The 270,136-nt window shown below is 36.0% G+C and overlaps 1 protein-coding gene across 3 annotated transcripts; it reads left to right on the forward strand.

The window, feature by feature from the left end:
- The first annotated feature begins 20,529 nt into the window (after positions 1 to 20,529).
- On the forward strand, positions 20,530 to 230,690 carry LOC114148216 (partitioning defective 3 homolog B-like). Of its 3 annotated transcripts, none has more exons than XM_028023309.1 (26): positions 20,530 to 21,602; positions 32,939 to 33,040; positions 62,164 to 62,317; positions 67,169 to 67,263; positions 76,565 to 76,635; positions 83,917 to 84,000; positions 85,030 to 85,155; positions 87,539 to 87,794; positions 89,185 to 89,293; positions 90,409 to 90,548; positions 90,631 to 90,759; positions 101,900 to 102,091; positions 104,311 to 104,469; positions 109,101 to 109,254; positions 116,390 to 116,498; positions 116,970 to 117,088; positions 119,552 to 119,596; positions 129,232 to 129,444; positions 133,874 to 134,102; positions 148,568 to 148,678; positions 148,900 to 149,283; positions 168,645 to 168,765; positions 202,374 to 202,450; positions 224,669 to 224,884; positions 225,819 to 225,950; positions 226,048 to 230,690. In XM_028023309.1, the coding sequence occupies exons 1-25, from the start codon at positions 21,486 to 21,488 to the stop codon at positions 225,931 to 225,933; spliced, it is 3,627 nt and encodes a 1,208-aa protein (XP_027879110.1). In that variant the 5' UTR covers positions 20,530 to 21,485; the 3' UTR covers positions 225,934 to 225,950; positions 226,048 to 230,690. The 3 variants fall into 3 exon arrangements, with proteins under 3 accessions (XP_027879110.1, XP_027879112.1, XP_027879111.1); XM_028023311.1 differs by having other exon boundaries at positions 116,970 to 117,061; XM_028023310.1 differs by having other exon boundaries at positions 87,539 to 87,788.
- Positions 230,691 to 270,136: the final 39,446 nt, after the last annotated feature.

A 270,136-nucleotide genomic window follows, 5' to 3' on the forward strand; every position in this document is an offset into this window, starting at 1 on the left:
GAATAGAAGGAGGAGATTGATTTTCCCTCATTATGTTTCTTTTCAGAGTAAGAAACTAATTCCCCCAGCCCTGCTTCTTCTCCTGCTTTAAAAAAAAACAATCTAATAAAAGATCGCACTAGCCTTCTTTAGTCCCCTTGACATAAAACATGTTACAGATGTGTTTGACACTAAAATGAATAGATTATGAAATCATTTCAAACAGAAGAGTTGTATTTGTGGTTGCTGTCACCGTGACAGTAATTGTACTGTGTGAACAAAAAAGCATCTATTTTGTTTGTTCTGTTGTACATGCTGTATCTCTGTCATGTCCTTAGGCTTTAGAAGTTCTGGTTCTTTTTGGAAAATCATGATTGCCAGTCAGATGTGGTCGGTAGAAGCTAGAACTCTAAAAGTATGTGAGCCCTGAAAAAAAAAAAATATATATATATAATGATTAACTTGAATGGATGGGGAAAGAATCACAGGAAGAAAAGCTTTAAACTAATACAGATTATTGATGGGCAAGTTGGATAGAATTTTGAACCCTAATTTGGAAAATCTTCTCACTGTTCAATTGTGTGAAGTGCATTCTGACTCAAATAAATGAGTAAACTTTAATATATATATATATTATACAACAGTCATTTTAATTTACCTCAATTATGTTTTGATAGTTTCTATTTATTTGCGTGAAGCTCATCATTTCACTCACTTGAATCTTTACTGCAGACCCCTTTTGTTCAAAAACATGTTTAAAACGGAATCATCACTTTAGTTCACTAAAGTAAAATGGTGATAAATGTACAAAGAGAAGACATATGGTTGAATAAAGATGAGCCCAAAAGCTTTTTTATTTCTTTCTTTTAATAGTCGAGACAAAGAGAAGGCTAGTCTTACCATCATACATCAATTTTCACCATCTTCACAAAATTGTTCACTTTCTCAAAAGCAGGCAATTTTGTAACTTTATGTTATTGATAGAAGAAACCCTTATTATTCCATCTGGATAACATTTGATTAAGTCTTTCCCTTCATCCCACCAGAAATCACATTATATTGCTGTAGAGGTAATTTTCTACTTCTAAAGCTAATTAACCCAATCAGAGTACAAAGGACCTGCTGAAGCCATTACCCAGCATGCACAACAGTTACAAGCCAAAATTGCAAAGAAACTTTAATTATCCTTCTAATTTTCAGCAAGGTGATTTGTGCTTATTTTTGATCTGAATAATTATATATTCAAGACAAAATTATTTTGTTCAGATTCCTAATTGAATGCATATTTGTTTGTTCTTCTGACTTTTTCTTTTTAAAGAAAAGTTAATTAACCACCTGCAGTACGAAAGGATGGAAACCAAACTAAACTTTTACTGCAAACTATGGTTTTTCTCTATCTATCTATCTATCTATCTATCTATCTATCTATCTATCTATCTATCTATCTATCTATCTATCTATCTATCTGTCTATCTGTCTGTCTGTGAATTTAGCCTCAAAAAGCAACTCCTCCATCTGTCATGAAAATTCAAAAATATTGATCAATTAATTTAATTTAATATTCTGGAAAGCAATTGCAGCTTTATACTCCAGTGAACCACAGTAAGAGCAACAGTCCACAAATGGACAATTAGTGAACCTTTCCAAATTCTACCAAATTTACTCCAAGAGCACACTGCTCACTCACCTCCAAGGTCTTAAAAGAATCAGGAAATACATCTGAAACCCTGCAAGTCTTACTTGCCTGAGTTAAGGTCAGTTTTCATCATTCAAAAATGAGACAGAGTGAACGAAAGATTCCACTGACAAAACCAGTTCTGACCAAAATGAAGCAAAGGCTTGTCTCACAATTTCTGTCAGATATTAAGATAAGAAACTCAGCAGTCTATGCCATTTAAGTCAGAAATTGTCTTAATCCTTCTATATTGCTATCCAAGAATAACTTGTGATCATCTGCACAAAGTCATGTTTATTGTTTTAAAAAATAAGACATTTTCCAATATTAGTGATGAAAAAAGTCTTTTTTTCCTCAGTCCTCTGCTTCAAAGGTCAATCTGGAAATAAATGTGAAACATTTCTGGGCTTTAAAGTTTATTTTTGGAAACATATTTCACAAACATATTTCTTTTTGTGTTAAATGATATATGAAGTGTAATGAAGAAAATAAAATCTGAAACAAAACATTTAAAAAAATGATACAAACACTTTCTCTCCGTTTTTTAACTACGGTTGGTCTTGGGTAATAGAAAAATCTGATCAGGTGAAAACCGCACCAAATGCAGAGATGTGTGATTTTTGCATGAAATCAGAAATGTGCACTCACAATAGACTGGTGCACCACAGAGAACTATATAAATGAACTGGCAACGGAAAAGCTCCTCTGATCGTGCCCAGAATGAGTGGCAGGGCACTCTGAACACGATTCAGTCTCGCCGTCACTGCAGGAACAGTGGAACCTGAACGGAGGGCTCTGATAGGCCCAGTGGGGAGGAGATTGCTCTGTCCCTGATTGGATGATTAGGGGCTGCAGGGGCTCAAATCAGCCGTTTTCAGGAAGAGAATAGTTTGGTTAAGTGGATTGGCACTGAGCGTGCACTGTGTGCTCTTTGTGTGAGTTCTGACGGTTGTGTCTTTTGCCCATTTCTGTGTTTAAATGTGTGCAGGGGTGAGTCTGTGTGTTTTTATGGGTGTGTTCAGACACAAAGGAGGGCTCAGGAGTCAGGGAGATTGGTGCGAGAAAAAGAGAACAGCCAGGTGGTTTCAGAGGAGGAGAAGGGTGGGAACAGTTGTGGGTCCACTAAAATTGACTGATGGATGGGTGGAAAAAAATAGAATTAGGCAGAATGAAAAGAAAGTGTAAGAAAAAAGGTCTACATAAAAAGAAATACAAAATAAAATGCATTTGGCTGGTTTTAAACCCACTGCATCAACTCTCATTTTAGATTTGTATTTTTTGGACTTTTTGCTATAAGTCAACAAATAAAATAAGTTTGTTGCCTTGATATTTATTTTTTTAAAACTATATTAAAGATTGTAAAGCAGTGACTATACATTTTTTAAAAATCTATCTGACTTATTTAACTAAAGTACCTTGGACTATAAGTTCTTGACTTTTCCACTGACTAATTTCTCACATGAAGAAAATGAAAAAGAAGGAAAAGTATGAGCATTTCTGGGTGTAAGGATTTATTTATACAATTGTCAATTTAATCAATAATAAAGTGAATGAATAATTAAACTAAGATCTACCCACTAATGATTTTTGAGTAAATGAAACACAATCAAAACTTGATGTAATGTAATTTAATCAATACATAAATTAATGAATACAGAGGCAGGTTTAGTTACTGACAAACATTCAGAAATCTAATTAATAAACTCATTAAATTCTAAGACTTGCTAAGTGTTTGTCATTCTTCATGTATGAAAAATGTAATTAGTATATTGAGTACTATTGAGTTTTCAGCGCTTATAGTTTAAATTTGTGCTGTTTTTTTATTTCCTAAATTTGAGTTTCTAATCCTAATAATTAGAAAATTTTGAGTATTGAGGAAAATACTAAAATATTCCTTTACTTGAGTAAGGAAAATGTTTCTTTACTCATGGAAAAATGGAAAATCATATCAGCTTTCAGCACCCGATCCACCACAGCAGAACAAGGAAAAAGCCCCTTAATTGGTGTGTTCACCATAGCTGCAGGATAATATGCCGGACAGGTGGTCAGTAACACAGGAGAACCACAGGGGCCTATACTACCTCTTTTTCATTCTGTACACTTCAATCTTTCCAGACAGAAACTTGCTTTCTGCAGAAATACTCAGATGACTCTGCAGTCATCAGGTATATCAGAGATGGACAAGAAGCAGTTATCTTATCTTGAATGCGGATAAAACAAAGGAGGTAGATTTTATGAGAAACAGAAATAGATCAAACTCTTTGTCTCTGGTAGAAAAAGAGGAGGCTGTGGAGCAAGCAAACTGAAATATGGATGACATCGAAACAACACTTTCAGTCAGAGGCCTCCTCAGGTCTACTGTGAGACAAACTGCTACAGGAGATTCCTCCTGTTCACAGCCATAATTTTTACAGCAAGTCTTTGAAGAAAAAAGTATTTCAGAAATGAACTAAATTAACTACTTTTTATATTTTCCAAAGCCATCTGCATAATGTAGGTGATTTGATTAAACCTTTGGTCCAGCAAGGACATTATGAGAGAGAGCTAGAGAAAAGCTGATCTAGTAAGTGAAAGGTTAAATCTTAGGTGTATAAGTGGCTACACTAGAATTTAAAGTTCTTCAGACAATTTGAATAAGCACACATATGTGTAACAAGTATGGAAGATAGGCATATAACCATTTCTGTACTCATTAGAACAAAAGACGATTATTATGCTTTAGATCTGTCTGTATAGCCATATGCTGATGTTTCTTTTTGTTGAGAGTATTACTTTGTATCATTATGCTGTAGATAACTCCTAATTATTCCATTCTGATTATATTTGATTAAGCCATTCTCCTCACACTCTAAGAAATTACACAATCTCTCAGAAGGAGTAATTTCCTACTTCAAAAGCTGATTAAGCCAATCAGAGTACAAAGGCTCTTGCCATGACCCAGCATGCATGACGTTTAATTATCTAAAATTGCTAACAAAGTTTTAATTTTCTTGTTCTCTCTTTATGAGGGGCTTCTCAGTTAGGTGGCCTGATAAGTTCACCATGAGTTTTGCTTTTAAATTTAGATCAGTGATTACAGTGTATTGCTGCAGCTACATTTTAGAAAACTTGACTAGCTCAGACATTATCTCCACCGTCAGCCAATTTGCCTACGTAGATTTGTTCAGTATATATTTTTTCTTCCATAAATGCATGCTGATAAATGTTACATAACTCTATATGTAGTCGTAGGTTGCCATGACAATGTTTGAATGTCCTAATCCCAACTGATTTATGCAACCACTTTCACCCAAGTTTTATGTTCATATCAATATACTGGACCTCCAATATTTCTGTGTAGTTGTCAAAGATAATACTAAACATTTATAAGTATACTTGTGACCTCTGTGACCTTTCCTTTGTATAAGTTACAAAGAGGTCAAGCTTCTTTCTCATGTCTTAGAGATATTTTTTCTTCCCATATGCATTTGCAGTTCCAATGTTTAAGTTTTCTTTGCATGACCACATAGTTTTGTACATTTTTCAGGTGGTAGGTTGAGTCATATCTTCATCTCTGCTTCTCCTTTCCTCTTTCATTCTTGCACTGTGTATCTTTTCTGAGGGCAGATCAGTTCCTCTAACCTGAAACTCATTTGCTGATCATGGCACCTGACAACCAGTGGGATTCCCTGACATTGCCAGATGGTTCATCAGTAATTGCACTGATCTAGCTTTCCTTGTTTTCTGAGTACAAGTCAGGTGCTGGGTAAGTTTGACTCTTACTGTTCTTGTGCTTTAAAATCACTTACTATGAGTTTATCTCATGTTAAAATAGGTAAAAGAATTCTCCTCAATCATCTTGTGACTACAACACTCAATTTAATGTATCGTGTATTCCTGCTAAATTAAGAAACAAAACAATCATATCCAGATCAAAAATATTCAAACAAGACAGTCTCTTTTGTAAGAATTTTTTCTTATCTTTCTCTGTATGCTGATGTTGACGTGTGTTTAAAATGTGTGGAAATGCACCATATTTCCACACATTTGAGTGGAAATGTCTTCCACAGCAAATGTTTGATGTGAAACATCATAATTTGTGTCTCTTAAGAGTGTAATGTTTATGTTGGGATGAGGTTAGGACAGGGAACATTACTTTTGTTAAATCATCTCATAAAATCTTTGTCTATGCTTTTTGATCATGAGATTAAATTTCTACACACTACTCACACGTCATCACATAAGGTAAAATAATTATTAGCTGAATTAATCAAAAGGAGGTCAGAGTGTCTCTTTAAGTCACATCATGCTGAAGTAAGTTCATCTTTAGCAGTACAGACAGAGTGCATGCATAGAGTAACATGAGATTATGTTATTATGTTTGAGGAGCAGTTGCTTCAATTCCATACCAGGGCTGTCTACTGTATGTGTGGTTTCTATGGTGGTGTGTCGCTGTTGCCAAAAATGTTTCAACATCTGCAAAAAATGAATTGCTATCCAATTTAGCTGGTGATTAATTATGTATGCTACAGTGTATCACTGGAAGCCTCATTAAAATAAGGCAGTGTGTCTTCTTATGTTATTAAAATCCAAGGCAGCAAAACAAATGTGGGATAAGACTATTTTTAGTGTTGGGGATTATATTGGATTTTGCAACTTGTGACTGTTTATGCAAGTTAATAAAGTGTAATTTAATTAAATTGAATCAAATGACTGTTATCTACATTAAACATCTAACACATCACATGCACTTTAACAATTACTTGATCTCAGCTTCAAATTTAAAGTTTTATTGATCTATGTATTAAATTATTTATTTTGACATTTTTCGGTGACATTACGCTCTGAGAAACTCAACCTGTTCGTCCTTTTTACTTCAACAAGAGCTTCCTTTCCTTTGCAATGTTTTTACTTATACTTTTCTTCTTCAAAAAGAGTCTTCTTGCCAAAAGAAGTAGATTTTGTTTTACTGACTTAAATGAGTATTGTAGAATAAAAGTCGACCTTTCCGTCATTTGAACATTGCTCTCCTTAATGCATCCTCAGCACACACAAAGAGATTCAGGGACTGATTGTGTGCGAGGTTGCTCTCTGTTAGCACCTACGCCACATGCAGTGGGTGTCATTGTGTTGCCATGGTAACTAAGCATAAACTGAGTAGCAAGTCTTGCCTGCATAGCTAACACAGTAGGAGACACTCAGCACTCTGCTGGTCATGCAGCACGAGTAAATCTTTTTTGAACTTGAATCCTAATTTAAGAAACTAGGCAGTGTAGTAAAAATCCAATGTTTTCTCGCATCCAATTTGGACTGATAAGAATGAATGTTGCTTTAGAGCAATGCTTCCTATGTAACTCAGTTTTTTTCCTGTGTCCACTTCACTTCCAGTTGACATAATTTACTCAGCTCTCTAACATCAAGCATTTCGTACCGTCTCAAGGTAAAAGGGATTTACTGACCCATGAAGAGGCGTGGCATTTGAAGATAGAGATTAACGAAAGACAAGCAGGTATTATTAAATAGGGAGAAGCTGGAGTCATGTAGTATTTATGAAAGAAAAGGATAGATGAGCAGAGAGTAAGGCAACTGAGTGATGAAAATCTTTTAAAAGGTCATTGTGTAGCCTTGTCTCTCAGGGGACAAATGGGTCCAGACCCTTTAAATGTCTCCTCTTTGTTTGGAAAACAAGGCCAAATCATGAGAAAATGTTTTCTTCTGGCTCTGCAAAGCTTTCGATCAGACTTTAAATCACTTTTAGTTAGTGAATCTTTCTGTTCAAATAAGCTAATAAGCATGTGTTAAACTTGTGTTCACTTTATCCCACTTTACCTAGTTATTAAAGGATTATTAAACCTTTGAATGATGGGTTATAAATCCGAATCTCAAAATAATGAAGTTGAAAACACGGAAAGACAAAGTCCAATTATTTTAAATTCAGATAATTTACATAAAAAAGTTTGTTATAAAAATAATCAGGAAATTAAGCTTAATACAGAACATTGTGGGCAGTGCTTGCTGCTTTTTACTATTGTCTATAAATATGTAGACTGATAGAAATACTGTAAATTTGATTAAAGAAAAAGTGGAGGGATTGGGAAAATAAGAAACATGGCACTTAGATAATGGACAATAGGATTACAATGAGTTTAATATGTGGAAAAATTATATTTATCATCACCGTTGTTCTTTATTGAATTTGCACGCACACCCAAACTTATCATTTTGTCTGCTTTGTCTGCTTTTCTGTGTGATTATGTGTGACTCACACAGAAAAGAAACTATGCCACTCAAGTGGCATAGTTTCAGCAAACAGCTTCACAACAAAAACAAATTTTTAGCTCTTATCTGTGATTCATGTACAAAACAAAAAAAATAATAATAATAATAAATAATAATAAAAAACTAACAAAATCCAGATTGAAATGCAGCTTTCTAAACTAAGATATGTTCAAAGAACAGTTATACAATTTCACAGCCAACTACTGTAATATATTTATTACCACATAGCTCATGCAAATGTATTTTAATATTCAGCAATTCCTGAATGTACAGCAGTTGGAAATGGGAAGTGAATAAATGAAAAGAAAGAAGAATAAATACAAATAAGGCTAATTAAAATACTTATTTCCATGGTTGCAAATACATTTATGATGCTGTGATTATTTATTATTTTTTATCCTTTTGTGTCGCATTTAAATATTTCAGATAATCAAAGAATTTTAAGGATAGGCACCAATAACCTGAGTAAATACAAAATGCACCCTGGTCCTTTGTGAAAGCCCTTTTTGTTGCATTACGGTACACATTTGTGGAAATTATATGTAATAGTTCAACAATTTTCTATTTTTATTTTTTTATTTTTCTCTTTCAGGCAAAAGAATGGATCAATTTGTTGTCGTTGCAATCTTCAGGGGTAATAAAACATTTCACATCTTCTATTGATTTAGAAACAACGTGATTCTTCCCTGATACAGTAAGCTTTTTTTTTTAAGGGGTGTCCCTTTCTCATGCTATTGACGGCACTTCTACTTTTGTCTTTTCACTTCTACACCAGCTTTGTTTCAGACTGAAGAGTGCACAATGGTAGCCTTACGCATATAAATGCAGTTTACTCATATGGGCTGGACTGAATGAACATATTTGTGTCCATCTGAGCAGTCTGCTGCATAAATCTAATGCAGACATAGAGCAGATAGCAGATGCACAAATGAAGCAAATAATGCAGTGTGATCATGTATGACTGACTGTGCTTCATTTACACAGCAGACATCCAAAACCTGTCCTTGAAAGAAAATATGGTCAATTTAATGCTGAAAAAAAATATCTCTATTCAGATTAGACATTTGAACAAGTTGGCCACATTCTTTATATGTTAAGTGTTATTGGTCTTTTTGAAGTAGACCTATGTATTTCAAGGGTCGGATTTCCACAGAAAATATGCAGAGGGTTCTGTCAACCTTACATTACTTGAATGTAGTGTTGCAATTTAATTTTAAAACTGTGAATATATATTTTTAAAGCATTGATTCAGTATGCACTCATGGGGAAAATTAGGACACCCCGAGAAATGTTATGTTATTTTAAAAGAAATGTTCTCATATCATCGTGATGGGAGAAAAAAAAGGGTCATTTTGATGTTTATCTGTAATTAAATCACTTGCTTCTCCAGAGATTGAACAAGATTAGACAGTGGCCACAAAATCCTCAAAAAACAAAAGAGAGACATTTACATGTAAATGTCTAATCTTTTTTTTATAAATTTATCTGGAAAGGAAGGTGATTTAAAACAGGTACACCAAAATTAACAGTGTTTTATTCAATAAAGGATAATTGACATAATTTAAGATAGACTCTTCTGTGTTAGTATTTTAGGGGTTTTGGAGACTCATCTGAACATCTTTTCTAAAGCATGTGCCACTTGATATGATACTTGTTTGATATTTTGACATTTTATATAACGGTGAAATATGAGGGTGCCCTAATTCAGTCCTCTTTCTATTATTTACTGAAATTTTGCTATAAAATATGTTGTTTTTTTCTTGCATCCTCTTTCTTGCGGTTTCATATGTATATGTTTTCATTACCATACAGCCACATGTAGCCTTAGAAGGGGCGGGGGAAAGGGAAATGAAAAAACACCTCTGTAATGAAAGGAAAGAAGACGGAGAGAAAAAACAAGTCATCAGAAATGTGAAAAGATCTGAAAGGTCAGTGTGCTGTTTGAACGTGGATATGTGTGTATGAGTCCAGGCTGCAATCACACTTGAATGCCAAATGTCTTTTCTATACAATAAAAAAGGTTCCTTCTTTGATATATGTTCTTTTTGTCATAGTTTCTTAATTCTCTTTTTATAGACATGCCCAGACCTTGACTTGCTTAGATTAGGTTCAAAAAGGCTCAGATGTTTCCAGTATTCATCAACAAACCTGTCACGAGTCAAGGGAAATAAGTTTAATTGTAAAGCACATTTGGCTCAGAGAACTCACTCCCCCAGAAAATGTTAGTTATAAATGAGACCAGGAGAGGCAGTTCATGACAGTCATATATATATACTTTTTTAAAAGTGGTAGGTTGCTTAGCATAAAAATGTTCTCTTCTTGTTAGGTTTTTCTATCTTTTTAGCCATATTTGCGGTAAACATCTGGCTTGGTTTCTACAATTCATATGCAGACTTGTTTTATTGGATTTAGGTTTGATTTCATTAAAGTTCAAAGAGGATAATGGTGTAAGCAGTAGTCGTTCCTTTTAATTACAGGAAAAATACACATCCACGACAATCTATGACAGTTTGGCACTCATGGAGTCATTGCAGCCTATCTGCAGGCCCAATAGGCAACAGATGGAATAAGCCAACACATTCGTGTTTTATACACACTCCCCCAAAAGGGCAATTAAACATAGAAAATACACCTAACTAGTGTATTTAGGACCATGGGAGGAAGTCAATGTAACCAGGGAGAACACATGCATCCAAAAAGAACAAGAAAATTCCTATGATTGTTATTCTGGATCTTCTTGTTGCACAGCAAATGTGATAACAACTGCATCCCACTAAAGTCCAACAAGTGATACATCATTAATAAGTCAGTGTAAGGTTTAATTTTAGCTTTTATCCAACATTTCCCAACTTTGTAAATGGTAAATCCTGTCAAAATAGCATGAAAGAATGAGTGTAAGACGTGTAGAATAGACATTTTTAAAGCCACGTGGTTGAACTGCACAGCAGTTTTGTTGCTGTGATCTTCAGAAACCCATGAAAAACAATGTATCTTTTGCAAACAGGAAGCAGAGGTTTGCTCAGGCTGAGTTGTCGCTCTCACTGCCATTTCTGAGACAGCTTAAGACGTCACACTCTTAAAGTATTGTAGGTGGATATCAAGAGATACATGTACATAATGTTGTGCAGCTTAGGGGCATCAATGCATTGCATTTTGTGCAATGCATTGATGCAAAAATTCTTTGAACTGCCTGGGGATTAATCCAAAGCAAGAGTCTTTGTCAATCCCCCTTATTATTCGCAGTAACAATGTTCAGATGAACAAAGCAGGGCAAGACATTTCTGGTGAGATGGGGTGTTTAACATAACAAAAGAATGTTTTTGCCTTCATCATAGTCTGTTTTCTGAAATACTGGGATTTCAGTCATTCGGGAAGTCATTTTGCTATCATCTTTTATATTCATTGCCTTGTTTAAATCTTCATAAGCTGCAGTCTTATTCTTGATCCTGTACAGTATTTCTTGGTTTCTTTCTATTTCTTGTTATATTTTAGGAGGTATTTTTTCTTTATATTTACTTACTTGCTGACTTACTATGCACTTGTTTACTATGCACATTCGGCTTTATGTTCATTTGTTTCTCATCTGCATAGGGGCATAAGGTGTGATATTGGATGTGTGGGTGTTTTGAAAATGAAGGCCTGGATAAGAGAGGTCAAAGCATGAGGATGATGTGGTTATGGCTTTGGAATTAATGAATTTACATACGGTAATAAGGTATGTTTGGCAGGCAAAACATACTGCTACAAGAAGTCTGACCTCTGACAAAAGGACTGATCACAGAAGCAGAGAGAGGAGGAAAAATAAGAGAGAATGACCTTAGAGAAAACAGACAGTTCTCCCACTTAATATCATAGACACTCATTTACAGACGTTTTCATAAGAGACAGTGCAAGGGGAAAGAGATTAAATTGCTTCATGCATTGATAATATCTTATATTTTGTCGAGATGGAGACAGGACAGAGGCAAAGATAGACAGAGGGAAGCAAGATCGGCACGCTGGCCAATCTCTGGCTGATCCTCGTAATTTCACAGATGCTCGTTTACGGGGTTTTCATAGAGGAGGGAGAGATTAAATTGCTTCATGCATTGAAAATGTCATATTTTTTGTAGAAGTGTGAAGAAGGAGATAGAGGGCATGAACCCAACTGGTCTTTTGGTCCGCAGCTCCTCCGAATCCAATTCAGTCAGACTGCTTTGCAATCCATTGCCCTATTCATCAGCTCGTATCAAATTTTTATTGCACTGAAATGCTGATATAACCAAGCGCACACATTTAATGGACCACTGAGGATTTCAATTGATATTTCATCATCCTTTTTTGTCAATATAATGCCACTGAAAAAAACAATGTTTTTCTTTTTACCCAAATTTGTGTATTTTCTCTTGTAACTTTAGAAGATTGAATGTGTTGATGTGAATGTGGAGAGATAGGTGTCTGTTGGTTTTGAGAAGCAGATGGCAGATCCAGCCACCATCTTCCACTGATCAGTGCACAATGTCACTCACAAACAACAGCCACAACTTCTTATCTATTGAAGTACTTCTCATATATACACAGCTTTTGTGATTTCCAATAGACATTTTCACAAAATATGTCTAGGTGGTAATAACGTGCAAAGCTGTATTTTGTAATTACACTCATATTGTTTAAGATTCTGTTTTCAGTGTAACTCACCCTAACAATGGAGTCTGGAATATACAGATGAAAGTTCTGCCTACGCACACATCCCCATCTCTACAACTAATGGGTTTCAGGGTCTGTTGAAACAGTTCTCTGCTTGTTATATACACATAATTAGGTTTTTTAAAGCAGCTTTCCATAAATATAGTATCAATTACCATCTGTTGCTTCATTATCCTCCCTAGAGACATGGGGAATTACAGTTTTTGAAGTGACAGTGTGTTAATTGAATTATTAGCCAAAGGTGTGTGTGTCTTTGTTTAAAACACAGTGAAAAAGAAAGATGCTAAGTCAAAATGTGCTTTGGTTTTCATTTTTTGGTGTTTGGTCGTATTTTAGCTCCTTTGATCATAATAACCACCTGTTAACAACATAGCCTAACAGCATTAACCTTTCGGCATTTTTACACAACCTATTTAATTTACTCATATATTATCTACTCTTCAATTTTACAAAGCTAAGGACAATGTAATGTTTCCTACTATTAATGAATATGCCATCTGTAGCCTACACAGGTTTAATGTACATTTGACATACAGACAACTCATTACTAGTCCCTGATATAAGGACATTGACATCTTTTCTTTCCATCCATTTTTCTATCCATCCATAGAAAACTGTCTCAATTTGTTTCTCAATTAAAACAAGGCCACAAAGACACAAATACTTTACTTCTTGATTTTATTTATTTATTTTCAATTTTAGTCTTTTGAAACTGGTTTTTAACTGTTTAAACAGTCATGTGTTGCCACTGTTTTCGGCTCTCATCAGACAGAGCACTTTTAGACCTTCTACTCACACACTCTGTCAGTGTGAACTGTATTGTTCCTAATTTTAAAGATTCTTTGGACACTCTAGTTTCTCCTTTAAGGTTCTCAAACTCTGAAACTCTCTTCCCACTGACTTAAAACTAAAGATAGACATTAATATCTTCAATAGAGATTCAAAAAGTAATGGTGCTTATGCAATGAATAAATGTTAGACTGAAAATAGTCAAATATTGTTTGAATTTTGGAAGCAAGACCTCAGAATATGTAACAATGATCAGACTTCATTAATTATAAATACGTCATTGCAATGCTCTGTGAATTAATGGATACAGCATTTTCTGTAGGTGCATGTTGGAGCAGGAAACAGGAGGAACCTATTGACAACATGCTATTCTTTCCACTATTAAATTGAATGTTGGGCTTGACCATTTCGATGGCTATGTGTGCACAGGGGACTGGGGGTTTATGGGTATAGACAGACGGAGTGTGGCTGATCGAAATCTCCCTGCTGACAAGTTTAACTATTGATCTGTCAGTATCTCCACCACCGTCACACAAACACCCACACACACATTCAGATGCAAGACCAGGCTGCAAGAAATAAGACAAAAATCTTTTAGTAACATAAAATATGTTGAGCTCTAAGTCAGGTTACTGTTTTGTTCACATGTACAGGGGAAATCTGGAGGTTTTAAATTGACCTCAGTCAACACAGCAATGTCAAGTGACAAAATGAAAAATAAATGTTATTCTAAAGGAAAGAGGACATTATCCCTTTTTATTGCTGAAGAGATTTAACGTACTGTCTTACTTGCACAAAAATGAATCTTGTTATGTTTCACAGAATACTTGCAGGTCACAGGAACTTTATCCTTAAATGAGTCTGAGCACAACAGATCAGCACAAAACAATATCTTATAGTTCACTTACAAAATTAAAATCAGTTCATGCTATGTTTTTTTGTTTGTTTGGTTGTTTGTTTTGTCTCTTCGAGTCACATAACAGGAGGATAAAAATAAAACGACATCAATGTATCATAAAAAAAAAATGTAAGAAATCTGACTTATCTCAGTTAGTAGACAAAATCATCATTTATTCTCCAAGGCAGAGTTGTCCAAAATCTGACCCTTTTGGGTCATGCAGGACCCACAAAAAAAATTAAGACTGGTAGAAATTTGGCACCCAAGTACTGGAAATGCGACCAGACACACAAAAAATAAATAAATAAATAAATAAGGTATATTTTTACCTGATATAAGACCTTATTAAAAGATACGGTCTTTGGCTATTGTATTATTCTCTTAATAAGCATCTTTTTCTCTTTTTCATTATTGTATGTTTAGCTTTTGGTTGATCAGGCATAAAAGTAAAACTTTCACAAAAAGGTAGTTTTCAGAATTTTTAATTTAAAATACAAAACCATTGTCACCCATGAGTACTTTAAAGTTATCAATTTTGGTCAAACATTTGGATACCATCATCCTATAAGACAAAAAAGAAACTTTCTGCAAATCAGACTGGTATTGTCATACCTACAGTTTCTAAAGAAACATTTACATATCTAAGAAATATACAAAAAATGGAAGAGAATCATTTAAAACATCTTCCATCTTAATTTAAGAAACTCTAAAAACCCCTCTCTTAGGTTAGCGTTTGTCAATTTAAATGTGATACTAAAAAACCTTGTAGTGGAGCCGATTTGTCTCCCCCTTCTGGTACAAAAAGTCAACATTTCCAGATGGAAATGTTCTAACTAGATAGCAATCACCCTTTAAAAACCTGAACCTTCTTGCTTTGCTATGGTTGACCATCCTGCCTCCTTTCATCTACTAAGAAAGGGTCATTACAGTCATTACAATTAATTGCTACTGCTGGGCGAGCAAGGTAATGTCACAACAAACATCAGATTTAAAGCTCTGACATGCTACAAATCCTGAAGCCGCTGGACTGTTCAGGCTCTGTGTGGTAAAGCAAAGGCTTGACCATGACTGATGTTGATTAGATTTCTGATTTATACCTTTATATGTGGATTTATCAAGTAGCTGCTCTTGTCCTCTCAATGAAATTAGTTTTTAGTGTAGTATCCTGGTACTTTCCCTATTCATCGCCTGTTCAATGAAACTGGTTTCAGTGCATTAGGACAGATCAAAGAATTTATTTATTTTCTGAAACCTCTACTGATATTCTTTCATTTTGTGCTATATATGACCCCTAAATTATATTATCTATTTTTTGGCCATCTATATTGGCAGTGATTTGCAAAAATATTCATCTACCATTAACCTTTTCATATTTTGTCTTGTCCACAACCAACATTATTGTAATCTACTAAGACTTTATGTGATTGAATAGTCTACTTGTCTACTATGTAGATTTTAATTAAGGGTGTCAGAGTAAATGGGAGTCAATTAAAAGTCATTTTCCTTTTTACAATTACAATATATACTAGTTTGTGTTGGTCTATCACACAAAATCTCAAATAAAATAATTTTTTAAAGTTTTTTTTTCATAAAGTGACTAAATGTAAAAAGGTTCAATGCATATTAAAACTTTATCAAGGTACTGTATAGACTTCTCAACAGCTAAAATGTTGTTAAAGGCTTATCTGTAGGATAGAACCTCCCTAGAAAACTATTCACAAAATATTACTCCGTTTGACTAAAGGTGAGCCAAAGCTATTTTTAATTTTCTGCCTTTAGTTATTGCTGGAGGCTGCAGCCTCTTGTAGCGAAGATGCAAGGTGCAAACTGGAAAGAGTCACTCGGTAAGAGTCAACACAGGTACATGTAATTAATTAATTAATTAATCAAAATTAACACATTAAAATCATAATCCTAATTTATTTGTATGTTGGATTTACTAGGTAGTTGCCAACATCTGGTGTAAAATCTACATCCTGGGCCCCATTAGGAATATTTAAACTCAGAATAACATTGATGTATACTGTATTATTTTCCCCTGATGCTCTGTGCCCCCCCTCCATCTTGTACTAACGTAATGATTTCTTAGCCAGGGAGTGAATGCACCTGTCCTAACAGCAGGGGAGCGTTCAATTTCTAGCATGTTCACAGTGGTATCCTAACTGCTCATAATGTAGGACGCACGACACATAACGCTGCTGAGGTTAGGGTTATACCATATGGGGCAATGAGGGGGAACCAACCGCCAGATGGATCAAATGGGTAGGGTCTGAACACAACTGTGCCAATTAAAAAGAAAAGCAAAATAAGAATCCTCAGATTTGGAGTCATTTTTTTAGTAGTTAAAGATCCCTCCGCTTCTCTTCTCTTTGCTCTGCTCATTAGCACTGTGGTCGATGTTATATATATTAATATCTATTTTAAAATTGTATCATGATTTCTATTGTAAATCACCCTAATTGCTTTATTTTCCTTTAAATAAACATATTTTCAATATGTATTATTTATTTTTGATTGTTTATTCCTTTGCTGGTGATGTTGATCTTTATTTGTTGCATGTGAATGCATTACCTGTTCTGTTTCACCATTTTATTTGTAGAGTGGGGCTTCTCTACTTTGGCCCAAACATTGAAATGACAGTGGATTCACGGTACAATTTCACATATATTTTTAAAAACTATAAACTTGAATTTATTGTGAATGTTTCCTATTGTATTTAATATGAAGGGTCAGATATATACATGCTCCCCAATAAAATCTAACTAAATGTCTAATGAAGTTGATATTTGACATACTTTTTTGACAGCATTTCCTGTCATAACTGGTAGTCCTCTGAAATAATTAAATTTGAGAATAATAAAATTTTGAATTGTTTTCTGTTTTTTAACCTGTCATCACTTTCCTTTACCACAGCAATCTAATTGTTTTGTATTGTAATCATCTAAAATACTTTGAATAGCCCTGTTGCTAATAAATAAAATTATCTTGCATAAACTACCTAAGTTTCTCTTAAGAAATTAAATTGCATGAAGTTTATTTGTTGCACATTTCATCAACAAAACCCAAACTTCTGAATGGTTAACCAGCATAGAAACTCAGCTGATGAGTTTCTATGCTGGTTCTAGCATGTTTTTGCCCTGCTGGATATCTGAGTTTATGATTTTCTGCAGCACATGACCATGAGGAAAACTAATTTTTATAAAATAAATACTACAAATTTGAATAATAAAAAATGTATTTATTTAAGACACAGATTCACTAGTTTGATGCATACATCTTCAGTTTACTTAGAAAAATGACACATCCATTAATATCAGTTTATGAACTTTTTAGAGCATTGAACTGTGGCACTTGTGGCTTTCCATAAATATTGTTGTTATTTCTTTGTGTTTTAGGTTCTTATTAGATTAGGTTTAAGCTCCAAATGATACAGCATAAGTGGGCTGAAGCTTCCTTTATCAGCTGAGGGTCCACAGCTGCATCTTCATTTAATTTATAGCCGCTCACCTCTTCAGTTCATTTACAGCCGGTGAATACATGCCATGTACTAACATCAAGCCTGAGCGAGTTACAAAACAGCACAGCCATTAACATTTAACAGCCTCCAAACGTTACCTATTGGATGTTTTCTATTTATTACTTCCACTAGCAAAGATACACAAGAGGTCCCTGGCAGAAACTGCTGTGTTAGCACCATTAGAGGAGAGGACATAGAGATGAGAGAGGACCAACTACAGAAGTTGCACCTGCAGCTTTGAGACGTGTTTCTGTATATCAAAGTTATGAAAACTGCCTGATCCAGAACGGAGGACAAACCAATTCTGCTTATTGTCCTCTCTCTCCATTTAAAACTCTATTAATGAACACAGACGTTTTGTTGATGGCTAAACCATTTTGTGTTTGGGATGGGGGTGTCATTCCTTGACGCAAAGACAAATAAGATGTCATGTTTTATGTAGCTTAAATTGAATATGTATATATTTCTTCAAACAGGCCTGTTTTAAAAGCAAAATTCTTTACCATTATTTGATGGTAGTCCACCTATCTGGAGATAACAAAAGAAAAAAAAATGTTTGGAAAAATAAAAGTGAGACATTCAAAGTGGAGGCATCATACTTAGGGTTTGTTTCACTGTCTTTTGAATTCCCATAAAGCACTTTGAATAGAGTTTTGCATGGATGGTGCTATTCAAATAAACTTGCCAGGAGACATTTAATCAAATATTATGGGCCTGGAAGTGTGTGTTTAAGCCTGTATGAATAATTTCCACTGTGTGAGATCGGAAGAAGAATCTATAGTAAATTTAACGGGAGCACCTGATTTTACACTGGAACTAAGAATGGTTTAATCAAATATTTTAAAGCCCCAAATTAATGATTTTCATGGCCATGACGTGTGTTTCCTACATTTTCCTTCAGTATTGCATAGTAAAAATATTTATGATTTTTGGCAGTTCATGTATCGTTCGCTCAGTGTTTCAGCAGTTGCATTAGTAATATAATGATAAGCGATCTAAATAAATTATTCCCATAGACAAATATTGTAAACACATCCTACGCTGTGTATTGATAAAAAGCTAATGTTCCTCCCCAACTTCTGAGTTAATTAAAAATCATTAGCTAGATCATAATTCATGCATACTTCTAACTTTAAAACTTTATCACAGAAGATAAAAAGAGAGCAAAAAAAAAAAGTCTTGCATGCACAATGCTCCCTCCCTCCTGGGGTTCATTAGTAGCAATGCAATTCAGTGACCCAGAAACTAAACCTAGCTCAAATGAATTAGCAGATCCACACATGCAGGCAGTTCAGCTGCTAATTACAAAGTCGAACTCCTCCTCTCAGGGAGGGATTCCCTCCTTTGAAGATGAACCAAACAGTGAAAAGCCAGGATGTTTTGTAAATACAGCTTCAGCATTTGAAATAGTGCCAGAGAATGGAATGTCTGGTTAACTTTTCAACACTTGTTAAATAAAAGTGTTGTAGTTTACATTATTGTAATAGATTCGTGAAAAAATCTGAGAAGACTGATTCTGCCTAATATGTACATTTTTTAGAGAAAAAATGTGGGCTGTAGAATGCAGTAATCAAGTTTAGATGAAAAATATAAAAAGTTTTGTCTGGAATTTAAAAAAAAAATTCATACTTGCCTCAATTTTGCAGCTGAAGCAGAGAGTCGAGGCATATTGCCAATTTAACATTATTGCAATCATTGCAATAATGATATTGCATTTATCATATTGCAAAATCAATGATATTGATATCGCAATATCAATATCATATTGGTATGATATTGATATCACATCAGCACATCAGTACATATGCTGATGTTTACTATCAGCACATGTAATGCACTGATTAAACAAAAGACTCAAATGAGTAAATATAAGGTTTTGTGGACTTTGCAAAAGCCTGTAATTTGTGAGGGGGAAAAAAGATCTTACTGAATAAAACAAATCTCTTTTGTAAATAAGATTTTGGATCTTAATGAAGCAACCTGTATAAATAAAGGTACTCCCCCACCCCCCAGAACAAATAAAGATATGTTATAGATTCAGAGTAACTACTAACAATGTCAGCTGTATTTGCTAAGGAATTTGACTGTAGATTATTTAAAACATAGTTTATAGGATGTATCACCTTTATTAGTGTTCCCACCAATGACTAGACCAGTGAGAGCCTGATTATGCAATCCCTATCTAAAAGTTAGATGGAAATTTACTGAGATGGTTGATAACCCATCTCAGTAACCCCAAAACTACATTAAGATTTGTAGCTGTAACAAGATAAAGTATAGGAAAGTTCAATTGGTATGAATACTTTTTGTAATCTAGATTCTCGTTGAATTACTGAAAAACAGCAACTCAATCGTGTTGAACAATAAATCTACATTTTAATGTATTAAAGGAACACAAAGGATATCATCTAAACAAATTAGTGCTTCAGTGCATATAAATAGTTTTCAGAAATAGTTTTTTATTAATATTGTTAATAATGAAACTGGAATAAAGTCTGTAAATAAAGGCATTTTGACATAGTTCATTTTTTATACTTCAATTGTACTTTCTTCAAAGCTGCATACATGCTGTACTAACTTGCGAAAGTATTAGAACAGCAGTAGAAGGGTTCACTACATCATGCTAAACAGTTTTTGTAACATAAGTAAGTTACTAAAACATATTGGGTTCTTGATGTTTTGCTGCTTTGTGTGCTTTATTATTGCGGCGCTATCCCTTTAAGAAAGTGACAGCAACAGGCGGCGGAGTAAGTGGTCAGAAACTGGTCAGGAACGTACGGTGCTGTGGAGGAATCCCAAAACTTTTCCAACTCAGTAAAGTTCTCTTTCTTCGCTGGTTCAGCTCACTCGCGACCGGTCACTGGACGGGTTAATAACTTCCGCGCTTCCTTGTCGTATCTGTGGACGATAAAGCAGATGCAAACGGTTGAGTCGAAGCGAGAGGAAAACTTCTGGAATGATGCCCGAGCGACTGCATCCCCCCCTCCTCCAAAGTTCAGCTAAGGTGGCTAACGTTAGCTAGCACGGGAGCTGCTTGCTAAGCGCGATGCGAAACTTTTGTTATTCACCAAAACGATTCGGTGTAAGCTCAGTTGTAGAAAAAGACGCGTGAGTATAAAAAAATGTCTAAATGTGAAAGCTTTCATCGTCAGTTAGCTATGATAGCCGGGGCCAGGGTTTAGTATCAGGCTAATCAGCTAGCTTCATTTTTTTGATCACATCCTGGTAAAGTCGCAAAGAGGAATAATAACGCGACACACCTCTTGTTTCTGAGCTCCGATCATGAAAGGATCGCAGCACCTTTACGTTTCATTAAACTTAGTTTATGCTTTGACCTAACTGAGCAGCAGCATCTGCAAAACCTGAGAGATGAGGGAGGAGGTGCCCACCGAGATGACCACTGCATGGTGATTAAAACTCTGCAGTTATGTGCTGACTGCTGCCTGTTAAATCAAATGGCATTTCACTTGGAAACTTTTTAAAGAAGTTGCTCTGAGTTCTGTGGATTTATCTGTGCAGCTACACAAAAGCAGCCCAGTGCCACTCCTGTTTTTCTGCCAACTAATTTTTAGTTTTTCTGTGCCTAATCACAACCCTAAACCTGTCTGTGGTGCACTTTGCAATTTGGATCTTACCTCCTTTTCGTCTGTTACACATTCTCGGATAAAGCTGAGTGTTTCAGGATGAAGGTGACAGTAACTTTTGGACAGACAGGTGTAGTCGTGCCCTGCAAGGATGGATGGACTGTGAGGGATCTTATCCAGCAAGCCACCCAGAGATACAGGAAACTACTGGAGCAGGTAATTAATAGTACTTTTACTATTGTATGAATCTCCATTTCTGACAAATGTGATGCTTTGACTTGGGCCGGTGTGAGATCATAATTGTATGATAATATTGAGTCAAAGTACCATGGTTTCTCATGACTGTATTGCCACACAACATTTTAAAGCTGTAGTATAAGTTGTATAAGGTAAGGTGTTGTTGTAAAAACATATTAATAGTGGCTGACACTATTTTCATTTCCCAAACTTGACTGTCCAACCAGAAATATTTCCAAATAGTGAACTTCTGAATACACATTTTATTCAGTTGAATAGAGTGTTTGTATCTTGAAAAATTGTAGGTGGAAGGTGGTGCAATTATTTTTAATGAGAAAAATGTGAATGAAAAAGTTTTCACTCACATTCAAAACAAGCACAACTCTTAAAATAACTATGAACCTTTTTAACTACTTTCCAAAAGCATTATATGGCAGCACATTAACAAAGCAGTAAAAAGAAAACTAGAACACTAAACAAAGTTTGTATGGGACACCTTTCAAATAGTTCAGGCTTATTTTTATTTATCCACTATAAATGTGTGTGTTTCTGAACATTCCCTTTTAATGGTGCCATAAAACAGATTTCTCTCTATTTTTGTACATGTTATAGCATGTATCTCAAAAGCAGTAAACATTCAGAATAGGCAAAACAAAGCCACGGTTGTGAATTTTGTTGTCAGTATGTGTTAATGCTGTAAAGTTAAAAAAATCCCACTGAGGTAGACATTCACACCTGACGCAGATTACTACATACAGGTTGCTAAAGCTCACAAAATGTGAAGTCTAGTTAAAAAAGAGAGAAGGGAAAAGAAAAATATTGACACTGCAATTTTTTTTTGCGATAATATCACCATCATGTGAATTTTTTAATAACGTCCCAGCTGACTGTCAGTGTGTAGCAGCAGGTAAAGAGTAGGAAATCTTGCAGTACTCTATTCAATAGAATTAGAGAAAACTCAACTTATTACATTTTAGTCGTAGGGTCAGGAAGACGGAAAGGTTTATGAGTTTTAAAATGATATGTTTTCAAATTGTTGGTATGCTTCTTCAGTGTTTAAAAGGCAGCTGTGTTAGCAACTTTGGCAAGGGTACCAGATGGAACAGTGTGTTTGTGAAAATGAACAAAACCATGAACAATTTTTGCGTTTTCTTTCTGACATTCAGACTTTTCAGCCATCAACTAGACAGATTATTCATTATTTTATTATTTTGTAATATATGCAAAGAGTTCCATGAAGAATGACAGAAGAGAGCTAAGATCCGTTTTCATGAAAAAGTACTTTCATAACATTTGACGTCCCTAAAGACATAAGAAAATCATCCAAAAGAGCTTTCATTTTTATATCATTAAAGAACCATAAGATTTTCAGAGCCCTAAGTCCTGGGAAATTAGACAAAGCCACGGACGTCCGGTTCTCCATAACTGCTGTATAAAAAATTAAAAGCGTATCTGATATGAATCGGGATGGCCCAGACAGGAGCAGACACGAGTCATTTCCAATTTAGTTGTGAGTGTAAAATGCAAATGACTCCGTCTTGTGATTCCTTTATGACTGCTGTTGATTCCCTGCACTGCTCTCAGGGCAGGAACCCCATGACCTCCATCAGACAACCAAATCATCTCAGTGACTTGCTTCATATTGGGTCCATTATTCAAAAAGCACAGCAGCCTTATGGATAGATAGGCTCAGTTTTGATTGAAGGAGAGATGTGTCGAAGCAGTATGTGTATGTGGGAAACTTTGACTGGAGAGATGCCCTCATTTTCCTCTTTTTTCTTGTGCTCTGCACCTTTTTTGCCTTTTAATCTGCTATCCATATACCACCCTCTCAGCCCACCCAGCTCTCATTTATCATTCTTATCTTTCACACCAGTACATCTCTTCTCCACCTTCCACAGTGCCGTGCACACACAGCTAAAAGCTTTGTTTCCCCTTCAGGTAAACTACGCTTCCTCTTTGTGCACTTCCCCTTTAATGAAATGGCTCAGTTCCATGTAGAACTAGGAAGGCTTTCTTTTTTTTTTTTTGCATCCGTAAACCAACTGATTTTGCAAACTGATAACAAATGGAAGGAGATTTGTGTAGCTCATATTTGCTTTCTATTGCTCACAAAGTGTTAGCGATTAGTCATTATTGATTATAGTGGACACTGAACCTGTCATGGCATTAAACATCCTGTGACAAGAGCTTTTTTGTAGTGTACAGTGTGTGTGCCCTTCAAACTTTGCCAGGGAGGGTGATAGCATTCATTAAGGTAATGAAAACATGGTGTATTTGGTTGTACTTGTGCACCGTATAATTAGTAGTCAAGTCAAGTTTATTTGTATAGCACAGTTTACCAAAACTGTGTTTTCAAAATCAAAATAATAAAGCAAATACACTTCAAATATGTTGATCAATGTTCCAGTTACTAAGTTATTTAGAGGCAACTCTAAATAGGTGGGTTTTTAGCCTTGACTTAAAGGAACTCAGAGTTTTGGCTGTTTTGCAGTTTTCCAGAAGTTCATTCTAAATTTGTGAAGCATAGGAGGTGATGCTACTTCTCCATGTTCGGTCCTGGTTCTGAGGACGCAGAGTAGACTAAAACCAGATGGCCAGAGTGGTTTGAAAGAAACTAACAACAGTATTTTAAAGTCTATTCTCAGAGCTACAGGGAACCAGTGTAAGGACTTTAAAATTGGGATGATACACTCTATCTTCCTAGTTTTAGTGAGAATGCGAGCAGCAGGGTTTTGGATCAGCTGCAACTACCTGATTGAATTTTTAGCAGATCTGTAAAGACATTGTTGCAGTGGTCAATGCAACTAAAGATGAACGCATGGATGAGTTTCTCTAGATCTTATTGGGACATTAGTCATTTCAGAATAAAAATGTTCTTCAGGTGATAGAAGGCCGACTTTGTAACTGTATTTATGTGGCTCTGAAATTTCAGGTCTGAGTCCATCATTGCAACACTCTTGCTATAGTGTACATACTGGTGTGAATGAGGATCCATATGGTAGTAAAAAGTCCTAAATTTGATATCTACATGTTGCTTTTTAAAAAGTCGAAACTTTATATTTTCCTTGTGATGTTATAATTTACATTTAGTAACAATTAAGTTGCAAATTTTTTTCATTCATTTGTGCATGTTATTGGTTGATGGCTTTCAAGTATTTACAGTAATACTTTGAATACTGGAGGTCCACTGTAAGTGAAGCAACTTACTAATGTTTCATTATGAAGATTTAAAAAGATCTTCCTACTAAAACCAGCAGAGGTGTAGCAGATTAGTTACAAATTCATCTGTTAACTTTGTAAATTTCAAATGAAACACAGAGGACACTGTTTTGTTTTCTCTAAATTAGTTTAAATGAAACTGAAAAACAAACGAGCACACACTCTGTTGTGCTGGACTTAGTTGGATTTGACTTAATTAAGCACCTTTTAGATCTTAATGTTCACTGAGAGACAAGGTGAAAACTGCATGCGTTTTCTGTACCCCTCTGTTCCATTGATCAAATCTTTAAACACATTGTTTTCCACGTGTGTCAAATAAATTATTTGGCCCGGATTTGCACCGTGAATGAATTTGAGCTTGCTGTTCTCTTTGTTCATTTCTCAATCTTCCCTCCTTCCATTGTAAGTCTCTCAATTAATCCTCTTCCTGCAAGTCCTAACATTATTATGCTTTTATTCCTCATAATTTTGATGAATTTTAAGATAAATATTCATAGTTTTTGGCATAACGTTTTTCTCTGCCTTTCGTTTCACAACCTTTTGACTATCGACTTCTACACTTCTTTCTCCTCCGTCTCTTGTTGGACTCCTTGGGAATTTTGTTTTTCTCAATCGCTTCATCACATCCGTCTTTACTATGTCTTTCTTTGTATTTCTTCTCCATGTATTTTTCCCCATGTGCTCCCAACCCCCTTCCTGTTCATGTCACTCAGTCATTTTTCTGCAACACTAATCGGTTGTAGCTGTATAATTATTGCTGTTAATGTGTTTCAGGATTAGAAAGCTGGGGTGTCTGTGTTGTAAAGCCGTCCAGTCTCCCTAATCTTCCTTCACAGTGCTGGGCAAATCACATTTTAAAATTCTCACTGAGGCTGCTTGCTTTCTGTCTGTCTCCCTCAGTCTTCCCTCCCCCCATATTCCTAATGCTACTTAGTGAGTTCAGTGTTGTATTGAAACCATTTTTATTATCTTGTGCTTTCTTGCATGTGCATCACTGTTAAATTGACACTCTTAGGCTCATTTATGAGCTCTTTTGTTAAGAGTTCTCAGAACTGTTAAAGAGAAGCCATTGCTTAACAGAGGAAAGCAAAATCTAGTTAAGTAGTCTGAAAAGTGCGTGGGTCCTTGAAAATGAGCTTTGAAATGAGCATAGAAAAACATTTATGTAGTTGTTGTTGCTATTTTGTTTTATTTCGCTTAGAAATGTCTTGGTCTTCAAACTGCAGGCTACTACGCATCATGTATAATGATGTGAATAAATATATAAAGCACGGCTTGTGTTATTCTAACCTACTTTAGCATATGACTATTTGAAAGTTATTTTAAGAGTACAGAGACGTTAAAGTATTATAAATTAAAAAAGAATAACATATTCAATGTTCAGTATTATGTAATGAAAAAGGAAAATTTCTGGTGAGGCATAAATCTGGACACCTCCACATTTATGTAAACTCAAAATTGCTTCATTTACATATAGGCATATCACATTAGGTGCACATGATAAAAACACAACTACTCTGCATATGAGGGGGTTTGTCCAGTTTAAACCTCAGACATTTAGCTTGGTGGAATTCTTCACCGCTAAAAGGGAGAATGAACACAATTGTATTCTCTAATCATAAGATTGTAGCATCTTATGATTCTGGTTAGCAATGATATTCAAAATAACTGTCAAAATGGCTGTCCAAGCAAGTTTACCTTTGATGACAAACTGCAAAATCCTAAAATAAGTCTTTAACATTTCTAATGGGACCCACAACAGGCTTTTGTCTAAATATATCAATAACATTATTTGATATTTTTAGTCAATTCAGTTGTGATTAAAATAATATTGCTTAATGGAAATTGTATTATTTTATTTGAAGAAGTGTTTGCTGTTGCTCCTGAAAATTGTTACTGAAAATGGTTCACCAATCTGAAGGACATAGTGTTTCTCCAAGTGTAGGCTTTTTCAGGTGACACTTGGTTTGACCTGGAAAATGTATTCATTTCATGAAAGTAATAATGTTAGATATCCCCAGTTTCACTTTTCTTACTCGCACTTCAAATACTTGAAGATTTTTCATAATCTTAATGTTTCCAGCACAAATTTAAATAAATTTGAATTGCATGCCGTGGATTGGAAATATAAGATGCAGTCACAATAAAATAAATAATACATTGATTTTAGGTGCTTTTAAGTCTTGTTTGCAACCTTAAACTAATATTTATGAAGCTCCTTCTTATTCAGTTTTACATGACTCTGGACCAACTTCTTGCACTGCAGCTGGTCGGCTAACTGTTTTACCAACAATAAAGTTGGGTGCACCCTTTTTGGCTGCATCACATTTGACACACTTTGTTACAGATTGCAGCTTAAAATTTGGGCAATCAGGCAATATTTTCACTAAGGATTTTGTTAAGGAATTCAGAAGAGGTTTGTTTCCTTTAAACATTACAGTTGTTTCCAATTACTTGCTGTGTTTTTTTTCTACTTGAGTTTTTTGAGTGTAACATTTAATTACATTTAAAACATTTAACTGAAGAGACAGTTAGCTGTCTAAAAGACAGCTCAATATTTTGCATCAAAACATTTAGCTATATTTTGAAGTGCTCATGATTCAATTAATTTTGATTTGAAAACTTCTCATCAGAAGTTTTCAACAGCCCTGAGCATAATGCAGGCACTACTATATTTTACTGTGGGCTTGGTGTTCTGCTGTTCTGGGGATTTTCTTGTGCCAAATATACTTTTAGGTATTGGGGCTTAAAACATCAAATGTAGCTCTTTTTACATAGGCTACCTTCACCATAAAACAACCAGAAAATAGTGTGAGGGACTAATACTAAAGTAATATGTTCAAAGTAGTCTGTATACTCTTATAAGGCAACAACAGCATGTTACATTTATCAGTCAACTCAGTTCAGCTTGACCTGTAATTATATGATTTATTTCCAAGAAACAGCTCTGGAACTAGAGCTATCACTCTTGATTTATGAATGCGGATTTGTTGTGGAAGAGTGTGTGGCTGTATTGAGAAAAATGATAATATTTTTCAAACAGTAATATTCAAAGAGGTCACTGTGGGAAAATCAATGAGTCTTTCAAATACGTAGCTAGCTTGCGTAGCACAGAGGAGAAGAAGAGGCGCCAGAAAGGGAGGAAGGAGAGAAAAGAAATAAGCGGAGACTGTTTTCACGGGGAGTCACCAGGAAGTTATTACAATGTTGACGGACTTTCTTAATTGACTTTGATGAAACAGCAGAGTGTGTTCCTGGGGGTTTTCGAATGTGAACAAATACTGATTGTGTTTTGAATGTTGCAGTTGTCCTAGGTTTTAATTAAAAGGAAGTTCTGAAAATTTGTGAAAACAGAACTCACTGTGTCTAATTCAGTTGTGATTAGGTGGGAAATGAAACCAGTCGATCGTTACTTTGTCGTTCTGTTTATAACCACTCTGAATGTGGTTCAGAGTGATCTTTGTTGTAAAAGACTACACTTCAGTAAAACAGTATGCAGGAACACTGTCTTTTATATTAACAGACAAAACAAACTTTGGGTAATTTATCAATAGACTGATCTACTCGAAATCAATGTTTTTTAATAGATATAACATAAGGGTACTTTTCCTACATTGTTTTTGTTTGATCACATAAAAAAAAATAAACACACCCCGACATCTGTTGAACCTTCACACTTTTAAATTTAAAATTAGGGAACTCTTACTTAATTTATCCAAAGGTATAGTATGCATTCATACTGAAGTTTTATGTTTCAAACATTACAGATGAAGTTGGATAAAGAAAGTCACCTGCGATCAATATTCTAATTTTTTACAAGCCATGACAACCTTTTGTGATCAAATTACTGATACTTTGATCAGTAATTCTTATTGATGTGTTGAATTGTAAGAAAAAAAATGGCAAGACCAAAACCATATAATTTAAAATGTGTGTACTTTATGTTTTGCCATGGCTTTATCCTCCTTTAAAATGTTATGAAAATGTGTAAAGAATGAACTACTAAACATCAAGTATCCCTTTAAAAACATCTTTTTGCTGAAAGAAATTTGCTTGGAAGAGAGGTAAACAATATTTCCACTAAGTTGCACTAAACAATGAAGAAGAGACCTGAAAGAACAAGCTCATAAAGTTGTAAAACATTCTGGCTCCTTCCAGGTCACAGGCAATTATATTTGAGAATGAGGGAGAGGCAGGGAGGAGACGCGTGCCCGATTTTCTTCAGACAAACCCCAGGAATGTGTTGAATTCCTCATTCTGTTCTGTTGACTTAGGTACAGAGCAGTGCTTTAACGTTCTCTTAAATCAACCTACCACCAACCTTACTGTACACGATGGGATGTGGTAGCTTGCAATCAGCCGTCACACTGAGCTTTCTCAGGCATGGCATGTAGGAAATCTGATTCGTGGAGACAGTGTGGGCAAGCTGTTCAAAAAGACGAATTCTAAATGTAAAATTCCAAACTGCACTTTAAAGTCAAAAATTTCATTTACAAAGACGTGTCTTTATTTTGGTATTAGATCGATCTATGTATGATTCTGATGTTTGACTTCATTATATCTTTTTATTTCCTCTTTATTTATAATTAGGATTTCTGACACATTTTTAATCTAGATCACTTCACTTCCAGCTATCACCCTCTTAACTTCTCAACTTTTAGCTCTGTGCCTTTCCTACTTTAAGAAGAGATTCAAATGGGCGGCTGATGACCTTCCTTGCAGGTCACCAAAGGAATGAGGGTGTTGGTGTAATGCAAATAACGTCTGCCACAGCATTTTTCACTACTTCATGGAGATAAAACATTATTGGTTCTCTACAAGCGGGTTAGTGCCTGCAAAACTCAGCTTCAGTACACAGAAAAGTGAACTTTCCTTGTAATTTTATGTTGCTAGAAGTTAGAGCTAATTAAAAGTTTTGTGGTTGATCAATATACAAAGAATAATAAATACAGACTGTATTTGCTATAGTGTTTAGTCTACCTGCAAAATAGATCAATTTGTTTGTATGATTAAAGCAACAAAGAAAAGTTATTATGCTCCTCTAAAGTTTTGTTCTCTTTGTATAAACATATATTCAATAGTAGTCATTGTAAAAAAAAAAAACATACAGGTTGCAGAAAATTGTTACAGAAAAGTGCCCAACCTTCTCTCCTCACTTCTTCTTTTTGGAGAATAAGAATAATTTTATGTTTACCATGTCTTTTTGCCAAAGGATAGTCAAGATGAATATGTAGATTTTGTAAGCACCGTTTGATGTTGATGCTGGATTGAGAATGTGAAGTTATGTAATATTGCCGATGCAGCTGTGTCAGTGTCAGAGTGGGGCTTTAAAATTCTTCTGAAATTTAAAAAAACCTGAACATATGCCAGGTACTACCAGTTGACAGTGTTGATGATGTGTAAACTGGCTTGGTGTCAAACCTCACAGTAGCATACTGCAGTTTATTTGGAAAGGAAGGCAGGAATTATGAGAAGCACAGTAAACCCACTTTCAACGAGCTGTAAAACAAAAACTGGTGAAATGCTTTGCAGTGGTGAAAATGCAGTTGGAGTAGACAGAAATTATGTTTAACTTGTGGGAGTACTTTATTGCAAGTTGTTAAACATGCAATGTGATATACAAATACACTATATATTTATATGCATTTTTACATTTTGTCACTTTACAACAACTAACTTCAATGAATTTAGTTCTATTTAGTTCCCCCTTTTTATTGTGCTTTTGCAAGTAAATTCTGTTTCTCTGGATGAGCTGTATACACAGTATGTGTGGTAAATGTACGGTGTGTCTTCTAAACCAACACATAAGTACTGCATCATTGTGAAGAGAAAAGAAAATGACAAATAATTTTCTAATTATCTTACAAATGAAAAAAGGTGTGCATTCACCCCCTTTTTGTCAGTAGAACTACCTTTAAATGTAATTACATCTGAAAGTGTTTTGCAAGACTGAACCTTAGTCAGAAGTTAGGTATTTAAATCTGTGCTTTGATTGGACCATTCTAATATAAGCCAGTGCATTGAAGCTGTATTTTTAGGGATGTTGTCCTCTTGGAATAAAAACTTCTGCTCCATGTTTTCTCCATTTTAATTTTCTTCCAGGACTGCTCTGTATGTTGCCCAATTCATAATCCCATCAGCTCTAATCAGAAACCCTCACAGCATGATGCTACCACCACTATGTTCTTCTATAGGAATGATGTGTTTGTAGATCATGTGCAATTTCACTTTTCCAACACAGATAGTGTTTTGCTTAGCAAGGTCGCTTACATCAGAACACTTAAAAAAATGTAATAAGACCCAATATTTTCCCCTTTTATGGCAATTACAACGTAATATAGACAATGTGTCATCTTTAGATTAGATATAACAAAGCTGATATTTCCAACGTTAAGATATGTACGACATGACATGTACCTGCCAGAACCAATATGTCATAACTGTAACAGTCTCAGGTTTGTGTCTGTGTGCTCAAATTAAATTAGTTCTGTGAAATAAGATACAGTTAAGTTTGTGTTCTGTGTGGATTGGCCTTTAGAGGCATGTACAGGAACACAGAGTGGCTCCTCTGTTTCTTGCACCTGACCCTGAAAGAAAGATTTAATGAAGCAGCTCCCTGTAATATTTTGATGGATACCTTTCTGTAGGCTGTGTGCGGCTTTTAGGATGTGGGTGTGTGTATGCGCCCGTGTTGTTGTTGTCTCAATATGTTGTTCGACAACTAGCTCTGTGTAGTCAGCTGTCCAGTTCTGTGTCGGTGTCATTAATCACAGACCCAACACAGCAGAGAAAAGGGGGTTAGGAGGGAAAGAGAATGGGCCAGGCGAGAGTCGTAATCTGTACAAGGCACCTAGAGAAAGATGTGGAAGATGTGTGGAGGTTGGAAACAAAGGGAACCGAGGAGAGGCCGGTCAAGAAGAGAAGGATGTTTAAGCTTGCAGGAAGTAGATAAGGTTGTGTGTGGATGGTTTGAGTTTGGCTATAGTCTTTTTTGGAAGGAGACAAATTATGTTTTCAAGAGCTGACAGTTTCTTTTTGCCTCAGTGAAATATTTGTGACATGCTTCCAGAGATATAGGGCAGCAGCTCTCTCTTTCATCGTACGTTGACATGTTTAGTCTGGCCACTTGACAGCGTGGAGATATTATGCATTAATGTCTCCGTCAAAAGAAAAACCTGTGTTTTTGCTAACCTGTATTATTTAATTTAAAATTAGTCATTATGTTCATACCCACCTATTAACAGTTTCACAGATTCACCTGTTTGCAATTTTTTAGGGCAATGTAACTCCATTTGATCATGGAAAACTGACCTAATCACAGATTTATTTATTTATTTTTATGATTTATGTAAAATATTTGAAAGAAAATGGGAGTTGAAATACCTAGGATAATGCTACTTGACATGCTATTGGCTGACATTTACAAAACAGCCAATCCAAAAGCACCATTCATTTTCCTTGCCGCTGATTGACTGTTTCCCAATAGTAGAGATAAAAGACTGCAGATCTTATCATCTTTGGTAGTGCTAAGATGGTTTCCACTGTACATTTAAATGTATATTAAGGTATATTTAATGTTTGAGCTATTGAAATAGGCGGTTATAAGCATTTAAGCACATCAGCAACAGTTCTTAATAGCAGTTTCAATGTGTCTTGATGCCGATTGTTAAGGAGCAATTTATGTGCAGTTTTTTTTAAATAAATATATGAACCAATTAACTATGGTGTAAAGATTAAAAGGGCAAACAGCCAGATGAATGAGTTGTTTAAGCACATTTAACCTTTCTTCACAAACAACTTTCCACTCAAGAACAGTGGAAAGGACCAAAAGTTGTGAATTATGACTATAAACTGACACCAATGACGGTGCACCTGGAAAAAAAGATAGCTGGTGGCTATTTCCACTTTCTTTGTTTGACCTCTGTAGTTGAAACTGACAAATATATGGGACTTTATGGGAGAACTAATGAGATTTTAAAAATATCTGAAATTCAAAAGCTAAATAAATGACAAAATAATATTTCAGTTATTATCTAACAGCAGATATCAATTGTTTGCAGCTTGTTGATTTTCAGTTGTGTTCTTTATCTTAGGAGGGAGATTTTGTCGTTCGAACCCATCATGTTGAGTACTGTGACGGGGGTATACTGGACCCTGATGACATCCTCAGTGATTTGGTCGAGGACAAAGACAAGGTAAGGAAGTTGTGAGGCAGAATTTGTGCATTGTGTGAATTATTCTTCTTAAGGAAGGAATTTTAACATCCAAATTATGTAAATGGTCCTTAATAATTATTAATGTAAATTTACAATTTCTATACTTTCTTGAAATCTTGAAAGGTAAGGAATTTGATTTTATTATCATATGGATCTGTAAATGTTTGGAAAAGAAAATGAGTATGGCAAAGTATTGCCTTTTGGTTTTCAATTATGATTGTGATTGTTTGTTTACATCTTATTTTAGTTTATTCCTCGTATTAGTTCAGTACGAGGAATAAACTAAACTCGGGAAAGGAGTTTAGTGATTTAGAAAACTCACTAAATCACTAAACTCCTTTCCTGAGTTTAGTAATTCTTTTAGTTTAATGTTGAAGTCTTTTTCAGGTTTTACCCCTTCCCCTCACCCTGCCATTCTGCTTTCCTTCCAGCTGCACCTATTCACCTGTGATAGCTGCTCTTGTCCTTTTGTCATTTCCTCATTTTCCTCTCCTATTATTCCTCCTTCTTTTCTTTTACTCTAGTTGTTTACAACAATTTTCCGATTTACTAAATAAAGACTGGAGATTATATGACATTCTGGTTTGACGCTTGCGCTTAGATTCTACCATCACCCCATGACCATGACTCCACAAGATATACTGTATGTCTGAATATTCCAAAATAAGTTGCCTTTTGGTTTTTGCAATTCTAGCCATTCAAACATCTGTTTTCCCACCCTTTTTCCATCCATTTTTCCTTCCCATTTCCAGTTTTCACATATTACACATTTCAACTCAGAACACTCTTGAAATAGCTGTCATAAATTAATTGTGAACTTTAACATTTGCATTAAAAATGTGCCAAAAACTGACTGAGAAATCTGAGCCTATATAAAAAATATATGGGCTTTTGGGCGTGCCTTGGTGGCGTAGGGGATAGCGCGACCCATGTTTGGAGGCCTTGAATCCTCTACGCGGCCGTCGCGGGTTCGACTCCCGGACACGACGATATTTGTTGCATGTCTTCCCCACTCTCCTTCCCCCTTTCCTGTCAGCCTACTTTCATATAAAGGACACTAGAGCCCACAAAAGACCCCCTGGAGGGGCAAAATAAAAAATGGGCTTTTGAAATGAAATTGTGGAGGAACTCTTTAAATGGTCTATTTGCCAAAAAACAGATGGTTATGTCAAAACAGGCTTACATAGCTAAGCTGTTCATACAGTCTACACAGTTCCAGAAAAACCTGCATTAATCTTCAAATACTTTATACGTCTGGATTGTCTGTATAATACATTTAATGCCTACCTGCTAAGTAGTCACTGAGACAGCTTAATACACTGTAAAGAAGGAAAAGTGTATATGCAGCTATCAGTATATTTTGTGTGTTGGACTTTAAATGTATGCATGTTCACACTGCAGTTTATTGAGCTGCTATAGCCCACAAGCTATTCCCTCGGATAGAATATTGCTTCTCTAGCAAAATTCAAAGGTAAAGGTTTTAACTTGCCTTCAGCAGAAGGGAATACCATTACCATTTACTTGAGGCAAACCAAATCCATATATTTTTAGTTTTTTTCTTAATTCCCCCTCTAGGAATGTGTCTGTTTTTTTTCTTAACTCTTCAGAAAAGTCTATTTTTGAGAGCTCTGTCATAGAGTATGGTATAATGTGATAAACAACCTGGATGAAAGACTTTCTGGCTTAGGACATCAAATGAATCTCACTGTATGGCTCTTCAAATTAAACAGAGTCAACACGTTTTAATGAGCTTGGTTCCTATGGTGAACTGAATTTTTCATTTAGGTCACTTCTTAAAAAAGCCAAGGAACCTGCTGGCTATAAAGTGTACTGCTCAACGTATCTTTGTGTCCTTGCCTCACACTTTTTAAGGGGGTCTAAATTCAGTTGAATATATGGGAATTTTCCTGCACTAATTAATATCAAAGTTGCTAATGTTGGGATTTTTTCTGTCCTTAAGCATCTTTAAGCACAGAAGCCTTCTCTTTCTTGTTAACCATGAGTCAAGATTCTTTTTTTTCTTAATTCAACAACTGTCTTTTTGTTGAGCAAAATATTTCACCAGCATCTGAGCTGGGAGTGTATGTATTACAAAAACTTGTTGCCATGGTTTTAAGGGTAACAAGGAATAGTTTGAACTCATGCTGATGGCAAGATTTCACTTATGCTTTGCTTTAATTTGTAATGCTTTATTATCCAGAGGTGTCTAAAGCTCCACTTTTGATGAAACTGTACAGCTTACAGGAGGGATGGGCAATTGTTTTTTCCACAAACAGCTGTGACTCTTGAGATCTGGAACATTTGCTTTTCTTTAAAGTATATAATTTTGTCTTCTTCTGGCATTGCACCTGGACAATAAGATAGTATCATATCCCATTTAAATAAATATATTTTTAACTAATGCAATATTATTTTGCAAAAACAGTTGCTAAAATCCAGAAAAGTGTTGTCTTTGCCAGTATGTTTGCTGATTTAAATTCAAGTTGTAATTTTTAAAAACACACACAGTTCTCTACGAAAGGAGCTTATTACATAAAAAAAATCTGATCTCTGTCTTCTTAAAAACTACATTCTGTTATTATCTAGTTATTTTAAAAGTCTGAGTTATGTTTCTGTGTCTAGACATGAGCAAAGGCTATTTATAATGATCTAATGACCACATATTTACATAACATGAAAGGTTATGTTGCTTTTTCATTTTGAAAGACTAAGAGAAATGGGTCTTTGTTTCATTTTATATTTAAATTTCATTGATTTCTGATTAAAAGTTTCCCTGATCAAGTTTGAAATAAATAACTAAATATTATTTTTTTTATTGAACCTTTAGGGTTGCTAATAATTGTGACACCATTTATTTTCATTATAAAAAATATTTATTTATAAAAAATTTCTGCTTTAGTTAAAGGTTCTTCAAATGTTTTTTTTGTGTGTAGTAATGCTATAGTAGTAAAAAGTGAATTTGATTTATTGTTGTTTTAGTGCATACCAATAAGTGTGTTTGGTTCTGTAGTCTGACAAATGGTGTAAGAGGAGTAAGACTTATTTTGATCGATTGTATGAATTATGGGAGCATCTGGAAGTCTCTCCTCGCAAAATGCAGTACATCTTCATATGTTGTGTACACCTGACATAGTATTGTTGTGATATATTTCTAAATTATTCTAAAGTTTTAATGGGCAACTTGCATCAAATCCAGTTGTACGGTTTTGATAGATGATTTAAATAGATGAGCCTAGATGTAGCCAAATACTGATTTCTTTTGAAGAAGAAGAAAAACAATGAGAAGGTATTATAAAAAAATATTAGTATTAATATTTCCCTACTTTCCATAAATTTACATTTTTGAAGGATAGCTTTATGCTAACTGCTTTCTCTTTTAATCATGTTAAATCATATATATATATATATATATATATATATATTAACCATATCTTTCTGAACATGATTAAAAGAGAAAGCAGTTAGCATAAAGCTATCCTTTTTATATATATAATTTTATTTTTATGAAAAAATAAAAATAACATTAGGGAGAAGCACGTCAAACCTAAAAAAACAAACACATTGTAATGCGTGGATCAAATGATGAGTAGCAAACTACTTCCTGAAAAACACACACATCATAAGCAAGACTGATGCACTGACACAAACCAGAAATATGCACTAAATGACACCCAGCACTGCACATTCCTGAGCACCAGAGATTGAATATAAAATGAAAGTGAAATATTCATTGAATTCTGAAGCCAGGCTCTCGTAGTATTACTGAGCTGAAATGAATAAATGGTTCCTGATCCCAGATGAGTGTTTTACTGTTGGCAGTCTGCCTGGCTTTGGATTTATGATCATAAGAAAAACAGAGGAGAGCTGAAGTCTGCTAAAGTCATGGGTCAAAATGCAGTTTAAAAAAAATCTATGGTATCAGATATGTATTGATACAGTAAGTGGTAAATAAATTGAAGTAAAAAGAAACTAATCCCTCTTTCTATGAAAATGGTTTAATACTCTTAAAAAGTAAATAGCCTTTACCAGACTTTGAAATCTGAACCTTGAGTGTGTGACATAAATAATCGATTAGCCATGTCGTTATTTATCAAGTAAAACCAAAACCATAGTGAAACATTGAGTAAAAATCTATTTGCACTCTTCCTGCTTTGATATGTTTTAGGAGTACAGATAGCACCCAGGTGCCACTAATCAGGTGCATTTAAGTTGCTTGGTCAGTTATTTGATGTTTAATTTATCATCAGCATGTCTGAATTTTGGAAGTCTGCTGATCTGGAGCACAATGCCAATTGAAGACCACAGTGATAGTTAATTTCGGTGTCTATCAATCTGGGTAGAGTTAGAAGGCCATGTCAAAACAAATTGAACAAATTGAACAGGTGTATTGGACATCCCTTGTCCAATACACCTGGACCAAATAACTTAACTAGTCAGCATACAGTCAACATATCAGTATCAGTGTAAGTATCACTTTATTATTGTCCCCTTAGGGAAATTTTCTTTGCAACAAGGTGGGAGACAAAGAATAGGGTTATGGTGGTTGGTGATTATGGCTTGTTTAACGGACGCAGGACCATGGCACCTTCCAGTCATTGCATTAACCATGAACTCCCTGGTACCCCTAAGTAGTCCACAGGAAAATGTGCAACCATCTGTCAATTTAAGTTTGGGTGAAGGCAAGACAATTTTATTTGTGCCTCTTTGTTGGAGGGGAGAGTTGGAGTAAAACAACCTCCAAGCGCTCTCTCTTTTCCTCTTCAACTTATCGGAACAGTTGGGCTTGCAAGCAAATAGCATCTGGGCCAATGTAAAAATCTGCACCTCTCTGATTTAGCATTAATTTTTCCTTAATTCATTACACTGCCAACTCAATAACAATGATTGCACATGTGATGTGATGTTGATGCCTCACTATTTGTTGCAGATCATGATTTAGGGATCCTTTTGTTTGTTTTTATTTTTTAAAGATTTTTTTAGGTTCTAATGACCTTTGTTTTACAGTAAATAGACAGGAAATGGGTAGGAGGGATGGAGAAGACCTGCAGTAAATAGCAGATAATGGGAATTGAACCCAGGACAACTACGTCAGGGACTGTAGCCTCTGTACATCATGCGCACATTCTACCAACTTTAGCCATCCAGTGACCTGATGTGTGAGATCCTAAAACTTCCATGTACAGACTCAAACACAAATACAGCATTTTCTCAAATCTCCACTTTGGGCAGAGTTTTCAAAAGTAATCATTTTTAGTGATGTAAGGTAGAGTTTTTGTGTGGATGAAAGGTCGAAACGCCAACCAATTGTTTTGTTTTCCCAGATATTTGGCTATGTGTGCCAGTTCTTATACACAGACCTTTTCCAGTTTTTGTTTCTGCTTTAATAGACAGTTAATGATCGCTTCTGTTCACATAAGTTTAGATTTAAACAAATTGAGATATTGGTAAAGTACAGATGTCCAGATGTGTAAAACCCTAAAACAGAAAGAATATTGACTTTCTTTTTTACCAAGGTTATACCAGTTTTTTATATTTTTCCTTTGTATGTTTCACATGTTTGCTTTTAGATCACCATACATTGACACTCCCCTCCAACACACACTCCCACTAACCCCTTTTTTCTCCAGTACCTTAATGTTTTACACTTTATTTTCGAAGCCCACTCAGAGCTTTATGCCACAGAAACTGAAAAGTAAGCAGAAAATTTGGATTTCCATCAGCATTTTTTTTATTTATGTTGCTGGAAGTGTATTTCCTAATGCATTTATTTAATCTCATCTGCATCTAGAATTTGACTTTCTGCAACCAGCGCTTGTTTGAAAGGTTAACAGTATTTTAGAGGTTGTTGAGAAACATTGTTAGCTTGATAAATTATGGTCAGGGGTATTGCCACAAAGTCTTGATCAGAAAGAGTCAATATTAGGTTTAGTGAACAAATACAATTAAAATTCAAAGCACATCATTATGTATTTACAATGAGAACCACACCTTCACCCTGCTTAGCTGCCATTGTTACTATTAAAACATCAATTTTTATCCTACAGTCATTTTCCACCACAAACAAAAAGGAAAAGTCATGTGACATAAAACTTACCAAAAATATCAGAAAGACATACAGTTGAAACCAGATAGTTACGCATTCCTTTTAAAAAAACTAAACTTTTTTGTAGTACAATCCAGATGCCTGAAACTGCCACTTTGTTTGTTAAAACAGTATATTCCTCTATAAGCACTGCATGAGTGTCCAACCATTATCTCATTCAGGAGAGAGATGGATTTTATGACTGTGAGATGAACATGTTTTGGTGAAAAATGCACAAATGTCCTCTTCAAACCCAGAACTACAGCAAAAGACCTTGCAAAGATGCTGACAGAAGCTGGTAAGATAATTACATGATTCACAGTTAAACTAGTCCTGTTGCATCATGGGCTAAAAGACCACTTAATGAGGAAGAATCCATTACACCAAAAGCACTGTAAAAGCCCATATTACACTTTGTGAGTAGACTCAGGAACAAAATTTTGTGATTTGTGAATACATATCCAGTGGTCTAATAGTGCAATGGCAACTGTTATATTTGGAGGAAAAGGGAGAAGACTTTCAAAGCTTGAGAACATTATCCTGTTTGGGAAGTGTGGGGTGGCGGCATCATGTTCTGTAGACATTTTGCTGTGGAAAAGACTTGTTCCCTGCAGAATTTCAATGAGCTATTGAGAAACCTGTTGAATTATATGATACTTAGTCATTAAGTTTGAAAGGCAATTTTTATGAAAAAATACTAATAAAATGTATGTACCGTATTTTCCGCACTATAAGGCGCACCTAAAAACCTTCAATTTTCTCAAAAGCCGACAGTGCGCCTTATAATCCGGTGCGCCTTATATATAGACCAATATTGAGCCACAACAGGTCTCGCAACTACGGTAAGCAGCCGCTGACTTTATTTTCCCCCGTAGAAGAAGAAGCGCGCGGTGCATGCTGGGATATATGACTGCGCGAAGCGTGCTGTTTCATTTGAATTTCTGTGTTTGTGTAAAGATCCTAAAATGGCTCCTATTAAGAGACACGCTTACGACGCAGAGTTTAAACTCAAGGCGATCAGTCACGCAGTAGAACACAGGAATAGAGCAGCAGCGAGAGAATTTAAAATGAACGAATCAATGGTGCGGAAGTGGAGGAAGCAACAGCTGTTTATTCATTTTGGGAGTGAACGGAGTTGTCAGAACGCTATTTTGTAATCTATTAATAAAGTTTGACTGACCTATCTGACTGTTTTGTTGACATTCCCTTTAGCGCAGCTCCATCTAATGGATGCTTAACGTAGCCCCAGCCTCTACTGTAGCGTCTATTTTATGCGCCTTATACGGCGGTGCGCCTTATATATGAAAAAAGTTTTAAAATAGGCCATTCATTGAAGGTGCGCCTTATAATGTGGTCCGCCTTATAGTGCGGAAAATACGGTAAACCTCTGAATTAGTTACAAAAAAGTCTACAGATTATTTTACTCATCATTCTTGCATTTAGCAAATATAAATAATTAATGTAATCCTTACTGATCTAAAGCTGGTCTGATTTCATGTCAGAGAGTGAGGAAAAAAGGTTCTGTTCTTTGTTTTATGTTTTTATAATGCAAGTAAAAATCTGTTTGTAGTTTGAGGGTTCTGATTTACACAAGGTGTACTAGTTTTAAAATACTTTCTGTGTTACATATTAGCTTTTAGTATAGATGGATTGCCCTTGTCTGTGTGATTTACCTTTGAGGAAAGAACTTTGCGAAATATAACTCACAATTTGGCTAATGGCTGATATTTCAAGTGCTAAAGAAAGACAAGGTTTATTGTTCCTTTACCCTTCTCAAGGACTACCGGTTACACCCAGCCACATTCACATGAGGAATTCAATGACATCTTACACATTTAACTACCACAACATGAAAAATGTCAGAATGCATAAATGACTGCAGTGAAATTATACAAATCACATGTATAGTAGACAGATAGTTTTAATAGGTTTACACCCTTTTGAAGGACTAAGAAGAGTTAATATTGATCAAGCCTCATCTAAATGTTTGTGTATGGTACACAGAAATACTTTCATAGCCATGTTATAATACTAATATAAACTAACCACTGACCTAATGCTTATTTTGTGGTTTTACATCACCTATGTGCCCACACTAAATATAAAAACAAAATAGTCCCATTGTTAATAAATTATTTAATGTTTGAGAATAAGTGATCTTCTCTTTACAAGACTAAGATTACTTAACAATGACCTCAAGTGTACAAAATTACACATCACAGATTGCATTTCACTGTTAATGTACTAGTAACTTGTGTTTTCTGAGTCTAAATAAAATAATTGGAATTATAATTTATTTATATAAATTGGTGGTGGTAGTCGGAGGGCTTGGAGCTGCTTTGCTTGAGGCCAATTAGATTTTGTTTATGCAGCAGGACAACAGTCCAAAGGACAACAGCAAGGCACTTCTGAATGACTCAAAAAAGGTGGAGAGGCCATGTTTAAAGTTTTGTCTTAAAACCAATTTAGATACTGTAGTATGACCTTAAACACACTGTTCATGCACAAAATCCCTTCAGTGTGACTGAAGTCATTAATCAGTGACAAATTAAGATATTTGACACTACTGATGTTAAAGACGCATTCCCATTTATATCAAATTCTCCAATTAAGCAGGCTACAGGTTGCACAAGCTATAAATATCCTTTGTTAAACTCAGTTAAAAGCTTCATGAACACCTACTGGAAAACTTTAAATATCCCCCCCCCAAGAAAGAAAGAAATTGAAAAAAATATAAAAGTTTTTAGGCTTGATGGCTCAGACAGCTATGCAAGATGCTTGATGTGCCCTAACACAAAATTTAACTGCTATTTGAAAGAGGGAAACCATTAATGTTGAGCCCTGCTTGGTATCCAATAGCTGGACTTATGGTCCGTAGTAGGTCTCTGGTGGCAAATGAAAATTTAATGAGGCGGGAGGATGCTTATTTCAGCTGTGGGGTAAAGAAAAAACAAAAACAAAACCTTGTTTTTAATAATATTGCTTGACATTTTGCTACAATGTCATTTCATACTTAGCCTTAAGAAATCCTCATTGCCTCTTTTTTGCTGCATAATACTATGGGGCTCTTTTTAATACTGAGAAAAAAGTTAGACACTAAACATTGTATTGCTGTTGCTTCTGCAGTTCTTGGTATCCTATACCTTGTTTGATGGCCAGTAAGAAAATGTTATTCCTCAATAACGTACTGAGGTCTAAAAGATGTTTTAATGTCTCAAAACTTCATTGTGAATGAAATTGGCCTAACAAGTTGATCAGTAATTTTTGCAGAGCAGTCTAGGCCATTTCTTTCAGAGCCACTCCACTCAAGACCTTAAATTGAAGCGTTCATTATTCTTGTATATCCCCGTGCATACACAGTGTGATATCCACTAAATGAAACCAGTGCGATCTGTGAAAGCAATAAGCAGCAATGCTTTCTTTAGTAGAAGGTCAATATTATTCTCGCCAGTTGGCCACTTCACAGGAAAGGCTGAGGGGTCAAAGGTGACTATAATACGGTTATGTGTGTGTGCCTGAGCGAGAAAGGAGAAAGTAAAGCAAGAGATGTTATCCTTCCTGCTCATTCACTTAACCTTTGTGACCTGATTTCTCACTTGGAAAGAAAAATATATCTGAACCAAGTTGCCCTCAAAGATCTATTGATAAGTAGGCTTAGGAAATAACACAAAAACAGCAAGAAGAGTAGAGGAGGACAATTTCAAAAGTTTTAGAACTGAAAGTGACTGCGGGTAAAGAAGTGTAACTTTGAACAAATTTATTTTTCTCTTTAAATAAAATTTACATGTGCTTTTGTTTGATCAGTTATCTAATTTAGTACATATAAATACTGACTTGTTTGAAATGACTATTCAGCATCTTTAATGATTAGTACAATCCAACACATCCTGAAATCAACATAGGATGTAAATGTTGATCCAGTAATATTTCTAGAAAACATTATTTTAAACCTTTTTGCTTGACTGATTGAGCCTTGAGTCAAGCCTATATAGCACATAGTCCAATTCAAGGAAGATCAGTTTTTTTAAATAGTGCCAATTCACAGCAAATGTCTCTAAAGCACTTTACAGGACAGAAATAACCAATTCACATTGAATTATATAGATCACTCCAAATTACGTTTGGAGCAGTCCAAACCATTCCAGTGCAATTTACTGATATAGTCAGATGATATTATATTGAGTCACTGACTTTGAAGTAATTTGTCAACCTGATCATGCTTGTGATTGAAGATTGAAGAAACACTTCTAACATGAGGAAACCCCTATCAAAACCAGGCTTAATAACAGTAGCAATTGACTGTTATAAAAAATACTTAGAAGTACTGATCTGGGACTATGTTTTATGCTAATAAACATATATATTGTATTCAGCAAAAGCACACCTAGCATATATCTATGAGAGAAACACAGATTTAACCATGGGTAGCTCATCCATAGTTAAATAAAAAATAAAATAAAATAAAATAACCCTTTTGTTTCTAAATAAAAGCAACTTATAACAATAACAAACAAAAAAATAGTGATAAATAACAAGTACAACTTTACAATATTTAACAGAGAGGTGTGAAACAACTGGAAAAAATAATTTAATAACATTTATTAGAATACTAATATGATTGTTAAGTCTAACTTGGAATTCCTACATAAATAATAGGATTTGCTGGAACTAAGTCTGGGCTCATAATGTTTTTATGAAATGCCGAACGACTCAGAATCCACCTACACAAATCATCGCTTTCTCAGTATTTCACATGACGCGTCTTTCTAATCCCTTTCTAGTCTCATTGTTTTGATCTAGGTCATGGTTCAATTAATGTTGACACATCAACCAGTGGTACACACACAAATGCACGCACACACATCAAATGTGGTAAGAGCCTAATCATTAACTGCCTCAGAACCCAGTAAAATACTGACTGACTGTCTGATGTCTATTGTCTTCATTATCTTGTCATGCCAGGACAAGCAGCTATGAATAATGACATTACAAGCACATCATCTTTACTTATCAATGCTTTGACTTAAATTTTTTGTGTGTGGTTTAACTTGCTGTTGCTCAAGCTCTTGCTCCTTGTGAAATTGTGAAGTTTATATCAGTGTGGGCATGAAGAGAGCAGAAAGGGAGGATTACGGACATTATAACCCTTCCAGGGTTGAAATCATCTCATTTGTAATGGCTTGTACTTGTTTTGCAAACTGAGATAAATTAATTGGAAGAAGGAAATAATTATAAAGGTATGAAGGTGAAACAGACAAAAGGTATCAAAAAATATGAAATAAAACCTACCAAAGTTTCTAGGCTTTTTGTTGTTGGGGTAATGTTTGTGGATTGCAGCAGGAAACGTAGATTCATATTCATAAGTGAACACCCGATGTGATAAATGGTTCACTAAACATTTAAATGTTTGAAGACAGAAAACAAGTCAAAATGATCTTAAATGAGAATTGTCCAAGATATTTCAATCTATCTTCACATTAACAGAGATGACAGGAATCAATCTGTATTTAATGATTAGTTTGGCCAAATTACTTCTTCGAATGTAGTTCTTTGTGAATGTGTGAGGCCAAATAACTTTCACATGATCATTTCTCAGTCATGATTACTAAATGGATTTTTTAAAGGTCCTAATTGGTTCATTTGTGTGAAGAATTACTCCATCTACCCATTGTAGTATTAATGTGTGCACATGCTATTAGTTACAAAGGCATTCTGTGGACTGAAAGACGGATATAAATTATAAACTTTTTCAGAGCATCTGTTGCCAACAACAGCTGGTGTGTTTTCCTTTTCCACTAATGGCTATAGTTTTCATTTTCATGGTGGTGGTAAACTTTACAAAAGAGGTAATGAGCACAGAAGTGAGTGAGGAAAATGGCTGGCTATTAACAGGGAACATGACCTGAATAATTTCCTCATTATCACAGATTTAAATATTTGCTTAAAAAATCACAGGGACCTCAAATTATTTTTATCCTTAAAATAAGTTGGATAAAAATATCCAAATTATCATTTATTTACTGATTAAATTATTTTAATTCCTAGTGTCTGTTAGAGAAAAATAATGAATTGTCAGAAACACTTTTAAAAAAAGAAGAACAGTAAGGTTTAAGCTGTGTATGCAAATTAGATATTTTTTGTGCACTTTCTCAGACCCAGACACTTACTACACATTTACTGGTGTAATCTTTTGGTCTAACTGTGTTACTGCATGGTTAGCTTTTCTCCTATAGAATTTGTTTTAAATGAATATTAATTTTGGCCAATTTTTGAGACAATAAAGAGTTTAATTCCATTTTGCCGGTGTAAGCATAGACCGATGTTAAAAGTTCACAGTATGATTACTTTGACTAAAAATAGCATATGTTTCCATATGTCATTGTATTTGCACATTTTAGATAAAAATGCATAGCATAATATTATTTGCTTTTATTTAAAATTTAAAGCTACAGTAATAGACACTGCTGCTAAGATAGTATAATATTGATTGCTACTGTTATTTTATTCATGACTGCTATTGCATAGATTAGGACTATTTTAAATCACAGTTCTATATTTTAATAGATAAGTCAGTCTAATGAATGGCACCTTGTGTTTGACCTACCACTTATTTAGGTCTTATTTTATTGCTGAAGTTATAGAAGCCAATGATCTGTTTGTGGGGATGCAAACAGCATTAAAACTATTGTACTTCTTTCTTCTTCATTGTTTGTCCAACACTTCTAGTTAGTGGATATAGACTGAAGCTTTCAGCAAGTTAGCATTTGATCTACACTGAGCATTATGTCTGAAGACAACAAGATTTTAGCCTTCACTAAAACATTTTGCTCTTTGTGGGGTGACATTAAATCTAAACGAGATAAAATTTGAAAATCACACCAACCTTTCTTTCTCTATATATTTAGTCCAAGTAATTGTGCAAACATATTAAGTCTGTGACAAGGTTATTCAAATACAGAAAAGAAAATGTAATAAGCAGTCTAAAAAAACAGAAGAAAAAATAGGACTGGAAATACATTACTGCTGTGATAAGATTCACAGTCTTTCAAACTCAGTTTTTTGTGATCATGTTTGGGTAAACTACAACTAATGTTTCTGAAAAACAATTGCAGTTTTAGACTGGGATTTTACTAATCTCTGTTTTTGCTCCTGTTTTTTATCCCCTACCAAACACTCAGACTCTTAGCTTCAGGTTATGGAATAAAACTATTCACAAGTTAGGTTACATGACACAATTAGGATGACTGCAACTAGATACTTTTCTATCAATGTGAAAGGTCTTTTTATGTGTGAATGAAGTGCGTATAATTAAAGTGCAGAGCGACACTTGCCGCCTCCTTCACATCTCTTCCATACATGCACACCCAACAAAAAAAGCTCACACGCATCATAAACCATCTAGATTACAATCTTTTTAAACATAACCTTTAATGTCACACAGCCTCATATGTTACAGACACGCCATGTTTCACATGATTACGTACACAGATGGGTAATACAACATTACTTGTGAGGCATATTTTGAGTAGGCCTGTTATGCACCATTACTTTGATTGCCTGGAACTCGTCACACTTGACGAATTTAGACAATAAAGTAGTATGGAGCAAAAATTAAATAGCTGTTTTTAATGCTTTACTTTGGTAGTTTAGCTTTAATATTGTTCATTTATGATGCTTGTGATGTGATTAGATTGTTTCACTTAGACACAGATTCGTGGTGCATGCTGAAAGCTCCACACACAGATTTATTTCTTTGCATGTGCGGACACACAAACACACACACGCACGCACACACGCCTACACTCTTTAAAAGCAGTGGAGTGGAATAATGGACAAAGCAGAGGAATAGTGGGCTGGTTTTATCATTCACACTCTTTTAACCACCAGCCATCTGTTAAATGCATGTATCCTTTTGTGTTTGGGTGTGTGTGTATGCGAGTATGGATACATGTGTACAGATGCACTGGTATATATAGGGTATGATTATTCATGCAATTAGTTACTTATAGTCTTAATATAATCTTTCTTTATATTAACCAGTTCATACACACTAGGGTTGGATATTTGACTTTGTGGCTGATATGGTATGTATCTTGGTACATTGCCAGTTATCCAACGCAATAAAGATACAGGAATCATTGTTCAGCCACATTACTCTGCTATTTAAAATTTTTACAGAACATAATAGAATTTCATGAAATAGAATTTCAATACGATAAATATGGGTAAAGCAAAGGAGTGAGGCCTTTCTTTGTTCATCAATGTCTTGTATCATAATTCCAGTAGAATTGGCTTCCATGCAATATGAAAAATCTGCCATGCAAAAGGTGTGTGTAGCAGTGTTTCACTAACTCAGTATCCAGTAGAAAAAAGTTATCACTTTTATGAACAATGGGAAATGGAAATGCAGTGTTATCCACATAAATAAGTAGGTTTATTCTTAAAATAGGAATTATAAAACTAGTTTGTATAAAATACAGTCTGCACAGTAGAGTAGTTGATAGCATTGTTGGCTAGGTCCGTCACAAGAACAAATTTTGCTGGACGCTAAATTTCCCAGAAGGTATTGCAATAAACAATAATGTTTATTATTATTATTATTATTATTATTATAAGATTGTTAGGGTAATGTGTCCTTAAGGGGTGTATGTGGGGGCGTGTGTGTGTGTGTGTGTCCTGTGTCTCTTATGTTACCCTGCAATGGACTGCCAACCTGTGTAGAGTCTCTTGCCCAATTGACTGCTGGAGATTGACACCAGCTCCGAATAGAAAACAACAACAAAAACATCTCTACCACAGATGTAGATCTTGAACTTTCTAACTGTTCACATCCTGAATTTATACAACTTTCTTCTTCTGAAATCAAAGTTGTAAAAATGCATAAAATGTGCAAACTTTGATGTACCCCTAAGCAATGTTTGTAAAAAGTTATTGCAAATTAATTGTGAAAAATTATACAAATGAATAATAATAATAAGCAGAAAATATACCATTATTTTCTAAACCTAATTTAACAAAATGTATCTCCCATTAGAAGAAATCCATGTTTAGATTAAATTAACTTTAACTGTTTGGAAAAATTCATTGTAGCCTTGATTTTTTTTTTTTCCAATTAATGGATTTTTTTCTCTAAAGGTCATCCAGACTTGGTTTATGTATCATTATCTCTCTGTTACATTGAGAGCTCGCTCATTATGGCAGTATAAAAGGACGACAACAGTGGGAACTTGCCATAATGAAGCTAAGTGCTCCCTGTTTCTGTCTTTTCTTTGCTGTCTCTTTGTGCTGCCTTTCAGCTGTCTCCAATTTGTCCTCATGTTTTCTCCTTTTCCGCTCGCTCTGTCTTATTTAAAAGTACCTGCCAGTCTGTTAATGCATCTAAGTAATACCCATCTTTGTATCTTGCCTGTCTTACTTTTTTGGGGGCCTCCGTGTTCTAAGTCTTCCACCAGCGTTTAGTAATGATTTGGCTTCTCCCTGTTCTGTCACCCCCTTCCTTCCCGTTTGCCATGTACCGCTTTCCTTCACCCTTTCCCCTAATGAATCCAATCATTTCTGAGTCACACCTTGGAGTGCCAGCATATATGTGTGTGTGAACCATTCATTTGTCAAAAGCACAGACAGATGTGATTCAGCCCTGATACATATGTTGGCCCCTAACCATGAACCTGGGGGGGTTAATTGAGTAATGGCATTTGTGGGACAAAGAGAAGCTGCTTGGAGCAAGGATGAGACTGAAAGTCAGTGAGAGGGAGATGACAAGAACAAGAACAGTTAAAAGGTGAGACGGAGATAGATAGGTGCAATCTGGGAGAGCATATGAAAGGAGAAGAGGACATTGCAACAGAGAAAGGGTGTAATTGCTAGAGTGAATAAAATGCAAGATAGGGGGAGGGTGGTAATTACAGAACTTCAGAAGAGAGAGTAAAATAAAGACAAATGTGGGGTTAATGGTAACAGTCTGTGAAATGGCCATGAGGTGGCTGCCTAACAGCAGGATATGGAGCATTGATTTGAAACGATGGAGAAAGGGTTAAAAGAGAGACTGAATGAAACAAGCAGGGAGAGTGAAGGGGTTAATGAAGAGAATAATAAAGGATAAAGCCTGTAGTCTTTATGGTCCTTAACTCTTAATTAAGAAAAACACATCTGCACCTGGGACCCTCCAAGAATATGTGGATAGATGGCACCGTGTGAAATTGTGTGTATGTGACTAATTTGTGCAATAAAGTCCACCTCATTATAGATTCATTGTGATGATGACTTATTAAATAAATGCCTGAGTGGGTATATTCTTTAAAATGGATTACCTTAATGAGAAAATCTCTAAGAGCCTTCTGTGGCATCCTTTGGTGTTCAGACTGTTGGAGCATAAACTTTTCTTGGCTTATCTGAAGATTTTGTATCTTATTATAGCTTCATATATATTGAACCATAATTGTCATTGCAGTGTGTTATATATCACAATAGGTACAGTATTATTGCTGAATGGATTCTAATACCCAGCCCTGATGTAAACTAATACGTAATGAGAATCTAATCTTAAAATAAAGTGGTGGAGACATTGTTTAGTAGTAAAGAAAGGAAAAATGCAGGAAATGTTGTTTAATCAATATAGTTATTTACAATTTTTTAAGGAAATTATATTCAAACAAAATTGTGTCACCCCATTTACAAAGGGATGCCCTGATAAAATTTTATTTGTCTTTCACTTTCTGGTTTTGTTTAAAAAAGCCTTTTTTGCCAACGAAGTCTCGGTCCAACTTTAACGTTTTTCTCAGCAAAATATATGCACCTCATACGACACAATTGTTAAAACCAACCAATCACAGTTGCAATTGTATTACAGTTTTGCAAATTATAATAGACACAAGTACTACAAAGTATAAACGTTTTTGACAAACAAACATTTCTGAATGTACTTTGATCTGTTTACCCAATTTTACCAACTTTTGCAAAGTACAATTGTATTTATTAAGTACATGTAATGTCACCGAGGTTCCATTTAGATTCAACTTCTAAAGTAATCTAAGGTAACTTTTCATCAGACATGATTATTAAGGTACTAATAATTATTAAGAACATGTTCTTTCTCTAACCTTGATTTGTAAATTCAAATCATATCAAGTAGATTTTTTCAAAGCCATCTTTAAAATTTGAATACGTCTTAGTTCAAAAATTATTTTATAAAGTACATCGTAGTATCAAAAGTTGCTCTCAAAATAATTATTTTCCAGCAAGAAAACTCACATCAACTGGGATTGTAGAAGCACAAAGGAGTCAATTTTCTAGGATCTCATCTTTAAATCTCTTACATTGAGCCCCTGATGACTTGACAGTCTCATTCTGGTTACACATTCAAAGAAGAAATGGGGTAATTATGTTCTTGATTTAACGATTAAATACCCCAAGCTATATTCACCTTAGCCTTTAAGGGTATTATGTGTTGTGCTGCTGGAAGCTCTGCACTCATTCCACCTTTGCTAAAATCTACCTTATGGATTGAAAGCTAATCTGAACCTCATCTGGAGATTTTTTGTTCTGGTGTTTTGGTGGCCTGTAATCTGTATTGAAAAAGATTGCGCCTTATGCACACATCACTTAATATCGAGATTGATTTGATTCGTAGCACTGTGAAAGGATGATAACATCTGTTTTCAGGGCTAATGTAATCACAGTGTTGGATGGGAACCTCTCTCTTCACCTCAATCTTAGAGATGTTAGAAGGACCACCTCTTATGTCAACCTCTTGAGAAAGTAAACCAGTTTAATGTGGTGCATGTGAGGTCCGTGTGAGTACAGTGTGTGTGTTTTAAAAAGATTTATTCTGTGTGAATATGTGTTGTCACCACACATGCACCCCCCCCACACACACACGCACGCATACCCACTAGCAGTTAGTGGAAAGATTTAAATCCATTGACAGAGTAATGTGCTGGGCTGTGAGAGCTTAATAAAGAGTGAACTTGTCCCTGAATGTTTGAGTGATGATAACAGGCTCATTTAATTGCCTAACCTCTATGCACACACACACAGGCACTCCCCCCCACCCTGATTATCAGCTCTATGAGTAGGCATCACATAATTTCCGTCATTCACCTTGAGTAGGTGGTGGTAAGACATTCTGATGGAGGGGTGGGAGAAATGTAATCTAGGATTAAGTGTCAGAGTGAGGAATACATCTGAAGCTAATTAGAGGTCAGAGGTATTTGCGATGACTTTTTCTGAGAATTCAGAACTTTCAGAAGATTTTTTTTGATGTTGGCTCTCTATATCCAGTCAAACTCTAAAATTTAACATCTGTATCTTTTAAAGGGGGACATGAAAAGGACAAATCTGTATTTAATCTTTGAACAGTCATTTGCTTGCATAGCTCACTGCGACACTGCTACACAGATTAAAGATGACCTACACATATGATGCCCCCCAGAACAAATCTCAGCTTGTTTCTCTGACATATTCACATAGTTGATGGAATCCTGCCCTCTTTCAAATCTGTCCATCCAACACAGCAACACAATTTATATTTCTCCCTTAACTATGTCCTAATATTAGTGCAAGGAAGCTGTGTTTCATTACAGATGACCAGATGTCTTTATCCAACTGTGTTGCAGCCTATATTTTGAGAATGCTTCCTCACTTGTACCATTATCTCTTGACTTATCTTTTAAAGTTTCAGCAGATCTTACAATGTGCAGGAAAATCTTTGGCTGGTCTTTGCAAAGCAGCTAATCTATGAGTGGCATTCATTTTCCTTGGTGCTGATTGGCTGGATAAAGAACACTATAGATATTAACTTCTGCAGTATTGCCAAGACAGTACACCATGTGTATTAATGTTTATTATGCTACATTTATTGCTTGAACTAACAAAATAGGCAGTCGTGAGCATTCTTTGAAGGAGTTTCAAGTATTTGCTCATTTCAGCTATTAGAGAGTAGTTGTGTTCTATAACCCTGGCAAATGCGGGCTATTCACTGTATTAATTGCAGACAGGTGGAGACTTTACTCAGTGGTTGAATTGTGATGCCAGTTGTGGGCACTGGATCTTATTTTGGGTCATCCATGAAAAGAGGGCAGAATATAAATGCATAATTTTGACGTTTTGAAAATTCTAACTATATTCCATCCAGCTAAAAGAAACACTACTGACCTAATTTATTTGTCTGCAGTAAATGCTTAAAAAGATTTGGTGCTACATTGCCACACTATTTGTGCACTACATGGGTATTACGAACATATAATTTGATGATAAAAAAATGTCTGCTAATGTTTGCATTTTCGCAAACAATCTTGATGACTTAGCACTGCAGTGCGCACAAGGAAAAACAAAAACAATTGTGGCTTGATTTTATTCTTGTGTGAAAATACAGAAAGTGAATATCTTTAAGCAATGATGAACTGTGTTTCTGTTTTCATTTGCAAAAACACATATGTGAGTTGGGATCAGATTCAGATTTTGTCAGATCAGCTGACAGCTGTCACTACTTAAGCTTTTCACCGGGTAATCCTCAGATAGCATCCATCTAAGGACTTTGTGGTTATATGAGTTCGAAGCCATGATTGCATTAATGTGAGATTGTGATGTGTGGGTAACCTGTACCGAATGTACCTGATGTGTGGGTAATCAGTCAAATCTGACAGGCAGCAAATCCGACTTAAAAAGGCACTCAGACATTCATTGTTAAGCGGAGAGCCAATTGAAATGGATAAGTTGTTGAAGAGAAAGGAGAGGTTGAATGAATCAAGGGAAAGAAAGCTGAGTGAATAAGATACAGGGGAATTAAGTTTTGTGGATTCCACTGATGTAACAGAAGTGAACACTGATGGCTCAGAAAGCTCTGAAACATGTGTCATGATGTCAATAAATCAATAACATTTCAGGTAATCAATCAGAATGTGCAGAAAAACAAATTGAGGTTACATTGTGACAAACAAAAAATAACTCTTGTCTGGGTATCAAAGGGTTGAGTTACCATTTTCTGACTTCAGTCAACAGAAATCTTAAACAATGGCCAATTCTCTCATCCATCCCACATTGGAGAGTGGCTAGGGTAAATTAAATATGACTAAATAATTATAGGAATGTAATGAGTAGTCTGGTTAGTGGAAGAGATGATACAAGACAAGAGATTTTAGCAATGTGTTTGGGAAAGAATCTGTAATCAGTGTAGATTAAACCAGTCCAGGGTTTGATGTTTTTTTTTTTTTTTTTCAGTTTTCATTTGCATATCTAATGCTATAGGAGTCCCGATGCCAGGAGAACATCAAAACAGTTCCCTTTTTTGTTCACTCAAACATCTTGTAATTGTTATGATCTCTTTTAAAGCATTATCTCTGTTTAGTTTGGTCAAGTCTTGGTGTTTCAGATTTTGAACAAGAGAAGGTAAAATCCAGTCCAGACTCCTTGAAAGACTATTAAATAGCCCTTCAGTGTAGAAAAAGTAAAAATCCCAAATGGGTCTGCACAATATCTGTAAGACATGTGAATGTCATACGGATTATAGTGTCACAAAAATGTGATGTAATAATGTAACAGAAGTGTCGGCCTCTCAGGCCTCACTGAGAGGCTCAGTAGATCTTTTGTCCACTTTGCCATTAGGATGCACAACACCTTGGCTAAGGAAAGAAGCTCATGAATTGGACTGCCATCTGTTTCCTATAGTACTGCAATAATGCTTCATAAGCTTTTTAGTGCAATACCCCTTGTTTATTTAGACTGTTGCTCTTATTGTATTTTTTATTGCACTTTTTGGACTACTGGGCACCTGAATTTCCCTGAGGGGATGAATAAAGTGTCCGTCTGTCTATCCATCCCTCTATCTAATCATAGTCATGTCATCTGATGCAGTCACATTCCGAGTGCAACACGAAATCGCTTGGCAAAATAAATTTACTTTGAGAAATATTGAGGCAGTTTATTATCTCAAGATTCTGTTGCACTTTAATAATTAAAAGTTGATTTTTAAGTCAATTTGATCAACTTAATAAAAAAGTAATGTATCAATCAAGATATTTCATAGTGTTTTTTTTGTTATGCCAAAGAAATAATTGTGGATTTTATTGCATTAAAAACAGCTATTTCTGAATGTTTGACTTTACTTCCCATTGAATTAATTTACTAAAAAAAAAAAAATCATCAGTAGGATTTTGCTGCTGGAGGTAAAGATGTATTTAGTTTAACATGTTTTGAACATCTTTACGAAGGTACAAATATATGTATAGTCTACTGCATATTTACACTGGTACGAAACTTTGTCCCCCCCCTACAGACATCATTCAGCCTTAATATGAAGCCAATCATTATCTGTGATTTAAACTGTATGTAACAGTGCCAGTTTTGCTCCATCTATTCTGTCTTTGCCTCTGCGGTTTTCTCTTGTTGGAGGCTCTGCTGGTAATGAGTGCTGTCATCTAGCCTGTTAGCTGTACATCTTTGAGAATATGGACAGACTGTGTCCATCTGTGCTACTGTGTCTCCATAATTCTCTTCCATATGGTCAAGTGTGGTCTACTCAGGCTCGGTGAGATAGTAGTGGACAGTCAAATATACACCAACATAAATGCATGCTGTATGTGAGGACACAGTATGTGCATGTTCCTGCAATCAGGAATATATATATATATTTAAAAAAAACATGTTGGCAAGACTGAGCAATTGGAAAGTGACATACTTTGATTGTGTGTGGGATGCTGGTTTTCTGAATAGAAGCTAATCCATTTTATGCAAGTGTAAGTCCCTGTATGTGGTCTGTCTGAATGTATTTTAATTGTGGTCTACATAAGCTGACTGTCATTGCTTTATGTCTGTGTTTCTCATTCTTCACATCGTTTCTGTTGCCCATTCATCTTTTTCTTCCTGTCTGTTTTGTCTGGATTTCTCATGCTCTAGTGAGAGTTAAGGTGACTGGAGATCAATAAAGGGGTGAGTGAACACAGTCAGACAAAGCTATGCAGACATGCTCCAATGCAGACTTGAAACTGCTGAGCAGGTGAATTTCATTCATTCATATTCTCCATACACGGATAACACCATCCCAATTATTGATTTCAGAAATGACCAATCGATGATGGTTGAGTAGTGATTCTCAGATGGTTTCTGTGTTAGTGTGTAGATATTTTCGTCCCTGTCTTCCATTGTAGCAATTTTGTAAAGGTCTTTATGACGTGCAGTATGCGGGGGCTCTAAATGTTATTTTCCATTTAGTAATCAAATATAAATCAGAAGTTTAACATGCTGTATTTCATTTTCTTAATTGAAATGATTTAAACAACACAAGAGAACAGACTAAGCAGGACTGGAAGTTAAACAGTATGAAATAACTGTGTCAGATTAAATAGAATATCGAGTTTGTGAGAGTGAGTGTATCAGATTCATGTCCTAATCAATAAGCTCTTTGTTGCTTTGTGGTTTAACTAATGGAGCAAAGTGCTTTAACATGAGGATTTACATTAGCTGATTTGTCAGGCAGGACTGAAACTTTGTCAGGAGAACAGGAATAAAAAAAAAATATATAGGCCTATACAATTGTCAATTGTCCAGGTCGGCATAAATATGGAGAAATGTCTATTTCCAAAAGTCATCCAAAGGTTGTACCTATTCTTCCTGGACGATTTCCAAATTGTCCAGGTCGGCATAAATATGGAGAAATATCTATTTCCAAAAGTCATCTAAAGGTTGTATCTATTCATCCTGTCACCTGTCATCAATTTGATTGTCGTCTGTCCATCCATCATTCAATCATTGTCTTTTTGCAGGTTATATATTTAAAAATGGAGAACTTTTGTATTTATCCTTTAAAAATGGGCAAAAACGGACAGAGATGGCAAGACAGTAGGAGCATGAAAACAGGGATGCACCAATGTGACAATTTGGGCTGATATGCAATATTAGTATTGCTGTTATGACTGATATTTACCCATGTTATATATATTTTCCTAATTTTTTTTAAAAACTGTGAATAAACAACACCACATGACCAAACCATCCATTGTGTCTCCCAAACCAGATAGAAAAACAACAATAAAACTGAATAAATATTGATTTTTAATATTGGCACATTTTTACTTATTGGATCGATACCTATGTGTCAAAAAATGACTAACATTGGCCAATATTGATGTTAAAGCCAATATATTGGCATCCGTACTCGAAAAGTCTATATTTTTGTTATTAAAGATGTTTAGGACTTTTGAGAGATGGGCAGTTGACCAGAGAAGCTGCTGTGAAGTTTAGAAATGGCAAAGAGAGAAACAGTATCAGGGAAAAGGAAGCCAAAGGAAGGAAGATAATGATTTGGAGAACCTGCGATGAAAAGAGGCAAGAAGGGAAATGATGGGAAGCAAAAAAGAAAAGGCAAAGTGAAGCCAGAGGGGAAAAAATGGGGCTAAGCAGGAATATCTGCTGATGAAACACAAAGAGGGCATCTTATAGCCTCATGTAGAATAACCCACCTGCCTCAGGGCTCATTCATATTCTCTTTGTGATCTGCAGTTATTTTTATGGTCATCACACAGAAGTGTGGTGAACATTAAAAGTAGTATTCCTCATCCTAATATTAGAGAGTTTCATGCTGAAATAACCTCAGATTTACACGCCACTTGTAACTTTTGTGGTGAATGTTAGACAGTTCAACCATGTAACAAATCAAGCATTCTTAAACTTGGAATAAAATGCCTGATAGAAAGAGCTGAGTGGGTCTGTAAAAACAGCTTATTTCTTTTAAAAAGATTCTTTTTAACATACTACCTACTTAACAAAGCGTGGAGGCATTCCAGATAGTTATTTGTTCTTTAAAGCAAGGTTGATAGGAACATCAGAATATTTCAGCGTGCTATTTTTCTTGCTTCAGAACAGTTCATGTTGCTTAACAGTTCATGTTGCTTAAAACAGATAGATGACTTATATTAACCATAAAAGGCAGAAATGTGCTTTTGTGATGGGGGTGGGGTTACAATGTCTTTGTGATACACTTCAGATGCAGTTTCTGTTGTATCGGGCTAGGTGGTGCTGTCTGCCCATCCTGTATCACTTGTGTGCGTGAATGTGTGTGTGTTCCTGAGTGATCAGACTTGATTTCTTTCTTATGAGGAACAGTTGCATCAGGGTAGAAGCCTCTGTGGTGTTAGACCCGAAACAAGCATTTGCTGTCTTCAACTCATTATATTCAGATTATCAGTTTATTTATAGCGCTTTTTTTTTTTTCTAATTTTGTGTAATTTTTTATCAGAAGTACAATGAACATCTGAAATAGCACAGATGGCAAAAAATTAACATATTTGCAATAATGACTTAAAATTTGTGTTTTTCTGATTCTTTTTTTCTTATTTTTCCACTCAAAGGAAGCAGTAAAAGTTCTAGCCTGCTTTAAAAATAGCAGATTCTCACACTGCATGCATATTCCTGCTTCTTTGGAGAAGGCTTGTCATGTTCAGCGCTGATGTTAAATCTATGGTGATGAAGTGGTCACTGCCAAGGATATTGCTGACTCCATAAGATGCCAAAGTACTCAAGCACACACATGCAGGCACACCCTCTTGCATGCCATAGATTTTTTTACGGTAAGTGGTCCTGAGTGGAAATCAAAGGTCAGTGGTGTACAGATAGCTTAAGCATATTTAATTAAAGATTGTTTAGTCTGCGTGTGTGTGTGTGTTTATGTGAGAGAGAGCAGTTATGGGCTGCCTTTAAGCTCAGTGAATGGATCAGTTTGTAGTATTTTATTGATCCTGATTCAAGTAATCAATCAAGCCATAATCGACCTGAATAAAAAGCACTTTATGTGAAAAAAGATGGTAATGTAAGTGGTTGTACTCAAATCTTAAACTTTACATGCTGCTTTGGTGTTGTGTAAAGAATAGGAGCCAACTAAATGAATCTCTAACAGCCACTTGTTTAAAAGTGTATGCAGCCTAAAGTAGTATTTCTTTTGATGAAAAAGATTGATGTTGCTGTTTTAATCAGGGTTCAAAAACACGGGAACTAAGTTAATAAAATAATAATACAGCAGGAATGGAGCAACAAACTCTGACTTTAAAGCAGGAATGTTATTTTTTCTGGCCTTGTAATGGGCTATCTGACTGCTGACTTGACAGGTGTTCAGAGTCTTTGACTCAGTCCACAAGAAGGTAAGCCACAGACGGTCATTGCTAAGGAAGCTTGCTTAGTGATGTTTTTATACATATTTCTGGAAAGTTGAGTGTTTATTTTTTTACAGTACATACTATAAATTAAGCAAATTGTTCTGTAGAGAAACAAAGCTTAAAAATATACATGTAAAAACCCAACCCATTGATCATTACAGCCTACTGTAATGATCAAAGATTCAAACATTTCTGAGTAGCATCCCATGTCGAACTCAAAACACACAGATAACTTGTCTGATACTCTTCCCAGTGCCTAAATCTGTAAGTGGTGAGGCTAACAAGTTGATGAAGGCATTTCTGCATCAGCTTGTCAGCAGCAAGATCAAAGTAAAAATTTTGATTCAACGGAAGGCTGAAATTGGAAAAAAAGGAGAAAAATAGCAGATTTTCACAGAGCTCTTCATCTTTGAGTCAGCAGTGCTTGTGCTTGTTGACAGATTTGCTGAGGGGAAGGTTAAATTTTCTTTAAAACAACTTAGTGGATTGATGAAGTTTTTGCAGAAGCGAGTGAAAATGGACCTTTCGACCAAAATACCAGTGAATCTGTCAGCATATGTCTATTCTAAGCAAGTATTTTTTTTGTCTAAAATACCTGTGACTGTTCCGCTTACAACCTAACTGTTTGTTTCTCAAATTTTGAATTATTTCTGTGAAGGGTGATCTCACTTTAGACATCTTCTCCTTTTCTAGAGGTTAAGTTTAGAGCACAGCCCAAGATACTCCTTTTGTGAGGTAACATGATCCACTGCACTGTGACATTATCTGTTAACCCTCTCAGATGATGTCACACTGCTTTATCACCTCATAATGAAAGTGTGATCTTTCAGGCAGGCATAGGTCCATTAGTTTTTGGTCAGATCAGCGCATGTGTTGCCCATCTCATCTGGCTTTCATATATCCAAGTGACCTCAACCAATTTATGACTGCATTACATAGAAATCTAATGTTATTGTATGAGATAAAAAGGTTGAATATGTTTTGTCTTTCTTAAAATACTGTAATATGAGCTACTGAAGCAAATTTCTGCAAAGCTACGTTGCAGAGAGGACCAGAGACACAAGGGACAGCATGTCACGTTTGATTTTGTAGAAAATGGGCACATCAACGCTCTAGCTCTTGACACAGTGACACTCAGACAATCTTTTTTTACTTTTAGGCTGGCTTTTTTGCTCTTACTGTCTGACATTGCAAACGGGTTTACAGTACAGCCTATCTGTCACTCTCCCTCATTGCTGTCATTATAATTCTCCCTCAGTCCCTGTCTCTTACATGTTCTTTTATCATTTCTTTCTCTCCTTTTTTGCTTTGACTTTTTGCAGTGTTCCCTTTTTTGTCTCACAGCCTCATCTTCCCCATGTGCTGAAGTTGCATTGTCGCTTTGTGTGGCAGGTCTTTGAGTTCTGTTGAACAGAACAAAGGCAAAACTCTGTCCCATCTCATCTGATTGTCTACCCTTTCTTATCATCACTGCTTTATTACAGACTTGGTGCCCTTTCAGGTTTGCTTGGACATTTTCACACATTTGTTCCTTTATGTGGTTTATTTCTGAAATCCCCTTGTATTTTTTTTGTCTTTTTGTGTTCTTTTTAACTGGCATTATTTGTTTAACAATATTATATTTAATAATTAAAATTATTTTATGTATCCCTTGTTTGTTTGACATGCACACAGGTGTCTAAAATCTCAATAAAAGATTATTTTTATTAATTTATTCTAATATCAGGGAATATAACACATCGTAGCTATAGACTAAAATTATGATAGAACTTTTTAATGTGACTTAATATACGTCAATATACACAGTGGATACCATCTTGGCACTACCGCAGAAGTGAATATCTACAGTCTTCCTTATTTCTGCCCTTTGGGATACAGCCAATTAGCCCCAAGAAAAAGACTGAAGCTTCTGGGTTGACTGCTTTGCAAACGTTAGCCAATAGCGAGTCAAGATTTTTTTATTTCTTAGATATGTTCCAATAATTTGAAGTTGGTGAATCTGTAAATACCGGACTTGGGTTCCACCTTTACACATTTAGAATTTTTTTCCCTTCTAATTATTATTTGTAAAATAGTTCAGGCTCAGTCACTTTGTCTCAATTTAATTTAGGTCTGGTTCATTAGATCTCATGAATTTTCTTTGCTCTGGGCAATTTTATTGTAGGTCTTGCTATATGTTTAGGGTTCTTGTCCAGGCTGAAAATGAAACCTCATCCCACTTTCAGGTATTAAGTATTAGGTTGTTTTCAGTATTGCTTTTTTTTGCTGCTCCCTTGATCTTACCATCAACTCTGACTAGTTTCCACATTCCACTTGAACAAAAGCATGCCAACAAAATGACTGCCACCACTGTGCTTCACCATGGAGAAGGTGTGTTCAGGGAGAGTTCGTTTTCTGCCACACACTGTTTTTCCAATATCCTAAGTTCATTCTTGGTCTTATCAGACCAGAACAACATCTTCTGAGCATTTAAATGACTAAATGCAAATGTACACCACACTTAAAGATGATTTAAGTCAATCTCTTTTAACTTGTTATGGCAAACAGTACGTTTTTCTCTCCCCATGTGTCCCCTGTTTGTCTCTGTGACAAGTAGCTGCTGTTTTTGTGCCTTTCAGCTGGATAACAGTGAAAGTGTTCACAGCTTTCACCGAGGAAGCCTGTCATATAAAGCAGGATGAGGTCAACTAATCCTTATCAAATGGAGATCACTTGAGTTACATAACCAAAGCAAGATTTCATATTCCAAGAGTGAATGTGACAGAGACGTGTGATAATAACGCAAGAAAAGAGCAGGGAGGGAATAAATGGAGTATTAACAAAAGAAGACCTGGTTTCAAGATGGAAAGGTGATTTGAAAGAAATGCAAGCTTTAAAGAAAGAAAGAAAGCTCAGAAAAATGTCAGAGGCGGTTTGTTATAAAAGGAGACATGGAAGAGCACAATGAGATGAATCTGTGTTAGACAGATGGAAGTGGGGAGGGTGACAGAACATGGATGTGTGAGAGTCTGAGAGAATAACTGGTGAGATATGGATGAGAACATGGCGAGAAAGGTGCGATATTGTGTAACTCGATACTATTCTGCTCTCTGCCTTGTGAGGCTGTGCTGAACAGGAAGGGCAGATCTGTTGTACGCATAGTGGCCTGATCAATACAAGTTGTAGATTGTGCTACACGAGGACAAAGTTAGAAGCATAAATAGCCAGAGGAACAGCATGAATGCAGAAGAGTATTTTTCACACATCTCGGTGCAGCAGGAAACCTCTGGCTCTGCTGGCAAACTCGCCTCTCTTTATACCTGGTCACTATAGACACACCACACAAATGTAGCTATACGCACAGATACATGCCCAGACACAGTTCTATTCAGCACTAGCATGGAGGCCCCTCGAACACTGTGGTGACAACCTCTGCTATGTTAGGCTAAACGCAGACTCAGTGCAATCCTCAATAGACAGGGATTCCACTATATAACATGGTAAAGCACAAGCAGGCTGCAGCACACGTGCAAAAGGCGCATCAATGGAGATAGTTGCTAGTTAGGACCAGGTGCACATGTTATCACAATAATGCTGGGCTCCTTAGATGTCCTCTATTGCGTCCTCATCCAGAAGGTAACACTGAAGTTGTTTGTATGTTCGTGTTAAGGTTGTTTATTATCCTAACATTTATAAATTCATTGCAAATTTAGACCAGTAAAGACAATTTTGGTGTTTGCTTGTGCCTTAAAATAAAAATATCTATCGTTGTAAGCTAGTTTTTCTTGAATTTTTTGTTTAGAAACCAGATATGGAAATGGAGTTTTGAGCTAAAGTGCTTAACATTCTGAGTGAGACAGTTTAATAATAATCTGCTGTTTTTATACATGTTTTTATAGCTGATGGCGGTGTATGAGGAGCAGGAAGCCCAGCAGAGAGGTGTGGCTGACACTAGCGTGACCCCGAGCCCTGACCTCCACCAAGCTGAACTTTCTGTTTTCCAGCCAATCACAGGAGGAGAGATTGAAGTCAATTCTTCAGCCCTCAAATCTAGTAAGTTTGTTCTACTGTAATGACCCACATTGAACTCTACAATTTCCTAAAGTGGCATAAAAAACAAGTTATACATTTTCAGACTCGTAATTTACCAAGAGTTAAAACTCTAGCTATGCAGGATTTTGTTTCTACGGACATAGATCTGTTCTTTTACCATTTGTCTACCATTTGTCATAGCATCTCAACAACAGCTGTAGCAACTCTTAATCACTGGTCAAACATGTGAAATCAACATATTGCAACACATTCAAATATATTCCACACCACTGATGATGTAAGGTTAGATATTTACAATCAGATGAGATAGGACGAAAGCAAGATAAAATATTGTCAGTCACAAGGTGATTAAACAAATTTAAAAAAAATTAAGAATTTCACGCAAGTTAAAAAGGTTTGAAAGAAAAAAATGCAACTAACCAGAGCAATGTTGGAAAAAGTCAAAGTAAAATAAAGATATACCAACTGATTTAGGAGTCGAGAGAACCTCAAAATCTAAAATATTTTAGTTATCCGTCCTGCAGTCTTAAGAGATGCCGTCATTTGGATCCCACATGGGTTTTTTTGTTTGGGGGTTGGGTTGCACTGAAATGTGTTTTTTTGTGTGTTACGCTCCTCCTCAGTATTGTGGTAAAATCGTGGAAGAGTTAAAAAGCAGATTTTAACTTGATATAATTTTAATCCTACCTTAACTTCTTTCACTTAAAACAGTAATTTGAGGTCTTTGTCATATGTTCCTCTGATTATGAGCACTTCTTTCATTGCTTGAGAAATAAATTTAGAAAGAACATCAGAGAAATGCAACTGATATGAGTGTCTTCATTTTGCTGGTGGCTTGTTATTTGCTTTGTAAGATTTTACACAATCTTACTAAGATCTACATGAGAATTTGATTTCTTTAATGTAAAATGTTTAACATTGTTTGCTTGGCTGAGCTTTTTGTGGTACTGTAAAAGCTAAGAGAAACCCCCACAAACATTTCGGTTACAGGTTGCAGTATAACTTCTTTTGCAAGGCTGCAAGCATAGTATTAGAGCCTTTTGTTTTTGATACACTGGAGAAATACTGTTAACTTTGAATTCCAGCACAGTCAAAGGTCAGGATGTGATGGGTGGGACATTAATGAAGGCAAGATGGCAGAGGCCAGAATGTTGGAAGCTGTGCCATTGAAATACGGGCCAAAGAGAGTTAGATGAGGAGAGGAAGACAGGAAGTACGTGTGTTCTGTCAGGCTGCAGACCAAAAACCGGTGTTTGTGTCTGCTCAGTGTTACCTGAACCAGACTTTTCTGCATGACCTTTATTCTCTCACTGCGTCTGTCTCTGTTTGGTTTTCTCCGTCACTTCTTCACAGCCCTATGTCTTTTTTTAAGTCGAGTGCTTGTTCACTAGAGTTATTGTATATGTGGTTGTGAAGGGGGCTTAAAGTTGTCATTCAGATTTGAATAAACTTTACTTTACAAAAGAAGCCATGTTAATCAGAGGCTTTGTGTTCTTACAACCAGCCAAAGTAAATTATTTCACTTCAACATTTATTCTGAAGCTGCATTCCATCAGCAGGGTAATTATTTTTTATCCTTCATCATATTGACTGGATGTATCTATTTTCCTTTTAGAGTTGATCAGTTATCATTTGTTTTTATGTTAAAATTAAATATATTGTATTTTTATGTTGTTGTTTTTTTTAACAGACCTAACAGAATATAAGGCAAAGTTTATAATACTAAAGTACAAACGTCTTAAATCAAAACAGGGACCCTTGCTGGGTTGTCCAGACTGTTGGGATGGGAAGTTTAGTCTGTTACAGTACAGTCACCTGTCAGTAAAGATTAGCGGTAAGATTGGAGGTAACAGAACTCTAGAGACTGTCAAGATGATTGTGTAAAGGAGATCGGGATTAGGCCTCCGTAACTGTCTGTTTTGAGTTTCAGTCCAAGTTGGCTCTTTCTTTCCGTCTTCAGCAGCTTGTTATCTGCTGCTCATAATTTCTCCTTCTGACAGTCTCACATTATTTTTTCCAATCTTTGTCATTTCTTATCTTCATCGCCACCCCACCCATGATTTTCTCTGTAGGAAAGTTCTGGTGTTAACATGGCCAGAGATATCTTTTATACTATTGTCTCAGATGTACAATGCTCACTGAAGTTTAGCCTTTAAAACGTGGCTATTGCTGCAGAGGAAATCTGCCACTATTGGCTGCAGAAGATTTAAAACCCCTTTGAGATTGTACTTCTGCTGTTAACATGCAACCATGAATCCACCATAATGGATCACTTTGTCCTTTTACATGAAACAAGTCAATTCACCAGCATCATTTGGCATGTGTGTTTTCATGACATGCTGTTGGAGTTGTGGATCTTTAGGGACATCAAAAACCAACAATCGAACAAAAATCGGAATTAGCACAACAGTTTAAACTGCAGAAGATGGCTCTTCATGATGGTGGCTCTTTATGAGGCCTCTTTGCCATCATAGTATACTGCAACTTAAATTAGTTATAAATTAAAGGGAGTGACATAAACAACCAGGTTTGCAGATAGACCAAACCACTTCAAGCTTGCAAAACAGTTATGCCATGTTTTAATTGCAGGTATTTAATTTGTGTCATTTTAACATGTCTTGTTTCTTATTAAAACATTAATCAGTCTTAAACATTTAAAAAGAATGGTTTAGTTTCCAGTGTGTGGACTATTACATCCATGAATATCAATAAAAAGAGGGGTTGTACTGCATATACAAGACTGCTGGTTTCAGTGTAGAACATAAAAAAGACATTTTAAACAAAATGCGGCTTGGGACGATGCAATACCGAGGTGTAATGGTACTTGACAAGCTATTAGCTGGTTTTTGCAAAGCTGCCAGTCCAGGAGTCCCTTTCATTTTCCTTTGCGCTAATTGGCTGTAGCCCCATGAGCGGAAATAAGGAATACTTTGGATGTTAGCTTCTGCAGTAGTGCAAAGATGTTTTCTGTTGTGAGTATCAGTGCATATTGAGTTATATGTTGTTTTTGAACAATTAAAATAGGCAACCGTGAGTGTCTTTAGAGTGGGTCTCAAGTGTTCACAGATTTCAGCTATTGAAACATGGGTGGTTGTGGTCTCTAACTCCTAGGAATATGGGGTGTCCAATGTAACTGCAACAAAGGTGGTTCAGCAAAGTATTGATTCAGGGAAGTCCAATAACAATAAGAGCATGCTTAAAATATTTGCCTTTAAAAATAATCTGGAAAACAAGTGTTTTGGCCGATCAAATTAAGTTACATTGACATCTGTAGCCTGAAACTCTCAAAAGGAGTTCAAGTTCTAAGAATATGAACACTTTACTGAGGTACTGTGCATGTCATACGGCAAAAATTAATAGTCTGTCTGAAATAACCATCTTTCATTTTTACCTTTTATCTCGTCCATCAAACCATCTCCCTGTAACTGTTTTCCTTTGAGGAGATGAATTGATTAGAGGTTTGATGTAATCCATATCACCCAGTAGTTCTTAAGAGCACCATGGGTCCATTTGTGATAATCAATATATGACCCTACAAATATCATTTGGTATGTCTTCAGAGTACTTTAACAGTGTAGAGTTCCCTCCACCCACGCTACCACCTTTGCCATTATATTCCCAATTGAGCTTTAGGCAAGTACATGACAGTGTTCTTAATGTATATGTATAGATTGATGGTCCCTATGAGTGGGAATGGTGGATCTTTAGAGTGTACAGCACGCATCATAGTAAAAACCACAGCATATTAAATCTTATTTATTTGCTTAGCTTTCTGCAGTGTTGACTTTCCTCTCATTTTCACTCTTCCCCCAAAGCCCCATCAGCAGCACAAACGGCAGCGCGGTGTGTTCCATTTATCAGTTTTTGGTAAATGATGATTTTATGCAGAGGGCCGATGAGATGTGAAGAAAAGAGCCATTATCATCTGTTACCTACTTGCACACACAAATCTACAAATCAGCCACTTATTGGCCATTTGGATGCATGAACAACAGTGTGTTCACCGATGGGATGTGAGCAGATAATACATTAACTTCTCACACTTCCCGCACATTGTCACCTCTGCAGCATTTGCTGTCAGAACATTCAGTGTGAGGTTGTGGGATTTGTATGTTACTTATACATGTTTACATACAGTACATACATAAATTTGGCTGGCTGTTAAGTTGATTAAGATGCTGTAGTTGAAAACAGGTTTTGGTTCAAATAGTACAATATCTTGCACACTTTGCATGTTTTTGTTTTAAGCAAGGAGTTAGGCTGGACACGTCACTGAATAAATAGCAATTTAATGCAACATCTTGTTGGCCTATTTTTGAGCCAGATTGTATTTTTTCTGTGGTTGTTAGAAAGAAGTGAGTTGGGTCTAATTTCAGTTTAAAGTTGAAACCAGGAGTTTACATACATCAAATAAAAATACTTTCTTTTTCTCATTGTCTGAAGTTACATAAGACCAAACTTTTGTCTTAGTTTAGTTAGAATAATCAAAATTATTTGTATTTGCTAAATGCCACAATGATGACAGAAGGATATGTCAGAAATGTATTTGTTACTATCAAAATCAGAAGTTAGTGTCAGTGATGATTGACTTTCCTTTATTCCTTCCAGAAGCTTCTCACATTAGTTTGCTGGAGTTCTGGCCCATTCCTCCTAACCGATCTGGTGTAATTCAGTCGCTTGCACACGCCTTTTCCAGTCTGCCCACAAATTCTCTCTAGAATTGAGATCAGGGCTTTGTGATGGCCTGATCACAAAGCCTGTGATCAGGCCATCACAAAGCCTTTGTTGCTTTTCCTTGTATTTAATGTATATATATATAAGTTTGTCTCTCTTTGTGTGTTTTATTTTCAGACACACCCTTGCTGGTGAGGAGCAGCAGTGACTCCGCCCTCAACCCCCAAACGACAGAGACTGAACCCTCCTACAATGAAGATAGCACTGTGATGGTAAGACTCAGAAGTTGTGGTAATAATAAAGAAAATATCAACGAGCTTAAAAGTATTTACATGGATGGTAAATAAATTAAATTTGTCTGTGTTAATAAGAAACCTAGAAGACATGATGGAGAGTCTAATTAACACAAGCCGATGTTCAATTATTTGCACGTGAATGCATGGAAATGGATGATAAGTGTTTTGTCTGTACCCAATTTAATAGGGTAGTAAAATTGGGTACAGGAAACTCTTGTTCTATGTAATAAGACGCTAAATAACTTCAGAATCCTCAGCACTTCCAATAATCACTGATCTACACGTTCAGCCCTGTTCCCCAAAGATAATCTAATCTATGATTGTCTGCTTTTTTAGTATCCATGTACACTGCTGGTTATTCCTTCGTTAATATGTAGTAGTTTGGATAATTTTTAAAGGGATAGTCATTTTTTTTCTAAATTAGGTTTTGTGAAGTTATCATCAGGAATAGTATGCTTACCTGTTGGAAACAGTTGTCATATCGAAGCACCTTTGATGAAATCTTCAAAGTGGTTGTCTACTCTCATCTGATTTTTGTTTATAATTCTAACAATTTAACTGTTAGAGCTATGCTACTTTGGCTTCCACAAACAATATGCAGTCTCTTTCAGTTAGTCTTTAAACCAATCTTTTCAGGATTAAATTTCTCATATTTTTTCTGTTTGTAGAGGTCTCTTAGTTTTTTGGAGATATTGATTTACTTTGATATATTATCACTATGAACTCTCTCCAGTGCTTTTGTAATCTAATAGGCAGATTGCTAAGCATATTAAGATTCTCAAGGGGATAAATACTTTGATTTTAGTGACCTCTTGCCCTTTTACTTGAAAAGCATTCTTGTTCTCAGTTTCAAAGTTTGCAACACTCTTTCTTAAGTTGAGTGAAGTTGTTTTTGGAGTCTTTTACAGTTAAAATCTTGCGAGTGGTGATTAATTCCTGTCCAGTGGAGTTAAAAATAAATTAAAAACATGGATATATTAAACTTAACCTAGCAGGTTGTGTACTGCGGAATTAATGGTCCAGACGGGCAACAGGATTTTAATCCTCAAGTGGTACAATGACACAGGTCAGCAGTTTCCCTTTCAGTGCAAACATGTGAGGATACATGTGGTTAAAGAGAGGGGGTAAATTTTGACTCTCGTTTCCCCTCCTTTCTTCTCAGACACATTTTGCCACATCAGGCTCCATTAATGAAGATGGATGACTCTCAAGAGTTTACCCCCCTTGTATCTTTTGAGGCCATCTCTGACTTTCTCAAAGGTCATAGGTCACAGTTTTTGTTAGCTTCATCTGCTCCTCCCTTACTACTGCTGAGCTCAGTTTCACTTCTCTACTTTCAATGCTAGTGAAGTGCAAGATGTCTTTTTATCTGGCTATGTTGTCTTAAGTACAAAACTGAACAGAAACAACATTCAGTCAAGTTCACTTTATTTTTATAAAGTGCCGATTAGAAATTGTGGGCTTGAGTAAATTACTCTTGGCACATCCAAAACAGCAGCTTCTTGAATCATGACATAACTCTTAAGATCCTCAAAGAATTTAAACCTAAACGTTTCATATTATATACATGAATTAGTATTATATAATAATTAGTGATATTGTACTCAGAATGTCTTAATTTTCTTGACCTTTATACCTACCTCCCTTGTCGAATAAAATATCTACTAACACAGGCATCTAGCTGGTTAGAGATGTAGTTTTGGTGGCTGTTGATGGTGTGACTGTTTCTTATTCCTCTTTTGTTGTTGAACACAGAAGATCTCTCAAGTTCACCGCTTAAATTAACTCCATGCATGATTGAACTGTTGAGTGATGAGGCTTCTTCCCTCGAGACTCCTTACTGGACAAACATCCTTTCTTAATAAGTCTGTATTCCCCTTAGAATGATATGTTTGCAAGGTTCATTTTGTTTAGGGAATATGTTTGGTTCTCAGAGGTGGTCAGTGTTTCTACTTAATGTTGCTCAGGGCAACCAAGTATTTGAGAAGTGCAGCATGTACACAGCATGCTAAAGTGTTATGTTAGGTGTGAGCATTACAGCCTTATTCTTTTATATCAACATTTCCCAGCTCTAATCCATGTTAACTGCAATGTGAATTAGATTTAATAGAGGTGTGCATAAATAAATAAATAAAGGTGTGCATTTTTACAACTAGCTGTTAGCTTAAACTAGTAAATCATTTAAATTGACACAGGAAAACTAATGGTAACCTAGAGCTTATAAATTACCTATTGTTCCCCAGTTCTACTACATTTCAGATCTGCAACCTATAAGTGGAGTTATGTTGAAAACAAGCATCAGTAAAACCTTAAAGTGTGTTTGTCCTCAACATACAGTCTATGTCACAAAACTCTTTGCAGGCTTTTGATGCTTTTTTGCTGTTTTTTCTGCAAAGCCTGTGGCCCAGCCCTCGCAGAGACGGGATTAGGTGTAACTACAAAGGTTTTTTGTTATTTTGGTTGTGCGTCCACACAGATCTGGAGGTTTGGAAGACCAGAAACAATTTTTGAAAACGGGTCCCAGAGTGGAAACATTTTAAAATGGCAATTTCATGTTTCAATAAGTATTTGCGAGCCATGCCTTTGTTTTTTAAGCTGTGAGGTACTAGCTTTATCTCTATCTCTAACCCCCATGGGCCTCAATATTACAATTAACCAATTTGGTGCCTTTTAGTGTTCTATGTTTTTTGCATCGTTCTGTGGCAGTCTTATATTGACACTTTTCGGCTTGGCATACCTACAACAGCATTTTCTAATTTTTTCTTGATCCTTTATAAAAATTTTGCATGTTTACCTCCGGTGAGAATATGGTCTAAGACAGTGTGAGATGCTTAAGTAAAATTGAAAATGACTTTTGTGTAGAAGAAAGAACTGGGAAAAGATTTACTGGTCCTTTTTACTGTATAGCCTTTACCTGCAGTCATGAAATATTAATAATCACCAAAAGAATGGCATCTTGGACACAAGAAGCTGAAATGAGTTTTGTACCTGTAGCACCTTGGCTTAATCTTAGAAATAATCTTCATAATCTTTCCTTGAGAGCTTAGATTAGAGCTTGAACGCCTTCATGTTAAAGGGAGTAAGTGGAGGAGATTTAGATGCATTCTGATGGAGGTTTTCCAGTTATGTCTCACCGGAAAGAGATCCAGAACTCACTGGTGAATGATATTTGCCTTCTCCTTCTGACCTTGGGATACCTGAATTTCCTTGACTTCTTACCCTCTAAATTATAGAGTGATGGCATGAATTAATTGCCTGAAAACATTATTAGTAAGGTTGTGTGTTTTTCTACAAAATTTACAATGAATGTGAGGAATTGTGAATTTGAAACACAATATTCAGCTTTCTTTTGTCAAACAAGAATCCAAAACAATGAAATCCTTTATAATTGAATGAAATGTTTAATAATATTATTTATAATAACATCTAAAAATAACTCTTCAAACATAAACTGAACCTGCAGAAAGGAAGATCTCAAAACCAGTGAGACCAGTAGGCGTACCAATTGTTAGTTACAGCTTTCCTTCAACACCTTTGCAGCAATCCTTCTTTGAACTCTTGGTTCTTAATAACTTAGCACTAATTCTTACAACGCCTTTCACTAGTCAAACATGTTGCATGTGAAAACATAATGTCTATCTTGAAAGAAAAAAAAAACACATTAATATTTGGAAAAAAATATGTTTTTCAATAGGAGTAGCCATTAATCTTCTAGAAGAAACATGTTGTGGCTCTCTTGAATTTTAAATCCAACAGCTTCATCTTTGTGGATCTAAAACCTACAGTTGCTAGCAAAACTTTGCGGTACCTTGTAGGGCTGGGCGATGTATCGAGTATACTCGATTTATCACGATATTTTTAATTCACGATAGTTAAAATGGCTATATCGCAGCCATCCAGTATAAATTGTCGTTCAAATAATAAACTTTCACCGTCAAATTCACTGTGAGTATGGTTTATCCGACACTTTATGAATGCATCACTAGTCCCTCCCCCTCCCAACCTGAAAACTTTCTACCAATCACGCTGCATGGAGAAAACAAACAACATGGTGACAGCGAGAGCAGGTGGATGAGACGGTAACTGAAGAGGAATCGGATAAAGTCGTTTAATTCCGAAGAGAAACAGCGCTGAATCAATAATTTGGCAGTGGTTTGGATTTTATATGGAGGATGTTGAACAAAATGAGGTAATTTGCGTAATACGTTATAAAACTATTACGACAAAAGGTTGTATCACAAATTTATTTCACCGCCTAATCAGACTATTCTTTTACATGCCATTCATAGCCACGCTGCTGCGGCGGAACTATTTCGTTAAAGTGAAACCTGGAGATGTAGGTATGATTTGTTTAGTGATATACAATGGGAATAATAACTCAAAACCATTCATTCTTTTTTCTGTTCTCTGTTGGCTTTATGCAGACTTGTTGCCATAGCAACTGACAGCAACGCAACTTTAGGTATTAGGATTCAAAACCAGAATCGGAATCAAAAACACTCAAACATTACCCCCACATAGAGCAGAACATTCAGTTTGCTACAGTTTTATGCTTTTAGACTTGATGTGTATTTTGCGATTATTAATATGTGATCACTGTGGTAGATTAGCCAACGCTACCATTAGCCACGCTAACACAGCGGTGGTCGATTAGCTAATTTAAACACCTGCTTTATTGATGCTCTGTCAGTTTGTGTGTTGGTCGCCTTTTTATTTTTAAGCTGAACCAAAACACACCTTATTCCACAACACATCTATATGTTAAGTTTGTCAAAGTCAAGCATAACTGAACTACTTCCCTCTCCCTTGCTATTTTCTTTTCTAAGTTAAAATTTATTTCTCACCTTGTTATCCAGTCATAGTGTAGACAGTTCATAGCAAAACACAGCATCCCTTTTTATATGAGGCTACATTTAAGCCTAGCAGGGAAATGGGTGCGGGAACTTGTGTGGGTGACATCATGCTGCAAGGAGTATAGTTTAAAATAACATTGGAGCTCATTTGAGAGTATTGTGATATGTATCGTGATATAGCAAAAATATATCAGGATATTAGATTTTCCTCATATCCCCCAGGTGCAAGGTGCTAGTACCTTGCACCTGAGTCAGAGTTTTATTATAAAACTGTTGTTAAATTGTTAAAATTTGTCTAATTATTAAAACTTAAAAGCAAAAAAAGAAAATAGTCTCTTTTCTTTTTCCAACAGCTTTCTGCCTGCTTGATGGCCTTCAGTGTCTCAAATCTTCCTGCTGTCTTTGCTTTTCACTCTCACACCTGCTGTGCTGTAACAACCACCACATAAGTGTCGATGCAGTAAATGACTTTGGAGAAGCATCTGCTGTAAATAAATAAAAAACATTTTTTTTCTCTTTATACAAGTTTTTTTTATCTTGCTGTTACTTTTTCTCCCTTACCTCATGCATCCACATCCTGGTATGTGCACCCCCTCCCACACACCCATCACTCACTCACTCATCTGGCTGTTCCCAACCAGTCAGGTTCCAGCAGAGGTAATGGCTCCAGGGTAATTGTTCAAATTGTCACTTGGCCTTTTGGTGAGAGCAGAGAAGGGAAGAAAGTACTCTTTTTGCAGTAATTTTCTGTCTTTCTTTTTTCTGTCTGTCTTTTCTCCTACTCACTTGCAACTTACTTTACGTAGTTTTAATCTCTAAAAGATTAAGTCCTACAGTCCGAACAATTCTTGTTTAAACTTGCAAATAAATGCAGTAGGGATTTTTGCTTGTATCGTATTGTAGATTTAAAAACACACAAGTAAGGTCAAAGAAATACAGATACACAAGGTGGTTGGTAATGTGATAGTTAGACAAGGAGTTGTTACTTATGCACAGAGTACCTTTGGGGCTAAGAAGGCAGCAGAGCACTTATTTGTCATGCTACACCTGCATTTGTTTCTGTGGGTGGTTCATATGCATGTACTTGACTTGTGTGTTACCCTGAATGGTTGCTGTTGACATTATTTCATCCAATCTACATTTGCATTTTTGCATAAAACAATTTGAAATTTGAATTTTAGCAGAGTATTGATTTTATTAGAATCTGTAAATAGTAAAAGATATTGATTGTGTGATAAAGCTTTGTTTTTAATACTGCATTACAATGACAGGATGTAACTTTTTTGCAAGGTTATTATACAGGTAAGGTCAAAGAAATACAGATACACAAGGTGCCCTCTGTGACATTGATTTAAAAAAAACAGTCCTTTCTGTACATTTTAATATGTTATAATAGACAATGGAGCTCAAATATTTTTTTTTATTACCATCTATTATAAAACTGTGACTCAGGTGCAAACTACTACAAATAAACACATTTCATTCATTAATCATATTTTCACCGCTTATCTTCAGGTTACAACTTTCATATAGATAAACATACAAATAGAAACTATGCATGCAGTATAAATGGAAAAAATGCAAAGCCAGCATTCCAACATTTATCATACTTGCCCTTGGAGCATTTTCAGGGAACACTTTGGCTGATTGGTCATTTACTAATTAGTAATATCACTAATAGTTTGGTCTTTTTATCCACTTTGAGCAATTATTAAATTGGACCAAGAATAATAAATGCTTGCAGCCCATTTATTATACATGAGCAGTAGTTACTTAACGCAGGATTATTAATCATAGAGTAAAAATGGAAATCTTGCTTTTCTGTCCTTCAGTTTTTGGAGGGCCACTAATGTTCAAAGGTATTGATTAAGATGTCAAATCTTGACAGATGATGTATTATTTTTTTCATAGCTTTCCCTCTCAGTATGTTACATAAATCTTTATTTAATTTGGTTTTATTTTGCTTTCTTAAAGTATAAGGTCTTTTAATCTCTGTTTATTATACCTATTTACTACATTTTGGTGAAACCCATGGTTTGTTTACCGTGGCGCTCTATCTTTATGTTATAGTTATTGGGAAAATGAAGGGTTCGGCATATGTCAGTACTTTTATAGGAAACGTTTGGTACACTCCATAATAAAATATCTTGTATAACCTCCCATAGCATGTAAAATTGAACTACTGGTTTTTTGTATGTCTTAGTTTTCTTCAAAATTGTGGAGTACTTTTTTTTGCCCACTCTTCTTTACAACTTTGCTTCAATTCATTGAGGCTTTCTGGGGCAAGTAGTTGTCTCTTTTCTCTTTTTTGTTTCTTTTGTTACATTTACCTTCTTCACACCATTAAAATTAACTTAGACGTTCACCATCCTACGCCACACTTTTTGGTGCAAAGTGTACAAATTGCTACAACATGTAATGATATTAATATTGCTCTTATCTTAATTTGAAAACCAATGTATTATCTTTAACACAAAAATTTGTACAAGGTGCAACTTTTGTTGCTGCCCTTTCTACAAGAAGTTCAGTAACTGTAATTGGTCTGTGTTTTATGAAATCGCTCAAATGCTTATGTGAATAATGAGGCACATTTGTTCGTTCAGATTCATTTACTTGCTTTAAATTGCCCTTTAATAAGTTACAGGCATTGCTGGCCTTTGTAATTAATATGTTGTTCTTTCATAGAGAGAATGATGCAGCGAAACTATTTCTGCATTCATTCATTAAATGAGACACACAATTAAGCACCAGTAGCTCTGCAATTAATATATGAGTGACTGTCATGACAGTGAGGTTGGGATAATTAATGTCACCTGTCATCTTTTTACTAATTAAGCTCAAATGACAGCATTAACAGCCAGACCAGACCAATTAATTTCCAATCCACTAAATCTTTAACATATGTTTACTGCATTGGCCGTCGGTCTTTATTAGGTTTCATCTTGCCCTCCTACATCTCTTTACATCTGCTGTGTATTTGATTCTTGACTCAGTTTGCTGTTACATTCTTTCCCTTTTCTCTGATATTTCCTTCTGAAGTTGTCAGAATGGGTCATATGGGTGGGTAGGATGACGGGGGTAAAAGGTTGAAGGTCATGTTTTGAATCCATTAGAGGCATCTACTAACACAGAACCTTATTGACCTGTGTGTTCGCCTCCATATGTTTACGCAAATGTGTGGCCGGGGTGTACGCCTACTCCGAGATGACCCTGTGATAGTTGCATATTTGTTTATGTGTAAATCTGGAATTTCTAATATGAATTAAATATCCTTATAATTCGAAGCATGTTTATCTTTGTACTGCAGAGGAATTGATTTGATCTTTTTGATTCAAAAATCTTTGTGCCGCTGTAAAGTTGAAATAGCCATATTGCACTTTCAACAATTTGTTTTACATTTAAAATGATCAGATCAAAGGAGCTGATACAGAGGTGACAAAGGCTCAATTTTATCCTAATAAAAGGAAGTTGTAAAAATTTCCTAACCATTGGGGTTGACTCTTTTTGAGTTCTGTATCGTATCGTAATATCATACTGTATTTGCTAAGTTTAATTAATTTGTAAGTACATAAAAAGTTGTTGGATGTTTATGGCCCTAGATACTGTGATGCTAAAACAAGAGCAATAAAACATAGCTAATAAAAGAAAAATATCCAGTGTTGTAGCTGGTTTCTTTCATTCTGGAAGGTATGAATTTGTAATTGAAAATCTTATCTAACTGTATCAGCTCCATTTGCTTGAGGCCACATTTCTACCATTCTTTTTATTACTTTTAAACTTAAGTAATAAAAAGAATATTTTATAAGAGTAATAATATAATTAAAAGTAGTATTTTAATGATCTAATTTATTGAGAGGGAGCTACGTATATAACAAATCAAGTGAATAAAAGAAATTAATGTTTCAGATATGTTGGATTGACTTCAGAACTGCTATAATTAGTTTGTAATAAATCATACTATATTGTGGACAAATAATACCTTTCTTCCTTTTACATTTGGTTGCCATGCCCACTAATACTCTTATTTATTACTGCTTAACAAGACCGTCTGCTTGCCTTCAAAAATTAATTAGTGCTTCATCTGTTGATCAAATTAGCATCTTCTTCTCTCATCACTTCACATATTTTTTTTTTCTCCCTTTGTGTTCCAGTCAGTTTTCAGTTATAAAAATTTAACTGTTGGGTTCAGAATTTCAAACGAAGTTCATTAAGGTTAAAATCAAAACACTGGAGCTTCTTTGATTTTCTTGCAGCTGCTTACATCTTTTTTTTTTTTATTCAGTCACATTTCTTAAAATTTGTGTAAGCTCTTCTTTTGACTGATTCCCTGCTATTGTTAAGTGTTAAAAATTCCCAGCCACTGGCTGACTAATAAGACACATGTTGTGTGTGTGGGGGTGTGTGTTCGTGTGTGTGCTCTGCAGGCAGCCGGTGCTGAAGTGGAGGGGCCTAGAGGGATGGAACGAGCTCCAGTCAAAAACATCTTCAGTGGCAGGTCAGTGCCTTTTTTTCTGTATAGATCAATGATGAATGAGAAATTAAAATTTTGATCTGGAGAAAAAAAGAAAAGCATTCTGATTGAAAGCACAGAAAACAAAAGATAAAACTGATTACTATCAAAAGAGTTTCAGCTGATTTCTTTCTGTAAATCCTCTTGTGGTCCTCATCTGTACTGATTTTGTCTTCATCTGCTTTGCTAGTAATTTATCCCGATAATGTGCCAAACCATTACGTTTGTTTGTCTGAAATGAGTGTTTTTGTCCAATGAGAAGGTTTTGTTTGTGCAACATCCATGTTCATTGGTTTTCATGAGTGTGCCTCTGTCCCACTTTCTCTTCATTAAAGCTGTTTTCTAATCCAGATCAAGGCTGTTGGAGATATATTTACTGTTAAAAACTCCATCATTAGCTAACTACAAAAGACTGCCAAAACAGGGTCAGGGGCTCACACACACACACATAAAAGGCACAAAGATATGCTTAGACTGCCATAAACACATGGTCTCAAAGATAAACACAGTTGCATCTGCTATTTTTAAATGCACAAACTAATGAATGTTGCTTAATTAAGTTCTGGGTTGCAGGATGCCCTGTGTCTCTGAGGGGCTTTTTTGTTCCTATCCATGAGAGACACAAGGCTCTTTGGAGCTGGATCCTTTTAGACACAAGGGGAAGTCATGCAGTTACTATGTGCTACAAAAGAGAAACTAACTATAGAAAATCTATTTAACAATAACCAGAGTGCGGCTGTAATGTTTGCTTGCACCTTGTGTCACATGTCAGATATTCTCATTTTAGCTTTGTTAGAGCAAATATTGAAGTGCTCCTTCTACCACTTGGCAAAGCTTTGATTTTACATTGTCATATGGCCTTTGAGTTGGTCTAGTTCTATTCTTAAAAAAATGATGCCAATACAAAAACGCCTACTTCTACAGCTTTATAAGTTCACTTTAGATTACTTGACCTAAACATAGAAACTGAGCTTGATGCAATGTATCTCATTTCCGGACTATATACCGTTTCTTCTTCATACGCTCTAAGCACTTTGATGCAGCTGTTATACGGCTCTAATCTTTCAAAGACTGGACTGCTGCGAGATGAAATTAACAGCACAAGCTCAAGAGTGAGACAAAAGTGACGTTTTGAGCAACAATGAAAGAGACTGAGGAAGTGTGCGTGTGAGGCTGGCAGGGTATTATCGGAAGGCACAGTCAAAACCTGTACCTGATATACGTGCACGATACACATGGCAGAAGGAAACGTTGGACCACGCACACAAATTTGCCGCGTGAGTGTGATTCTCATGGCATTTATATCACTCCATGCCGATAATTATTATTGGTTTTAAATATCTGAAATACTTCCAAACTGGTGATGTGACCTTTCCTTTTTTATCCACAGTTTTCACTCCTTGCCGTTGATTCGTTTTAAACAGTTATATGGCATGTTGGTGAAACCTTAAACTGCTGCTGTGCAAGTTACTCAACAAGTTATTGCTAGGTAACCAAAGAGTGAGTTAGTCAATGCCACCAACTTTACTTATCTGGTTGTGAGCGGTTGAGGAGCTAAAGTCATTCCTTTGCCTACAACCCCCAAAATGCTGTGTGATTCTGGATTGCAGTTCACTAAAATTGAACAAGTGTGGCCCATTTGCCATAGTTTATAGACTGTTGAGCATGCCTGAATATAAGCTGCATTTGTAAGCTTTAGGTGTCCACATTGTTCAGACCTAAGGGTTTTCCTTGAGTTTTTTTTTAAATGTTTTATTATAAATATTTGACATTTTGCTAGTTTCATGTCATTCCTTAAGTAAGATTATTTCCAACAAATTCAATTGTATTTGGTTTTTCTTTGTTGAGTTGTAAATGTTTCTGATTTGAGCTGCTGAATTCATAAACTACTGCTGCTAACGGATTAGCTCATGCTAATGCTTGCTATCCCTTTTTCGTCTGACACCCTGAGCTCAATCAATAAAAATATTTTGTCTTGATGTTTTACGTGCATTCTGTAATAAAATAGTTGTGAATAAATAACTATTTATTGAACAAAATATTATGATTATTTGAATAATGAATTGAACTTACCTCACAGAGACCCTCTTTAGTCTTCCTATGTATCATCTCATACTCAAAGAAGGAAACAGACATATCAGCACTATCTATGAAAGTTGTTTGCAGCAATTTTTTCCCCCTACTTTTCTGCTGTGCCATTATCAACTTATTTGTTTCCTTAATAGACAATTCTGACAGCCAAATCAATAGCTAAGCTAACTAAATAGAAACCTTTTCAGTTCCATTACCATCTCTGTTACTGAGCAGTACAGTGTAGAAAATACAAAGGTTATTACAAAAGTAGTTGCCAACTCCCATTTGTGTCATTTTCCCTCTAACTTTTCTTTTTACACATATCCTTTCATGCACACATAGTCTAATCTAATAAGAACTATCCCAGCTGTGAGTAATGTAAAAGTGATGTAATGGTTTTTGTGGTCACCAGGGAAACGATCCTTGAAATTGCACAAAAAAAAGTCCAAAATGAAGGCAGGAATGTGGTCATGAATACTAGAACAGCAAAGCAGGAGTTAAATAAATGTGTGTTTTTTTGTGTGGTGTGCGTTGTTTCCACGCACACTGTGGTCCCCTTTGTATTTGCGAGCGAGTATTTCTACACCTTCGAACGTACAGTAATGGCTAATCATTATTTTAACCACACCACATGTGCCACAAAGAACTCATTATGCATAAATCAAAACGGCCTTTTTCATACAGGGAAACAGATTTACTTCAAATTGGTTTATTGAAATGGCGTTTTCACTATATTTCTTTGTGAGTCAGGCACTGTATTGAAGGTGATTTAGAAGGCGAGAGGTGAACAGGTAAATAGGTTCCACTGGTTGCACAAAACAAACAAGATTTAAAAAGCATTTTGTTCTTTAAGACCAGCTATACATCTTTGGTGATTTGTGCTTTAATAGATTTAGTCATCAACTGTGATAAAAGGTCTTATTGTGGTTATACTTAAACCCGGATCTAGTAATTTTCTTCTCTTTATGTGTGCTCAGTCTGTTAATTTTCAATTCTGTTGCTTGCATTTCCCCTCGACTTTTTCAGTTAAGGGTTCTTCAGAAAATTTGAATGAAAGAATACTCAAAATAAAACTTTTATAATGTAATAATGTGCTCTCAATTATTTAGTCAATTCCTGCAATGAGTATTTGTTTTTGTATTGTATATTTTCTTACTAACATTTAGTCTTGTGCAAACTTTTATCTTTACATCTGTGCACTTAGAGAGCCATAAAAAAGAGAAATACATTGATAAGAATAGTAATGAGCGAGTGAAATGCATTGGTGCAAAGAGAGTGGTTTGGTGATGCATATCCTCTTTTTTCATTTCTCTTCAGTGTTTCGGTCTTTCATAGGCAGGATCGGTAAAGTGGCAGCTGGATAAAGAGAACACCTGCTCTCTTCATCTCTCTTTGCCTCGCTCTGTCCTACTCTCTGTGCATACAGCTCCTTTTTCTCCCTCCTATTCATTCATTGCGCTTCGTGTCTCTTTTCTCAAGTCTCACCCGTTTTGTTGCTCCCTCTCTCAACCCCACTTCAGTATTTGCATTGATGCAGCCTGTCAAACATCTTTCACAAAAAAAATATAAAGGAAGAAAAAGGAAATGCAGATGGATCTCAATTGCTTTTGTGTATGTGTGTGTTTGTGTGTAGTAGGTGGAGATCAGAGGCGCAGCAGCGGGAAGAGATAAAGGGAGGGGTGCATGTTATTTTCCTGCTCATAATAATTCTTTTTATTAGCCTTGTCTAATTAATTCAGCGCCTCCTCTCTCCCTCACTCACTGTTTCATTTCTAAAGCTTCTCTGATTCCTACCTCCTTTTTTTCAGTTATTATTTTAAATTGACACTGTGATTTAAGGATGTGTTGCCTGTATTTAGGGCTCTGCCTAATACATGAACGTCTCATGTCACGATAGTGATGAAAATAGACCACAACAACAAGGTGCCAATGAGTAGTAACCATCCGTCCAGCCAATGCCTAAACCACAGCAATGGACTTATAACAAAGAGCAGCTCCCACAAGACTGAGTTAAGCTACCCTATGGAGGGAACTCATCATAGCTGCTAGTATCTGGGTTCTTGCTCTTTTTTTTTTTACTGTTCTGTATGAAAATAACTATTACCCAAGTGTGATGCTTGGAATGTCTTATTCCAAGCAAATGTTGAGTTGTAACATGAATTTAATTAATCAGAAAAGAGGAGTTGGGTAAAATGAAAATATGTCAATATTTTGACACATCTATGATGTAGACATCACCAAAATAAACTTGAAATGTGGTTTTGGTTTCCACTTTCTTAATAATCACTCAAATCCTCAAGCTTGGGCTGACACAGAGTCAGTGTGCGTAAGAGTTGTGACAGTAATGACAGATACTTGGGCATTTTCAAGACCTCTTAATATAACAATAAATAGCTTGGAATGTTAGCAATAGTATGTTAAGATTAGCCTTAGTTTGACTCTGCCTGCAGTGCATTATGGTTTGTTTTGACTGAAGAAGCATACAACTTCTGTACACTACTATTGGTATTACTTGACGAATGTTTTTAGTTACAGTGTACTGGACAGATAATCGCATTTGGATATTTAACACCACTACAAGGTGGCTGAGTAAGTTTATAGTGGAATAAGTTTGGTATTTTTTTTAGGGTTTCATTGCTTACATTTTTAACAGCTTTATCAAGTTCTCAAAATCAAGATTTGTACTGGCACTGACATGCTTCAAAAGCAATGACAGTATTAGTAATTCATAAAATGTGTGTTATGGTTCACTTGACGGTCCATGGTACTGCTTCATTTTCCTCTTAATATTGTTTGGTGTTTATTTTTGGTCCTTGGAGTATTGAAGAATTAATAATAGTTGCTTGTACTGCCTGGATAGTGTAAGTATTATTGTAGTCACAGACTAGTTACCGGTTTTGTGTCAGCCCTAAAAAAAGTCCAGCTTGCAGAATCAGAGTGTAAAATAACGTCTGTCCTGCTTTACGGTCATGTCTGCAGCTGTTTGTACTCATGTAAATTTACTAAGCTGTGATGAGGCAATTTCAGCTTTGTGTGCCTATTTATGAGTCTGTGTGTGAGAAAGAGAGAGAGGAAACATGCTAGCATACTTTGCATGTCTCCACAGTCACCACCCACAATCATCAGTAACCCTCTCTGGAGTTTATCCGCATCTGTAGTGCTATCAATTGATGGGGATTTAGGGATGGATGGATGGGCTAGAGTGGGAGAGGCAGACATGAAATAAACTGTTAGCATGACAGAGAATGAATGAAAGATTGCAAAACAAAGTTTAGACAAACTTGCTAAAAAGGCACACACTGACACACACACCCCTTCATACACACTGGGAGCAGAGAGAAGGTCACGAGAGGATTAATGGCTGTGCTCTGATAGATAAACCAATCAAACAAACAAAGACTTTAGCACGCGCATACATTAAAAGGCAGGATGTAAAGCAGAGACACACTTGAATAATCCAAACCACACATAGAGACATTAAGAGATTCAAAGTAAGGAAGAAACCCACAGAGAAGAAAGGCACAAAACATATTCTTCAAACATACATCCACTGTGGTCTATGCCTTTATTAGGCTTGAATTGAGTAGAGCGCTCCCTTCTCTGAGGCCTGCATCCACAGACACGGATTAAGTACTTCATAAAAGCATATTTTCAGTACGGTATTAGCATTCATTGGAAATCTAAAGTCAATCGAGTGCAACAATTTGCAAACTTTTCCTCAAGAGACACAAGCTTTGAGATTAGATCGGAGCCAGCGCACATGTGATCTCTGTCTTGCTTTCATTCGATTCAATTCAGTTTATTTAGATAGCACCATTTCACAAGACATCATTTCAAGACACTTCACAAAAAAGTAAACTTAAACCAATCATACATGCATTCTAATTGACCCTAGTTATCAAACAGTGCATTAAGTTCAGTTTATTACTCAAATTGTATGTAAAAGATTACTATCTCGAATAATAAATGAGAAAAGTGGTTCATAGGAACCGGAAATGGACAGTGTTGTTGAGGATAATGAGAGAAGGCAGTGGCCTCACTCACCATCCTCACCATCATTCACCATCACTCACCATCACCAAGAATGTGGTAAGAACAGCTTACCAGATTCTACCTGTGGACAGGAGAATGTTCTTGTTCTCCTGTCCACTGTCATGCCCACTGTTTTGAGCGGGTTAAGCTACTGGTGATTCTAACAGTATTGTACTAATTTATTATAGTGGCACAAATGTTTCTTCAAAAAATAGTTTTTTTATTCAAAACATTTTTCTGTTTTTCTACCATAATAGCTTTATAAATGCAGTTTGTGCAAACCTGCACACACTGCATTTATAAAGCTATTTAAAGGAAACGATTGACCTCTGTAATTGCAAAGGATACTGTACCAAATATTAACATTATTTTCACAGGTGTTCAAATACTTATTTGCAGCAGTAACACACTAACAAACTTAAAAAAAAATCATACATTGTGATTTCCGGATTTTATATATATATTTTTAGACTGTCTCTCACAATGAACACGAACCTTAGATGAAAAGTTCAGACACCCCTTCCTCATGATTTCTAAGTGGAAGAACTTGCAAAGTCGCAGGGTGTTCAAATACTTAATGCCAAATACTTATTTACCAAATTAAATATGTATATTTAATCTGGAAAGCATTTTACCTACATCAATAGTCAAGACAATTCTCTGTGGTTTATAACTTGTGCATTCACAAAAAATGAATATTATGAAAAATATAGCATTTAAATGTTTATATCTTAATGAATGCCTGAAGACAAACCAGTAGGTGATTTGAATTAATAAACTGCATAAAAGCAGTGTTGTACTGAGAGTGGACTCATAGATCCAATGATGGAAGATTAATTTTAGCTGTTAGAAACATAAAACTCAGCTTGGATTCAGAAAAAAAAGGTGAATATATCTGCTTTTGCACACATTAGTTTAAGGCTATGGTCATATTTTCACATTTGCAAATTACCTTTTGTCCTCTTTTGCTTGGAGTCCTAAATATTGAAAAACAAATTCTTAGAAGACCATTACTTTAATGTGTACACATTCATATTACTTTTTACATTTGAAACTCATGTGCTGTTCAAAAGGTAAAAAGCATTAGTCTAATAAAATTATTGTTGAATACTTTTTTATCTGCTTTGTCTTTGTATCTACCATCTACTTGTGTTTCTCTAGTCTAACCAGAATGGTGGAGATCCAGGGAGAGGACAATCCTCTGGGCATTCATGTTGTTCCCTACTGTTCTTCTCTCAGCGGACGGTGAGTTTTGTGTACATTCATCCACCCTGTTTCTTCTGAAAAAGCACACATCCAGAAGATCTAATTCTGGATATACCATGAAACACAAAATAGCTTTTGGAAGTACGGTACATAAACTCTGCAGACACAGTGGGAACTACCAAGTAAAGGAAAACAAAACGAAAAAGGACTGTGTGCAGTTTTTCTCTTTTTCTTGAAACTTCCTAAAGGACAGAATGATGGTTTTGAATAATTGTTCTCGTGACTCTTGTGGACCCTGTCACTGTCCTTATAATCTTCATTCTTAACACATTCTTGTCCGTTCCTTCCTTTCCTCATCACCTTGTTTCAGTTTCATTTCGTCATTTTACAATCACTTTTCTTGTACTCTGATTTTTTTATTCTTGTGTAGTTGAACTTTATTTGTAGATTAGTATCACCTCCTCTATGAAGATATATTTGTTTATTATTATTTTCTTTTTACCACATGTTACTTTTGCTCAGATAATGTTTGCAATATCCCTCGCTTCACACATGCGTTTTGGACGGTGTGCTTGATTGCCTACTCACCTGCTACTGTCTTTGTTCCTTGTTTGTGTTTTTTCGGCACTGAAAACACAATTTTCAGTGTTGCTGCTACACAGTTTGGAACAGTCTAGTCAGTTTATTCCTTTTTTCTTTTATTTCTTGCTTGTGTCCATTCTTGTATCATTTTCTATTTTGTCCTATCTATTCTTTCTTGCTTCTCTCCTTTTTTGTGACTATTATTATAATTCTTTTTGTCAAAACCTAACTGTGTGTAAATATCACTCATACATTTCTGGTGAACTTTAGAGTTTTACATTTTAAATGACCATAAAGAACTCAGAACTCTTCTGGGATTTTTTGTTGTAGGAGCCCTGACCATAACATATCCTATTGATTGCAACCTCTAAAAAGTCTTAGTGAAACACTTTTGAGTTCTTTTCTTTTAATTTTCTATCAAATCTTTATTAATGCTATGCTTTAAAGAAAAATGAGCTTTTTCATATTTATCTCTTGCTGGCACAGGTCTCTTGGTCTGTATATCCGTGGTGTGGAGGAAGAGAGCCGCTCAAGAAAGGAGGGTTTGTTCCAGGAGGATGAGTGCATTGTAAAAATCAACAACACTGACCTAATGGACAAGACATTTAGCCAGTGAGTGCAGCTGTTTATCTCTGTTTTTCCTCAGAGGCTAACATTTTGTTTGATTTAAAAACTTTGCATATTTTTATTTTTCTAAGAAAGCAGCACAGATGCCTAACATAAATGCCGGAAACGGAAACTTTCTTAGTTTATATAAGGAGAATTGTCCGGAGTGCAAATTTTGTTCACATCCTTTTGTTATTAGTAAATTGAGCAATACAAATTTAGGATTCACAGATATTAAGGAGTCCTAGTTCAATAAATAAATGTGCATCTTAATAAATTACTTGTATGGTAACTTATTTCAGTCATTCAATAGCTAAAAGTAACACTCCATAAGTAGAGATTCATTCCACATGGTCATATATGTTATACAAAATATATGTTAGACTAATAAAATAGGATTTTGAATGTAGTTTGTCTGCCTGAGAAACATAAAAATCTATCAAACAGAACAAAAACAACATTTTGTGTTATTTAAGATCCACCTGCACTGTATCTAAACTGTATTTGCACTTACAAACATAGAGCACTGATACTTTTGTTCAGACTTGTCAGAACAAGTCTGAATGCTACAGTCAGCTGTAGCATTGTGCAGCAAAGTTTGTGTGAATGCACACAGGGCCGTTGTCCATGCCAGATTATTATCGAGGCTGCCTGATTAGAATATCGGTTTCACACAAATGTGGCTGCACGCCTTTTTCAATCAGACATAATAGTGATATCATCTGAGCACAATGGTCTCCATACTCATAACAAAACACACAGCTTTCATATCTAATTTCATTCTACTGTCAATACAATCTAAATCACTGCAAAAGCAGTTGTTAATAATAAATGCTCGTGCAGAGTGAGTGTTGTGTTCAAATGGTTTTTCCATGGACTGAAAAGAGAGTACCACAAATTAGTCACATGACTATAGTTCAACTTCTAGTGTTTTGTTGATGATGTTGTTCACAACCTTACAAATATGGCTTCCACGTTTGCAAGAAAAAAAAAGATAATGTTCCATGATTTGAGACAAACATGTCTGACCTTAGAACTAAGATATTCTCTGACATTAGCATGAACAAAAAATATTAGAAATTTACTAAGATTATTAAGCGTTACAAAATATTCTCATTCTCACCTTCTAATTTTAACACTTAAATCTTAGAGGCCTTGCAGAGTTTTTGTTTGTTTATTTATTTATTTATTTACACATTTTTGACTTTATAATGTCAGAGAATATCCTGACTGTAATGTAGTTTATGCATTTATTAATGGGAAATTCACTTTGTTTCTTGCACATTTATACAGTTTCGAAATCAGAAAATATAATTTTTTTCCTTGTAAATAGAAAATTATTATTAGTTTTTTGGAAGATGTTAGCTTCTTTGTGGCAAATTATTCTTTGCTGTAGAATAAGACTCTGTCACAGGGTAACGTTAAAATTGATACACTGTATGGATTGTAATGATGTCTCAGCACAGATTATATTTATAAGGCAAAGTATTGCCTTAAGACACTTGATTTTCCATGATGCTAAAATGACTGTACTCTTAATGTAAATATTCTGTATATAATGACATAGTAGTTTACTTTAGATGAATTGTCAATTTTCCAAAGTTTCACTGTTTCACATTTTTCCATCAAATTCATGGAGGAATTTTTCATTTCTGACTTTTGAACAAAGTCGACTCTAATCATCATAAACTATTCGGAAAACAACAGGAGTGTAATCAAATGAAATTTTAATTAACTGGATTTACTCCATTGCTTATCTGCGGTGAATGATGCTGATTGCCAATTGCTCCTGACACCGTAGTGCCTGTAACTTGCTTAGCATGATCTGATCTAAATTAATTCCCTGCAAAATGATCTTTTTCATTCTTTATGAGTTTCTAATGGCTGTGTCCAGGTGTTGTGGCTGTCTGGTTTTGAGCTCAGAGAAGGTGATAAAAAAGAAAAGCCCTGCAAATAGCCTTTACTAATTCATCTGGAGGAAAAGGAAAGCTTTTACACACATAATGATGATGTTTCAGTCGAATTGTAAGGGATCGGTTTCTAAAACTATAATTTCCTTGATATTCTGTCTTGTAGTTGTTAGAAATCAAACTTCTTAAAGTTTTAAGTACCAAGGATCTGGGATATTCTTTAAATTAATCATGTGTAATCAGATTTATTAACTGAATCTCTTTTTTTCTCCTAATTCAGTTATGCCCTCCCACAGTATAATTAATTTTCTTGTCTGAAACTGATAAGTGCTTTTTGGATGTTATTATGAATGATGAAATTATCACTGCATCTGCTAACTTCCTTTGCTTTCTTTAAAAAAAAACCAAAAAAACAAAAAACTCATTCACCAAACTTAACAATTTTTTTTGCTTTCTCTTTTTCCTCTTTTTCTTTGTAGATCTCAGGACATTTTTCGTCAGGCAATGCGGTCCGCACTTGTTCGTTTGGAAGTTTTGTCCTCGTCAAACAGAGAGCGATATGAGAAAAGTCTGATCAGTCAGCTGTGTGTCAACAGTACGGCTCCGAACAGCAGCCCTCGTGTCACCAAGGCCAAAGATCCACCACCACCAGTCAAAGCCAAACCTGTGTTTAAACCTCCTGAGAATTCAACTCCACGTCTTGTAGAAGAAACTCCTATTCTTGAAGCGGTTAGTGTGAGTTGTGCTTCAGTTATACAAAAAACACTCAAGTATGGTGTAAGAATACCTCAACAACATTAAAGGGATATGACAATTTAGTTGTAAAAATCCAGCAAAATTACAACAGTTCACTTACCAACAACCAGACAGCACAGATATCAAACAGCATTCATGCCAAGATAAAACACCTTCATCAGGTCTGTTTCCACCCAACATCATGTAATGTTCATGATCTAAGTTTTAGTTCTCTCTATGCTCTGTATTTATTACTATACTTTATTTGTTTTTCATTCTTTTCCTGTGGCTTTAAAAAGCAATAAGTTCCACTTTATTTTTACCTTATGTCCACCTTCTTCCTTGAGCTAAAAAGCTCATAAAACCCAAACACATGTAACCATGTCGTCAACGTCACTATGGTTACTTGGCTGACATTTGAAAAACAACTGGCTTAGAGGGAACAGTTTCTTAGCAACAGCTTATTATCTTAGTTTATTAAAAATAAGTTTTGTTGGTCATGCAGGAACTCTGTACAGTCCTATAAACAGTTTGAGGAGCTACACATTTTAATTTTTTTTTATTTTAACCATTGTATTTGATATATTTATTCAATTACTTTGTTGTAAACTGTGTGAAAAAATCTGGAAGTTTATTCTGTAAGGGAGGAGAAAAGACAGAATCCATTCCTTCTATTCATCTATCCAGTTTCCAGTTTTAAAAAAATTTTTATGATCCAGAACATCCAGGGTGTTGTGTGCATATAAACAAAAAAGGCTTTCTTGGTACTTCTGGTTCCAGGCAGACCTACTGCCTGGATGATTAAAGGAGAGTTTTTGAAGAATAGCTTTTAACTCTGGGTCTTCACACATCCTAGGGTCTTAAAATGTTTTAAATTTATTAGGAAATATGTAAGTTGACCTCATATATCACAAGCCCAAATTTTGTTGTGGCAGAACTATTTATTCTTGTATGTTCTATGTAGTTTACTTTTTCTCATTGGACATTTCTGTCAGGCAAAAGTTTGAGCTGCACACAGATGTCATCATCATGTTTTGTGGTTGAGACTATTGCTAAGTAGCTAATAACAAACCCTCGCAACCTATCTAGCTAGCTTTTTTGCATTTATCATTGGTAAGTGTAATTTATTGCCAATTGGTTGGATAATATTCGCCTTTTCCAACTCGACCACTATATAAAAAATACAATATTATTTTGTACATTTTTGTCATGATACAGGTCTTAAATTTTATTCATAATGGTTTTACAAAGGTCTTAAAAAGTCTTAAGTTTGAGTTGACAAAACCTGCAGAAACCTTGTAACTTAGCTGTTTTTTTGAACATTAAAGCGTTACTATTATATGTATTTTGTTTGAAGCTGTCCCCTAAAAGCTGCATGTTCTTAATGTAGAGTCCAAAGGAGAGAGGTGATAGCTCTCTCCACAGGAAAAGTCCGGCGCTCTCCAGCTTGGTGTCCAATAAAAGAGGAGGGCGAAGGCTGCGGATCGACTTAAAGAAAGGTTGGAAACATCTTTGTTTGTTTTTTGAATATGTACAAAACATTACAGCATGAAGCATAATGTTAAAACGTTTGTTTTATATATTCAAGGGAGTGGGTGAAAGTATAAGCTTATCTAAATTCACTGCGTTAAGATCCTGCAGTGAGACTAAATTGTTGTAGGCCGTTTTCAGTTAAACATTCAGCATTTAATGTTGCTCCTTGGTTTGTGGGATTTGCCTTTTTCATTTTAGTTAAATGTATTTAAAACTGTAAATCTTTAATTTGTTACTTGGCATGGTGTTTGCCTTACCAGTTCATATGGATTTGTTCCTGTTTCTGTAAACCTATCAGGCAAAGTCGCTTTCCTCTCTCCATCTTCCACATTCCTTCTCTTCAGGGTCTATTAAGTCTTTATTGATCTGTTCATTTTTGCTGATATGAATTCATAGCAGCCCAAACTGCTGACTTGGCTCTGCTAAAGAGACCAGACTTAATGAGGTCTATAAACCACACAGCCAGTCCCTGTGTCTGTGTGCAACGTTTTTTCTGTTCTCACAGCCATGTGTGTGAGACCTTTCATACACATTTATATGTTCACATATTTTCTCTGATTAAGCATTTTGTTTTTATCTTCTTCTTTTCCAGAACATTGGCTCTATGTTTCAAATGTGTTTCATTGATTTCACTTGGACTCTTGTCTTCTTCTCATCCTTTTTGACCTGTACCTGAACCCTCTTTTTTCTTTCATCCACTTCTTTCCTTTTCTCCATCTATCTGTTCATCTATTTGTCCTTCCTTCCTGGCTTCCTCTTTCCTTCCTTCTAGTTTTTTCTTCCTGCTGTCCTTTCTGACCTTCTCCTGAACCCCCTTAATGCTTGCAGATGTGTTGCTGCACCTGTATCTAAAGGATTTAAAGCAACATACTCAATCTTCCAATACTTAAAGTTAACACAGACATAGTACATTATATGGAGTCAGGAGCTGAGTCAACAACACTACACCTAAGCTCTCAGAATAAAGTACCTGTGTGTGGGACATTGAATTCAGATTTTCACCTTAAAATCCTCTTGAAATATATTCAGACCTTTGGAGAAAAGCTCAGATTTCTGCATCTCTCTGTGGATGTGATTGTAGGTTCCGAAGGTCTTGGATTTACTGTCGTAACCAGGGATTCGTCAATACATGGCCCGGGTCCTATTCTAGTCAAAAACATTCTGCCACGAGGAGCTGCTGTCAAAGATGGACGGCTTCAGTCTGGAGACCGCATACTGGAGGTATAGCGAAGCTTACCCGAATAGTTTTTGTTATACCTCAACAAATCTGCTGGAGACAAGTTTCTTATATGTGTGTGCATAGGTAAACGGTGTGGATATCACCGGGGTGGGCCAGGAGGAGCTGGTGTGTATGCTCCGCAGCACTCGTCAGGGAGAGACTGTGTCCCTGGTGGTTTTACGGCAGGATGAGATGTTCCTGCCCAGAGAAATGGTAAGAACCAGTCCCAGTGTTAAAATGGCAGCAAGCAGAACAAGACTTTCTGTTGGCTTGAAGAATCACCAGTCAATTAAAAGGCTCTAGTGTCTTATTCATTCCAGTAATTTTGTTTAATTTGAATTTTCAAAGAAATTTGGCTTGATTCTGCAGTAATGAACCACTGCTTTGTCCCGCTATGGACAAATCTCTTTGTAAGGGTTAGAAAATTTCTTCAGGTCTGATTTCTTTCTGCAAATGTTTTCACACATTATGCTAAATTTCACCTCTGTTCTAATATTCTCAATAAACGTCTTTTTTTCTCTGTGGTCTTATTTTTCCTCACTTTTCTCTGACTTTTCATTTCAGAAACAGTTCTTGCTCTAACAAACAGCTTTTTTACATCTTTAATTTCACACACTTTGGTAAAAAAAAAGATGTAGCCTTGTGTTCCTTTTATTTTAATTCACCAATTACAAAATGACATATCTTTGCTAATGATAGTTTTCTCTTTATCTGTCTCTCCTTCAAGATAGTATCATTATATTATGTGGAAAGCCAAATAATAAATCAAAAGTCCAAACGAAATACATAAAGGTTATAATCTGATTTGTGTCATTGAGTTAAATAAATATTTGATTCCCTCCAGATGAGCCAGAATTCAGGCTCCAACAGATTGGCCATGTGGCCATGTGGCACACTGATCAATCAGTCAATCAATTATTTCATCTTGTTATGGAAATAAAGCACATCTGCCCATAAAATCAATTTCTTCCCATTTAAAATCCCCTGCTACCACATGAACGACTAAAGAGACTTCAAGTGATCTCAAGGACAAGATTGGGTTTTTGAACAAGGCTGGAATGGACTCCGAAACCACGAGAAAGAAGTTTGGAGAGGTGACTGATATTTGTGTAATTATTTGGAGAAATTGAAGAAATATGAATTTACACTGAATCCCAGCTTCAGATCCACTCATCTGCAAGATGAATGGATCCTCATGGGAGTCTGCTAAAGAAGAAGCATGTAAAGGCCTTCCTAGAGTCAGTGAACATCTGAATCATTCACTAAAGGTTTTGGAGAAAGTTCTGCAGTTAGATGATACTATAATTGAAGTCTTCCAACTCATCCTACCATGTTTACAAAGAGAAATAACATATAGAAGTGAGATCTTCCACTGGTCACACATGGAAATGGAAACATTATGTTTTGAGGCTGTCTTCTGTTAAAGGTACTGGTTAAGACCGGTATACTAATGGGATGAATGGAACACCAGCATTGAGGGCTTACGGAGGAAGGCCAAATATGGTCACAGCTTGAAATAAAAACTTCATCTTTCAACCTGACCAGTGGGGTTAAGTTGTGGATTTGTGAATTTACTCATTAACCAATCTAAGAGCTACTACTGATAATACATATGGATTGTTTTGTCTGAAAGATTCACAAAACTACAACTAATCAAAAATGTAGAAGAAATAGTTTTTCTATGAATGGCTGGTGTATTTTAATGTCAGGTTAAAAAACAACCAAAAGAAGTTACCTCTTCTTTCAGGTTTGCAATTTGTTAGGAGTTTTTCCAACTTGAAACTGGAAAATTCTATTTCTGTCTTAAATGTGAACATCTTACTAAATCTTCAAACAAATATAGAAAGCCAGTAAAACCTAACAATTTCAGTTTGCCTTTGTGGCATCACAGTGTGACCTCAAAAAGCCTTTGTCTTATTGTGGGATTGGGTGGAAATGTCTGTCAAAGATGGCTACACTTGGAAACTTGACTATTTAAGGTTGTGATGCGTGTCATGACATGTTTCCTGTGGGATCAGATTTTTATTTCACTCAGTGACACTTTGTCTGGAGTTTTTTGTTGCTGTTGACAGTCTTTCTTTCTTCACTTTAAAATAAAAGAGAAAACCACTTATTTCTTTATATTTCCAAATATGAAAAATAAACATAAGATCAATTAATGCTTCCCTTCCCTGGATGTCTTTTTTATGGAACTGGATGATTTTACCATCACAAAAAAAAGAGAAAATGCTGATAATTGTCACAAATTTCCACTACTTTCCAATGTAATTTTTATCTTCTACTTGTGCACACTTGCAGAATATGCTATTCAATAAAAAGTTATTTTATTTTTCTAAACTTTTAGGGGCAAAATTTGATTAGAAGAATTAAATTTGCCTCCTCTCTTTATCCATAACTCACGTCTGTGGTTTATGTTTCCTCTTCCTAAATGTGTCTTATTCTGTTTTTAAGTTGCTCTCTATGCCTCTTCCCTTTGTGCCTCTTTCCGCTCCTGTCGACTGATGTTTCCTCAACTGCTGCCAGGCGACCAAACACAAACATGTGCATGTGACTCTGAGCCCCATAGGAAACTCTGTGTCTGCAGACAGGAAAAGCAGTGAAGTGTTAGTGTGCAAGCATGTGTTAACATTTAGTATAATTTGTTAATGTATCCAGGATTTGATCGTGTGTGCATGTCTGAACTCTCGGATAGTTTGCTGCCTGTGAAAGCCAAGGATGGATTTCTTGGGTGTATACAAAAATGCCAGATTTTTTTCAACTCTGATTCTGCATTTCAGTTCACCAAATACTATAAAACTAATTGGCAAGCAATGCTGGAGTGCTGCAAGCCATAGCTGTTGTTTTTATATAGACCACCATGTCTTGTATTTACTCTTTGTTTATAGTAGACATATTTTCCTGAAATGTCAGTGTTGCCTTTCTCAGAAAACTTTACAGCTCACTCTGCCCCATGGGCAAAGCTTTACAATGGGTAAAGCTTTGTTCTAAGTTCCTGTTGTCTGTTTCTGAAGCTGTGTAAACCTATTTTCAAATTAAAAGTTCATAGCTCATGTGCTGATTCATTAATTAATGAATAGATTGTGAATCGGTTGTGCACTATTGAAGGATATTTGCATAAGTTTGTTGTGGTTTCTGACATGAACATTCAGTGGACACCTCCTTTAAAAAGTCATAATAATGTTGACATAAATAACAAGACAATAATAGCTTTTTTAACCCTTTAGTATAAAATGTATCTTAAAAGCAAACAAATCTGTTGGATAAAAATTTTAAATAATGTAATAACCTGGTTGGATTTGGTTAATTTGTACAATCTTAAACGAATGCTTTTTGAAACACAAACTCTATTTGCATTCACATCGGCTGTCAGTCACAGAGAAACCTGATTTCTCTGAGAAACAGAGAAATCCACCTGTCTCAGGACAGGTGGATTTTATCCACAAACACATTTTTGCACTTACACAATCTATTTTTCATAAATACAAAATGGAAGATGTGGCAGAAATTAGTCAGAGATGCTGCCGTAAGTCTGGTAATGATACCAGATTTACGTTCTGCATTTGATAACAATTTCATGTATTCTGTATTTGTCTGATCCAAAAAATATAGTTGCAAGACAAAACCTTGTACAATGAAACCAAACTGGAACATTTTGAACACATAGATGTACATTTGGCATTCAAAACAACACATTATCAAAAGAACATACTCACAGGGAGACAGGGTGGTGGCAGCATCATGATGTGGGTCTTCTTTCCTATAGAGTGAATAAAGTTTAAATTAGTTTCAGATACCAGTCAATTTTGACCCAAAGCTTTGAAGTATCTGTTAGAGAGCTCGAGATGGAGGAGCAATTTCAGCCTCACCTGGAGAAAATTATATTTTATGAAAGCCCTGAACTAAATTTGGCAGAAGATCCGTGGGCTCATACGAAGAACTTTCCTCAAATCTGGATAATTTGGAAAACAGTGGGTGAAGGCTCATAAGTCAGTATGTGGTAAGCTGAAAGGATGCTTCAGCAATATAAATACTTAAAGGTCTGCACAGTTACAGTCAACATTTTTTCTCAACAAACTGAGGTTTTGCTGTTGACTTATACAGCCTCTATTTAAAAATAAAAATATCTTCTTGGGTACCTATTACCATAATTATTGAGCTATGTGAAAATTTTAGTGCTGATAATTTAGAGGTTTTATTGAAGCTGCTTTATTGGAGTCTTCATTAACTCTTATAACATTTGTAACATTGCTGTTTGATACAGAATGCAAAGCATTTTTAAAGCCTGTTCCTACAGACTTTAAACACGAATAAGCTCTTCTGCTTTCTTCATATTTGTACCTGTTTGTGTTTATGCGGGAGGGAAGCAGAAGAAGAATGTCGCGGAAATGATGGAATGATCTTGTCTTTCTTCTCCACCCCCTCTTCCGTTGTCTCATTTTAGCCGACCATCTGGTGTTGTCTGCTAATGTCTATACTCGCTGTAGAACAAAGACGTTACACCACCTCTACATGCAATCAGGCTCTCACTCAGTTTGCCGATCTGTGACTTACAGCATATTCATACACAGTCCACGGTATAGCAAGTATACATCATGCTGTGCTGGCTCTCTGTGTAGGCTAAACACATCACAAACTCGCACACTTGCTCGTTTATACAGTGTGAAACCTTTTTTCTGCAGTGATTTTCTTTGCATATGAGCAGGGATATGCCTGCTGAGTTGGCTAGTGGTTCGGAACTAATGTTCGACACAAATATCCTCTTTTCTGCCTGCAGATAACTCAAACATGTCTTTTTTTCCTCCCCCCTTATGTTTTGTTGTTCTTTCATATATGTTTTATGTTCCTACAGGGTCAGTTCACATTAATGAACTTTTTGTGTGGTGTCGCAGGCAAAATTTCATCTGTCATCAATTGAACAAAGAGAATGGCACCTAAAAATACATACGATTATTTTTTTTAAAAACGCCCCAAAAATGAGTACACCGTGGTCAGTCATGCAGGATCTGATGAGTGTGTATGAGTTGTGTCCCCAAGCCATTTTACATCAATTCACATCATGGTACATGTGACCAATAAAATTTATATTGCATTCTTAGACATTTTGGATCGCCGGGCAGCACTGAGCCAAAGATTAAGCTCTAACTTGAATAGAGGGTAAGGCCAGTGACCTAGATGTCCATAATGTCCCATTTGTGACCTTAATCACTCCATTACAGGGATTGCTTTGACTAAAATGTATTATCCTGGCATTCCCAACCTAAAGACTTAAAAAAATAAAACCGCCAAACTTTCTATTGTCCCAAATGAATCAAAGAGCAGTGTAAAACAGGGCACATTTAAAGAAAACATATCTAGTTAATACTGCCTAGTGTCGATCCATCCAGAACTTCATAGTATAAACCAATCCAGTGATCAGACACTGATATTTTGTTCTTTTACAAAGCAAAAAGGATGTTTTCTGCATTTTGAATTTGAACATTACTAGTTTGATCCATTCTAGTAGGTTTGTTTCAATTTTGAACTCTCCTGACATGATCACAAAGTATTACACATTTATAATAAGATAGTAAATATATATATTTTTTACAGCTCTGCTTTGCTTTTTTATTAGTCTGCAAAAATGTGTACATTTGTTTTCTATGGGCTTTTTGTTAGTCATCTTTTGACCTCCTATTCTGCCAATCTATTCTTCTCTCTGTCCCTATTTTAACAAAAGGAGAAAAAAAATCTTTAGTGCCAGATGTTCCTCACACTCACATTGGCATGAAATCAGTAAACAGTTAGTAACTGGTGACGGAGCATGTTCTTAACAAGGCAACTGTATTGAACAGTTTCTTTACTCTGATTAAGCCTCATCCATCACTACCAGCAAGCCTGTGCATTGGTGTGCTTCTTCCCCTCAGTCTGTTGTTTCTTTGTGCGTGTGAGAGAGTGCATCGCACTGAGACTGTCACCAGTGTGACCTCACAGTCACTACAGTAGATCCCCCATCTGTTACACCACTCTGAGACCTGTTTATACACAGACACACATACACACACTTGGCAGCTTGGTGTCTCTGCAGGAGCTGCCATCATCCCAGTGGAGAGCAGTCAAGAAGGGTATCACATCTCTCTTCTGTGGTTTTCTGTCTCATCTCACGTCTTTCTGCTGTTTATCAAGGGCCTTTCAGCTCCTTCATTCTCTTATCGTCCAACATCACTGTTGTGTCTTAAAGCGTTGACCACAGGAGAGACGCCAACGGTCGCCAACGTCAGATTCGACTGCACACCTCAGGGGATCAGCTTGGATATTTCACAATGCTGCTGTTATTCTTAGAGACAAAGACTTAGCTTTGCTGTAAGTTGTTCCTTGTAGACAACGGAATCAGAAAAATATACTTCCAACTTTCCTTCTTGCTTATATGAAACCGTGGCAGTAGTCAGACATTACGGAGCACTTTCTGTCACAGCAAGGTGGGTTACAGGTGTTGATTCACAAGGCCCCTTCTTTCATTGTTTCGTATGTATGGTCTGTGCTTGTTCCTTACAGGGTTGCTATGCAGTCTTCTATTTCATGAAGGACAAAAACCTAATGATGCCAAGTAAATAAGGTTGAACAAAAATGTTCTTAAAATTCAGCATATGGGCTTCTTGCTCAAAATAATAAAAGAAATCACTGGTCAGAGCTGTGGTTTTGTGCTACCTTTAGTTGTGAAAACAAGAAAATATGTATTTTCAAAACTTTTTTGCATTATGATTACTGTTTATAGGGGTAAGCTTGAAATGCAAAGCACTTAGAGAAGTCAAAATTAGATTGCACCATGGATTCTCAAACGTTTTAGGTACTGAACTATAGTTTTGATACTCAAATACTATGTGTAAAATCATTAGGCAAATGAGCCTTTTGGCCATGTCATTTTTATATATATTTTCAAATTCTAAGTTATGCATACTTCAATACCTATTCATCTTGAACATATTAGGTGTGGTATTTGTTTATGCAGGGAGGTTATATCCTAAATATACAACCTGTTGCATACAATCAACTGGGATGCAAGACATGTTGGGTGAAAGAAAGATCCAGAAGAATCAGATATGAAACTACCAAGAAGCCACTCCCCTGCAGAGCCATGTCATGTTCCTTAACTGCAACTAGAAGACACTTCCTTCAAACTGTGGTACCAGAAAAAGTCAGCATTGCTCAAGAAGGCATGCATTTTATTTTCAACAATGCTCAATTACATGCATCAAAGCAAGCCAGTAAAGACCTTAAAGTACAATGAGATGAACCCCCTTCCTCACCTCGCCTGACCTCACCTTGTGGAATCGTAAAGGGGAATTTTAAAGTGAAGGAAAATAGTCAACCTCTTCGAATAGTGTCTAGCAGGCTGTGTTTGAAGACTGCATATCAGCCTTTTCTGTAACAATAAATGCTTAAATATTACCATTATAATTAGCCCTTTATATGGCAGTTTTCATTCAAATTGCACATAAGCCTGTGGTTTTAAGATTGTAACAACTGCATTTGCCTGTGCTTTTTACAGCAGAATCCATTGATCTTTTTTTATTTTTCTCACAATTCTGCCCTACTACGCTTGTTGTCCAATTGCAAACACTTTGCACCATTTTGGAGTCCAGCTTGACATTCTGTGCATCCTTTAATGTTTTGTTTTGTAGAATGCAGAAACTGGTCTTGCAACATCATGACGCCATCTCCACTAACGTCAGAAGCCTTTCATTTTTAACATGTAATTTTATTTCGTCGTCCAGCCTCTGTAGGACTGCAGATGCTTTGTTTAACATTAAAACTATGTAACATTACTACTCCGGCCATTTCGAGAAACTATTGATGGCATTTCACTTTGTGAACTCGTCTCAAGTGGTCAGTGATTGGACAGTAATTTTCAGAAATGGGAAGCCGTTATGTTCTGCTTAGTCCAAGAATGGGTCAGAGAGGTAGCAAGTCCAGGAAGGAAATTCAGACATTCCTCTTCCCAGAGACACTTCTTCTGGGATATGGTGTTGAAAGGTCAGAAATAATATACACTCACCACACCTTTGAACACCTTTCTAGTACTGCTTCTGACCGCCTTTTGCCCTCAGACCTTCCTCAATTCAGTCTAGAATCAGAAACATTCCTCTCAGATTTTGGTCCATGTTGACATGGTCCAAGTTGATTATTTTTGCTTTATTATGGTGCCTGAACCTTTGGACATGACCTATAGCAATGCAGCTTTTAACATTGACATTTTATTAAATACCATGGCAAAACTATGTTTAAGTAGACCCCTTATGTTATCCTGACAACTCAAATTATAATCATTATTCTTCTTATTTCTCATGTCATCCAGTCTTTCTCTATGTCTCTCTCCATCTCACACTTCATTTCTCTTGTAGAGGTGATGTAGGTGAAGTAGTTGAGTGTTCTCACTCATTTTCACATAATGCGTCCTTCCATCATTCTCTACTGCACGTTTTCTGGCTCTGTTTAATAAAACTCACTCACCGACTGAGCTGTCTCTTTGATAGCGTGGCCTCCTGTAGATCTATCATTGTGGCAAACCCATTTAAATGTTAAACGACCTGCACGAGAAGGTTCATCTGTGCAAACGGCTTTTTCTGTCATTGGGTGGATTTGATAGAGTTAATGTAGCAAAGAATCAAACACCTTTTATAGCCACGAATGGAAACAGAAATACAGAGGCTCACTGCAGTTTGTGCTTTCATCATTACACAGAAAATGTGTTCCTATCACAGCTGCATAGCTGGAATAATAGAAATGTTTTATGAAAGTGTTCTGTGAGTTAAAGGTTTGTATGTTGTGCTTGTCTAATGTTCCATGAAAAAACAAAGACTTGTTTAAGGTCAATGCTAAGTCAAGCCAAGTTGTTGTACTGCAGAGACTTCCAAAAAATAGACAGGTCTGAAGTATTTCCCACAAAATTATAGTAAAAAATTAAGTTATTAAAGCTCAGTTACTGTATGCAAATAGATTTTCATCAGCCAAACATGTATTTTCATATGAAGGGAAATCATGTAAGCTCTTCTGAGTACCCTTGCTTAAGTTGAATTTGCTCTAGCATTTGTTATCTTTTAAGCTTAAGAGAACTTAAAATCATGAATAACAAAGGATGGGAGTAAAACCAAATAAAAGTGGCAGAAAACAAATAAAATGGATGTTGTAAAAAAGTTTCAGGCAGTGAAAGAGTTTTCACTGCAATTATAAGCAGAGCGTGGCTAACATTTTCCACCAGTTTATTTATTTTTTCTTTTTTTTCTCTCTCCAAGGTCGGGGAACTTCCTATCGGGTCTGGACAGTCAGTTATTCTTCCAGCAGGGAAAACAGTTTTCTGCAGAGCTGAGGACTTTATGTCGGCTTAACGCTGTTAAACCTACAATCCCCACAGGCAAACAGCAGTGTTTAAACCTAACACTCCTGACCCACAAAAATGCACAATCTCATACACATACTGCATTCATCCATTTTTATTGACAGCTACATAAACAGATATTGACAGTCTGTGAGACTGACAAATCTACAGCTGCAGGAATTTAGATTAAATTAAAGAAAACAAGTACATTGCTTTGTTCAGTATAACAAATATGTTGCAACTTTTGTATTCATGTTTGTTACTCTCAAATTGTTTTATTTTTAAAAATAAAACAATATTAAATTAATTAATACTCCTTCTGTTGGTCAAACCAATTAGACCTCCCTCTGAACTGAATGTTGTTAAATTTTGCACCTTGATATTAGTAAATATGTAAGAGCAAAGCAAAGGACAAAAAACAAGAGTTCATCAAGTTGTGCAAAGCTATAATACTTTAATGCAAAGCTTATTTTAAAATCAAGAAGATCTACACCACAGACTCAATCATTTAATATTTGTAAAGCAAAAATAAAGCCACAATTTGTACAAAATACACTAAAGTACACTATGCAAATTCACTGTTATGGGAAAATGTTCTTGTCCTACAACAGCCTATATGCTTTATTTTTAAACTCATGTGGACAAATGGATATTTATTATAGATATTTAATATTCTGAGAAACACATTTATTTGTTTCTCAGAAACAAGATTGTCTAGAAAGACAATCTTAGTTATCCAGTGGGACTGCGACCTAGAGCGCAATACCAGTTAGGAGGTCAGGGGCCAAATAATATTTGGAAAATGACCATGATAGCACGTATATCATTTCTTCCTCATTTGGATATTAGTTTGCAGGGAGGGAAAACATTCCACTGTCAAATGTCAACTGATTTCCTTGAACACTCCGAAATACAAACAAGATGCAGACCCATTCATTAAATTAGAATATTACTGAAAAGTAACATCATTCCCAAATGAAGCTACCAATAAAAACAACAGAATATTATATCAGACCAAGAAAAAAAAATACAAATGTGGGCTTGATGGAAAATATGTTTAATCCTTGCTTTATCCTTGCAAATTATTTTCTGATTTGTTGAACGAATCTCTGTGTTGACATGTTGAGATTCATTCTCACCATGTATCTCTCTTAAGAGAGTGATCTTAAAGTGTATCAGAGATCTTTTGTTTTGTGATCTTTTGGTTTGTTTTGAATTTTAAATTTAGTTTTCTTCAATCAGTTTTGTTGGACTGGAAGGTATTTTAGAAAATATAACAAAACACTTATTTCTAACATTTCACAATTATGTTTCAAATAAAATTACTAAATTTATCCAAGAACAAAGTCTTATTGGAAAAATATATTCCATATGAGCTGAAACTATGACAGCTCTCCTGCTGAGCCGTCACAGGCTTCAAACACACACTTTTATTTGGACACTCTTTGTTTAGAGTATTTTTTCCTTTAACTGTGTCCCACACTCGGTGATTACTGCCATACAGCTGCCCTAATGATATGGTGTTTTTCACCATCTTTTTGTTTGTCTGTTTTTTTTTTTACCTCAACAATCCATCTGTGGTTCTTTTCTTCTTTTTTGTCAGGTTTACAATTGTTCTCTTTTATATTCTCCTCTGCTTTTGTCCTTCAGGCTCTCTGTGTTGGCTGTATTCTTCAATTACCTCTTGTAAAATGCAGAACTTTTATTGATATTGCTGAGCTGAAAGAGGGAGAAATTGGTGCATAAAAGCAGACAGTCCAAATGGCTTTTTTCTTCTTCTTTAGACTTGTTTTTCTTCAGACCATTTTTTAGTCATGGAGAAATTTAGCTGAAAAGCACCCTGTGCTTCTTTCTCGAAAATGGAAAAGCTTTTAGTTTAGCTTTTGGAGACTATTCACGTCCAATAAGATGAACTCTGTCACCCAGTTTTCAGCCATCTCCTCATATCATTAATGCCTCTCACCTGATCTGTAGGATCTTTTTCTTCTTTTTTTCCCCTAGAAAGATGAGTTGTCTCGTTTGCGTGGCGTGGTTTTGGAGAACGGGAAGGAGCAGCTGATGTTTGAGGTTCCCCTCAATGACACTGGCTCGGCGGGACTTGGGGTCAGCCTGAAGGGAAACAAGTCCAGGGAGACGGGAGAGGATCTGGGAATTTTCATCAAATCCATCATTCATGGAGGAGCTGCATACAAGGTGACATACAATTAATCAAAAACACAATTTAAAGCCATTTGTTATCTTTCAGTTTAAGATGCCTTGCAACAGTGTTGTTTGTTTAGTTGTACACCGTTGAGATTTTCACATTCTGTCATATAACAACTACAAACCTCAACATATTTTTGGTATTTTGTGATCAACCAGCAAAAAGTAGTGCTAAGTGGGGAAGTGAAATAAAAGAATACATGCTTTTCAAAAATCTAAGTAAAATTGGGGTGCACAGTTACTATCCATTTTATTAAATGTTAACCAGAGTTCACTTGTAGCCGTGCAAAAAACCTTATAGGAACAGCAAAATGAAACACAAGGAACACAGAGGATGGGTTAGGGGAACAGCTTTGAAGAAATTTAAAAGCAGGGTTAGGTTATAAAACAATGTCCCAAGCTTTGACACAACTACTCTAGATTGGTCAGTCCATCATTTGAAAATGAAATGAGTATAACAGCAGCAAACCTTCAAAGACATGGCCATCCAGCAAAGCTACAAGTAGCTACAGCTCAGAGGAGAGAGTCTGTTAACAGGATGATGATTGGCCTTTGTGTGTGAGTGACAAATTCCTGAAAGAAGGCCATCCTCTTGTTTTTGAGGTTCAGTATTTGCAAATGTTTCTGAGAAACATGGCTTCAGATTATTCGCAGACAACCCACCTATTCACAAATGGTTTCGCAGAGCATATCTGAAATATTGTAAAAAAAAAAAAAGAAAGCAACTTGGGAAGCTGAAATACTTAAACTCAATGATACATAAGACACTATTGGTTGGCGATTATGAAGTAAGCAATTCAGGTGCACCATTTTTCTTGGCACTGATTGGCTGAACACCCTAAGGGTAGAGTTAAGAAAGATATGATCATTTGTCCCAAAGCGGTTTCCACTGTGCAAAATAATGCATATTAAAGTATACTTAATATGCAGTCGCCTGCATATTAAAGCAGGTGACTGTAGTACCTAACCCTAATACTGGTGGTCCACTGTAGTGGACATAGGTAGAAAAAATGTTAGATGACAATATATCAGAACCTTTTTGCCTATTTGGAAAACCCTGTGGTACAAAACTAACAGCCTCAACACATAATCCATACAGAAAAACATGGTGTTCAGATCAAGTTGTGCTCAACAGGGGTAGGAAAATTGGTCAACCCCAAAGAGAAGATGGACGAAGCTAAATACAGGGCAATCCTGGTGGATCCTTGATGCTGGGACACAGGGTATCTTCCTGCAGGACAATAACTCTAAACATAAAGGCAGAGCTATAATAGGATGGTTATGTCAAAGCAAATTCTCTGAATATGTCCCAGTCAAAGTCAAGAGCCAAATTAAATTGTGAACTCATGATAACACTTCAAAGTTACTCTTTTTCTAGTGTGACTAAACTTCAATCCTTTTGCAAGCCGGTAGAGACAAGGTTGAAAGACCCGTAGCTATAATTCTAAGTGCTTATAGAAAGTAGTGACTTGGTGAGATTGGTTACAAAGGAATTTGTATAAAAAAGAGAAATTTTGTATCATTTTCCTTCCTCTGCATATTTATCAATAGCTTTATGTTGCTTTCTGAAATAAAATCCTGATTCAATTCACTGAAGTTTGTGTGTAAAAAGATGTGAAAACTTTCAAGGTTAAATGCTTTACCTAAATACTTAACTAACTCTGTATTACAGTGGTAAATATGGTTTGTCTCTTACTGCCTCACTTGCATTCAGGTGCACTTTATGGCTTAAAGGATCAAAGCGTAACATCATGGAGATAAAAAGCAGAAAATAAACATTTGACTACCAGATGGTCTCACTGGGTCACTTCAAATGTTTCTTCTTCCCTGTGGCTTTCTGCTCCTTTTCTGTTCACCTCTGACCTTTTCCTCATCAGGAAGCAGATGATGCTTCTTAACAGCTAAGACAAAAAGGCAAGCAAATTTATACACGTTAAACCACTCTGACTGCAGCTGTTGGTGCCACAGACCCTATAACTTAATTAGAAAGCATTGGGAATAATCTTTAAGAGATGTCCAACAGTGGGAGTCACTGTGGTGGAGGCCGAGTTGTGTCATTTAGTCATGGGAGTATGGGTGAGTATGTGCATGAGAATACTGCGCCATGTGATCTTTTGGTGTTGACTTTTGGTGTTTTGGTCTTTGAGGTGTGGATTTTCTTGTTTTTTTGATTATTGATATGTCTGAAATAAAATGTTGTGCGTTTACAGGATGGGCGGCTGCATATCAATGACCAGCTCATCGCCGTAAATGGAGAGTCACTGCTGGGACGCTCCAACCATGCAGCCATGGAGACACTCCGACGATCGATGTCTCAGGAAGGAAACGTTAGAGGGATGATTCAGTTGGTGGTGCTGAGGAATTTAAAGGTACATTGGTACTTAGTTTAGCTAACTTCAAAGCAAAAAACATTGGTTAAGATGCTTTATAATTTACTTTAAAAACAATTAGCTAAAAGTGATTGAAAAAAGGCCCCAAAAAAGACCTGTTTTTCCTTTTTTTGCAATAACATGGGAAGACCATGAAACTCTACGATAAAACTAGCACAAGACAACAGTGATAGCAACTGCACCACCATGCAGGCTTTGATTAGAATCCAGCAGAACTAGAATAACAAGGAAATGTGGAAAATAGAAAGTTTTCAAGCAGGATTTAAAAGACTGTACTGTCTCTGCAGAACAGATTTCAAGGGGCAGGTTGTTCCTGAACAGACTGATGCTCTGTAGCTGACGGGCGTTATCCACACAATGCTACTTTTTAACCGATCAAAAAGTGAGACGAGGACTTTGTAGTTTCTATTACCATCTTTTTTTATCTGAAAATTTTTAATTTTTTTTAAAATAAAAAAACCTTAGTGTTTACTGCAAGTCTATCTGTAAGTTGATGCTTACGCTCATGCAGATTGGACTGTGTGGTGTGCTCCTTGGTTTCCAGGATGCTGTTTTGTGCCTTTACAGAACAGCTGTTTTTTTTTTACAGAGACCTAATTACAGTCAGGTCAGCTGTTCCAGGCACTTCTGAAGGCGAGCTGGTTAGACACAAATGCATGTCACCCTTTTCAGATTTTAGTTGTAAAACATTTTTAACCATGTGTAATTCAGTTTGCACATCACAATTATGCACTTAATTGTGTCGTTCTATCATATAAAGTTCCAATAAATGTTTCATGTTAAATGTTGCTGAAGTTTGTAGTTGCAATGTCAACATATGTGCAAAGGATCAGGAGATTCGACATGTGGTCTTTTCTTTTCCTTGGCGGGCTCTAAGAAAATAAAATTTAGTTTAATACGCCATTTCTGCACAAGCCTTTCAGCCTTGCTATCCATTCTTCTGATTCTTGACTCCAGTCTCTGCTCTGCTTTCTGCTGCTACCAGAATCAGCAGCAAAAGGAGCATTTACACGTCAGCCTTTCAAATTTCGTCTCTGAGTTCTTCGTTATACAAGTGTTCTTGACTCGGATGTGTCTCTTTGTGAGTCGAAAGAAAAAAAAAGCTTTTAATCTCATCTTCTTTTCAGTTGATGCCTTTTTACAAGGCCACAGAGTCTGTTTGCACAAGCCTCCTGCTCATATTCAGCCAGGTGAATAGGCCCTCGCAGGACTGCCTGGAAAAATACTAAATGCAGAGTTTGCATTCTCACCAAATACGCAATTAGAATTAACAGACAGAGTTAGCTCTGTCTACTATTGATACAATTTAAATGTACAGAGTTTTGCTACCTAACAGGTACCATAGTAAAGTAGCAAAGGGAAAAATGATCCCTTTCCATCTTTTTACAGTGCTGTGAAAAAATTTACTCCTTACAGATTTCTTTGTCACGTTCAAGTGTGTTTCAGCTTAATGTTATAAACTGATGTCCATATATTCTAAATTCAGATATGTTCCTACACCCCCATTATTAATAATTGGTGAAATTTTCTTAGCAAGTTGCAACTTCAACAGGCCTGTCATGATAATATATTTTGCTGGATGATAAATTGTTCCAGGAGTTATTGTGATAAACGGTAATGTTGTTTTGAGACCATTTTCAAGTTTTATAATGAAAATGGCATAATTATTCAAATACACCCTCTCAAAGATCAATGAACTTTAATTTCTAACAAACTTTAATTTTCTGGAATTGGAAAACATTTCAAATATCCAAAATAGATTAACAAAATACCCGAAACAACAAATAAAATGTCCTTCACAAACTTGGATATTTGAGATCACTTCACCAGACTTCTGTCATCCGGTCTTTAGTTGAAAGAGAGAGAGAGAGACACGAGGTAAACAAACAATCATGCAAATGGAAATTATTGATTAATACGATTAATTGATTTACGATTAATTGATTTATTTCTTATTGTGACAGGCTTAAACTTGATTACACTTTTCAGTTGTCAACAAGCTTTCCTTGTATCTCTGGCTGGGTATTTGACTCTGCTTCTTATCAGGAATGGTAGTTCTCATTTATTTCAGTTTGTTTCTTGAAATGAATCTAACTTTGCACAGTTAAGGCTTTTTCAACAGCATTCTGTTGGGGATTTTGGAATGGACTTTCCAGAATATTAAAAGTAATCTGGCATTATCCCTTCCAAATCAAGTTTTAATGTGTCATTTGGGATGACTGTCTTGTAGAAGCACTCTGTTGGGTTCATGTTCCAGTCATCTATTAGCCTTTTTGAGATTAAGAAGATAAAAACTTGGATGTGCTTTGTCCACTCAGTGTAATGCACCAGTACCGCAGCAAAACAGCACAATGCTGCTGGCACCATATGCATCTTTGTGGTAATATTGCTTAGTTTTTATCTCACCTGACTTTAAGATATGTCTATGGTTAACTGTGACATGTCCATATGTGTAGCTGTATCACAGATGTTACATTCTCTCCAAAGATGGGAATGTAAAAGTGGCTTTATTGTGAACAGTGATGCTGGTGTTCCCATAGTTTCCAGTTCATGGCAGCCATGAGCCTCAATCAATTTCTTTTCAGTGGCAATTTGGAGTTTTCTTCCAGACTTCGGTAAGAAAAAATGGTGACACAACTATATAACCTGTCCGTATGTATATAGGTATCTTTGAGCCTGTTTGGCTGAATTGAATAAATGTATAAGTAGATTACAGAAAATCTCTAGATGCTGTTTGTTGCATTAGAATTTCTCTCTTAAGAGCAAATTAAATAAATCACTAGACATTTAATTTTCTTACTAGAACTATGTGGATACCTTTGAAATATATTGCATTACCTAACCTTTTATGATTAGGTCCATTATTTTAGATTCTAGCCTGTTTTGAAGTGTAATTCTCCTAATTACTTTCAATTCATTCATTATTTCTTGTATGAGGTTGTTTGGATGCTTAAGGCCAAGTCAGCATCGTTATTTAAAAGAAACTTGGAAAGTACAATAATTGCATAAATCTGTGAAGTAAGCTAATTTGCTGCCACTTCCTCAGTCACATTCATGGGTTCATGAAACACAATAATAATAATAAAAATCTGTTGTAATCCAGGAATGTTTGCTAAAACTTTGACTGTTTTTTTTTTTAACCCAGTGTTCTAATAAATTATAGACTTCTTGTGGTTGCTGTGAGACCATTTATCTCTTGAGAGAAATCTGATTGCACCGTATCACAGGTTAATGGGAGAACTGGGGAGGGGGCCAACGGGATGTCTACCAAACTGAAGAATGATGCGTCTTGGAGGGGCTGCTCAAGCGCTAGCCACTAGTGTTCAGTGCGAGGTCAAGAGTGGGATGACAAGGAGGATTTATTACACACACACACATACACTGCTATGTCTTCTTTGTTGTTTGAGATGAGAGCTCATCCAACACGGAGGAACACAACCACATTGTTTTACAAATTCAAAATGACACACAGATGGATGCATATTAATGAGAATGAACATCAGTTTTTTTCTACACACACAGAAGACAAATAAATGCAAATTAATTCCCCAAAGAAATTGTCAGGAAAAAAAAAAACACACCAAGAGTGTAATCCATTCTTTGTTTGAGCATTAGAGGGGCCCTCAGAGGGCTCTCCAAGCAGGAGAAAGGTGTCGGTGTGATGGTTAGTGCCACACAAACATTGAAAAGTGAAGCACTTCTGAAGATCCTTACAACTCAACGGGGCGTGGGAAAAGAGTCCTCCACTGTCCTCTGGCTACTTTTAAAGTTTCCCAATCCTGCTGAGACAGACAACTAAAAGAAGCTTTTTTCTATTCATCTAGTTAAAGATGCAACAATCAGAATTTTGTGGCCTATTTTCAAACTCCAGACTTTACCCTGCGGATATGGACTTTAGATTATTCTGATTTCTTTTTAAGAACTAAAGACATACAAGACATACAGCCTGTAATTTTTTTAGTCTTTCTGCCTTGAGCTGTCTTTAATTGTGACAGAGATGACATTACATGACTGTGTGAGAGAAACAATAATGGTTTTACTATTATATTATATTAAGACAGACAAAATGATTACTGACTTCTAAACTTGCTTTAGTATCTTATTTTAGAAATTAGCATGCATAGCGAACATTACTTAAACATTTCTCTCTGGAGCTTAGCCATAAGTTTGAAATTTCTTAAATTCAACCACCAGCTTTGCAGTGACATGTTCAGCCTGCATGACATTTGATGAAAGTCTTGCTCTCTCTCGCTCTCTTGCAGCCTGAATTAAGTGCAGACATGCCACAGAAAATTATTTCTTTTAAATAGCTTATTTATACCTGGCTTTATCTTTAATATCACTGATTCTGAAAATAGTTACCTTGAGTTTTTTTTCACACAACATGAATTTAACAGACAATTTAAACAATACTCATATACTATACACTTATTATTTCTTTGAACAATATTAAATAAGCTTAATTTTTTAACATTTATTTTATTAGGGGGAAAAACATGCCCCGATTTTTATTAGCAATCCTCTGTAGTTATCTGTGTACATTGTCTGTGTCTGTGCATATAAATGCTGTTGTGGAAATGCTGAGTAATATTTGTTATGTTTCCTTTTAGGATCAATATGAGGTGTCACCCAATCGCTCCTTTGACAGTTTGTCTGGCATACCAGGACTTATCAGCCCATTCAAAGGTCAGACAGGCTTCGTCAGTCAAGCCCCAGACTCTGTCCACCCCACACAGGCATCCAACCCCATCTATTCCTCCAGTGGTGAGTGTAGCTTTTTTCATATCTGTTCTTTCTCTTCCACTCAACCCACTTATAAACTAGCTTGAAGTTAATGCATTTTTATCTACATTTAGTACAGATAAAGGACTGAATTCATGCAATGTAACAAAAACCTTTTCAATATGTGAGAAAGACAAACTGTAAATAAACCATAAAAGAACTTTAGGAAATTAAGTTATTTCAGACACTTGAGAGAAATCACACAACCAAATGTAGGCATAACCTTATGTTGATATTTATTATGCTGTCCATTCTTACAAAGCGTCCTTTAAAATGCCTACATTACTTTTTGGTATCAGAATCAGTTCTTTATGTAATTTGATGGGTTTTTATTCTTCTCTCCTTCCAAAACCTTTTGGGCTAAAGTCAGCTTCCTAAATTGCATTTGAAGGCAGCATTAATTCCAAAATGAAAACACATCAGCTGGTTTTTGTTTAGTAATTATAGCCTCACCACAGGTTTAATTACAGTAATCTACACTGAGCATTGTTCTCCCGTAATAAAGTCATCAGCGTCTGTGGGAGAAATATAACTGTACACATACCTAAATGATTCTACTTCTACTCTTCTACATTTAAAGCCACTGGAGAAGCCCTGTGTAAATTTAACTAATTGTCTGTTTCAGATGCATACCCATGTTATATTCGTGTTTGATAATGACCAGGCGTCGTGTATTGATCAAACACTTTTATTAAAGTATTTTTTCATGGATCTGCTCAAATAGGTCTCTCACAGGTGTGTCACAAAAGACTCTCTCCTTCTGTCATCCTATTCTTTACATTTATGCATTCACATAAACTCGTGCTCGCCACCTAGTGCACATAAACATAATTCATTCAATCATCACAACCCACAGTGTAGAAATTATGAAGACCTGAGTTTATCTTGCCACCACATGGTGGGGCGGGGATATAGTGACGGAGGAAAAGTTTTCTTCTAAGTCAGAAAATGTAAGCAAAGAGTCGAATAATGGGGTTACCACAGGGTTTCCAAAGCAACTATTAGATACCATCTGCAAGCCAAGTGGTTGATTTTAGAGGGATGGCAGGAAAAGAAAGCTTTTTTGTCTAGCCAAGATTAACGTAAATGTCTGGAGTTTGCGAAAAACAACTGGAATTTCGGCTGAAGCCATGTGCTTGTTAAAAATGACAAAATAACATGGAGTTTTGTTTAACAACAGCCATTCCAAGTAGGTCTGGTCTCATAATTTAGATTTTCAAGCAGTTTTACTTTCTGAAAATGTTTTAATTTTTTTTGTTACTGAAAATAATTTGGTTGTTTTGAAGCTTTTCCCACTATATTGAAGAAGTTAAGTAAATCAAAAATGTGCAACATTAGCACTGTAAAATAAAAAAACAGTTGCTAAAAAATAAAGGAATGACTTCTGTTACTCTTTCATTCATTTTACATTCCAGGCTTTCTTTTTGTTTACATATTACTCTTTTTTTTTGCTTTATTTTCAGAATGAGAAAAAAGTCAGATTAGAGTTCTCTGAATTTTGAGAACAAGTCTCATAACTCAGAGTTCAGACTTTAATCTCAGACTTCAGATTCTTTTCAGTATTTTTTTCTCAGAATTTTGAGATTATAATCTGAACTCTGACTTTTTCTAATAATTCATAGAAAAAATGTCAGAAAAAATGTCTCAATTCTTTATTTTTCCAGTGGCTGTAGACAAATCTGATGAACAGTTAGTTACATTGTAAAGTAAATTTTTTAACTGCTCAATGTTCTTTCTGTCATATTCTCACACTATAGCTGCTTCTTTGCCTGTGTTTTGTGTGTAATAATCATGTGTAATTGTATCTTTGTGTGTTCCTGTATTTTTCATGTTTTGGTGGATATACATTTGTTTGCCAGAGTAAGTTAACAGAACAGATTCCCACAATGTTAGACGTGTTGGCTTTTTTTTTTTTTCAGAACAGTTGGTTAGGGTTTATTAAGTGCTGTTGTGGTAAGTCTTTAGGATATAAATGTAAATTATTGTTCCATTGCTTGTGCGCTCGTCATTGTTCTCTCTGCTTGTTTGTATGAAAGTGTGCCTTTTTGGTCCTGCATGATATCTCTGCTTGTTTTGAGTCGTGTTAGTCTCCGTTGTGTGTGGGGGTGTGCATGTGGGTGTGTTGGTTCAGGGATTTTTTGGCCAGTATCAGACAGTGTTGGTTTTATTTGTCTGTGTGTTTACACTGAATCCGGCAAACAGCTCTGACCTTGAATACACTTCGCTGTTCAAACTCACCTCAGCTATAGTGTCATTTGGATGAATATGGTGGTGTGTGTTTGCATTTCTAAGCCTGTGTTTGTGTACAGTAGACACATATCTTAGGCTCTCTGAGTTATTTTGCTTGCTTGGTTGTTTATCTTTGTGCATTAGTGTGTGTTTGTGCCTGCCAGTGTTTTACTCTGCTAATGAACTGTTTCATACTCTGAATTCATTTCATTTGGCAATAAGGCCCAAATTAGAATTATATTTTGTTATTTTTTCCCTTAATGTCTGCCTATTTACAAGAATAAATTGAGAATAAAGAATCACTACATATGTATTTATGCACATGTGTTATTTATGTATTTATGCTGTAGATTTCAATAATTATTTATCTCCTTGACTGCATTTTATTATATCTGTTACTAGGATACTTTGCTTTAACTTTTTTCCCCTTGTTGTTTTTCTGTTTTATTGTTTTCCATTAGAGAGGTATAAGCTAGAATACGTTCAACTGTTGCTCTCAGTTTTTGTAATTTGGCTGTTAAATCATGTAACTTACATTAGAATAGAAATACATAGTAATAACATGAAATATTGTCTCAGTGGGAAATTCAGGTATACCAGCAACAAAACAACATGTAGATTTACACACACAAAATAACAACTGTATTTTTAATTAGTTTGGACTATGGAGTAGTATTTCAAAACACTGGTCTTTACTTGCAAAATAAAAAACAAACAAAAAAACCCATCTATGCCTTGTTAAAATGTGCTAATGACTGTTAGAGGTTGTGTTATGGTCTAATAGAATCAAACTTATAATATAAGGTTACTTTCCTTCAGATGTGTCTGGGGCTTTCATCAATGTGAGCAGTCATGAACAGTCCCAAATACAAGTCAATTTTGGACTAAAACCTTAAGATATCTGAAGATGAAGACTTTTTTTCTTTAGCCTGAAAAATCCCCTAAAAATATGTACAAAAAATGAAGATAAGATGACTGTTTCCAACAGGTATATTTGTTTTTCAGTGGAATTGGGTGTGATTTATTTCATTGTTTGTGGAGAAGGTCTTTGAAATGACTGTTCATCGTAAAAACCTGGCATTTTAACACAAGTGTATACACTTAACCCCCTGTGAAGTTCAAACCGGATTATGGATAAAAGCAGACATTTGTACATGTTTGTTCAAGCTAAACTAAATCCGCTGGTGACCAGCACAACCTCACATTAAAATCCAAAAAAGCCACATTGTTTTTTCATGGTTTGTAAAACAGACTAGCTGCAGACAAACACAGCTGACAGAAAGGAATAGTTGAGTGTAGAATAAGACAATTTGTCTATCTGCTGTTGGGGAAAACTGCTATTGATCTATCATCCACAACAAATGCCTTTTCTCTTCAAATAGCAGGAGTCAGTGAAAACAGATTTCTGCGCGTGTGAGGTGAAATAAAAAATGTGTTTTTGACAGTTTGGCTGATTAAGGTGCTAGCAGTGAAGAGGAGAAGGAAGGGAGTTCAGGGGGGGGGAATAAAAAGCTGAAAACTGAGAGGGAGATAAAATGATTTATGGGAGATCTGAGCAGAGAGATAAATGGCAGCCAAAATATCAGATTGCAAGAAAAGGAGCTGGAGAAAAATAAAGCAGGTGATTAGTGTGGAAAGAGGGAGGAAGGGATGGAGATGAAGGCGGCGTGATATCTTCAGACATGCCTGTCTTCCCCTGCAGTTCCAAACGTCTCTGCTTTCAGACGCACGTGTGCAGATGCAAGCAGATAAAGGGCATTCAGCGAAGTGATGTGCAGTAATTCTAGCTTGTGTTGTGCAGCAGCAATGCACTCTGAGAAGTGATGACTGTATGTAAATGGCACTGAAGAGGATTTTGTGTCTGTGTATCAAGTTGTCATAAGCCTAGACAAAGCCATATCAGTGTGAAACATCTGCTCCATCTTCAGCTGCCTTTTCATCATCTCTCCTTTTTTCTTTTACTTAGCTTTGCTCATCTGTACATCGTTTTTTTTTTTTTACTTTCGTCGCTTAACTTTTCTAAGAACTAAGTACTGGCAGATTTTACAAACAGTGCTCAAAACAGTACAAAGTGTAGGCAATTTAAAGTCTTATAGGCCATAAGCTTCAAATGTGGCTCAAAAAACCCTGTTTCCCCAAATGATGGAAGCAGCTAGAGGTTTACGCATAAATTACGATGAGGATAACCGATAACCTTCCGACTCGGCTGTGTTTATGTCTTCCATTAGATCCATAATGGAAGTTTTTTTCAGCCTTCCTTAAACTCCATCTCATGTAAGTCTTTTTGGAACAATGGACTCAAACTAGCACCTTTCCGCTGTGCTGCAAGTCTATTTTCACCCACCTTTCACTCATGTTCTATTGAGCAGCAGTAGCCCCACTTAGGAGGCTTTCAGACGCAGTATTGAGCTCCAGGTTGCCGACGTTTTGGAAGCACTCCGAGCCTAGAATGCGGGAAAATAGATTTTAAGCCCAACAGTAGTGCTCTTGTTGTGTTTATGGGGTATGGAGCGTAAGTACAGCACAGGCTATGATGTTGCCAGATGGATTGATTAAAGTAGGTGTTTAGGTCAGATATTTGAGAGACAAAAAAATGAAAACAGAAGCTGTAACTGGTGGACCATCTCTCTAGTGTTCAAAAACATATTTCCTGGAGAAGATGTGTAAAACATTCTAATTCATTTTTTTGTTGCATCAGAAGAATTGCACATGTGAAATATTTCTTAATATCTAACATTTAATTAGATTTTTTTGATTTAATCAGGTAGAATAATTCATTGGTACCACAATTACTGGTACTCTCTTCTTACAATATTTCACAAAATTGGAGCATACAAAAAGTGGGATCTTCAACTGTCTTGTCTTTTCACAGTCCCTCCAAATTGGGGGCCAGCATTTCATTTCCTCATAGGGCAACATGAGGGATAAACATTTATGATGTCGTAAAAATTTACGTTTGCGCATTGAGTCCAATTCAAATCTGCGTGGAACAAAGTAGAGGGAAGTACGCCTTAGTATGTTGGAGCCTTTACAGTCATGCTTTTAGACTGTGGGAAGAAGAAACCCCAAAATATATCTTTTTCAAGCTCAGTGATTTAAAAAAAATGTAAATGTACAGGGCTTTCACTTCTTAAGTCTGATATCGAGCTGTGAACATCTGGGTGTCCTCCACAAACAGAACCATTTTACATCAGACTTCAATTAATAAATGCAAGAGGGAAACTAAACAGGTTCTTTTTTTTCTTCTTTGTCTATTTAGGATTTTTTGTGACACAAGTTATCTTAAATCATAGTGATTTAGACATGAAATGACCAACAGAAAAGGGAGGAAGACATGCAGAATAGTTCCTGAGGTCAGGAGATGATTCCTGGATAGCTGATGGCCTCTTTACTGTATATGGCGGTCCAGCTTTTTGTCTCGCCACGCACCATTCCAAATTGCAATATTTTTACTTAAAACACTCACTTTAACCTTTGACATCTTGGACGCCATCATCCGTGCTATGCTTGTGTTTCTCCTGCAGTGAGACTCCAACCAACAGACTCAATATCTGATTGGCATGTAAATTGTGTGTTCATGACAGTTTGAACAGACAACCAATAAATATTACAAACTTATAAATATTACTAATTTACACAATTATATTGTAATAATGATAAACTGTCAACATATTTTCAAAATATAAAACTGTACATCACTTTTTTTTTAAGTTGAGATGACATCAGTTCAAATACATACTACCCAAAAAGAGAAACACTGCAGTCGCCTTTAAAATAAAAACCCATTTGCATAAAGTTTAAAATACCTCCCCTCATTCATTTATTGTGAGGAAGAGATCAGGTCACAAAACTATTTCTCTCAGTTTTTATGTCCTTCTCTCTGTTTTGCAGCTCCCAGTCAGATTAGGAAGCGTTAAAAGAATGTTAAAAGAAAATTATACTATCTGGTTGGAACACCAGGTTAGTTGTTGTTTGACCAGATAGTTGTTGATGCTGTCGTATTATTAATAACGACAGCTTGGCTACTTTTCTATGAAATGCACAGTAAAAACGATAAATTTTGTTGCTCATGATTGATTTGTAAAAGCAATACAAATGATAAAACATTCGGGTGAATACTTTTCATAGGTCCTGTATTTTACACCAGACGTACCTGGTATGAAATACACCAGGTAGGGATTTTAGTTTGTTGCTAAAAAACATAATTTTAGTGACTCTGACCAAATTACACAACTGCAGTTAAAGTCCCTGTAGCATTTAATAAAATCCACACATTTTATTTCTATTGTAAGGAAGAAAGATGTTTTTCTGACATGCCTCCAAAACAACCAGCTGGCGTGTAGCACCATCTAATTTCCGTCGTGGAGACTTGGTGACCCCTGCACGCCACATTCTGCTGCAGGTTTTTTGGGGGATATTTTACCGCCCTCATTATCTGCCTTAATGTGCACAATGGCAAGATAAATATGTGTGGTTCATCCTGCTCAGTGACCAGTGCATAAGAGAAAGGGGTGTTTGTGTCACATCATTTTGATACCCAGGGAACAAAATGTCATGGAATGGGTTTGTTTTCTTTCTCGCTGAATAGTCCACATTTCATAATTCATTTTATAGTTTTTTTTTATGTCCTTGACTTGTCTAGTCACTTCCCTTGGGTGCATTTTTTCAAAGCAAATCACCAAAAATACACTTTCAGCTAAATGTGAAGATATAAATATTTATCCCGGCTGTGACACAGCAGAGCATCAGCTTCATACATTCTCTCTGTGGAAATACAATTTATTATCATAAACATCAGCGTAATCTGATTCCAAAGGTAGGAAAAATCTGTTTTGGTTGGCTTTATTGTATTAATCCAGGTTATCATATTTTGTTTTCTGCTTTTCAGTGACCAATGGGAGTTATTTTCACATGGACGAGGAGGAAGATGAGGGAGTGCTGTATGGGCAAGATGTGGAGATCAGCAGCTCTAATCAGCCCTCCTTCTTACAGGAAAGGTGTGTTTGAACTTTCTACCAGAGTTCTCATACAAAAAGCTTAACTCTGTCTGATAATTAAACCCAAGCGGGGACTATTGTCTTTACTAATCACTTTTTATCGGCTTCCTGTTCTCTGCATGGAAGAAAATTACATTTAATGTCTTGATTCAATCTGAAGACAAACATATTTTTTGATTGGTTGAATTTAAGGTCACCAGGAATATGTTACATTTCAGAATTTGAGTTCAGAGTTTATTTTTTTTCTTGTGTTTTTATTTATTCAAAAAAATATATTGCAAAGCACCTGCATCATGCCAATGGAAAACAACTTGGAAAAATATTACAATCATGAACTGTGGAAAAAGATAGTATTGGATAAAAACAATAGGTGACATATACTTAATTGCTATTGAATCATAACAGCTATCTATCTATATATATATATCTTTTACATAGCTGTCTAACCACCTTCTCATTCATCTTTTGCAGTGAAAGCTCTAAGACATCCCCCATGGCCCAGCCTCAGTCTCCCACCCAGAACCAGTTCCAGCACATCAAAGCCTCTAAAAGCATGGACCTGGGTACGACTCAAAACCAGCATCACACTGGTGGGGTGATTTTCTTGTTTATCTGTTCTGCATGATAGCCGCATGCATCTCATCCTCATTTGGAAAGTTTTCCTGCCGATGCATGCCTGCTGCATTGGCAGCACAAACTGCATGCAGACTGACATCAATGCAGGCTAATATACACACATTTTGAATCTATTGACCACTTCTTATCTAATTTTTTGTGCTTTTTTGCGTTTGTTGTATTACTAACACACTCACATTATTGTCAAAATCTCTACCAGAAAGATGATAACACTGTCAGTGGTTTGATAATTGATAGGATTTGTATGTTTTAATTTCTTTCTCCGTTCCTAGTTCAATTTTCATATTTGGTGTAAAATTAAAAGAAAATGTCAGGATGGGTCTTTTATTTCTGAACCAAATGTCAGAACAGCTACTTTAAACCACCGTAATGACGCTTTTGCTGACATCTCTGTCACCTGTTGCTCCCTGATTGCTGATGTTCTCGTGCAAGTGCTGAGTGACATTTCAGTTATTGTTAAAAAGTCAGCTCAGAAATGAGCATGTGCACACTTAACGTCTATTCCTTTGCATACATCAGCGCAACATGACAGCGGTCGCAGCAGTGCAACAAAAGTGTTTTGTTTCAAATGTCACTTTGCTCAGTCCTCCTCCTCGACTTCGCTCAGCTGCCAGATGTGAGCGCGTGTATGCGTGTGGATTCGAACAAAAGAGAGGGAGAAATTTATGTGAACTGCACCAACATTCATTTCTACACAAATACCATGCTGATGATACGTTTTCAGGGCTTCGCTTAACCTCTTTTGTTGTTTTACACATTTAGATGCAGATTTACTATGAGTCAGTTTTGGTGTAAATTGGTATAGCTGTTTAATGTCTAGTCATAGCTCTAAATTTAGTCAGATTAAGTAAAGAAAGGAGGTATTTTTTTAGCACTTTTCAACCAAGCTGTTTGTAAAGTGAAGACTAATATGTTGCATATCCTTTATCACCAAAGTAAGGATGCTGCAATTAAAGCATCCTTACTTTCACGGGTTTATTTAAATTATTGCAATGATAATTCTGGACAATGTAGAAATATAAGAGGCTATAAGAGGCACACAGGCATCTTCTTAAAATGACTCCAAAATGAACTATAAAAATCTCCTCTCGACTCTTAAACACAGTTAACTTTAGCTTCAGTCAGAAAATATCTCATTGTATGCACAAGTGCCTTTTCATCAGCATATGCAAATCAGATAAGATTTGCCTCATTAGCACTTCAGTCTTTTCAAATTAAAAAAGTTGACTATCGGAACTGTAAAATATCGGTTACACAGATGCACACAGATGCCACCATAATTAAATAATATTTCTTTCTTGATGTACAAGTTGAATGCCTTAAAGAGTCTAAAAGTTAATTCTGTGCAGAACATTTTAAACTTAATTCATTAGCAGCAAGCTTAGCTCGCTGAGCTATAATTAAAGTAATCATTCAAATTCACCAGCTTTGGCTATGCCTATATCTAAAATAAAAAAAAAAACAGTAAGTTGGTTGAGTTGGACCTAAGTATTCATTTATTGAAGATGATTACTTGCTACATTCACCAGTAATTAGAGGAGATATGGACATATGATCAGTAGGCACTTTTGTCTATTTCACCAAAACAACATTAATGACCACACGATCCTTCCTTCTTTTTCTGGGATTTTAAATGACACCATAAACGTTTTACCAATATAATCAGGCAATATTGCACATTGCAAGAAATATAATGAACACAAAGTGATTTTTTTGCACTCTGACAAATTAAACAACACTAATTTACCAGGACGCAGTTTAACAGAGATTTCATGCTGTTTCAGATGTTGTAAAACACTTTTAGATTCTATTGTATGGGTCAGCTTATTGTCTTTGTTGGTCTTAATTTTATTTTGCAGCCAAACGCAATAAAACTTTTAAAGATAGTGGTCATTGTTGTGTGTATTGGTTTAGTTCTACCAGTCAGTGCCGGAAAGGTGGGAGGAGCAACAATGTGATGGACTTAGAGGGTAATTACCTTTAGGAATGATGATCAAAGCAGCGACTATGTCAGGAGCGCAGAGCCGGATGGAGAGTGACTGAAGAAAAATGAAAACATTGAAAATGATACCAAGAGGTTAAAGGTTAAAAAGGTCATAGGGGGTTACATGGTTGGCAGCAGCTTAAAAGCGAGTGAGAGGAGGCAGAATGAATGAAAAATGATGCAGAGGCTGAAGGGAGGGCGGAAAAGTGTTTCAGTAGCAGTGAAGCCGTCTTAACATTACAGGAAAGAAGGGTAGCATGTCGGCCATCTTGTAAAATGAGACATGAAGAATAATTGTTAGGTAGAGAATGATGAACTAAGCAGGAGTAACAGATGCTATAAACAAGAGAGAAAAATAAAATGTAGAAACTGCGATCAACACAGCATTAACTTAATATTAATGTCAGTTTTCTGTGTGTGTTTTTTCTTTCAGTGGCAGATGAGAGCAACATTGGATCCCTGGATGGAAGCACTTCTGGTGAGACATTTTATTTTAGTTCAACTGCAACTAAAAGAAAAACTGAATTATATTGTAATATAATGTATTATACGTACATACCTTGCAGCAGTTTAGTAAATAATTTCTGTATACCAACGTATAATAGAGTCTCCCAAACTGTCCAACAGGTGAAGCTTGTCCACATTTGTCTCATGAAGTAATGAAGTAATTTTCCAATTAGTAAATTGGACAAAAAATCCTCTGCAGTGATGAAAGATTGGTCATTTGCAATATGATAGCGTAAATCAATGTCCCTTCCAATGCTTATGTCAGATCTACAGATTCATATTTGCTTTTTCATCTGGTCTCTTTTGTCCCCGTTAATTACTTGCTGCTGTAGACAAAGCAAATTACATGAGCGGCACAAACTGTTATTCATACGGAAATGAAATCGAAGAATTGTTGTACAAAGAGAGAATCCATTTCTCTGTGACAGAGACAGACACTTTTATGTATTGAAATGGATGAATTATGGAAGGACACACTCATCTCAAAGGAAAGCTCAGGTGCACACATGGCTGATGCTTCTTCAAGAGCTCTTGCTTTAGGAGCCTACAGACGTATATATTTTTAAAAGTTTGATCTCAAACTTTGCTCTTTGCCTTGAAGTCTCTCCTGTTTCATTTGTAGCTACTTGAATGTAAGAGCACTCTTCGCTGCACTCAATATGGGTCCCTCTTCCTGCATGCCACCTTTTTTTCTTGTCAATCAGCTTGTTTCCCGCATTCAGCTACGCCTCAGTTTTAGACATGGTGGTACACACTTTTATTATGGCCATACTCTTTCTGTAAGGCTGCCGGCATGGTAATGTAAGGAGCATGAAAGAAGAAAATGTAGGGGAAAAAAAAAGCCAAGCTGAGTTTTATTTTATTACTGCAAAAATCCATAAAACATAAGACTTTTTGTTCTCCTCTGCAAAAAAGTTTCTTTCTTCTTATATTTTAGTTACTTGCCTGGCTTCAGAGCTTGCTGGGCTTATTTGCAACTGCTAGATATATAGACAAAGGAACATCATGCAAAACTGAGCAGCACAGAAAATGCTTAGATGTGAACCCTTTCTGCATTAGCCTTTCATAACATGCAGAAAATGTGTTTAACTTAGTTTTTATCATCTGTGTTCTAGGCTGTTAAATGGTGTAAAATGAAACTCTTTCTATTAATGATGTGTTTTATATTCTGATACCTGGAGAATATGACTTTTTTTTCTCCCTGACAGCTTGTAATTAGAGTAAACCGTGTGACTAAATTATGGAGCATGACCACATTTATTTATGTATTTATTTATTTTTGTCCTGAGGCAACCAGTGATTTCTTAATTTTAATTTGCTTTATTTTACTTTGCTGTGGACTACAGTACATTTTTCCAACATTTGTATATTTTTGATAGATGGGAGAAAATATATCCCTTTCAAACAATTCTTCCACTGAATATAAACAGATCTGATCAGTTTCGGTTGCTGTTGCAAATTAAATCACATTATCAAACCGTAGTTACTAGATTAACTGTTCTTCCTGAAAAGTTGCAAAATATATGAAATTTGATTTTAGCATTTCCAAGTCCCAAGGATAAGAAAGGAACAAAAACATTTCTTTTCTCTGATTCTTCTCACTTCCCATTCTTTTTTTCTGGAAAACATCTGACATTCTTAAATTTATAGGATTTTGTGACACTAGTGGCCTTTATTCATTAGTAGCTGGACAGGAAATAGGGCAGACATGCAGTAAAAGATCAGTGACCGGGAATCAAACCCAGGACTGTTGCTGCTTCTGTAGCCTCTGAATGTTTTGCTCCTGCTCTACCACTGAGCTACATGACGCCCCAACGTTTACTTCTATAATTTTTTTCTTCTCGCAGTTAGGAGTTGGCATTATTGCTTTCTCAAGACACCAGAATATGTTTTAATGGTACCAACAATTAGTAGTTCATTGTTTAAAATTTGGTCTAACCTAACTAAAACCTCTTAAATGTTTCATTTGCTTGGTTAGATGTTATGCAGCAAAAATATAATAATCTTTAATTTGCTTTTTCTTCCTGAGTGGAGTTGTGTGCAGTGGGTGGATCATAAAAGTCTATAATTCTTGTTCTTTATGAATCTTTCTGCAAGTGGCCATATGGCTCTTGGATAATTTTTTTCATTATTAATTTGACTCATGGCAAAAATCTTGCAGGTAGCGCATGTTGTTGTCAAGGCTAGTTGTTCTTAGCAGTTTCATATTATAGCCCAGACAATTTTTTAATATAATTAGAACCAATTCATTAAGTTTCTTTCAACAGTGGGGTTGAAAAGATCTTCCTTTGACCCATCATAGCATGCTCACTGTAAATGAGAAATCTTCCTATACACCATCAATTAGGACTAAAACAGGTTATATTAGTTAAGGGGATTTTATTGCTTAAATCACACTAATACTAAACCCCAAACACTAAAAAAACCTTTGAAACAAAAACATCAAAAGCTTGCTCTTACACAGCGAAAAAGGTAAAATGACCTACATTGACATTTTTTGCACAATTGTATTGTTTATGAGACAACCACATCCAGTAGCTCTGTGCTTGTCAGGCTGCTCCGGGAATCAGATAAAAGACGGCAATATGGGGTGGAATCCTGGAAAATATGCGATTGTGAGACAATGACTTCTGGGAATGCTGTTCTCACTTCCAGCAATGGTTTTCTCTTTCCACACCTCAAGAAACCACCGGGCATTCTGTAACAATCATTATGTTTAACGATGGTAATGGAAAGTCTTCATCATCTTGTGGAAAATATGAACTTTGGGAGATTTCACAATATAATTTACCAAAGGCTAAGATTCAGATAGGTGGAAACTGGGAACTGTTTAAAATGTGTCTGCATTTGTGGAAAAGAGAACTCAGAAAGTTGCATTTTTAGAAACCAAACAGATTCAACAAATGTCTGGAAACTTTCATTTGTAGATTTTTATAAAATATAATTAGATACAATGAAATGGAGTCTAAATAAACTGATTTTGTGGTCAGTCATTCCTCATGTCTTTGCGGCGGCAGAGAGAAATCAAATCGGCTTTGAAAACGGAAACTTATGAAATAATTTTACGGCTAAAAAGAGAAGAGGTTCTTTCAGTTCTTTGAAATTCATTTTGGTTGTTTTCTCTCTAAGACTGTCCTAGAGAAAACAGACAAACTATATGCTGGGTGAGTGGGTGACTGTAGCTCAGTGGGAAAAGTTGTTGTCTCGCAATCTGAAAGTTGTGGGTTTGATTCCGTCTTTTTCCCATCGTACATGGATGAAATCAATTTAACACAAATAAAAGGTTGGAATATTTCATTCTCCATACAATAGATTATTAAAACATAATAGTTTCCCCTTTTTTGTTTGATTGCAAAAAAAGATAAAACCTTTTTGTTGATATTCTAATTACTGATTGTGCACCTGAATTCAAAACAAAGAGGTAAAGATTGCATCATGTTGGTGTAAGTTTACATCAAAATATTGACTATGATCCAACTCTTTTCACTTGAGATTTTATTTTGAGACAATGTTATAAATATACTATTATAGCAACTTAACCAAGGTTGAAATCTCCATCTCAATATAATTGGACAGTAATTTGTATTTGATGCAACAAATTAATAAAAAAGAATGCTACTTCAAGATAATGACATTTTAGACTATCAAGCTCTTTTTATTGCAAGATAATCAGATTAGTAACTTTTTCTTGTGCGATTTTAGGAAAACTCACAAAATTTGGGTTCTTACTGAAAATCCACAGACACATCCATACAGCTTTTATTGCTGAGAGCACAGAGATAAAAATCCCCATCAGTCATAAGCTATTATAGTTAAATCAAGTCTCAAAATAACCTAAAATATCTGAAACTTCCGGCCTAGAAAAGTGTGTAATTTTGAAATGGAAATTGTGCAGGAACCCTGTATTTAATCCTTTCAACTAGAACATCACAAATCCTGCTAAGATGACATAAGTGAAACAAATGCAGCTGTGTTTCTTTTTCTGAGTGAGTAAGACATTCTGCACCCCTTGGTGTTTGTACGCCTTCAAATCAGTGTGTGAAAGATGTGTTCTTGTTAGACCAAATGGTTAGGAATGAATATCTGGCAGAATCACAAATACAAGGTTCATACATGGTCCTAAATTCGCTGGAAAAATTGTTAATTTGTTTTTTGTACTTTCCAAGTCTGGGTAAGTGTGGAAAAATAAACTGGAGTAGAAAAGCCATTCATGTTTCCAGTTATTCCTTTCTTTCCATTGCTTAAGACGATTAAAGTTTGAATTTCTAAATGTTCTTCATATTTAACCTATGTCAAAAAGTGTTGCAAACTTTACAACTGCACTTTCTCTCTGCCTGTTCATAAATTCATTTCTAAACCAGCATCATGTTTCATTGAAGACAACTTGAACCCTGTGAACAAGACAAAAAGTACCCTGGGAAATAGTTCAGATAACATTTTGTTTATGATTTTCAGACATGCTTTCAGACTAATAAACAATTAATTTCAGATGGTTTTATAGAGATTGATAATTCTCTTACAGTATAGTACAGGGCATAATTTGTTCAGAGTCAGTTCAAATCTTAAAGGGATTTGGACTCATCATGCAAAATCCACTTTTTTAATGCTTAAATACATTTTGTTGTGACTGTCTAAAGCTTATTCTCTCCTGCTTCTGCAATAGATATACTTTCTATTCTTTTTGGGTCTTAACTTTTAAGTCTGTTTATTTTTCTCTATTTCCTATAAGTTTTCTTGCCTATTACATCTGTGGAACTGATAAATAAGGTCATGGACTTCCTGCTAATCAGTTTTGTGAAAATTTCATTCAGTACATTTAATCAGTATTTCTAGTAAGGTTTATATTAGTATATTTGAATGCAATCCCTTTATAACACCAATATTTACCAAGAGTGACTGGGTTTTAGATTTTGTAATTATAAACAAATATTCTTTATTCCTAATTAAAGGTTTACAGAAAATATGATATTTAAGGAGTAAAAAATGTTTACACCTCCCAATACAAAACTACACCTGCATAGTTCATCATTCACGGAGAAGGTTCTTTTTTTTGGTATCTTAAAAACGTTCCCCTGTGTTTAACTGCAAGGAGTGAATGGCCCAAGAATTTAACTGAAAACTCTGAAAATATTGGACAATATTTACTTTTGAAATTGTCTAGCAATCTGCCAAATTGCTGACCAGGATGGCCAGTTTTTTTTTACATGTTTAAATAGCCTCACTTGTTACTTTAATGCACTTAAGTGTGTTTTCTCATCCAACACACAGTCCCACTTGCTCAAATGTGTGTCTGTACTTGTGAGTAGATGCTAGCCAAGTTTTTATAATGCTTTAAAGCAGCATTAAATGGATGCAGTGTTCATCTGCTGCTGTTGTAGTGCTCTGTATTCTCAGTTTTTCCTTCCTCTGACAGCTCTATCTGTCTCTGCCTCGCTCTCATTCCCTCTTTTCTTTGCCAACGCCATTCAGGCTTAGCGTCTGGCAAACAGGCAGAGAAGCTTATAGGACGGACAACATCTCTCTGTGTGTATGTGTCAGGGGGTCCATGTGATGCTGAGGGACGCTGTGCAGCCTATTGTCTGAATCCGTCCCCAGTGGATGTTTGACTTTGAAAAGCATCACACACTGATGAGGCGCTGCCAGATTTGTGTCTTTGGAGAGCTGCATTTGCTCCTGGTCCAACTTCTTCTTCCTCCTTTTCTGCGATTGTGCCTTTATTTCTTTCCGCATCTCCGTCTTTCTCTGTTTGTTTTTTTTTTGTTTTTTTCTGGTGTCGTCTTGGTTTCCATTGTTTCCCGGTCTCTCTGGCTCTCGCAGACTTAGCTTTGGATTTAACCTGAAAGCCACCTTGTTAGGACTGATGCGGATTGATGGATTAATTTGTCTCAGGGAGTGCAGCTCAATTTGTTCGCCTGTGTCATCAAACACTACACGATTCCGGCACACATTAGCTCCTCACAGCCGACATTAGATAAAGAATTCAAACAGCTGAACTAAGCAGTTGTGTTTTTCATTTCACCCCCTGTACATTATGGGCCTGTGCGCATGCAGGTGTTCAATCCTGAAAGCATTCTCAGACTGCGTGCTCTTTCCATGGCATTTGTTGTGTGTTCATCACATGCGGATGTATTACTGTTTCTCTGCGTAGGGTTGGCAGCTCCTCTGTATATTGAATGGCCTTTGACCCTTATCCATCTCCCCCAGTAAGCTAATAAAGGTGAGAAGTAATCAGAAGATGGTCAGTGCTGTCGTTTCTTGCTGGCACAGTCATTTATCTCTCTTGGGTTTTATGTAGTGATCACTGACATGTGCTGGACCCTATTTTATATCAAGTTTGAAAGGAAGAAAGGCCATTCGTTTCCCTCAATTAACTGTCAGATAATATTTTGAGGGAAGTCGATATCTTCAGAATAAATGTACAGTTCTTCTGGTCTTTGAGATCGTGATTAATTACCTGGCAGGCATAGTTGTGTTCAAAATAATAGCAGTCCGACATCACTAACCAGATCAATCGGTGTTTCTGTTTTTTTATATTTATAGATGGTATTTTTTGTGTTTTTTTTTTAGCTGTGGTAGCATAATAGCAAACCAATACACCCAACAGCCATGACATGCTGTAGATTTTTTGCAGTCGACTCGTTAATTAAAAGGTGAATTTCTAAAACATTAGCAGTTTGGAATTCAGTCAGTGTGATCAGTTATTTTCTGGAGAAAATATAAATAAATAAAATCAATAAAAGCAAGTGGTCCTTGTTTAAGAATGAAGGTAGCTATTTCTGGTTAAAGTCCTCTCTCAAAATCTGAGCAAAATGACTCAATTGTAAAGTTAGGAATTTGTCCTTTTATTTTCAATGTATGACAAGAAGAAGAATCTTCTTGAAGAAGTGTTTTTCTTGAAAATATGTGAAATGAATCTCAAAAGTTCTTTTTTGGCAAAAATTTACTCTGGCCATTTTTTTCCTTTTATCTACAATGATTAAAAGCTAAAAGTGGGTGATTCTAGAAATCTAACTCATTGAAATCAGCAGAATTTCTAATTTAAAGGAACGTTTTTTGGTAGCCTCTTTACCTTTTAAAAACGTTATGTTGCTTCAACAATTATAATGCGGGCATGTGGAACATCAAACCTGATTTATGTTTGGAAGTTGAAAGCACTTCAGGAACTCTTCTCCACATCCGACATCATTACACAGCAGATACACACATGCAAACGGTCAAATATTTACACCTAAATCATTTCAAGTAAACAGCCATGTCATTACACTGAATACATAGTTCCATTGTTTATTATGTGAGGAATTCTGTGTATATGTCTTTCAGAACATTCCACGACTGGGTTGGGTTGTATAAGGGATGTGATGTATTTCATAAATATTAGCCTGTAACGCTGAGGGATTTCTACTCTAGGGAAAGCAACAGCAGCTGAATTTTATCCCAACTAAAACACCAATCTTCTCTCTTTATTACTGCACATTTATAGTGAAGGAGATAAAAATAGTTACGTCTTTATTTGGGGCCCCCGTGTGTTTAGTGCTCCAGAAGTTGGGGTTGTTGGTAAGTCTGCTGGCTTTGTAAGCTGAAGCCTGCTGATAAGCTGCTCCTTGGTGTAATTTTGACTTTGAAAGTAGCCCACTGCTTTTTCTGCCAACAAAGTAGCTTTGGGATCACTTGGCATTCACTCTCTCTCTCTCCCTCTCTCTTTGTGGCTTTCTTTTTCATGTTTAATTTATGTTTTGTTTGTAGTTGTTCTTTTCCCTTTTTTTCTATTTGTCATTGCCCTATTATCACTCCCATCTGTACATTCCCAGGATCAGTGTCTCTGCTTTTCTGTACCCATCTTTCAGAGTTTTGTTGATCTTTACCCCACTTTCTGACTCTGCCGATCTCCCCCAAAACCATTTTGGTACTCTTGTCTTTCTTGTCATCCCTCCCTCTCTCTAAAAGCTGCTTAATACTATCTTCTGGCAGTTGCGCCACAGTAATTACATTTCTGACACAAATCCTGCTTCTCACAGCAGAAATGTTTGAGTGAGAGTGAGAGTGTGAGTGAATGGTCAACGATCTCCCTGTGTGTGTCAGAATGTAAGAAATGTTTGATTTACCATCACGTGACCTGTGAGGAAAAACCCAATCCTTCTCTGGATTTAGATGCAGAAGTCAGTTCATATGCTGTGAATTTTTGAATTTACTCAGTTGATCTGTTGAGGACTGAACCCTTTTTTAAATAAAAATGTCATACATATATTACAAATAACAAATTTTACTTCTTGTATTTCAATGCATTTTATTGTGTTTATGTAATGCATAAATGTGAAATGGAAAGAAAAAAAATGAACAAAACATTGTTTACCAAGATTTATAGAGAAAAGCAAAGTTTAGCGTCCATTTGTATTCAGGCTCTTTTACTCCGATACCCTTAAATAAAACCCGGTGATAGCAGTTGCCTTCAGAAGTCACTTTGGTATTTAATAAAGCAGCCTGCCTCTGAGTGACATGTGGAGTGTGTTTATGGATGAGGGCCTCACACTCTGTGGCCTTTGTCCGTGTCTTTGAGAAGCAGGCCTGCATTATGCATGTGCATACTTTTACTGTTTGTTATTACTCTTTGTGCGATTCTATGGTTAATGGTTGTTTAAATAGATGTGGAAGTCACATCAGCCATCTCATCTCCTTCGCTCCCAGAGCTCTCTCTCTCTCTCACACACACGCACACACACACACACACACAACCATCAGTGTGTATAGGGAATCATTAGCTAAAGTGATGCAAGTTTAGCTATCATGAATCAAAGTGGCATCATATCGACAAGCTAGAGCCAGCATGGAATCCAAAGTGTGGTGTGTGTGTGTGTTTGTGAGAGAGGATTACTAGTATTTTGAGCTGGCAGCTGGCCCAGTTTTCCTCTTTTCGTCTTCCATTTTTCTCCTCTCTCCTTTTTGCCACCAGGGTTTTCCCTGGTGATATTCCCTGCAGGAAATTTAATTTGCTCTCCCCCTGTGTCGCCCTCTCTGCTGCCCATTTTTTCCCTATCTTGGATATCATCAGTGTCTTAGTTGTTGTGCATGGTGCCAGTCCTGTCGCCCTTATCCTTCTTTGTTAGCTTCATTCCACAAAACTTGATTTTATTAATTAAAAAGATTTTTTTTTTTTCACTCGTTATAAACTGTGTTTTTTTTATATTTGAAAGTGTAGCTCCACTACATGTCTGGTTTCTATCATGTGAATAATTCCAACATGCTTCTGTCATCGTAAAGCTCTTCATCAACCTCTGGGCTTCATCCCTCCCTCCTTTAGTAATACGTCTTTCCCTACACCAGACTTGAGATGATGGATAGAAAGGCAACAACTGTGAAGCCAACCTGGAATCCATCAAAACCCCAACAACTGTAAATTTCAGTACATCAGACTTTTTTTCTGCTCTCTGTTCTCCAGAGTTCAGCCATGTCATGTTCTTTTCAGTATCAACTTATGTGTTTACCTTAATCGGAGCAATATACTGCAAAGATGTTTGATGGCTTAAGACTGAAACAAAACATTTGCATTTTTGTTCCCAATGTATTTGAGTTCTTTGACTTCTGTAACAACTTGTATCTGGTTTCCACCAGCTCCATGTACGCCTGTCGAACTCGGACCAACTCTTGGTTTGAAGAAGTCCAGTTCGTTGGAGAGCCTCCAGACGGCCATGTCAGAGGTCAACAAGAAAAACGAAATGCTCCCTTTCCACCGCCCTCGCCCAAATATGGTCAGGGGAAGAGGATGCAATGAGAGCTTCAGGGCAGCTATCGATAAATCCTATGATGGCCCAGCTGAAGACGATGGTAAGAGTTATGTGGCAATATGTGTTTTTTGCCACGTAATGTTTTGGACTTCCACAGTCAATATTTACTGGAATCACTTTCTATTACAACATGGTAATAATAAGGTTATAGTTTAGTAACAAAATGTAACAATTTGGTTGTAGCATGCAACTACCAAAATAATTTAAATATAATAACCTGGTAGTACCAACTTGTAACATGTAATAAATTTTACATTAACATATTGTCACTGTACAATACGTAAGAGCAAAATTACTGTAAAATTTTCTTGTAATAACAGCTTGTACTAGGACGTCAACTGTGAAAACATTTTTGATGGTAAAAATGTAATTTTCCCATAAAAAAATATGTAATTACAAACATTTTACAAAATTAATTGGTAATAATGGCTTGTAGTTTGATGTTGGTCATAGAGTAATTGATACTGTAATGTACAGAGCAGCATTTAATTAGATGTTATTAATGGACTAATTGTTTGGTAATGAAAATTAAAAACAGGTAAATATTACAAAATTATTAAGTATGGTGTCACCTGAAAGTAACAGCTGGTAATAAAATGTTAATAATGTAGTATTATTTGATAATAATTTAAATAATAGGGTAATATGTGCCGTCAGCATTAATATACTGAAATTACATAACACTCACAATGTCTAATACAATTAGCGTTTATTGATAATAATATGTCACAATAAAAAAAGAAAAGCTTGTAACAAGCCGACTAATAATGCAAGTTTTTGGTACTTAAAATGAGTATTTTGGAAATGTTTCTATCATTATTGATCTATTACTCACATAATTAGAACTTTGTGAATCCATCAGCAAAAAATACGGTTGACATGAGATTGAAACTAAAAAACATCATACCAACAGTGACGTGCACATTTAGAAAAGAAGGAAGCTTTTCTTTCAGACTTTGCAAATTACCACATCAAATCACTGTTTAATCGAGATTTCATTTTCAGCTGTTTAGGCATGACAATGTTTGCACAAGATTTTCTTTTGTATTTATTTTATTTAATTCCACCTTGTCTGAGATCAGTTTCATCTATCTCCCCTTCACTATGCTTTTCACTATTGGAGGCTGTTTTTTCATTAAAATTTTACTCTAGATTTTAGAGACATCTTCAGCCCGCAACTTATCTTCAATAAGTTTATCTTTGCCAAAAAAAGGCAAGTAAAAATAACTTTTTACTAAGTAAATGAAGAACATGTAAATTATACGGAAAATAATATAATGCATTTTACTCAAATTATTATTATTTTGCTTCTGATTCATTTAATCACTGTAGCTTCCCTGCTGCTGCTCTTTAACTTTACTGTCAATGGGAAAAGCTGTTCGACTTCACTCTCTGTGATGCGTTTTCAAAGTACTTCATAGGTCCCCATTTCCAAAGTAACAGAGATTTCTATCTTTAAATGTTGCATCTAATCGCTCGCATTCATCTTCGGTGCCTTTAGGTGAATTTTTCCACCCGGTGATTGATGCATTCTCAGCTTACCTCCACGCGCGAGGCGTTCCTGGATCGCATTTTCTCCAACAAAGTGTGACAAGAGTCTTGCAGCAGGCGCCTCATGCCTCAAAACATCAACACATATTCAATTCCCAGCTGCATTATTAGCAGCTAACTCTTATCAGTCACCACCACAGTAATGAGTCGGCCTGTTTCAGATCACTACGCTCACACAGGATAAGAGTAATAGGGCATGTCAACACCACACATGCAGTGGCCACATCTGTCACCGTCTTTCTAACTGTTCAGCACTTTCAGAGTTGCTGATATTTGACACAGTGCACTTTTGTGAAGCAATGAGTATCTTTCATTCTTTGTATTTACTTCTTCTTTCCAATTATGCATGTCTGATGGACTGTTACTTTGTTGTCAGATAAGCTTAGTAGGTTTTAAAATTACTTTAATTGTGCATCGTCTACTGAATTTCACATTTTATTTTCTCTTGAAAAGAAGTGTTTGTTGTTTAACTTGAAACTGCCAAATGTATTGTCAGGGACAGCACTGTGTCATATATGCCAGAATGCATGACATCTTCACATATTACTACTTTCAGTGCAGAAAGGTCCCCATGGTTTGTGAAAATACTGATCTGATTCTGACATAAATTTGTTTTAATAAGATATATTTTATACTTCAATTTAGATGAGCATTTAATACAAGTGTCACCAGAGCTGTTTATATCAGCAAGCCAAGCAGGCAATGGCATAGCACCTGCAAGTCTCACTGTCGATCAGTATTTTGTAGTTTTGTCACTCCAGCTTGTTTAAATGAACCATAGTAACCGGGTTTTCAACCCAACAAAAACATTTTTCCTGAGATGCCATCTGTCACCCCATAAATGCTGTAAGTCCTTCTACAGTTACTCCAAAAAGTCACTTGAAGCCAACAGACACATTGCACTGTGTTAAAGTAAACTCTGCGGTCGGGAGCAGTTAAAATACCAATATACAATCAGACAGCAGCTGCAGCTCAAATCCTTTTGCATTCATTTGGCTCAGAAATTAAAACAAAAAAGTAGAATGGCTCTGCATTGCAGCTACAGTAAGCCTGTACAGAGCTGTCACAGATTTGTTTCATCATTTGATTCGCGGGATTTCTCAGAACAGCTGACCAGAAGCCAGTTTTACCCTTGCTTTGTGCTGCTTTAGTAACGTGTTTGCACCGATTTAGACACGTTTGTTATTTATGTGATGAAATTGCAACCATTACATGCTTTGATGTGCATTGAAGACAATGTGGGTCAGATTTGTGAGTAATGTTCATTTGAAATAAGAGATGTAAATAGGTAGATGGATATATGAATAAATGGATGGAATTAGCAGGATTGATTTTGAAACGTTCCTTCCACATAATCCAGTAGTAAAAGTAACTACTGACTCCAAAACCAAAGTTTCACTTAATATTGAGATTTCTATAGATTAGGCTTACAACCAAAATTGCAAAAAACAGAGAGTAGCTCATGCTTTATGGAAAAATACAAACCCCTTTGGCCAATAATTGAACATCTGACCATTATTATTAACCTTTAAACATAAAACAGAGCTAAATGAGAACAGTTGACACAGACTGAGAGCAAGCATATGAGCTGAGCACCAATAAATTGACCCCTTGCTTCCACATTGCAGTGGCGACAACATTTGTTACAAGATACTGTTTAAGCTATAAAAATAAAATAGCACAAGATGATGAGAAACTGTTGAATGATTTATACTTGATTGAGCAGTACAATCAAAGCTACAAGGCTGTAATAAATTAGATTCTTTTGTTGCTATTAAAACAAGTTCATCATCCAGTTCATTCATTTCTTTGAAAACAAATGTTGCTCCAAGTTTGTCAGCTCTGCCATGGTTAGCTCTGTATGTTTTCCTCCTTTTGTAAGATCAGCCAAACTCACAAAATCTGATCAGCTTTTATGGCAACAAACTAACATCTCTTTATCCAGGATGACTCCTCTCAATGGCTGTTTGTTTAACATGTCTTTGTTTACAAAGCATCCAATCATAATCTGAGATGCTTTCCTTTGAACATCTCTGACTCCAAAAAATATCAAAATCTGCATGGGTAGCAGGAAGTGATGCAGTTTGGAGCCTTAGTGTCGGAAAGGGTAGAAGATTTTGAGAGAAGCCAATTTTATGATGTGAAGTCAACTTTCTGTATTGTTATTTTTTTATACAGTATTTTCATTTCCCATAACACGTCGTGTCTTTGACATGTGTTATATGTGCTAAATAATGTTTATGATTACCGCTTTAGGGTTAGCATAACTAACTTGCCAGTTAGCAGCGCCCACCACTGATATTAGATTTAAATGGATCACACATTTGGTCATTAAAATCTTTCAGAGTTTCACGCTGCTTCACACTGCTGCAAGGAAACACATGAATGACACACACAGTTACAGTCTACAAACAGACAGCCTACGTAATTAAACCTGAAGTTAATATCCACACAAAATTGGATCCAATTTGAAGTATCTAATTTGAGTTTGGTCATCTTTTTCCGTCCGATGAATAGTCGGCGTGTTTTGGTGTGTGTTTGTGTGAGGGATCATTGTTATGCATGGCCAGAGCTTCAGCCTGCTGATGAATTAATGAGGCGTTGTAGTTCATTCTTTGAACCTCTTTGGGTTCTTATTTCTTTGAGTTAATTAGTTCACTGTGAGGTTGATAAATACCCCGTCAAGATGTGGAGTGAAGAAACTTGAGTGCAAATCAGTTTTTCTTTGAATTGTTTATTATGTTTGCTGTGGTAACCATTACATAGCCTTGATTGTTTTTTTGTCACTCTGTGGGATTATGTGGGACATAATACGAGCAAAACTGCTGAAGTGTCAACAACTTTTTCTGCCGTTTCCAGTGTTCTTCAATCCACTCACGTCTGTCTCCGTCTTTTTCTCCTCCTGTTAAATCCTGCAGATGAAGGTTCAGAGTTGAGTTCAGGCCGTGACACTCCTGCTAGTAGTTCGTCCCGCCAGGGACTTGCTGATCAAACAGAAGAGAAAACCAAAAAAGACAAGAAAAAGAAAGAGAAAACCAAGAAGAAGGAAAAGAATAAAGGGAAAGGGAAAGAAAAGGAGAAGAAGAAAGCAGAAGAGACAGAGGAAACAGAAAAGAAGGGCAAGAAAATAGGCTTTGGTCTTTTGAGGTGAGTAGCTGGATTTTTTTTCATTTGACAGAGTTTCTTTACGTTTTTCCAGCCTCAGCTGGATGGAGCAGCACTAAGCTGAACCATCCTTTCTTCATTTAAAGAATGTTTTAAAGAGATCTCTGGCTCAGGTGGTAGACCGGTCAATCACCTGTCACAGGGATGAAGATTGATCGTTTGCGTTCTCTCTCAACATTTAAATGTCCTTTTGAGCAAGGTACAGATCTCCAGAAGGCATGGATCATGTTTTCTTTTTGTTGCTTTAGGTTACTTTGATTATGACATTGTTTGTTTTTTTTGTTTTTTGTTGGAGTTGCAAAGGATCTCTGAGTTGCAATTTCTTGTTAGTTCTCTTTTGTTCAGAGATGGTTGACTAGATAGTTTCTTAATGTTTGACTTAGCTGGTTCGTTGTGTTTGTTTATGCAGTTTAAATGCTTTCATAAGAAAAATGAAAAAAAAAAGTTTGACTTATTTTGTTGGGAATGATGGATATATCTAAAAATCCACTCAAATTGAACAAACCATATTTATAAAGTCAGTAACCTAACTTAGGGTTTGGCGATGTATCAAGTATACTCGATGTATCGCGATATTTTCAATTTACAATAGTTAAAATGGCTATATTGTAACCATTGAGTATAAATTGTCGTTCAGATAATAAACTTTCGCCGTCAAATTCACTGCGAGTATGGTTTATCTGATATCCTATGAATGCATCACTAGTCCTTCTCCCCTCCCAACCTGAAAATGTTCTACCAATCACTCTGTGTGGAGAAAACAAACAACATGGTGACAGCGAGAGTTTGAGGTGAGTTGTGAAGGAGACAGTAACTGAAGAGTCTAGTTCCAAAGAGAAATAGCGCTGGATCAATAATCTGGCAGTAGTTCAGATTTTATATGGAGGATGTCGAACAAAATGAGTTAATGTTATAAAACTATTGCCGCAAAAGGTTGTTCCTCAAATTTATTTCACCGCAGAACTAGTCCGTTAAAGTAAGGAGTCACCCCAGTCCTGCTCAACTTTTAACATACAGAGATTTTGTTTTAATATCCTTGTTCTTATCTTCTTTTAGTTTAACGTAATTGACGAGTTGTATTTAAGAGAAATGATTTCTGTATAACCTGCAATGCCATGTTTAATATGTTCCAAATACCAATAAACTATTTTGAAAAACAAAAAAAGTAGTCCATTAAAGTGAAACCTGGTGCTGTAGGTAGGATTCATTTAGTGCTATGCAATGGGGAAAATAACTCAAAACTATGTATGTAGACGTGTTGCTATAGCAACTGATAACGCAAATTTATGTATCAGGATTCAGCACTAAAAACGCTCGAACATTACCCCCACATAGAACAAAACATTCAGTTTGTTACAGTTTTATGCTTTTTGACTTGATGTGTATTTTGCTTTTATTAACAGGAGATCACTGTGGTAGATTAGCCACCGCTGCCATTAGCCACGCTAACACAGCGGTGGCTGATTAGCTAATTTAAACACCTGCTTTACTGATCTGTCAATTTGTGTGTAGGTCTTTTCCCACAGCACATCTATTTGTTGTTTGTCAAAGTCAAGCATAACTGACCTACTTCTCTCCCTCGCTATTTTTTTCTTAGTTAAAACTTATTTCTGACCTTGTTATCTAGTCTTAGTGTAGATAATTCATAGGAAAATACTTCATCCCTTTTTATATGAGCTTACATGTATGTCTAGCAGGGAAATGGGGGTGGAAATTTGCTTGGGTGACATTATCCTGCAAAGAGTATAGTTTAAAATAACATTGGAGCTCATTTAAGAATAACGTGATATATATTGTGTATCGTGATATAGCAAAAATATATCAGGATATTAGATTTTCTTCATATCCCCCAGCTCTACTTCAACTGTAAAGTTAAATACATTAAGCAGGCCTTATTGTGTATAAACTAATAATTTATTGTTTAAGTATTTTAAGTCTGAGTCAAAAAAACTGAATTTAGCAGCTTTTGGTGAAACCTGCCTGTTGTGGTTTGGTTACCTTGGAGCCTCATATAATGGCAGACATTTTTTTTGATCACTTTTTATTTCATTGAGACACATTCTTGTAAGCACTCTGAAAGTATTTTTTCTATATTGCTTTATATATGCAGTTGAATCCAGAAGTTTAAATAGAACGAGTTAATGTAGACCTTGTTTTACTGTGTGAAGCTAAATTCAGTACTTCAGAGTGGATAAGTCAGGCTATGTTCATACAACAGATCTTGATGCTTAATTCCAATTTTTGGGGGGGTTTTGCGTGGTCATTCATACTACTAATTAAGTTCACCTGCAATCCATCTTGTGGTGGAACAATTTACAACCTCAAAGTGAACCGCTTGTGCAGAAAAAGAACAAAGACGTCACACAGCAGAGTACCGTTTATGGAAGCAATAACGGATGCCGCCGTCTATAGAACGATTTTGAAGTTATTGAGCAATGTGTTCCTATAATAGTTGTAAACTTCTGGTTTCAGTGTTCCAACCTTGCAGGGACTCTGCCCTGACATTCCCCTTTAAATTTTCTCAACTTTTGGGTGTTGTTCAACACAAAGGACACTTCAGGAGAATGTTTTTATTTAGTGGACTGTAAGTTGTGCTCAATGCAGCAAGCTGACTCCAGCTGACAGCAAATCTATTCTTAATGTGAAAATCGTATCCATAAAGTCTGTCACGGAAAACTATGTGCACAGTTTGCTCTGCCTCACACTAAAGAGACGACATAAATGTAGAGGTCTTTTTTTCCCTTGTCAAGCTTTATCTTTTGCTCCCAGGTACAGGCAGACTACTCTTAGTGGTGCCCCAGTTTCCTTAAGATGTGGTGAAAATTATCTGCGGGAGCTATTTTGTGTTATTAACTTTAACACTATCTCGCAGTGTGAATGCAGCCTTCATAGAAACACAGCATGAATGGAGCAGAGTGTTTCAATGAACAGTTTGCGCTTTCAACTTAAAAAAACAAAAACAAAAAAAACTACCCCATAACAGTTTTTCTGTTTCTTTTGTTCACTGTGCTAGTTTTTGAAGTGGGTTTTCACATGACCATTACATAGATACCGATCTTAAGAAAAACACTTGCATGCAATTTGATACTCAAAATATAGCTGCAGCCTTTCAAAACAGGCTTTCAAAAGCAATCTGTTTGAACCAGAACACAGAAAAACACTTCCAGATTTCAAAGTCCCTTTTTATCACAGTAATTTCATCTCAAAATTACATGTTATTTAAAGTGAAATATTGGACAATTAAACTAATGCGAGTAAATTTAGTTTAATTGAATAAGTTTTCTTGCGCTTTTCTGCAACAGTATTTGCTTCTTTCTCTTATAGTTTCTCTCATTCATATTCTGAGTTTAAAAAATTCTGAAGCTGCATACTGACCGAAACATGGCCTTCCTCATAAACTGACAGGTCACGCAAGGGGAGCATTGATCAGAGAGATAGCAGAAATGTGCCTGGCAACTCTGAATAAGCTGCAGAGACCCATAGCTTAGATGGCTGAACCGATTGATAGGACACGTATTAGCTGTACCCGCCGTACATCTGGTCTTTTTGGAAAAGGGAAAGGCATTGTTGACAGAAAGTCCTGTTTACAGTTTTATCAAGTTTTCTCACTTTGTTCATCACAAAATTCATTAACACGTGTTTCAGCTGAGTGCAGCTTGCAGTTCAGGTCACATCACGCTGATAGGACACCACAGCAGCTTTTTTATTTTTTGCTGTGAATGTCATTGCAAAGAGTGAAAAATACAACTCAGTTTTGCCAGCCATGCTCTCGCAAATAAACTGTGACTTATAAAAATTGGTTGCAAAAAATGGCTGCATGATAGTCAAAGACATGAGTTAAAAGCTTATTTAAGGACTCTTAAGAAACCTTTTTAAACATACCTTTATTGTGGCACCAGTTTTATACTACTATAGACATTTTTTATTTTATTTTTTTATATTTTCTAATGTTTAATGTTGTAAAAGGTTAGATCAGGGGTCTGAAACCTGCTGCACCAGTGCCTCAAGATGCTTTTTGGATCTTCCACACAGACTAACAACTAATATTTTAAATACTAATAACATAAACAAGTTATCCATTTCCTAAAAGATAATACTTTTCATCCCATTAGGTGAGAGACTATGTGCCTTTTAGTTGCATTATTTTCCCAAACAATCCCATAAAAGGAAATATCCTCTTTTTTTCTAACAAGATATGTTTTTATTTATTGTAAGACCTAAAAACAAAAATAAAACATTAGCTCTTTGAAAATTGCAAGAGATTTGATACAGTAGTCATCAAAAATGAGAAGTTTTCTTCTTTCAAAATCCCATGTGACATTTGGTGAAAACATACCTTTGGACTGTAAAGGCTGCAGACCCCTCAGTTGGGTTATAATCCTAAAATGACAACAAAAAAAAAAGATCAGCAGTAAACTGAAGAAATAGAAATATTAATTTGAAATGTTATAACTTAATTGTTTATTATCTCCATTTTATAAGCAATAAAGTCAACTTTATAACACATAAAGACTTTTTGTTGAGGCCTTGGATGTTTGGGTTTTTTTGTGATTTGTGCACCACTAATGTATACATTGGTCTTCCCTGCATTAATTTCTTTCTCTTTAATCTAGTTGAATTACATGACATACCATGAGGTGTATTTCTTCTCTCCCCTCACTTAAAGCTTATCATCTTAGGAGGTTTAAAGTGCTCCAGTGTTCAAAATAGGTAATGTCAGCACCACCAACCACTTTTGCTGATGACCGTTTTCTCATGCTACATGCATAAATGACATTTCCGTCTTCGAACATACACCTCCATCTTTTCTCCTGACTACCTGTTTTCCCATCACACTCAGCCACAAGCACTGTAAGAAAGCATATATGACATCCTGTGATATTTTTAGACCTTTCCTCTACACCTCATCACTCATCACCATAAGAGTGTCTCGATAAGAGCCTACTGATAGTCTCAACCTTTCAATCCCCCTCTCTTCTCTAGTCATATTTCGGTATCATACCTCGCCTCCCCTCTCTCCCTCTGTCTGTCAGCACCCACCTCTCCTAATCTTTGCATCATTCCAATTTTTCTTCTCCATCTGCTCCTCTCTGCTCCTGCTCCCGTATCTGCATTTGATTGCATGTAATGGTGGTAGACTGAGAAAGCAAATTGGACCTATTCAGTATTGTTCAATCCAGGCAGAGCTGCTGATTTGTCATATTCATCTGAGGGCACCTTTGATTGGCCTAGTGGTCTGGAGGGGTGGCAGTATAGATTACTCAACCTTACTCAATTGTACTTGGTCTTATGGAATATATGCTAAAACACAACTGTTATGTTGACAATGATGACATCTATTTCTGTTTGTTTACAGTAACACCCAGGAAGCAGTTTTTTCTTTATCTTATTAACATTTTCCAAGTTAAAGGTAAAAGTACTCAAAATCATACAAGTGTTCATCACTTTACAGATTTCTTATATTTTCTTGAAATTTTTTATACATAAATAGGCAAGTTTTAATATCAAACCAAGATAACGTGAAAAAGCACAAAAATTTGTTTTAAGATTTGTTGCTATTCAGTTTTAAGAGAAAAAACCTAAATATCCTGGGGGAAAAAACCAATTACTCCCACCGTGAGATTTTATTAGCTCTGATTCAATGGGCGTGTAAATCATGAAAAGTCTGGGTCTTCTTCAGGACACAGACAAACTGATGAAACCATGAATTTTGCTCTGTAGGACAAAATTTATAGTTATTATTATAGTTATTCAGCATAACAATGATCCAAAGCACACCAGAGTAAAAGTACAGACTTAAATTCAATTAAGATCTTATAGCATGACCTTAAACAGGCTGGGGAAAAAAACTAAATTCAGGAAGGTTGGATAACTTAATGGAACCTTTTATAGCTTGACAAAAAAGCAACTCTTAGAAATAAATGTTCACATTTTTGTATAAAAGGTTCCCAACTCTAATTTTCAACTGAGCCATGAAAGTCAGACTCCAAATGTTTGTTTGAAATGCCCTTTAATGTGGACAGCTGGCTCTGTCATCTGAACTGTCGCCACCTGCCAATCAGATATGCCCATCATCTGCGTGTGTATTTGTATGCGTATGTGTGTGTGTGTGCTTGCTCCATGGTTACCATTCCACCATGATGAATATTCATATGATGATTAAACATGATTGGTCACACAGTCAGATGGTTGTTATATAGTTTGCTCATGGGATGGGAGGTTTGTTTTTGCACTTTCCAAACTGTGCTACAATTATGTGACCCTTTTACAATTTTTTTACTGTTTAGTTCAGATTAAAAGTTTAAGTTTTAATACATTTCTTAGATGTATTTTAGTTAATCAGATATTACATTAATAATTGACTCATGCATTTCGGTGGACATGAAAGGCACAATGAAGTAGAGTCCTCCGTACAAATTATAATAAGGCCTAGACTTGGAAAGGACAAGGTCTGGCAGCAATGATAAACGGATGGCCGCCGCTCCTGCCAGGGCATTGTGTTGTTGCAATGTATTGCAAATATCTGTGCCCGCCGCTCATTTTCGGCTTTAAAATAGTGCAAATTTATGGTGAATCTATGATAATGAATGCTTGGTCTCCTGCTGGCATATAATCAAGCACTGCTGCTCTTACTGCTCACTCTGTCACTCTTTTTTTTATTATTATTTTTGCATGTTCATATCTGTATGTTTTTGTGCTACTGGTTCAGCTAAACGTAAAACCCAGAAAGCGGCATAATTATGAATGGAGCCGCCAAGCAAAGGAGCCTTTGAGCCTTGACTCTGTTCTCTTTCTTTTCCTCTCATTGGTGACTAATTATACTTTCTCTAACCTTCTACCATTTATTTTTCCTTCTAGCTCCTCACCCACTATTTTTACTCTCTCCTACCAGTCCTAATGCAGCACCTCTGTTAGACTTAAAGTGCTCCATCGTTGGGACTATTAGCCCATCACCACGGTGGGGCCCATTAGGACTGACTAGCTCCATTGTGGGCCGCGTAATGGTTGAGCTTCATGCGAGGCATATTAGCCCAAATCTGTAGATACTGTATGTCTCTGTGTTTTTGAGCATGTATGAAAATGGTGATGGCAGAAAATGGCCTTTTGTTGATGGTGCAGCACTCAGCATTTGATGAATATTTTGTGATTGGTTATCCTCTATCTGTGTTTGAACTAAGATGTCTCTTGGAGTTTTGACAAGGTGCCGCATTAGTGTAACTGTTACAGGTGCAGATATAGCTTGGCTAAATGTAAATGGTGGTTTTAGCACTCAGAAAAATATGAAACCTTTTCTAAGAGAAAATGATTGCTTTTCTGGCTAATTCTTTGTACCATCAATATAAAATAAAATATATTAAAAAAAAATCTTATTGTACATTGTCACCTCAGTTCTTTCTTTTGACATCTGTCTATATCAGAAAACAAATTAATTATCTTTGTTTGGTATTTTTATTTACATAAAAGTTGCTATTGCTTGCACAGAATAAGTTTTATTTTTGTAAAATTATTGTCCAGAAAGATATACACTTTGTCTACAGAAAACAAAAATGTAAATGTCCTTTCTCTCAGAATCAGGATAGATTTAGAATCTACATGGGAATAGAGAAGTGCAGAAAAGACTTAAACTTGATTTAAATTGTGTTTTTCAGCCTGGATAGAATCATGCATCTAGCATTTGATGTAAATCGTTTCCATTTTTGGATAAGTCTTCAAGATATGGTCTTGGATCCTAGGTTTGAGTAAAAGTTTAGAAAAGCCTGGAATATGAAGTACAGTGAAGTCTCGCTTATTTGTGATTTAGTGTTTGCAGGTTCACCTATTTGTGGATATTTTTTTTCTTCTGTGGAACATAATTTTCCTGAAAAATCAGAGATTAATTCACACTCAGAAACTTGCCACCTGTTGACAAATGATAATAGAGGATGAACTTTGTGATCAGAGGTGGTTAGAGTCACCATAAAAATTCTCAGGTGAATGTAACTGGTCACTACCCACTTCTGCCTGTGATTTGTAAACACCAAAATATTCAGAAATCAGAACATTTGCTGCTGTTGATTCATCCATCTGCCAAAGCATCCATCTATTTATCTACACTTCCATGCTTCCTTCCATTTGTGCATCACTTCCGTACTTTCTGTAGTTCATTCAGGTTCCATATTAAAGCCTAACCACTAAAAAAATATAAGCTTGACATTTCTGTTTGTACTTTTAAAAATGGATAATACATGAACCAAGATCTCTCAAAAATTCTCTCCCATCACAATATGTAGACAGTTTAAAGAAAGCATCTGCATCATCTGCTTTCCTCCAACCAACCTTTGCCTGTTGTCGCCTAATAATGACAGAGCACATGTTTGAAACAGAGGAAGGACTCTGCCAATCAAGCATGGTGACAGGAAGCCATTGGGATGTCACAGTCTGATGTCGTGCCTGCCAATCATTTGCATTTGTGTGTATGGGTGTGCGCACATGTGCTCTGCATCGCAACGCGTCTGTCAATCACCCGTTCCCTTGGGATCCATTTGCCAATGATAGCAATGCAGGGCGTGTCTAAGCAGCAGCAGAACGAGGGAGGGAGAGAAAGGGACAAGAATAAACATAATGGTTGAAGTGAGAGTCACAGATGTTCCTGCTAATTTTCCTTGTTAGTGAGTTTTCTCCTCATCGACGAATCAGAAGCACATTTGTCAGTTCTTTGTGTGCTAAGTATTCATATCTATTTACATGTTTTTTCCAAGGTTTAAAGTAGACTTGTTTGCTTGACTGTTAAATTTCTTAGCGTTTGTATAAGTTTAGAGCTGCAGCTAATGATTGTTTAGTAATCGATTATTCTGACAATTAATCGATTAATCAGATAAAGAATTGGGCAAATTCAGAATATTTTTTTCATTTAACCAATTAAGCCATTTCATACAATATTAGAAATACACCAAAGGTTGCAAATAAACCATTCATTTTACATTTGAAATAAGAGAATAAAGATTTTATTTCCTAAAATGCAATAAAGTAACATTCCTTTAGTGAATGTTTGATCCTTTTGTAGCAAAGGGTGCATCTACAGCTAAAACAAATATCAATATTATCAATTTCAAAGCTCAGCCCTTTCTGCTTAACTTAACATTATCATAGTGTAATAGCAGATTTATTTATTTATTAGTTTTTTTTATTTTTTTGAAGAAAGGAATTTGTACCAGGTGAAGCTAGAACTACCCAGAACTGTAAAAACCTTCTTATACAGACAAAGAAGGGTTTTTTTTTCTATCTTAAATAACAAATGTATATATCTTTTGTACAGTTTGGCTTAATTGCTGCTCTGACTGATTCAGTCTGTATATTTTGAGTATACAGACTCAAACAATTGCCTCTTCTTGAGTCAGCATACTCCAGTTAATGGTTAATCGATTGCTAAATTAGTGGATTATTTCAATAACTGATTCATCATGATTATTTGCTGTTAAAGCTTGAACTGCAGGGAACCATGAAAGTACTTCTTTGAATATTCAGATTTTTTTTTCATCCTAATACACTTTACAAAAATATGTAATTGTTATTATTTAAGTTATTTGGACATTTTTATATTTATATTGATAGTACATTGTATGCTTTTATTCTTTCCTTTTCTAGTTTTGTAAGTTTTTAGGAAAAATGCAAGTTAGTTGTTAAATATTTCTTTGTCATGTCATTTTCTACTGCTGGGAGAGGCGCTAAGAAGCTTGGTTAAATGTTTTTCCCCTAATAAAAAGCCTTCTACGCAGATTGTGGTTTTAGCTTATTAGTATTCATTAGTCACCGCTCTGTTCCCTCTAATGAAAGGACAAGAGGTAATAAATTCTTCCTAACTGGCTGCTAATCATCTGTTAATCTTACTCTCATATTCCTTGTGAAATGGTGTTTGAGCCATGATGTTCTCATGTGTAAATTTGTTCTGGATGGTCTTGTTGTGCTAGAAGTGGTTGTTTATTAATCATTTTTCATTTTGGTTCACTTCTGTATGACCACTTCTTCTCCTCTCTGGCCTCACATTTAATCTGTCATTTAAACTGAGAGGAATAAAAGAACTTGAAAATGAAAACCACAGGTGAATTAGTCTATCCTGAGTCACTTCTTTCGCATAGACTTGTGAAGTGGTTACGTCCTTCTAATGGTACGTGATTCAAATAATAGTTCTTGTTGGACAAAAGATCTTTGAAATGAAAGAATATTAAACTGGACCTGCTGTCAGGCAGCTCTAACAACTTCAAGAAATTATTTAAAAAAAGCAAACATGACAAGAATTATATATTTTTCTTGCTGAGGCATATATTCATTTCAGGTCAAAGCCAATGTTCCCAACAATTAACAAATTGGAATATAAAAAGTTTCCCAGAACCAGACATGAGCAACATTATCAGAAGAGATCTAAGCATTGTCCTTAATGTCCATTACAAAAGCCAGAACTGTTAGTAACAGTTCAAATTATAATAATCAAATTGGAATAAAATTAGCTTCCAGCCAGGAATATTTCTCAACTAAATTTAAAGAAGAGTGATAGGTATTTTTTTTTTAAATAAAAAACAAAGAAAAATAGAAAAGATATATTATTGACATTTTGTTTTCATACTGCCGTGTTCCTATCAGAACCAAATTTCTTGGCTGATGCTGATTGACTGTAGTCCCAATAGTGGAGATGAGGGTAAGTGTGGATGTTAGTTTTCCGATGGCGTTTAGACCGAGTTCTACTGGGTGTATTAATGTACATTAAGGTATTTTTGGTATTTGTACTATTACATTGGTTCGTAACAAGCATTTTGATGGGAGTCCCACATATTAGAGGATTTTAGCTATTTGATACCAACTCCTTGAATACCAGGGGTCCACTGTAGTACAAAATACAGTTAACTACAATGGACCCAAATATGGGTTTTGGATAATTTTATAACAATAATGTTTTGTTTTTGTTTGTCTAAACGTACACTTTTCAGGTAATAACGTTTCATAAGTTTCAAAGCAAAAAATCACATGAATTTATTATCCAAAGCCTCCTGTCACAAACACTCTTTCAAAAAAAAAAAGGAAAAAAGTTGATGGAAGAAACAGTAATGGTTATAAAAGACATTTCAGACAATGGTTAATATTTTAATATCTAGTACCTTAGGTGAAATCTGTTTACTGTGTAATGTTGCGTTCAAACACAGTAAATGCTGCAGAATACAAAAAGTGCAGAAATAAGGACAGACTTCAAGAAGAGATGTTTTTTTTTTTACTTAGAACAATGAATAATTACAATCACTTAACAAACTGTCACAGAAACACTAACCCAACCACCATAGTCTTCAGGTTTATCTTCATACTATACACATACAATAATAAGGTAAATGGTCACCACAAGAGGATAGCCATGGTCAGCAACAATAATCAGGTAAGCGGTGGCATTCGAATGATCATTGATCAGCATTATGGGGCTTCAACCTTGCCAAGAAAGCACTCTGTACATCGATTTACTATTGCCACCACTATCCTGAATTGTTCACATAAGACAGTAAAGGTTTGGGGATTCATGCTTTTAAGCCCAATTTTTGGCTGTAGCATCTGAAACCTCAGCAGAAACTGATCGTTCATTACACTGCAGTAAAGAGTCATTATCTGGCTTTCAGTTTCCTATTTGAGAACTTAAACTGGTTTTAAGTGTTATCTATGATCAGCAGTGTGATTGCATTATCATATTGTATTGTTTTTAGTTTGATCCACTTCCTTTATTTGGTACTTTTTCACCACAAACATTATCTCTAACCAATTCAGATTACAGTTTTAACAAATCTACGCTAGTCCACGTTAAATTCTAATTATTCCAATTCAATCATATGCAATCCAGACATATGGTCAGATTTAAATCCAGCCACATACAGTCTACCTCAGTTCAAATTATAATACAATACAAATTCAGTATTAATTCATTGAAAATAATTCAAAGAAACCCTGCATATTGAATTGAGTTGTGGATTTTGCAGGAATGACTTATTCTTAGCAAACGTGAACTTTAGAGGTCTTTAGCTACTGACCTTACTGAAGGTTCCTCTACACAACAAGTACCCCAGCATCTATGAGCCCTATTCTGTGATTTTTATGTTTTCTATCCTTTCCTCTATACTTTTTGCACTAGTGATTTCAGCTACTGGTGAAATCACCTGCCATCTACGGAAAAGTTCTGATGACTCTGCAGTAGTTAGGCTCATAAGTGATAATAGGATGAACAACTTTGTCTACCAGTATTTGTTAAAAACCACTTGGAGTTCATTGGGGCAAAAACAAAAGAACTGTTTGTGGACTTGAGAAGGGCCAGGTTCACAGTAGACAGGGTGAACAATTCTTGGTGATGTATTTGGATTATAAACTGGATGACTCAGGTAACTCAGAATTTGTTGGAAGATGTTGAAAATTTTCTATGGGTCTTTGGTTTCCAGTGCCACCATGTCTGCTGTTGTCAGCTGATGCAGCAGCCTGAGGGCCAAGGACATCAGTAGGATCAACAAGATCAGAAAGAGTTTTCAGAAAGACAGTTCTAGGAAGGGAACTAGACTCTCTGTACTTTGTCCAAAATTAGGACATTTTAAGCTCTTTCTCATCGCATTCTCTCCTCTATTTACTGAACAGATGTAGGAGCTCATTCAGCAACTGATTCAGACTTCCACTTTGTAAAACAGAGCAACATAGGAGATTACATCTGCTTGTCACAGTGAATTATATACTGATGGATTTCTTTAATGGGAATATCCTTTTCTTTTTCTTTCTCTCCTATATTCACAAATTTTTAATTAGGTTTCTGGTTTGTGATTGTACGAATTTCTACATATTGGATTAATGAAGCATTTCTGATGTGACCTCTACCATGTAGTGGCTGAGTAGCTGTCATTGCCATTTGTTTTTGTTTAATTATAATCCAACAAACAGTTGACTATGGAATATTTAGTTGTCAGGAAATTCTACTTATTGTACCGGTGACATTGTATCACTGTATTTGTCTGGCAAGTTCCTGAGCTGCTAAAAGGCACCTATTCTTTTGCAGATGCTTGTGGAAGCAGTCTGTGTGCCAAGAAGCTTGAGTTCAAAAACCTGTGACCTTACTTGATTACCTAAAGAAGTAAAACATTATGCAAATGCCTATAATGTAGTTTTTTGGTTTTTATGTTTTTGGAAGGGTACAGATTGAAGTAGACTTGGGTACAAATTAGACATGATTTGCTATCAACAGGTCAGGGTAAAGTTCAAGAGAGGAAAACTTGATAAAGAGTGGGAAGATTTGTTAAAAGTGAGTTAATGTACACATGGGAAAAAGGTAAAGTGAAGAAAGTGAGTGAAAAGAAGCAGCTCTGCTATAAAGAAGCGACAATTTTGAAAAGGAACCGTGGCAAAAGGAGTGGTAAGTGCAGGGAGGAGAGATTTGAAAGAAAGGGTAAGCCTCTGTAGGTAGCTGTAATTAAAGTAAGGCTTGTCCCCTGTGTGGCAAATACACACACATGCTGCTAATACACACAGATGATTGGAGCCCTTCATTGCCCATCGAGCCACTCCTCCATGGGTGGTAAATAGGCTTTACCCCCCAGTCCACATTAGGCATTTCAAAGAAACCTATTACCCCAGTGTTCAAAGTGCACTTTTGTTTTTATTAAAACCAAAACAACACGCCAGTCCCAGTGTAATGTAGCACTGGATTTGCTTTTAAATAATACATAAGCAGGGGGAGCGATACTTCAAAAATGTCCACGGTATTACATAGCAGAAATGTAGACAGAAGGATAATTCATCAATATATTCACTTGATAAATAAAACATTAGCTGTGTTATAAGGTCACAGTTGGCGTGTTGGACATATTAACTATTTAGCAGGTTTGACTGGCTCAATTCAGTATGTCGCACCCGCTGCGTAGCTGTGCTCTAAAGTTTAATAAGCCTCAGCTTTTTTAAGATACATTTAGGCAGAGCATTAAAGCATGTTGTACATTTGAACTTTTGAATTACAGAATGGAGAGCTTTCAATGAGATTAGAATGACACATTTCCTCCCAAGACCTGAGCTTATAAAGAGAATAAGATTTGTATAAACTTTTGTTTCAAAAATGAGAAAACCTTAGCAGGAAATACAGCCCAGGCAACCAAGGTTATAAAATGTGCAGTTTCAGAAAAGGGCTGTTAACAGCTGATTCCCACCCAACATGACAGATCTTCAACAGTTTAACAATAGAAATTTGAGTAAATCAGCTGATTTACTTGGGTTTTGGCACAAAAAAAAGTACATTTTGTTGATCATGATTGACTTGCAAAAGCAGAAAAAGGGTAAATATCTATTTTATTATAGACATCATATGACATCTATAATAAAATGATTCTTTATTATAGGCATGATTTTTTTTTTTTTTACATAATTTTTTGTCGACATGTTGTTTATGTATTTCACTTTCTATTTGTGTCCAGGTTTGGAAAGAAAAAAGAGGAGAAGAAGGAGGCAAAGGCCGCTGTGCAACGACAAAAATCAGACGTACTGAGTGACCTGGAGCTTGAAAGGATGAGAGAAGAAAGAGAAAGGTAAAGAATCTTCTCTAAAGTATGATTAGCAAACTTATCACACATTGTTCTTTGATCACAGGATTTTCTACTGTTTCCCTGCTAACAACTTTGTTCCGCTGCATGCTTTTGGTAAAGCTCTTTCTTTGTGACAGTTCTTGTTTGTGAATTATTAGTAGCCTTCTAAATTACTTACTGTTGCTCTGTAACAGGGAGTAATTGTTCCTTTGTTTCTCTTTAAGGATTGAAGCTGTGCATCCTGAGCTGCAGGAAAAACTGCCCAGAGACCAGCAGGGTGGAGGTGGTGGGGCAGCATATCCACACTTTGAGGATGACGATGCCGACCCAAACTATGCCAGGATACAGTCCTTCAGGGACCGAGAGATGGGTTCAGGGCCACCGCCGCTGCCGCAGTCACCTCTCTACAGTTCAGTTCAGCACGCTCATGCCCGCTCGCCTTCGCCACAGGGGCCTCCCAGCTTCCCAGGACATGGGAAGCATGTTAACGATGCTGGAGTTCTCCCCGATGATGACCCCATTGATAGGCTGTATGCCAAAGTTAACAAGCCTAGAGGTTCTGGAGCTACGTCACCGCTCACTCCTTCCCCAGCGTCTCCAAGTGACAGGTAGGTCTCAGTGACTTTATCTGTGAAGCACTTTTCTTCAAGGTCACCATTTTTTTTAGAAATGGTATTTTGATATTTGAAGCTCATAGAAACACATAACCTCCTATATTTATCACACACAAAAATTACAAAATCCAACGGATGATTGAAAAACAGATGGTGTGAAACCAAAAATGAAATAATAATATTAATGATAACGAAATACCATTGTTGCGTTTTATTAACAGATTTAAGTAGACATGGTGGCCTGGGTTATTTAAAAACAATGAATGGGAATACATATTTTTGGTTTATATTAAAGTGGTAAAATTTAGAATCCTCACATCAATTAGCATGATTTTTGTAGCAAAATTATAACTTAATACGTCTAATGTTATTATCATTAATACTAACAGTATTAATATTGACAGATTTTCCCATTTTAGTAATGTAAACAAAATACTTTACGTATTGTATGAATCATACATCATATTCAGTATGTGTAATACGGAGTGTAACAAAAGAAGTTGTTTGCCATATTCCATAGGTTGCATTCAAGATCTCCATGCGCAATTTTTTTTTCTGTTAAACTATAATTTGTGATTTACTGACGCAGATCCTTAAGCTGATGGAAACTGGTGGGGGTAGCATGACAAAAAAGAAGAAAGAAAAGATTAGCGGAAATGTTAATTGGAACCTATGATGTCAGCATAATACACAATAATTCTGCAATCTTGCAGGTTTACTTAAAAAAAATTCTCAATTAAAGCTTCCAATCTCTCTACAGATTTCTGTTAATGTTGTGTTTTAAAGCCAAACTTATTCAAGGGCAATACTCTTATGTCTTGCACTAGATACTGCATTTATGATAAAAGAAGTACATCAATGAAAGCCTTGTGGTAAATGTGGAATTTAAACTGTCTAAAAATATAAGAACTTGGACAATTGTAAAATTTTGTATGTGGAAACAAAAAACTTTTGGTTTGAGTTTAACATGTCATTCGACATGAAATAATTCATGTACATTTTTTTTTCATTTTGGATAGGTTTAGACCACAACTTTTTAATTAAGCACAAATGACATGAGTAGATTATAGAAAATGACTTTTAAACATCATATCAAAACACAAGTAGAAATGTTGTACTTGTGCAGATGACTCTATGATTCATTATTGTTGGTGAATAGGTTTGTCATGAATTAATCCAAACTACAGAAAAAAGAAGTGACCAGAACCCAGACTTACTCTGTTGTTTTCTGTCGATTGTTGCATCACTTCATCAGTGTAATTCATGCTAATGTTTTTCTCTCTGCTGTCTAGCAAAAATTTACTTTTGGTATGATGAGAGAGTGAATTTTCAATGAGTGAATTTTCTGCTTGAAGCTTCAGTATGATACTCCTACTTCTTTAAATTTTGTCATATCAGTAACAGTTCTCTAATTCTGGAACACATCTACCTGTACATCTAACTAACACACACTCATCTTCTCACCTTGTGTACCTATCAGAAAAGTGAGGATGCCAGCCATCTTGATGGACAGCTCCATCCTCCATGGAGCTGTTTCCTGGCAGCCTTTCTTGTATTGTTTTCTTCATGCAAAATCGTATATATTTCAATGCCTTGACCTTGACTTCTGCAATAGATTATGGGATTCATATTAAATATGAGAGTTGTGCTAACCAGTTCATGTTTTATTTTAAGGTGGTAGAAAATGTGGTTAGCAGGTAATGAATGTTTAAATATAGTAATTTCCATTTAAGTTACATGTGGATAAAGAATTTGGGACATATTTTATGAAAATCTACATCTTTGACCTTAACTCCGGGTTTTGCACTCTTGTACCGTAATCCCTGGTCTCCCTACATGTATTTTGGATTATGTAAATGTACTCAGCTTGCTTTGGCTTCCATGCTGATATTTGCTGTTAAGTATGTTAATCCCAGCCATTTTTAAATGCTTTCTTATGAAAGCACTTTATTTTATTTGCACTTTATAACAAGTCTGATATGTTTATTATTAGAGGGTATTTTTCTTGATTTTATTTGTAGACATGGTGGCGCTTTGTTGCTTAGGTCCTTCCTTATTTTATAATATTCAGTATTTATTTTCCAAGATGCCCATATTTCCTCAAAAGAAGTAGCAAAAGTCAGAGAAGGTCTTGATTTTGGAGTCATTTAACCATGACCGGCAGTCTTGGCAGATAGTGCTGTTCATTTATCATCACTTCCTGAAACCTGATGATGCAGACTAAAGGAAGTCCAGGTATTGGCTGACAGTAATCGATGTGGCTGGAAAAAGAAGGTGGTGTGTCAGCAGCGGTGTCTGTATGTGTGCATTAACGGAGGTCAGAGCCACCGGAGGCATGTGGGATACAGAGATAAACAGGATCGCCAAGGACTCCCTTCCATCAGTACATTAGCAAAGCAGTGAAGCATAGCTGCTTAGACATGTGCACCAAAATGCACACCCACATGCTGAAAAAAGGTGTTTTGTGAGCAATGACAGGCTACAAATAAATTAATTGTATGTGAACATACTGTTGGGTGTTTATGGGAAGACTTAAAAATAAACAGTTTGATGGCAACAAATATTTTTGTTGACAAGAAATAAGTACTTCCTGGGATTTTTCTTTATACATTTATCATTCTTAATAATAATAATGAGGATGATAAAAAATTGTTTTTATTTTAAGAAACCAGTTTACCCCAGTAAATGCTTGTAATGTAACCAAAAAACAACAAAAAAACATTTTGTTGTCTACTTGTAATTTTCTTCATGTCTAAACTCAGATCTGGGAGTTAAAGACATAGCAGAGTTAAACTCTTTTGCTGCAGTCAAAATCAAAATGCTTAACTTGTATGGAAAAACCTGAATGACAATTATAAATAACTGATTATGACAAGATCTACTAACTGAACACCAACACCTGTGCATCGTGACAGAATGTGATGCATAGTAGAATGTTCAATTAACCTTGACCAAATGTTATGTTGACAATATGTTTTCAAAAGCTTGACATCTTCAGAAATATCTGGTATGAGTCAACAGTAAATGTTTCTATGTTTACTTTAAAAGGGGCTGAAGATGGATGGAGAACTTATAGGAACTATGTTTTCCACCTCATGTGTGATAGCTGATCAATTTAGCATTTATTTTTATTCTCAGTGGACACTGTTGAGACTGCAGAGTTGCAAAGTGTGTGCATCAGTAGATACACGCATAGAAAATGCAATTTCCTTAAAGTTCATACAGAGTTTACATATTCATGCATCCATTATTCATTCCCTTCCAATCATACTTTCTCTGTTTGTCTGCCAGTAACCTTCTTCATATTATTTCCCATGTTTTTACGTTTTTCTTTCTTTTATTTATTTATTTTTTCTTAGAAGTACCCTTAAAATAACCCATCATCTAAACTCATAATGTAAACAAAGTGAGGGTTTTTGGTTTCTTTTAAATAATCAGATTAACTTAAAATTTGATAATGTCTTTTTGGTTATTGACTTTATATAGTCCATAACCTTTTCTCCAACTTGATAACAAAATGAATAAGTAAACCCAGCCTCAGTCTAGTTGTAACATTCATTTAAAGCCTCAAATATTTCTTAAGAGAATCGTAGACTTATTAAGACGTCTTTATAATATGGAAATCAGTTTCCACCAGGAGAAAATGCACAAACACTTATCCAGTCTATTTTCTGAAGTGACCCGCTAAGCCTTGGATGAGAGCAGCCCTCGGTTTTCACGAACAGCTGCCCCCCCTCCCGCCGTCACCCATCCACCACCAGCCAACCCGTCCAAGTACCCCTCACAGGTTACCATAACAACCACGACCTCTGGCACTCCACCAATTAGAAAACAATCAGCCTTGAGAGACCAAAGTGAAGTGAGCTTGGCAGTGCAGGAAGGAGGGGCATTGTAGTACATGTGTAAAGGATAAGCAGCGAACAAGAAACAAAGAAAAAGCATGAAGTAAAAGCAGGTCCTTGTAGGGGCGGTTTGTTTTGCATTTAATTAGAACAAAAATGGGTTTTGTTAATTGAAAAAAATATTAGTACATTAGACTATTCATTCCTTTTAGTATTTAATGCAACTGGATGTTTTGGATGTGTTAACCTTGCTAATAACTTATGTTTGCTTTTCAGAATGTATCACATTATGTCCGTCTAAAGACATTCAGTGATGCTTCAAGATCTGAGTAATCTGATGATGCCTTTAAGTGGATATATAGCAAATTCACTTTTTTGCCGACTTACACATCTATTTTATACCCAAGCATTTCCATTTCATTACAACCTTTTTACATTTTATGCCTGGGAACAAACCAATTTTTGACCATCTTGGTGAAAATATTGTTTTTTTTTAGAAGTTTGATATTTTTTGTTTTTATGATCCATAATTTAATTGTATTTAATTTTCCAAAGATTTTATAATACACCCAAATCCATTGATTCTGTTCCCCTTTTATGAAATTTACTTTTGCTGGGCAACAATTCGTCCACACACTTGTATTTCGATCCGTAAAGATAAGTCTACACATTTAAAAATGGTTGCAAACAACTCAGAGCTGCATTTCACATTGGTCATACTGAGTGTCATCCAAAGATTGAAGCCCATGCTTGGTAGGTGCCGGGTCATTTTCTTTGACTCTAGAACCGCTGGTGATTTAACTAATTCATTTTTTGATACCTTGGTAATGGACCGATATACTGTTTCATGTCTGTCTAGCATTTCAGTGGCGTAGACAGATTGGCTGCCATAGCTAAATAACCCTTTAGCTTTGCTTTCCCACACACTGTAACATAGATAATTTGTTGACAAGCTCAACAGGGATGCCACAAATGTTTTTTGGACATGATAGGAAGATATCCATCGCATATATCTCAAAGTAGTGACGGGACCAGATGTTTCACAGAATGCATTTCATTTCTCCACATTTATACCTGTCTGAGATGTATTTGTCAATACTTAAACGACTTGACGGGAAGGAAAACAGGTTGAAAAAGTGGCAAGAAGAGAAGAGGAATGATTTAATTCTAAAGATCATTAAATGGAGTATTTTGTAAAATGAATAATGATCAGAACACAAACTGAAAGAAGATTTTTGGAGGAAGAAATTCATGACATATTTTGAGATACAGAGAAATGAATGAAAAAGGAAATTGAAACTATAAGACTGATGGCCACAATTTAGCTTGTGGATAATTGAGATTTTGGGATGAATCAACAGATGAAATGGGATAAAGAGGCCAATGAAGTGAGGATGTGCACAAAGAATGACGATAGGAGCCGGTGAATGAATATCCTGGATGGAGAAAGTGAATTAAAATGAAAAAAATAGAAGCGAAGTCAGAAAAAAGTAAAGAATAAACTAAACTGAGATGCTAGGAGTGAAAAGTAGTGAATATGGGAAGAACTAAAACGGAAGAATCTGAAGAGGTTGCTTTGTAGAGGCAGGGAGGAGGTAATGGGGAGAAAGACAAGAAAATGGCTAAAGTGTGTGTTTTCCGGATTCAAAGCGTGTGATTCAGCCTGCCTAATAAGAGAAAGCTCTCAAGAGGCACTCGTGTGCACCATCCCTTCCTCCCCCCTTAGCACTCCTTCCTTCAATAGATCCTTTCTAGGTCTCTCTTCCCCCTTGTTGCACTCTCTTCCTCTCATTTATGATTTCCGCCTCTCGTATTTGGACAAGTAGTTCTCAATGAAAAATAAATTCCATGCAAAGGACATCCGCCCTCTGTAGAGCACGCACATGGTAAAAGTACACATGGGCGCATACACTTGGACTCATAAAATAACACTTTTATATGTCAAAAATGTACACTCAGGGACAGCTTTGTTCATCTTTCATTCTATTTTGCATCACAATTCTACTTGCTCAAGTCTGGAGTATTACTTAAATTATAGAGCGGACAAATTTTACGTTGCTAATTCTTTGTACCTAAAATCATGACTGAAGACAAAACACTGTAAGTGTTTTTCTGCCCTTTTATAGTGTTTTAGAACATTGAATACTGCTACCAAAAATTGCAGTATTCAATTACTTTGCATTCCTATGGTGTAGGGAGGTCTGCAGCTGTAGGAATAAAATATTTCACCATCAGCTTTCTGTATGGTATCTATTTTCAACTTAACTTCCAGCTTCACCTGAGAACCATGGATTTTACTTTTTGAATATGTCAAAAATTTTAATGACATCATGATCTCAACTGTAAGACACCATATTCACTCACTGATCACCATGGTAGTACTATGCGGTGCATGGTGGCGCTGTTAGTAGCAATGTTGCCTTGCAGCAGGAAGGTCTTGCATTTGAATTCTGACCTGAAATCTTTCTACATAAAGTTTCCATGTTCTCCCCTGTGAATGTGTGGTAGATGGGAAAAAGTTTCCCTGGATATTAGTACTGTATCCAGCCCTCTTTTTCCTTCAGAACAGCCTCTCTTAATGACATGGATTCAATGAGTTATTGGTATAATTTCATGAGACCTGTAAATGAGACCTGACATGAGACCTGTAAACCTTACAGATGATTGTGCATTGAATTTCAAGTTGTCACAATCAATAGTACAATATTGAAAGTCACTGAAACCACTTTTCCTGCCTATTCTGATGTTTGGTTGGAGTTCAGCAACTTATCACCAGGTTTAAATGCATTGAGTTGATGGCAAGTGATTAGTTAAATTTGTATTTATGTTAACAAACAAGCAACTTAGAATTTGCTCTCTTCAATTGTCCAGCAAGTGTAAATTGCACATATTGTTAGCCCTACTTAAAACATACATCTATAACCCATTAGCATCAGAGTCACATGCTGTTCTATGCAGTTGCTCTGTCTGCATCGGTAACAATTTAGTTTCTTCATGCTTGAACTGGCTCCAACTGATAACTTTTTAAACGACTGAGCTCATCAAGCAATGAGTGTGTAAAATGAAATGATAATATCATGGCCTAAGTAACATATTCCCTATAATGCAGTTGAAGTGTAATTTTTATTCCTTTTATTTAAGTATATGTACTGTACATACACTATAGAAATCAGATGAACATCAAAAGCAACACACACTTTGTAGATGTGATGTTTAAAAATAATGCACCTAATTTCTTATCATTAAGGCCAGTATAATGCATGTTTTAGATACTCTATCATACGTGACAGATAAAGAATGGGACAGCGGCTTGCTGACAGCAGCAAGTTACAAAAATAAAGTACATAAATCTCATTGTAAGGCATCTTACAACTACCTCAATGAGAAGCCGTGTGAAACCTTGTTGATAAGAACTATTATTAGAGTCTTTCTCTTTGATGAGGTACATTTTTCACATGGGCTGAATGTAGATGTAAAATATGGTAGAGTAATAAGAAATCTCAACAGTTATACAATTTTTTTTCTTAACCTTCATTAAGGGCTGCAACCTATTAACTCTATAGGAGCAACGCTGACAAGTGCACGACTGTGCCTGTACTGTGGTTGCATGTTACCAGGGCCATATCTCCAGGGCCACATGTAGTTCCCCACAAGCTGTTAGCCAACTTTACAGATATAGTGATGAATTGTGTATTTCTTTTACCAATCATTGCTGTTGTAATCCATCATTCAGATCCATCCATCACAACTTCTGTGTGGTTGCCTTTTCCTGATATCACTATTTGGATTGTTTTTCACTGCCAGGATAGAAGTTCCCACTGTTTTGTCATCTGTTCTATTTTTATATTCTGCATATGGCTCACTGTGTGTGTTTGCATCATGTTGACAGCTCACCACAGTGACCTGAGCTGTCACTGATGTATGTATTTTCTCAAATCAACCTTTTTCTCACAGTATCGGTTTCTTCAAGCTGTTGGACTGCATGTGTCTTTTGGTCCTTTGAAAGAGAAACCAGACCCTTAGCATCACAGATTATGCTTAATAGTATGTATTTTTTCACATATTTATCCTTTGTTGCATGACCTATCTCTGGATTTTGCTTGCTAGTTCACCTTTTTCTATCACATTTTTCTCTTCACTCAACTTTCTATGAGTGGAGAGGCAGCTTTTTTAGCAATTGCCTTTTGTGACTTACACCCATATGAAATATTTCAGGCTCAATAATTGTGACTCCATTGTTTTAGCAAAATTTCTCCACTCCATAAAATAAAATGCTTAAAAAACACCTGAGAAAAATATGATACATGGTGCTAAACAAGAGGCGCCTTAACAGTCAGAATTCAAATCTCCATCAGTTTCTCAAGTTAAAATGAACTGCAACTTAAGTGCTTCAGCAGAAGGTGACTGGGTAGTCTTTCATGGTTCTTGACATTTCACCTCATTCAAAAGCATTTTTGAGTTCACTCTTCATCCACAGCTCATTTTGACCTGAAGAAAACATTCAGATGTGAGGTGAAGTGTTTTCCAGAACCTTAAATGGGTTTCTAGGTGCCTTCTTATTAGGCGCTCAGGGGCATCATGACCAGGTTTTACAGAGAAACTAGTCAGACAAATGGATTGGGGTAGAACCAACATTTTATTTTTTCATGCTTTCACACCTATAATAAAGGCAAACGTAAAAACTGCTTTGAAGGATGATGTGCCACTCCACTTCTTTAAAACTCTTTTAGAGCTGCAAACATTTAATGGCCTTTTTAAAAAAAGACATCTTTTATGTGTTTAATAAGTCAATCCCCCTGATTTTTTTGTGAATCCGGAAATTCGTGCAAAATCAACAGATTCCTGCATTAACTGTTTACTGCAAATTTCCTGCAAAAATGTGAAAAAAGAGTTTGAGCTTAAGTGACTAACTCCCACCTGTAGCTGGCAATATTTAGTCATGTTTTTATGTCAAATCTGTCTGCTTGATTTTTTTCCTCATATTTGAAAAACATTTTTGATAAATTTTCTTCTAATGGGATTTTAATATTTGTGTGAATTGATATCCATAAAAATAGCCCATAGTTTCCAGTCTAAAAAAGAGAAAAGGAGATCTAAAACCATATTATTAATATTTTTAGTGTCAGTCTATTGTGGAACTTCAATGTGATTACTCCATTAAAAAACTGCAAAAACAAAAACATGCATTTGTTATTATTTATAACATTAAAAACTGTAAAGAGCCACTTTAATGGAACTACAGATCAGTGCTCTACCCTCTAGCAACCCATGGTTATTTGCCAGGTTTTGTGACTTAAAAAATATGACTATAATTATTCATTTCTAAACCTTTTCAATATACTATTGAAACGTATAAATCAGTTAAAAATCACAATAATTTAAATTAGCTTCAATAATATGGTTGCATATGTGTGCACACTCAAATGAATACTTTGTTGAAGCTTTGTTTAATGTAACTTCAGTCTTCCACGCTACATTGGAAAATTCAATCTTCAGTCCAGACATATGCAGAACTTAGGAGAACATTCTCACATCTAGAGCAAAAACAGTTCTTGTTGGGAATCCCTGCTGCTCTGGTGGGGGATGCTGTTCCCCTCACCAGTTTCAATCTCGTCTTTTCAATCAATTTGGAGGAATGTCCAGTTTTTGAAATGTCACCACTTCCCAAAGTTTTCCCAAATATTGACACCTTTCTGTTTTGTGCCATATGCCATGATTTTGCATGCTCTTCATTAGTGATATCCTTCTGGTCCAAAAAAGTGACTTGAACAAATTCAAAGAATGTAAATGTGGAAAAGTAAAAAAAATAAAAATAAAATAAATCCAGCTAGCACTGCTTAGCTTTAGTTTACGTTAATCAGATTATCTATAGTTGATTGTTTGTGGGAACTCAAAAAGACAGAATGACAAAAATGAATCAAGAGATCTTTCAACAAAGCGTCTTCTTTTTTTAACAGATTTGTTTCTATTTCAGTTAACCATACAGAATAAATGTCACATTACACACACCAAAAGTATTGCAATTATTTATCTTGCTCCCATTTCCTTTGGCATTTTAACAAGTGTGCATACCTTTTGAGAGCTATTAGTCTGCTGCTGTTGAAGGCTATTATTTGCTGAGACCTGCAGAAAGCAGGCCTTTAGCCACACACACAACTGTTAAGTCAAAGGGGAAAGTCTAGCCAGACAGGCTGCCCACATGATTTAGTGGCAGCGGGTAGACCACCTGTAGCGCTCCCTCTGAATCTGCCTGACATACACACATATGTATGTATAAGCCTGCACATACAGATGGCTTGTCCAAATAATGTCATGCCAGTTAGTATTCAGTCCCTGCCGCATTCACACAGACACTGATTTTCATCACGACAGGATGCCACCCTCCTCTGCCACCGCGGGTGCCTCTCTTGAGTACGACATTTGGACAGCTAGTCTGATTGATGTCATGGCAGTCGATAGAGCGCTAATTACTCCCCGTGCGTAGACCACGCTGTATTAGAGACCGTGTCATATCCTGTCAGCTGCATTTTAAAAACATGTGTCACTTCCTGTTAGCCTGCGGAAGAAAAGAAAGGAACCCAGAGGCCTGGCAGCCCATGTAGCGGGCTCACACCGAAAAGACTGCCGCACTGTTACAGAGTCTTTCTTTCGCAAAGCTTCCCTCTCCGCCTCTGTTCTCGCCCCTCTGTTTCCTCCCCTCTGACCCACCTGCCAGCATTGGTGGTCTTTTGTTGTCAAACTTCATTAGTAGAGATGTCGGCTAATTAGAGCCCAAGCACAAGCTCGGGAGATTAGGAGGAAAAAGATGAGATGAAAGGCGAGACGAGGGAGGGAGACGGAGGCAGGACGACGGAGATGAGCAGATGATGAAGAGATTAAGATGAAGTAGGAGGGATAGAGAGATGAATGTTATCAAGGTAGAGATAGATGATTAGGTTAGTAGAAGGAGAGAGAGGGAAACAGAAAAATCAAAGTTGCTGAAAAACTCAAAATAGATTGCAGAGAATCTCCAAATTGTGAAGATTTACTTCACTCAGACAGTCATCATCAAGGAAATTGATAAAGTTAATAAAATCCCACATCCTTGCAGGCAAATGAGGGGATATTTCTCACTCTAATTAGTTTAGTTCTTTTGTTTTGTTTCTAGCAACCGGTGTCGTTTGTGAATATGAGACCAAGCAGATGAGTGGAAGATGCAGAAAGAAGATACAGCGGGCTGCAGAGCTGATGCATTGACCTGTGTCTGTTATTGTGGTCGACTTCATCTTTGTTAGACAGAGCTGATAATGATCCTCTGCTTTGCAACTACACACCAGGGAGAACAAACAGATGACCGGATGTTTGTTAACGTGTAAAAAGAAAAAGCGTGTCAACATCAGTTACTATGAAATTTGGTATCTGCTGCTTTTATTGATTGCACTGGCAAAGATTCAAAAACACATAATTTTTAGCATTTATTTTTAAAATTCAATACATTGAAGCTCTTTTTATTTCCAGTTTGGAACATTGTCCAAAATGGAAAACATGGATTTATGATTCATGCCTTATTTAAATAAGGATTAGTCCTAGTTTGCCCTTGCTTTTAAAGGTTGAGAAAGTCCTCCGTAGGGCAGTCTTTTGTCTCCTCAATTGATTGATGTAAATTTTTACCCTTTATGAATCATTTCCAAGCAGAACGTAGCATCTCCCAAGCTTTCAAATCAATTTCAGTTTATGTTTTCAAACCGCATAGATTTTTTTTCTTTTCAAATAGCTATCATTAGTTTGTGCTAATAAAAGGACATTTTGTTTTTCTGAAGGTCAGCCACTCTGCACAAAAACTCCTGTTTATTCTCTTCAAAGGTGACCTTACCTTGAATAATAATCATTCTCATAAGATTAATCCAAAACCTTTAGCAGTTTTACAAGGTTATGGTAAGGTCTTCTGGGGAACCTTACCAGAAAACCTTACCAACAACACTGTGGGCAAACTGATAAACTGCCTGATGGAGTTTGAAAATCTCTTTTCAGTGTCTAGTGGTCATCTACTGGTCTGTTAACAAGGAGGGAGAATGTTGTGCATTTACTGATAACAAATCCATGACGTAGACTTGAAGCATGCTCTTATTTCCAGGCTATAACACCATCAAGGAGGAGCCATCGAACTATTGTGGAGTGATGTTGGTGATTATATCTTGTTTAGCAATTATGCTTCAGAGAGTTACATTAACAAGAGGAACATACATTAGTACTCTTAATCACTTGTTTTTTGATGCAGTTGACCACATCTATTGTTGAATGGTACTGATGAGGTATAGACTGGTTTTTTGACTCGGAAAGTTTTTGAAAATCACCTTGTCTAGTTGTGCTATTTGTAGCTGACAGCTGTGACCCGACTTAAGATGAGTTGCAAATGAATAGCATTGGCTAGACTTGATAAATATTTATATATTTATTGGATCCTGGGTTGTAAATCAGGGGCAGGAAACCAAGCAGCTTCCAAGATGTGCAAAAAACAAAAATTCCCCTCTGAGAACATATAGTCAGAATTGTTTTCCAAAAGTTTGAGAAGAACCTTGAGAAAATAACAGGATTTTCATCTAGCTTGAGCAGAGGCATAACATTGTGCCGCTTTACATTAGTAAAAGAACTCCGAAAAGTTTCCGCCTTTTTGTATTGTGTGGTTCTAGATTCTCATTTTGATGCACGCTGTAATCTCACTTTCAGTCTGGTATATAAATCAGACAGAGCCAACAATCTGAGTGACATATTTCCCACGTGTCACTCTTGGAGGAGGTGATAAATCACCTGTGTGTTTGTCCATCCCTGTTTGTTGTGCACCCATCCCCTGCATGAACCATTACTGTAGCTGCATGTGTGTCAGATACACCAGACCACACCAGCCTTTGGCCAGTTCCTGTCAGATTTATTAAACCTTCAAGCTCAAATCCATCTGTTATGGGAAGCTAATAATATGTGCCTTGCTTGTCTTTCCTCTCAGTATGTCTATATTATCCTGATCTCCATTTTTTTTGTATCCATGACATATGTTTCTTTACATACCACTCAGACGATGCTAATATATACTCTACATCTAAATTATGGATGAGGTTATCTTTGGGTAAACTAAGCTGATAATACATTTTAAATGTATTAATAGTGAATGGGCAACAGCAATAAAATAAATAAAGCATCTCTTGGGGAATTTAAACCAACATATTTTATATTTTTCCTGAATGGATTGGCTTACTGGAGAGCTTGACAGGCCTTACATTACAACATTAAAAATGGATGTTAAATATACATGTCCTGTGATCACGAGTCAGTTCCAAATGCTGATTTAAAATATGCCAGAAGACAGTTTTTAGGGCTGTAACTCCAGATAAAAAATGATCCAACCAGTGTGGTAAATATTTATAGATTACAATGACAAGGACATATTTCTTTACTTTACAGTGGATACTGATATTTCTTTGGGCGTCTGTCACCATGTTATTAATGGAACAGAGGTCTTAATTATTAATGGCAGGGTTATTACCAGCTATGGCGAGTTTCCCATTCGGAGTTTTAAACATTTATGGAATTATTATTGGTTTGACAGAGCGGGAACCAGAGATTGATCTGGCTGTGCTTCCTTTGGTGTGTGTGGGGGACTTTAAGAAAGAGACCAAGAAAGAAAAAGTTTTTACTTTCGTGAAATATTTGCTTTACTTTGATTAATGTAAAAAATAACCTAAAGTTGGAGAGTGATATTTAATATGCTGTAAAGTTAAAGTTAATAATTTGAGATTCCTTTTTCAACCAAAGCCAATTGATAACCTGTCTATGTTTGTAGTTCTGGACGTGTTTAGATATGTGTGGTTCTTTTTTAAAGTCTGTTTATCATTTTGATGTATTTCTTTTTTTTATCTTTTTGTGGGCTCTAATGTCCCTTTTTCAAAGTAGGCTGACAGGAAAGGGGGAAGGAGAGGGAGGGAGACATGCGGTAAACGTCGTCGGGTCCAGGAGTCGAACCTGCGACAGCTGCGTCGAGGCCATGTTGCCTCTTAATGTGGGTCGCGCTAACCCCTCCGCCACCACGGCACGCCCATTTTGATGTATTTCTACGACTGCTCTCCTTCATTTATGCTGTGTCATAAATCTTTAAAAAATACACCTCATTTGTGTGTGTGCATATTTTTATGTGTTTTTACTTGTTTAGAGAAAATACAAAAGATGGATGGATGGATGGATGAATGGCACTACAAATTTTATTCAATCCAGAAAAGTCTAGAATTCAGTGCTTTCCGAGTTTGAAAAACTCGGAAAATAGAAATATGGATATGCATACTTCTATTTTCATTCCCTATTCTACCTAACTACCTTACAGTTTGTTTAGATTTTCTTTTATTGTTATTTGACATGAAAATGTACAGCCCTGATTCTACCTTCCTGTTCTCTCAAGCATGCCTCTAACAAAGCAGAAATGCATGTACAGTACAGACCAAAAGTTTGGACACACCTTGTAATTCAATGGGTTTTCTTTATTTTCATGACTATTTATAAGGCAAGAAATCCCATTTATTAACCTGACAGGGCACACCTATGAAGTGAAAACCATTTCAGGTGACTACCTCTTGAAGCTCATCAAGAAAATGCAGAGTGTGTGCAAAGCAGTAATCACAGCAAAAGATTGCTACTTTGAAGAAGCTAGAATATAAGGGGTATTTTCAGTTGTTTTACACTTTTTTGTTTAGTGCATATTTCCACATGTGTTATTCATAGTTTTGATGCCTTCAGTGTGAATCTACAATGTCAATAGTCATGAAAATAAAGGAAACTCATTGAATTAAAAGGTGTGTCCAAACTTTTGGTCTGTACTGTAATTGCTGCTACAATGTGTGTCATCTCTCTGCTATTAAATCTAGTTGTTCAGCTTCATTCAGTATCCAATGTCTTCTGGCCATCAGGATACTTAAAGCTATTTACCTTCTTTCAGGTCTGATATTAAATGATAAGTGTGGCTGCTCTGTCTTGTTTTCTAACAGTACCAGATTTTCAATTTGCAATCCCCTGCATACCAAATGAATCATGCATTGCACCTTCTTCCCAGGAACATTGTATATTTACATATGCATTAACTTATTTCACATGCTTTTAGCCAAAGCTACTTACAAGTGGTGAACACCATTAAAGCTTACTAAAAGGAACCCTGGCATACAGACCAAGTGCTAAATCTGTTTATATTTCTGTCCAGATGGGACAGGTGCAAGTGCAAATGAGGCCTGTTGTAGCTTTAGAGGTGTTAAGAAAGAGGAGGTGTTCGCTAAACACATTTCTTCAAGATATTGCTGAAAGTAGACAATGTTTTAAGTGCTCTAAAAGCCGATAAATGATCTTAATCTACCACAGTAAAACAATAAAACAATGGCTAAAGATACTTTTTGTATTTTTGAAAAGAATGCAGCAGTCAGGAATACCTAAGCTGTGTCAGTAACATGGGTTTGAATGTGTAAAGGGCCTTTAAATGGGATTAACTAGTGAACGCACCTTTCAAACACAGGTGTTTATACTAAAATCACTTGAGACACACTCACTACTCTCAGACGATCTTCTTTTCACTCATTTTGCACCAATCGGTGAGTTTGCTATGGATTAGGTCCATCACTTTAAAGTTCAAGTTGATTTTTTAAAAATGGAGCAATGTATATTAGTGAACATTTAGATGCAAATACATGAGATTATAGCCCAGAAGCTAATTCCCATCTCTAGTCCCATTGGCAGGTTGATGTTAAAGCTCAGCCAAGCGGTTTAATGTTTTTTACAGCCACTGCAGTTCTTTTTGGGAAAACTTGAAAACTTTATTTTGACTGTAACAGCTGTTATTAATTAGAAATAGCTGATGAATATTTCAGAGAAATATTATTTGTGGTTAATCAACACAAATGGTATTTGACTATTTTGTGGGGCCTTATGGTTCTACTAAAAAAGCCATACATAAATCAACACAAGAGTCATACTCTTTCTGAGTAAGACACATAATGCAAACGTTCACTCAAGACCATCAAGAATAATAATTTCTTTATAGTTTTTTATTATTATTTTAGTTTTTCTCAATTTCCAGACTGACAGAAGACAGATAAACCAAGAAATAACTGGTAGTTCGTCTGACAAAAATAAAATGTACAGTTTCACATCACCAGCCTAGAACTCAAGACAATCTCTTGCTTAAAAATAACTTTAAAAATAATTACAATATCACCTGATGCACTTGCTGCTGCATTGGCAATATCAGTAACAACATTTCTACAGGAAGCTTGGGAAACCATATTTAGAGATGTTTGTTTTTTCTGTAAATAAAAAAAATAGTCCAGCATTAGTAAAGCGAGCATAAAGCTCTCTATCAATTTTACTGTTTTAAGATCCATGCAGTGAACCTCCACATTTTCACGAGTTTTCACTGATGCAGATTTTTTCATTGCACATACCTAAAATATTTGAAAAACACCGCAGCTTTTGAAGCTGAAATACCTACAGTAAATACAATCTTTTTTGACTTGCTATTGGTTAGTATTTGCAAAATAGCCAATCCAGTAGTGCTGTTAATTTTACTTGGCACTGATTGGCTGTATCCCCAAGTGTGGAAATAAGAACGACTGTAGATGTTAGCTTTTGTTGTACACTGTTTCCACTATCCATATTAAAATATTAGGGGATGTTTAGTGTTTGAACTATTAAAATAGTCACTTATAAGCGTTTTTAGAAGAGGAATCAAAATATTCCCAGATTTTAACTATTTGTGGGTGACTGTGGTTAATAATCTTGCCAATGCCAGGGCTCCATTATATATGTTTTCTAACACTGGCATAATCACTTCATTTTGTATCTCAATCTTTCTGAATCTTTCTTTTGGTTGACTTTTTCCCAATAAATTTATTTCATTTTGTTCAAAGGTTATTAATTAAAATAACAATAGGACAAAGTGGAGTCTTCTACAGAAAAGCATTTATCACTGATGCATGTCTATTTTTACTGGATGGCTTAATTAAAATGTTAGCTTTCCCAATCTTATGGAATTTATTCTATCCAATATTCATTTGTTTTTTTCTTTTCAATTATTCTTATGTTTAATGTAACCAACCAACCGGAACCTTTTGTTGAACGAATGAATTAAAAAAAAAACAAAGGAACAATTGGGACCCAATAAGATGTTTTGCACTGTCATCAGGTGCAGCTTCCATCTGATTTCTCTCTAAATGCATTGTTTCAGAGTGATGTTTTGTGTTACTGCTGACACAGCACTTCTTTGCTGTTAGGCTGAAAGACCAAACACACTCACATGCACACACGCATAAAAAACTAGATTATGTGTCACTGTAATGCAGCATCCTTTTTTTTTTACACCGAGAACTGTGTGCACGCAACTTCTTTGAGACTGTATATTTTGTCTCTTGTGAATGTTTAAATACCCTGTAGATTAAACTACAGCATAGTGTCTAATTTAATGTCAATCAGTTATTTTAAAAATGTAAAATTTAAGCTGCATGGTGATAAAAAATGTGTGTGTGCATATTTTTAAATATGTGTGTTTTTACTTGTTTAGAGAAAATTTAAAAAATGGATGGATGGATGGCACTGCACATTTTATACAATCCAGAAAAGTCTAGAATTCAGTTTTTTCCGAGTTTGGAAAACTCAGAAAATACAAACATGGATATGCATATTTCTATTTTCAGTCTCTATTCTACCTAACTACCTTACAGTTTGTTTAGATTTTCTTTTATTGTTATTTGATATGAAAATGTACAGCCCTGATTCTACCTCCCTGTTCTCTCAAGCATGCCACTAACAAAGCAGAAATGCATGTAATTACTGCTACAATGTGTGTCATCTCTGCTATTAAATCTAGTTGTTCAGCTTCATTCACTGTCCAATGTTTAAATACACTGTAGATTAAACTACAGCATAGTGTCTAATTTAATGTCAATCAGTTGTTTTAAAAATGTAAAATTTGAGCTGCATGGTGACAAAAAATGTCATACACTTATCAGATCATGATTTCTCAGCCTGAACTATTATTTGAGTTTGTTACAGAATGTTTTTTACTGGCAATTTAGCAAAAACAAATATCCACAAACAAAGCACAGAGCAATATTCATTCATGATCCCTCAGAAGGCGTTGTTGTGCTCACAGAATATCCTGGAGCCATTCTGTTTTTTTTTTTTTTTTTTTTTTTTTTTTTTTTTGTATTTGTGTATATTGCTATTTTTCAGACTTTTCATAAATCACCTGATGTTCCACCAGCGCATTTTCCCCTCTTGCTCCAACTCGGTCCATGAAATTGCAAACTGCATCTCTAATGTTGCATATGACCTCATACTGTATGTGTATGATATGACTTTCTGCATTTTCATTATGTGTGGGTGAGTGGATATGTGTGCATGTGCATGACTCACAAGGGTGCCCAGAGTTCAGTGTTGATATGCTGTATATTTCCTGCGTTGACAGAGAGAATATTCATGAATTGATTGATGGTTTTGTTTTCTTTCCGGTTGCAAAAGAAGCAGGAAGAAAAAAGGAAACCGAAATAGATGCAGGCAGTGAGAGTGATCAAGGGATTGGAGTCTTCATCCCTGCAGTCCAAGTTTTGAAGTTGATGTTGGATGTACTTCTGTGTGAATGAACACATGGCTTTTTTGGCATCATCACCATAGGGATGATTGTTCAACAATAATTTCCACAATATGTCAACTTTGGTCAAAACACAACACCAGGAAACCAGTGTCATTTTGCCATCATTAATTTAAATAGTTTGTTTTGGTAGTTTAATATAAACAATAAATTCAGATTTTTACAGTTAGACTTTCTCAATTCATAAACCACACAGAAAAGTAAAACCAAAAACAATGTAAGAATAATTCATAGTTACACTGAAGACTTACTGTCTACACCTGTTGATCAGCTATCCCAAAAGTAACATATTTAGTGAGGCCTCAGTAACTGCTCTACTAGCTTTGTGCTTTTTAATAAAAGCAGAACTTAAACTTGATTTTTACGTCACTCTACACCAGGCAGATACTGCAGATAGCCGGCTGCAGTGTGAATGACGATATCCAAACTTTCTGAGGACTTGCAGATACAACAAATTCTATATCCAAAAGTAGCTTTTACTGGAACAACTTTCCTCCAATGCACTTGTTTTCTTGAATAAACTTCAGCAGCAACTTTCTGTTTCTGTTTTTTTTTACTTTTAGTCAGTGTGGGATTTTCCCTGCAAATGAAATCTACCTACAAGTTGTAAAGTTCTAACACTTTACCTTCCTCTATGTCAGAAAACAAAATCTATTGAGACACCCTGTCAGAGTGAACATTCAAAATATAGAGGTTGGAGTGTTCAGACAAACTGGAACAAAGAGATTTGTAAATATATATTTTTATCAATTTTCTCAAAATTTGTTTATCTGTGTGTGTTTGGCTTTATCTGTTTCTTGTGGACATCTACCTGCCCCTGCAAAGGTGCGCTCATACGCATTTTATTATGTGTCTTTGTGCAGCAATATGGACCGCATCCAGCTGCTAAGAAGAGAGTATCAGCAAGCAAGACGAGAAGGAATGGTGCCGCCGTATGAAGAACTGGACCTACGACGCAGAGGTCACGACAGTGACCCACACAGGGTACGTAGCACAATCACAACCTGACACTGACAGGTCAAAAAAATACACAAAAAGTATTTAGAGATTATCTAAAACACAGTTTTGAAATTACACTTCTGTAAATCTTTGGGATGTCTCCATCCCACTGTCTGTGAGTGGCATGCAGTGTACTATCTTACTCCATTTCAGGAATCAGAGTGATCACCGGCTTTACAGCGTCTGCCAAGTGATCAAGGCCCTTTAGCTGTCAGAGTCAGGTGCTCTTTGATGCGAACGGCTCCTGCGGGTATTGGGCCGATCACACTGATATGATCCGCTTTTCTCTAAGAATGACACACAGAGAAGATAAGTAGAGGTTTGAGTCACTTGTCATCCCGGAGGAATTGTTTTTCAAATCACAGACTGATAATCACATCCACACAAATCTACAGTCTACCTGAGTCACTCCTGAAAAGAAGAAATCTGCCTTTGATAAAGTAATATCACTGCATTAATAGTTACCTCCCGCACTCACACCAGGTGTCATTAGGAAGCTAATGAAGAGACGAATCTTGGTAACTTTTTCATAAAATCAAAATAAGCAATTATTGTTTGAAGGAAATGCATATTGTAGAGAGGCAGAGATTCATTTAAAGTCTGCGGTTTGAAGAAGCGAAGAATGAAAGTAATTACCTTCTGACCAACCAAATTTAATTCCTCCCGATGGAGCTACCGTTAGCGCTCTGTAGCCAGCTGATATCGTATCACAGTGGAATCAGTAAAATGAGTTTTTCAAGTCAGATCCTTCCTTTTTATTTCCACATGCTGTCAAACATTGTTAATGGTTGGTTTAAGGATGAAAAACCTCATGTATTAGCACTCAGAGATTTCATACCAGCTGTGTTATACAGAGGGTGTTTGCATAGTTGACGAAATACAAACCTTCTCATGAGAAGAAGCTTGAGGTTGCACACATCTTAAGGCAGCTCAAGAGCTTTGGAATAAGACAAAATTAATTTATCCAGCATGTTGTGTTACATGAACACAACTGGGCCCATTGCAAAGCCCTGGTGTTGATTAATCATTTAGTTTGATTGATTGCCCAGCCCTAAAAGGCACCATTTGTAATTAATGAGATTTTCATTATTTAAATGGGAAGCTTAGTTTTATCAGTTCTGCTTCTAAGCTCCCAGTTTGTATTGAGTTTTACTCAGGTGAGGCCTCTCTAGAATAACGAGTTGGTTGTGCATGCTTATGACTCTTGCTGTGTGTTATCTTACATTATGTAAATTACATATGAGTCTTGCTCTGAATATGGATACAGTTTGAGCTTGTAAATCAAGAAGTACAGTTTATCCAGACAGTGCTGCTTTGAGAAACCCACATATTATGAGGTTAAATATTGTAATTAGCACTGTTGCCTTGGAAAAAATAAAAAAATATTAAAATGTTTGTGTAAGTTTGTTTCAGAAACTACCAGGTTACAAATTATTTTATTGTCCTGTCCAGTTCCCAAAAAGTTTCCCAGGAAGTCTGTGAGGGTTACCTGTAGAGACTTGTAAGTTTCAGATATTATCCTTTCAGATTAAGGAAAGTAACTTAAGGAAAGTAACTTTTAAATTACTTAGAGAAATAAATTATCCGGCTTTACAGTTTGAAGTTTTACACTTATTAAAAAGAAAGAAAAAAATAGAAAGTGAGATCATAGGAGTAGCAGTTACCACTGCAACTAGCAAGCCCATCTCATTAAGGATGATTGATTTAGTAATTAGACCAAAAGTGATTATTTACCTGACTGGCTTTCTGTGCGAAGGGAAGTGGGGAAAAACAATGGTTATGATAGTGAGCTGGTGGCAAGCTAATTCAATTTCACTTTTATTGGTTTGTTTGCTTCTCCTTAGGACCTTTTTATTTTTTGGAAAGGGTTTAGAGAATATTTATGAGGAGTTAAAGTGATGGAAAGTTATTCGCAGACAGGGTGCACGAAAAAGGGAGAGATAAAGACCATCACAGAGAGAGTGTGAGCTCCTCCTATAACGTTGCCACGGAATATTGAATGTGTTTGCCTTTCTTCCCCCGTGGCTCCATTACCATTTCATTGATTCATGGTTATGGGTTAGCTGTCTCTGCTAGCAAAATTATGTTTGCCTAAAAACAATTATCAAGCAACAAAAGCCACACCACAACTTTGTTTCCAAGTGAGTGCATTCTGTGCTTGTGGGAGGATGTGTGTATTTTGGAAGACAACAACAGACTTTCTCCCTAAGGAGAGGGGAACTAAATCAACAGGGCGCTGTGCTGTTGTCACATACACGCACTCTTACACACAGTCCTACATAGAGGAGACTTTGTGGGAGCCAATTGTTGTTGTGGGCGGTGTGACACAGCTTTTAGTGAGGGATTTAATTATCTAGAACAGCTTTCGTAGAGTTTTTAGACTAGAAACGTGCTTTAGACTTAGATAGTTCATTTACAATCATTTCAATGCTAATCCCATTTTATTGTGTGATTTTCAAAACATAAACAACTTGAAAGAAGATGTAATGCTTTGTGAGGAGGATGTCATAGTATTACATTACTTACACCCACCTTTGAGTTTTTTACTGTCAAAGGACTGAAATAATATGATTTGAAACATTTTCCAAAAATGTCTGATAAGCAATAGACTTTCTGTATGTTAATGTATTTTATTATACTGTCAGACAGTGGTGGGGACACTTCCACTAATCCACTAGCTTGCTAATAGTTTAGATATTTTTTTTCTGTTAGCTATTTTGCTAACTTTTAAAGTATTTAGCGCACTTAGCTTCTTTCTAAAGCACTAATTTACTTGTATGTTTTGTAAACTGTCAGTTGAATAAAATACAATATCTGTGTTGATATTTTCATCATCAACTGTGAAGACTTTTCAAATAGTTGTTTTATATTTCTGGTCTTATTTTGAAGTCGGTAAAGATTGTTTACGCAGCAGTTCCATTCCCCCCCTCCAGTATTTTTGTCTTCATGTAAATTATACATTATTTAGATTTAAATTTAGAGCTTTACCATTAGCTTCTGCTGAATACTGTGTATGGCTTTAGGGTTAGTGAAACTAGTTTATTTCTAGACCTGATACAAAGCATCTCTTTCCTGGGAATTATATAAGAACTTTACAATGTCACTGAGAGGGCCTTGAGTGTATGTTATCAGTAGATAACTCATGGTTCAAACACATGTTTCACAAGTCATGGAGGAGGTCAGTCCTCAGTCTGATGCATTTTCCTTCCCACAAAGCTGAAATGTAGCCTGGGTGGAACCTGACCTTGAATGAATTACTTGAGAGGTAGAGAAATTCCTCCTGAGAAACCCTCAAATGCCTATGTCATGGCTTGCAATTTAGCCTCACTTTGCAGTTACTTTCAACAGCTCATGCTAAGTGTTAAAAATATGCCTCCCCAAGCTCGACAGATGCTGGGGATTGTGCTGAATTTGACAAAATCCTATATTTTCTCTCCCTGCCTGTCAAACTCCACAGCAACTGAGCTCATTCAGTTTCTCTCTGATGACTCTATCCTCTTCGTCACAGTTGCTAGGCCAAGCAGTTCACATGCATTTGCCTTTCTAATGTTGTGTTTGTTGTGTCGTCTCAACAAGCTCTCCAGTGGTAAACTGTTCCCAAAGAAGCAGCATTGTATTGTAGCTAAAATTTAACTTGGAAGTAGCTTTTATAACTTCGCTCTACAGACATTTTAAGGTATGTACAGTGGGAGATTTTGAAAAGGTTTTACTTTCTTGAATTAAAGTTTTTTAAATCGAACTTGTAAAGCTGGAATTTAAAAACAAATAAGGAAAACAGGTCATCGCTTTATCATTACTTTTAATAACAGTGGACAACAGTGCTTTGTAATTCCACGCTTTAATACTTCCAGGCCAAAAAAAAATATCTTCTTCTCTCCTCAAGTTGTGAAGTCAACATGTTTTAATTCACTTGCATTTCACCACCAACTCAAAAAAACAAGATTTTTTTTTTCCCCAACAGAAAACGCTCAAAAAACTCATAACATCAAAAACTATTGGCCACTTTTTAATGTTTGAATCAAAGCCAGAAAACAAAATCTGTGGACATATTACATATAGCTGTCTTCATGCGACTTAATAAAACATCTGAATGGTTATTAATGAGTCAGCCATTCTCAAAGGCTCTGTGTGCACCCACATTGTTCTGATGGACTATATCTCATGCAGCAGCCCCTCCAGTTGTGTAAAATATTCACATGAATGGATCTTTATTACTCTTCAGTTTTTCTCTAAAATACAATTTGCAAATGTCTCTTTGCCCTGGAATTATGTATGAACGTCTCCTCTGTGCCCATACAGAGGATCTTGTATCACATCCTGTTTACCTCGACTGAAATCCCTCTACGTTCAGAACCTTGTCCGGTCCTCTCCTGTGTGTACACAACCTTGTGTACATGTTGTTTTGTGTCTGCTTCCTTGTTTTTATGACTTTGCAGTTTTGGAGACTTTCCATGTGAAGGCTCATGTAATAGTTTCTTTTTGTTCAAGGTTTCAGTCCCTTAAAATGGGTCCAACTTTTTCTATAACCTTGCACCAGCAAGAAAGAGGTACACCATTGTGTGATTCACAATAGAATTAAGGAAAACTCCTGTACTCTGTTTTCATATGTCTGCAAAATTACATCATGCTTAAATATTCATAGAATTTCATTGTTTAGAGAATTTCATTAACTCCTCTGAGAACAAAAGGATTTTTACTGGACCGTGTTCCTGAAATTGTCGCCAGTAAAACGTTTCCATAAAGTTCATAGGAGTAAAATCTCTATTTAACAGAAAACATGGCTTATCTTGATTAGAGTATTTAAAACAAAGCTCGAGAGAAGCTTTAAATCAGACAGCACCGTTGTGGTATCGACACAGAGTATTTGTATAGTGAAGACAAAGAGCCTTCTTGGGATGATAACACAATTTAGTGCCGTGATCTGTGTGTATGTGGGTACATTAGTCACGAGTATCAAACAACCAAGAGCCATGACTAACAATGAACACAGTTTTTCCACCATGCAGAAGCATAATAACACATTGTGAGTGCAATAATATATTACTGTTTAGTTTAAAGTGCAGGTCGGTGGTAACAGAGTTTACTTTATAAGATATTTCTAACAGGATTCCTACGCAGTCTCGAAATGTCTTATATTTAAGATGGTTTGAGGTTTGTAAGTAAGGAAAAATCCACTCATCTGTTAATCCATTCACTCCTTCATCTGCCCAATTATTTATTTATCTCGTTGTCCATCCGTCCATACTTATGTCAGCATGTTATCACAACAAAGCTTCTCCATGGCCTCCATTGATGTCCTTTGCAACCGTTAAGAGGATCATTTTAGTTTGTCTGATACGCTCAGCAGTTCCACCAGGTGTTTGCTAATTGCTGCTGCCACTAGTCTAGTGGAGCTGCATGGGGGAATCTTGCCCTGTGTGGTTGGAGTTCGGCTGGGGACTGGAGCGCCAAGGCAGACATTTGGGTAAATACATGGCGCATTGTGTGAGCTGGTGTTAAGGCCCCTGCAAATGGCTGCCATGGGATTTTCAAAGATTCCTCAAACATGCATGAATGACTCAAAGCAACAATTCGGATCTCTGTTTGGCGTAGTAAAACTATATGATATGAAGCTCAAAAAGGTGATTTTGCATTATGCAGACCTCTTTAATAGTAACAGTGGAAACTCTAGTACTACCGCATAAGCTAACATTCTTTGTGTTCCTTATCGTTGCTCTTGGGGGATGCAACCAATCAGCTGCAAGGGAAATAAATGGTGCTCCTTTATAAGCTGTTTGCAAACAAACTGCAACTGAAACCTTCTGTGAACTTTTTTTTCCTTCCCTTATCTTAAGTTTAAATTTGTTATCTTCAATAAATGATATCTGGAGGAGGTCAGGTAGATTTAAGTACCTCCTCACATCTGTACCAAAAGTATGGATTAGTTTTCATCTGAGGAAGGATTGTGGAGACAGTAGACTTTTCCTTCAGAAACCAGCCTGCCATTCCTAAATTTGTCTGTTGATGAATTGTACTTTAAAATAAAACACAAGAAAATCTCTGCATCTTTTAACATGTCTATTGACTCTTGTTTTACGATTTATGATTAGGCCTTTAGAATTAAAGTTTGTGTGCTGGTGTACAAAGCCATTATAACAATGTGTAGAATCTGAGCTTGCTGGCAGTGGTGGACAGAACATGTGGGACGGAATTTACAGCTGCTAGTTTTAGTCACAGGTTCTGCTTGAATAAAAACCCTTTTGTTAGAAAAATGCAGTAAATTTGTTCCTTATGAATATGCCACAGGCCTCTAAAACCATACATTTTCTCCTTGCAACGAAATGTGCATGCAGTTAGATTTAGTTCTCATGCTGGGAGCAAAAAATAACCATTTGCCATCCCTGTTTTCACATACACATACACAGGTGCACACACAAAACCCTTTTTTCATGACCTCGAAGCAGCTCATGTGATTTCAGCCTTTATAAAGCTGAAAAAGCCAGGCTACCTTGCGTGTTTTATTGGTGGACAGGCAGGGGATTAAACCCCCAACTTTCTATTAACAGAAAGAGACTGCAGTAAACCTTGCAGCTGAATGCGGCTGGGTTAAGTGAGACATTTATGTTTCACATAAAAACTGTTTTTTAGCTCCCCAAATATCCATGGGTTTCTCCATTACCTCCATTCTATTAGTTTTCCATCATATTCTGTTTAGTTCATGGTCTTCCAGCATTATTTCTTGTTGTTTCCTATTTCTCTCTCTTAAGCAAGAGGTTCATCCTATTTGTTCATCATGTTTTTCCATTAAATATGGCATTGGGATTGAAAGGCTTTTGTTGGATGCTTTAGAAGACTCATTTCATGTGTGTCCATCATTTTATGTATACTTTATACTCTAAAGTATTTGGGCATTGTGGATGAGGGAGAACTGAGCAGTGTATGCTGCCAGGACCAGAACAAAGAAAAAACTACTAAAGAGAGAACAGCAGAGTTATATTCTCCAGTTTTCCTCCACTGTTCCAAGCAAGGCTATATTTCTACTGTGTTATTAATGCCAGATCTGTGTGATCATAAATCTACTGGAAAATACTGTACCATTTACCCAGTCACCAGACTGCATTGTTTGGCAGCCGGCACACGCAAAGCTTGGAAAACATTTTCACTATTGATGGTTTGCAGGAGAATTGTTTCAAAATGGCCTAATATGTAATTATTTTACTCCTTTTGCATTAATAGCCTTACATACCCATATGCACATATTAAGTAATAAACATACAGTCATTATCACAATCATTTATTCAAGCAAACACAAATGGTTGATTATGATATCATATGGACTATATTAACTTTTTAAACGTACTACCTCTATTGCTTATATTTTGAAAAAAAAAAAAAAAAAGCAATGTTGAAAACAATTTTCTTTCACTCTATCTGAATGCAGCCTCTTTAAAATTCACTGCCTTTTTTATACTAAGAAAGCCTTTTGTATAACAATTTACACAATTGTACAAATTGAATTCCTGGAAAAGAATCCATTTAATTTTGTCATGTGACAAGTCAGCATATTTCCAGAAACAGCAGAGTAAGGCTTGTAGTCCTGTGTTGGCTTCAGTGAATGCGAAAACTGACTAAGTGCATAAAGGAAAAAAATGCATCAGACTTGTTTTCTGTTAAGTAGAGATAGAAATGGGTAAAAGACAAACTAAGAAAAGAAAGACAACCTCAATCACATATGAGCATATACTTTCCCTGTTAATACCCTTTCATTTTCTCACGTTACAACCACAAACTTCTCTGTACTTATTTGGTCTTTTTTGTGATAAAAGTAGAGTAAAGTGGAGAGAAAATGTTGAATGGTTTTCAAGCTGTTTTACAAATAAAACTCAGAAAAGTGTGAACTGGACACCTAGTAGGCTAGAAACTACAACAGTTAAAAAACACAAATACTTGTGACACCCTTTAAAAATCCTTATAATTGACTATTTTGATAGTTCAAACTGAAAATATACCTTAATATGTATCAACATGCCCAGTGAAAAACCATCTTAGCACTACTGCAAAAGCTAACATCTACAGTCTTCCTTATTTCAGCCAATCAGTGCCAAGAAAAATAAATGCCGTTCCTTCATTGGCTGCTTTGTAAACATCAACTTATAGCGTGTCAAGTAGCATTGCACTTAGATATATTTTGCCTTTAATGTTTTAAATATGCTCTATGGAAAAATACATAAATTAGCAGCTTGTGAATAATTTGGAGTAATGTTACACAAAAAAAATCTGTGAATACTGGACCACCAATAGGCAGGGGTTCACTATGCCAAACAATTTTGTTCAAACCCCCATTACTTTGATACACCAAAATGAAATCCGCCTATACATAGTTTAATCTTGGTATTAATCAAGCTGCTTTGTGAATACTTTAGGGGTTTATTAAAAGACATTTAAAAAAATATATCTGCATCATAAAATGTAGAGCTTCACTTTATGTCAAATCATAGTCAACATCTTAAAATCAGTATGTGCAATATCTCGACCACAAAGGACTGCTTCAATGCAGTATTTGGTTTGATATTATATTTAATATGTCACGCATTGTTGCTTTACATATGTATGACGTATAATTGGCCAGTGGCCAATATGATAAAGCTTATGTAAAATGATAGTAATGTCATGCAATGATACAAGTAGGACAGAATCAAGAGACTCTGGGTTAATTGTAATTCTAGTTATCACAGTTTTGAACAGAATGTTTTCCATATATTGTGCAGCCTTTCAGGAAGACCAAGGAATGCACCAGAAAGATTAGAGAGAAAGTTGGGGTGAAGTTCAAAGCAAGATTAGTTTATAAAACAAGGTATAATATGAACATACAGCCAGAACTGCAAAGGAATGGTTTAGATCACAGCATATTCATATCGAAGATTGTCCCAAAGTCGAGACTTAAATAGAGCTGGAAATTTATTGCAAGGCTTACAAGCTGATGTATGTTGACATTCTCCATCCCATCTGACTGAGCCTGAACTTTTTTCCAAAGAAAATTGGGTAAAAAAAAAAAAAGTATCCAATGTTGAAAGCGGATAGAGACATGTCTTTAATGTCTTGCAGCTGGAAATGTAGGCACAGGTGGTTCTTCAAAGTATTAAATTAAGGGGCACCCAAATATAAATGCCATACATTTTGATTCTTATTTCATTTTTATTCCACTTTGTGTTGATCTATTGCATAGAATCCCATTAAAATATACTAATGTTTTTAGTTATGATGTGACAAAATGTGAAAGAGTTCAAGGGGTGCAGCTTTTAAAAAAACAATGAGTAAAGTTTCAGTGCGGTGTTCATGAATTTGCTCTTTGCAGTCAGAGAGCTCTGTGAGATCACACAGTTTATCCAAATACTGTTTCTTATGTTGTCCTTATAAGGACATGAAGATCATAGGAACAGTACAAATATGCTGAATCAAATGGAACAGAAAGGAAACTGGGCAGATGTTCCAGACAGGGCAGCTGCGAAGCACAAAAAGATTGAAATAAAGAGAGAAACAAAAAGGGGCATAAGAAGTGAAGCATCTAAACGTAAAAAAGGTCCCATGTACTACATTCATTCCTTGACAACATCTTTGTGTTTACTCTACAAACAATCTAATGTCACTGCTCTATGTTTATGTTAATGTACATGAAAAGTAGACATGATAGGATCGGTGTTAACCTACTGGACCAGTGTAAATTTTCCCAAACTAGCATTTACAGAGAGACTTACAGTATGTTAGACATCCACTCAGGATCTCAACCAGGGAAGAAGTACAGCATAGCCCTGTAATGTTTCTCTGTCTGATCTTTCTACAAAAACATGGTTGTTCAACAAAACTGACATGCTAGATTTTGGCATAGGTTTGCGTTCCAGTAAGACACAAAACAGACACAAACGTGGAGTCACAGTTCAGACTCAAATCCAGTTGAGAATCTGTAGTTAAATTTGGGAATTGCTCCTGACACATGATATTCATCCAATCTGTCTATGCTTGAGATGTTTTGGCAAGATAAATAGGTAAAAGTTGTAGTCTGTAGATATTCAAAGTAGGTATACAGCAAAATATTGTAATTTTTACTGATAAAAAATGGTTCTGCAAAATACACTGTTGGTGTGTGACTACATATTTATATAAATGTTATTTTGCAAAGTAGAATTGGACAAATTACAGGTCTCTAGGTGTGAAAATACAGTTTGATTCAGGATTGGCCACGTTGGCTAAGACTACCTCGTCATTATTCCTCATTAGAACGGCAGTGCTCCAACTTGGTTGTAACACATTTGGTTCCACTGCTGCAAACCGCTGGAAAATTGTGGATAAGTTGATTGCTGGAAAACTAAAGAAGGTTGTGAGCTTTCAAAACTGGAGCGTAGATATAAAGTGTACATTTTCCTTTGCCAAGGAGAAGCTCTGACATTCTAAACTCCAGACTTTAAATTCTCAGTGTGATAGGTACTTGTGATCAACAAAAAACACTTTGTAATTGTGGATATGAAACCACATTCCTGGAGGTCATACTGACTTCTGACTGGACTCTGAGATTTGATTGCTGCACCAAATGTGCCAAATTGAACAAAGTGCAGAGAAACACCCTTTACCTACATGATTTTGTACTGCACACAAGCAAATAATTTTCTCCTCCAAAGAAAGACTAAAGGGCCCAGCATGGTTGGACCCACGTCTAATTGTCGATACGCGGTCATGTGGTGTTAAGATGTTTGTTTTGCACAGACCTTTCATGGTCCACAAGACACACCCAAGCTTCCCCTCCAGCTGCAGTGTACGTCATAGTGTTTTGTCGTGTGTGGTTTACAACAGGATAGTAAACAAAGCAGTCATGGCAAGTTCACAACTTCAGAGGAGGAAACAATTGACGAGCGAGTTATATACTTCCGTACATACTTCTTCACGCCCTCGAACAATTGCTCCTCAAAATCTGCTCTCTGACTGAAAAACCACAGTCCTGACTGTCTGTGCTACTCGACGATCCATCCCGCCTTGCACAGATAGTCTGAACAGCGACTCAGTGCTGTTTTCCGCATAAATGCACACACCCATTAAATTCAGACCAATCAAACAATAAGGGAAATAGGGTAAGGTTGCTAGTGAGTTGACAGGAAGGGACAGACACCATGAGCCTGCGAACAAAATGACGCAGTTTTCATCATGCAGTGTGGCTCATGGAAGTTCACAAGGTTCCTCGGCTGCAGTAACATTATTAAGGCCTTCACACAGATTTATTTTTTTTCCCCAAAAATTTGGCACAATCCAGCACTTTCAAGCAATCTTAGTGATTTAAGAGGCTGAGTGAAGGTCATAATATGGTGAGAAGCGCTTTCTTAAGTTGATTCTACAAGGAACGTCTGTGAGTCTCTCAAGTGATGGAAATATGTCTGCAGGTATGCGTGCTCATTCTTAGTAAGGAGATACGTGTTGGCATTTCATAAAAACTTCTGCAAATTCTCAAGGAATAACCACTCTGAGTCTGGGTCTACCCCGCCAAGCCTCACAACCTGCTTTTGCTTTTCTCTGGAAAAGTGTAGACAGAAACCTGGTGTCGGTGTAGATATTCTGACACACTAACAGACACACTCATCATCTGACTCATGTGGTGATAAAATACACCTAATGATGTTTGACATTCTTTCTAAAAGTGTTGGTTAACTGTTTTTAAAAACATCTGCCATTAACACGTGCACATTTTTCTTAAAACAATTTATGAAATGCTTAAAGCCAATTTGAAAAGTATCAGTATAGTCTAAATCACATTAAAGTTGTGATCTTGTTTTGTTATCTGCAGTCCCATTGCCAAACATGGTGTGGAACCTTTTGTGCAATCTTTCATAGTAAATTGACTCAATATAGATATCTGAATTAAGTTCTTTAGAGGGTGTCAGAGTATGTACTGCCAGCTGGATGGAACAAGGTGTAATGGTGTGTAATATGAGGAAATGAGAACAATTTGAGGAGAAAGTGAAGTCAAACTTGGAAAAATAAAACGGGAAGGAATGAAAAGAAATAGAAAAAAGTCTAAGAAGATCAAATAATCAAAACTCTGAACTCTGGGAGCGGAGAATGGTGAGATGCTGAGATAGATAAAATCAAGAAAAGGCAGATGGAGTGGAAAAAGTGAAATGGAAAATGTAAATGAGCCAGATGGATTAGGGGGGAAAAAAAGACTAAAATAGGGGGAGTTCTGCATTGGGTCATTATGGAGGAATGTTAATATGATTAGTGAATGACTGACCTCGCTGTCTGGAACTGGTGCCTGGTTGGTCTGATGACTGCTGAACGTCTGTTTCACACACACACACCCTTGCGCACCCCCGCACACACACCCTAAAATACAAGGATGAATGCTTACATCAGACACACACACCCCTGCAGATGCAACACACACAAGAATGAATTCATGCTCCCACATTCACTGGAAAGCAGACAGAAAGGCAGAATGAGTCAACATGCCATAACTTATCTTCTGTTTTTAAAAATCCCTAAAAGTCTGCCTCCAGGGTTTGGGTCAAGATCTACAAGTAATAATTAATCTTTACTAAATAGGTTCTCAAATCACTACTTCTGTAATTTCTTACTAGAGTAAAAATACTGCTAATCCCTTTCTACATAAGAGATACTATTGAACAAAATTGTGACACCAGTTTAATTTGTATTTATTAAACTTAAAAACCTCAGGAAGTCTGCTGCACCAAAGAACTTGGAGTAGACAAAAACACCTTGCCTAAAAAGAATAGTGTGTTATTCACTGACAAATGAACAAAGAAACAATAAAATTGAAAGAAAATAACATAGCCATTGTATATTTGCCTAACTGAAACTACAAGATAATCCTCAGACTTTGGTTTTAATTTATCTGTCAGAGGTATGCAAAGATTCCTGGATTCACTTTTTAATTATATTCTGCCAAACACCTACGCTCTGCTTCTGCTTTTCAGGTTTAAAATAAACTATATTAAGATGACTTGTGGAAATATCAAAATGTCCTTCAGTTTTATAACAAATAAATCAAGTTTAAAACTTTGTAAATACTTTGTACAGTAGTCTCCATCTATTTTCAGTTCAGTACTTATGGATTCATGTATTGGCAGGTTTTTCTGTGGAATGTAACTTCTTAGTCATTTGCAGACAACCCGTCTATTCGCATATTTCTTTATGAGTACAATTCTCCTTTGCATGTTGGCTACTGTTTGCAAGTAAAGAACTGCCATTCATTTTATTCTCTGCTGATTGAGCGAAAATAAGGAAGACTGTAGATATTGTCTTCTCTGGTAATGCCAAGAACATTTCCATTGTGCATGTCAACTCATATTAAAGTATAGACAGTACTAACATGGGCCTCGTTCGATATTCACAGATTTTAGTTGTAATCCCAAATCTTTACAAATATTGAGAGTCTACTGTAATTTAAGCAAAAGAAATCCTGGGATTGATTCGGTGCACTGTGTTTATCATTGGTGGCCGCTGCAACGTAGGCCAAACAGACAACAACTTGTGTTCATACATATAACACCATTTTTTCATCTTTTGCTGAGTTTTGTTGATGTGGGCACACTAGCTGTTGTTTCTCAAGTACGTGTACATGAGAAGACACTGTATACTGCTGTTTATGTATGAGTAAGCAAAGATAAAGTGTGTTTGTGTGTACTTAGAGATTGTGTGTGTGCACCTCTTGAGGTTCTGGGAAAAACTTCTTATGCTAAATAAGGTGAGTCATCTGATAGATAAGAACTGCTGAGGGAGAGAGGGAAGGAAAACAGTTGGTGAAGGGAGTGTAGGGAAACCTTTTTAAAAGTCACTGAGTTGCACAATATGAGGAGATTTAAGAAACTCAAGAGATGTAAGGCGAGGCACAGAAAAAAGATTGTTGACTTAAAGTCTTTGCTGAAGAAAGTGCTGCAAGGCTCAGAGGAGTAAAATCTTTAGGAACAGCTGGAACACCAACATATTCATTTAGGTTTTTGGTGAAGTAGTCAAATGTGTAGTTAATCATTTTTATAAGCTGTACCATTTAAGCAAGTAAAGAACTTGCTTTACTTGCAAGGTTCATACAGTATGAGCAGTCCAAAAAGTATGATTCAAATTGATGTGGACATTTTTAAAAATCCCCATTGCCAATAAAACGTAATTGTAAAGCTAATAAAAAAACAGAATCCATTGTTTTTCAAAAGACATTACATAATATCAATATTTTTAATACAGACATGTGGTCCAACTAAAACTATTTTCATGTACTATATATCCACTTTTTTTTTTTTTGCTCTGTGGCATTGCACCTGCCTCCACCTCGTTTGCACTGTTGATCTCTCTCATCTTCCTCTGAATTATACTTTTTTTATTAATATTAAAAAGCAAATAGCCATAATTTTTGCAGTTTTTACAAGATAATTTTTTGCATTCTATTTTACAAACAAACAGCTCAGAGCCAGTAATTAATGCTTGGCACAAGCTGGTACCTAACCATCTGAAGCTGCGTTACCTGGGCAACAAGCACATTTGTGGGATGCAGAACTCTGTAATCTTGAAGACTGATCCACTGACTTTTTATGCAAAGCAGCAAAACTTTCACTCATCAAAAGCAAAGCAGTCCCATCCATTCACCTACTTGTTGCTACTCCCTGCTGGTCACCTGGATAAAAATAGTCTCTTACACTTTTCCATGCTTACAAGAAAGAAAGTTAAATCGTTGCTGTTATAGTTTTGGTACACATAGCATAACAAAATGAATCAACGCCATTCATCTTAGATTCACATCAAGATGAAACGGTTCGAGTCTGCTGACATCATTAACCAGCAGACATTATGCTGGATTTGTTGGTGTTGTTTTGTGAAAAATAAAGAAACAAGTGTACAGTTGAAATGCTGGGAAGTTTTTGCTACAGATAATAAGTGAAACTAATTATCTGTCTATCCCTTTCATTTTTCTAAAACTATTTTTCTTTATATCAGTAAAATTATAACTTTTCACAAACACAAATTCTTATGATGTAGCATGAAAAGCATTTTATAAAATCTTTTTTTAATAGTGAAATTATCCCTTTTTCCTTTTTAAGCTCAGATAAGATAGTATTGGAAGTTCTGCTTTATCTGGTATTTCATAATAAAAACTAAACTGAAAATGAAACCCTAATGGCTTGGTCTTGCTTCTTCTTAAATATTGTCAGAATAACAGTATTTAAATGGTACAATGTTCACTGAGAACTCTTTAGCTTAAAGTAATATGCACATATGACTCTTCTATTAAATATGGTATGTTGTGGTTTAGCCATGTGGATTTTTATCCTTTTTTTACCATTGTTGACATTCAGCCATTGGTTCTTTCAAAAAGGAGAGATTTGTTTCTGCTAACTAAGAAGCATCCAGCCTCTTCATTGAAGATGTCTCAATAATGTTTGGGAGTTACAGCCAAGTCCCTCACACTGCCTTTCTCACTCACACACACACATGCACACCCCAACAGACTTCTACCCTCAGCCCCCTCCTTTCCTCTCTGTCCTCCCATCTGTGGGTTCAGATGAACAGAAGTCTCCTGGGGCTTTTCATTGGCTGAGCTCCACGCTAAGAGGCGAGCTAATTGGCCAGCTGGGGCCCGGACGTTTGTTGGAGACAGGGCATTGGCCAGAATTAGGATCAAGTGACAAGTCATTGGTCATATCGGGTTAGTAACCTGGCAACATTTTATGCTCTCTCCCTTGAGAAATCCTGGTAAGCGATTAAAAAACTAATTTTCAAGAACTCTTGACCATAATTTGATAACAGCTTTCTATTAAAAATTATTCATTTGCAGCATTTTGGTAATATAAAAATGTGTGTGCATGTTGCAAGTCCTTGCAGCTTTTGTGTGAATTTGCAAATAACCCTCAATGATGAGGTTCCTAATTGTTGGAAGGACTCAATCACCTTCATCTTCACCAGATTATTAATCCAAACAGCCCAGTTATCATAGCCAACTGGTTACCATGGCAAGCACAAGTGAATGGATGTAGGATTTTCTTTTCTCCTCTTTCTTTTTGTTAGTCTTTTAGCAAGCTGGGGAAAAAGATTGATCGTGATGTTTTATTAGTTTTCATTAACCATTTAAATTTGTTTTTAGTCTTTTCTTCTGCATTTACAGTTTTTCACCTCAAGCTTCCCCTTTTATGTCCTAGAAAAAGTTTCATTTACAAATATTCTGAAAAACAGGAATACATTCAAAAGATCTGCAAAAATATCATGTGTAACCTCTGTCCAATGTCAGACTGCAGTTTAGAAGAACAGCATTTTGTCACAGCAGCACCATCACAGTTATACTACTTTTCAACTATTTCACAGTTGATTGTCTTTGTAAGATGTATGTTTCTATGCTCAAGAAATCAATAAAGTTATGGTCATTCAGAGTGATTTATAAACTTGAAAAAGACAATTTATTTAATATGACACATCTAAAGTAGCTTTTTTTTTATTTTGTGCAGCGGAAACCAAAATTGTATATACACCACATAAAACACAAATACACACTTTTTTCTATCTTTGTCTGATGTTATATCAGGCCAATCTGTTCTTGTTTTAGGTTAGTTAGAGTTACCAATATTACCTCTATTTACTAAATACCACATTGACAGCAGGAATATGTCAGAGATGTATTTTAGTGTCTTAAAAATTCAGTCTTACATACATTTTCTCAGTATTTGGTAGGATTGCCTATGAACTGCATGACTTGATTCAAATGTGTTAAGGTCCCTTCCACAAGCTTCTGACAAACGTATGCAGAGGTCTGGATCATTCCTTCTGACAAAACTGTTGAGTCAGGTTTTGCTTCCACTGGCTTTTTCAGATCTACCCACAATTCTCTATAGGACAGAGACCAGGGCTTTGTGATGAATTAGAATTCAAAAGCACAAAACCTTGTTTACTTTGTCACAGGGTATTTATTTCATCTACTGTAGGTTTTATTAGAAAGCTTTATGTGGTAAAGTTCAGTAAATTTTAGTACTTAGGATTTTTCCAACTTGTTCAAGAGGTTTGACATTGTAAAGCCTTGCTGAGTTGACATAAGTCAAAAATGTTCTTTATTCCTGGTTTTATTTTCGTTTGTGGAACCACTTTGGATTCACTGAATCCAAAGTGACTAGGGGTCTGAGTGACTGCTCAGACCCCTAGTAAAGTTATTTTTTTCCCCCTAAAAGTACGTCATTGTTGCAAAATGATGTGTTAGAAGTAACTTAATGTTGTTTTTGCTGCCTAAACAAACCATACAAAAAAAATTCTTACCTTTTGCACAACTTAAACCTCTATTAATTTCATGACTTCAAAACAATAGTACTTTTTTATTTTTACCCTCTTGCTGTCCTTCATAGTGGGTTAATATTGATCCACTTCCAACTTTTCTGTTATTAAGTAGTGGATAGGGAGCTAATCCAAAGGAAATGAGAGGTGAAGGTTAGTCACCAAGGATTAGTCTGGTCCCAGGACATCAAACGTTCCATTCCCACCCAGGAGATAATCATAGCCACGTTGGCCAGGAAATTAAGTGGCTGCCTTCTGGAGGGTTTCCTAATCCCTGTCCTGTTCTCCTCTTACATTTTCCTCTCTTTCCCAACCTTGGCGCTTTTTTCTAGGCCCGTTCAGCTTTTCTGGCCAACCTCACCTTTGACCCCACCTGGACCAGAGCTAAACCCTTGCCATGGTCAATCTACAGCATATTGCTTATTTCTGCAAAAAAATGTCTATCTTCATTTCTTGGGTGATTTTTGATGGATGACCCTATCTTTTTTTTTTAAGTAATAGCTGATGCTTCGGCCAAGCACAAGGTTTATGATCGATTGAAAACTGTGCAGGGATGTGTTTTTATTCAGGAACAACCTTAACTATTTAACCTTCAGTGAGTAGTAGCATTGATACTGAAATGCAAGTTGTTTACATAAATATATGTACAGTAAGTAGTTCAACACAACTAATATAATCCATAAGTTTCTACAAATCCTATTCAAAAATTCTTCAACCCTTTTATGAAAAGCATCTTTTGAACTTTGTGGTCAAAGTTACAGAAAATTGCTAAAATGTCATCATACCATTTTGATGGTGTAATGTTCACTAAAGATGATGCCAGAAAAATCCATTGGGTCACAGGAATTTTTTTCTGTGTAAATAACTCTCCCTTACCTGTTGCTGTACACCGTTGGTCTGCTAACTGAAAGACAGCTACTAGACTTTTTGCCTTCATTTAACCAAAAATAATTTGACTGATAATATTTCAAGTGCCCTAAAACAGAGTCATGGTGTGGAAACTAAAGGAGTGTTAGTCATTGGTCCTGGGGTGACATTGTTTTAAAGTACAGAGGGTGAGCTATTAGCTGACTGACTTGTTTATTTTTTTACTTTCTTTTCTATTTAATACCATTTTACTTAATGTTATCATACTATGAGAATCTCAAACAACTCTCAAACTGCTCTTAGTATAGCATTTTTTTGGTGTTTTGACCTTATGGAAATATGATAGCCAGTTTCTTCTGGTACCGTTCCTGTGGAACCTCATGTTCTTAGGTTTACATGGTCCAACCAGCACATTAGTGGCATCCATGCTTCATGATGGATGACATGTCATTTTCCCTCAGGATTTCCTGATACTTGATTAAATTGAGGTTTCCAGTGCCAGAGGAAACAAGCATTCCCAGAGCATCACTGAGCTTCTTTCTAGGCATGGTGTTCTTTACAGCTTATTCTTTATTCTTCCTCTTTCAGACATACCACTGATCAATAGATCCAAAAAGTTTCAATAAGGAATCCTAAAACCTCTTTGGCTTATTTATGTACTTGAGAAAAAAAATTGGAGTGTAGACATATTGGAGTAATGCACCTACAAGCTTTTAGTAGGTGCATTACTATGAAAACTGAGATATCTGTGGCTGCTTCCATAAAGACTTTCTGCAGTTCTTTTGCCATCAGTTGAGGATTTTCAACCACCTAAGGAATCTGGTGGACATTGTTGGTAGCCTTTTTTGTTTTATTTCGTCAGGTCAGCATAGCCACTTTTCCTTTAACTTTAGACTCCTGGGGGCGTGCTGTGATGGCGCAGGGGGTTAGCACGCCCCACGTTTGGAGGCCTTAGTCCTCGACGCGGACGTCGCGGGTTCGACTCCCGGTCCCGGCGACCTTTGCCGCATGTCTTCCCCCCTCTCCTCACCCTCCTTCCTGTCTGCCTACTGTAGAAAAAATAGGAGCCACTAGCGCCGCAAAAACTCTTCGGAGAAAAAAAAATAATAACTTTTTTTGAAATATTTACTCCCTCTTCTGGGATTTTTTAAATTGCTTTCTTTGTGCCAAGCAGTGATTTCTTATTTCTGATTTTGGACATTGTACTTGAATTAGTGACACACAAAGTTATTGCTAAGAGTCCTGGTATCTGAGGTGTTCTAACTTAAGCACTCCTGAATCAATTAATGGAACTCATTATTAGTTATTTTTAGTTGCTTCAAGTACCTGATGCCTGATTTGGTTAAAATACTTATATAATATTAGTTCTGTTTAAATATCTAAGCTGCTTTTGTGTTGGTTCTTCCGTTCAAACAACTGAAACATTTTGAATTTCACCAAAAATAAATTAATATATTTTTATGGAAAATAGGCATTCATCACATTTTATAAAGATAACTCTTGAAATATGTAAAGCATGCGTTTCATTATGGTTAATCAGCTTTTCAAATTCTGAGAAATTTAAAAGTTGGCTCTTACCAGAGGAGGTTTCTTAGGGGTCATTAAAAGTAGGCCAGGAATGGCTTAAGGTTTAAAGATTCCCTATTTGTCTGCATTTCTTCTCTGGTAGGAACCACAGTAAGAACAAATCACTGCCGGTGCTTCGTGTATGTGCCGCTTTATGTGTTTATATCTGGCAATGTACTCAGGTCCACATGGTAAATGAAAGCACAGCATAGCAAAGGGATTTTTTCTCACTCTTTGCCTGCCATGTCATCGAGTACAAAAGAAAATGCAGCCTCCATTTTTCACACTTCTTAGTCCCCATTTTCTCTTTATTTCTGCTGCCCCTGCTGTCATCTTTTCTCAGATGAAAGCAGCACATAGGCAGATGTTAATCATTTGTTGGCTCTGTGTTATTGCATCACTTGATCTCTGCGAAATGTAAAACGTTAGCAATTTTATGTAAAGATTAAAAGATCTGAGTTTGAGATAAAAAATTGTTTTTTCCCCATCATATTAAATTTTATCTTTCATGTCATTTCAAATATAGCACATTTCTCACTGCTAATTAGTAATTTTGACATTCATTTTCTTTAATAAAATGATCTCTTGATTAGGGTAAAGAAAAAAACAACCCAGAAAGAAGTTCATTTGTAAAGACTGGCATCATTAACTGGGTAGGAGAATATGTTTATATATCAATCACAATTGTTCCCAATTTATGCACTTTTTAAAATATAATAACTTACCAGTTAATATTGCTGCCTAAACTGATCTATACTTATGGACATTGCTAACTTACCAGTTAATATTGCTGCCTAAACTGATCTATACTTATGGACATTGCTGTTAAAGATGTATGAAAAATGTTAAAGTATATTCTTCCTTGTTTGTAGGAGCATAGTCTCACTGATTTTTTTTTCTGAGTAGATTTATTTATAGAAAACCTTGACATTTTATTTTTACTAAATATTACTGTAGCTTTTGAATCTATGCATATTTTACATTTTCATGTTGACCAGGGTTAAACCACTAATTATTATTCCAAAATGTTCTGTTTCCTAGTGGAATAAATGTGAAAGTCCATTTTAAGTTAGAAAATTCCAAAAAGACCTATTTGCCTAAACCTGTCCATTTAAGAGCAATGATTAAGAGGTTTGCTTTTATATCTTCACATATACTGTATACTACTACCATGCTTGGCTCTTGATCCTTTTTCTTTTATGTCATTTTAACTGAAAAAAATTCAGTTAAAAATATACTTAATTTTAACTGAAAATCTTAAAAATAAGTATAAACATTTTGTGGTAAATGTGATTTATCCTCCTTCATCTTGCCACCAGCATTAGTGAGGTTGATGGTAAGAAAGTAAAAATAAAATCTCTGAAGCTCATTGTTTTTGAGCTGCAGCAAAATATGTTATCTTGTTGTCTGCTTGACAACTATTAGATGCTTTTTTAATAGATTCAAACAAGAGGTGATTTTTTTTCCAATGTGCAAGTATAACTTATGAGATAGCAAATTTCTTTACATATTTTGTACATATATCTTTATCAGGCTGGAGTTTAAGCATATATTTTAGCTTGGTTGGAAATGTGGAAAATCTAATCAACTTGCTGCTGTGACACCTGAATCTCCCCGCTGTAGGACAATAAAATGATATTTCTCTTCTATCCTATAGACAGAATAAACACATGACGGACAGAGCCGGGTGGGGGGAAAAAGCACAGACAAAGTTAAAAAGAAATAAAAACTGAATCTGGGAAATGCGAACTGAGGAGACAGTGGGACTGGAGAGGTCAAGACTTTCATAAAATTAAATGGGATAAAAAATATATGAGGAAGGCACAAAAGTCTCCCCAGCCACCATCAACCCCTGACTGGAGCCAATCGTCAGAGAGACGAACTGAGTTTGTGTGAGAGGCGGAAGGAAAGAGTGCCACTTTCATCCTATTACAGCTCCATCTAACCTTCCGCTGAAGCCACCTGCTCCCACTGTCACACAGTCATAATCTCAAACTCACACACACTCATGCATCTCACATTTGGAGTCTCATATCCAGACTGTACGTTGAAACACATTCCCTGGTGCCAAACGGTATAGATGTTGCTGAGCAATGTAATTTCGGTCTTAATACTTCACTGAGATATCATAGAGTATTAGATAAATAAATATAAAAATCCTGAAATTCAAAAGCAGCTGTGCTTCTCCCTCTTAAGCCACTGATACAATGGAAACTGAAAAGCTGGTTGAAATTTAGCCTTCCCTCATCTTTTCTGTCTCTCAGCTCTCTCTCCCATTATGTCTTGTCTTCGTCAGGTAATTGTCTCCCCTTTAACCTGTACCTCCTTTGATTCTCCTATGCTTCTGTCTCTGTGACTTCCTTGGAATTCACCTGCCTTTGTTCCAGCTAATCCTCAAAGGAGGAACTTTTTTTAAGTCTGGAAGTTTGGGGTAGAAAGGAGGCACATATTGGAAGTGTGGGAAGGGGAGAGGTACAGGGACATACTATCAGGGTGGCAGGGAGGAAGTGTGGGGGGCTTGGCTTATAGGAATCCAAATTATCTTCCTGCACTTTTCTAGCTCGCTTTCTCTTCATTTTTCTCCCTTTTCCTTTTGTACGTGGCATCACCCGCGAGTCTCTCCTCCACTCCGTTTTGCTCGTCTTATCAGCTCCCCACCTTGCACTTTCATGGACGAGCTTAACTGTTAAGAACACTAAGGACTGGATAAACCTGTGTGGGTGTGCATGTGTGTGAATGTGTGTTGGTTTTTAACTTGCGCTGTTTTTGTGCTATTAATTTCCCGTTGTGTCTGTGTCATTGAATAGTAGGCATTAAATATGGTGTGCCTTCACATGTGTGTTCTCTTCTTGTCTGCGTGTGCTTTGTGTGTGTGTGCTTCCCAGGGCTTTGCAGCAGAAACTAATCCTATCCCCTCTTCCATCGCCTTACTGTACCTTCCCTCTTACTATCATTTATTTATCCCCATCTTGTTTCTTTTTCCTAGCACACTCAATTTTTTCAATAGAATGCCTTGCAAAAATATTCACACCCTTGAACTTTGAACTTGAACCTATTTTGGCATGTCACAATGACAAAACATAATTGATCTTATTCTGATTTTGTTACAGACCAACACAAAACAGTGCTGTTTTTAAAATTATTTTACAAATAAAAAATTTTAAATTAACTTTATCTCCGAACCCTTAAATAAAATTGTTGACAGTATATTACGCTCATTAGTTCATTGAGTCAGGTTTTGTGTAAGATTGACATTGCCATGGAGTTACTAACTACCGAACCATGGATGGAGTCAATACAAAAACGCATCACACTTTTTTCTATTTTGTGTAAACTCCTTGGGAAACTACTGATCCTTAAAGTACCACTTCACAGTTAAGCTCTACTTTGTGTTGGTCTACCACATAAAATCCCAATAAAATAAATAATTTGTTTGTAATGTGGCAAAATGTGAAAAAGTTCAAGACAGGGGAAAACTCTCGCAACATCTATATGCTTTTGTTCCCAACCCTTTTCTTCTCCATAATTGATTTTACACAAATAATTACTGCAATCTTAAAATGAATTACCGGAAACATTGGAAATTGCATTTATTATTCACTATGCTTGTTATAAAAAAGTTAAAATAATTTCACCCGATTTTCTACTTAAGATTAAAAGTGTTGCTTCCACCATGAAAACAATTTTACCAATTAAGCCTAATCTCTTTTAATTTGAACTCATAAAACTTCCACTAATAGTTCATTCAGTTTAGGAAAAGACTAAAAAATGTTTGCTATTGCTGTCAGTTGAACTCTTATGGGGAATAAATAACCAGAGGCAATTACAGGCTTCCGTGTTGTTCATTTGTGGTAGACTGTCAAAGCAGATCTGGTTTCAGGATATGCTCCCTTGGAATTAAAAAACACACCTCTCAGGTTTCCCAAAGAAGTATCACTTTACAGTTTTTCATACAACTGTTTTACACACTCACAGACAGATGTCTCACATAAGGAATAGCTACAGAAAATCCATAGTTTCCATAGTTTTATTACAGAGTTTTTTTTAACCGTTTGATCAGAATTGTGACCAAAGAGCATGAGCACGACAGGAGATGACAGTCAATTAGATTTCATTGTTTTTTATACAAAGTAGTAGAAAGCCATGTTCTTTTGGAAGATAATCAATAAAAAAATTGGAGAGGTTTTATATTCAAGAAATGTGGGTTTTGTAAATTATATGAAATATTTTATTAGGTCTTTTCACAATTTGAGACCCATAGAACCTTTTAGGAAGCTTTTTACATGCAGTATCAGTATTATCAAAATCTTTTGTTCTTGGAATTGTCTCAAGTTGGACATTTTTAAAACATGTAAGATAATGTATTCGGGTGCTGCAAATTTGTATTTCTTTAATAGTGGTTGTTGTAGTAAACTCTGACATTTGCATATTTTACATTAGCAAACAAATTATTATTTATTATTATTAATTATTATTGAGCATTATTGCCACTTTCATTATGTTTTAAATGCAACAACCATACTGAATTTTCAGGGCTTTTGGGTTCCCGTTCCATTTCAGAAACTTAAACAGCACCTGATAGATAATCTTAATCTATAGTTCTATAGTTGAGAAGATTATTAATATAAATATTAGAAAAACTTTAAGATCCTTAAAAGTACTTTGGATGCATGTTTAGTAGTAGTTCGTAGTTCAGCAAAAGTGATTGCTGAAAGCTTGGGATGCCATCAAACAAATAGCTTTCAAATCCCACTTAACAAAAGCTGATTTAATTTGATTACTGGTTGTATTTTCTGATCTGTATGTGAACACACACAGAAATTTATTAGCCATGCTTCCATTTACTTACACACGTCCAGTAAATGAACGGGATATGCTTTGCATTAAATAGTATTAATGGCGCTAATCACCAGGGACGCTCTAAGCTGCATGCTTTGGGGAAAATTGACCTTCTGTGGTCTTAATTGTACTAGAGGCTCAACACCGCCGTGACATTTAACTGTGCTCCAGTGTTAATTCTTAGCGTTTTATTCTAGTGCTTTGCTGACATTTCAGTAGGAGGCAGCTTTGCAGGAAAGATGATTGGTGATTCTTTGGCACTTTGAATAAATAAGCACATTTGTTCCCATTGTTTGAGTCTTTCAGTGTCTTTCTCTGCCTTGCATACAGTATTGAGAGAGTTCGGTTCATAGTAAGATGGGAAAAGGCATAACATGATGGACTGGCTTTCACTGCAGTACAGATCTTGCAAAGAAGCATTTAAATAACTTTATCAGTCAGAAGCTAGAAGTTGCTGATTGTTTGTTTACTGTGTACATTAGGTAACATTGATTTCCAAATAATGCATACGTAATTAATGAACCTTTCAACAGTTTCTTGAAACCAACTAGCACCAACTGGGACCAATCTACTGATCTTTCTATTAGATACAAAATAAACAAGCATATTTTCAAAAATATTCTTTATATGGCTGAGACATAGTGTTTTAGGTTTAAAATGACACAAACTGATGGTCATTAAAAAAAACTAAGCCTCTTTCTTATCAACATAAGCAAGGGTCTACTTGTTAAGACTGCAGATGGTGGAGTGACTCTCACCCGTTTGGTCAAAACAGATTCATTAGAAGACTGATGAACTATGGAAAGAGCTAATTTGAATAGCTGTTAGCGTGTGCATAGGTGAACTTGTGTGTGAATGTGAATAAGCATGTTCTTGTAAGGGCACTTGTCGAGTCTCTTTGCTTTAGTGCTACTTTGTTAAGAGGCTGAAGTAATTAGCTGAGAAAATGGAGGGCTTTTCACCAGCAGCTGCAATTACTGCTTTCTGTAGCAGGATTGAATGGATAAATGGATGGAGGAAAGAGTGGTGTACTGTATTAGATGAACAGGGGAGGATAAATAACGACTGTGTTGGCTGTGGATGGAGGACATTAGTGAATAAATGAAAACAATTGTCTGTGGATGCTTATCATTGTGAAAGGTGTGTAAAAAGAACATGCAAACTCGTCAAAAAAGGACAAAATTCTAAAGGCTTGGATTTTACTTTTCTTTCTACATAATCAATAATAATAAAGTCATTCTATATTTTTCCTGTTTGGCTGTCCTGATCAGTAAATAGTTAAATTATCACTGACCACACAGGACATTTTATTCTCTCTAGGCACCCAGTTGGCATTAATTATCATGTGTTAGACCAACAACATTCTGTCTTAGAACCACTACTTGTCATCCTCTTCATCAATAATGTTGACCCTAACATTAACACTTAAAACTTCCATATTTACACAGATGAAAAGGCAATGTATTGTTCGACACTCAAAATGGTTCTCACTTTTATTGCTGCTCAATCACATTTTAAGGCTTTAAACTTGTTTTAAACACAAACAGGAAGGAAACTTTCCAATTCAAAATCTCTGTGGTCTAACATTAATCTATTATAATTATATGGCCTCTTTGGGCTGCTTAATATCTTTAGGCCTACATTTATGTGAGAAGTTCAGTTGGTTATAGTGTACAGTTCCATAATGACCTCTTGTTGTTGGTATGAAAAGTTTTGACAAATTTGCTTGATTTATTTTGACATAAATGCTAATTGTGTATGCAGGCTTTGATAATTATAACTGATTCCATTTGTCTATATTGTCCAGGACTCTCTTGAAAAATAGATTAAATATCACTATTTTCTTCTGCTGACATAAAGGTTTTAATAAAAGCAAGAATTAAGCCATCATATGGATTTTCAGAACTGTGAACAAAGATGTCAGATTGTTTCCATTCCTGTGAATTATTAAAAACTAGTTTTAGATAAGGTCATTAATCCGCATGGGTTTCAATATGAACGAGGAGTTTTGCCCAAGACCCTAAATATGGAAAACTTGTAAAGACAATCTTGGCATTTACAGTCTCATTACACTTTTACTTCTATTCACTTTGCTGGAGTTTATTCTTCCACAGCTCGTTAAAGATCCTGCCACAGCATTTAATCAGGTGGAGATTGAGAGTATTTGGACTTTCCGCCGTAGCTTTTTTGTTCTCAATCCTTAGCTTGTTTATAGACTCATTTTCAGTCAAGCTTTAGGTGTCAGATTACCTTCTGTTAGACTGGAATATTTCAATACATTATACAGAAGACATTTATCAATGACTCCAAGTAGTCTAAGTCCTCTATCTGCTAAATAGGCTCAAATATTTACCTGACACTTTGTGCTAGGTATTTTATTAATATGATTTGTTTTTTGCTGCAGTGTGGCCAAACCTGTCTGTGACTTTGAGTTTGGATTTAACTTTGCAAAACATCACTTTTAAAGCATTGTGTCATATTTTCTTTCTTTTGCTGTTTTGTTTTTGAAAGTAGTGCCTTTTACTTGGCAACTTTTCCAACCTTTCTGATTGCACTGCTGTGCACTTTAAGCTTTAAAATAGTAACCACATTTGCAGAGGCATCCAATCCTTCAATGTTTGGCAACTGCCTCTAATGTTTTTTTCACTTATGAGTGATCTTTCATACTCCAAACTGTTTTTCAGTGGCCTTATCAGACAACCTGATTGATGAACGCTGAGAGTTGCCTCTGAAATACTTGCTGATGTCTTTTCCCCCTTGGGATTGTGTTAACCAGCAGCTGAATCCTTCGCAGAGTTTGGCTAATGATCTGTTGATCGTGTTCAGTAAATGACATCCTGGTGCCCTTATACTTAGAAATGTCTTTGTCAAGATTTTCAGCCCTTGATGCCAGTCTGAGACATTAAAGATAAGGCACTTGCGGATATAAAATCATATGTATGACATAATTAGTAAAGTGAGTTTCAAGTGTATATTTCATAGCTCTGTAGATATTCAGTCCTATGCTGTTTCTTAATTTTTATTGTTATTATTGTCTGCTAATCAAATAAAATGCCTTGGTAAATGTGTTGTTTAAAAAGTGTGACAGAAAGATTTGGTGGTTTGGAAATTATGACATTACAAAACTTTGATATACAATGAAGCTCAGATTATTCATACCCCCTGAAATATTTAGGTTTTAATTTGACCATGTTTCTTCTGACTGGAAATAATACCAGCGTTTTGGAGAAGCTTAGCCAGATTCCAGACTTCTCTGGAAAGAGGTAAAGAATAGGGTGATAGTTAGGAGGCCTTCCTAAGAAGATACAATAGGTTGCTGCAGGTAAATTGACAAAATACTATTGGAGATATGCAAAAAGCTGGTCAGCAACTATAGGAAGAGTTAGACTGCTGTCATGCTAGGAAAAATATCTATAATTTTTGGCATATCACTTAAAAAAAGTTAAACTAAACTGGTGTTATTTGTACATGTCTATATTTTGAGAGATGCATGTCCCCTTTAATATTGGAAATAAATTTGTTGTTTGAAGTAAACTCATTTTATTTTCATTTTTCTAGATCTGCCAAGGATTTGAATAATTTTGGGCTTAATTGTACATTAGTACCAATAAGTACCAGCTCTATTAGTACCAGCTCATGCCTACACACTGTACTTTAGATTTGATCAGAATATAGCTACTTTTAGTTCCTGTACAGTAAGGATGGACTTTAACTTACTGTTTCTGAATTTAGTATAAAGCTGAATGTTTTGTCAATTTACAGGTATATTTATCTCATATCTCAAAGCCCTTTATGGACATTAATGTTTTCAAATGTTTTGTGCAATATGAAAAATACTGTACTGAAAAGACACATTTTTGATTACGTGTCTGTAATTAGCAAGGGAATAATCATTTTGTCTCATTTGAGTTAATTTGTAGTTAAGCGGTGTACCCTTTTTTGTCTTAAAATTACATATTGTAGTTCATTAGACTGGGGTGACCTTTTCCTTTCTACGCCAATATGCATGCCAATAGTTATTGAATGTGCAAAAGCAAAGGCATTAAATACATGACAGAGGACATGACACATGCACAAAGCAACAGTAAGGTAGTAGTGTTTAATTAAGTCAGCCCAAAGTACTGGCAGAGCAGAAAGATGTGACTGATAAATAAAGATTAGACCAAGACAGCCCTTATTCATTGATCTCTCTGAGGGTGAGAGACAGAGCAGGGGGAAAGGACAAAGAGGGATAAAATCTTTTTTGATTTACAGAAGGAGAAAAGGACAATGAATTTAAAAGATCGGTATCTAAAAGTGAGATGCAGATGTGGTTGAAATGATTTAAGTTAAATTTGATAGATGGATACACATTAGCAGGATAGTAACTGCTCAGATAAGATTGGTTGAGAGATGAAACTGTCATTGTTGTGTTATTATTCTGGTGTGTTCCCAACACTGATCCTAATTTACAGCTCATCACATATGGCTGGTATTTAGTTTTATTCCTTAGTTTACACATTTTGAGTAAAGGTTTTTATGCACCCGTCATGGGCTTGAATGTGAGATTAATTTGGGTCTTATAATACTTTATTCTACTCTATATTTTTTTCCTATTTGTATTTACTAGGTGATAAATTCATTGAGTTTAGAACAAAATAATTTGCAGTATGTTTGAGTTTATTTTGGCCAATCTTTTCACCAAATTCAAATCTACAGGCTCAAATACTACAGTTCTTTATGGTTTTTGGTGTTTTGCAAATGAGCAGTTTCAAAAACCTCTCAGATTGTTGAGTCACAATTGCACCGTTACCTAGCAACCTCAGCTGAGTCCAGAATATCACCTAGCAACCCAAGCTAAGCCGCAGTGTTTGGTTAGCTGGTTTTACGGCTGTATGCGCTGTACAATGGCTGCTGTAAAAGACAAATGTTTTGTTGATGACTTGCCATCCAGAAACCACTTGCTGCATTCTTGTTGGTTGTGCATTGGGCTTTATTTCTGCTTTTCAAAGATGTACAGTTGTATAATTGCGCATATGTTTTCATGTGCAAGTGTAAACATTGATTTTGGGGAGGCATGGCCAGCAGCAGTTTATTTGGATTTAAAGTGACAGGAGGTCCTAAAAAAGCTCATTCTGAGTTTAGACAATTTGGCCTAATTTATACAACCTTATGTGAAAGAAATTTGTTTTGACTTCCTGCTTTTGCAGCTCTTTTTGGTTGTCTTCATAGCTCAGTAAAGTAGTTTTCCTAAGCCAGGGGACTACTGAGTAAAGTCTGCTGGGCTCCTTTCTTCATTTTGAGACAGGAAAGGAGTTTGAGTAAGAAGCAGGAGGAAAGATAGAGATTTTAAATAAGCTGAGTTGAAGGAAGCGATTTCACAGCACTCCTAAGAACCCTTTATTTAGCTGGAGCGAGGTTGGTTAATGAAGAGAAATGATTAAGTCTGCTCTGGGAGAGGTGTAAGCACAGACGGTTGGGGAGAAAAAGAAGAAAACAATGAAGGGGTGCCAGAAACAGAATCACAAAGAAAAGGAAGACTCAGTTCAGAGTTTGGACAAAGTACTCTAATTTAAGCTGTATACATCTACAAAATGCTCTGTGCCCATCTAAGGTTCTTTGATACATCCTTGAAACAGCTCAAGTGAAAGGGACTGGACTCTGGATCTTTCATGTCTGTGTTTCATTGTATCTGTGGAAAAAAAAGAGAGACAGAGAGAGAAACAGTAGGAGTGTGTGTCAGTGCTGAAAGTGATGGGTGGTGTATTTTATGGGTAAATTGAAGGGTCTGTTAAAAGGAGAGAGATGAGCCCCTCTTACAGTGTGTGTGCCTGTGTGTAGGCGTGTGTGTGCGTGCTCTCCCTCAGCATCAGTCTCTTCTGCTTGATTTCTGTGCTCTCCTCCCTGCCTCTCCTCTGCTCACTATGCCGTGAAATGGTTTTTCACTAGACCATTACCCCTACCAGGGCACTACTGTGCTGCCACAGGACTCTGTGAGTGAAAGGGAGTGTGTTAAGGTGTGTGTGTGTTTGCCTGGAGAGAGGGAATGATGTGTGTTTGTGTAGCTGCACTTGAAACAGAAAGATTATGATTTTGGTTTTTTTTTTCAATCTGTGGTAAAGATGAGTTGTGTACAGCTACCAGTACGTAGCCTTGTGTGTGTGTGTGGCTGCATGTGATGGGAAAGGTGTGCTTATCTGTACAGTGCCTTGAATGTTTTCATATTTTCAGTCAAACACAGAGCAGGACTGATAATACATGATTTTCTTTTTCTAAATACATGTCTTAAAAGTGTAGCATGCTTTTGTATTCATCCTCTTTTACATTCATATCCTTTAATAAAGTCCTGTTGCAGATGTTGTCTAGTTAGAAAGTGGAAGTGGCCTGTGTGTGTACTTTAATCTTTTTTGAGTTATAAAACAACATCCTTACCTTTAAAAATGTAATGTTTTCCTGTTTAATCCATTATAGAAGTATGCTAATCAAATAAGCAGCCAAAACATCACTTGTTATTTTGGTCTAGACCTGAAATTGATTTAGTGACAGAGAAAAGACTTGGAAAAATTGATGTAAACGTTTGTATTGAATCTTGGGGGCTGAATACAAATTCACTCAACTCTTTTAACATTGTGAAAAAGTTAGAAAGCCGTATCATTTTTCTAATTTATTTGCTGGGTTTTACATTTGTGAGAACGTTTTGTGTTGACGTGTTTAATTGATGGGTGTTTTCCAGATGAAAACAGGTTTTTGTTAAATATATCTTTCTCACATCACTTTTTGTTGTACTTTTCATGTATTTTCAGCTTTTGCTTCACCAACTCATCGTTGCTCGTAGCCTCCACCGCGTGATACAACTCATTCAGCCTCTCGTCTCTCCCCATCTCAAGTTCCCCCTTTAACATCTTGTTTAAATTGTGCCGTTAATATCTTTTCCACCTCCCCACTCTGCCGCCCTTGTCTTCACCTCATTCGCTCTCTTGTTTTATAAGTCACCTCTCATCTCTTTTCTCTCCCTTTGCCCCTCCTCAACAACTTCATAATTTCCCTCCTCCTCTGTAAGTCATTTTACTCTGGTCTCATTCGCTCCAGCTCTCTTTCCTCCGTTCTTCACCATTTAATGCCTTTTCATTCCTTAGCTTCCAAACTCTATTCGCTCTTAATATCCCGCAGTTTCTTTACCTGAGATATTGAAGCTATAAAGACAGGTGTTCAAAAGAAAGCAGGACCAGCAAATCTGATTTATATGCCTCCTGGCGTCGTTCCCCTGAATACAGATAGAAGAGGAAAGGCAAAGAGGGAGAGCAAATAGCTGTGCTCTTTGATATCAAAATCTCAGCATGTTGTGAAGGAGAAAGCACTGAGCTTTCTTCGATAGCTCCAGTCTTTTGTCTCCAACACACCTCACCTCATATCATGTGGTTTTGATTTTTTTTCCCTCTGTCCTTCTTTCTGGAGCTGGGATTACAGTTCCAACCTCAAACTTTAATGGATTTTGTGTGAGCAACACAAAGTAAATTATAATTGAAATGTAAATACAGTAGAACATTGTTTTCAATTTGAAATGTGTGGCATGCTTATGTATATTTACCCCTTGACTCTGATACACCTAAATGTAATCCGTACAACTATATTTTTTCAGGAATCTATGTTGATATGACTTTGTTTCATCATAAATCCAACTGTGAAGGTCTCAGAGGTTTATGAGAAAACATTGGTGAGCTTAGGGCATCAGGAAGATCAAAGAACATGATAGGTCAGGAAGAAAACTGTGAAAAAGCTCTGAATATTTCTCAGAGAACTTTTCACTCTGGAAACCAGAGGTGGGTGACATGGATTTCAAATTTTATCACGATATTTTGTGATACTATTGTGATAACTATACGAATATTAGGAACCATTTTGTGGGGCTTGAAACAACAGGAATTGGAATTTATTGTGACAACAATAATTTAAAATTTATGGTGATCAGAAATGTATCGCGATAAATGCTAAACGATACAATCATTGCCCACTTCTACTGGAAACCAAACAACACCTAAATATAGGTCACATGCCAGTACAGCAAAAGTCAGAGAAGCAGGCTAGAGGCCGATGGTAACTCTAGAAGAGCTGCAGAAATCCACAGCTCAGATTGGAAGATTAATTAATCAGTGATAAGAATAGCAGTGTTAAAATAAACGGTTACTCTTTTCATTAATGAGTAATCTAACTAATTACTTTTTCTATTGTTACATTACTGTTACAATTTCTGACACAGGATGGAAATGAAGTCCAACTTGGAAATTTTACACAATCTTATTCATATAAATTTTGGGTGAAAGCACTGTTTTACTGTGACAAATGTGAAATTAAAATGCATTTAACGAGCACCAAAAACATTTTTTGTGTATGGCTGTGTGTGTTTGCCCAGATAAAGTATGTTGATGTTTCGGTCTTTAGTCGACTTCATTTGAAAGCAGAGCGAAGCTGGAATTTCCCCGCTGAATAGACCGGAATATTCTCAGAGGGAAATATTGTGCTTCAATGAAAGAGAGAGGGTAAAAAAAAACAGGAATATGTGAAGAAGGAGAAAACAAGATGATGAGGGTTAAAGTGAGAACCAGTGAGAAGAGGAGGTAGGACAGATTGAACTGTCAGCAGTTTGGATTAATCTCTGCTCTTTTCCTTTCAGTATGGAGATGAGGTGCAGTTCGCTTCATGTGAAACTGTGTGTGTGTGTGTGTTTGTGAAAGAAAGAGAGAGACATAATATTTTGAAGTAACCTAATCTTGGATGGAGACCCTTCCTACCCCCACCCCAACAAACCTCAGAAGACCTAAATCCCTAAAAATGAGCTCTTTTTTGGTCCTAAATTACCAGAGTATCACAAACACCCAAACATCGAGAAAATGAGGGGCTTATGACTGTGCACCCACAAGCTTCCGCTCCCAGCTTTAAAGTTTGTTCTTCCTTTAATATAGAGTTTGATACAAGATTCTGTACTAGTAAGATGCCACAACTTTAGGTATCTACTGTTCCTGTTTCTACTGCTCCAAACTAATGTTCATTTTGTCCACCAGGTACCAGGCAGAGGCGCTGATCCCCGTCTGACTCCACGATACGAAGAGGTGGAACGCCAGTATGCCTCCTTACCAAGGTACAATTGTCTCCCTCCATCTGTGATAAACTCCAAATCCTTTCTGTTTATTTTTCTTCCTCTAATTTAATCTTTGTTTACAACTTTTCTTCCTAAATTTCCCACACACCGGAACCCGCCACACCTCCACCACTGGAGCCTTCTCTACTCTTTTCAAACCTGTTGAATGCCTTTTTTAATTATTTTGTCTTGGCAAATGAGCTCAATTCTAGCTTACTGAATTGTAGAAAACAATGAGCCATTTGTAGCTTTTAGTCATTAATCTAATAGTTGTGGTCAGCAGTAATAACAGATCTAAGATATGATGATGTTAAGTCATTATGGTGTGAACATGATGATCTGCAACAGCAAGGACATTATGATATGGTCTATAAAGTTAATTTTGGTACTTTATGCTTTTGCACAGACAACTAACTTTTATTTTCTTGTTTTCTTGAGCTATATTTTATAGATTGTATGCTTGTCTTTTAAATCAGAATCATGTTTTTGTTATTTTTGCTACTTTTTTAATTTTGAGATAAAAATTAATACAATTTTGAAGTTTGATTACGAACTTTCTTTTTCATTTTAGAAATCAGTTGTACAGAAGGGTACAAATCGATAGAAGTCCATTCAAAAATCTTGTTTGGCCTAAATTCTATGTTATTTTTTTACGGCCTGTTTTTGTAAATGGAAACTAGTTTGAAACTTTTTTTATTTATCTTCTTTTTTTATTTCTTCTTCTGTATTCAAAACTGCATGCAAACAGTTAAATGATGAAGACAGTCTCACATTACCATACAAAAAGCCTTCAGTCATTTTCATTTTTTTTATTTTCTTCAACTCCTTTCTTCTTCTTTGTTTGCTCCTCACCAAAGTGATATCTTACTTTGCTGCACATTTCCTTTTTTGCCATACTTAAGGCAGATGCAGTAATGCATTTAAACAACTCCTTACTAGACTTAAAGTTACTGTATCCAAAGCACGTTGCAAGCAGGGGAGAAAGGAACTTCAACAGAAAGAATAATGCTGCTTCTAGCTTCTTTTCATTTTGTTGTACTTGCTGGTAACTACCAACACCTCTGTAGACTAACAGATGTTAGTCGTTGTTTGTGTCTGTCAGTAAGAATGAGTTGGCAAGTTCAGCTGAAGAACAGAACTTTAGAACATTAAAACGTTTATTGCCAAGTTCCCAACCCTGTTAAAATAGTGAGGGATGGGTATTTCACACCTCTTTTGTCAGTGTTTGTGGGCGTGTGTGTGTGTGTCCAATATAAAGAGGGAGGGTGTCTCTGCATGGGTGATGGCTTTGGCAGATGGGGGTGGGAGCAGTGATGATAGTTTTGAGGTCTGGCTTTGGTATCTGAAAAGCCTCTGGAAATTGGACACATTTGCACACGCTGGCATACTTTAGAGGTCCTGCATTTCTGTTTCCACTTAGAAACTTGGGCTGCTTTTTCTACACACTCAGCCAAATCCACACGGATGTCTGATCATACATTATGATCCAGATCTGACTAAAGAGAGACCTTGCCCATGAATATATGCTAAATAATTAATTTAAAAGAAAAAAGTCTTGAAATTGGTTCGACACTTAAAACAGAAAACGGTCTTATGGTGTCTTTGCTGCCAAGTCACAGATGCCAGACGCTTTTTGCAAGCGTTGCACTTTTATATCTTTCTCCACAATGACCACACTGGCATAAAAGCAATAACTAATTATTTAATTCAATATGTATATGCAGAATGTTGAAAGCGCATAAAAACCATTGGTGGATGATATAGACTTAGAATTTTGTTACGATATTTTTAGTACTGTTGTGATAACGCTAAAAAACTATTTATTACTTATTCTTTAGATAACTGTATGGACATAACTTTATTGCACAGAATTCATGTATAAGTATGTTTTTCAGCATGAAAAACATACTTATACATGAATTCTGAAAATGTCTTTTTTAGGACACTATTCACATAAACACGTCTGATTTATATTACAAAGCTGCACATAGCGGACAGGTTTGGTTTGGAGGATGGTGGTGGAGAGAAGCATTGGAGTTTCTGGTCATGGTTGTGGTTGTCCAGGAAGTTCTTGTCCTGAGGAGACTGACCGAGGAATCACAAAAGCTACACAGAGGAATGTTTACAGATTGGAGGTATCTTTCAGGGATATCCTAGGGAAAAAAACATTAGCGCTAGCATGGAGCACATGCAAAATAAAAGAGAGTTAGCAGTAGCACTGAGGTTAACACTTGGGTGATCAGTGACCATCAGCTAGCTCCGTTTAGCCTACCACTGATAAGCGGATGAGTCGGAGGTGTGCAGTAGCACCTTGCTCAACTTCGCCGTCCAGTTGAGCAAGGCCTGCAGCAACAACAAAAAACAGCTAATCACTCCACTGTGCTTAACTTCTAGCATTAATCCGGGAAGTAATCAAGAGCTCCACACACTTAAATTTACTTAAATTTAATTACCTACTTTAAGAAATATGTTAAAATTTGACAATTAATAACATTTAATTGGTTTTAAGAATTTCAACTTTAAGAAAAACTATCGATTTAATTATGTATGTGTGCCTCAATTCATGGCATACACACGTCATGAAATACATGGCAGTTAAAAACAAGGATTTCCATTGGAGATTATTTAGGGATTGCTCAATATTGTTGAACTTGCTGATAAAATATTGTACTTTGTATTTTTGAGTTGATAGTATTTATACAGAAGTAAGTGAAATGTAATTGATAAATAATTAAAATTTTCTAACATCAATGTTATCTTAGAATGGCCTAGACAAAGTCAGACCTAAATCTAATTAAGAATTTGTGGCCAGACATAAAGTTTATGCTTAGAGACGCTCTACATTCTGTGTGAGTGAAATAATTAGATAAATCTGATAAAGACATATCCTAACAAAAGTTTCTGTTTTCCTATGTTAATTAACACATTAATTATTCCATCTTCCAAGATAGTAAGTCATGTTTTGTAACTACATCCAGGGTGTTGACCTCATAAAAATATATTATTTTTCCACCTGACTACAGTAGAAATAGCTGGAAGGCTATGTGTATCTAGCGCCTGCATGTCTACCGGTATACTTTATGAGTGACTCCTAAGCCATGTTCCACAGTTTCTGTTTTGAGCATTTCTATTATTTCCAAGATGGTACATAAATCATTTTTGGGTTACTTAATCAGACACTGCGCTTTTGACTCAACATCAGTTAAATTCAGTATGGAATACATAAACTGAGTTGGTGTGAATTTATCTGTGTGTGTAGGCGTCTGTGGGGGTGTATAGGAGACAAGGTTTTGATGGCTCTAAAATTAAAACATGACCCTACTGTGGATGAAGTTTCCCTGCCCAAAGCGCCAGCGCTTCACCACATAAACTGTCAGCAAATGTCACTGCTTGAAATAGATAGGTGGTCTGTTTCAGGGTAAAGTGAATATTTTGCTGCCTCATAAAACTGTTCACTATTTTATTACTGAATTCACATTCAGAAAATGAAGACACAAAACTCAACTCTGTCTCATAGTGTTTTTAAGATTAATGCATTAATATGTTCAAAAACATGTTTGAGTAAAGCAACCAAATTGCTTAGTGCTAAAATTAAAAAGATGAATCAATAAAATGTTATTACAGAATATATTTTATTACAAAAAGTAGTTTCTGAATACCTCACTGTTGATGATTTGAGTTAGAGTGGTGTTAGTAACTAAGACCACTCTAACAATTCTTGCGAATTAAGTACTTTTTTCTTAATTCTTAATACTTTTTTCTTGTGAAAAAGTACTTAATTGTTTTATTCCTTATTTGTTTTCTATCCATAAGTTGAAATTTCCTTATTTCAAGTTGAATATATTCTCCCCATGCTTCCCACAAACATCAAAACTGAATATGAATTTAAATAGATGAAAGTATTATGTGATTGTTTTTTATTTTGTCTTGTTTTTTCCCCTCTCATTGGTGTTTGTGTCTTATTAAATCATGCACAGAGTGCTGCAGAATTTCTGATTTTTCTTCTGTTTGTAATTAGAAAGATATGATTGGACATTGAGCAAAACAAATAATTCAAACACACTGAAACACAGTTAGTGGTGAGTGTAATGATTCCCAAATCTACTTAGTTTCTTTCTTGAAGGTAGTTAAAATACATCATTAGAGTTAATTCAACACAGGTTATTTACATAACTTTAACTCACAACACGTCATCTCAAAGGACTGTACAAGACAAACAGAGCCAATTCATATACAGAAATGTAAACAGTAGACGAGCGTCTGTTTGTAATTTGTGGATTCACCTATTTGCAGATTTTCTGTGAAACGTAACTTCAAATTGTTTATGGAAAATTTGTCTATTCACAGGATTTTTCATAGAGCAGACCTAAAGTAGTCAAAACAAAATGCAGCTAGGAGAGCTCCATTTTACGCAAAATGGATTTACGTCAGTCCATTTCACGTAAAAGTTAAAAGATGTACAGTAGATTTTCATATTATAAATGAAAACAATGGGCATAATGACATAACTCTTCACCTGACAACCACCACAATCTTCTTTCGCTGCCTTTAAATGCAATTACCTCTCCATCTTCTTCACCAATACATCCATGTTTTTCACCATTTTCCCATTTGTTCCATTGTACCTGCTCTCAGAGTTCCTTATCTAGAAACAAAGGAACCAATGGAGAGTTATTGCCACATTATACCTTTGCCTATGTGACTGCCAGAAAGATTTAAAGTCATTTGCAATTGTTTGTTTAGAAGTAAGTTACTAATAACATAGAGTTTTATTGCCAAGCTACATCCTAATGCAGCTTATTCTAGCCAAACAGATATACAATGCTTTTCTGTTTAGATTTCCAGGTGTTAAACCAGAATTACCCTAAGCCTCAACAAGATAATTAGCATGTTTCTTCAAAGAAATGTTTAAGATTTACAGAAAATCTAAAAGTAAAAGCACATAGATTGTTGCTTAATGTAAACAAAAGAATAATAATAAATCTGGCATTAGTGATTCTGCTGAGGAAATAATTGCAAATATTTCTTAAAAATACTATAAAAAATGCTAAAATCTTTTCATTCTTATTGCGTTTATATTTAAAACACGGTATATAATTTTTGGCCATATACATTAAGAGCCGCAAGGTTTTTCGGAAACATGTGCTTCCAGATTATCAGGTTGCAGGCTGCTGGTCTAAAGAAAAACAGAATACCTGTTTGAAATTGGCTCCAAACCAAAAACTTTCACATGTCATACAGTTCAAAAGACAATTAACCCAAACACTGACCAAATGTATGTAAACTTTTAAATTCAAGGAGAGTTACAGAAACAAAATTCTTTAAAAAGTTGTTTTGTTGTGTTTAGCATATGCCAGAAAACAGAATACTGACCAGAAGCAAATGATTTTGGTAATTAAGCTAAAACAAGAAAATTTTGATCTGATTTAACTTCACATAGTGTGTCTTTTCAATCACTGGTTTCAGCTGTAGATTCTATATTTCTGAAATGAAGTCAGGTTGTCCAGATTTCAATGGAAGCTTGGCCAAAAGGGGCAACGCACAGAGTACAGCACACAAAAATAAATCTGAACTACTAATTACAGCTATATCAATCAATATCTGTTCTTTGCCCACTGCTGCACTGTTCTACTCCCAGAAACTTGTCCTGCACTGCTCATATTTCCAATACTGTGACTTTAAGGGAAAAAAACTAAACCACGATTAAAATATTTTGCTCCATGTTGCTTGAACAGCAAAGCACTTCATCTCTTTCAACCATGTAGCTACTCCTCCTTAAAAATCCTCCTCCATAACATAATACAGATCTCACTAATCTCCATCAAAACCATTAAGAATCTTGCACCAAATACGTTACTTATTCAACAATAAACCTTATTTTTCTGAGGAGCTGTGAATATTTGTTCCGTCATTCACAATAAATTAAATAGCTGGTTAAACAAGTCTGCAAAGATTGAACTAATGAGAAAGGAAACCATTATTTAAACTTCAGGAACTTTGAATGTGTTTCAGTGAATGTACATTTGTTTGAAATAACCTCATTGACCAGGAATGGACATGTCCATGTTGATAATGAGCATCAGAATCTGTGTGTGTGTGTGTGTGTGTGTGTAGGCGTGCACTGTTTCATTTCAATTATTCTGGGGTCAGTAGATGGCTATCACAGTTTGTGTATAGCTAACATTAGCAGGTTATGCCCCATGTGTGCCTCATTCATGACCCATTTGCACATTCTTTCTCTGTGTGTGTCGAACACACACACTCATTATTGTTTTCATTACATAGCAATGCAGAGAGAAAGGGGGGAACAAAGCGACATAAACAGACAAAGGTCAGGAGTTGACAGATTTCACAACAGGCAGATCTTAACTATTTAAAGGCATACTCATAAAAATATTGACTCTGAAGATTTCGTCAAGAACGAAACAATGAAGGAAAGAAGAGGAATCAGCTCACATGTTTTCAGTCTGCAAAGTGAAATCTGTCCTCAAGGGCTTTTTCTGCTGGTTGCATTTTTTCTTGTAATAACATGTCAATTTCCATTAAAAGGTTTGACGACCTGATCAATAGAAGCCCAAGAGACATTCAAAAGAAACATGTAAAAAAGTGTGAAAGAAAAAATTACTCACAAGATATGAAAGTAGGTAGACAGAGCAGTCTCCAGCTTTTCTCTTATTTCATATGTTTTTAAATTGTATTTTTTTATTTTGTTGTTTTTTATCTCCTTATAATTGTTCAGCACTTTGTTTGAAAACGATTTATAAAATAAGTTATTAGTAAATTAGTTTGATACTGAAGATTTATCCAACTAAGATGAAGGCGTCAGTAGAAATGTTCTATGAAAGTAGTAGAGATTTAACAAACTAGCACTTTTTAGGGAGATTTAAAAGTGCTCTATCACATGCCCAGTCTTTCTGTAATTCTCCACAATGACAAATCACCACTTGTGACAAACCCTGCAATTTGCAACACATTAAAAATGAATGAAATTTCTGCTCCACTTCTGACTGGCATTGTTGCTCTGAGGTGTACAGGAATGCCACGGCATCATCTTTTTGCCACCAAAATAGTCCAAGTTATATTCATGAACCATGCAGGTGTTGTTTAAATCAAACTTTTTCTTGACATAATCACTAAATCTTGTACTCATGAAGATTGAACTATAATATAGTAATGTAGCTGTCATAACCATCATCCTCCATGTAAGCAAACATGGAGAATGATCATTTGGCTTTCCAAATGATCATTTAAATCTTACAGATTTAACATGATCTGAACTAGCAGAGGAAACACAAAAAGCAAAAGAAAACATGTTATTGCTCAAGATATCTCTTCAGACCCTATTGTTCCAGATAATACACCTGGTAGATGTATATGATATATATGTTTTCTTAAAAAGAAATTATTATTTGTTTTCATTTAGGGCTTTAAAAATAACTTATTTAGTAACTTTTCAATATTTTTAGGTTTTCTCCCTCTAAACTATTAGATTTTTCCCGTACACTAAACTGACTTAACTTCAGCTGAAGTCATTATCATTCCATGTAGATTTATATCAATAACATAATTTAGCAGCTCAAGATACATTCCTGATCCAATTTGATTAGGAAGACATCCTTTTTCAATTTGCTCTGGTTATAGCTTTTATTAGATTAAAAGACCCAGTCAGAATTGTCTTCTAGGGGTCTGGAGAAACTGTCACTTCCTTATTATAATTTTAATTCAGGCTTTTTTAATTGCTGCAGCTGTTTAAGCTGAGTCTTCTGTTTCACATGGCACCATTTTCTGCCCATCTCCTTCACATCACTCCTTTTCTTTCCTGTTGCTCCCTGTGCCTCTTGATGTCTCATTTTCATTCTTGCTGAACTTGGGGTGAAAAGGACATTTTCAAATCATTTCGGCCTGCCAATGGAGAGAAATGAAATGAGAAAGTCTCTTGCTCTCTTGAGAAGACCTCCCATCCAGGCCTGAGAGTTTCCCAGACCACTTTACTACTGCTGCACAATCCAGCCCATTGTTAGGTTGTTTTTCCGTGTTTCTCTGGAATCATTGAGACCCTGATTGTTTGTTAGTTATCCAAGGGATCCATAGAATTATTCCTCACAGTCTTTTTCTTATTTGCATGTTGAAGTATGACAATAAAAAAGGAAGTTGATTGGTATGAAGTTCTCTAAACAAAAGCTGAACTTCTCGAGGGGAAATTTTTGCTTCAGAGAAAGTTATATTTTATACGAGGAATGGGAACAGCTTTTCCTCAGTTGGTTCACACTTTAATGTGTTTCTTTTTGGAGAGCATAAATCAGCTCTTTCCGTTTAAACCATAAGCATGTGCAATACAGGGTAATTGTAAAACATAAAAAAGAAGAAAAGTTAAGTATTTTTCAGGCTACATGCAGGAGGAGAAGAAAACATATTGTGGAAAATGTTTAGTTTTTAGACTCTACAAGATAATTATCTAAAATCTTGAGAAAATAAGTGAATTGTAATTTTTGTGATGAAGGTACATAATCACAATGATGTTAATTTTTTAAAAAACCTTGAGTTCAGCATGTTAGTCAACAGTATCTTGATTTATGCGTTACTTATATGTTAACCTGTATAACAGCAATATGCAAATGACACATAAAAAAATACATGAAAACCTAATAAAGTTTTTAAAATGTACTCTATAACTGCAGATCATGTTCAGAGTCTATCATTTTTGTAACAAGTTGGACATTAGATCATTTCTCATGTATTTGTTGCTTTTGTATTTAGAATTGTTCATGTTTTTTCTTTTATTGTAGAACTTGAGTGTTGCGTTAGTAGCTAAAAAGCCATTTAAAATGTTGCTTTATTTCCTTTGTCTACCACAGTAAAATAATTCCAGGGTTATTCTTGTTTCGCTCCCTCTCAGGAGCTACTTCTTTAAAAAAAAGAGAGGGTAAAATAAAACTATATTAAATGATATTCAATTAGATCTATACAAACTTGTGAAATAATAGTTACAAACTCTTTTTTTCCCCCTGTGTTCTTTGGTTACTGTCAACCTTGATCAAAGTGTACTATGAGTACATGGCCACAAGTTCTTCAGAGTCATTTCATTTGGGACTGAAAGCAGATTAAACACTTGCTTGGCTCTAAACCCAGATGTTTCCCCTGTTCTTGTAGTCTTTTCTTTCCGCTCTGTTCAATTGCAGAGGTTAAAGTCAGTATCAGTTGACAACTATATAGCACAGCTCTGGACAGCTTCCCCACCACCATCCTCCATTTTTTCTGGTATTGACCCCATCATGTTCTTGATGTTCTCGTGTTCACTCAGTATTGTTTTAAAGCATTTTGGTCAGAGCTTTGATCTGATCATAGTCTCTAAAATGTTGGGTTACAACCCATAATGTGTTGCAGGACCAGCAGGTGTGCATGACTAGTGGGTATGATATGCTAGGACCCTGGGGTGAGGGAGGAAACACGTTTTTAAGGGTCCCAGGTGGAAAGTGTTTAACGGCATTTTAGTGGATTTGGAGTTGGACTGATGTTACGTGATACTTTGCTCATGGATAATGAAGGTTGACATAGTTGGAAAATTGGCACAGCAAATATCCATTGTGGTGAAGTAAGTCTACAGATAACAGTATTTGGCAATAAAAGCATAAAATATTAAATCACCCTTTTTGTGAAAGTCAGAGATTGTGATTTTTTTTATCATTTTGTCAGTATAGAAAGTAGTTTGATTCTTTTACAGAAGTTTATTAACGTGTGAATATGAGCACACTCTAGTAACACACTCCTGTTTATTTTGTGTCGATAGAAATAGGCTGCACCTCAGACATTTCAACAGTTGCAGCTGCAAAATGCTAACATCTGGCAACAGTTTAATGACCATCTGTTGTTTCAGAGCTGCAGAAGAAATGTCCTCGTTTCAAAGCTATATTGTATAGTTAGATAATTAAATGTGTTTGAGCATGCAGATAACATTTTATGCATTACAATCCATAACTTCAGGACATACCTATATCAGAAGCAAAAAAAAAGTCTTCAACACCTCCAAAAGTTTGTAGTTAATAAAATGCATGAAGTACTTTTACAACTCTGCAGCAGTCGGCTTTTAAACACAAAATAAAGCAGTTGGAGTAGAAATGAAGCTTGTTAAGTCTCTCTTATAGATTCATTTTTAAAACTCCAATTACCATTTTGTTACATTGTGAAAAGTAACATGCTGCAATGACTAAATATATGACTAATACATTTCAGTAAATTATACTATGTGTCCCGATGAGGTTTGTTTGTTAATTTAAAATTAGTTTGTGACAATAATCAGTAAGCAGGTATTACACATCTTTTTTGGCCCACATTGCTGTATTTAAAATAATTTTTGTTTGGTCTTATTATATTCTTATCTCAGATGTTGAGTTTTCATTAGCAGTAAGCAGAAAATTATCGTAATTAGTAGAAATAGAGATTTGTGTAAATTATTGTGTTTTATTCAATATATTGGGTTACTGAAATAAAATCTATAATTTATCAAACTTGACTATATTAATAAATATACCTCTGTGAATATAGAGGTATTTCTGTGTGTATACAGTAGCATAGTAAGTATTAAAAGCATGTTTTCTCTCAGTACATATTTATATTGGCATAAAATGATGTCAGCTACTCAAGTAATCCAGACATACTAGTATTAGTTCTCAGATTAAGTTATGGGTGGAACATTGGAAAAACACTAAGAAGAGATATTGAACACACTTACAGAAATGTATTAAATACTTTATAGAAAAGTTTTTTTGGGTGGTGACAACTTAAAGACATCTCCTATATGGGAAACTACAGGAGATGAAGTAGTTTCATTTCCTGTGTACAAGGTGCATACATTGTTCATGTATGTACCTGAACAGTGCATAAATTGGTTCATGTCTTCTAACCTTGAGTTCCGCTGTAAACAATCAAGTGAATGACTTAGTCATTCTAGCCATTTTACTTTTTTTCTTAAACCACCTAAGAGTTTCTTTGACTGTGGGTTTGGAACTGTTGTCTTCCTTGGAAATTGACACTCATTTCATTTTCACATTCTTTCCAAGAATGTCTCAGTACATTTTCTGGTCATGTTTCATTTTATTATATGGAGTCTGCCAGTACCATATACTGTAGTACATTGCACAACATGATGTTCCCATCTGCAAACTTCATTTTTGGTGTGGTGACTTTGGAGTAACATGCAGAACCTTTCTACTATCAAAGATGTTGTATGCCATGAGATCCACAGAGTTCAGGTTTGACCTTGTTTCTCCAGTCTATACTCAGTTTTTTGCTGGTTTATCCAATTTTCTGCAGAAGACTTGAAACAATCTTTGAGATGATTTTTCTTCAGCAGTGGAGACTTGTGCAGTTATTGTGCATAAGAGGCCACTGTTCGAATAATCATTGACTTTCTCTCCTGTCATGAATTTTCTTTTTACATCAGCAGTCAATTTATCCACTTCAAGATTTTCACTCAGTAGATCTTTCAGACATTTTAAATGGCATTGATAAGTAATGTGTTTCGTATGTAATGTGTAACAGTAAGACTTTCTTTTGTCCATTTTTACCAACCATATCACTCTTTAGCCAGGAGAGAACTGTTTTATCATTTCTACCAGCTGATAACCATTCACTAGAAATGCTTTTTGAATACTCATCTTACTTCTTTCTTGTCTCTTTTAGCACTTTCTTTTCTTTATTGGTACAATACATAATTTCAGTGTTATTAAATGTTTCCCCTATAACTTAATTTCATGACAAATGTGCTTTGATTTCTTTATATGTGTGGATTGCTGGGATTGTTGCCAACATCTGGTGCACATTTTATGTCAACGGCCCTACTAGAAGTATTTAAACTGAGATAAATGTTGATGTGTTCAATATTTTACCTGCAGTATATTTTTCTGGCACCTAATTCTATCCATGTGAATACCATAATCCATAACAGTACTTATCTTTTTATCATCATTTCTTTGGGTTGTAAAATTCTAGTTTCAAGTATGCACCCCGTGCTCTTCATGTTCCAGGTTAAGAGTGTTTTACAGATCAGAATTTAGGCTGCAATTTGTATCCTTTAGTCCCAGACAGACCAAAATGTCCCCAGCCTGCAGCTATTAAGCATAAGGGTCTCAAGATGTGAAATAATGATTGCTGTTTCAATAGGATATGGTGTAATTAGTGTTGTATTTTACTATATCTCAGGAACCCACCAGCTATTCCACTCGTAATTGGGAATGTATGGCGTTCGCATAACTGAATGTCAACCCTAATTTGATTCATTGTTGCTTCTATGGATGGTTATGGTTCATTTTTACATGCAATTCGCAGCCTTAGCTGAGCTATACGTGCATTTCAAATAAGTTAATTTTGTTGTATGTTTTTTGGAAACATAAATATTTTTATTGGTACACATCCAAAATGAATGCATGAATTTATTTACAAATTTTAACATGTACTAAAAATCACTACTAAAAGGAAACTGTTGCATGTTGGTTTTTTATCTTCCTATAGGAGTTGATCATAATAATGTGCCCACAGTAAATGTGCAAGCTGCAGCTTCTCTGCTCAGTTTCCAAATGGCATGGCCATATTATGATGGGATACAAAACGCCACTCCAAATCCCCATTGTTCTGCCCTCTCTGTGTTTCCGAGGCAACAGTCTCTTACCATCTGGAAGGCCCTCATCCTTTAGTTCCTCTTATTTCCCTCTAATGGGTTCCTCTCCTGCCTTGATTTTACGTTTCTTTTAGGGTGTTTTTTTTTCTTCTTATTTTGTGTTACTGACACCTCATATTTTACCTTTTTGGTGCTCTAATTTGAACTGTCTCTTTTTTTACTCTCTTTATCATACATTCAAGTTTAACCACTTGCTGTAGTGCACTTCTTTCATTTGCTCTTCCCCCATTTCTTCCCATTCTCTGCACATTTGCATATGCTCAGAACATTTGTTCTCATTTCTCCACAAAGCACAGCTTTAGTTTGAATTATGCATCATCAAACATTCAAAGATGGCATTTCTTGAGACCTGGTGCATAAACACTTATGTACACAGGGGAATGTAATCAAGTTGGTTTCCTTTACCAGTAATTCCTGCATGATATACTACTGAATTAATCCTACCTGACAGAGCTTTATTGACAAAGACAGATAGGAGCCTCTGAACGGAGTTTAGTTTCATTGAAATGTGAACAAGTAAGTACCCAGGCGTCTGCACACATGTGGACTCCTCCAAAGTAGTGCCCATTATTCTCAGCAGATGCTGACCTTCAGCATGCTTGCTCTCTGGAGGGCAACACTTTGTGTTTTCCTTTTTCTTCTCTTCTCAATCACTAACCCCCTCTTCTTTGTTACTTTTTGTATTCTCCTTTTTCATTTTCATCCACTTTGTTATCTGTATCCTTTCATTTCTATCAATTTCAGTAGGTGTTCATATGAGGCTGAATTTCTCTTCGCTCGCAGCCACCATCTTTTTCTCTTCAGTTTTTAGACCTAAACTCCTCTATTCTTTTTGCTCTGTCTGATTCTTTGATTTTTATTTTATTTTACTCAAAGCGTTTTCTGTACTGCTTATCAGCTGTTACTATATTTTTGGTATATTTCATAATATTGTTTGTGTAATATCCACTTAGATCTTTCATGTTTTCTTGGTCAATAAATAAAGTGGTTGCAGTTAAAATATAATGTTGTTTCTTTGTGGAAATAAGACATACTGGCCTTTGCTTTGCTTTATTTTACTTTAAATGGTAACTATATTATCATTTTTACAACTTTTGATTTTCAGTTGTGTTTAGTCCCATGGCCGAAATTGGGAAATGTTTAAAAAAGCGAGCATGATCCAGCAAAAGTTGCCAAAGTTTGATAATGTTCCAGACAAAACACCTCCTCTCAGGAGAAAAGCAATGATTGTTTTTTGTGATGAGGAGGAGGAAATCATGAGAATTTTTTTTAATCATTCACCTGGAACAGACTAGTAAGCTACCCAGAGATTTAAATATGCTGCTTGGTGAGCTTCAGTCTGCCTGTACTGTATCAGTGACAAATGGCCACTTGTGAAAAACATTGTAATTCAAAAAAGTAAAATTATGCCATCATTAAAGTAGATATTATGATTTTTGCTTGGATTCAGATTCTGAATCACACAAGAAAAGCCTGCTTTATTTGGACATCAGCAGTAATGAATGGAAACAGCTGAAAGTCTCACATTTCTGCACATAATCTATTTTACCTGTGAGGGCTTTTTGTATGGGTTTTATATGTTTATTAGGTCTAACATATTTGAATGAAAATGTTTCGTAGCAGACTCCTACAGACCTTAATGATATGCAGAAAAGGTGTTTCACCCATTTAAACTGCAAGTGTTAAAGCAGGAGCACATCTGACATATACATCAAACTGACTGCACCACAGTAATGTAGTTGTCAAAGCATTGAATGAACATCTTTTGAGCCAAGTTATCCTACAAATTTAAAATCAACTCATAAAACCATTTGTTGATCACATGGGTGTAGGGCTAAGTAGTTTGGGCCAAGGCATTTAAATAAATTTAGTCTCTCTAGCTCTCTTCTGTTTCATTCTCTTTTCCCGCCCCCACTCAGAATCCTGTGTCCTCATTCCTTTGTCTTTGACTTGTTAGTGATCAACTTTTTGTCTGCAAACTGCTTATTAGTTTCACACACTGAACCAAAACTTAACAGACAATAAAAGAAGAAGAGGTTGAATCTTAATTTTTGAGAAATTCTTTGCAGCTAGATTTAATAGGTCAACTTTTAAGGGTAAATTGTCCAAGTTGTGTCAAATTTCCTAATAACCTATGACTGCGTTTGACTGAAACCTCCTAGTCTCTAGCAAATGATGCTGAACATTTGAATGTTTTATCTTTGTTTTCTAATCCAGGTTGATAAGACCCTAGCTTAGCCTTTAACCTCTTCTTCTAAATGTGAGGTGGGAACCAATGGAGTTTCATGTGACTTCCATGAGGTCAAAAGTTAAGAGAGATTTTAAAACCAGGGGCCAAGAAAACACACACACACATTCACCAATGGAAACCACATTAGCAGCTGAACCAACAGAATGATAAACAAATACACCCAGACAATGTATAACCGCTTACTGATAAAAAAAAAAAAAAACAGCTTAGAGCCTCATTGGTTTCTGGGGTGTCACTCCTAATGATTTGGCTCTGATCTGTCACAGTAGTCTACATTTCTCTTCCTCCTCACAGTTATAAATTTTCTAGATGCCATTAAGAAGAACCCTGATGTTCTCACTCTGCAGTTAGAGCTCCACATGTGTTTTCTTTCATTTGTACACATTGGCTTGAAAGAGCTTGACAAAGAAAGAAGACTCCTGACTTTGGATTTAATCTCAGAATTTTGACTTAAAAAAAATAATAATAATCTAGCTTTAATTGTTCAACTAATCTGACATGCTCCTCCAGAAAGCTTGTTTATTTCTGCTAGGTGCCCATCTGCATTAAAGTCTGAATTCTCAGAGGAAAAAAGTCATAATTCTGAGATTAAAGAAAATTTACTATTATCCTTTCACTTTAATATTTTTTTATTTACCTTGTAGCCACTACACTACTTGCAGTATGTGTTATTGGGATTTTAAGTGGTAAAACGACAGAGTTACATAATTCTGATGTAGAATCACAAATGAATATCTAAAGAGCATGGTGTGAATTTGGGCACAGGAACCTTTACTCTAATATCACTATATAAAACTATGTCGAAGGTAGTGATCATAATTAGTGAAACACTTTCGGAATAGTTTGAGATTTTTTATCATTTTATTTTCATGTAAAAAGTAATTTTTTACTCCTTCTCCAACATGTACAGACAAGAACTTTGACTTTTGGCAAGGATATCAGGACATTTAATCCATCCATGTAGAAACTCCATGTGTGCGTGCCAATCTGAAGTGCCGTCGTTCATTAAGTTTCCCAGATGTCAAGTGTTTTGTTTCTTTTTTATTTTGGTGAGAAGTAGAAAAGCAGGTGTTCTGGTGCTTTTTACTGTTCAAAAAACTTTTCAGTCTTTTTATACAACTGGTTCTTTCTGGATATTTTAGGCTCTGCTTGTTATTTCTAAAATTTTAATATGTTTTTAACCGAACCTAACAATTATAAGGTGCAAATGTTATGTTTGTAACATAAAATGTCTACAACATTCGCTCCAAGAACATTGTATAAGGCTTTTGTGCTCTGAAAGTTGGCTTCTGTTCCAACTGAAGCACATAAGTAGGACGAATTTGATCTGTCCGCTGGGAGGACAGGCCAAGGGAAGTTACAACATTTCAGAAAAGAAAAGAAAATCAGAGATGATTTTGAAGACCACATATTGAGTAATAGAGACACTTTTGTTTTTTTGAAATTCTGAAAATGTATGTTATTTAATGAGAATCTGTGCACACCATATTTACTTAGCCCCTGAAGGTCATTAGGAAAAGTAGGGTAAAGCGACTCTGAAAATGTATAGTTATTTATAAAAGTATATACTGATTCTTTTACCTGTGGACAACACAGAGTGTGCAATGAATATTCACAAATGATCAGAATAATAGTAAAAAAGAAAAACTGGATTTGGTTAGTATTTGGTTGCAAATTAAAGTTTACTTGCTGAATTTGATTTATTTTGTTTTGATTTTTTTTTTCAGAAGTGTCGACTACACTTAGAAAAATAACCAAATTAGCCACAAACTTTAAGCATTAAAAACTGAGTCAAAATAAAAGTGCACCATATATATGGATCTGTCTGCTATGAGAAACTGCAGTCTGGTATTACAGCGAGGCAAATATTCTTTTACCTTACAAAAGCTAATTAGCCAAAAGATTTCCATACTTTGTCTATGGAGTAAAATGCACTGAGAAATAGATTGGATGGTCTTGCTCAACATTTAAACATATAGAAACAATCAATTTTACTCTGGAAATCCTTCATTTTTTACCAACAAATAGGATTGTAATTATAATGTTGCTTCAACCCCCTCATTGTTTTCCTATCAGGTTTTATTGCTTTGCATTTTGGACTTTCCATCTCTCTGATTAAAGTTTTATAATTAAGTATCGCATTAGGACAATGAAACATAGTTAAAGTTAGTTTAGCTTCAATAACTTTAGATTGCTGCACCTTCATTATCATTATACATAACGAATTATCATGACATAATTGTTGTGATTAATCTGTTTTATTACCATATCCCTCAAATTGTTGTGACTCTGTCTGGCAGAAAATCTGACAACATAATACAACACAGGTTTTATTTTGTGTTCTGTACAGACTAATAAAGAAATAACCTAATTACACCCACAACAGTTATTTACTTTTCTTTCTCTTGTCTCCACTCTCTGAATAAATCATTACTTCATCTTTTTGTTTTCTCATTAGACAACCTTCTCTCTCTTATTTGTAAAATGTTTACTTTATGTTGAATTGATGGTTTGTGTACTTCCTTTTGTTGATGCGCTCTTGGAGTAATTTTGCTTGACCCGGCCACTCCTGGTAAGGTTGCATGTTTTCTCCATTTGTGGATAATGGCTCTCATTGTTGCTGACTGGAATCCCAAACACTTACAAATGACTTTGTAACTTTTTAAATGCTACTTTTTCTTTTTTGTTGTTGATTTTTTTTAGACCTGGATATACTGCAACACTTTCTTTGTTGTAACCTACTTCATCTTGTTCTGCTTATGTGATTTATTGATTCTACAATTCTGACAGTAAAGAGGGCTGGGTGTAGTGAATTTGAACCAAAAAAATCAGTTAAATAACAGTTATTTTTCTATTAAACTGCTATTTTTCTGATTTTGAAGAGTTTGATCTGAAAAATTGAATTGTGACCAAACTAAAAGCATTAAGAAGTAAATACTTTTTTAATAGCCCCGTAATGGCGTTACATTGTGTGGGTGAGCTTGTGTGTTTTTCAGTTGTGTAGCAGCTGTGTGCAGGGCTCCAAAAGTGTGTCTATGTGTTTGTGAGGGAGAGGGGCAGGTGCGCTGAACATAGCGAGTCGTTGTTTCCTCTGAAATCCATCAAAAATCTTCCTAATACCATGGAATTAGAGTAGCTCACATTACTCTCAATTACTGTCAGACCTAAAGAGAAATTCCCCCCAATTATCCTCTCGAATATCTGACCTGATTTATGAGAGCAGTATCTGTGTAATAATGGCAGTGAGGAAGTCATCCTTAAACAGGTATTACATAGTTAAATTTCACTTCAAACTGAGTCGTCAATGTCTTTTCTGTTCTGTTTGGACTGTTTTCAATTTGCCGATTTTTTTTTTTTTCTTTTTCTTTTTTGGTTTGATGACTCTCTCAATTACGTTAAACTACTTGTTGCATATGCCAGAAAGCTGTTCTCACTCATTACATCTGTTTCCCTCGTTCGGTCTTCCTCTCTACGTCTTTCCCAAACGCATACACATATGCACGCCTGAACACCAACAGGCTAACAGCCTCCTCATTGGGTCTAAACTCCCCTCCAGCTGTGCTCCAATTTGCCTCCTCCAGACTGTAGGGGGTTTGAGAGGGGGACGATTAGCAACTCGTCCTGAACGGAAACTCTGTGAGAATGCGTGTTTGTTTTTGTGAAAAGGTTTTTCTAAGTCTCTGCGTCTGCTTAAGTGTTTTTTCCTTCTTCGATGCTCGTCTTTATCTGTGTATGTGTGTGCGTGCATGTGAGTACTGGGTTCCATCCACATTACTTTGTAATCCCCAGCTGCTGTGCAGTGCTGACTGGGTTCCTGGAGGAGGAATTCCAAACTTGCCACCGGATTTACAGTGGATTCTCTGAAGATTACCACTGGATTTCTTTAACATTTCATGCCACGCTGGGGTTTCAATGGTTGTTTTCATTTTCATGCTGACAAATGTTTTATGAAATTAATCATTTATTCTTCCAGTCTGGAAAAAAAACCTGCTGTTTCCATAAGAAGGAGAGGAGATGCTTAGAGCCTGAGTCAAATCAAACAGTTTTAACCAATCAGTGTTTTTATTTCTGTTTTTCTGGGTAACATCAACAACAGGGAATTTATGATTGAATATGTCAACTATAAATCCATGTCAAATTAAGTTATTGGTAAAAAAAAATGTACATGTGACATTTGTTACAAGCTAGGAAATCCAGAAATTAACCCAAGAAATCTAAAAATCATGAATAAAACAGGGGAAGGGCAAGTGAATATGCTTATAGAAAGTGTTTTTCATTCTTAATAAAATGAAATTGTCTGGAAATGATAACTCTAATGTTTCTTGGGTTAAAAAAAAGTCATATGCATTGCTCAGGTTTTATTTTGTGATATTGAGATTATTTTTGATCATTTATTAATCTGTCATTTAACTATGTGAATATGGCCAAGGCCGTCTGCTGAAAAACACCACCACAGACATCATGATGGTACCACTTCATAGCTCTCCTTCATATTGTGTTTTTGAAAGTCTTGTTCAGTTTCTCCTTTAAACATGGTGTGTGCAAAGGCATTCAACGAACCAAACTTTGGTCTCATCTCAATAGATTGTATTCTTCAAGTACTTATTGGTTTGCCCAAATGTTCTACAAAATTCTTGAACATGCTTTTATTTCTTCTCTAGTAGAGTCGTGTGTTGTGATCTACCAGTTTGTAGTGAAACAAAACATTTCACACATCAAAGCTATTTAAATGTTAACTCTGCATGAGCATTTACAAGTCAGGAAATGCAGCTATTTAAAGAAGAAAAACATAATTATTTTAAGGTATGCTTTATAATTAGCTTATACTTTACATATCTTACAAGGCAGATTCAATAAAATGAAGATACTCTGTAACAAACTGGACTGAATAAAGAAGCAGTTGTCCCAATTTTCTTAATCGTGTTTCAATCATCATCACACATTGGGAAAAAACTTATTGGTAGTTTCTTAAAAAGCTGTCAACTTACAAAAAAATCAAACTAATTGTTATTCGCATCCAGAAATATTTACATCTCATACAATTGGGATTATAGACTGATTAAATTTATACAATATCTATTTGAATTGATTTTTTTCCTTACTTCCCCTAATCTACTCCCTCTTTATCACTCTCTTCCCTGCCCTCTTCACCACCTCATCACATCTGCACTGCTCTTATCTCTGCTTAAATGACATTATCATGTCTAGAAGAAAAAATGCTAAATGACAGCCTGCCTGACCAACACAGGTATATATGCCTCTGATAGACTTGCCAGCATAAAACATCTAAAAGAAAATTACGACAGAGAACTAAACGGACACATTTGAAGACGGCAAAACTGACTGTCACAAGTTGGGGGACTTTCCAGCTAAAGAGTAGACAAAATGGCTGCAGATTGTGAGAGGAGTGAAATTTGAGACGTCCAGCTGATACGCTGACCCTGAGTGAGTTCCAATAAGTAGAGCAGAATAAGCCAGAAACCAGATGACAGGTGACGAATAGGCGGACAGATGAATTGACTTAGCAGCAGAAATGTAAGGTGTGTGTGCGTGTGTGTGTGCTCATGGACACATAAGTATGCTAACAGTGGATGTGGAGCCAGGAGGGGTAGAAGAAGACATTCGAAACATGAAGGGCATGCAGTTAGACACTTTCTCCAGCTGACCACCCAGATTGGCTCACGCAGGCATCAGCATGGAGACCACCAGCAACTATTTATGTATAAATCTGTTTTGTTTAGTCTCCTTCATGATCAGATTAACAATATATCTCCAGGCAACAGCCAGTAGATCATTTCTGTGTTTGGTTAGAAGTTCCCACTTCATAAAAAAGCCATTCTATAAAGAATTGCAATTTCTAGTCCTAGGAATTCTGAATCAATTCAAAACGCTCAAAAATTGATTTAAGAAATGTGTTCATGTTGTACATCTTACAAGGAAATGTAATTACCCATAGCTCAAGTTAATTCTGGAAATTTATGATTGTAATCTAACTCAAAGTTACAATTTTGCCAAAACAAATTTAGTTTTTCTCTAATTTATTCAGAAATACAAGCGCACACGCAAGGCAATTTAAAGTGAGAGGTAAACGAGACAGATGAGTAGATCCAGAAAGAATGAGGCAAATGGTGTTAAGTGAGAGAGACAGAAAGATGGGGGATAAAACCTAATACCTCATAATGTTTGCTATGTGCTGAGCACATGTTTGTGTACTTGCTTTCCACAGGGCACAAGACATTAATATCTATTAACAAGTCCAGACTGGTTTACCACAGCTACGTGTGTGAAGGGGTGTCTTTGCGTGCGTTAACTGAGCCCTATCCCACTTAAAACTGTCACATGTCACTTATATTCTGTTGCTATGTGATCTTTGGCTGCAACAGGCTCTTGGCTCGTCAGGGTGCCTGCCGCTTGCCACCCAGTCCGCAGCAGACCACTTCCAGCAGCTTTTCATGAATATTTCAGCCTTACAGTCAGCAGATTGGCAACAGGAGAACTATTACCATTTGCTGGTTGTTTCTTGATAAAAATCCGTGGAAAGGTACATCATGAAAGAAACAAAAGCAGCAAATGCGGCGTTCATGGTGCCAGCAGTAGGTTGATTATTTGTGTTATTGCCGGTGATTTTTCAGGCTGAGCAGGGGGTTCAAGTTGGTGGAGTCATGTAGGTCAATCCTGTTTATTTCTCTGATTGCCTTTCATAACCTTGTCATTTTTGCAGATTTCACTCAGGTAGGAGTATTTGAAAATCTAAGTTAATTAACACAGCTTGCTTACTTTGAACCATGTTTATATAACTTTCATCTTCTGTAAAACTGTTTGAAGTTTGTATAACTAAGTTATACACTGTATAAGAGCATATAGATTAGGAAAAACAGAAGAATTAATCAAACATAAACAAAAAAACCTAGAGAACAAGTGGATAAAACAGTACACAAGGTCACAGTTGAACAGCCCAGTTGAATGTATCTGGAAAAGTTTTGGCAAAACTTAGAGGTATTTGGGAATATCAGGTGAGACCCACAAATGTTAAGCTCTGGGTAAAGCAGGGAGATAGCAAGACCTGAAAGGAAATAGCTAAATAAAAAGACTGGGAAATACACAAACACTGGAGTGGCTAGGATTACAAGACCATATGTGACAAAATTCTCAGGAACAGATGACCAAAATAAACAGGAATGAAGATCCAAAAGTAGAAATAATAACTAATACTAAAACTTGAAACAGTAGAAAGACTAAAATCTCTAAACAAAGTACCCAAATAATCACAAAATCATCAACTCTCTTTTTATAGACGAGGGCCGATGGATCCTGCTGACTACCCAATGCAGTCGTGGTCGGGTCATTACCCCGGACCTCCACAAGCCCAGTCGGGGTACCCCCAGTCACCAACTTACTCTAACATCAACTCCCAGTCTGCTCCGTCATTCTCCAACTTCCTGCCTGGCCAGCCTTATCAACAGCCGAGAGACCCTCGAGGGATTGAACCTGGTTACTACCCTCACCCCAGGTTAGATCTTACAGACATAGAGTGGCAACATACACTTACTGTAGGTCCTCAAGTTGCTTTGTTGGTCACAGTTTCAACTCTTTTAGCTTTTTAATTTTTGCTCTCACTGTAAAAATGACCAAATTTGGACAAGTTGTCTTGTAACCATTTCCTGAATTGGTATGATCAACACAGATCTTCTTTATTTTAAGAACATGTTGTCTTGTCTTTCCCATTTTCAGAGGTGGAATACAATGAACCCACACCTGTTCGCAAATTTGCCTACTTGTGGATTTGTTTTGTAGAATGCAATTCCAAATAGTTTCAACTTTTTGGAATTTTTTTCATAAAGTTTCTGTTTTGTAAAAAATTTGTAATAAAACGCAACTTGGAAAGCTGCAATACCTAGGAACAATGCTACTTGACTTGCTGTGAGCTTTAGTAGGCAATGCAGCCAATCCAGTTGTGCCTTTTATGGTCTTTGGTGTTGATTGGCTGAACCCCCAAGAGTGGAGGTGAGAAAGACTTTAGAAATCAATTTTGTCAAGATTGTTTCATTGTGTGTATTAATACATATTAAGGTGCATTTAGTGTTTGAACATTTAAAATAGGCAGTTATTAGAGTTTCAGAGGAGGTCTCAATTAATACTGGGGGTCCGTTCTACCATTATAATTCATGACTTTTTGTTTTCTTGTTAAACCAAAGAGAAAAAAATAATGGATAACTAGAAGTTCTTCAACACTGATCAACTTAACATATAAAGCTTACATTAAAAATGGTTTGTTTACATTCATTTTAAATGTATCGTTAGCAGTGACAACAACTCTGGAACTTGTAATTTTTTTTATAAGTTTTTTCCTGACTGAGTAAAAGTAGAGTGAGCAGCATTGTACATTTCTTTATTTTGACAGTTGGATCTTTCTTTGCATAATTTCCATGATTTCCTGCTCTCAGTTCCCAGCAGAGAGGACCTTTGCGGCAGGACGTGCCGCCATCTCCCACTCCTCCACTGCGGGCACCACGGTACGACACCATGGCACGTGGAACTGTGGGTGGGGGGTACAGGTAGGAGATCGACAAGTCCAGGTAATTTTTGCAGTATTCCTTTTATAAATCACTTCAGTACTAATGAATATAACAATGACTCTGATCTTGTTTAATTTGAGTTTTTAATTGGCTTCAGGCACCAAATGGAACCTAGCACTGACCAGTATGGTTATACTGGGGATGTAGAAGGAGCGCAACGCCAAACCAACTCCAAACAGAGGATTGCTTTCACCACAAGGTCCACAGACTGAAACGTGCAAAACCTACCAAACATTTTGCACCTTTTTCTACTATTAATACCTTGATGGAAACCAGCAAATGTCTGTGGTGAGGCTGCTTGGTATTTTAAATTGCTTCAAAAAGATTGCATGTTAAATGATTACTTTATACTTCGCACATATTAAAATGTAAAGGTCTAAGTCAATCAAAGATATAAAAGTAACAAGATCAGTTTAAATCTGGCATCTGAAGTCTCTACTGGTCCTGATGGTTCCTGTGCTTCTTCAAAGTAACTCAAATGACAGATTAGTGAAAACAAAAACAGTACGATGAATCTTGTATACGATGATTAACACAGAATAGACTCTTCAGTGTTATTAGATCTGTGCATAAAACCACTTCTGTTCTTTTGAATGTGACTGGAAGTATTTGATTCACTGTGATGAGGATATACATTATGGAAAATGGAAGAAAATGGTTCAAAAAATTGTTGATACGACAATGAAAATCACTTTAAAGCTTTATTCCACTAATAATTGCTATTAATTTTGAAAATCTAAATAAATTCACGCATTACATACAGCCATGGCAAAAACTAAGTGCATCCCTTCATACAATAATTTAAAGGAACACCTCAGTAGTTATTTTCTGTGTGACCACTTCAGTCTCTTTTCTTGTGGCGGAGACGTCTGGTCTTCTGTGCAAGATTATTTTTAATGTCCCATCCATCTATTATCCAATATGCTTATGCCTAGTGGGGTCACCTATCGCCAGCAATCAACAGGCGAGAGGTAGGGTACACCCTGGACAGGTCACAGTCCGTTGCAGCGCTCTTTAAGGGTCCCTTCACAGCATTTAGATTAGAATGAGGTCTGGACTTTGACTGGGCCATAATGGTATTTTAAATTCCTTACTTTTTGAGCCATTCTCTTGTAGTTATACTGCAGTGCTTGGGACCTAATTGTGCAATGTGACACATTAATATTGCCAATTTGTACTCGCATTTTACTGTATGCAAAGATATGCATATTCGAGAAGCTGTGCTGTCCAACCATATGCAACTTTGCAAACCTAAGTCAAGCTGCCATTTACTTTTATGGAACAGAAACGGTGCCTTTGGAAACCATTACAGACATCCATACTTTTTCAATCTTTTGTAATATTACAGTAAATATGCCAATCTGTGGATTTTTGCAATTCTTTTGCAGCATTGTAGGGCCTTACATGAGTTTAATTTGTTGGAATGTCCACTACGGGGAAGACTGGCAGCTGCCTTAAATATTTTTACACTTGTAAATAACCTTTCTAAGTGTAGAATGATGAACTTTTTAATATTTTGCCTTGGAGCCCTTTCCAGATTGATTCAGTTGCTTCAATAAATGTCTTTTCACCTTGGCATTGCCTTAACTGTCAAAGCATAAATTCTTCTGATGATCAAGTAATCAAGTGTATTTGATCATTAGTGATCATTTCTACTAAATCCTCTTAAAGTGTACTTAGTTTTTCACATGGCTATATTGACAGTCAAGGAAAGCCGAAAGTATCTTCAAAAAAATTGTTTTTGTGTGTGGGCGCCCCCAGAGTGTTAAATGTTTTTTTTTGTTTTTTTTTTGCCAGTGAGCCATTTCCTTAACTCGACGTTCAATTTTTTAATTCCTTTTGATTTTCTTTATGACTCCTGAAGTTACATCACAGTAAAGAGCTGTATGAAATCTGTCCCTGTGTAATGATATGCTTTTAATAACATTGCACTTTTTCATTTTTAATAATGATATTTCTGTCAGTCAACTTGAGTTTAATTACTTTTCTAGCACAGATTTAGATAAGATCCAACTTTATGACTCCAGCTCAGTGGTAAACTTAGTAATATTTCACATCAGATAAAAATATTAATAATCAGCTAAATCTCAAATTTGACATTTGCATCACCCTCTGATGATATTAGCTGATCTGGACCTTCACTAACTTTATTTAAACCAACTCTTACTTGAATTTATGATGGACTCTGATGTTTTTACTATCAGTATCTCTTGTCTTGCATGTACAGTCTGGTGGTAAAACTGCAGGACAAACTGCTTTAGTTTCATTTCACACCTGCTTCCAAATATCTGCATTCAGCAACTGCATTAAGATCAAGCCAACCCTGTTTGTAGGGTGTTTTTACGGAGCTGATGCAGAGCTATTACCTCTCTTAGTTACACTGACCTGTTGATTTACTGAGAGTTAGTCAAGAGAAACATTTTTGTTTCACACTACTCGACTCAGCAGTATTAACTGCAATTGATACTAAATGTTTTTATATATGTTGGATTATGTTTTAGACTGAGGATTAAATCTCAATACAGTGAATGTTCAGAGAAGGTTACTATAAATCTTGAAAAATAATGAATTTTTTCATCCAAATATAGATTTAATTAATTTTTTTGGATACATGTTTGTCAGACATATAAGGTTTAGAGTAAGAAAAAAGATAGAAAGACAGTGTGAAAGAAGGAAAGGACGAGGTAAAGAGATTTTTGGAAACTAATGAGTAAAAACTGAAAAGTGAGAAATTGAAGTGATGTTAGAAAGACAGAATTAAGTCAAAGGTCATCTCACACACTCGTCATTTTGTACTTTTGCTGGGGGTTTTTCTCTCCGTTTTTGTTCCCAAATAAGCCCCTCCGTGTTATTGTGACTTAGTAAGCTCTATTTCATTGGAGTTCACAGAAACCACAATCAATAAACGTAGAGTGTGATCAAAAAATATAAAGTAAATAATATTCAGTTAAATCATATGTGCGACTTGATTATTTTTATGGTCATTTATCCTCATGATTCATCAAAATACTTAACTAGTACCTTGACTAAACAAACTGACATGCTGTGGTAAAATGCACGACTGCAAAATGTTTTGTTTACTGGTTAGGAATACAATATGTTGGTACGAAATGGGTTTGTGAGTTGTTGAAGAGGCGTTTTGACCCAGAGTCTCTACAAAGAAAGGAAGTTGTGGAATAATGAATGAAAACAAACATTTTTCTGAAGAAGATGTGTTGCAGAAGTGAGGTTCTGCAGTTCGAAGGTAGAAATTTTGTGTAAAGAAATCGCTTGTTTTTTTTTTTTCTTTCAACTTTGACAAAAGTTAAAAAAAAACATCCTAAAAGTAAAATTGTTAGTATTTTGTTGAAAGAACAGCAGTGAAATTTTTGTTCTAGCTTTTAGGGTAAAGTTACAGGTTTTTTCAGAGGAAGACAACAAAATACTGAAATATTTTTGTGAGACTATTGTTTTTTTCTTTCAGTTTTAACATTTAAGCAGCACCTACTGTTACTTCAAACTTAAAATAATACTCCTTCTGTAGATTAAACTGTTATTGTCTAACCTGATAGGCCGTCGAAGCAAACATGTTCATAATGTAGTTTTGGAAAATTTGGGAATTATTTTCCACACCAGGATAAAATTGGACATAAAGTCAACTAAGAAAGGAAAAATGTTTCCTATCCTAAACTTTATTGCTCAGTACATTGTCTGCAAGAAGTTAAAAAAGTAACTTTATGTTGTTTTTCATTGATTTATATTTAACTCTATTAATTTCTAACTTGCCACATCACAACTTCAGTTTAAATTTCTTTTGCCATATTGTAGTTTCAGTTTTCCACTTTATGGCTGGGATCCCATAAATAAATGCATTCTCAGGAAGCCATCTAGATTTATAACGTGTAGTCATTAAAGATTTTGAAGTAAGTAAGTTCAGATGAGAAAATCATTGTAAAACAGCCTGTTACAAAAACACAATCAACGCAGAAATCAACTTCAGCCTAATGTTACTTCATTATTTCTGGAATATACTTATGATAAAACCTCTAAACACACTCTAAGGTGAATCTGTTGTTTTAAAATGTACAATGTACAAAAACTGTCCAATAGATTGAGCATAAGACAGAAAAAATAAAGGTTTCCTCAGCTCTAACTGCCTAATTAACTTTGTGGACTTTAGTGAATCCAGATGTGATATTAAAGTGTATTTCTGTTCATTTTATACTAGCACACACTTCACATATATGTAACTCTTCACAAGCATTTTATTTCTATTATTTCTATGTCATGATATTGAATGTTCATGGATTCAAGCAGAGCCACAGGCTGTTTGGGTAATGCTGTTAAATCAAGATGTGCTGCAAACTCAGTTCATGCTGTGTTGAGTTTAACACCAAAAGTCAAAAGTTCAATTATTGCATCGAGTAATGCACTAAACCAAACAAGGAGTTTGCAAGAACAGGTCAAGCATCCTGTCTGGCTCTTGAAAACATGAGTTGCACAAGTTGAAGGTACTAGCTTCAGTTTTTCATTGTGAAGGGTTCTGGTACTGCTGGTTTTGCCTTTACAGGGACTAGTGCATGAAGGAACCATTTTAATAACCTCTTTGTCTTAGAAGTATAACAATTTTTATTACACTGCTTTGTATCTAAAAATCTCAAATCTCATTTTATAATGTTGTAACAACTTAATTTCTGTTTTATCAGCATTTTTATATTTATGTGCATATCATCTTTTTGCAATAAAATATGCTTTATTAAAGACTTGTGTCATCCTTTTGGAAAAAAACAAAACAACTAATGGTTAACATTTGCTCTTTAAGCTGCAATGCATGCCCAGCACATCTGCTGAAGTTAATTTAATGAGTCAGGAGAAATTATTTCCCTTATGTCCCCCATACGCTGCAAGGTGACTCATTAACATTGCCAACCTAATTTAGTCCATCATTTAAGCTGCTGATAAATTGTACCTTTGTGATAAGAGATGGATGTTAGCCCCAAATTAATGGAAGACTAATTATCAATTAGAAACAGAAGATGGAAAAGGCTGATTGCAGCTGAAAGTTTTTCTTTTCTTTTTTTTTTTTTTGAGCATAAAGTTGTGTTACTATTAGGTCATTCTCTTCAGCTGAATGGACCTGTAGGTGCTGTCCTATTAGTCAGACACTAAAGGTGCTTTTCCTGCAGTCTCAGGAGTTTGCAATAATAAGACACAGAGGCAGAAGAAGCTTTTTATCTGCCAACACTTAATTAGCATATCCCACACTTCCTGGCCAATGGGGATACAGTGAGGAAGTAATTAAATTCTCCTGTGTCCCTGCCAAGGTCTAATGTTGATCTATAAACTGTGTGTGTGCCATTTAGTGTTCTGATTGTGATTTTTGTTTTGTCTGGACCTCAGGGGCTGTTACTACAAAAGTCTTGAAAACTAGTCCTGATCAACAGCTCTTCCAGCTTTTCAAAGATGTTTCAAAGTTTTAATCTGAGCTCTGGCTGCTTTTTTCTGTTGTCGTTTTGTTTTTTCTCTCATTTTAAATTTTTTGTCACCCATTTAGACAGGGTTTAACTGTCTAAATGACAGCCAGACCTGTTTTACAGTGATTGCTCTTTTACACACAGTGTGACATAGATAGATAGATAGATAGATAGATAGATAGATAGATAGATAGATAGCATTTATTGTCATTGAACAGAATTCAACGAAATTTCCATTGCAGCTCCCGTGCAAAAGGTCAAATATATACAGTATAAATAAGCAAACACACAATAATAATAATAACAATATATACAACTAAATTAACTAAAGGCACTCAACCACACCAAAGAAGTAGCAGCAGGTCCAATTATGGCCCCTGCTTCGAATGTACGTGACAAACAAAAGCTGGTGGAAGGATAGAGAGAGAAAAACATTTATGCTGTGCTTTTAATATAATATAATCTAAACACGGTCTCAGCAGGTCAGGAAACTGGAGAACTGGGGATTTTTTTCTGCCATAATTCGAGAGCACATATTTTCAGTGTGAAAGCAGGATTACATGTCTTTTGTTCTCAAATCTTTGATTACTTTTGCTTACATTTTCATTTAGAAAGTGACAATAATCTGGTGTTTCTCCTTTAGCTACACTTAGTGACCAGGAAAACATCTCTAAAGACTCCAGTCTCCAACCGAGCACCATGTCAGAGTCCGCTCCCCTCGAATAAGATTAGAATTAGCTTGAATCTGCTCGGTTGGAGACTGGAGATCTTCGTCTGGTCAGTCTTGCTTTCTGCTGAGGCTGCAGATGGTGCAGGCAGAATCTGCGGCGACCTTGTGCTTGTAAATTCTCTTTACTATATTTGACAGACTGTCAAAGAGCCTGGTTGACTGACTAAGAAGGAGTCACTGACTGACTGGGTGTGTAATTGTCACAAAGGCAGGTCTGGCATGCTGTAATTATTAGCAGTTATTATTAGTAATTTTAATAAGCATTGTAAACCTCTGTAATTAGGATTTCCTATTATGAGTAGCTGCCAGTTTGTGTCTCTTTGGGAAGGTATTGTTCAGTCACGGTTATTACTGGAAGCCTGGCAGCTGCCTTTTGTTCCTTTGACTTCTGATTGTTTTGCATGTACACATTGTGTTTGAAGGCTGTCCTTAGAAGAGCCAGACCTTCAGCCCTCCTTAATTAGTGTCAACACACAGCCCTGTCGTCTTCATAATGTGGACTCAGGAATAAGAAGAGACAAGCAGGGTTCACATTTGGTTGAACTCTCATCTGTTAGAACAACAGTTTTAATGTAAATTCTTTCTCCCGACGATGGGATTGGAGCTTTTAGGGGTTCCAAAGTTCAGATGAACACTTTGACTGATTGTGACCTTGTTCGGCATAAATCAGAAGATATGCAGAAGTGAAACACAAGACAGAGTGTCAGATTTCCATAAAGTCATCAGAATTCATATTTATACTCAACAAATGTTTTTTGTATTGGAGGAAATTAAAGGAATTGCTGAAGTTGGTACATGTTGCACGCTGGGTTGTTTGAACAAATTATGAAATATCAACAGTGAGAACAGAGTGAAATATCAACTCTGTTGAGAGTAAAAGTAAATTGAAAACAGAGCTCAGTTACATTTGCACTTTGGTTTTCTGCAGAAAAAACATTATATGGTAAAGGAGGCTTGCTAGGAGATTCGTATGCATAAAACATGTTCCTCCATAACAAACTTTTTTTTAATTTCTATAATATCATGGTAAAATTACTGGCACACCACACAAAATCACTAAAATTCGATTTTCCAATTACTTCAATGGTTGTAGATATATAAAATCAAGCATCAAGACATGAAGCCTACAATCTTTCTTATGAGAATTGGTCGCTCTCACCCTTCTCACTACCCAACAAAACATCAGTTTTAAGATACACTTTTCAAAGCAATATTAGCTCACAGTATTTCTTTTAGCTTCTGTATTTCAGTGTAATATTTATGTATAGCAAATAGCTATAAAATGACAGAGGAAAATAAGTTTCATCTGTGTTCTAACTCAACTTTAGATGAAATTTAACCATTGTGGTCACAGCACTTCCACTTCACACTCTGGGAAAATGTGTGAATAAGTTCATGAATGTGTCAGAAACATCCTGGAGAACAGAGGTGAAGCACTGCTGACAGTAAATTCTGTTTTTGTGTCCGTGTCAGTCCTCAGATTCACATCCTGACAGGGTCACGGACAGTGCATTACGAACACTGAGCCCGTCCTATTAAGTGCCTGTGTGTAAAAATTACATTTCCTCTGTCCCCTGTGCACAGTAATGACTGGTGGTAAACTCCTCTGGCAGCTGTTTCCCTTCTGCCCCCCCACTACCACCAGAAAAACAGAGACGCATCTCCTCCGGTGTTAACCTTGAGGCATCTCGCTCGCTCTCATCCTCTCCATGTCTTCGTCGCTTGCACCCATCAGGCTGAGGGGAGAGTGAAGGCGACAGACTTATGTTTGTTTTTGATCCATTGATCCACGTTGAGGGGGTTTCTTCATGCACAGTGGCATTTAAAAGGACTCCCACTTGTTAAACTTTGTCACCATACGTGCACTAACTTTAACTTATTTTATTAAAACACAATGTGTTTATAAACGATTTCTACTATGAAAAATCAGAACAGTGAGTCGTGCTTTTGTATTCAGAACCATTTTTCACTCCTGTTATAGATTTAGATTGTATTTGCTCCAGTATTAACCTCAATGCTTTGAACTGTCCTCTGTTGCTAGATGTTTACTCAGGAGGAGCGATTGCTGCAAATTCAATGACTTGATGCAACTGCCTCAGTTTCCTGAGACCAAAACTTTTTAGCAATTGGCAAAATAGACTGAAGTTAACGGCAGTGATTTATTTAAATAAATGTATATCTCCCCATACGATTAGATTGTTTATACATTTACTTGTATAAATTGCATGAACTTCAACCTTTTTTTGCAGTGTGCAGTTAACATTTGTTGTGAATCGATACTAAATGAATAAACTGAAATTAATTAAATAGAAATTTTTTTCAACTTTATGCATTAAGAAAACTGAATTTCCTCCTGTTTTTTGTATCTTAGTTAAAGATCAGACAGATTGGTCTGAGAGCATCTGTGAACACCAGTTTTAACAGATTCTAGACTGTATTTTGGTCTGGACTTTGACTTGACCATTCTAACATGAACATAGTTTGACCTAAGTTACCCCATTATAACTCTGGCTGTATGTTTAGGGCCAATTTCCTGTTGCCAGTCTCAAGTCTTTTATATACTCCATTCCTTCTCCAGTCAACTTTGACCAGTTTGAAGAAATGTTCCCTCACAGAATTATGGGGTGAAACAGAAGTTTTTAATTAAAAACAGCAGTTTGCTGTCAGTCATGTGCTGTTTTTTGTATTTTCAGGATGGTTTTTTTTAGTTGATTCCAGCCGTTCCTTCTCACCGGTTCCCATTAGTTTCCTTACAACTGCACTGAGACACTAGCCTCACACCTGGTCCATATTCAGTGATCAACATTGACAGAATAAATGCCTCTTGGTTGATTTAAAAAGCTGAATTACCTCCTGAATATTTCAGATTTCATTCATTTTATTGAAGTGTGGTGAGTCAGGGACACATTAAAAACTTGTAGGACACCAGCGCCTGAGGACTCCTATAGAACATAAATGTATTAATATATGATGTAAAATGTTTGGCTGTGCCAGTTTTCACCAGTCAGGATATAACTCTGTTACTTTTGTTGGATGAAGAGCCATAACTTCTCAGATTTCCTAAGAGTAGTATGGCCCAGATAGAAATCATTAGTGATGGAGTGTGAAATAAAACAATCAACAAAGAATATATAATTAAATTAAATGTTGGATTTAAGATTCTTTTGTTTTTCAAACTCCATGATACATCAATATACTTATCTACCAAAATTAATATGGTAGATGTTGACTACATTAGTAGAAAACAGAAGTTGGAATGGACAAAAAGGCAAGACATGGTGAAAGCCAAGAACACATAGGCCTAAAAAAAAATAAGCATCTATATGACATGAACATTTTTTCAAGTTAATTATTTAAGTTGGAGAAATACAACAAAGACTTGGTACATGACCTGAGAGAAGCCTCATTCTCCAGTTAATCATCTGCTGTTTTCAGCTAATAGTTCTTTGAGAATCACCTTGTTGGGGCTAAAATCCTATTTCATGCCTCCTGCTATCTTTGGTATTGATTAAAATATAGTGGGAACACTTGGGTACCTTTGCAAGATGTTGGGTACAAAAAACTGAGATTTATATGCCAGAGATAGATGGCTAGTAACCAAAGAACACAAACTATATATATATATATATATATATATATATATATATATATATATATATATATATATATATATATATATATATACAGTATATAAACATATATTAAGATTTAGATTGACTTTCCAGGAAACTTGAAGATGTATTGAGCACAACCACGTTCAAATATAACAAGAACGTTCATGTGTCAGTCTGGCAGCTTGGAAGCAAAATCTAAACAAATGAGGGATGACTTGAAATATAGATTCTGCAAAAATATTTTCATCTGACCTTCTGGGTATACATTTAGCTTGTCAAATGACATCACTGTTGTTTTAACAAACACTTCTGAGCTCCTGTAGACCTCCTTCCACAACTACAACTCCTTAAACAAAGTGTGATTTATCCGTCTTAATGTGTGTTCAAAGGGAGACGTTAATGAAAGTAATTTGATGTCACTTTGTGCTGCACTAAATGAGGTTTGTGGACTTGATTACCCTGAGATTAGTTCTTAAATTACACACAAACAAACATCCCATCCATCAATCACGTAATCATGGTCTGAAATTTGTGGGGTTTACCGAAGTTGTAGAATTAGTTGAGGGCCTTAATATGCCGCATGAACCAGTCTGTGAATAAACTTTCTGGATTAGTTAAAAGGTTCTTTGGGAAGGACTAAATTTAAAGCTTTCCTCTGAGGATCACCGCTGCTTCTGTCTTTCACACAGACACAGCCATGAGCCTATAGGCTCATCCAATTCTGAAACAGCCTGCCAGAGCAAAGGGACCAGCATGACATGAGCAATTAAAATCAGCCCAAAATACATCTGGCTCTTTATTCCGTCCATATCCGAGTTTATACAGTGTGGCTGAAGAGTTGTGCTCTACTGGCTGGAGGCAAAAAAATAAGAAAAGAGTCAAAGAGGGTATAAACATATATGGACTAAAAGATTCTTGTAAAGTTTTAGTTCTGAGTAAAAAAAAAAAAAAGGAAAGAAAACTCTGCATCTGTTATCTTTGACTGGTTGTTAAACCATTGCGTTACATTCTCTCCAAGAGCAATGTCAAGTTTTACTGCAAAACCAGATCCTGAAAAAAACTGAAATGAGTGGAGATACAAGGGAAAAGGTGTGAAGAGTGAGCAGTGAGGGTAGATGGACAGGAATGGCAGGAAAAGGATATTGCACACAGATGGGCCACAGATCCATTATCTCCTAAACCTTCATTAGTTTTATTAAGAATTCATGCAGCAAGTGATGATAAATCCTAGAGTGAATTTAGTTTGATGCCTAGTCTGACATCAAAAGAATCTGGTTTGCTACATTGCACCTGAAACCAGGTGTGTAACTCCCTTCTCTGTTTTAGCAACTTATTCTGTTTGTATCTCTTTACTTTTCCAAAATTAAGAATTGTGAAGTTACATCCCTTGAATAAGTTCAAAATTTTCATATTACAACCACAAACTTTTGATTTTGTGATAAACCTACAGCTCTAGTGCTTCTAAGTTTCTCTTAATAATTTTGGCCAAGTACATACAACTGGTATTTTAAAATATTGACATAATAACATTAAATGCTGAAATAAGCAGTCTGAAAAGCTGAAATTCATCCCCAAGCAAAATGAAAGAAATTACATTTTGTCTAAAAGTACAAAGTTGATTCTAATGTCTAAAAAGGAACAATTTCTCTAATTGGAGGAACTAAAATCTCTAAGTTTTCCATCTTGACTGTAGTCACGGCTAAGTTCAGATTGAGGTTGAAAGTTTAGAAGATCCAATTTCATCCCTTTAACTCTCCCAGCTCTCCAGATGGCCGGTCCATCTTTGGGTACAGGATTGAGTCGATACCAGTGTGATACTGGAGCCAAAAGTTGATCTTCTCACAACACTGACGAGTGCCATGTGCTGGCACCAGGAAACGGTGGACAGATTCTCACCCAGATCCTGTGTTATCCTCTGGAAGGCTGTAAAGGACAGAGTGGAGGAGATGGATGGACCAAGTGAGGGGTTCTTATCAGGTCAGGACCCTCCAACTGTCCTCCTCTTTCTTCCCTCCATCTGTCCATTTGTCATTCTCTCTACAATTGTCCAATTTTTTTTTCTTCTTACAGGACAGTAATTCTTTGCAAAAGACTTGGATTTTCTGTATATCGAGAGTGTATTAGGGTCTTGTGATAAATACCTCTGTTGCCTAAGATGTGCTTTGGATGCAGGATGAGGGATGAAGGAAAGGCTTGACTACTGATGGAGTTAAAAGGATGCAGAGTGTTACAGGATTATGATCAGTTTGATGTTTTCCTCTTGCTCTGCTTTGTTCCCTCTCTCTAAAGTGAGAGTTCAGGTTCTGGTTTGAGGCGCGGTTCTGTAAATTTTAGCACTTGTCAGCATCTTTCCACTGGAAAAGCTTTTCTAATCAATCTCAGTTTGGAGAGAAAGTGATTTGTATAAAACTTGGAGTCAAACTAAAGCCTGGTCAGAGTGACCGTAGGACCAAAGCAGAATTTTTCCTTGTAAAAAAAATAAATAAAATTATCAGTTCATTCATGTACAGCTTTATAAATTCTTCTTCATTAGATGATTATTTACAGTTGAAACCACAAACCTTTTCTCTCACTGCCAGACGTTAAATTAGACCAAACGTCTCATTTTTTAGGTCAGTTAGAATCACCAAATTTATTTTTATGTGCTAAATTTCACAATGAGAAAAAGAATCTGGAAGAGATTTATTTATTAAAGTCTTCAAAGTCAAAGACATTTCCTCACCCATTGCACCCGTTCCTCCTGACAGAACAAGTGCAACTCTGAGCAAACTCTGAGTAAATGACAGTCAGGACAGTAAGCATCGTAACCTCCTAAACCATCTCTGGTGGAAGACCACATCCAGCATTCAGAGAATGTAAAAGTAAAATCAAAGATCTGTTTTCATGTATTAGGTGAAAGAGGTAGGCTACATGCAGAAAATTTGCTGCCACTTTTTCCATGAACAGCTGCAAGTTTTGAAATTCTGCACAAAATAGAAAACTGTATTATTTCTATGATTAAAAGTCCCTTCTTTTCAGAGAAACGTTAACATCATACAATAATACTCAGAAAATACTAACCATTTCCACTGGGAGCTGACGAGCTCTGTGCCTGTTCTTGCAGTATAAAGCTCAGATCTTTAATTTGAAGCTAACAGGCTGAGAAACTGTCACCTCATTTAGCAAGTGGAACAAACAAGGTCCTTTTGTCCATTTGTAAATTGCAAAGAGCATATTTTGTAAACAGAGCTGTTTAAATTATTGAATAAGGACCCCGTTGTTTCCCACCGACCTCTCATTAATTTCAACAGAAAATAGACCACAGTGAAGCATTTCACCAGGAAAAGTTTGCATTTTCTGTGATTCTAAGCAAAGAAACAGTAGCTATAAATCATGATTGCTGAAGACATTTGTATTATAATATATTCTAAATGTTGTACTGTTTTGGTATTTGTTGAGGACAAACTCAGTCAATCTTTTTTTATAGCTTTAAAAACAGTTATAGTCAGGTTTTAGCATCATCTCCCAAAGTGTTGTTTAAGGTGAGGGATGTTGATTTTGTTGTTGTGATGTAACTTTAAGCCCTGAGTGTATTCTATGGTAAAAAGGCAGGGTTTGGTGCATTTGACTAACACCAGCACTAGAGCCTCTTGATTTATACCAAACTATGCTTTTGGAGTTCCAACATAAAAGATGTGTTTGTAGAGGCTGCAACTTTTTGCTCTTAGGAACTGAGTCTCAGAAAATGGGCCCATAAAGAGTTTGAAACCAAGAGAGCTTGAGAAAACATTTTAGTTATAACTTTCAACAGTTCTTGACACTTGTGTACACTCAGAGCGCTTTTTCCATGCTGAAACATGTTACACATCAGCCACAAGTGAATTAATAGCACTAGATTTTCACTAATCATTTAGGAACACTTATCAAATAAGAAACCGTTTTCATAGTCAACAGGGATCTAATTAGTTTTCTAGCATTTGACATCCATTGCAAGCTTATATTTTGTCTTTACAATATTTACTTAGCTGAAAACTGTAATGTGACATAAATCCGGTATGATAGAAAACAACAACCCCTCCAAAAGAAAACATTTGGATTTATTTTTTATTTGATAAAAAAATTAATTTTATAAAATACAGTATAAGTATGTCTAAAAACATAGCTATTTTAATTTCATAATGAAATGATTTCCTTGGCATCTTTCACATAGAAAATCTTTGAGAAGAGCTCCTCAGCTTTTGGCAGATCCACACTGGAGCATTGCCAAGAAGGATTCTTAAATCACAAGAGGCAAAATCCTCACATCTGATAGCAAACTGTATAATTCAGCTGCAATGTTCAAAGCTACAAGCCTTGAAAACCTAATACTAACTAAACACGATATCATTATTAGAGTTCTTACAGGCAAATATGGTAGTGGCTATATTGTTCTGAAAGACGGAAGGAAAATATAATTCAGAAACTTCCTGAATAATGTTAAAATTGTCTGTCCAATAATAAGTAGACATTTTTTCTTTGTATTTTTCTGTCTCATTTTCTCTTGTATTTACTAACTAGAGCTACCATGGATACATTCACTGCTGCTGGGATCATGTTCTGATGTGTAGTTTGTTTTCTTCATGTTAATCACTGGTTTCCTTTTTAAATCTGATTGGGTGGCAAATCTTTAGCTACTTCTATCTTCCTTCTAAAATACACATTTCATACAGAAACTGAATGATTAGTAGGAAATGATTCAGTTATTATAAGGATTGCCTTCTAAGCTAAATAACTTCCTCAGATGTTTTGGGCAACTTTCCAAAAGTTTTTTTCTTTTTACAATACTGAACTGAAACTTTTTCCATTCCTCTTTATCTATTTCCTTGAAGCGCACCAGTCCCTCCTACAGCAAGACATCCTGACTGCATGACTCCATCCCTGTTCTTCACAGGTGGGATTTGTTCTCAGGTTTGCAAGTTTCCTCCTCCAAATACACACAATGATAATTATGGTTACACATGTTTCTTTTTTTTTCCATTTCTCTAAAAATGTCTCCAAAAATTGGTGGCTTGTCCGTTAAGTTTATGAAAATATCTTTTTTACATTTTAATGTACACAATAGTAGTGGTCCTGGCTTTCTTAGGATGAAGAACTGCTGCAGAATATATTTTTGGTTTTGTTGTTTTGCTTTTTACCACTTTATGATCAACTGACTTGTTTTACTTTATTCTACTTAAGAGTTAACTATACAGTACATATTTGGATGTAAACATATCTATATGAATGGATTAGAGATAATTGGACTAATTTGAACTGAATTCGGATCAAACTGGATTCTCTATGGAGAAAATTATTTATTGTACTTGTGTAATCACTACTTAATGAAATCATTAAATAATGATTACCCTTATCATTTGCCATTGATTAATAAACAGTATGTTCATTAATATCTGATTGTCGGGTCTTCCTTAGCAGGGAACATTTTTTGACCCTTATAGGTAAATGCTGCACACAAACTAGATACTTTAAGAGAACCCAGGAACAAAAGAAAACTGTATAGATACAATTAAAAATATCTATATATTTTTAAAGATGCAGAACACAAATTCTGTGCAAGAGATTTATTATTATTATTTCATTAAATACTTGCCATACCAAGCTGGAGACCACTGAGATTTTCCAGATTATTCTGGAGAATCTAGACTTGTTTCACCGCTGATGACAAAATGTCTGTGAAATCTCCAAGAAATCAAGACGTTTGTGTCATCTGTCTCTCTGAAGGACACGTTTAATGTGTGTCCTGGAGTTTGTTGATGTACATTTGAGACTTCTCACGGACTCTCAGCACAAACTCTTGACGTACATTTACTCTCATGTATTAAAAAGACAGAGTCCAGAAAGCAAAGGGTGACAGGGGAAACGTAAACAGGCCTGACAGGTATGCTAACACCAACCTTTCTCCTGTAAACTCAAGATCTATTTTCTTCCTCAGACTTGTCTCTGCTTTGACTTTTAGAAGACGTGATATCCTCTGAATAGCTTTTTTGCCTTTGGTTCACACATGGGACCATGGTCAGAATGTGGATCTAGGAAATGGAAACTTTCGGGACTGCTACAATAAACACAGCAGAGATTGAGTGCAGGACCCGAAACACTTATTGGCACTGAGACAAAGTTTGGGAAAAACCTGAAAATAATGTTTTGTGTTTTTTTGTGTTTTTTTTTTTTTTTTTTGCAGCATCATAAACTTGTACTGTTTAATTCAGAAATGTTTCAGTTCAGTTACTGACAGCTTTAACAATTCATCTGAAGTAAAAAAAAAAAATTTTTTATTAGTACGTTTTAAAACTAGGAAAGTCAAGAGAACATCCCATTCATAGGGAAGTCATGTATTGAATTTCAGAATTGTAGCCATTTCCTAAAACAACTGCTTATCTAACTGATAAAGACAGACAGACAGACAGACAGACAGACAGATTCATGTGAGATGGATGAAGACAAATTATCTGCATCGCTCTGCAGCAGGTAATATCTGGTTTTCATCAGACTTAGCTACCCACTGCCACCCAAAGGTTACATGTTAGTCGATCTCTTATTGGCTGATATGTTATTAAATGTGACCTATTTTGCTTCTTTGAACAGATTAGCACAGGTTTACAGGCTATACAAAACATGTTCATTAAATTTTTGCACAAAACCATTCTTGGATAATGAGATTTTAGTCTGGTCAGTTCTGACTATTTTGAGCTCCTATCAAAATCAGGTGTTTTAGGACCTCTTAAAAAGCAGAAGTGGAGCCTCCTGCACAACCAACAAGAATGTGCAGCAAGTGGTTTCTAGATGGTAAGCCAACAACAAAATACTTAGAATTTCCAGCAGCCATTGTACAGCAAATACAGTGGTAAAGCCAGCTGACTAAACGTGCTGCAGCTCCGTTGGGGTTGCTAAGTGACAGGCTGATTGTGACTCAATCACCAGATTGTGACTCAACAATTGGTAGGGTTTTGAAATGGCTCATTTTCTGTCTCAAAAATGGAGAATGAGCTGTTATTTATTATTTAACTTAATAAATAAGTAAAAGAAAACATTAACTTATCACCAGAAGATGGGTGGCTCTTTAAAGAACTTGAGCTGTTTTTAGTAGCATTTGAGACCCACATGGAATTACAAAAATGTGCAAATTTGTCCTCTTTAAACAATACATAATCAAGATATAGCCCTATGTTTTCTTTATTTATAATGCATTTTGCTTATTTTATAATATGTTTAATATATGCTGTAATGGGTATTTTGTGATGAAAGTAGTAAAAATGTAAAATTTCCAGAGTAAAGTGAAGTAAAGCCATTTATGACCTTGTTGCACTGAAATACATAATCACCCTTTGCATACATTCTGCCTCCATCTGCAGGCCGGCTGTGCACCGACGAAGAAACAGATTCCATGTGTTCATTTAAGGGTGCAGTTCAAATGCTCTTACATCTTACTGAATGTGTGCTGATGTACATGTAATGGTTCTTTTCAACACTTGTTCTGCTCCTTGTTCAAACATGAAACATGCAGCCTCTCAGGTCCCTCTGAGTAACCTCCTTTTATCCAGACATCTTCATGAAGACATTCTCCACACAAAGACACATAAACAGACCATGTATCCAGATATTAAATGAGCACACTGACACACAATAAGGGAGTTGAACCTATGGTTTTACTCATTTCTTAAAAAGAAAAGATTTTCAAATGGTGAGGATAGCTTAATCACTTAGACTGCAGTTTATTTTTTGCTTTAAATGTTACCACAGAGAGGGATTTTCCAGCTTCTTTCCACTCCGTCTCCACCAGCTATCTTCCCTGGGCTCTCTCTTTTATTGCCTTTTTCACTTCTCCACTCAGTGTGCTCTGCTCACACACCCACGCGCCCCTGTAGGTGTAATGTTACGATGCAGCCTGTTAACATTCCTGGGCCAGACCCGCTGAGGCTTTCCAGATTGTTCTGTTTAGACAAACGTTGCCACGCAGGAGCTGCGGAGGTGAGGGATGGAGCGCCGATGCCACACAGCAAAATGCGACCGCACCAACTGACATTCAGAGAGCGGCCTTAAACAATGCAAGTGTAAATCACCCAGTGTGTTTTCATTTTCACATTTATATGACTGTGCATCTAAACACGCAGACACACACGCGGAGTTACCATCCTTCAGAGGGACCCTCAGCTTCTGTGTGTCATTATGCTGTTGGAAATGTCAGCATCGTTAAAGTGGCCTGTTTGCTTTAATTGAGAAGCAGAGTGAAAATAAATGCTTCAGTGTCGTTTGTTTCTGCAGCTCCCTCAGGCTCTCTACTCTCGGCCTCCACCAATTTGTCAAAGAACCTTAAACTCTTTTTCTTTGTTTCTCTTTTTCCTTCATCTGGCTCCAGACCTTCTTCCAATTTTCACTTTTTCCTCTTTATCATTCTTATTTCCACCTGAAGCTCCCCTAGCTATGGATTACACTGATGACAAATGGAGGATCATTACAATTGTGATTGATTAGATATGTTTGCTTTGCTGAAAACTCCATTTAAACAGTGGAACTCTCTTGTTTAGGAAGAAATTTTCACTCATGATGGAAGTTTAAAGCAAATACGGTTTAAAAGAATAACTTTCTCAAAACCTAAAATCAACAGGGGATGGGAGACATTTTTCATTTTTTTACTCCTGACATGCAATGTTTTGGATCATTTCAGCAACAGTCATGGGAAAAATGAAGTACAGTGGACCCCTGCCTACTCGCAGCTTAGTATTTGCAGATTTTTCTGTGAAGGTTAACTCTAAATTATTCACAAAAAAACTGTGCCTATGCATGTATTTTCCTGTGGAGCATATCCAAAATATTCAAAAGAAAATACAGATTAGGAAACTGAACTACATAGTTGTAATACTAGTTGATATGCTGTTGATTGGCCAATCCAGCTTAGCTTCTACAGTAGTGCAAAGATGGTTTCCACTTGCGCATTAACACATATTAAGTTATCTTCAGTGTTTGAGTTGTTAAACTAGACAGGTATAAGCATTTTTAAATGAGGCCTAAAGTATTAACAGATCTCAGCTATTTGTAGACAACTGTGGTTGTTAAGTCCCGCAAACACAGAGTCTCTACTATACACCTTGCCTTCTTTAAATCCAGAGTTATGTCATAGCATCTTAAAAACAATCAGATCTAAAATTGTCTTAATCTAACTTCATGTGAATTTCACGCTTTCATTTGTTAACAAAACGGAAAAGCTATGTGAGTAAGTACACACCATGATTCAACAGCTTGTAGAAGCACCTTTAGCAGCAATAACTCAAAGTTGTCACTGTCCTCTTGACATCAACCTTTCACATGATGATGCCATTATGTGATGCCATCATAACATGATGGCATAATTGCTTCAGCTTGACTCAATCATTGCACTAGACTGACAACACCAACCCAGATCACCTCTCCACCACTGATATTTGTTTTCCTAAACAAGGTGAGTATGGAGGGCTTATATCTTTGGTATTTGGTCTCATGTCTGAAGGACTTTGCTCCTAAAATCTTGAAGTTTATTCAGAGAACATTTTGTAGTTGTTCCATTGTTGATTTTAATATTTACCACACTGACTAACTTCTCTAGAGTCTTACATGGAGCTTCTAATTCTTTTGTAGTTTATCAGGAAATGCCACAGTCTTAATGTGATGTAAATGCCTTGCAACATTGACTCCTGGAAATACTAGAAGCTACTTTAAACGTTTTTCATTTGTAATTTTCTTTTGCTGGCTGCCACATATTACCCCTATCAAATTGGTGAGCAGCAATGATTGCTTTTCTAAAGTAATTGCTGATTTCGTTTTTCCCTGCTGTTGTGTTAACACACCTGTTTGCTCCAGACCAACAAACTACCGAAACTCCTATTTTTATAGAGATGTTCACCATTACTGGTGATATGTTAAAAGCACCTGGATTTCTTTTTCTTTCAATTATACAAAATGAAAGCAGGAAGGGTGCACTAAGTTTTTCATTGTTTTTTTTTGCTCATCTTGGTTGAGTTTTTTTTGTTTATTAAAAAATAACGTGGAATCTAATGTGGGTTTTTCACACCTCATAGGTCGGTGGACTATGAGGTTGTATTTACCCAGAATGCCCTGCACCATAGTCGGCTTACTGCTTTTGGAGCGGTCTCTGGTCTGCTTGCGTTATACATTCGAACCAAACCAGAGTTTGATTTTTTGGTCTGCATCAGAGTTTGATTGCACATCCACACCTCGCCAAACAAACTGGACTTTCTAGGCAAACAAACTGGAGTTTGAATAAAGCAGACTAAACAAAACTGGTGTGAATCCACCCTGAAGTCTTGACACATAAACTAAATGTCACAACCCAAAACAGAAAAAAAATCTTTCCTAATCTTATGTACTGTATATTAGCAGTTAGCAGGTTTTTTTTTTTTTTTTTTACAACACTGGTTGTTTTTCTCATTTTGAGGCGAGCAAAGCTTGTCCGAAGTGATTTGCAGGACTATTCTGTCACTGCACTTTCCTCCATCCAGTCTACCTCTGCCCCTTTTATTTTTTATGTTTTGTAGCGCCTTGCTGCTCACACACAACTCTAAACCTTCCCTGTCAGACAACGACACTTCCAGTGGAGCAAGGAGACAAGACTGAATGCTTGATCGCTCGCTCAGACTACATGCGGCCCCACTCCTTGACCCATGCTACCCTGCAGCCTGACAGGGAAATACGGCCTGCACTCATTCACAAACACACACATTCAAGTCTCTCTTAATGCAGGCAACATGTCACACTCTAAATCCTCTCATTTCCCCTTTCCTGTAGCTGCTCACTCAGGCGTGTTCGACGCTGAGAGTATCAACGGCCGAGGCAGTTTTGGCTGGCCCAACAGACAAGAAGACACACACAGCCTCACGCATTCTTCACAGCAAACGTCACACACTCGACTCTATTGCAAATACATGCGCTCAAATCCACACAGTCTGATCCCTTTGGGCACCAGAGATGAGGTTCAGATCCTGCCCGGTTATGCTGAACCAACACCAGCGCCTGCACCAGGTGTGTGTGTTGATCCTGGACGGTCAGTGGTGCGTTTCGGAGCCAGGTGATAATGAGGTCCTCACTGACTGCATGGCTGTGTCACTGCAGGGTTTTGGGTTTGTGTGCACGTTTGTCCAGACAGGTCATGGACTGTTGCTCTTTACCGAACCCCATGATGTTCCCCAGACAGTCATCAACACCTGTGGAGGGTCCGTCTCCCACCATTGTTCTGCTCTCACTCAGCTCAGTGTGCCTGAAACTGAACGTATACCTTATAGTCGTCTATTCAATATTGCTCTTAGTAGCAAAGTAGGAATTATTAAAGTCGCTGGCCATGCAGGGGTCATAGTTACATGTAGCTGACATATCCTTTGTAGGACTGCAAAATTGTGAGAAAGTTGTAGCATCTATTCTCCTTCCAGCTCCTTCTGCATCTTTCACTTGATTTAAAATGTCCAAAGTTAGATCTTTTTATTTTATATTTTTCCTTCAGAAGAACCTTTTGCAAATATCTGGCAGTCATTTTGATCATTCTTTTATTTGTTTTTCTACTGTTGTGTTTGGTTGATGATGCCAAGATTTGTCTTTTTTTCTCTTTTCAACGCTTTGTCAGAAGGTATAACCGATCTTCTGCTAAATAATACTATAATTAGTTGATATTTATTTTGATGACTGGGATGTTTTTTTTATTATTTATTTGAGTTTTTAATTACCAAATGCTAAAACTTGGGTGGAACTTAGCAAAGAACTAGTTGCAAATTGAGTCTTCATGCATTTTAATACTGGCAATATGATACAATTTAGACAATCCTTTTATCTGATTTTTGTTCCACTGACAAAAATAGTAAATCTGATTTTCTTGTTGAACATATTCAACATAAATATTAAGTTTTGAACATTATTTGGTCATTTCTAAAATGAATAAAAATATATATGTTCTAATGAAAGTTTCAGATACCAGCAAAGTAAAAAAAAAAAAACAATCTAAAACTTTCACTTATTTCCTCCAGTATTAAGTTATTGCAGCATGATATGAAATTCAAACTGCAAAGAAATTAGAGATGATGAAGTGGATTGTTCTGCTTTGAAACAGAAAAGTAATATAACCTCTTGCTATAAACCTGAGCGACAATCAAATTGGATATTTTCTTGTTTAAAGCCAGGGCTAGGTTGTTTCTGACACTTAAACAGACTACAACCTCTAAACAGTGCATTAGAAGACATTTACATACATTCATCATAGACATGAATGTCAAATTAATCTTAGATTTTTAATGATACATTTCAACAGTTATTTTCTCCAGGTACAATAATATACCATCTACTTTCGATGCTATTTGACAATAAGAGCAAGCAAGGTGCGAAGGTTACTTGTGAAGCCTTTTGCTGCTCTTGCCAAAAAGATCTTCAGGTGTTAGTTGTTAATGGATCTAGTCCTGCTGATGACGGATTGACGGCTGGTGGACTACTTACACTAATGGACTGCCTCGTTAAAAAGACCCTGCTTGATTGGAATCTGTTTGATTCCCTGAAAAAGGCTTACACTAAAATGTGACCAAGTATAAAAAGGCTTTTAGACCATGCAAAATTAACAAAGGCAATTTAAAAAAAAACAAAAAAACTAAAAAGAGAGTTTACTCTGAAATCGAGCGCTCCTCCTCCTCATATATTGGTTGGATAAGTGGTTGTGCCTATATGTAAACTTTGGACCAGAAGTGTCAAACTCCATTTCAGCACTTGTATTTTGCAACTTTCAAACTTATCTTTGTTTCAACAGGCCTGATTAAAATGAGTAATTTACCTCCTCAGCACTGTGTCAAATTGTGTTGAGTCCTGCTAATGACTTAGTTATTTGATTTAGTTGTGATCAAGCAGACACAAACCTAAAAGTTGTAAGACATGAGCCCTGGAGGCCTAGAGGTTCACATGTATATTTATTTATGTATTTATTTATTTAATTTAAAAATGAATGAACTGAAAAGTGTATATATTTTTATTTTTTTACAAAAATCATATTAAAAAATATGTCTATGGAAAGACCAAAGCCTAAGAACTTTAAGCAATTATTTTGTACCACCAAATTTTGCCATGTTTAAAACCATGCTCTTCTCTAGCTTTGTCCATTATACATTTTAAAATAAAAACAGTTAGGGTCAGAAATATTACTTGCTTTTACTTTTCAGTAAAATTATTAATGCTTTTACTTTTCAGTATTCCTGAAAAGTAAAAGTAAACTTGAATTAGAATATTTAACAATACATAAATGTATTTTGTGTCATACTATGGCTCTTACATTTTCAAAAAAAAAAAGCACTTGTTTATTCACCCAAATATAAAATATTAAAGCCAAATCTCATCATTGTTGAAATAGAATAAAACACAACACATTTCATCTGAACAATCCATTGAATATCAGAGGGAAGTGGAAAAAACATCTGAGCCATATTTATCTAAGCACTTTTTTTGTTTGCTTCGATTTGTTTCTGTGTTTCGATGTTTGGAGAGGAAATCCAGCTACTATAGTCTTAAAGTGTGAACACAATGGAGGTTACAAGAGGTTGTGTGTTTGTTGTTGCTTGTGCGGATTACTGAATCGTGTGTGTGTATGTTCAGGGTCTTGATTGCGTGCATTTCTCTTTGTGTTAATAAATGAGGAAGGGCAACAGAGGTTGAGCTCGCTGCTTGCTCCCCAGCTGGCTTGGTTGTATCATAGCAACTCTACATGAATAATAATCATAAACACACACACACACACACCCAACACACACCGTAATGAGCTATTCTTCCCCAGCTACTCCAGCTAATCTCTCTCAGCTGTTTCTACTCTATGCTGAGATCGAGTTTGGAGTAAGCATTCATTAACTTTGCTTAAATCCAAACAGTGATTCAGAATTTAAATGAATTTGACATTTTCACCTCAACACAAAAACAGACGAAACAACATATAAACAGCAATCTGTGCCTTTTGTTTTCTTTCTTCACACTCTTTTATGAAGGTTACACTACATTATATAAAATACACAGTTGATCAAACTCTGGGATTAATACAGTAAACATAATTATGAAAATGAACAAATAAAGGACATTAAGAAGTGTTTTCTTTATTGAATAATCCTCTATAAAGTTATTAGTTTCAAATAGAAAGATTATTTGCTGGAAACTAGCTGCATTGGAGTTTTGTGGTACTGGAGGAACTTTGTGAACTTAGAAAAAGATATTAACATCATTGCTTCTTTTATGGTTTGCACCCACGAATAACTCACATGACATCAACTTAGTGCATTTAGACATCTTGACATGGAGAAAACAACTTTCTGGAGTTCAAATGGGGAAGAAAGGAAATTGAAAATGTGGCATGGTTGTTGATGCAAGACCTGCTGATCTGATTGTTTCAGATCTACCTGGATTTTTATTATGATAGAAAGGCATCAGTAGCTCAAATAATCACTTGTTGCAACAAAGGCCTCCAGAACACCAAACTTGAAAGGTTGTACCTTTGAAGCAGAAGACGACACTGGGTGCCACTTTTTTTAGCCAAATTTAGGAAACTAAGGTTACAACTCATGCAGGCACCAAAATTGGATAATGACAGACTGGAAAACCTTTGAAAGGTCTGACAGTTCTCAGTTTCAGCAAAGACATTCAGATGGCAGGGCAGAGGCTGCGAGGTTTCAAAGTGGGTTTTGCATGTAGGCTAAAAGGTTTAATTTTGGTCTCATCTGTGCGGTTCTTAAAAGTGAAACAGCACAACAGCAATGGGTATCAGAAGTTGAGTTTAGTCAAGATGTGTTATTGTTGATTGGTACCTCCCTAGTTTCATTGTATCTTAAATTCTTTTGTGATGTGTATGCTATGAACAATGTTAATGAGCTTCAATGAGATTTTTTGGGGTAACTCTCTAGAAAAATGTTAGAAAAAAAACAAACTCCTGTCAGTTTTAAATGTTTTCAACATGACAGGAGACAGAAAACAAACAGTTTTTTTCTTCTAGAGAAGCAGCATAAAAAGAGGGCTCAAGGATTGCCGGTACTCCATGCTTCCTCTCTCTCTCAAACACTCGACCTTTGCTCATCTCTGTTTTCATTTCCTGCTCTCGGTGTCCCTCCTTCCTCATCGTCTTCCTCCTGTTTCTGTCGCGCTGACATGTTGAAGTGACTCCTACAGTTCTCCTCTCCATCACTGTCTTCTCTGCACTGTGTTCCATTGACACAGAAACAAATCTGACACCGTGAGCACAAAAACAGCGACCGTGTTTGATAAACAAGCAACACAGTGTATGAGAGTAAGGAAGCTTTTAGCGGCGCCTCTTATCTCACTTCCTCTCAGCAACAAAAAAAGTAAAGAACCCCAAAACCAGCTCTAGTCTGAATGTTTTCTTTGAGAGTCGCTCACCCTCCTGACACACACAGCCTCATTCTTTCTTTTTTCAACGTGGTCCTCCAACGTGGACCGGCTGTGGTGTGAAGTGGCTTAATGAAAGCACCCTCACAGTACTGTTAGTCTGTCAGACACACATATGTGCACCCCCACTGCCCAGATGAACTGAAGGAGGAAAGATACGTTACATTAATGAATTAAGCCGAAAAGTCTCAACTCAGAATCAGCCATATGGATGTTGACAGGAGTGGCTTAAAGTTCGTGGACAAAATATTCATAACTGAGTTCTGTTGGATTCTGTGCATGAATTAAAAACAGCAGATTGTGTATCTGGGCAAACAGAGTCTGGGCAGTCGTGGACACCACAAAAGTGAAAGGGAATGTTACGTCTTTAAATGAAAGACCTAAACTTACACCACATGCATATGTTTTTCTTACAGTAACATTTGAAACATTTTGTCATGTTTAGAACCTCAATGTATTTTTAAATTATTTAACTTGTGTGACGGAAATGAAACAAATGTATTATTCTGATAATGCTAAATAAAATCAAGTGAAACCAAATGCTTTCAGAAGCCACCTAATATGTAAATAGACCCAACCTGTTTCATTTTATCTCACTATAATTATGTTCTGTAAAAGCCTCATAGTTTTACATTAAGAACATTGGAGAGCAAACAGCATCATGGATAATGGTGTGGAGAAGTTTAACAGGTTTAGGTTATAAAACAATATAAACCAGGTTTGAACTGTCCTTTGGACAGGAGAAACGTGTAGCACAAGTTCAAGAACTTTAATCAAAGAAATCTACAAATCTGGCCTTTGGGGATAAGTAACAAGACAAAAGCCACTGTTCAAACAATTCCCTAAAAAGTCCTATTTGCAGTTTTCCACAAGTGGTGTAGGGACGAGAGTAAGCATGTTAAAGGTGCTCTGGTAAAATGGCACTGAAATTGAAAATCCCAGTCAAAGTCCAGGCATAAATCGAGTTAAGAATTTGTGATAAACTTGTTTATAAAGACATAGCTCTAAAGACTTGGTTCTACAAAGGACTAAGTGGGGCTGAATGCAAAACGCATTTTGCAGATTTTTTCTTGCAAAAAAGAAATTTAGCCATGTGTAAATTTCTTTCCACTCAATTCACAGTTATGAACTCCTTTGTGTTGGTACACAACCACATTTAAGGTACCAAAACATCTTTTAAAAAATGAGACCTCTAATGCAAACATATTTAATTTAATATTGGAGAACTTGTTTTCATGTGTCAAACAGAGTCAGTTGAATAATGACATGTTTTGACACATTCAGCCTTACTTTGATTTGTTGTCTTGTAAATTTTTCCCCACTTTCCTGTGATTATGAACCAGACTGTTGAGTAATTAATAGCTTTTGATGCGCACGATTTGCCTGAAATTTGATTATAAAAGAAGACCTATTACAAATAGTCATAAAAAAGCTTAAAAAGTATGGATTGGGAAAGATAAAAAAAATGAAACGCTTACCCCCTGCAGCTGGTCCCTGACACACTAATGTGAATAAAATCAAAGCAGACATTGATCACTGCATATTTGTGCTTTCAGATCATTAAAAAGTATGTCCTAAATACATGGTAACACAAACACCTGTTTTATGTGATTCTTCAAAGCACTGTTACTCGCGGGTAAACAGTGCTGTTGAAAGATCAGGCGTTGGCTTCTAAAGGGGCTGATGTGTTGGTGCCCGCTGCTGATGAAGCATCTTATTCTTCCCTGGACGGTAGTGGAAGAAAACCGACCCATAATTTTAGGAGATAACTATTTGATTTCTCACACTGCGGATGCCTCATTAGCTACTAGCAGGATGTGCTGTTTTTCTTTGAATGAAAGTTGTGAGAGACTTTGTTCTCTTACAGGAGGAAGATTAGATAGAGCTTAGTCCGTGAGCAAAGCCCGGCGCAGCTCATTTGTTTGTTTAAATTTGCTCATCAAGATATAAACTACCAGCACAGTCCCATCATCCCTTTACTGTCGCCTCCATCTGTGGATCTAGCTGCTTCCATGTGGTTCAAAGTAAACAGTTGGAGAGAAACTGAGTAGATGAAAAATGAGCTGGAACTTTATTTTGGTCTTGTGCTGTTTTGAACTATTTCTGGTTACATCTGTTTTGTTTATCTTATGCTTTGGCTCCTTCTGTATTTATATCCACATACTAGAAAACCTGCGTACACATCTGTGTGACTTTATGTTATTTAAAATAGAAAAGAGATTTTAATTAGCACCTACGCGTGTCCTCCTCAAATGAGCAAAAGGTTACACCTTCTTTGATATAATGACACAGGTTTAGATAATCATAAATGTCAAAAGATTTAATTGAAACTTTGATGCAATCCTTCCTCCTTTTGTGCTAGCACATGTTAACAAGGTAGATGAATAATCCCTATTTAACTGGAAGATGAGCAGCTGTCTGCTCATCCACTTTAGGAGTAACCAAACAGTCTGAGAGATAATTACTCTCGTATAAAAGTAAAGGACACTATATTCTTTAAAAGATATAGAGCTGGATATTTTCAGGGTTTCATATCAATGACATAGAATTCTAAAATGATCACAGATTCAATTAAGACACTAAAATTGGAGACATATGATTTTTCCTTTAAATTACAAATTTTGCTTCTTGCTTATTGATAATTGAAATGCTTTTATTGAGCATTTTGTTCAGTACTCCAACCCTACACATTTGTGTTTTCTGCATCACTGTTTCATGTATTGCCATGTACTGTAACTTTTTATAGAGCTAAACATGTGAAAATAAAAGAGAAACAGTGATCAGTGTTACACGAATCTTCATTTAATAAAAGAAACTGACCAAAAAGCTTCCACAGGTATGAATACCTATACATCTATAATCGCTTGTATGATTTTTAATTAATATTATTTTAACATCATTTAGCTCAAGGTATATTAAAACAAAAAAAAAACAACAACAAAGAATATGAGTGCTGTGTACTGCTGCTTTTGTTTTAACCTCCATTATAACTGAAATACTGCTCCAAACTGCAAGTTTCCGGGTGAGTATTTTTATCTATAATGTGATCGACTGTATCAAATGCAGCTCTGACATCTAAACGAGTAATTATAGACACAACTCTATTATCTAAGGTCATATGAATATCATTTGTAACATTCACCATGCTGTTTCTGTGTTATTACGAGCATGGTTTCTTTTGTTTAATTTCCAAAGTACAGCTCTTTTTATAGTAACCTCTGGTTGCTTGGCAATGCTGCTTGGTGTGTTCCTGAAATAAACACACAGTGCAAAAGAGACATTTTTTTTTAACAAATTCTCTATATATGCTGTAAGAAGAATCAATGCATTTATAAAATGAAAAGACATTTTCATTTTATATTTTTAATGAAGCTTATTTATGAGGACAGATATTTTCTCTGCTTCTTTTTCACTATGTTGTAAAATTATAATTGGCAATAAAAGTGAATGCATAGTTAAATTTCTAATTAAACGTAAGTTGTAATTTTACAATACTGAGTTTATGGCCTATTACAGATGTAAATGTCACCTTTTTTAGGATGCAACATTATGAGTAACGTTACCTTTAAGATACAGCAGAAAAACATTTTTTCTTTAAGTGACGCTCATGTTTTCTTCTTATTTTGTTTTACAACACTCATCATGTCCTCCCATCCTAAAGCCCTGACCTGACCAGCAGGTCAGTTTGATCTGCAATAAAAGTGCAAAGATGAATACAATATCATGGATCATAAAACTTAAAAACCGACATTCTTTATTCTTTCATCAAGCACACTCAAGTGATTTTTTTTTTTTTTTGGCACATGTAGCAGGTATCTCAAGCAATGGCTTGGAGGCCTTGTTACTACTGATACTGGTGACACAGAAACACAGAGGATTGTTCTGTTGTGCTGAAAATGATGACTCCATTACATAACCAGGCCTTTTTTGCTGTGCATATCATGCATTTAGGAAGCAGAAGATGTTCCTCGTATCCCTTTCGCTTTTCATCTGATAACTTGAGCAGCTGTAAGGAAAGAGAAAACTACAGCAGTCTAACTTTACACCAGCTTTATTTTTCTTACATTTCTGCACAGCATTACTAAGTACACATCTGGACATCTATAATACACATCTGGACCTAGATAATCGCTTAAAAAGATAACAATTGAAACATGCAGACATTCTTGGTGTGACATTTTCCAACTTGAAAATGATCCTAATCATTCCCCCAAATTTGTTACAAAGTAGCCAAATGACATCAAAGTCCATGTTTTGTAGTGGACGTCACAAAGCCATAATTTCAGTCCCATTTCAAAAAATTTGTGGGTGGAACTGAAATAGCATGTTCAAGCAAGGTGGCCCACATATCTAACTGAACTCCATCAGTTCTGCAAACAGGAATTTGGTCTCTTTATATACATGTTTTAAAGCTCTTTGTAAATCAATAAAGAAAATTAAATGAATGGGCCAAAATTACAACAAATTGGTGAGCTCTCAAAGTTTGACCAAACTTAACAGCTATTCATACCAAAGTAAATGTTAAAATGTTAAATCTAAAAAAAATGGCAAAGTTTCTTACATTTTTCTGTTATTTATCAAAATCAAAGTAAGTTTGGTGATCCTAACAGTCCTAAAAAGGGAAAAGTTTAGTCTGGTTTAATGTGTTACAATGATATGAAGTCAGAAAAGATATTTACCTCTTTAGACTGTGTACAGTGTATCTGGTTGCAACTGTACATTTTTTGTGACACCACTGAGATGGAAAAAAGAAAAAAAAACTGCTTAATTTGCATGATTGGGTGTCTTTTGTGCATGAATAAAACTTTGTGGTGTGTGTATGTATGTGTGTGTGTACTGTTTGCAAGCGGGTGTTAATTGATGCATTTTCTTCTTTTGTCTAAATGAAAAGCCCTTCTTATTAAACTGTCAATCACAAACCTGCGTCCCCATGAACGAGGAGCGGGAAGCTGAAAGAAAGATGCTCACATGTCATTATAATGCAGCGTGAAAGGAGAGGAAAGAGGCTGTAAAAGGAGAGGAGCATGAGAGAGAGGGTACAGGAGGCACAGAGGGGCAGACCATTACGACAATTAGACCACCTTTTAAACAGCTTTCCATCAGAGCCGTTTGATATTTGAATGAAACGACGAGTCTCTGCAGGAGGCTGTTGGGGAAATCAGCCCTAACAATACATTAAACTGGCACTCACTTTTCATCACCTGCAGAGGACTTGTTGTTTCTCCCTGTCCCAGTTCAGTCGTTTCATTCTAAATGAATTCATTTCGTTCAAATAAGTTCAATTATGTTAAACATGTTTTAGTTTACCTCAGTGAAGTGTGCTGATGGGAAATTTTTGCACACTTAGTAAATACTGTTGCCAAGCATCAAGATTAAAAAAAAAAATCAAACTGAATTAATTTGCTTTCATTGCGTTTTCTCCACAGGAACTGTGGAATGATTATCACTTTAGCTGATTTGTAATCCTACAATAAAAATGTTTTGTTTAATGATAAATTGCTACTGTAGCTGCTTCGCTTCTGTCACAAAATTATGTTCTGCTGTTGGCGCGTGTTTTACATATGTTATTATTTAAAAGATAACCTCAAAACAATCACAATCCTAGGTTAAAATTAAATAGTTTATCTGATTACAATACAGAGTGTGAACAATTATTTCCTAGAATGGGAATGTTTGTATTTAAAGTCTTAATATTAATCTTTTATTACAGATGCATAACCTCACATTGGAAATTTTTAGAAACATCTAAACTTTAATTTGAGTGAATTTAGTCAGAGAATTGAATATATACATATTTTGTAGAAAATGAAAAGGCTAGAATTTTGGGGGGAAATCATTAATGTTTCCTGATGAAAAGCAAAAGATGACCAATTTCTTAGTGTTCTGTTGCCAGACCAGACTCCTGGTTTTATTTACAGGAACAATTTTCATACAGCCAAGAGTAACACAAAGTGCTCAAGGTTTTATACTTTATTCTTACTGTACTCACCTGGATTGCCAAAAAAGTGACCAAAAGTACATTATTCCAGATAAAGTGCGTTCTTTATGGCTGCACAGAAAAATCTTTTTGCTGAGTCAGGCAGTGACATAAACTTTGGTCCTTATCCAGCTTTGTTTGTCGCAGTTCCAGCCGTTTCAGATTTTAGGCATTGCTGTAACTGCATAAAAATGGCAAGTTTTTGGGGTTTGTTTTGACTCGGCTTGTCATGATCGGGTTAAGTTTTTTGACCCACATGGAGAAAACCACTCAGACTCTAATCAGGATTTTTGTATTTATTAAAATGTAGATCTGTTTTCTGGCAGGATTAGCTTGTGAAGACGGCGGCGCAGGAGGAGGTGAACTTTCAGTCCAGCGGAAAGGGTGCAGTTGATCCACAGAGGGAAGCGCTGTTGTGTTTGGTGATAGATGATAGAGTAGGAGAGCGAGCAGATTGAAGAAAAAGAGCAACGGGGAATGACCCTGAGCTCAGAATTTACCAGAAACATGGACTTTTAATTGTGGAGAACTCTGAGCTTAAGACCTTTGAGTATTTTCTAACTTGAGGACCCAGAGGATGCTTAGGTAAGAAGTTCTTCTGGTTTAATCTAGGAAAACGCAGATTTCTAAAGGGTTTTATCTTGAATTCTACCAGTAAGATCAAACCTTAAACATTCTGGCTTGGGAATCATGGAAAACCCTTTTGGATATTAATCATACTTTAAACATCACTTGATGTTTAATAAGTAACATAAGTCAAGTAGGTTTATTTGCATAGCACATTTCAGCAACAAAGCAGTTCAAAATTTGCTACACTGTAAACACAGTAACCAATGAGTAAATATCAATAAGCATTACATTTAGTCAAATGCTGTCATCAAAATCATCATGCACATATACATTAAAGATATCAATCAATATTCCAATCATAATTAATCAAAGGCTATGCTAAGCAGGTGGATTTGTAGCCTTGATTTAAAGGTACTCTATGTTTTGGCTTTTTTGCCGTTTTCTGGAAGTTTGTTCCAGATCACTGGAAAATATAAACTGAATGCTGCTTCTCCTTAAGTACCACCACATGCTTATTTAGCACCTTTAAACATTTAATAAAGGCAACAAGTTGATATACAACAAGATATTTGGAGCTGAAAAACTGATTCCAGGATGTTTTTGTCTTAGTTTTGTTTAATTTGCTTTCTCTTTGGTTATTTTCAAGTATCAGTAATTACTTGGCTTGTGTGGCACAAAGGTAAGTGTTTTGTACAATCAAGCCTTTAAAATTAAATTGTCCATCAGTGGGCTTGTTTTATTGAAGAAATGTCAAAATTATACACGTTTTTCTGTTGAGAGTACTGTGATTCTACACATCCATATTTCCTGGCCACAGAAAAGGAACATTTTCACTGAGCGCCACCTTAAATTGCTGACAGATTTATGGAAACAGGTGTATGACTGAAAAGGGACCATTAACTCCACTCTTCTTGATGACAACCAGTAAGACTGGCTGTGCAATATACCTTCTTATAAAACCACACATGTCAAATTCACTTATGATGAATATGCTGGAAGGCAAACTCTCAACCTTTAAAGTTGTATTTAAGCATATGCTCAGACACTTAAGCACAAGTTTCTTTGCATACATTTGACATGACTCCACGCTGTTTTCTAAAGCCTTTCTAATAAAAGAATTGAACATGCAAAGTGTTGAAAAGTGATGCAAGACAAATCCTGGAAGATTAAACCTCTTGTTTTAATGGGAAAATATTTTTAGAGCAATATAAAAAGATTGAAAAACCATGGATAGTCTTGAGAAAGTTCTCATCACTAATACTTTGAAAGTGGTACATTATATGTGGTGATATGTAGACATGGAGATATCAAACCAGAGCCAGCGACTGACTCATTCCTAAAGCTATGTGCCTTTTCTTGCTATTGTATGACTCATAAGTCAGGATAAAGTTCAGTAACAACAATCAAACGGCCAAATACAATGCCCTGACAAAAAATGAATGGAACAATTAGAAAAGAAAATAACCTGAGTACTCAAGGAAGAAGGCATGTGTGCACAAGGAGAACATGCAAACTCCATGCAGAAACCCAGGCAGGGTTTCGAATCGAGGACCACAATGCAGCCCCCAAAATAAATCCCTACAGAAAAAATAAATCCTGCTTTAATAATTCTTGGAGCTACCAACATTTTTAGAGACATTTCATAAAAACGAGGATGCTGAGATTTTTGCAGCAACTTTGTACTTATTGCCTTAAAATAACTACTCCATCCTAACAGGACAGATGCAAACAAGTTGAGTTTAATGCAACTGTGCTTTAGACACTTTCATGTGAGATTAATGGCCCTTCTCCAATGGCATCTACTAAGTGAGGCTAGTCTTGGTTCTAAAGGTTTTCCAGTCTTCTGATGTTGCATTTTTAGCAATGTCGACAGACTTTTGGTCATTGATTAGCGATGGAGTCGAGTCACTGGTTGTGTCATGAGTGGCTCCGTTATAAGAATGAGACCTGCCATTTGTAAAAATCCACAACAGTGACTGAGCATATTTAGAGTATGCCTTGTGCTTGTGTGGTGTACAGATCTTGTTGCATTCCTTTTCAAACTCAGCAACTTTATCCAGGTGGATTAGGTTGGAAATAAAGAAAAAATATCAAGAATGGTAGAGGTTTTGCAATGCTTTCGGCGTTTTTCTTCTCCAAATGTTTTAGGAACCTGTTTCGACTGCATGACATCATAAAACTTTAGGAAAAAAGGGTTTTCATTGAGTCAAAGATAATGGTTCAGAACATACAATAGAAAAAGATCAGATGGTGTCCCTTTACACCAGTGGTTCTGGGCCCCCCTATGGATTACAATAACCCCCCGCAAAAAAAAAAAAAAAAATCAACTGGCCACACACATCGTTCAACCAAACATAAACCTACACACATATTTTGTTTTCAAATTCCACTGAAGTTTATTCACACTTCAGGTTGGAACAAAACACACTACAAACTATCTTTACAGTGAAACACTTTTGTGTAACTGTATTTTTTTCATTCACCATACCGCTTCCTGCGCCCCTGCAATGGCAAGGCGCCACCCAAGGGGGCGCGCCCCACACTTTGGGACCCACTGCTTTACACTGTATAAGCAACTATGCTGTGTAAATAAACATGTCACCATTGGTTACTTGATCAAGATTTATTACGTAACATATATTTTCTGCCATTAAAATAATGAACTCAAGTTGAAAGTGGATTTTGAGAAAACATTTTAGTTTGATATTATGCTACTTGATTTGAATGCATTTGTACGTACCAAACGCATTCAAATCTGTGAATTCCTGCAGTTAAGTGCAGTTTGGCCAAAAGATTCTTGCTGCATGGTCCACTTACTTTTCTTTGATTAATTAAACATATCCTCAGTCTGACTCTTATCGGTTCGACTTAGCAAGAGCACATTATTTGCGGCACAAATGTAAGAGTTCCCGGGGATAGTTGATAGTTGTGCTTGATGGTTTAGCGGTATGCCTGATGGTTTCCCTGATTCTCTGTGTCTGTGTTTTAATAGTCACAACTCATTAGGCTTGATGGAGTAGACAAGCAGGAGTGGGGGTTCACAGTGAGAGGTAAACTGTAACTTAAAATGTCTGCATTTAATTGTTGTTTAAGCCTAAGAAAACACACTTTGTCCACTTGTGCGTGAAGCATGTTTTGTATCTGGTTTACGATCCTTTAATCCGCTCATAATGGTTTTCCTCTTTTGCTGCTGAAACACTAAAACTGACTCGCTGTTCAAAGGAAACTTTCTCTTAACTGACGAGACTGCACTGGCCACCTGGTTTTTACTGTCTGACTATATGGTCGTCTCATTGACTAGTTAACTAAGCAGCTGAAGGACTGTTGACAACTAAACCGACCCTGCAGAAGCAATTCAGCGCTGACCATTTGTCTGTTGTCTGTTTTATAACAGCCTCATAAACCCCTTTGGAGTGAGAGAAGAACCCTAAAAACAAAGGGTTACTTACTGAATCTGCTGTTTCTCATCTTATGTGTTGTTCTACATTCATAAACATCAGAAAAAGCCCAATGGAAAGATAGGATAACAGAAAATACATAATATTTAAGTTATTCTAGATGAACTTCACTTCCACATCTTTATGCTGGTTTATTATTAGTGGTCCTGTTAAATCTGAGTTGTTGTTTTTTTTTTTTTTTTTTTTTTTTTTAAATGTTGTCCAGAGGAGAATTTCAAGGTGTTCTCTGAACAGAAGGTGTATACACTGTAGTTCTCATAGAAGACACAACAACTTCTACAGAGCCCAACAGAGAACATGTTTGGCATAAATGAAATATAATATTTCAGGAAAAAGCCTTGTATTAATGGAGAAGCTTGGAGTGTGAAGTGTTTGGGGATACTTTGCTGCAGGCGGCTTAATCATTACATAATCCACCATGAATGCTTCCATGTATCGGCGGTGCTTGAGGAAAATGTGAATTTCTGTAAAAGAAATTAAAGCTAAAGCAGAACTGGACCCTGCATCACAACAACAACCCAAAATGTACCAATAAATCTGCTAAAGGCTTCAGAAATGGAAACTCAAAGCCCAAATATTGGTCTTATTGAGATGTTGAGGACATTGTTGAATCCTGTTGTACTTGGAAATAAAAGCAACCCTTAAAATTACAGCAGAAAGAACAGACTTTTTTCTTTTTTATAATACCAAATTTTGTTAGCTCTTATTTAATGAGATAACATAAAATATTATTTAATGAGTAATATAATTTGGTGTTATTTAATATATAATTATGCATTAAATTTTGTCTAAAAGCTATTCTTCTCCAGAGACAAATAAAATATGCGATCATTTCCTTTAAAAGGATGTTATACTTCGTGGGTTATCCTAATTTGTTTCACACAATTGTGTCTTAGCTTAGCTGGAGAAAATTCTATTACTACAAGTAAATATAAGCTAAGCAGAGGATACTCTGCCAATATTTAAATCATTCAGCAGTTTTTTTCTCTTTATTTCAATCAGAACGCAACACTAGAGTGATTTTCTGGGATCCATTTCTATTTTACAACATTTTTAGAAAATAAACTACCTGGAATATAATTTTGAGCATTTTTTCTCATTGTCCTCACCTGAATGTAGCTATGCACATTACAGATCAAGGTGTAGCGTTCCTGGGTACATATCTCAGAAACAAGGACAGAGTGTGTAAAAGAAACTTAAAAAGGGGCTGGAGGGGCGAAGCTAGTCATATACCGAAAATGTAACTACAAAGTTTAGCATCTATGTGCAATAACATATAACTCTTTAAGATATATGTATTTTTTAGTTTGAACAAGTGTCTGCTAAAATATGTATAAATAAAAGTTATTCTCACTGTTTTTCTGCTGTAAATACAAACATTCAATAAATATCTGGAAATATTTGCTATGATTGCTTCATTTCTTGCAGACTGATATCTGTAAACCTTGGACTGTACATCTAAGTTTAAAGTACCAATACATTCAAGTATTAAAGAAGATATACTGGTAGATGTTTTTTTTCTTAATTTTGAGCTTTTGTTCTGTCAAAAGATTTGGATGCTAAAATAAAACTAGTGGTCCTTGAGTTTGCAACCCAGAAGTCACTCATGCTTCCTGTAAACAATGTAAAGGTGACCTGACAAGGCCACATGTTACACTCCCATGGTCGTACATGTGCGTGTGTGTTTGTCATTTTTTTGTGTGTGTTCAATCAAGCCTGTGTAACAGCATTATAAATCCAAATGCCAGTCTGTGTGTCAATTTGGTTTTGATATCCGTTAACAGATTTTAGTGGGTCTGGGAAATGAAACAGCTGGTGGCCCCCATGATGTTTCTTAGACCCATCGCAGACGCTGTCCATCAGCCAACACTCCTCCATCAATTAGAGTCCACTAACATTTGAGTGTGTGTGTGTGTGTGTGTGTGTGTGTGTGTGTGTGTGTGTGTGTGTGTGTGTGTGTTTATAGTGGGAGGAAGGGGGTGGTGAATGATGCAGTGAACTAGCTCAATGAAGCAGCAGTGCTAAATTACAAATTACATTTGTGGGTCAGGATAGCAAACCCATTATTTGCACCTTCTCTTCTTTTTTTGTTGAGGAAACACAGGGACAGTTTTACAGGGGGGCAACTGTACGTTCCTGTATATAATTAGTTCTTACGTTTCCTGATAGTTGCACTGGATTTTATTTACAAGCATTAGTGTAAAGGCGCTTTAATATGAATACACATCATATTTTTCCGGGTTCATTTTGTAAAAACATTGAAAACCATGTATTGTTGGGGTTTTTTTTTACCACATTTTTCAGATTTTTACTCAATGTACTTCTGCGTTTGACTACAACACAAAACCCTCATTAAATCTATAAAAGCTTATGGTTTTAAAGTCACCTTTATGTTTCCTGTTAGCAAATTGCACACAAACTTGACTAATTTACCAACCTCTAAAGGCTCTTAGTTGTACTTAATTTTATTTAGGGATATCAGCATAAAAGAGGCAACGCAAAAATATAAAAAACATTTTCCAGTTTTGTTGTTGTTGTTGAGACATTTTATAACTGTATAATTGTTCTTCCTGTTCACAAATTTGAACTGGCATGATGGGAACCTTTGCCACTTATTGTAAATTTAACCCTAATATCTTTGTTTTCAGAGATCTTAAACCAGATGATCACCACGACCTATTGAGGGCTTGAGAGGAAAGAAATTACAAACTAAAAGGTCATAATTTTCAGAAAATGTCCTTCATTTTGTAGTTGAGATGTCAGATTTACACACATTTTCACAAAAGCAAGGGCTAATTCTTAAATCTGTTTATGTCCTCATGGTGGATTATTATGGTAATCTGCTGGCTAAATGTGCCAACTTTGGGAATTTAGGATTTTACTGGAAGCATTTCAGTTCTTCCACCCATCCATCCATCCATCCATCCTTCCTTCCACCCATCCTTCCATCCTTCCATCCATCCATCCATCCATCCTTCCACCCATCCTTCCATCCATCCATCCATCCATCCATCCATCCATCCATCCATCCAACACCAAACTGTGAAAAAAATGGGATTTTCTTCAGCAAGTATTTGTGTTTTCCTCCATTTCCCCCTAATCTTCCTTCCACTCACATATTCCTCTATCTCTGCCAGACTGCGAAAATAGGATTTTCCTTGGAAGTAACTCCAATTATTATATCAATTCTTTCCTTCTGGTCCCTTCTCCTTCTCCCTCCCCCCTTTCCACCTCTATAAATAGAAATCCAGCCCCATCTATACATTTGTTTACTGGTAACTCCCTCCGTAATTCACACCATCAAAGCAGAAATCCCCCAAGTTAGTTATTTTCACATTTTGGTTAAAGTAGATGGAGATGCTGTTCAGAATCTGCAGCTGCAGTTCAGCATCAGCTGGAGCTCATATTAAAGTGACACATCACATCCTGTCTGCAACAGGATCACAGATTTGTTTTTTCTTGTTCCGTGCAGAAAACAATGTTTTCATTCATTGTTGCAGTTTGGTTTATATTGGAAGACTTGAAATGACCACATGTAACATTTTTTTTTTTTTTACCTGTAATATTCCTTTTGTAGCTTTTTGAAACAACTTTTTTCAGGCCAGAAATTTTGCCAGTTTAAAAGAATAACTTATGTAAGTATTTTTATATCCTAATATAGTTCACAGAGATGCAGCGTTATGGACAGACAAAATTTCATGCTCCCAACGAAAAACTATTTCAGTTATTGAGTTATTAGACTTGACTTGGACTTGTGAACATTAAGTTTTCACAATTGAAAATATTCTTGATTGAATAAGACACAGGATGGGATACAAACAGAACAAAAATTAACATTGTTACAGCAAATCAAAGATTTAGTTATAGTTTTAAAGAAAGACTGGAAACAACATGCACACCAACATAAAGGACAGCAAATTAAAAAGTTTCACACTCATTTTCATGGATGAGCTAGGTAATTACTCAATTGACCTGGATTTGGTGCAAGGTAGCTGGGAACGTGCAGCAATGTGTACAGCTTGAGTGATTTTAATGTTTTTCTCTCTCCTGAGGCATTATTATTTTTATTGTTAGTCTATATGACGTTTGTTTTGACAGCCAATAAATCTTAAAACTAAATGCAGTCCAAAAGTGTTCTTTTTGCCAGCATGATAAATACTTTTTCTGATATCCATCTTATTTATCCAGCACTGTCAAGGCCTTGCCTTGTAGAGTGTTAGTGCCTCTCTACATTTCCTGATTTTGCCAACCTGCCCCTTTCTTACTCTCCCTACTCCTTTGACTATAACTCTCTTCCCCGAATCCTACATTTGTGGCTGCATAAAGGTCAAAGTATTTTTCATTCCAGTCATCTGTAGGAGATGGAAATGCCATCTGTGTTGTATATGAGCTTCAGTAAACCCTGGATCTGAACTCCAAGAGTCATGCAAGCACAAGTATGATAAGACCTGCAGGTTGCAGTCTGGCCTGCTCAAAAATATGTCCTTTGGAGCTCATTGTACCCTTTGATGGGTCTTTTTGTGTTTCATTGGGATTTTACATGCTAGGACAGCAACCTTACACAGATTAAAATCTGAAAAGTATAGCAGTAAATGTTATATAATTGCAGCAGTTCTGTGAAAGCCTCAGAAATTTAGTAAGCCAACAACATTATGAAGACAGAGGAACCCATCGGGGGTCAGGAATAAAGTCATGGAGAACAGATACAGTGGAAACCAGACATTTACTGTATATACACACTTTATACACATTCTTTTTTTCTGTTTGAAGTTAAATCAGACCAAGCTTCTCTTTTTTTAGATCAGTTAGAATTCTCGTAAAACCTAGGTAAATTAAATTAAAGTCAAATGCCACAATAGCAAGAGACAGAATCAGTTAGAAATGTCCATTAAAACAAATAGTTATTCCACTACTGACATTTTGACTTGTACATTTTGAAAAACATTTCAACTTCACAATTTTGCTCTGCATTTTGTTGGCCTGTTTCCAAAGAAATATGTGGTTAGTGTCTGAAACATAAAATCTGAAAAAGTCCAAGGAGGTATTAAGACCTACAGGTTCTGCAGGTGAAAACATGAATCATGAAACAAACCATGAAGATTTGTACTTTTAAAATGTCTTGAACCAAACTCCTAATTTCCATCATGTTGGCTTGTATGTTTTCACCTGATTACAAGATTACACAACAGTCAGCTCCATTCAGTGTGATTACAGTTGGGATTAGCATACAGAGGGCATTGATAAAGGGGGTGGCACACTAACTACTCCTCTTCCTTTTGCTGTGAAAAGATAGAGCAAAAAGAAGCAAATGAAATGTATAGAAGTTGAAGGAACTGAATGGGAGAATCTGAAAAATCACGTTTGTATCAATGACAATTTAGACGAAAGACCCATACAGAAAATGAAAAGCAGGAAATAAAAGGTTTCAAAAAAAGGGACAGATGCTGTAACATGACACACAAGCCCACTTGCCTTGGTACTGTCTGTGTAATGAGTTCTCTGCGAGGTTAGAGGCCATTTAATCAGTGTTGGGTTTCCCAGCCCCTCATTTTATCGTGATCAGATGCCGCCTTGTCTCTGCAGGTTTTTGTGTTAAGTCGTTAAGTGATAACACTATCAGCTTGTGTCGCCTAAGGCAAACGTTGCCCCCACCCACAAATAAAACACAAGGGCGCTTTAAAAAAGGGATCCTCTCCTTAAACACAGTGTGACACAGCCAAGTATCTTCCATCAGATTGTTGGTGGAGATAAGTTCATTAGGCAGTGAAGGATAAGACGTTTTGCATCCTGTTTTTCAAGGTGCATCTTTCTGGGTGCTGTTCTGTAACTCCAGTGTTACAGTTGGGTGACTTCCACATAAATAGGTCTGTCTTTGTTTCTTGTTAACAATGGCTGTATAGATGTGGGTGTACTATCTCCAATTTGAGGGTAGTGGATTGTGAAGTCTTTTTTTGTGTGTGTCCGCACGCGTGTGTGTGTGTGTGTGTTTCTAGGATGCTTAAGTACAGTTTGCTCCAAATACTAAAATTCAGCATGTTAGCTCACTATTAGAAAAATGGTTGAATCATTGAACCAATCTGAGCCTTAAAAATCTCAAATGGTGAACAAAACAATAGGAGACAATGAGATGAGGGAGCAGTCTAGATTGCCTCAAAGGGAAAAGTGGACTGTAAAAGGTTTCCCCCCACTCTTACCCATTCAGCCTTCACAATCCATCTTGTCAGACAGTGACTGACGGTGGTAAACATGATACTTCAGCTGCCAAAAAGCGTGTACTGTAGCTGTAAAAAGTTGAACCTAAGAGAAATGTGAAAGTCTCCACTCATCACTTGTTTTTCTCACTTTACTTCCAAGCAGTCAGACTTTCAAGTAATCTCTTAAAATGATTTCTATCAATAGTTCTAAGAGGTTTGGCCGCTTTTTCAGTCATTTTAGCCTGTTTTTTGCTCAAGCAATTTAAGTAAATAACAGCACTTTATTTATATTGCACCCTTAAGGAGATAAAGAGCACAAAGTGCGTCACAAATAACTCTAAAGAAACAAAAGTGGATTTAATAGTGGATTTAAAAAGGTTTTCAGATGGCTTTAAAGGAAGCTGTAAAGTCCACTGATCCTCAAGGAAAACAGCTACGGAGTCCTGTAGCCACCAAAAAAAACCAACTATATCTCCTTTTGTTTTTAGGGTCAGCAGACCCTGATCACAGAACCTCAGAGGACCTGATGGGGACAGATGAATGCTTTAGTCTTCTGACATAAATTGCTGCCTGTCCATGAAGAGCTCTAACAGTCAGAACAAGAATCTTGAAATTCTCTTTAAATTACAACAGGAGCCAGTTTAATTTCATTACCTGTGGAGTTACATGTGAGAATTTAGATGATTTTGGCAGCAGCACTCTGAATGAAGTGCAGCTAGTCTAGAGAGGTTTGAATTAAACCCGTGGAAAGTTACATTTAGCCATCATCTGTGACCTAAAATTCCTGTGAATTACTCTCCTATAAAACTCCTAAATGAAAAGGATGAATCAATACTCTGTTTACATAAACCTTAAAGGAGTCATTAATGAATAGGAATGATAATTGTGTCATTATTTGGCCTTAAATGAAATGTAATTCTCAGAAGCATAGCTATGAGCAATATACAGACTTAAATAGTTATTCACAGACAGCCGAGGTTGTTTCTTTGCCTTCATTGAATGTTTTTGGACAGTTCAGCTAACAGATAAACACCATTTCAGCAAAAGTAAAACAACTTTCTTGTTCCCATTTATAGGTACTACAAAGCTGTTGACACATAAGAAAACTTTAAATATTGCAAGCAATCTTAAAATAATGCAACAAAATATTAGTGCTAAACTAAATGCTAGCACCCATAAAAAAATCCCATTCATGCTAATTATAATCAATACAGCCCTAAAGCACATATAAGCTTGTATTCTTACCATTTCAAAGCACTAATATGGTTTCCACTATATGTATTAATGCATATGAAGGCATAATTGGTGTTGAACTATTATAATAGGCAGCTCTAAGCCGCTTTTTAGAGGGGGTTTTGAAAATAGCCCTACTCAGAGGGCTTGGAGTAGCTCTGTACATTCATTAAGATTTTTTTCTTTTTCCAATCTTTCATTCCTGCCTTTCTGGTGAGAAGATAGCTTTTTTGTCATAGAAAAACAAACTGTCTTTAGTCAGAGACTTCTTCAAATTTGCTGCAACACAGGCTGCTAAACGAGATCTTTCCTGCCCAAATTTGAATTAACAAACATTTACAAAACATTTATTTTCCCTCTAGGATCAATAAAATATTTTTGAATTTCTATTTTTTTTAGGTATTTGCAGATTTTAGTTGGGCAGATTGAGCTGACATATTTTTTTGCATAGTAAATCATTTTTATTATACAAATTATTTTTATTTTGCAGAGACCCCTCAATTAATTGAAAATCATTAAGATGGTTTACTGTAACGAAAAAGCCCAAAATGAATATAGCATTTTTGCTAAACAATTAATCAATCAATCAATTTTATTTATGCAACACCTAAACGCACTAAAAGCAGCTCAAAGTTCAACGATAAGTTTATGTAAACTTCTGACTGGAACTGTCTAACAACTTTGACTGTTTAATCTCAATCTACAGTAATATAAATTAAGTTTTGAGTCTAAAGTTTGAAATGTTTATACAGCTCTTTGGATGGTTTTAATATTTTATTAACCATTTCCCACCCACCGTAAAATTTCAATTACAAGACTCGTGAGTAGTTACAAAGTCAGCCTGACATCGCTGCAGAACCCGTCATTTCCCCACTGTGAAACACTAAGCTGCTAACTGCTGCTGCTGTGCTACCAGCTGAGTAAAACATCAAGAGGGGACATCCTTATCTATCAGCACACACAGAGAAAAACAGGGAAGACATGGATGAAGAGACAAGATGAAAAAAGAAATTACAATAACACAGTGTAAATGACACGTTCTGAAAGGAGGGAGGCAGGGAAGTGGTGTGGGATGAAAGAGGCTTGCAGATCGAGGTAGTTGTGGACAGGAAAGCTCAGAGTGGGAGACAGCAACAAAACCTCAAAGTAAATAATGAAGTTGGCACAGGTGATATCTGTTGATACAAGGTTTTGGATGTCACTTTTTCATCCTTTATGTAGCTGAAATATGGAAACAGCTGGCAAATTTTACAATGGGAAACAAAAAACTCAATCACTGAATCAAAATGAACACGCATTAGATTTTAATCAGGATTTTATTGTGTTATTGTGCGCTACCTGACCCACAGCACTGGGAAAAATAAGGAAAAAAGTAAAAGTCCAGCTTAATCTGGAGTGCTATACAAGACGTCTGGAATAAATGCATTATATACTAGCTCAGTCCATATAATTGGTTATTGATTCTAATGGCTAAATTACTTCCTCATGTTTTCCAGAGGCGTGGTAATTAACCAGTCATTTGACTGAGGTGTGCTGACCCAGGGTG

The sequence above is a fragment of the Xiphophorus couchianus genome, chromosome 7 (genome assembly GCF_001444195.1).
Source record: "Xiphophorus couchianus chromosome 7, X_couchianus-1.0, whole genome shotgun sequence".
Lineage (NCBI taxonomy): Eukaryota > Metazoa > Chordata > Actinopteri > Cyprinodontiformes > Poeciliidae > Xiphophorus > Xiphophorus couchianus.

Excerpts from the sequence above, each read along its gene's own strand:
- LOC114148216 (XM_028023309.1), top strand. The coding sequence starts at position 21,486 with ATGAAGGTGACAGTAACTTTTGGACAGACAGGTGTAGTCGTGCCCTGC. Across the intron at positions 119,597-129,231 it reads CCTGGATGGAAGCACTTCTG|CTCCATGTACGCCTGTCGAA; the intron begins GTGAGACATTTT and ends GGTTTCCACCAG. Across the intron at positions 224,885-225,818 it reads GGTTACTACCCTCACCCCAG|TTCCCAGCAGAGAGGACCTT; the intron begins GTTAGATCTTAC and ends TCCTGCTCTCAG.